The following is a 288,358-nucleotide window of genomic DNA, read 5'->3' as shown; positions in this document are numbered from 1 at the left end:
ATAGCCAAATCATCATTTATGTACAAGAGTGTCATTAAGGGATTTTCAGGCATATGAGGTTTACAACACAAAATCCCATTTTGATAACTCTTGGAAGAGCACACAAAGAAAAAGAGAAATAAATCCAGGAAAGTACTGCATAAGACATTCGATGGAAGAGTGATCAAATACCTTAGCAAATCTTGATGTTGTCTAAAAAAGCAAGGCTCAAACTAAAGATTTAAGAAGAAAAAACATATTTATAACCCTCAAAACCAGGATTTTGGACACTGTCAAACACATAAACATAAGATTAGGTCTTAAATTAAAAGCAACCATCATCACAACAAAAATAGGAGACATAACTTTTAAATAAGTTTAAGAAAGTTTATCTATGCAATGGAAAGCATAAAATAAGAAAAAATAAAAAATAAAAGGAATGTAGAGTGAATGGAAAATATGAAGTAATATGGAAATAACTCCTTATTTGGTTGCATTACAACACATAAGGGGATTTAGCTCACCGATTAAAACACTGAGGATCACTCTAAAATTAGAACAGTGTGGTGTTACTGCACAGGTAGGCAGATAATTAAAATAAATTAGTAGGTACAGAAATAGGCCCATGTACGCAAAGAAATTTATTATATGATAAAGCTGACATCTCAGATCACTGAAGAAAAGATAGAATTTTAAATAAATGGTGTTGAGACAACTGGATATCCATTTGGAAAAAGATATAATTGGACTCATACCCCACACCCTACCCAAGAATAAATAAACAGAAGTATATTAGAAATTTATGGCAGATCAGTGAAACCACACAAGTTTAGAGGAAAACAAGTGATTTACCTTATAATTTGGGGTTGGGAAAAGGCTTTCTCATTATAATTCTAAACTCAAAATCAAAAAAGATAATTCAATTATATATAAAAAAATCTTGCATGGCTAAAATAATCAACATAAAGTCAAAAGGCACATATTATACTGAGAAAAATACTTGGAGTGCATATCACAGGTAAAGGGCTGATAACCCTAGTAGGTAAACAGCTCATAAAAATAAAAAGGAAGAAGCCAGAGACTAATGAAAACACACACACGTACACACACAGAAAAAATGAGAACGAGAGAGAACACACTAAAAAGATGATCAGAAGAAGAGATACGGCAATTAAACCTACACGGATAACACTGAACTTTTTCTAACAGTACTGTTGGTAGTGACAAAAGCTCATTAGAACTTTTCCTCCCCTATGTGCAGAGTGTATTTCTTCTTCTAAATGCTTTCAAAGGTTTTGTTTTTCCTTTGCTTTCATTTTCACCATTTTTATTATGATGAGTCTGGGTGTGGTTTTCTTTTGAGTTTATCCTGCTTAGGGTTTGTTAAGCTTCTTGACTCTTGAATCCACCAACAGGAAATGAAATTAAAATTCAATTAAGGTGTTTGTAGAAGTATGGAGCACACACAGGAAAGGCCCCGAAGAGGAGTCAATCTACCAAGCTGGTGAAGGGAAGGAGACTCCAGGAAGGGACTTGCGCAGGTGTACAGAGTGTGGGAGAGGCAGTCTGGGTACAGGGGGCAGCGCAAGCAAACTGTGAGAGACACGACACACCCAGACCCAGCTCTTCGTTTCCCAGCACTCTTTCACTTCTCATCGCCTCTAAAAAAAATCAGCTGACTTTGTAAAGTTCTTAATGCCGTGTCTAGGAGGGACATGTCTTCTCACACTGTCCTGTCTTTTCAAGGGTGAGTGACATTCCCCTCTTTCCCGGCACCTCCTGAAGATAGCTAACGTGGGGCTTTGAAAACTTAAAGAAAAAAAAAATTGAATCCTGATCTTCGGACAGTATGTGGGGAACTGTCCTGGTTTGTCAGTTTATGAAGATACAGTGCCAGAATGAAAGGACAGTTTTCCCGATCAAAAAGGCACAAAATCTGCCTCTTTAGACAGTAACAAGTTAATTGGTTGAAGCAGTTTGAGACTCTTAGAGACAGAGTAAGTGAAGAATTTCATTTTATCACCCAAACTTGTACCTATTAAAACTAACCCTCCAAACCTTAGATGTTCATCCAGCATTAATTATGACATTTAAGGGGCTAAAATTAAGTGCTTTGCTAGCTCCTCTAGATAATTTACATATCATTACTTTATAATTTATGTTGCAGTGGTTTTTACTGAAACTAGTCAATGAAAATGGAATGATATTACCTCCAAGCTTTCAGGACCCTAGGGTCAGAGTCACTAAATTTTTTTCCTTTAAAAGTATAATTGTCAATTTAAAAAAATATATATGTAGAACTTAATCATTTATTTTAAAAAGAAAAGCATGAAACTGAAATGAGTTAGTATTTATAATTTCACTGGGGTTGAATCAAACCCACAGTCAATGCTTTGTAATATAGAGGGTGAGAAGAAAAAAACCAAAGGATGGAGAAAAATCCAGCCAGAGTAGAGAAGAGAAAGCAAGCCAAAAAAAAAAAAAAAAAGCAAAGCAGAGGAAATGACATTGTTTAACTTTGTTAGCCCAGAACCTTCCAAATTTATTTACCTGTGGAAGCCAAAGGGCAGCCCCAGCCCCGTGAATGCTCCCAAGGACACAGTCTAGGAAACCCTGGTTATAACCATCTTCAAACTCGCTCCAGGAGTAGTGTGTGTCATTTGTGCAAAGAGTTTAGACTCGAGACTTAGAATGCTTGTGGAGAGTCCTGTAGCATCCACCAGTTCCCAGCCAAGAGAAGTGGCCCTGGTGACCACACCTCAGCCTCCCACCAGTCCCTCTCCCACAGCCCCCTCTAGTCTGCTAGTCTGCAGTCTAGGGGGCTATGAAGTGTTTTGTGAAGCCCAGTACACATGTGAGAAGTTTCTGTTCTCTGTTCGGACCCTGGGCACCTGGCGCACCTCCACACTAAGCTGGGGGATGAGCTAGGGACGTACTCACTTACCTGGAGGCCAGCATCCTTGCTGTGCCCAGGGGGAGCAGGGCAGCAGAGGCCAAGGGAACAGAGATTCTCAAATCATGAGAGATGACCGCCCATCCTGAGAGCAGACATCGTGAGCTCTTGCCCTAAACTCCTTCTTGATTCCATCTCTATTCCATTTTCCCTTTCTCCTGGTCCTGCGGTGTTTTCTGGCTGTCTCCTCTGCCTGCCTGCCTCCCTTCCCATCCTGATTTTTAGCTCCTTCTTCTCTCTTTTGCAGTCCTACTGGCCAACAGGGTCATCCTGGTCAGATGAGGATCCGCCAGGACTTCCTGGGACCCTGTCTCCCACTCTGGATAAATCCACCCCACCTGCCACGACCCCTCCAAACCCACCTAAAGCCTTAATCCCTGGCACAGTGACAGGGGGATCCTGCCCTGAATGCTTCAGATGGGGTGGGGTGGGGTGTCTGTTGTCCATGTCCCTGTCTGCCTCTGAGTGGGGAGGGGGACAGTTGTTTCTGGAGCAGAGTCTCCTCCGAGTCCCTGTCTCCACCCCTCTCCCACCACAGAGAGAGGATCTGGCCAGCGTGACATTTCCTGACAGCTCTGACAGGCCTCAAGGAGACAATTAATGCCTCACAGCTGCCTCTACCAGGAAAGGTGCCGGAAGAGGAGGAAATGGTGGGGGGGGAGTGTGTAAATTTGCAAAAAGTTTTAAAGCAACAGTAAACAACAGGGAGGGAATTGAATTGAAACCTGATTGAACACATGCCTCTTGGAATCCCTTCAAGGGCCAAGAGTGGGCATCTGAGGCAAACCTAAGGAATTACCACAGAGAGAGGCCAACAGACTTCTCACTGTTGGAATTTCTAGAAAGAAGATGAAAGCTGGTGGCAGAGACTCCAGTCCCTGGCCTGGAGTCTTGAAATGTCTGACCTTGAACCCTGCCTGCCTCGTGGACGGGAGTGGGCATGGGCTAAGGTTGCGGGTGTCCAGCTGCCAGGGCCAGGGAGAGGGTGAGCAGCCCCTGGGAAAGCGGTTTCTGATGAAAAGGCAGACAGACAGACAGAGATGGACGGGTCTCCTTCCTTCCCAGACACCCCCACGTCTGCCTGGGCAGACAGATGGGCCCTTCCTCTGGGCTTTACAGATTAATGCGTCCTTCTTATCAATTATGGAGACAAGAAAGTGTAATTTTCTCCCCATGTTTATACTGTTCAGGATTAATCTGCCTATAAATGGATAATCTGTCAGCTTTCCGAGACACTGAAGTGGGGAGGGGGTGGGCAGGAAGTGGGGAAGAGATTTACCAGTGGGTAATGCCATCTGCTTTATTAGGTTGTTTTATAAACCTGACATTCAATTTGTTCTGGAGGACTTGGTGACGGATTATTCTGTAAATTCCCAAATAATTACGATAACCAGAGAAAGGGGGAAAAAGGAGAGAGGGAGGCGAGTTGGCAGGGGTGGGGGGCTGCCAATGCATCTGTGACTTATGGTTCTGGAGGTCAGCATCCATCCTCAGCCCCTCCGAGGGGGGCTGGAGAAAGGCCACCTTAGAGGGGGACTGACAAAAGGACCTGAATAGCCTTCAACTCCTGGTCTCATCCTCCACCCCAACCCTGCTTTTTAAGCACTCAGACTCCCTGCTCTCCACAACACGACAGTGAATTCACTTGAATGGAGACTGTGTTATCAATAAGTATCTTATATTCTTTCTCCTGTCGCCTGGCTCTGAATCCCGGGCTCTCTTTACTAACATGTGGGCTTGGGTAAGTTCATTTTAACTCTGTGCCTCAGTTTCTTCAATGGTAAAATCGAGACAGTAGTAACACTTGCCTCCCATGGTTGTTGCCAGGATCAAATTAGATTTTATTTGGAAAGCACTTTAAAACAGTGCTTGGTGCATGCTAAGTGCTGTATGAACTATTTGCATTTTTATTATTTCTTTGTGTTTGTATCCTGCGGTCCTGATGGTATAGAACACTCTCAATAGATACCGGACGGTTGGGTCTGGAGAATCATCACAGTAGAATCAGAATCTCGGCGCTAATAAGCGCTTCAGCAATCTCAGGATTCACCCCTCGCCCCGCCCAGTCCCCTGCTTGAACCCTGCCGGGGACACACAGCTCCCTGCCCACGCTGCGTGGCTCAGACCTTCATTCTCACCTACAGCCAAGGGCTGCCTCTCCCGGGAAGCCCTCTGGGAGGGCTAGAGCCCCTGCATTCACACAGCAAGGCTGGGCAGAGCCCCTCGGGTGAAGCACAGTCTTGGTTATGTACTCCGAGAGCTCATTTCTCAGCAGAATGCTGTTCAATTACCCAGTGCACGTTTATCCTTTGAATTTCCAAGTGCTGCCGTCCGTGGCTTCAGTAATCTTATTTGCTGCTTGTGCTGAGGTGAAGGGAGTGGGTGGGGGAAGGAAGGCCACACGGTGTGTGTCCTCAAGGCCCATCTACCTGACACCGTCTTGTGTTCTGGGGTCCTAGCATGTGATTCCCTGGGTGCCCAGGCCAGGGGAGGGGAGAGGAGGGACTGGAATCCTTACTGCCTGCTCTTTCTGGCCATCTCTGTGCCTTTTGTCTTCCCAAGGACAGCTTTCTGTTAGTTTAGTTGGTTACCAAGATAAAGAAGTTCTGGGAGCGGAGTCCCTGTGGCTTCCCATAAAAATGGTGTTGAGCCATGGGCCACAGCTGGGTGGGATACGCACCCCCTTACATCTCAAAGTGCGTTCTTGACCGTCGGCCTCCATGTCACGCATGTGAAAGCACTACAGACACCAAGAATTCATTCCACTTTCAGAAACGGATGTATTATTAGGTTAAGTAGTTCGCTGCATCTAGTGATGCATGGAGTTAGGATCTGGAGGACAGAGGGGGCTTCTAGGGCGTTGCCTGTCCAGAACCCACCTCCCCACTTCTTCCGGTAAAAGAACTCTCATCCTTAGTGGTTTGGATGGGACTGTCGCTGCCCTTCGTCGGGGATGTGCACAAGACCCTGTCCTGGCCAATCAGAATAATTCTTGCTCTTGGCCAAAGAGCTTGAATCACAGGTGGTCACTTGACCCAAACCCAGGCAGTCAGATCCTTCCACAGGACTTCTCTGTCAAAGCTGTTGGGGAAGAAGACGTTTTATTCTTCCCGAGTTGCTAATCTGGCGGGATGCTAGCCTTCAGCTATTGGTGGGCACCATGCTCCCCAAGAGGACAGCACCTGGGAGAGGCAAAGCCCTGATGACATTGCAGAAATCGTGAACCCAGCCTTGCCTAAGCAGACATACCCTCTAGACTTTTCATGGGTCAGAATATTCCCTTTTTGCTGGACAGTATGAGTTGTGTTACTGTCATACAAGACCTCATTAACACAGGCTATAATTAGCACCTCCTCCCCATTTCTCAAGCTTTATCGCACAAAGTTAAGGCATTTGTAAAGGAAGGATTGGGAGCTGGGGTGATCTCCTGCATCTCAGCCGGAGTCAGGTTGTACCACTTTGTGGGACTCTTCCAGTTCCCAGATGCTCCTCTTCTATTACAGGCCACCCCTCCACCAACACTTCCCTAGTATTATTCCTGTGCTGACCTGTGCTGACAGGTGACCTCCTTTTGGTTTATAAAGCTTCTCCTACACTCTTCCTAATGACCTTTGTCCCCATCAATAATCACAAACTCCCTAGGGATAGGGAGATCAACTGCTCCTTCCTTGTCTCCATCAATTTCTGGTCCAAGGTTCTCAAGTGCCTGTTATGGAGTCTGGAGGTGTGAGGGTATCTACGTGTTTGTGTGTGTATGAGTGTGGTCTTGGGGATATGTAAGAATGAAGTTGGAGGGACTACCAAAATGCATGGATGCTGCAGACTGGAGGAAGAGAGGGAAAAAACATCTTAGAAAGGAGGACTCCTTGAGTTTGCAGAGTCTGAGAGATTCTGCTCAGCAACTTGAGCTGGCTTGTTCAGATCCCATCTTCTACCAAAAGAAGACCAAGGGAACTTCCAACCATGGTTGCTGAGATACAGACAAGGATGACATAAATTGGTGTTCACTTCCTTAATTGTGTGTCCTTCTCTGGCACCAGGCCCACTCGAGGACCCCAAGAGTAGGCTCACTCTGCCAACTGTGGTCATCTCCATCTGGCCTGCCCAGAATCTCTGGCTAAGCTGATAAGCGTAGGGCTTTTCCCACTGAAGGTGACCTGTAAAGACTGGAAGAGGTGACTGCTTCTTCAAATGTGCAGGCACGAATGCAAGGCTATGAGGACCGTGAAGGATCAGGGAAACATGACACCACCAAAGAAACAAAATAAAGCTGCAGCAACCGGCCCTAAAGAAATGGACACACACAAACGGACTGACAAAGAAATTCAAAATAATTACCTTTAAAAATGAAAAGACAAGCCACAGACTGGGAAAGAACATTCACAACTTGTATGTCTCACATAAGACCCATATCCAGAATTTTTAAGGATTTTTACAACTCAATAATGTAAAAAAGAAGTGGGGAAGGTACAGCTCAGTGGTAGAATGTGTGCCTAGCATGCACAAGGTCCTGGGTTCAATCCCTAGTACCTCCATTAAAAATAAATAAAAAATAAATAAACCTAATTACCAACACCACCAAAAAAAAATCTTTTTTAACCAAAAAGACAAACAATTCACTCAAGAAGGTATAGAAATATCCAATAAGCACATTAAAAGATGGCCAACATCCATAGCTGTTCAGAAAATACAAATTAAAGCCATGATGAATACCACTTCATACCCAATAGAACAATTAAAATATTAAAAAGAAGAACAATGTCAAGTACCAGTGATGATGTGGAGCAGACAGAACTCTCACACACGGCTGATGGGGGTGCAAGATAGCACAACCTCCTTGGAAAAGAGTTTTGCAGTTTCTTAAAAAGTTAAACATACAACAGCCATTCAACTGTTAGGCATCTACCCAAGGGAAATGAAAACACGTGTTCACACAAAAGCTTACATACAAATGTTTACAGCAACTTTATTTGTAATAGCCCGAGACTGTAAACAACCTAAATGTCTATCAACAGTTGAATGGATAAGCAAATTGTTGTCCCTCCATACAATGGAATACTACTCAGCAATGAAAAAGAAAAGAATGAACTACTGGCATATATAATCACCTGCATGAATCTCAGAAACATTCTGCTGAGTAAAAGGAATCAGAGATACATAAAAAAGCACATAGTCTTTATTTCCATGTCTATGAAGTTGGAGAGCAGGCAAATTAATCTATGGTGCTAGTGTGTTCAGTGCACACACGTGCCAGGCATATCATCACACAGGTCTGTGCAGGGCCATTGTAGCCGTGTGTGAGTGCGTGCGTGTGCGTGCACACCTACATGCCCTGGCTGAGTGGACCCACGCATTGGGCTCCATGTTCAAGTCTTCGGTTTATATCAAACATGGGAGCCTCTGTCTCTAATAACAGTCTGGTTTTCTCCCCAACTCTGTCCTGGGACTCCTCACCTGCCCACAGGCCCCTGTGCTCACAAACAAAAGGAAGGGTTTTTAGTGACTTTCCACTCGTAAAATGAGTTACTTCCTGACTCGCAGATTTCCTCCTCTAATTACACACTGATCTCCTCCATCAGCTTACTGAGGAGGGAAGACAAAAGGGCCGGGACACAGGGAGACTCAGGGTGCGTGCGCGCGCACACATACACACAGGGAGCAGATGAGGTGTGGTTCTCACAGTGTGGTGGGGATGCTGGGGTTCTTCCCAACTGAGATAAACATCTGCAGATTCCCTGGAGCACCTCACCCGCCTCACACCATCATGGTCTTCTATTCTAGACCTGCATAAATGTTTTCAGACACAAACACTAACATTAATATCTTTAAATATCCTTTAAAGATAAAAATACCAATAATAATTCATCCCCCCATCAAGTTACTCTAAGGCTTCTGCTGGCTTCTCCACTGGCAAGTGAGAACAGATGGGGTGAGGGAGGAAATTATCCAGTTCTCCCGCCTGCCTTCCCCCTTGAAATGGGGGTTCAGTAGGAAGCTGCGGCAGCCACTCCACCTGGTCTAGAAGTAACTGGGCAGGGGGCCGAGGCAACAGAGTCCCTCTGCCTCTTTTCAGAGAAATGCAGTTTATGAAAGTGAGAAGAAAGTTCGAGACCACGCTCCAACCTCTTCATTTTAAGGAAGGCTGAGGCCTGGGAAGGAATTCGGCACTGCCTAAGCTCAGGGATCCACTGTCTTCTGCCTCCTAGAATTCTTCCCGTCACCTCCTGCCTCCCCGACTCCATCTCACTGGGCTTTGGGGATGGGGGTGCTGGCGAGGGAGGGTGGAGGGAAGGATCCCTCATCCAGGGAAGATACAGAAAAGGACCACAGGAAAGAATCTCGTGAAACAGAGAAATCCCATCTCCGGATGATGAAGTCTCCACAGCCCAGACTTCCCACCCAGAAAGTCCAAGGTGCCCACCACCTGCCCCGCCCCCTCTGCTGACCTGCTTAACCCAGGACACTGTCGCTCCTGTACTTTGATCTTGCCGACACCGGCAGCCTTTTGTTCTATTATTCACTGCAGAGTGGATGCTGGGTTGCCTCTCCTCATTACAGGCCAGGCTGGGCTGCCCACCGCCTCTCCAAGGCCACTGGATCATGTCATGTCCATCAATAAATCAGTAGCAGAGACTGGCTTTGAGATGCCTTTTGGGGAAGGGGTTTGCACCATTTCAGAACCAGCATTTTCTCTGCTTTTTAAGAAATAAGAAACATTCACCAACCGCAATGGATCTTGTTTGGATCCAGATGTAAGCTGTGCAAATCTGTGTAGGACACTTGGGTTAAGCATGAACACAGACTGGATGGGATATTAAGGGGCCGACCATGAGCTGATATAATTATTGAGGTTCCTGAACCACCATGATGGGACATGGGGTTGGGGGCGGTCATTATATATTTTCTACTTCTGAAAAAAACTGGATAAGCTTCCTCTTGGGAAGAGAGTGGGAGAGGTTAAAATTAGCATAAGGATGACAGAAGTGCAGGTAAAGATGCTAAGAGGCATATCTCATCTGCCCAGCTGCCTGGGCAGCTTTTGAAGGCAGGCCCTGCTCTTAGGTGTGTGTTCCCCAGAGCAGCCAGCACACAGTGAGGCGTCACTAGTGTTTACTCAACAAGTGAATGCATGAGTGAGTTCCTCCCAAATCTCAAACCCATTTCCTCCAAAGACAGAAAAGAAGCAAAGAGCACTTCTAACCACACGGCATTAGGGGATAAATTTCTTTGCTTACCCACAGTCTCTATGCTTACACACCCAAGGCTATAAGATCTATGCAGGCATTTCCTTTCGTTTACAGCTGTATCCCCAACACATAGTAGGTCCTCAACCAGTGTGTGCAATAAATGAATGAACTGGGGGTCAGGAGACCTGGGAACTAATTCCAGCTCGGCCGCCAGCTTGCCAGTCACCTCCCCTCTCTGGGTCTCAATTTGCTCCTCTGCGTGACGAGGGCTTTGTGCTAGATCCCTCGGGAGGTCACCCAGGCTAGACACTCCTTGAAGAACACAGAACATCGATGTCACCAGAGTCACGCTGTGACCCATATTCTGTCCCTGGCAGCATCCTCCACAGGAAATCTTCACAGGACACCTCATCACCAGGTGCTCTGATAACCTATGGAGAAGCAGGCGTGATGGGGTGATACAGTAAAACACAGGCATCTGCGGCCAGGATGAATGTTCAGAGACCAGAGAAAGAAAATGCTCAAGAATGGGATGCCTGACTTCCGCAAAAATGGCAAAACCTTTGTGACTTCATATTTTCATTCCGGAAGTTACTCTCCTCCCATCAAAATTCAGGCACTAAAAGCCCCTCCGGTGGCACTGGATGGTGTCCACCAAGGAGATAAAGTTAGAAGCTGGGACAGCGGAAAACACAAGGGAATCCCTAAAGAAGCCATTTGCCAGCCTGTAGCCCTAGAAATACAGGTGGAATTGAGCAGGGGGAGAGGCCAGTGACGCTTTTTATGACTAATCTTTAAATCTCCAAGGAGAGAAAACACATTCCAAAGTGACTGCGGGAGACAAAAACAGGGTGGGACCACAGAAGATCCAGCACAACTCAGAATCAGGGATTAGGGAAGGACTCCGCATGCCCAGCTAGCAACGGTGAATTTAAAGAGAACTGTATGCAGTGTGGTTCCCTAGGTGGACGAGGGCACACAGTTCTCAGTCTCTGTGAGGGTTCGCTCTCTCCAGCTAAACTCTCTGCTGTTGGGTGCCCTTCAGACATTGCTACGACTGAGTGAGTCCCCAGCGACCCCTCCGTCCTCACCCACCCCTTGCAGAAAATCTGCCTCTCTGGAATTGTTACTGGTCCATATATATTATGTATATATGTCTTTGTCGTGTGGCCAAAGAGGTGGGTGGGATCCTCCAGTTTACAGAACCAGGAGGTGGAATTTGCGGGTTGGCAGGGTTACTTCTTACTTCTAAGCCTTGACCTCCCTGCCGCCGCCTCCTCCCCTGAGCAGCAGTGCTGATTTGCCAGCGGTGCCTTGCTCAAGGTCAGGGCGCAGCCAAGGCCAGGAGAAGGGGGCGGCGGTTCCCGGCACTGCTGTCACCTGACATTTACTTTACAGGCTGTTGACTCCCAAACAATACAATACATGCCGATTTGCAAGGTACCTTCCGTCTAGTTTTCCAGTAATCCATTTCCACCAAACAAACAACGCAGGTTCCCCTGGCCCTGCGCGGACCTGGAAAAACACAGCGCTTGGCTGGGCTCCCGGACTCGGGTTTGCCGGTCCTCTCCCGGCCAGCGCCGGCCTCCGCTGGATGGAAGGGGCCATGCCATGGCGCCCAAGTTCCACGAGAGGGCAGCCGCGAGCCGCAGAACCTCCGACCGCACCCGTCTTCCCGGGGTGGGCCCGGCGTGCGCCTGCGCAGACCCGAGGCCGCCGCGGGCCCCGCGCCCCGCCCGCGCTTCCGGCGGCCTCAGAGGAGGGGGCTGCTGTGGGCCGCCCGCCCGCCCGCCGGGAGCGGTGGTTCTGCTGTCCCGGGAGGAAACAGTGGGTGGGTTTCAGCCCTCCGAGCCGGACAGCCTTCCTCCGAGGCCCCGGAGACGCGATGAGAGGCAGAGCGCTGCTTTCGCGTCGGGGGTCTGGGGAGAACTGCCTGCCGGCTGGGAGGCAGCGCCACCGCCGCGCCGCGAATCCCTGGCGGGTACCGCCGGCCGCCGCTGCCGCCTCCCCGGCCTCTCTCTGGCAGCCCCGCCGCCGTCCGTCTGCCTCCACTCGGAGCAAAGATCGCTTCCATCTCTTATTTTCAGAAGTCACTCCGTCCTGGAGGCCCGGGGCGTGGGGAAGAGCCCCAGGGACAGGCCTGTGGGCCGAATGCTCTTACAGCTTAAAGAGATTCAAGGCCAGAGCTGGAAACGCCTTCAGGGGTCAGCCAGGCGTGAATGAGAAAACGGGAAGTACATTGTCCAAGGCCACGAAGTTTGCTAGTGAGGAACACATCAAACCATGTCAGTCCCCTACTTGGGACCCTGTAATCGCTCCCCTAGACCTTGAGAGAAAGTCGGTGCTCCTTAAAAAGGCCATAAGGCCCTACAGCATCATCTGCCCCTGCTTACTCCCCCCACATATCCCCTCCCCTCTCCATCTCTTGCCTTTGCCTGTTCACCTCCATGAGCTCAGCCTCCCGCAGCCCGTCTCTGCAGACTAACTCATCTTACAGTTCTTAGTCCACACATCATTTTCTCTAGAAACCTTTCCAGTTTTACCTGCACTCCTCACGCGGAACCCATATGCAACAGAGTGTTCCAGGCACCGCGTGCAGAATCTCCCTGCTTGTTCACCCCGGAGTCCCCTTTCCCCCCTAGTCCATGAAAGTTCCCACCAGCATCTAAGCCAGTCCTGGGCCCAGGACAGGGACTCCATACACATGTGACGTATTGATGAATGGGTCAGAGCCAGCCATCTAGGCCCCAGTACCTTTCACCATATTGCCCACTGGCCCTTTTACTCTTGTAACTAAAATCAGACTTACGGCGTGAAAGGGCCTGTGCCATACGGCAAAGGTAGGGGAACCAAGCCTCAGAATGAGAGCCAGTTCTTCAAAGAACGTTACGTTCCTTACTTCTGCAGCCACGGGAGTAATTTCCAACTGGTGTTTTCCCTGTCCCTGTACTCTGAGGGGCCACTTCTGACTTGCTATCCTTGTGATTTCACTCAGAAAAGTGACCTCACAAGACAGACTTCAAACCATGTTTTGAGAAATCTGAGTGCCCAAGGGGCCCCATGAGCCCTCTTCAATTGGAGCAGCGCCGCTTTTTTTTTTTTTTCCCCTTTTCAGGTATTTCTTGTGGAAAAGAAAAGGAGCCAAGGCTTCTATTAATGCTTTAAGAATGTTTAGAAGTCTTCAGCGCCAGAGGATTGCAGAGTAGAGCAGCTGAGGAGCTGTGAACAATTGTTAACAGCTGAGCATTTCAAAGGACTGGAGCCTACTTCCCAGTGAAGCGCATGTGACAAGTTGCCAACCTACTGAGCCTGTCTTCTTTCCTTTTATGTGGTGTCTGCTTGTTATTCGTCATTATTTCTTCTTCCCTAATAGCAGGGAACCTGATGTTTAATGGATACAGTAAGGAAATGAGAGGTACTTTTCTCAAAATTTGTTACATTTTTATTGAAAAAGGTTATGTTGCTTCTTCATTGCAGAAGAGAGTTGAATATTTTATATTTCTCTTTTTTAAAAAATTGTTGTTTGAGGCCCTATCTACTTTTTCTTTTTCTTCTGCAAGTAGCCGGGCTCCAAAGATGTTCAGGTCCTTGTCCCTGGAACCTGTCAATAAGCTACCTTGCAGGGCTAGAGGAACTTTACTGCTGCGATTATGTTAAGAATCTTAACCAGATTATCCTGGATTATCCATGTGAGCCCAGTGTAATCAGAAGGGTCCTTATGAGACAGGAGGGAAGAGGGCAGAGCAAAACCATTAAAAGAACACAACTTCATTAAACACAGCAGTTAGCACCAAGATTAAGGAAGGTTCAACTCCCATCGACTTTGAGCTTCAATATGCGCTCATTGTAATACAATAGCCACTAAATGGCACGCCCACAGGCGCCATGACAGTTCTGAGGCTGACCATAAAAGGTCAAAAAGTGGGTGATGGCCCAGTTCCTGGGAATCCCAGCCCCTTCCCCAAGGCAGTTGGAATAATCTTCCCACTTGTTAGCGTATGAAGTTACCAAGCCCGTAAAAACTAACAACCCCCCTGCCCCATGGCCACTCTGGCTTCCTGAGACAGTCTGCACCCTGTCTATGGAATACCATCTCTGAATAAATCTACCTTCACTCTACTATGGCTCACTCTTGCCCCTCAGCTGGAGGGGCACGTCCCAGGGGCTCGCCGGAGACCTGGGACACAGCCATCCTCGCAAGCCCCACTTTTCCTGCGTCACTTACAAGTAGGCAGTTGAAGTGTCAGAGTCAGGGAAGGAGATGTGTTGGTGGAAGCAGAGGGTGGGTGTGAATGCAGTGCAGGAAAGACCCAGCTGCACACGGATGGCTTTGAAGATGGAGGACCAGAACATAGGCACGGAATTCAGATGGCCTCCAAAAGGTAGAGAAAGGTGAGAAAACGGAGTCTCCCTTAGAGTCTCCGGAAAGAACCTAATGCTTGATTTTAAAACCTTGAATTTAGCCCAATGAGACCAATTTTGGACTTCTGGCCTTCAGAACCATTAAGAAAAGTTTGTGTTATTTTAAGCCACTAAATTTGTGGTAATTTATTACAGCAGCAAAAGGAAACTAATGCCACCTCCCCCAAGGGAAAAAAATACCCACCGTGGACCCACCTTAATGGAAAGAAGGGGATTAATTAGAAACAGGAGACAACAGGAGACTCGAGGAGAGAGGCTCCTGCAGTTGAAGGAGGAATGTGCGGGGCCACCCAGATGTACGTGGATTCTGTGTGATTCCAAAAAGAGCGTAAGCTGGTACCGCGAAGATACGTTTGTGCAGCACTCGCAGGCACTGACTTACGTTTTAACTGTTTGTACAGCCATTTTTATTTCCCCTGCTAGCCTGGAAGTTTCCCAGATGGTATTCATCTTTATGGTCCCATTGTATCCAGTGCCTTGTATGAATTTGTGAGGCATTTCACACTTGCCAAAAGCCCTGGTGTGGCCATTATCCATTATGAGTCTTACCACAACTCTCGCGGTGTCAGGCAAGACCGGTAGTATTTTTCGTTTTCCTAAAGATTCGCACCCAAATTTCTCTGACACCCAGGCCCTGCTCTCCCCAGTATCCCATCCATTTTATCTGCAAAGTGAAGGCTAGGCCACAAATGAGAAGACAGACCCACCCGGCCTGCCAGGGGTCCTGAGACTGGGCTCTGGGGGAGGCCAGCTCTACTCTGTGGACCACCTTGGGCTTTTTCTTTCCTTTAAACACAGGAGAAAATCCTTTTGCCCAACTGGTGGTGGAGAAAGAAGTTCCACAGCAGATGAAGCCATCCTGCTACTCAGAGACTTGGAGGATATGGACGGAAAGTCGCCCTCTGGTTCTGGCTGCGGGCACAGGAGGCAGGCAAGGCTGCCTGTCAGCAGTCCCCACGCTGAGCCCCTGACACTTCCCCTGACACTGTCCTAAGGAAGTGTTGCTGTGGAGGTAGGGGGAGGAATGGTCATGCTTCCAGTCTGGACTTGAGGAACTGGCCTGAGGACAGGTCAGAAGAGAATGGTATTTATGACTGTTTTCCATTTAAAAGGTTCCCTGTATCCCATCAACATTCACATTTAGAAGCAGCACAGCCTCTGGCATTAGAGACAGTCTCAAGTCAGAGGTCCCCACTTACCAGTGGTGTGACCTTGGCAAGTCATCTTACCTGGATGCCATCCCACGTCATCTGCAGAACATAGATAACACCTACCCTGCATATCGTTGGGAAGATAAAAATAATATGTGTAAAATACCTGGAAATAAAAAAAGCACTCAAAGATAACTATATTATTTATAGTCAAGAAGACAGAGAGAGGGAGTGGATTTCTCAAGGTTGGACAGCTGGTAAATAAATGGTGGACCCAAGACCCCATCCTCAGCCCAAGTCTTCAGTTTCTTATCCAAAGGCCCGTCACTTCCCAGAACCTTTTGCGGCCAGGCGCCGGCCGTCCAAGGCAAAGCTTCCTCACCGGGCTCACCCAGAGAAAACCAGGGGCTGCATATGAGCGCAGCGCCGTCCCAGAAACCGCAGGAAGCCACGCGCCACACAGCTGCACACATCTGGACCCCACTCGGCTGGAGCCCCGAAACCTCTGCGCCGCCTGGGAAATGCCAGAGCGGCCTCGAGCATCGCCTCCGTCCTGCCGCTGCCCCCTCTCCCCCGGCTCCCGCCCGGGGCGCAGAGGAACACTGAGCCGGAGGTCACAGTGGACCCCTGACCGGGGCCTGGCAGGTCTCGGTGGGGCAGCTTCTTGCGCGTGTCCCTTTGGGGAGCCGGCCCTTCCAACCGAGGCTTGCAGGGACCCCCCGGGCGCGCACACGTCTGCAAACCGTTGAAGCCGAGCCCTCGCTTCTGCCCGCGTGGACGGTCGGCGCCGGGGCCGGGCTGGGGAGGAGGACCCGCGAAGCCGCCCGGGGTGGCCGGGAAGCGCCGGGAGAGGGGCCTGGCGCGCTGCCCGCAGGGTTCAGGCGGGGCCGAGGCGGCCAGAGCGCGGCGGCCCGCGCCCGGGGCTGCGGCCAAGGCTGCCGCGGGGAGCTGGGTAACGTGGGGACAAGCCGGCGCAGCCCCCGGGGCTCCGCGGAGCCGCGCTGGAACGGCCCTCCCCGGGCGGCCTGCGCCGCGACCCCGCGACACCGCAGGGCGGCAGACATGGGCTTCCTCCCCGGCCTCGTCACCTCGGGGCTCCCTGAGTTGACTGTGGAACGAACGAAAACGCGGCCCTGTTCTTCATTCTCTTGTGCAGTCCACCCGCGCACACGCAGGTCAGGCGCCCTTGGAGAACCACCGAGGGCTGAGTGCGCAACGGGGAGGAGGGGACAAAGTTCCAGAAAGTGAGCACCTGCTTTAGGAGGATGACAAACTCGAGGAACCCAGAAACTCACCTGTGCTGAGCTCTCCCACCCCCGACCCCCGGGGTGCCTTCCACAGCCCTGACTTATTTCCCCTTACTGTGATTAGTAAGACTGCAAATCACAAGGAGCTTTTGCATTTCCTCTTTATCCCTCTTTATCCTTGCAGCAACCTTGTGAAGCGGACAGGGCACTGGCACCTATCCGTCTCACAGGTAAGAAAGCACCGGCGTGGGAAAGGCCGAGGTTCTGTGCATGTTTGCCCAGCTAGGCTCTTAACAGAGGTCGAAATCCCCTCTCCTTTTTCTCCCTTGGCATAGGGGCCAAATTTCCAACCTCCAACATTTCTATGCAGGGATGACTCTACTTCTCAGAGAATTAAGCCGTAGAGTCACTGCCACCTGGAGAGGTGATGACAGCAAGTGACAAGGAAGCAGGTTCTCCTTATTGCAGAAGAAGTTCTGCGTGTGGCCTCCAGCTGGAAGGAAGTTCAGTAATCTGTGCCTTAGAGCAGCGATCCTGAAAGTCTTGTCCCCAGACTAGCAGCAGGAACATTGCCTGGGAGCTTGTTAGAAAAGCACATTATCCTGGACCTACTGACTCAGACACTCTGGAGGTGGAAGTCAGCAGTTTTGGCTTTAAGGAGCCCTCCAGTCGATTCTGTGATGCCCACTGGAGTTTGGAGAACCACTGTTCTAGAGAAGCCTGTGTGTGGGCTAGATGCAGACCCTGCATCCAAAAGGCACGCTGCCTAGAGGCCCAAGAAGGCAAGAAGTGAACTGGGAAGTCGAGTGGCAGTGTGATAGCTCCATTCCCCAGAATCTCTGTTAACTCTGTGTTTGTGTGTGTGTGTGTGTGTGTGTGTGTGTGTGAGTGTGTGTAAACCTTTGAAGCCCTATAAAATATTGGAAAGAAAGGAGACTTTTAGGTACAAAATTGTACAAAATTGCATTTACAAACCCACTCAACTCCCAATCACTCTCTAAGTGTACCTGCTCTGGACCAGTCCCTGAACTGGTTAAGAATGAGCTGGATGTTAGCTGACTCTAAGAGTTGAAACAGGTGCAACCAGGTCATTTCATGAAATGGAACATCATTGTTAGGTGCATGGGGTAATAAGTGGAGCAGACATTGCTGTGCCCTTCCCCTTGGCTAGCAGAAAGGTGGCGCTGGCTGGGTAGGAGTATAGAGCCAGCTGGGGTTTCAGGGGAGGCTGCATTCCTCCTGCTGGCCCCAGTGATTGACTTAGGAATGGCACCAGGCATGATTCTGGCCAATGAGATATGGAGAGAGCTTGCTAGGGAGTTGATGAAGAATTTTCCTCCCTTCTTAAAAGGGACACAAGAAAAGTACATTCCCTTTTTTTGTATGTGGACGTCATTACCTGGAACTGCCATAGTCTTCCTAGACAAGGAAAGAAATTAGCCTAGAAGGACAGCAGCGTATTGAGGTGACGGGGGAGAAAGTCAGGAGGCACCTGGGATCTTCATGTTGAGCCACTAAATTAGTTGACTTTGGGTGTTGGCAGGGGTGGAGGGGTGGAGTGTGGGGGGAGAAGCCTTGAGATATTCTCATTAAATTAGATGAATTTGTTTTTTATTCAGACCATTTTTAGTTGGGTATTCTGTTACTTGCTACCCAAATCATCCTGATACTGTTAATGTGATTAGAATCTTACTGGAATATACAAGAAGAAAAAAAGTCCAATAGGATGTCAAAGGGCGTTATCAGGAGGACATTCAGGACTTCTGGCAGCTCTAAGCATTGGATTGTCTTGTCTTCCACCTCTGTCTTGGGGGTGACCAGTGCCCCTACTCGTGGGGCTCTGTTACTTTACGGCTGTTGGCCCCTTTTAGTGTCTGCTTTCCCTTTCTACAGTCTGGCTAGGACTGTCCATGATTTTCAGTTCAAATTTCCAAGAATGAGGCCCCAGTTGGCCTACTTAACTACCATTGCTTCTGATAGGGAAGAGCTTTCCATGCCAGGCCACCCCATGGCCACTGGTCAGTCTGTGGCTGTTCTTGAATTAGAATCCCACCCCTTATCTCATCAGCCATGGAAAGGAGGATGGATGCAGAACATGGCCAGCCCCACCCAGCCTGAGGCCAAGGCCGTGGGCTGGGAAGGTTCCCTTAGAAGGAAACAATGCTATTGGCAGGTACTGGGACTGACTTGCCAGCACAGCCTTCACGGGGAACAATGAAATGACAGTGTGAGCCAACCGGGGTCAGAGCAAAGGAATCCGCTCCTACTGCAATCGCTCTCCGCCATTGATCTGTTATACACTCAAGAGGAAGAGATGTCCGGCCAGAATGCCTTGCCCAGATGCCTAGATCTGCCCCCAAACACCCAGTCATACTGCTCAAAAAAACATCTCCACCCCAGATGCACCCACCCATGCATCCACACAGGAAGCAGACACACTGCTGTTTTCCAATACACACAACCACACATGACTTTTCCATATGGCGCTTAGTGGCAACTGTTGTCAGAGTTGTTTTGTTGCTTCGGTCGTCTGTGAACCCCTTCACAACACAGCAGTGCATTGGGATATGGGAGCAGCAGCGGCACTGATGGAATGGGAGCAGAAGTGACTGCAGCAGAGTGTTTCCTGAATCCAAGCTTTAAAAACGCAGATGGGATTTAAGCAACCAGGAGCCCATGTGTGAGAGGGCGACGCTGCCTCCACTGTGTGTGTGGCAGTCTGATAGTCTGTGTGTTATTCTTTCCTTAGGAGCAAGGAGTCTCTAGCGTGGAAGAGGTGCAGACGGAGGTGTTCCTGTCACTTGTTAGTTCTGTATCCTTAGGCAATTTGTTTGAACTTTCTGAGCCTCAGTGTTTTCATTGGTAAAATATGTCTAATGATACTCTGCTTGTAGGATTGCCAGGATCTTTATATATGGTAAGGCACCTGAGAAAATGTTAAGCACATAATATTGAAACATTTTAAAGCTGTGATTCTGAAAGACCCCTTCGCTGGGGCAAGTGAATTATTTTGAGGAAATCATAGTCTGAAGTTCCAGATCGTGGTATTGACTGGGTCCGGTGATGTCTGTCAGCCAGCTCAACAAATGAGCTTGGAATTCAGTTTGGTCATCAGATCAGAAATGAGAAATGGCTGGAAGGTGCCAAGTGGGTGGTGGAATACTGGGAAGGAGGCACTTTCGTTTATGTGAATCTGACCAGGAAACGGATAGGAAGTCACAGTAGCGTCCAGAGCTGAACCCAGGTGTAATTCATCATTTGAGGCCATGAGGGGACTGCAGTTTGATGCTGCGTGGGAAGCGGGAAGCAGAACCCAGGCTCGATCCTGGCCGGGACCTTGGGGAAGAGGCTCAGGTTCAGCAGGGAGCAGAGGCCACTGTTGTCAGTCAGTGAATGGTGCTGAGGCAAGCCGCCCAGTGCTGAGACGTGGGTCGGCAGGGGCAGTGGGATTCTCAGGATCTGGGAGCCAAAGGACCTTTAGGGGAGTGATGAAAGATATTTAGGAATTCTTGGGGCTAGAGTCAGCAAAGGTCCATTAGACCCTTTATTACCAGAGAATACAGGTTCTTGTCTCTTACAGGAAAGAATTCAAGGGCGAGGCTTAGTAAAGTGAAAGTAAGTGTATTTAGAAAGATACATGCTCCATAGACAGAATGTGGGCCATCTCAAAAGGCAAGAGGAGAGGGGCCATGAGACGAGGTGTGGGGGTGTTGAGTTTAAAGTAAAAGTAGCCACACACTCCCTAGACAGAGTGCGGGCCACCTCAGAAGGCAAGAGCTAGAGTGACCACGAGGTGACTGTTTCTTTGGGCTCAGTAATTTCATAAGCTAACAGGTAGGAGGATTAGTCCTACTACTTTGGGGAAAGGGTGAGGATTTCCAGGAATTGCCCCCGCTCGCCTACTTTTTGACCTTTCATGATCAGCCTAGGAACTGTCATGGCACCTGTGGGTGTGCCTGAGGCTCAAGGTCTACTGGAAGTCGAACCTTCTGCCATCTTGGTTCTAACCAGTTTGCCCTGTCCTCAATGGCTGCGTCATGCCTTCACTGGTTGTGCTCTGCCCGCTTCCCTCCTGTCTCACTGTGAGAACACTCACAAGTCCAGTATACCCACCTGCATCTCCAGATGGGAGCCCAGGCTCTCATCAACACCTTGACTTGAGGTTTGTAATGTCCTAAATGGGAACCCAGCCACTCCATACTTCTTTCAAAGCCTGAACTGTGAGATAATGTGGGTGTTGTGTTAAGCCACTAAGTCTGTGATGAGTTCTGTGCAGCAATAGAAAACTGATACAGATCAATGAAGAAATATGTGGTCCAGAATTAGGACTCAGAAACATGCCAATCTTCATCTTATTTCCTTTCGTTCTTCCCACCTTTATTTCCTTTTTGTTTTCCATTAGCTTATTTATAGTTTTTTTAAAGTCACAATCTGATCACCGAGAACCAAAAAGAATTTGATTATTCCTAAGTGCTGATAAAATATAAGAAAAATATAAAGTCTGCATTCTGCTTCTGCCACTCAGTTGGTGTGGCTTTGGGAAAACTTCTTAACCTTCCTACGTCCTAGTTTCTCATCTATAAAACAAGGATTATAATATTTACTTGCCGCATTTAAGTCAGACTCAAGTCACATAAGGTATTCCAGTGTGCTTTATAAAATATCCTGTATACAAATGTAAGCTACTATTTTTATGAAGCCAGAACAACCAGCAGGGTACCTGGGGTAGCCAGATGAGCCAGTGGTGAAAGTCTCAGCCTGAAAATCTAGAATCCTAAAAGAGAAGAGAAAATTAACAGGAAGAGCCCTTTGGAGAAGGCTCTGGCAAGGAGCTGAGAGGGCTATTTCTCTTCTTGAGTGTGCTTTTATTCACAAGTCAGAAGAGCAGACCGAGAAACATGCCAGACTAATTCTCAGAATCGGCAATAACCAGATTTTAAATCCTAGGTGGGAAAAAAAAGTAATAGGACCCCCACAAGGGCCAACTAAATTGCTTAGGGAGCCAAAGAAGAAAAGGAAGCCTCAGGATATTTATGTAACCAGGACATTAAGCAGAACAAATGAGTGCAACCGAACACCTATAAAGCAGAGGGGAAGCGGGAGGAAATTCCTTGGAGGAGATGTTATCATGGGTTAAAGACAGAACATGCCTGTGCTTAACAATGGTGAGTGAAGTGCACACAGGAAAGAGATTGTTGGAGAGCAAAGCTATGCAAGCCCTGGGTAGCAGCATATGGAAATTCAATCCATGGCAAAGAAAATCGGAGGAGATGGGTGCTAAGCACACTCAAGAAAAACAAAAAGACAGATGTGAAAAACGGATGAGTTCTCCAACTACTCACCGTCTCCAAATTAGCAGAATGATTATTAAGGGTCGGATGACCCTGGCTATAAAATACTTTGGAGAAACTTTAGGAAAGGAAAACCAGCACCAATGCTATATTTACCCAACAACTACAGCAACGTGTTCTGTTTCCTGCCTGTGTCCATTGTTCATTGACAATGAAGCCGCGTTTTTAAAATGCGAACCCAGGTAATATGAAAAACGTAAATGCCAGATACATTTACAAAAGTCATAAAAGCTTTCGCAAGCCTACAGAATTTTGTACTCGTTCTAGAGAGAGGATAAATGGAGAACCAATTCCAGGAAGTAAGATCAGGTAACCCTATGCCACAGAGAAGATCCATGTTTAGGATCTTGAGTTAATTTAAGATTAGGTACAGGCTTGAGCTCAAAGCTCAGTTCTCCCGTATATTATTTGTGGGATGCTGAGAATATTAATTAGCCTCTATACAACTGAAATAATAAACACTTTATAGGGTTTTGGAGAGGACCAAGTGGAATAATATACATACAATGGCTAGCATACAGTCAATGATCAAATATGCTTATTAATCTTTACTAACATCTCCTGTAGGGTCCTTTCCGCCCTTCCAGTCTTGTAGTTCTACCCTTGTACGTTATTGGTGTTACTGTAAAATGGTGAAGTTGCTGTGGAAAATAGTTTGGCGGTTCCTCAAAAAGCTAACTGTAGAATGATCATACAACTCAGCAATTCCACTGCTAGGTATACATTACTCAAGAGAATTGAAAGTGGGGATTTAAACAAATGCTAGTACACCAATGTTCATGATGGTGTTACTTACAGTAGCCAAAAGGTGGAAAGAACCTGGTGTCCATCAGCAAATGGGTGGACTGACAACACATGGTACGTATATACCACGGACTATTCTTCAGCCATGAAAAGGAATAAAGTTTGCTACACACTACAAAATAGGTGGAGCTTGATGACTTTATGCAGGTGAAATAAGCTAGAGACAAAAGGACAAATATTCTAAGATTCCATTTAAATGAAATATATGGAATAGGAAATTTCATAGAGACAGAAAGTAGAGATTACCATGGGCTGGGGAAGGGAGAAGGGGAAGTTAGTGCTTAATGGGTACCGAGTTTCTACTTGGAATGATAGAAATGTTTTTGGAAACAGAATGTGGTGATGGTTGCACAACAGTATGAATGTAATTGATTTGAATTGTATGTTTAAAACTGGTTACGATGTCATATTTTATGCTATATTAATAATTTTCCCACAAAACAGTGCAGTTCAATCTCTCAGACTCTCCAAATTAGAGAAGAGAATGTTGCTAGCATTTTCATATCCTCTGCAGTCATGAGTGTGGGATTTAGAGTCAGTGTGCTTGCGTTCAAATCCTGCCTCTGTCACTACCTTTGCCATCTGGGGCAAGGTACTCAGATTTTTGAGCTTCAGTTTCCTCTTCAGGAAAATGGAGATAAAAATGATCCCTACCTGATTGGGTTGTTAGGAGGAAGCTGTGAAGATCTCGCATCATGACTGGTTCAAAGAGAGTGCATATAAAATATAGACCTTATTATTCCTTGCTAAGCACCACTCAAGCGGTAGCAGGAAGTAGAGAACATCAGACAGCGGAGTGTGGAACGGTGCCGGGGCGGAAGCTCTTGCCACCCTCAATCCTGATTTCCCAGGATGTTCCCACCGAGGCAGGAACTGAAGGGCTTGCTGCTCTCGGCTCTCACCTCACCGGTGACTGGAAGACAACAAAGTACTCTTGGAAGCTCTACGTCAAGCCCACTCTATCCTTCCCACTTCAGGCCAAGAGATCGCTCTAACCCTTTGTAATAGCATCTCACTACTCTTAGAATCCAGCCCAAACTCTTGAATAAGATTCACAAGGAGCCTCATGATCTAGCCATGCACTTCTCCCTTCTCAACTCCCACCACCCCTCATCTTACCCTTTATGCTCCAACCATGTTGACCTGCTCACAGCTCTGCCTGGAAGCTCCCTACCTCACCTCCTCACCTGGCTCTCTCCTCCCTGTTTTTTGTTTTTTTTTTTTTTTCCTAGTCTATACTTGGATGTCATCTCTTCCAGGCAGGTTTCTCCGACTCACTAAGGCTGAGTTAGATGCTTCTCCTGTTTCTTCTCAGAACCAGCGGCATTATTTTATTGTCTTTGACACTAAAGAAGTCTTCAGCAGTGGTTGAATTTGTACATTCATCATTGCCAGAAAAAAGACATTCATTAATATTAATTACATCACCATTAGATCATAGAAATAAATGTAAGCATTCATCAAAATTTAGAGGAGAAATTTTATACAATCTTCTCTACCTGGTTGGTTCAAGTTGAACCATCCTGCCGTTTAAGTTGCTTGTTTACACTGTTTATTATCCGTGGCAGCCAATGGACAACTTCTTCAGGAAAAAAGTACATAATAATAGAGAACTTTGCTTTGAGAAAGTGTAGACAGATGGTAACATCCAGCCTGATCACTTGTCAAGCTAAGGTCTTGTATTCCTAGGCAATATGCCCCAGACTACTTGCGTCTTGGGTCAGAGAGGCTTATATATGACCTTTGATTTCTCTGACGTTTAGTTTCCTCAACTGAAGGACATAGATAATAATAATATCACCCTCCTAGAGTTATCTAGAACAGTGCCTGGCACATCATTCAACTGCCTACTGTGCCTCGCCCTCCCCCTGCCCCACCTTGGACGGTCACGCCTCTCCTGAAGTGGGCAGCCTGTCTGAGAAGCCTGCCCAGCTCTCAGCGTCCTAATAGAGAATCACACCCTTTTTTCTTTCCCATCTTGTATTGAATGTTTATAGCCTTCATTTTAATGAACAGTTCAGAAAAATCTATATTGTTTAGAGGACTTGGTCATTATTTGTAGCTATTTAGCACACGCCCAGAAATTGTTCAGGCGTCTGGTACTGGAGTCAAAGCATCTAAATCACCCATCTGAGAGCCTCCGAGTTCCAGTCATGTCATTCCAGCCCTGAGGGAAGCGCAGCATCACTTTTTTCTCAGCCTGTGGAGATGCTTTAACAAGCAGCAGGTTAGTATGGGAGGGCATCTGCTCTGACTTAAGAACAATATGACAACCAACTCTGAATGAATCTTCTGTGTCTCATAAAACCAGGGTTAGCTATTTTCCATGTTGTTATTTAATCCCTTTTATTTAAAGGCTCACACATTAATTCCTACTTGAGTTGTCTGCAGTGGAATTTTATTCTTCTTACTGTCAGGAGATGGGAACTCTGCAAGCTAATGTGTTTAGCTTTTGCTTTCACTGCCAGAAAGCTTCGTGCCAGATTATTGCCCACGTGTGCCAGGCAGTTCAAGGTAAGTGGCTAGCTGTCCTGCACCCTTCACCTGGACTCTGCAGGCCGTTACTGTTAATGATCTTTTCTAGGGCTATGTGTTCATCTTGAGGTTGTTCTGAAATAGAAGGCAGTGCAATATCCAACCTTAGATGAAAAAAAAAATCAATAGTTCATTCAATTCAACAATAGCAATAACAGCAAGAATACTGGGTTAAGTAGTGTAAGCAAATGTGAGTAAATCACCGTGTAGATGTTTAAGATTTTCTGTTCAGAAAGGATCAAATAGAAGCGGTAAGTAAAAAAACTAGGGTTGCCTCACATATAAATACATATAAAGATATCAGATTCTAGAATTAGACTGCCTAGATTCGAACCCTAGGCTCACCCTGTGCCAGTGTTATGTTCTTGGGCAGGTAATTGAGCCTCTCATTGCTCCAGGCTCATCCTCTCAAAATGCCAGATGCGCACAGTCTCAGCTAATGTTGCTCTGAGGATTAATGAGATACTTAGGGTATGGCAAGCTCTCAGTAAATACTGGCTTTTACTCTTACAGCTCCCCTTTTCCCATTTATGATAACAATGTTCCTCACAGTGGATCCTGACAGTGTTTGTAAGTCCAATATTCAGAAGTTAAACAACAGGCTTACATGTTGGCGAGATGGGGCATCTTCTCAAAATACTGACAATTAGAAAGTCCTTAAATTTGCTTCCTATAGACATCGCCTCACTTAAGCTCCAGGAATCTGGAACATGAAGCTCATCAGGCCCACCTGCCCAGGGCGGAAGCAGCTGTGGTCACAGAAAGGGGCTGAAGGTTCAGTAAGCCACAGGGTCAGGGAAACACGCACCCCCTTCCTTGACCCTCCTGCCAGACGTTCAGGATACAAAGGATAAGGTGGGGGGGAGGACATCTCGTTCCTTGCTTCTAAAACAAAGGCTGAATGAAGGCTTGATCTTTTGTTTCCTCCAAGCTCACCCATGAGTAAGGTTCTTCACCCAGTGGCCAGCCTTCCTGGTACATGTGCTCAGAGAGGAGGGGGCCTCGCAAGACACCAGCTTGACATCATGGCCTCATGTGGTCATGATGGTCATGAGCAAGCTCCAGACACTGACAGTCAAGGGGTGGGCCACGGGTTGGGGAGGAAGTTGGTGATGAGGACAACTGCTCTTTAGAAGCCCAGCCTCAGCTCTCAACCATCACCCTCGGCCCCCTCTCCACTCTCAGTGGCAGCAACAGCAAATGGTCAAGAGCACCAACTCTTTGGGTTCAAAATCATCAGCAATCAGACGACAGAGGGAAACAAATGCAAAATTGTGTCGTTTATTATGCTCCAGACATTGTGTTAAATGGTTTACGTGGAATAGATTTTTGATATAACATGTAATAAACAAAAATGTGGAGCGTGTGAAAGCTAGATTTCTGAAAGATGAGTTTTTTTTCACTCTTAATTTATATTGTTAGTTCATTACATCCTTATTTAGAGGAATCACAATGAATTACAGCCTAAGCATTTTTTTTTAAAAACATCTGTCCATGTGTATTTCTAAACATTCACGCAGGGAAATGGAATCAAAATCCCTTTATGGAGGGTTTTTACATTCAGCTAGGAGTGGACCGGGTGTAGTCAGTGGCAATCTGAGGCTGCATTATCCAGTATGGTCACCAGTAGCCACGTGTGGCCACTAGCACTGGAAACGCAGCTAGTGTACTGTGGTCCCGCACTTTTTATTTTACTTCCTTGTAAGAGTTTACATTTAGAAACCGAAGCAGTGCGAAATATTTTTCCAACAACACAACTTGATTATTTTGTTAGGACTGCATTTCATGTTTACCGTTTCTCACACTGTCATATTACATGTATTGTTTCTAGTATTATATGTAAACACATCACTGACTAAGTTGATGTCCATGCATTGATTAAGTTCTAATGATTTTTTTCTGTGTATCAATGTAATATATCATGTGCACATTTGAATGTTTTATGGAGACACCACAAGTTCCAGTGACACCTATATAAATCATAATTGATAATTAAATCAAAAATATTATTACCTTAATTGTAACACAATTAAATTACTTTTCTAGTTTAAAAAAGTAAAAATGGACAAGTTTTTAAATTCAAAATGAAGGCATACTGCTGATGTAGAATTGTATTCAGGTGTAAAGGCTGGCACTTTGTCAGGAACATTAAAAAAAAGATTGGAAAAGGTATACTGTAAATTTCCCAATAAATGTCAATTGTAATTTGCTGACATGGAGCAAAATGAGAAAGATTGTTTGTAAACGTTTCTTAGAGATAATAAAGCGTACTATTTTAAGAGACTTTTTCAGAAAATATGTAATGAATTTGATATATTTCTTCTACAAAGAATTGATGAAATTAGCTCCCTGAAATCTCAAAGAATTTTTTTCTTTTTGTCCCTTCTGTAGACAATTTATTTTCTTTTTCTTTTTCACAGCTTTGTTGAGGTGTAATTGAAACACAAAAAAAACCTCACGTATTTGATGTACATAATTTGTTGAGTTTGGACAATGCATGTACCTGTGAAACTATCCCTACAATCAAGGAAGTAAACATCTCTGTCACCTCCAAAAGTTGCCTTGGGTTCCTTTACTTTTGTGTGTGTGTGTGTGTGTGTGTGTGTGTGTGTGCACAAGAACCCCTAACATGAGATTTATCCTCTTGACAAAATTTAAATGCACAATACCATATTGTTAATTACAGGCAGCTCTCTACAACTTACCCATCTTGTGTAACTGTAACTTTTAACTAGTTGAACAGCAACCCCCCACTCTCCCCTCCCCCAACGCTCTGGCAACCAACATTCTATTTTCTACTTCTCATATAAGTAAACTCATGCAGTGTTTGCCCTTCTGTGACTGACTGATTTGACTTGGTGTAATGTCTTCCAGATCTATCCATGTTGTCCCAAATTTTTAAGACTTTTAATAGGATCTGGGCTTGTTACTTTTGCCAGATATAAAATTGTTTTGATTTTTCACACACACACAGTTTTAGAAGGAGAGGTGGTAAAACAAACTTATTTCAGTTACAGAAATTTTTGTTAGAAAATTATGAGGAAAATACTAAAAAAGATATTTCACAAAAAGTGAGAACTTCAATTAAGCCACCAAACTATTGTTTATAAAATACAAGCTCTTTTTAACTATCAAAGATCAATTGATTCAAAATCTGAAATATGGCAAGCTTTTTTTGGTAGGGAGTAACTTTAAATGAGTCACAAGATATAAGACAATGCCCAGTTAGTACTTTGGGTATGTTTTGTAACAAGGGATTTATTAATTTACAAAGAAATATTGTCCTTTCATGGCCTAAAATATCAAACTCATAGCGTAAGTATTTTTCAATATTTTACATCTGTCAAAGAAGAATTTTGGCTAGATATTAAAAAATTAGTTTCTAACACAACTAACGCTTTTCCAGCTGTGTTAGGTCAAAAACACAGATTTATTGGAATTTTTTTTAAAAGGAACTGATGTTTCCTTTAAGTCTTTGTTTCACTGTATGATACATCTTACAAATATTTATGCTTAGCTTTCTGAAGTAGACTCCATGAAATCTGTCGTGGATAAAGTTGTTAAAATAATTCAGTTGTTAAAATCATATGTATATGTATATGTGTGTGTATATATATGTTATAATTATAATGAATCATTATAAATGAATAACTGTTGAAAGAAACAAAAAGACAGTGATTTTAATGGCCTTATGACTGCTTTGCCAATGCTCTTTGGTTGAGTTGAGAGTTTTACAAAGATTTGCTGTATTGTTAACTCCAATTCAAGATTTTTTTGAAAATAAAGGAATATTTGCCAAATATCCAATAATCAAAGACCAAAAAAAGTCAGTGTGGTTTACATTTTTACACTAATATCACACTGCATGTGAATGAACTAAATTTAAAACTCCAAGGAAAGGAAAAGCTTATCTGTGACCTAGCTAGAGAGATACCAGATTTTAAGTTGAAATTGAAACTTGTCATAATATGATCAATTAGTAACAATTTTATGCTTTTCTTATATGAGTACATATCAAGAAGATTTTAATTATAATTGATCACATCATGTAAACTGCCTACAAAAACAAGAAAAATGTGAAGAAGTCTGATGAAGAGTTGCTTTTCAATCTGTCAATATCATTTTGCTTTCAAGACTAACATACTGAGTTAACACAAGAGTTAACAAATTAACTTAGATGTATATTTGAAACTGACATCTTTTGCTTTGAAGTTAAAGCAATTATTTTTACAAAGATAAACCAGTTTTGTTAATGTGGATACCCTATAAAAGGAGAATAATTTATTAGTTATGGGAAAAATTTAAGTATGTTTGGAACCCCTTAACTATGTGAATGTATTTTTCCAATTGTGAACTATATAAAATAATGCACTTCACCTATTCCTCATACAAACTGAGCATCCAAATTTGGTGTGCTGTAAGTGTGAAGTAAGAAGAAAACAACCTAAAATATCTCATTAATGTGTTTTGTATTAATTATATGATCGAGTGTATTGTGTTATTTAAAGCACATTATGAAAATTAATTTACACGTTTATTTTTGCTTTTTAATGTGGCTATGAAAAGTTCTAAATTAAATATATGGCTTTACAATATATTTCTAGCAGACAAAGCTAGCCTGGGGGAGCCTGCAAATTGTCTCCTCAATAAATCCTGCACTTAGGTGACTCAAAGGGCAAAGAGGGGAGGAAATCAGCCTGAGTGAATGGCAGGTACCCTGACTACTAGGAGAATTTTTTTTCCCTTTTTTAAAAAAATTGAAGTATCGTCAGTTTACAATGTTGTGTCAATTTCTGGTGTACAGCATAATGCTTCAGTCATACATATACATATGTATTTCCTTTCATATTCTTTTTCATTATATGTTACTACAAGACATTGAATGCAGTTGCTTGTGCTATACAATATACACTTGTTATTTATTGGTTTTGTGAGGATTTCCTTGTATTTTTGATGTAAGAGATACTCTGCCAAAGTTCAGAAGGCATTCTGTGTGATGTGTTCCGTATGCAGGTGTAGAGTTTGCTGTCTTCGTAGAAGAGGGTGAGCTGGGCATCCTCCTACTTTGCCATCTTTGTCCAGCCCTGAGAACATTTTGCCTTGTCGGGTATATAAGTGTTTGTCAGTGCTTATCATTGTCTTTCCGTTCTTTCCTCTCTTAACCACAAAAAGAAAAGAAAGAGGAAGGTCACTTCTAGAAGCTTAAAGCCAGATTTCCTCTGGAAGTCTAGCAGGCCAGTCAAAATACGTCAGAGTCTATTCAGAGAATCTAACAGTGAAATAGAATGCCCTTTCCCTAGTAAGTGTAAGCAAATAGCTACAGGGTTTTGACTCCAGGTCTATCAGAAGCCCTGAACCAGAGAAAGGGAGAAACTCTGAGCTTCTCAGACCCTTTGAAGAGCTCAGACTTTTTGACACTGGAAACTCCATCTAAGAAAGTAAAAGGTTGTTTTTGCAAAATAAGAAAAGTGGGGTTAGCTGAAGAAGTGATTAGGGCTAAAACTGAAGTTTAATGGGAGAAGGCTATTTAATTTGCCCTTATGTATTTTTTATTTCTATTTTTCTCTGAAATATACAAGAATCATATACAAGGATTAGTGATTTGTCATGACCTAATAATTCATGCTTTTATTTTAATAATCACATTTTGGAGGAACGTCAGTATAAATGATCAGGCTGTTAGCTATCTTAGCACAGTTAGGGGAAAGTTTTGTTTGTCTGGAGGTGTTACGGAGAAATAACTCATTTACCTGGTGGCAGATATACAGAATCCAGACATGGAAACTGGGAGGAAGCAACCACTTTCTGAACAAGTTTACACACTCAGCCACACTGCTCCATCTGTGTGATACTCAGCTCTCTGCCTGGCACAGTGCCTGCCACCACGTAGGCGGCCAGAATCACTTGTTGGATTGAATTATAAAATGAGGTCATTTCCACAAAGAGGCTTGTTGCCTAATGGGAAGACAGAATGAAAATTAAACAAATATAATTGGTTTTTTTTTTTTTTTTGTATTTGTGTATTGTGTTTGTTTTGTTAATTATAAAAACCTATTTACAGTTTTGAGGGGGTTTTCCGTTTGTTTGTTTGTTTGTTTGTTTAGAAAAGACAGTGGGCACACAGGTCACAATACAGATAATGCATTTACTACCTGAATTCTCACTCTCCAAATATTCCCTGTAATGACTTGGAATCATTTTATCCCACATTCGTTGCCCTAATTGAAAACCTGTTATACAGTATCTGCATGCTGGGGCCAGTAAAAACTCATCATTTGAACACAAGTCTGGGCAAGAGGACGCAGGGTGCCTTGCAGTCTGTCTTAGCCATTTCCCCTGCAAGATGGCTTCTCTCCTGCCTGCGCTGCTGATGGTATTGTTTAAACTTGTGTGTTATCGCCGTCATCTTCCCCACATTGTGAAGTGAAAATGCCTTCTAAGAAAGTGGCAAAGCTTGTGAACAAAGTACATCAACCAAAGAGGCCTAGAAAAACCCAATCACTAAAAATAGTTGAGAGTGAAAAAGTGCTTTGAGAGAGGAGAATGAATAGAAAACACGAGCAGGTAAAAAAGACAATATAACGTCCATTGGCTGTTGAACTCCATGGCTGCACAGAGCATCTGTCTATACTCACTAATGAGTTCATGAAATGCAGTTGGTGTTTTAAATCCTTTATATTTCAGAAATCCTCCATGAATTATTGTACAGATTTGTAAAAGTGTTTTCATAATGTGGGGAAATTGGTTATGGTTTTAAGAAATGCTTTTTTAAGTTTTCTCACTTAAAATAATGAAATATGGGCTCAAGCTATTTGAAATTTCAATATACAAAATATTTGCAGAAATAAACTGGATTTATATAACACAAGATGCCTGAGGTCACAGAGTGAAAATAGAATTAGATGGTGTTATGAAATAATCTGTTTTAGAGTTTTCACATCTAGAAAGGCCTTTTAAACTACAAAGAACTTAATATTTTTATGTTACTTAGAGATATTTGGCAAATATATGATAGATAATTTCCAAACAGAACTTCAAAGCAATCCTGTGATGTTGAAATTAAGTTGGAATCCTAAATAAAATTTCAGAAAACACATTTGAATTTTTTGATATCTTTATAAACTCTTCTTAAAAAAGAAAAAAAAAATGAGCATGTAAGTCATAAGCCGATCCTTGGGCTGTATGGCTGTTCCTAGCTGGTTTCTTTATCTCCAGTCATCCCCACCCTTCCCTGTCCCAGGGGTCAGCACAAAGCTTTCAGAATTTTCAGTGAAAATTAATCTGGCATATCATTGACTATGTCCTCTGACCAAATGGAATTAAGTGTATTTTTAAAATAACATAACAAACCCAATATGTTTGAAAATTCTAAAATACACTTCTAAAAAAAAAAATCCGTGGATCAAAAGACAAACCAAGGTAGAAATTGGAAAATGCATAAATTCAGAAGATAATAAAATAGCACATATAAAATATATGTAAACAGCAAAATAGATATTAGTGGGGGTTTTACAGACTTTAATGTTTATTTTGAAAATAAGAAAAGATGGAAATTAATGAGCTAAGTGTCTTAAGAAATCACAAAAACAACAATGCACACAGAGCAAAGCCAAAAGCTTATATTTTTGAAAATCTTAAAAATTGTATCTTTGACTAGATCGATTTTTAAAAAGGAAAATAATTAACATTAGGTTTAAAAAATTATTTGTAACTATAGATATGAGATAATTTAAAATATTAAGTGAGTGGTATGAACAATTATATCCCTTTAAGTTTAAAAACAGATGAAAGGGAAAATATTACATACCAAAATTGACTCAAGAAGAAACAGAAGATCTGCATATTACTGTAACTATTAAGTAAATTAAATAAATGGTTTAAAAATAACCCTCACACATACACAAGACTCAGAAGTTTTAGTGGTGAGGTCTATAGAACAATCAAGAAGCAACTGATTCTAGCTTTATACAAATACTTTCATATAGTAAAGAAGGAAATACTCAATAAAAAATGTTAAAAAAAGAAGGAAATACTAACCAATTTATTCTATATTTTTAATACAATTTTAAAGCAAAAGTATACCAGAACAGTAAGAGAAAGAATGACAACATATTAACCTATTAATAATAGATGTGCAAATTCAAGGCAAAATACTAGCAAACAAAAGCTAGCAATGTATTAAAATTCAGTTACATTCACACATATACACACACAAATGGTACAAGGTGGGGGTCTTCAACTGTATTAATAATGTTCTATTTCTTAAGGTGAGGGCTCAAAAGTTCTTTCCATTACTCTCTATAGCCTTTTTTAATGCCTAAATTACTTCAAAATATATTCTTAAGCAGCTAAAAGACCTTTGAGATATAACTGAGGTTGTCCAAGAATTGGGCAATTTTAAACTGAAATGTTAATATAGTCGTTTCTGGAGATGTTTAAAGACTCATAAAATATAGTTCATCCATGTTTTATTCTTGACTCAATCTTCTTTACTCCCCGGAAATACACTAAATTTCCTCTGTCAATAGACTGTATCTTCAATGACATATATGTTCTACTTTTCCCTCTCAACTTTCACCACCTCCTTAGCTTATGAATATACTCAAGCCTCTTCCATCCCTCGTAAATTTAAAACAAGAATTCCTGTCATGGAAACCTGCTGTGAATGCCTTGTTCCCCTCTTACCCAGAGTTCTTAGAAGAGTGGTCTGTCCTTCCTTTCTTCGACCCATCACTTCCACTCCCTCCGCAAACCAATGCAATCTGGTTCCTGTCCACTTCGGTGGAAGAGCTCACGCTTTGGTCTCAACTACCACGGGAAAATCAGATTCAAAATGACTGTTCCGTTTAAGGGACATCTGCGGCAGTCGACGCCACTGATCCCTTCCTCCTCCCTGAAGTCCTTTCGGCCCTTGGTTGTGTGATGCTCTGCCTGCCTTGTTTCCTCACATCTCTTTATTCTGCTTCTGCATTCTTCATAACCGCTGAGTTGTCACCTTTGTTTAAATCAGGTGACCCAATGCCTGTGGGTGGATTTCTGAATTCTCTATCTGTTCCGTTCATCAGTTTGTCTATCCTTGTTCCAAAACCACACTATCTTATTTACTATCTCTTTATAATTCTAGGCTAATAGAAGAGCTCCAGCTTTGTTTCTCTTCAAGATTGTCTTGGCTGTTACTGGCTCTCCAAATTTCCATATACATTTTAGAAAATTGCTCTTTTGAAGTCTTTTTTACCCTCTAAATCTGGCCCCAAAATGTTTTGGAAATTTTTGAAATTCTAAAGTCTGAGAGTATCCAACTTAGTTATTCCTACTCGTTTTAAGGATTAATTTAGAGGGTGGTTTCATCAGAAAGTTTCCTGTCCACCCCAACATAGATTCCTTAGCCTCCCATTTTATTATTGTCCCATTTAATATATTATTAAATGATTTAAATATTTACTATGTTATTCACATGAGACAGAAAAGTAAATCTACCTGTCTTTCACATAACTGGCAAGTTTTAAATTTGGAATTCAAATCCAGGTCTGATTCCAAAGCTTAATTTTTCTTTTTTCACCATTTACTCCTCTTCTAATAATATAAAACTTAATCATGGAATTTAAGTGTGTTAAATATTTGATGTTTACTTTTTAAAACCCAATGAATTATTAACTTTATAGCAAATAATATTCAATATCTGTAAATACAGGTTCAAGTTAAACTTTCATTTTTTAAAATATCATATCTATTTTTTCCTATTCTACATAAAAATAGTGTTTACTTTTAAATTATTTATTTCCCTGGAATGTGTTGGCATAAAACAATAAGTATGTTATCCTATTTGTGAATTCTGTGGGTCAGGGCACAGCCTGAAGGGCTTCTCTCTGCTTTACCAGGTCTGGCGCCTCAGCTGGGAGGACTGGAGTGGCTGGCGGCTCCTTTATTTATAGATCTGGTGCCTGATCCAGGATGACTGAAAGGCAGGGCTCTGCTGAGTCTGTCAACCAGGGAGCCTAGATGGGGCCTCTCCTTGTGGCATGTGTTCCAAGAAACGGATCATGTCAGGAGAGTGAGCATCCCTGAGAAACAGGAGGAAGATGCAGTCTCAGACGTCACACACCATCAGACTCTACGGGTGGAAGGAGTCACAAGTCCCCAGCTTTAGAGGGAGGGGACTTAGAGCCTACCTCTCAATGGTAGGAGTGACAACAAATTTGGGGGCAACATATCTTAAAACCACCAAAGTTTATATAAATTTCTACACTTGAATCATGTTTTTGATATCTGCATGCTGGTTTCTCTCTTTGCTGCCAGTATTGAGCCTGAGAGTGATGCCTTCATAGGATCCAGAGTTAGATACATTCTGCAGGAGAGAGGTGACAGTTTAACACAAGGTCCCATCACCTTTCACATTAGCAGGATTTTGGGCTGGTGCTAGAAACAAATTCTAAATCTTCCATCCCTCTCTTCTGGGATTTTTCCATCATCATGGACTGTGAAAGGACTGGCACCTAAGGGATGGAACAAGGAAGTGTTTGCCTGACTTCAGAAACATTCTTTTAGATTATGATAATAAGTAATATATGGGGAGATATCTAAATGAAGATAAATGAACATTTTAATATTTCATTTGAGCAGTAATAGGGTACATGTCTTGAGCACTTAACTTACCACCTGTCAGCACTGTACTCAGCATTTGTTTGCTCTTTTAACATTCCGTTCCCTTGCCACTAAGAGCGTGGTCCTCACACAACAGCATCACGTCCCCTGGGAGCTTTTTAACAACACAGAATCTTGGGCCCCAGTCCAGGCCTCTCGAATGCGAACATGCCTTTTAGCAAAGTCCTCGAGAAATTCATGATCACGTTAACATTTTAGACATACTGCTCGATGAAGGAGGCACTGCTGCTTACCTGCCTTGGGAAACCTGCTGAAGAGTGTGCACAACTTATGAGTTAACAGAGCCAGAATCCAAATCCAGGTTTGACTGGCTCCAAACCTATGCTCCTAACAAATGCTCCAAAATGCCCCTCAGTAAATTTCATCCTCAGACCAGCAAGGGATTTGCTATCTTGTTTAAAGGGACGTTGTGAAAATCTTCAGTGATTCAGAAAAAGAGGCTCTGGAACAGGTTTCTCCACCAAAGCAGTATTTATTGCTCCAACACTCCGCAAATTCTTCAGCCCTTCTCTTTCCCCTGGGAGATGGAGACGTCCTTAAGAGGTGGCACTATTGCCTGGTTTGTTTTTACATCTCCAGAAATCAACACCCAAGCTGCAGGTAACGTACGATCTGCTGATCTGCTCCTTACACGCTCATTAATGAATCAACAATGGACCTGTTTGTTCAAGTGAGCGGTATGGATTGTGGACAGCTGGGAGCTGATGTTATATGGCAAGAAAAGAAGATATAGGGGTCCTCTCTGGGGTTTGCCACAAGCCCAAGAATTCAGGTGCAGAAAAACCAAGGTGCAAAGCTGCTGCTCCTGGCTTGTCAGTAGGGCTTATCTCTCCATCCAGGCCTCCCCCTCCACCCCAGGCAAGCAATGGACTTCCTGAGAAAGTTCCCCTTTCTTTCCCAGCTTTGGGGCATAACTCCTCTGCAGCAATAATTAACTTCCACTTGATTTATGAAGGACCGGACCTGTAAAATGCAGGGAAGCTTAATCATAACCCCCCAGGTTTCTGTGGTCCCTCAATTTCTAAAGCTCTTTTTTAATGTAGTCCATCTCACCTCTTCTTATTGAGAAGTCTAGGGGGAGGGAGCTAGCACAGCCAGCCGGCAGTGCTTGGTGGTTGGAGAAACCAGATGTCTGGCTTTCAAGGGACAGTTTTCATTACGCTTGCTCTCCTGCTGTAGTTATTAACGACATCCTCTTTGCTGTCAGAAACACCCCTGTTTGGATGATAAATTATATGGTCTGCCTAGTCATGGGGGCCTAGCGATGGTCCTGAAGTTCCCTCCTGCAGGGAACTGCTTTCTGGACTGCTCAGCCGTCACTGCTTGGTTGTTCCTGCAAATGTGGTCTTCAGACCAGCTGCTTCAGCCAGCTGCAGATCTGAGTATCCATGTGGGTGCTCAGGGCTCACCTTGGTCCTCCTCACTCAGAACCAGGAGCTCCTTTTCCCTCGGGGCCATAGTTTGACATTCTCTGCTGTAACTTTAGCTTCCCTTGAAGACCCCTGATAACCTTCTCTCTGCCCCAAGCACACATCCTCCCAACTCTTGGCACCCAGAATTGCTAGTTTTGTTTTCTTTTTTTCTGGTGGGGGAGGTAATTAAGTTTGTTTGTTTGTTTATTTATCTATCTATCTATTTATTTATTTGATGGAGGTGCCGGGGATTGAACCCAGGACCTCGTGCATGCTAAGCAGACACTCCACCACTGAGCTACGCCCTACCCCCCAGAACTGTTCGTTTTCAGCATCCCACCAGCATTCAGCGGCAGTGACCCGCCTACACCACCCGCCTCTGCCCCGCGTACCAGAGCACTATTATTAGGTGGTAGTGTCAGAAACGAGCACTCCCTGGCGGCCCTTTGATCCCCAGAGTGGGGGAGAGAATGGCCGGAAGGGACAGCCCAGCCTGAGGTTACAAGGTCCGGCTCCCCTTCCTCTGGGCTCCGGAGGCCTGCGGGCCAGCAGGAAGGAGTAGAGCTATTCTTAGCCAAGGTGTGGGAGCCTGGCAGGAGCTGCAGGCACTGCCCCCAGGGTCAGAGACAGGAACTGGCCACCCACTCTGGCTGCTTCCCCTCTCTCCCTTGGCCACCCCTCACCCAAGGAAATGACCACCACACTCCCCCCACCCACCCGCCAGCAGCTAATGGCTCAGACGCGGGCCACCCTCTCTGTCCCCTCAGCTGGCTCAGCCGGCCTCTTATAGGGCAGCCTGGGGGTCCAGTTAGAACCGGGAGGTGCCTTGGTGACCACCTCTGTGTTCCTTCACTGAACCCTCTCATTCCACAGGTGCCAGGACGGGGCCCCACAGAGGAGCAGTTCTGTGCTCAGGTCCACCAGGCTGTTTAGGGCCTGAACATTTAGGCAGTGCTGGGCGGGGTCATAGGCGTTAGGGGCCCTACGATTGGGCTGAGGTTTCCAGATACCAGTCAGAGGACATGAGCTCTCCATGACAACATTTCCACAAGTCCTCAGTAGAATAAGGAAAATTAAGAAAAGTTCACCAGCTGTGCTCTTGTGGAAAGGGCTTTCTTTTGAGGTGATGCTCTTCTTACCTCGAGGTTGTAAAAATGACCTTGTTTTTAAGAAACGACTATAATCATATATAATAATCCTGTGTTAGTCCCTAACATTAAAACATTTTCTCTTATTGAAGTGTAGGGGGCAAAAAAGGAACAAATAGAATGGAGAAAACTCAAAAGAAAATAAAGGCACAGTTCATTTATTTGTTTGGGAAATATTCAGAGGGGCTTTTGTTCGTCTGCACTGGACCAGAGGACAAAATACACATGGTTTCTGCCTACATGTTGCTTATAGTCAAATGGGGATGACAAGTAACAAGCAAATAAATGTGTGGCTGTAAAATGTGACACGTGCCATGGATGAATTTTTAAAGGGCAGGGGGCACAAGGGGTGAAAGAGAACAGAAGGGACCGGGGGTGGGGAGGAACGCATTTTCTACTGGCTGGTGAGGGAAGACCAGAAGATGAGGAGCCAGTTTACAGAACGTGGGCAGGGAAGAGGAGGAGTCAGGCGAAGGGACAGCTTGGGATAAGACTTGAGGTGGGAAAAGACGTGGCAAAGTTTGAGGAACCCAAAATTGCCAGAATGGTGGAGAGATCGGGCAGAGAGGTAAGGCTTAGGGAGGACGCTGAGAGGTGAGTTGGTGTCCAGCCCGGCCAGCTCTCTCCGTCACGGTGAAGAGTTTGGATTTTATTTTAGAGCAAAGGGAAGTCATAGAAGGGTTTTCAGCAAGAGAATGAAATGGCCCAGTTTTAATTGTAAATACATGATCTCTGCCTCTGGCTGCCGTATGAAGAAAGAAAAGAAGAAATTCAAGAATGGTCGTAAGGAAACCGGATTAGAAGCCACTGATGTTCCAGGTGAGCCATGCAAGAGCAATGGAGATACTGAGAAATGGCAGACTCAAGACTTCCCCAGAGAAGATCATGTTCTACTTGTCAAGCAAATACACACACACACACACACACACACACACACACACACACGAGTCAGGTTATCTGGCAAGTGTAGTAAAGTCACATGTTTGGACACAGATTTTTGGAGAGAAGAGTCAAAAACAGTCCAGGACTTTCCCACACTTTCTCCAGTTCAAATCCTCTGGCTTTGCTCTGGGGTCTTCCGATGGTTGCTGTGCTCATGCCCCTAGATCAAAACATCCTCAGAGGAACCTCCCAGACCCCATCCCTACTGTCCCCAACCAATTGTCTCAAAGCTCCCCAGTTTGGATTTGGCCATCTCTGGAGAAAACACACATCTGGGAAGCAGCTGCCTGGACACTCAGAAAATCATCTTTGTCTAATCCAGTTGAAGCCAGAGTGGAGAAGAGGCGTGGAGAACTGAGAAAAAACATAAAGTCTGTCCAAGATGGGATCTGGGTAGTCTGTCAGGGGCACCACCCCAGATCTTCGGAGACAAGCCTCCAGGGTAGCCACTGGGCTTCCAACTGGCCTTTGTGCCTTCTTCTGATCCCTGCGAGACCACATGTATCCCACAGCTGTGTACCATCTGCTACCCTGCACCCAAATGAAGCTACAGTTTGGGTTAAAGACGTGAGGGGGAAGAGGCTGACTCTTCCCTGGCTCTGGAGAGTGAGTTATGGGAATAGGCATCCAGACTCCCCACGAAGTAGGCAAGTGGCCTGACAGCCATCTGCACAGTGGCTCCCCCAAAACTCAAAGAAAACTCAATGTTCTGGGGTTTCCCAACTCCTTCCCTACTAAACGTTTCAGACTCTAGCTTAGAAACCTCATCTTTCCTATTTACTCTCTGCCCTTCTCCTTTTCTCCACACCCCAAACATTTGCACCCCGAGTCCCCAACCTGGGTCGTCACGAGTCTAACAGCCTCTAGTCAGGCTGACATGCAATCCTCCCCAAAGGGAGAGAACTGTACTCCCACCCAGCACATGATGTTATCGGCCCCTCCCTGAACTCAGAAGCTTGGTGCAGCCCAGACATATGGATCTTTTTAGAGACTCTTGCAATTTGGCAATCCTGTTTCACACCCTCCAAGTCCTGCTGCTCCGACACTGCTCTGCCGGGACTGCAGCACGAGCGGGGAGGAGGGGACCTGGGAGCTCTTTCATTCTCCTTCTTCTTGTGTCGTTGCTCCTGGCAACTGCCTACTGAATCTGGAAAACAATTGTTTCTCTCCTGGCCTCGTCTTTGGCTGAAAACAGGAAGGAAGAGAGAGAGAGAAAAGACAGAACACACAACTACTCTGGTTAGTTTTCCAAGACAGAGCCTGGGAGGCCCTCAACCAACCACGCGCTCGGTCTTGCTTCTCCTCCTCCTCTCCATTGCTGGCCGCTCCAGGAGGAGCCATTTACGTCCCCCAAGGTCTGTGTGAACAGCGCCGCTGGGTCTGTGCAGTGTGGGGCCAGAGCACCATGTGATGCATCTCCGCCTCCATCACGTAATCCAGCCTGAACCTCTGTGAGTAAATTCAGAAATGATGGAAAATGCATCTCTGGAGACCAGAAGATGTCCCTGCAACTTTGCAGGCACGCTTGTCCCTTTTTCTGCCCCAGCCAGACGCACAGGAGGCTGCCATGTCTTGAAGGAAAGGGAACCTTCTTGCTGTCTCCGGAAGAAAGAATGACTTCTCTGCTCAGGGACCAGAAGCCAGAACTGCCAAGGAGAAGGTTCTGACACTTAGAGGTTTTATTCTCCTGGTGCGAGACCTCTGGTGACTCCCAACTGGGGAGTCTGTGAAATTTGCTCCCTAAAGGGAAGGGCCATCTTGGATAAAGATGTTAAATTAAGAAGGGTCCAAAAATTTATGGGAATTGGGCTGGTGTTGACCCATTCTCCCACCCTCTGCCTCCGAGGTGGTCTCTTCCAAGCGCAGGCTTAACTCAGAAGATGTGCAGTGGGAGAAAGGAGAAGGGAGAAATGCTCCCAGAACCAGGCCTGGACCAACCGCCTTACTTTATGTGTTGGTTTCAAGACAGAAAAGATCTCCACATAAAGTGCAACAGTCAATAGTTTGGGACAGATGTTTCCTTTCCAGTTGCATTTTCCTGTCCCAAGTTAAAAATAGCGACCCTCTCTTACTTTGTTTTCCATCAAATGTATGTCATTAAAGCTGTCCATTGGGTTTCCAGGACAAAGACTGATAGGTTCCTGGATTTTATAGCTTGTTGGCCCAAGAAATAGATGCAGTGCTGGGTGCAAGATGATTCAGCCCTTTGAGGGGATTCTTGGACCATCTGGTGAAGGAAATCGTTTCTCTGCTCCTACCTTTAAGTAGCACCAAAGAGAGAATTTCCAAGTGAGGAAGGACAGTTTGCCAAGGAGCTCCACTTTTGTTGCTCCAAATAAATCCTTCATCTTGGAATTTCCTTGAAACCATCACACCACCCCTCCCGGATAGCGTGGACCCTCTTTGGTACTCTGGCTTTAATGGAAATATAAATGTTGTCTGGTAGCACTCCTGAGTGATGCTGAAATAGGCCTGCACTGGCAAGAAAATTTATGGAAAAGCTAGTAAAGACACAAGGGAAATAAACAGAGACAATACCAGAAGCACAGACACACTCACATTCACAAACAATGGATTTCTGCTTCCCAGGGTTTCGAAAATCTTTACCCAAGTTGCCCTCATCACTGACAGAATTGATTCACTCTTTAGCCAGGATGTTTGTAGCTATTAGCTGGCTGCTCCCTCAAACAACCCAGGTCCTAACAAATCTAAAGAAAAGAACTACAATCATGAATAATCACCACACCTTTTCCCTTTTCAAATGAAAATAGCTTTTCTGGTTATTTCTGTTTGTGAAAGTAATGCAGTTATTGTAAAATGAATAAATAAAAAGTCTGTGCTCCATACAGAAGCAAAAGTGACATCTGGCCCTAACTCCGCTGCCCCGAGATGACCAGTGATTATGTAAGTCATACATATGATCCCTTCAGACACTGCCCTTTCCTCCCTCCCCACAGCAAAGGAGCATCGCACTGTGACATGCTTTTTTCCACCCACATGTCCTGTCACTAGCTCTTCATCGCTATAGCAATGCACAGAAAAGCTGTGCATATATTCAAGTCTAGCTGAAACGCCACATCTATCTCTCTTACCCAGAAGCCTGTGCCTTAGGAAGCAAAACTGGGATGGCAGCCCCGGGCCAATGTCAGAGGGAGGCAGGAATGAGGCATTGTGTTTTGCGTCTCCTTTCTGAACATCATTACATTTTTGCCTTTATGCTATCCCAAAGGGCCTATGAAAGATGCCAACAGATTATCTCGAGTGCCTGCCCTGATTTATCAGCTCAAGCTCACTCCCTTTTAAGGAACAGCCCCACCCGCTCAAGTGCAAGAGAAGGATGTTTTCCCAGCATAAGAATGATCTCCAACCCTCTTGAAGTATATAAATATATATATATGCAATTTGAAAACTTTTATAACTTAAATATTTGTAACAAATTCAGGCACAAATTATTCACAAACAAGTAATGCTATAATGAAAAAGAAGACATACTCCAGTTAAAGTACAGATTAACAAGATAAAAGGAATTTTATCCACAACAATTTGAAAACTTTCATAAACACATAATTCCCTAGGGAAACATCAAAATTTACTCAAGAGGAAATGTTTTAAACCTGAGAACTCTTAAAACAGTTACAGAAATGGAAATAGGGTTTTAAAATAATTCTATACTAAATAAAAAGACCAAATGATTTCACAGGAAACTTTTAACAAATCTTTAAAGAAGTGATCATTCCAACCTTACAAAAATTCCTCCTGAGAATATAAAAAAAGGAAATGCTCACCAGCTCACTTTATAAGGACTTCATAACCCCAGTACCCAAATCAGACAATAACAAAATGATGAAGAAATACAGACCCATTTCATCTATGAATATAGAAACAAAAGTCGTAAATAGAAGATTGCATTAGCAAATTAAATTCTACAGTATATAAAAAAGATAATAAACCATGACAAAGGTGGATTTAATGCAAAGTTGGTTTAATGTTAGAGAGTCTATAAATGTAATTCACTATATGACCATATAAAAGAGGAAAAATCATATATCATTTCAATAGTTACAGATATTTTTAAAATCGTCATAAGTTCACTAGTAAAGAAAGAAATCTTTTAATAAATTAGGAATAGGAGGTAATTTCTTTAGCATGATATAAAAAGTACATTTAAAAAATTAAGCAAATGTAGTCCTAAGTAGGGAAACATTAGAACATTACCCTTTAAAATCTGCAATGAGGCAAAGATAAGATCAACACATTTGTCATTCCTGTAGTAGATGTTCTTGCCAGTACATTCACTTAAAAAAAAATTCAGAGGGAGAAGGATTGGAAAAAAAAAATCACTATTTGTAATTGATATGATCATTTACATAGGAAACCCAAAAGAGTTCTACAAATACTGAGAAATAATAGGAGAATTTAACAAGTAACTCAATAGAAGATTAACATAAAACAATGAACTGTCATTTCATACACTAGCAACAAAAATAATTGAATAGAAGATACTATTTACAACAGTATTAGAGGACTTCAGTTACGTGGGAATAAATCTAACAAAAACTGAATTAAAGCCACTACAGGGAAAATCATAAATTCAAAGAAGATCCAAACAATGGAGAACTATTCCAACTTCACTGAATTAAAGATTCCGTTCTCTCCAAATTCATCTACAGGGAAATTTTGATCAAAATCCAAAAGGTCATTTTGGGGAGGAACCCAAAAACAGATTCTAATCGATATGGAAGCGCAAAGAGCCAAGAATAGCCAGGCCACTTTTCCAAGGAAAATTTGAGTCTTCACTTAACATACCCATATCAGGACTTATTTGAAGCAGCAGTAAATGAAGCAGTGGTACAGGCACTGGGATACATATGACGACCAATGGGTAGGGAGCCCGGAAACAGGCCCACATATCTACGAAATGTCGGCACATTAACAGTCACAGCATTTCAGATCAGTAGGGAATGGAGGGACCACACCATGAACAAAGCTGGGAAAGTGTTTCTCTGTAGGAAAAAATACATGAAACTGAATTAGTGCCGGTTATGCACCCTGCATCTCAGTCTTAACCCCACGCTTCTCTACTCTTCTCTATAATACTAGATAAAACGTGTGTTGGCTCTATTATGTGAGAATATTCAATTCTGCTCCAGAGGACCAAGAAAGCAAACAGGATGGGTGAAATTCATCAGACGTATTGACTATAGATGGTAAGCAAGCAAGCAGTTTGTGAGATCTAGGCAGAATTCAGATGTGCTGAAAACAGGAGCGAGTTTGTAATCCGTAAGACATGCAAAAACAGAAAAAATGGAGCACATTACAAAAAGAAGAGGACAAACAAGAGTGTTACTTACAGATAGAAATGAATAGAAAGATCAAGCCACAGGTCACTAAGTATAGAGCATGCTTCCTCGGGGCTGACAGCCAGGCCACCCCACGTTGTCTCCCTATTGGTGACACCATTCTGGTCCCTGTAGGCTCTGCCCTAGAAATGCTGACAAAAGGAATGCCACCCTGAAGAACACTAAGGAGCTGCGTGCATAAACCTGCCGCCAGGCCTGCTTGTCCTGTGTCCCTCAGTAGAGCAAGGATACGTTGGTTCCAAGCATCTTTCATCTGCTGATACCTTAACCTCAATGCTGGTCCTCGTAGCCACAGTATTGGAGTGAAACACACGATTGAGATGCTGTGATCCTTTCGCACCCTATCCCAAGTGGGTTAACCCCAATTCTTTCCTCTTGGCTCTGGCTGTATGCTTTAAATAGATTCAGTAACCTCTGTGGTTTGATCATCATTATTCAGTCTGAGCCTTCTTGGTCCGTGGCCTCTACAGCCTGCACATTGGGAGGCTTCCACTGAATGGAGCCAGTTCCCCCAAGACACTGGGGCTGGGAATCTATATGCCACGTTTCTCAGACTCCCTGGGCAGCTGGTTTCTGGTTAGGTTCTGCCAAGAGGAAGCACTGGAGAGAAATTGGCAGGTGGGAAGAGGAAAGGGGGCTCACTTCTGACCTCTGGTTCTCATCACCCGACCCCTCCACTATCTGAACACCTCCACTACCAAAGATCCCTCTGCCAAACTGGGATCCCTGAAAGCTTTCAAAGACCCAAAACAAGTTAGCCATGTGGGGAAAAAAAGGCCTTAATTCCAAAATATGAAGATGGAAAATTGAAATGAACAAACGTTTCATTAAATGCCTCCAAAAGGTAAACTTAGCCAACTTGTAAACTGCAATCCAATTCTTCAGCAGCTATCCAGAAATGCAATGAAGTTTGAATTACAAGGACAAAATGAAGACTGTCTTAAAACTCGAACATTTTAAAAACAATTTTCCTTTTTTTTTTTACGTCAAAGAAGTTATATTTAACATGGGATGAGGGTCTATTTTAAATGGATTGATATGATGTGGGTGTATTTTGGGGCTGGGAGGTGGGATGTTCAATGGTAAGGGTGGTCATGACCTAGAGGTCTATAAAGGGCCGGACAGAACCTCTTACTCTTGAGATTTCTGTTGTACCCTCCACTATGTCCAGTGTAGTTAACATCCCCTTCACAACAGCTTCTGTAATGAAGTAGGGGAGCAGAGACGGCGAGGAGCAGTTAAGAAAGCTAGCGTTTTGAAGAGATGTGCTAGCTCAACTCTATCTGGCCTGTGAAGAAACATAAGGTCCCAGGGCAGACTTGTGTCCAGTGGCTGGAACCTGAGTCTGTGGGTGGTCAGGGCAAGGTTGTGTGTGCTTGGAGTAATGAGTTTCAGGGAACCTGGAGAATAGAAAGAGTTGCCAGTTATCACCTAGTGTCATGGTTCTGGTGTCATCCGTAGCCTTGCAGAGAACAATTCTGGTTTCTCAGAGGAAAGGAGTTGTCAGCCTCCAATCTTCTTACTCCTACATCCTTCCCTGATGTCTGATATCCACTCTGTCCCTGGCATGTCTTCCTTCTACACCAGGGCTTCTTAAATTGAGCGTGTATAAGAGAGAGCGCCCGTTAAAAGTGCAGATTCCCAAACCTTACCCTTGATCCTGTGTAGGCCACGTCTAAGAAGCTCTGCTCCGTAGGATCCTCTCTCTCCTCTGCCCCCAAAGCTAGTTGAAAAATTCAGGTGCCAGAGACAAGTTCTTCCCTGTTCCCCGAAGCTTGCGCAGACAAATGGCATCTGAAGCAACCAGAAGAATTTACTGAGAATGAAGGAAGAGCCGAGGGGGCCAAATTGGTTTTCATACATAGCAAGGATTGCTGACCCACATTTTGTTCACAGCCTCTCAGTGGGTGTAAAGCAGATCCAGGTCCTGGAACTGAGAGAGTTGGGGTTGGGGGAAGGCAACACTCTTTCTGTTAATTGGGATTTCCAAGGACAAAGGCCCAGTTTTAAAAATTTTGTAGCCCTTTCTGTCCCCAGCTGCAGGCCCTTGAGATCAAAATGTGGTCAGATCCAAATCACCACTTGCATTTTGAAACAGATTCATACTCTACCATCAAGTGCTACCGAATTTGCATTATAAGCCTTTGGTTTCATTATGTGATGAAAGGCTTTGTTTCCTCTGTAAAGGAAAGTCAGGCAGCACGATCAGAATGGAGGTTTGGGGGTTTTCTTTTAGACCTGGACACCCTTCTACTTTCATAATGCTAGGGGATCTGCAGAGAAATAAATCAGAAAGAGCAAAGAGTGCTGGGCTTTCCTCTCTCTCCCGTTGGGCTTTGTGGCACAGACATCATGGAAGGGACTGGACTGGGTATCTGTGGTCCTGTGATCATGTTTACCCGCTTCCGGTGCCATTATCTGCTCCTCCTGGCTTTTCTCTTCTCCAGTCTCCATCTCCCCCGTCCAATCCATGACTGGGCTGACTGCTCAGCTCGAAGTTCCTGCATTTCAGATTACCAACATCCAGAGCAGTCCGTGAGAAATAGGGAGCTCCAGGGTCAGTTCGGTAGAAGAGGCTGGAGTCAGGGGAAGTCTTTTTTTTTTTTTTTTTTTTTTTTTTCTGATAGGAAAGCAAGATGAAGCCCCTAGAGTCTCAGACGCGGGCTTAGAGAGGATGTAACTGGAGAGGAGGCATCCCAGGTGCTTGCGGGAGTCCTTTGTCTTTATGATGATGGTGACAGGATCAAAATTATGTGGGAAAATCAGGACGGTCCAGGAAAAAAACCCCTGCAAATTAAAATAGACTTTGTAGGAAAAAAAGTGAAAGGAAAACTTGACAAGGACAGTTTGGGAGGGTAAAATGGATGATTACAGTCACATATGTGTCCTGCTCAAGCTTTATGCATCATTAATATACAGCACAGCCTCAGGTATGACTTTCCCTAAATGCATCAGATTGGACATGGGGTAAGTTTTACATGATTAGCAAAAGGCTCCCACTTATCAACTCAGGTCCTCACCAGTAGATTCCTTCTGCAAGATTGTTCTCAGCTTAAAACTTTAAAATAAAGAAAAACAAAGGAAAGGAAATGGAAAAAAAAAAATCAGAGGAAACTTGCCCCTTGCCCTGGCCCCTGGCAAGGCTGACGTTAAAGTTAAGTGGAAGTCGAGCTGGAATAAGATGGGGCCGCTATATAAAGTTGAACTAGGCATCTGGGGCCCTCGCTAAATCTTTTTGGCCTCGACGGCGGCAACCCCAGCCTCCCTGCTGTCGTCCCCCGCCTCTGGGACTGAGCAGGGAAGCTCACGTTAGTGGCAGCCAAGGAGAGGGGCCGGCCGTGCCAGGACTAAAGAGGGAGGGGAGGGGAAAAAGCAAGTTTCGCCCACCCCACGTTCGGGCGGAGGGGCGGGAGCAGCGCGTCCGGGCCGGGCGGAGCAGTGTCTTGGGCTCTGTGCATCTCTTCGGGAGCGGCGCGGGAAGGATGCTGGTCCGCAGGGGCGCGCCCGCGGGGCGCGGGATGTCGCGGGGCTGGACCGCGCTCTGCTTCCTGAGTCTGCTGAGTGAGTATGGGCCGCGCGCCCGGCCCTCCCGACTTGGCGGCGGGGAGGGTGGATGCTGTCCCGGAGGCTCAGCGCGCAGAGCCGAGTAACTCGGAGGGAAGGGACCCCTGCCCCAATCCACACCCCCACGCCCACGGCAGCGCCTGGCTTTGGTGGGGCGGGGACCGCTCGATCTCAGCCCAATGGAGACCGGCGGCTCACCTGGGAATCGGTGGGGGTGGGACGCGACGGGAAGGCGACCACACCGTGAGAGTGAACGAGCCCAGGTGTAAACCGGGCAGCCAGCCCGAGGCTTCCCAGAGTCAGACAATGCGACACGCTCGAATTGTCTCTAAAATAAAGTGCTTTGAAGATGCCAGTGTCTCTTCACGTTGCCAAAGGTGCGGAGGGCAGAGTTAGAGCCAGAACCAGGAGAGGGGAGGAAGGGAAGCAAGAAAGTTTTGAGGCTGATGGTTGATGCAGAAAGCCGCGACCTGAGTGGGTTTCTAGGAAGAGAGCCCTTGCGCCCGCCAACCGCTAGGACAGGGGGAGTCAGAGCTGGACGTTCAAGGAACCAGAGCAAAGCCAATCTGGTACCGGGCCCCAGGTCCGAGGCCCAGGAGGCCCAGGAGGCAGGCTGAGTTAGGTGTCCAGGGGAGTTTGGAATGAAGAACAGTCCGTAAAAATGTTCTTGCTTTTAAGATCGTAAAGCTAAGTTACAACTCCCTCTTCTGACACCTACACCCGTTGCACTGGTGGATGGAGTCTGTTCCGGGCCTGGCCCCCTTTCCCCACCACAACCCCTTGCCCTGGCACAAACTCAGATTTGTTACAATTGGGAATTTTCTTCCCTGCCCCTCTCCAAGTTCTAAAACTAGTGGAGAGGTCTGCAGACTGGTGGCCACCACCCCTCTGCTCAGCCACCCATACCCTTACTTCTTAAGCTCTTGCTCTTACTTTGGTTTAAAAAAAAATAGTAGGCATCCAATAAATATTCTTAATTGCTTTCATTTGGGGAGAACATTCTCCATTTCATCTCCTTGCTCTTAGAAGGTTTTAAACATTCTAAGTTGTTCTCCTTTGTGCTCAAGATTTTGCTTCCAGGCCTCCAGGGCTCCCAATTCCCTATTCTTGCTACATCCTAGAGGCCACCCACCATGGCCCCAGAGAGTGACCTGGGCCAGCCAGCTAGGCCTCTTTGCTCTCAGTCTCCTCCGCTGTCCCCCTTTGGGTCCACCCAGTCAAAGAGAGACTCTGGGACGGATGGAAGCTCTAAGTTAGGCCCTGGGTTGACCTGTTAGGCAGCCCCAGACATGCCCTTTGGGACAGGGAAAAAACTGTCACTAAGGTGTTGAAGCCCTAGAATGGGGAACTGCCCAGGGGTCTAGCCTGCGACCTCACAACCCAGTGAGTTGACCAGCAGCTCAGATTCCTATCCAATGCTCCAGTCTCCTTTGGCTACACAGCTCATGATGACCTGGTCCTGGGCCGAGTGAGGCCCACCCTTTTCTTATTTCCTCAGCTGGCTGGTCTCAGTCTCGCCTTGGCCTGCAGCAGTGAGGATGGGGAGAGCAATTTAACCTCTGCAGAACCTTGGGCAGATACATAAGAATTTCAGTATCTCTGCTTTGAGGATGAAGGGTGGGGCCTGGGTCTCTATTCTCCATCGTGCCAGACTGCTCTGTCCAATTCGTAGCTTTATGCCTTCCCTGAGAGCTTTCTAGGGCTTGTTTTTATTTAACACTAGGAGTTGTTTTCTGTTGCATAGTGGAGTAAATGAAATGACTGCCTTGAAATACTCACAAAGGGGCATTGCAGAAATTCCTCTCTGACCCTGGCAAAGAGCTTTGTTCTGGGAAGGACTCTTTTCTGTAAGAAGTTGGCCTGGGGATGGTACAGCAGCCAACCCAAAGTAGACCTTCTTTGTTGGAGGTGAGGTGGCTCTGCGTGGTGACCAGAGGCAGGGTGGGGGCTGAGAGGCCACCAGGCAGCATTGCCACTCACCAGCTGCGAAGAGAAATCTTTCAGGTAATTAGGGAACCCCATCTGTCAGGCCCAGGGTATCTGTTTCCAAGCCCTCCTCGGCCTGTCCTTCCTCTTGCCCTGATAAGTCCCACCCCCCAGTCCCACCCCTTCACATTCCTCTTCTTCCTTTGGGTCCTTCGTGCCTGCTGACCCCACACCCATATCCTGTCTGGGGCTACATGTAAGAGGGGAAAAAGAAAAAGGAAAAGAATTTTATCAGATATTTTCCAGAGGGGAGAGGACTCCACCCTTTGAATCCCTGCCACATAGTGACCAAGAAAGAGCAGCCTTGGGACCTCTGACTAATTCAGTGGTCCCCAGTGCTCCCCCTTGTAGGGCCAAACCAATTGGCACAACCTTTGCAAACGCAAGTCTTTAGCAGCATTCCTGTTTAACTGATAAAATGCGCCTGGGCATCTTTTTCTTATCCTTTTGGCTCCACCTCCTGGGCCTCTTCCTTCACTTGTCTTCATTGCCTTCCTTCTCTGAGTCTTTGTCTCCAAAATCTTAGGGGCAAGGAGCACCAATGTGCCACAGATAAACTCAGGCGCACAGCCTTGCAAAAACAAACCAGAGGGAGGAACAAATTCCACTTCTTACCATCTCACTGCCCGGTTTCCTTTAGAGCCTGGGCAGGAGGGCCTGGGCTTGCTTTCAGGGCTGGATAGTTACCCAGCTCCACCCTCAGGGTGCCTGGGCCTCCTTCTCCCATTGACTTTGCTGGATGTCACTAAATGGCCCTGAGTGTGGAGCACTGAAAATGTGAAGGTGTGGAAAAAGAACAAAACACCACCCTCCGAAAGAAAAATGCTCAGTTGCCAGGGTAGAATTTCCATATTTTTCTGGGCTTTGACTTCTCTAATGAGAACATTCTCTTCCTTCCTCAGCTAAGAAATAAAAACACAGGAGCTACAATTTTTAGTCCCAAGGGCTCTTGACTTTGCTAAGGAGAAAGACACATGCGTCTTGGGAGAATGTGATACGCACGAATAGGGATGTAGACCAAGGTGTACTTCTAGGACCTACACTCCGGAGCCCACCAGAATGAATCACGCCCCTTTGGACATAAAGGAAAAGATGTCTGGCTTAACTGGGAAGTCTTCTTCTGATTTAAGGGGGGGGGGAACCCCAAAGAACCCACAATTGATACCTTCTAGGGGAGCAACCTCTCCAGATAGCCAGCTCCATTGTTTAAGAAAATGCCTTAATGAGTCTTTGGGTAAGAAAACCTAGACCCCTGGACAAACCTTTGAGGTCCAAAGCAGACAGGCGGTTGAATTGCTGAGCATGAGAAAATAAAGTGGCACTTTGTATTTGATGGGCCCAAGAGACAAAAGACTATAGGACTCCAGAGCCCAGGAGAGCATAGAGAGAAGAGGGGAGGTACCCAGAGCAACAGGGAACAGTAGTGAGTAGAAGGTGGAAAAGACCTGGCTGGGAAAATTCCTTCCGGTGTGGCATGGCTGTTGAGCACAGGAATGTCTAGTAGTCCAAGAAGGTGCTGTTGTCTCTTCTGGGCTGGGCTGTAATCTCACCCTGTGATCTCCAGCTCACCAATATCCACAGCAAGGATGCTTCCTGAATGCTTCCAGGAAGGATGGGTGGCTCCCTATCTCTCAGAATTATTCATTCTAGTTTTTAGAAAACATAATCCCATGATGATAAGTTTTTCTTTGTATTGCAGTGAAATTAGCCTTTGTAAAACTTCTAGTCATTAATTCTAATTCTCTTCTTTGAACTCACAGAATTAATCTGATTTTTCTTGATTGCCAGCCTTAACAATCTTTCCAGTCTACCTCACTAGATTATAAGCTCCTTGAGGACGGGGTTTATTTAAACTCTAGTGACACACGTAACATCAGAAAAGAATCTTCTCTTAGTTTGTGCTCTGTTCCACACAGTGTCAAGCTTGGTCCTTTGCACATCATGGGTGCTTCGGAAAAATAAGAATGAATGAGTAAGTGAAGTCAATCTTGAAGAAAGGTATCTGTTCTCTCTCCCCAAATTCTTTTCTGGATCAAAGTTCAGCAATTTTTTTTTTTTCCAGTGAAAGGCCAGATAGAAAATCTTTCAGGCACTGAAATCCATTGTGGTCTCTGATATATGTTCTATTTTGTTTAATTTTACAACACTTTAACATATAGAAGCCAACCTGGGCTCACTGGTCAAACAACACACAGCTCCTGGGTGGGATTCGATCCACCAGAGGAAGTTGCCAACCCCTGATCTAGATGGAAAAACACTCAGCCCTCAACCATATGACTTAGTTTGTAGAACTTTTGTAATTCTGGTTATCTCCTCAGGGGCACTCCCTTGATTGAAAACATTCCCTCTTAAGAGATAGCGTTGAATGAGGTGGCCCTACCCGGAAGTGGTCAGCGTGAACAGGCCTGCTGCAGCTGCCTTTCACACCAAGCACTTATTGCGACGCTTGTGCTAAGGACCCTGAGTAATACAAACAATTGTGAGAGATGGTTCCGGCACTCAGGAAATCTGTAATGGAACAGAGGTGACAAGATCTATACTTAGGAAGCAGCATATATGATCTTGCGCCAGATAAGCCAGGCCGCGGTCTGATTACAGAGCCCAGGCTCTGTGTTTTGAGGGCCTCCTGTCTTCTTATCAACACAGACTGTGGGCTCCCAGCAGAGGCCGGCTTGTTCCTTCCTCCAAGTACTGCATCCCTTGGGATTAAGATACCCAGAATCTCTTCCAGCAGACTCCTCTTGCTTGTGCCGGGTGCTAGAACTTGAAAGGATGGGCAGAATGGGGCTGCCTGGCGAGGAGATCAGAAGACAGCCCCAACAAAGAGGAACATAAGAGGGTCTGTGAAAAACAAGACCGAGTATAGGAAAAACCAGTCTCCTAACGGACAGGGATTTAGGAGTTTCGGTAGCAGAACATCCTGGATCTCTGAGGGTTTGTAGAACTTCTTTAAAGACTAAAAGAATCTTCAATTGACTAATTGTAAGTAGAAATTTTTTAAAAATGTATATCTTATGTCTCTGCTTCCTTAGAGTACTGGAAAAAAAGAAAAAGGACTTTAACCTTCATGACTCAACATAATTCTGTTATGGTGCAACTTAGCAGCATCAGTAATGCTGCTGAAGGTGTACATGTTTATTTACTCCTACCGTAAGTGCTTCCAGACCAGTGTGCGTTTTCATGCTCGTGTCTGTCTTTCATTTATTGCTGTTTATTCATTTTCAGCTGTTGCTTCTCCCTATTGTTTGTTTTGTCTCTTTCTAAGTTTCAGCTTCAGTTAGGTTATCAGATAACCATGCTTGTTAGAATTGTGTGTAAAAGAAGAAAAACTCTCTGAAACAAGTACCTGTAGGTTAAATGCACCACTTTTGCAACGTGAGTTTTGGGACATCTATTTGGCTTCTTAGAATCTTCATTTCACTAACTTCCTGATACCCTGTCTCCTCCTTTTGTTCTAAGTTCATGAGTTGAGATCAAATAAGGTACCTAGGGTCAAATAGGGTACTTAGGGAGACACCATTAATAAAGATGGAGTGAGAAGTAAATAACAGAAGATAGCCTTTTGTTCAATTTTAAGTCATACTATAATGCTCTGTTGGGTTGGAGGTGAGGGCTGTTCCTCCAGTCTGGAGTGAAATGGAGCGGAGGTTTCACTGACTGTGTCTTAGAATCTGGTTGGTTGGTTGCCATGACTCCCATTCAGAGTTGGTGATCAGAAGCTCAGATAAGAGATCAACATTGGATGGTTTAAGGCCATCGGGTTTGGAGGGATAGGATTAAAAACAGATCTGTGGTCTTGATTCTTCTAAATGTCACACCTCCAAGACCTATCTCTTCATGGGAGCACTAGAAAGAGTGCACTAGGGACTCTGAAAATAAGGAAGTTCCTTATGGAACAGTCTCTAGGCTGCAGGGCCTAGGTCAGGATTGGTCCCCAGGGCTCTGCCAAAGTGGCCCCTTGCCCTACACCAGCTCATATGTACCCCGTTGCTTAAGCTGTTGCTCAGCCTTGGCTTCCTGCCCTCTCTCTTTATCCTGTTTCCCCAGGGTCTCCGAGGCTCACCCTAGGCTCAGGGACGTGAATCTGAGGTTGGGGGTCCCTTCTCATTGGCAGACAGATCCAGCAACCTGTCCCTCAGTTCTTGGCCAAGCGGTGGGTGGGAGGAGGTGGCTGCAGCCGGGAGCCCGACCCTAGTGGCTGGGTAGCTGGCCTGGGTCCGGGATTGCTTCACTCATCTGGAACAGGCACCTCTGTCCTCCAAACTTGCAGCGGGTCTCTGTTCACATCTGGAAAAGTTCAAAACTGTTTGTCTGGGTGAGGGAGGCCCTGGGGGAGGGGGATCAAAAGCGTGACATCACCTCAGCCAGGCCCAGCTTTCTTTGGGGAGAAAAGAGGGCTGGGCCAGGCTGGGCCAGATGGGATTCCCAGGAACTGATGTATTGGAGGGTGGAAGAAAAAGGCTGGGCAGGAAGAGTGATGTCAAGGAGAAGTTCCAGTGGTACCTTAAGAGGATAATCCTTCAAGTCCATGTCCAAATGTTCCCACCACCTGCCCCCTACACTGAGGTCATACCTTAGGGTCAGATTGCCCAGAGAGGCCTTAAATAGGCAAAAGAAGACTGGATCTGCTTCTCCATCTATTTTATTTTGACAACCTTCCCCCTACCCCTACACCTGAGCCAGACAGGAAGCCATCCTTTTCTCTCCAGAGTGTGGAAGATGTATCTGATTCTTAGCAGTTTGTACCCCCTGACCCTCTTGCTACTTCCACTCAAGAGTGAGCTAAACCTCAGTGCCCATTGCTCCTTGCCCCGTATGAGCCCGGGCCTTCCCTTTTGGCTAAAACCTTGGTGACCCAGGTTCCTATCTCCAAAATAGAGATAGTAACAGCCCTTGTTTCTCCAGCTCACCTGCCACACGATTTTAAGGTATGATTGTTGACTCACCATGAATGTCAGTCTACCTGCAGCAGGCTGGGTAGAGAGGCAGATGCGGGAGGCTGAGATTTGTCACCACCTTTAGGAGAAGCATTCTTGGCTTCAGGTTAATTGCCTTGAAACCAATGCCTAACTTCCGTCTGGATGCTGAGGGAAAGAAGAGGTGTCATTCTGTATTGCTCTGTACCTGGAAACCTCTGAAAAAAGATACACCTACATCTTAATCAGGAAAAGTCAGAGGCAAGCTTGAGGGTGGCTTAGGACCCTTAGGGGCCTTTCTCTGAGGATGGTACTGCTACGTGTGAACTCCGGATACCAAGGCTACCCCTAACATTTATAGGGCTCAAGCTAAGAGTACACTGGAGGCCCACAGACTCTATGTCTAAATACTTCAAAGTTGTAAGTCAGGCCTCCTAACTGGTAAATAAAATATCTTCTATCCTCTCACCTTGAAAAACATACCTTCTTGGCCACCTGGAAGGCCAGATTTGAATTTGGGCTTTGGCTCACACCGCAGGGGATCCTGCATGCATGCAAGGCTCACCTCGCCCACATGCTTAAGCCCTAACCCTTCTCCCTGCAAACAGCCACCCCTTGGGCCTGGGAGGCATACACCCTGGTTCTTCAGATCACCCTCAGAAGGATGGGCTGGGAGAAGAGGCCCATGTAAGTCCTCAAGTGAGCAAAGAGCTACGTGGGCAAGAAATCTAGGACTTCTGGTCCCCAATGTATGATCTACAAGAGATAGTACATCTCTGTTGGCCCCCTGGGCTCCTCATGGTTTGGGGAAGGGCAGGGCAAGACGAGGAACAGAATGTGGCCTTTAACGTGCAGGGTCCAGACAGGTAGCTTCTCCTTCCTGGGTCTAAGGATGGCACTGCTGGGGACCCTCGGAAACGTGGAAGGGTAAGGACCTGCAGGAAGATCTTCGAGAATAACTAGATCCAGGAACATTACGCTCTAGCAATTTAACATTTGTTATCTCATTGATTTTTCCCAACAATCCACACAAGGAATGACTCTCACTTTAAAGATGAGTAAACTGAGATACACACACACACATACACACATATACACACATTAAATTACATAGTTAAAACAAGTCTCAAAAAATTTAAAAATTAAAAACAATAAATTGCAGTTATTGACAGAGTTTGGACTGAGCTCTCGCACTTCCCACCACATTTGGTGAGAAACCAGGCCTTACCGTCTCTAGTCCCTCAGCTGGATTCCTAGGTCAGAAATTCCCAAAAGAAATCTTGGGATTGCTTGCTGCGGTTCCTCAGTGAAAGAGAAGCAGAACAGATTTGAAGGTCATGAAAGAATGAAGGGCTTTGGGAATGGGGAAGCTTAGGGAGGGTGGAAGGTATATCAGAGGGCTGCACAGAGATGCTGTGAACTTTGTGATTATTCCAAGAGTTAAGATATTGAATGGAGAGTGACAAAAAGAAAGAAGGATACATTAAAAAGGAAATGAAGGTGCATCCTTTCCCACGTGTTAGATCTTTGCCAAGAAATTGAGTCAGGTGATGCCACGAGGCTCCAGAATGATTTATGTCCTGATTTTTCTTCTTTGTTTCTCTATAGGCTCTGGGTTCACAAATGCAAACTTGACATCTGCTACCACAAAGCCATCTACCACAGGAACAGCAAGAATGTCTTTACCTGTTCCTACAAATACAACCAACCAGGAAACCACCACACCAAGTACTCGGAGAAGCACCAGCCTCTACACTGTCACTCAGGGCAGCAATGGGACCACAGCAGCCATCTCAGGTAAGAAGTGTTTGTCTCCTGAGGCCCCAGAAGGAGGCTGCTGGCACTTGGGTAAATCATCAGAAGGTTTGCAAGCAACCCCCACCCTCTATTTCCCCGACCGATGGAAACATACAAGCCCCTTGTAATAACCGCTTGGGCGTCATGCCTAGGGTGCCCTGAAGCAGTTCCAGACAATCCTTCCTATTGTGACAGCTTTCTCAAGTCAGCACCCTGGCAGCTGATCCTCATCAGTAATCTTCCTTGTATTTCTCAAGTTTAGCTTAGAGATAAAATCGGCATCCTTCTCTGATCTCTTCTAAGTGAAGCAAAGTGTGTCCAGGTTCAGACCGGGTGTCTGAATTCTGTAGGGTGAGCCAGTCTCCAGTTCAGTTTCAGAATCCTGAGGATACCGCTAATACATTCTGGATGATAGCTCTGGTTCCAAACAGCTGGCTGGAAATGAGTTCTGGTTTAAGGTAAGAGTTAGGACGTGAAATAACTTAACTTCCCAAATTCCCTTTTCTGGATGGAGGTCCATACCTATGTCAGTGAACTGAGATGTGTGTGTGTGTGTGTGTGTGTGTGTTTATGCAAGCATGCATGTATTCATACTTATGTTTTGGTCTCTTCCAGAGACTACAGTCAGTTTCACATCTACCTCTGGGATCACCTCAGTCACTGAAACCATGAACTCTTCTGTCCAGTCACAGACCTCTTTAGCCACCACAGTGTCTTCTACCTTCATCAGTTTTACAACTTCCGAGATGACCTTGAAGCCCAGCACATCATCTGGAAATATTTCTGATTCTCCGTACAACAGTACCAGCCCTGTGACATCTTACACTCGCCCTTATACCCCATCTACTCCTACCCCAAGTATCGTCAAGGTGAGTGAATTGGGCCAAAAATGACAGATTACCCCCTCACTGCATATGTATGCAAGCTCTCTCGTCCCCTTAACCTCTCCTTATGCCAACCAATGAGATTGGGGTCGTGTAGGTTAGCATGAAAAATGTGCAGCTTAAATACTGCTGGAAAGGATAGGAAGGGGAGGTGAGGGGTGGAGTTGGGCAGCAAGGCTGATCTGTGCCATGGGTACTGTATTTCTAGGGAGTGGAGAGTGAGAAGGATTTTCAGAGATCCATCCTGTACTCTTTGGTCCTTCCCAGTACCAATCGCTCTGGTCCTTGGCCAGGGTGTCACCTGACTTCAAGCATATTTGGAAACCATCCTCCACCTAATGGTATTGCTTTTCCCAGAATGTCTAAAGCGAGTACCATCTCCTCTGCGTGAGAGGGTTTGGCGGTGTGCCGGGGGTAGAGAGGCAGTGGGGAAGAGGCACACCAGGGATGCTGAGCTCAGTTGCTTGTCTCAGCCTTGGGGCCTGCGGCTGTCAACAGTTCTCAACAGGAAGGGTAGAAACTATGAAGGTATGGAGCCTGGGGACAGGCATGGAGAGCCTGCCTGGTTTCTATCTTTAAAGGAGGTAGAATAGAAATCTGGAGAGTCCCAGGGACCAGGAGGAAAATGAGTGTCACCAGAATCTGCCTGGACACCTCATTATCTGTTTAGAAGCGTGTAATTCACTGTAGAGAAAACAGCCCAAATGAGAAAAGATCCTCCTCTCTTCCATTTCTGCATGATCCAAGCCAATGTTTACCAAGATTGCAAATAGCTACTTGCCTGCAAGTTCTGGCTGGTAAGGAAAGTCTTGATTATCTGATGGGGAAAGGACGTGAATTGAAGGAAGAATATAACTGTTGAAAGTCTCTAGTCTCCTAACAAATTTTTCAATTTCCTTTTTCTAAAACCTCTTAAGAAAATATCTCACAGAAATCAAACCAAAAGAAGAGATGGGGAAGGATCAAGGGGCAAAGATCCTGGCTTCTTTACTTTGTTTTTGTTTTAATACAGGGAGAAGTCAAGTGTTCCCAAATCAAAGAAGTGAGATTGACCCTAGGTATCTGCCTGGAGCTAAATAAGACCTCCAGTTGTGTAAGTCAAACTCTCCCGCCTCTATTCCTCTCCCTCCCTCTCCCGCCACAATTCCTTCTGAACATCCTTAAGCTGTGTCTTGGACTGGACAGACTTGAGTTGGGGGGGGGTGCTTAGCATGGAAAGGTGACTTCCAATACTGAACTTTGGGTTTAGGGAGTGAGAGGCCCCATCTGGTGGACAAAGAAGGCAAAGACAATTTTATTTAAATTTAATTACTTTTCCCCACCCCTATTGTACATTTAATATATACATATTGTCAGATTTAAGTTTGCTTTTTATGTTAAGAAAGTCCTTCATGAAATGTAATGTAGTCACCTAAAACAGCAATTCATTTATTATTATTTGCATATAACTCTTTAATATACACATAGAATTTCTTTTGTTGTAACACTGCCTTTTCCATATACTATTTTCCCCAACATTATTTATCGAATGATCCTCTCCTCTATTTATTGGAGTGCTCACTGTAGTTTATATTATGTTTTTATATGTCATAGGGCATATTCTTCAGAGATATTTTATTTGTTCAGTTTGTCTTTTTTTTTTTTTTTTGCCTGTTTTAATCTTTTAAAATTATTATGCTTTTATATTACAGCACTTTTAGTATCCAGCCAAGCAGGTCTTTGCTCATTACACTGTAAAAATGTAAGGCATTTTTCATCTAATCTTTTAGAAAAACTTTAGAAACATCTTTTCAAGATGCAAAAAAGCACAAAACCGTTAAAATTTTAATTGGAATTGCTCTAAAATCCCTTTGAGTAATAACTTTCTGGTTTTCTCTGGCATTGTTCAGTATCTTCTTTTCTTAGTTTTTAAAGTATTCTTTCCTGTAGATTTTATGGATTTCTTTTAGGTTATTTATAATATAGATTTCCATGATACATTCCAACTGATTGTTGTTGCTGTATTAGAAAGTTCATTGAGTTTTTAATATTTATCTTGACTTTAGTCATTTTCTTTAACTTGCTCATTAATTACAAGAACTTTTTAGTTATTTGGTTATTTTCTGGTTTTAAGGTGAGCTATCACGTTATCTATCATAATATGCTGTTTTTCTCTTTGCTTTTAGTAGTGATGTCTCTTCTTTCAGTTTCATGTCTTATTGCATTTGTAAACTGTACAGCACAATGTAAATTTTTAATGATGATAGCAGACCTCCTTGCTTTGTTTCAGTAAATCCAATTTCCTGACAGTAAAAATTTCCTGAATGAAGGATAGGATCACAGGAAGAGTGGTATTTACTTATATAAAAAAAAAACATTTTCTTACAAGTTGGGAATTCATTTAAGGGAATCATGTATATGATGTGTGACATGCATAGACTGGAAAGAGCCTGAGTAAATCCTGTAGCGTGTAGAGGGTGTTAATATCTTATTTTGTCCATTCTGACTGTTGGTGTCTATGATTATCAGTTGGGTCTTTCTGAATCACAGTCCTTTTAAAATAGTACGTAAGAAAATTGTTTAACTGAAGACTTTAAAAAACAACAGAAATTTTGAAGACATAGGTGCACACAATGGAATCAACTACATGTAATTTACAAAACAGTTAACTTAAGCATGAATATGCAATGAACAAGTAAGAATCTGGATGTTTCTGATACTGATTTTCTACTCTATGCATTAAAAAAAATTTTTTTACCAAACACTTTGCTAATTATAACTAAGAAAAATGACCATCTTTTCTTTCTCTCTCTCTCTTTTTGTGTCATCTTGGTCGAGCCCTTATCTTCCTGAGTTTCACACTGCTCTGTGCCAGAATGCTAATTCTTTGTACAAACGATTTGGAGCTAATTGCAGAGGATTCATGCTAAGTGTCTGTCCATTGCTCTTCAAAGTTCACGTTTAACGAGGGTCATCATACAAAATAAGAGCTGGAAACTTAATGCTGCTCCAAAAATAACTCCTCTTACTGTGCTGCGCTCTCTTTCTCTGTGATGTCTTTACTGTCTAATCTATTTTGTACCACAGCTGAGAAGGTCTGCACTCTACTCTGAGATGTGGGGAGGATCTGTGAGTAGGGATGTGGAAAGACAGCAGCTCCTCCAGTCCCCTAAAGAAGGCTTCCGCCCTGTGCCTAATGAATCAACTCTGTGGTAGCACCCGGTGTCGGGCTACTGTGTCCCCAGTTCTACCACTGCTGTGGCTCCCCCTTTCTTCCTGAGGGCTCCTCTTCCCCAGCACCCAAGTAGCAGTGCCTCCTAAGGTGATTTTTTTCCCACTCAGTAATCCTAGTTCCAGAATTTTGGGCCACAGCTCTGGACTGTGTCCCAGATTCCTCTTCCTTGAGTCCTACCACATGCTTGTCTGACAATCGGTCTGTTCCAAAGGCTGTGAGTGATGTCGTGCCTCCCAACTTTCCTTAGGTTGCATTTGTATTTTTGGTGTCAGAGGGCCCCACGGCACTGGTTCTAGGATATGGGTTCCCCTAATATCCCATCCTTGTCATGCCCTCCCGTCTACTATGTTCCCATAACAGAAAGATGCATGCATTGTTCTCAGCTATCCAGACATGCGTTTTTGCACTGGTACATAGTGAGTACCCTCGCTGTTAGCTCTCACTTTGTGGATTACTTAGGTCTGTCTTCTGTACATGCATCCTATAGACACTGATATCCCAACTTCTCCCCTTCTGCTCCCCATCCTTCCTCTCCAGGCAGCAATTACCTATATCTAGGGTGCAGGGAGGTAATCCCACACTCTTGCTAAGCACCTGTTACCACATCTCAGAATTCTCATTAGCAGAATGTATCATCTGATGTGTGACATTCATTCTCTCTGCTGGACCATCGGGTCAATTTAGTTTTTGTGGTTGTGGTTTCCCAAATAGTTTCCAAATGAGATGACTCTATTCTCTTATGCTATACCGATTTGTCCAGGGAAAGCGACCAAGAAGTTGTTTTAATGGTGGTAAAATTTACACATAAGATAAAATTCACTGCCTTCACCATTTTTAAGTGTACAGTTCCGTAGTGTTAAGTATATTCACACTGTTGTACAATCGACCTTCAGAACTTTTTTCATCTCCTAGAACTGAAACTCTATACCCATTAAAAAACTCCCTGTCCCCTCTCCTCCCTGCCTCTGGCAACTACTCTTCTACTTTCTGCTTCTATGAATTTGATCTTTCCAGGTACCTCATGTGAGTAGAATCATATACTGCTTGTCTTTTTGTGACTGGCTTATATCGCTTAGCATAATGTCCTCAAGGTTCATCCATGTGGTAGCAGGTGTCAGAATTTCCTTCCTTTTTAAGGCTGAACAATTGTGTGTTCGTACCCCATTTTGTTTATCCATTCATCCACCAATGGACACTTAGGGTGCTTCCACCTTTTGGCGATTGTTAATAATACTGTTATGAATGTGGCTGTACAAATCTCTCTTCAACACTCTGATTTTATTTCTTTTTGAGTATATACCCAGAAGTGGAATTGCTAGATCATATAATAGTGCTATTTTTAAAAATTTGAGGAATTGCCGTACTGTCTTCCACGGCAACTGGCTGCACCATTTTCTATTCCTTCCCACAAGGTATAAGGGTTCCAGTTTCTCCACGTCCTCACCAACACTTGTTATTTTCTTTTTTTTTTTTTTTTTTGATAGTAGCCATCTTAATTGGTGTGTGGTGGTACCTCATTGTGCTTTTGACTGGCATTTCCTAATGATTAACGACATTGAGCATCTTTTCAGGTGCTGACGGACCATTTGCACGTCTTCTTTGGAGAAATCTCTATTCAAGTCATTTGCCCACGAGTTCGTTTTTCAGAGCTGCCTTTCTTTAGAACCACGTGTGTTTATGTGCAGAGGCTGTATTTACTCAGCTAACTCACATCCCCCATTGACTTCATCTGAGGCAGGCTGCCTCCAGCCTCCAGACCATACCCCCAAGCCCACGCCTTCCCTGCTCTCTGCCCAAACACTAAAGATCAGCTTCTATGCAGAAAAAATAACTTACAGGTGGAGGACTGATGAAGACAGTGTATTTTCTGGAAAGAGCCTGAGATCTGGGGGACAACCTCGCTTCTCATCTCTGGTCAGATGCCCACTTGTGTGACTTGTAGCGGGTCCTTTAATGATTCCAGTCTCTATCTGAAAATAGAGTTTACCTGCATTGTCATACTCACACTGAAGCTGATAAAATTATTGAAAGGGAGGGAGGAAAAGAGAGAGAGAGGCGACTGATCCTAGAAACTCAACATTGGGAAATATCTTAAAGGTTGTTTAGAAAAATACTTGTCCCTCTCTCCCCCCCACTCCAGTGCTTAATGTGTTTCTTTAGCATGTTGAATCTTTGCAAAGTCTGAGACTGTTACTCTAGCAAGGTTAGGTGGTTTTATTACTATGGTTATTATTTTTACAAAATAACATGTACCAGCAGATGTAGTTAGGGGTCCACAAATCTGATTCTCATGAGCAAAATGCTGAAGCTGTGGCTTCCTCCTGCCCACTCTCCCATGATGTCTGCCCACTGGCTCTCAGGGGGCAGGATGTTTATTTCAAGCATCCGGAGAAGCATTGTGCTTTGTTCAGGATCCACCTGCTCCTCTCCGGGCCCAAACACAATTCACTGATGCTGCTGGGTTCCAGAGTGGGAGGCTGGCCACTGCTATTCCCTTGAATTGAGTCCAGGAAACAACACAAGGGGCGGAGGGACCTTGTGTGGAAGCCAAGCCATTTGGGACATTAGGATGAACAACAATTCTCTGAGTTCTTATTTGTTTGGTGCTCTGGTTAGTGCAGACTGGGTTCAAAATTATGTCATGTACCCCCTACTCCCGCCACTGAGAGGTCTTACAGTCTGGTCAGAGAGAAATGACAATTAGCAGTTAGGCAGAATATGATTAAACATCAAAAAAGTGGATTCTAGAGGATATGGTAGATAAGGTGTTGCTATTATTAAGAATAATAGTAACACCTGCCATTTCTCCAGCCCATTTGGTTCTAAACACTTTGCTGGGCACTCTTCCTACAACCGCTCTTCAGCCACCACCACGACCAAGGAACCTGCCCTCACACTAGTTGCCTGACATGCAAAGAATCTAGCAAATAGCAGAGCAAGGGCTGCTTCCCAATCTGATGGAAGCAGGACTGGCTTCCTGGAGGAGGTGAGACGTGAGCTGAGTCTTGAAGGATGGAAATCCAAGGGAGAAGGAAGTGCTCTTCATGCTCCTGGCATCCAGGGCTGTGAAGGTGTCAGGCTGTCACTTGGCTGGGCTTCCTGGCGATGGTGCCCCTACTCCAAAGGCCTCTCCCCACCAGCTTCTCCTGTAAACAGTCTACTCATAACTCAAGGGCTATTTCACGATGTGTCTGATAACCCCAAACCAGATGTGGGCTCACCCTCCTCTGAATGTCCAAAGCACTTGGCTGTACTTTTCTTGTGACACATACCAGGTAACTAGGTCTGTCACCTCGTGGTCTCTTGGTGCCTCAGTTTCTCCATCTATAAAATGGGGAGGATGAGACTACCCATCTCCTAGGGTTGTGTGAGGCCAACCAGAGTCCCCGTGCCTAAAGCACTCAGAACAGTGCCTGAGACACAGGCAGCGTCCATTGTCTTTGCTATGCACACTGACAGCTCGGACCATGTAGAGTTCATAGCTTCTCCCCACCCCCACCCCCAGACACAACCCACGTGACACATGCAAGAGGATTTCACAGCGTCTCATAGTCAGGTCCTGACAGACGTCTCAACAGCTGGATCTGGCTGGGGTAGAGATTCTCTGGACTCAGCAGACCGAGGAGGTGCTGCTTTGTTTGGCTCGTTTCGACTGTGCCGGAGCCCAGTCCCACTGCCTCTCTCAGGAAGGAGACACATTTCAACCACTCAACCTTCAGAAGCTCAGAGTCCTCCAGGCAGGGGTTTCCCTCCTCCTCATGCAGAAGGCGAGGTACTCGGGAGCGTGTGATGTTCACGAGAAGGCAATGGAAGTCTCTCCAAGGGGAGCTGGGCCCAGGGAGGAGGGGACCACTGAGCACATGCAATGTGGTTCCATCCACATGTGAAGAACCTCCATCCAAGGACTTCCTTGGAAACCTGCATAATCTAGCCCTTTCCTGAGGGGTGGAGCCACAGAGGCCTGAAAATTCACTTCTCTGTCCCCCTGGCTCTCGGGGACCTTCTGAGGTTACCCTTGGACTCATCTCTCTGTGATCAGGAGGTTTGCTAGCCCTGCTCTCTGGCCTGACCAAAGCCTCGAATTCCAGCTGGCAGAAGGAAGCTGGGACGTGAATCCAATCCTGACCTTGCCTGTGCCGGAGCAAAGGAGCCTGGGGTTTCCTCCCTGGGGCCACAGCACTAGGAAAACACCCAGGCTGCGCTCCAAGCCGGGAGGGGCCCTCTGGCCTCGCCCCGAGGAGCAGTCCTGCTTCACAAACAGGAAGCTTTCTCCTCCACGGAGGATCTGTCCTGAGGGCCCTCGCACGCCCCACAGATCTCCCCCCACCGGAAAGCTGTCAAAGCCGGCCAGGCATTTCCTCCTCCGCCATCTGCCATCCGGACAGAGGAGGGAGTCTTGGTTTCGGTTCCTTTCCTGTGTAGGGTCGGGGGCCGCTCCGACTGGAGGCTGCTGGGATGAATCCTGGGAGGCCTGAGAACAGGGTGCTGGACGGGTCCAGCCAGTGCTTCCAATTCATCCTTTCTGGGACTCTGATCATTGAGGACCAGTCAGCAACCTGGAGCAATCTGTGTCCTTCATATAAAACTGAGTTCCATGTTATTAATGGGAAAAGGGAATGGAAGACTAGACAAAAAACACCACTTCAGGGTGAGCCGTGCTTTTTGTGAGACCCTCTGGAGAGTGAGAGGGAAGGGACGGAGGACCCCATGGAATCTGTAGTCATAGATTTGTCCTCTGCTCCTCACCTCCCTTGGCTTTTCCTCCAATATTTGGGGCTATTGGAACCTGTAAACAAAAGATTTTCTCTTCATTAGTATTGCACTATTAATACTTTCTGTTACTGGCAATTTCTTTTGAATTTACTCTGAATAGTGTATGTGTACATAGGCCATCCTTAAGTAAGAAAGTATTTCCCAAATTTGTTCTCTGGCATCTCATAGTGCCGCTAATAGAGAAATACTTTGGTCCTGGAAGATTTTGGACTTTTTTTCTTATTGTGTTTTTGCACATCTATAGACTGCAGGATTTTTTTTTTTCGGTTGGAATTTTAGGGAAAAAAAGATTCTTCTCGTTAAGAGGATAATAGAATAACTTTAAGCAGAATTATTGCCTGACACTCTGGAGGCAACTCAGGGTGTACCAGTGCCCTCATGTCCTGCTCCCCATCTTCCTCTGTCATCCCAGGAGGAGTTTAAGAAGGACAAGGGAGAAAAGCTAATGCAAATCCTGTGTGGGAAGGAGCAGGCCGGGGCTGGGGCCGGGGTGTGCTCCACGCTGCTTGTCCAGTCTGAGGTGAAACCTCACTGCCTGCTGCTGGTCTTGGCCAACAGAACAGGTAAGGGGCACACCTGTCTTTGGGTCCAGGGAGGGGGAGGGGCTAAAGCGAGAGGAGGCTGGGTAGAAGCCAGGCATCATAGCTCAGAGAGCACAGGGGCTGGGGAGCGGGGCTGTGCCGACTTTGGGAGAGACCCTCTGAGGTGGACTCTGCTCACCATCAGAGCGTCTTCTAGGACAGCATTGGAGGGTGGAGCAGGATGAGCTGCTCCAGCCGCTAGATTCAGCAACCCTTGTTTCTAATTCTAGAACTTTCCAGCAAGCTCCAACTTCTGGAAAAGCACCAGTCTGACCTGAGTGAGGTAAGTTTTCTGAGATGATGGTTCTCGGAGGATTGCTGGGTCAGGGGAGTTCACTGGAGCAGGGTAGAGAGGAATTAATTATCTTCTCCAGACCGGCCCTTCCAGCCTCTCTGTCCATCTCCAACAGTTTTCAGACATCCATGTTTGAAACAAAATTACACAATGCAGCTTAGGAGATGTCAGCCTTCATTCTTATTTAGAAAATCCCTGAGGTCCGTGTCTGCTTGGGTTTATTTGCTGTGGGTCACACACAGGAGTTGAGCGTGGGTTCCTCTTCTAGAACCTACATTCCACAAATGACAGACACTCTTTTCTGTGTCTTCTCTTCAAGCTGGGCATCCAAGACTTCAGAGAGCAAGATGTCAGGAGCCACCAGAGCTATTCCCAAAGTACCTTGATTGCACTGGTCACCTCGGGGATTCTGCTGGCTGTCTTGGGCATCACCGGCTATTTCCTGATGAACCGTCGAAGCTGGAGCCCTACAGGAGAAAGGCTGGTCAGTTCTGGGGTCCAGGGCAAAGGAAATGAGAGATAGGTCTCCTGGGGAGGTCCATGAAAGTCATGGAGTAGGGAGGAGAGACATCGGACAAGGTGTTTCTGTGCCCATGCATAGGAATACACGTGGTGTCTTTCTGGGTGAGCACCTTACTGTACCCGTGCGTGAGTCAGAACAGCATGTAGCAGGCTGGGGAGGAGGCACTAACCGGGGCCCTGCTCCCCGTGATAGCAGATGGTTCATGTCATCCATTTATTACTTCCCCTGGGCTAGTTTAGCTGGGTACAAACCAGAACAGATTTGTTCTAAATTTGCCACTAAGTTGCAAGCATATTAAACGCCCACGGGCACCAACTGGCTCCCAAGAAGGGGACACATGGAAGGAAAAGCTACACTTGAAGTGTTCTGGATGAGGGAAGACAAGGCCAGGGTTTGACTCTCAGCCTTTGGCCCATGACCTCCTCTAGGGAGGTTATTCCACCCTGGGGGCTGCCCGGTGTCTGGCGGGAGCTGGCTCGGGAGGTGCCTCGGCCCGGTCAGGTGCCTTTCCTCTGTCCTTTCCCCTCTAGGAGCTGGAACCCTGACTGGTCTCCGGGAAGAAAGGAGTCTGCACAGGCAGCTGCAACCCACCCACCTCCTCCTGCTCCCTTCCCCCACCCCCATCTTGCTTCCCTGCTTACCAGATAATGCTCCTTTATTTATACACCATCTAGGGTGAAGACCCTTATTACACGGAGAATGGTGGAGGCCAGAGCTATAGCTCGGGTCCTGAGGCCTCCCCTGAGGCTCAGGGAAAGGCCAGTGTGAATCCAGGGGCTCAGGAGAACGGGACCGGCCAGGCCACCTCCAGAAACGGTCATTCAGCGAGACAACACGTGGTGGCTGATACTGAACTGTGACTCGGCCGGGCGGGGCGAAGCTGGGCAAGGCCTGCGGGAGGAGCCCCTCCCCGCGTCTGAGCAAGGGCTGCCGCGGTGCTGGAGGAGCCACCCCTTACCTGAGACCCCTTTCCCTCCACACACACCCTCGGGAAGCCGTCCCCGGGCCCCTGCACTGTGCCGCCTAGGGGAGAGGCAGGTCACATCTGCCCTTTACACACTCAGCTCCCTGAATCAGACTCTGGGCTACTTTGAAGAAAGATGTGACGGGGAAAGTCAAGGTGCAGAGATACTCCTCGGGTCCCTTCTCTCACCCTCCTCTCTGCCTCCTTACAGGCACTCCCAGGGGAAGCATGGGCTTTTCTGGGCTACCATTTCCTCCCAGGAGGGTTTGCCTTTTGCTGTTTCTGCCTTATATTTTCTTTCCCTACTGTAGGAAAACTAAAGCAGCCCGTTGCCCTTGCCCCTCTCTAAGGCACTGTGGATTCGATCACCAGATTCCCTCTTGTTCTCCAAATTCCCCAGACTTCCCCTGCCCCCTGCCTCTGTGGACAGAGATGTGCATAGCTTTCTGGCTGAGCTTGGAACTGGGCTCCAAGTTTTAGAACAAAGTCCTGTGTCTGTGTGTTTGGGGGACAGGGTGAGGGTGGGTGGACACACGTGTTCCCCCCAGAGCGGCAGATGGGACAGGACCCACAGCTCCGTCCTGGTCTCGGAGGGGCCGCACGGACCCCTGTGGGTCAGAGCAGACAGGACCGTGGGGCCAGATCTCTGAGCCACGCCTGTTGACCTACGCTCTTCAGAGGGAGCCTCTTGCTCCGAGGCTAGGTCCTGGCCTTAACCTCTGTCTCCATGGCTTCCTCCCTCCTCTCCCTGACTCCTGGGTTGAGCTGTGGCCTCAGTCCCCCAGCAGACTCCTTACTGTCTCTGCCTCCCCCACCCTGACCCCTCTTACTTCTCTGCACCTCTGGGCCCCTGGACATCTCCAGAGGACCCTCACCACAAGCTACTCTGTGAGCGACCCAGGTTCTCATTTTTGTTTTTTTCTGGAGGGGTGAACAGGGATCCTGGTTTCAATGACGGCTGGAAATAGAACTTTCCAGAGATAGGAAGATGGGTTGGGTTTTTTTTTTCTGAATAAAAAGTAGCGTGTGTAAATACTGTAATTAAAGTGACATATTGGAACACATCTGTTCTGTGGCTCTGTCCAGGAGACCTGGCCGGATTGTGCAGCTATGTGATTGGAGGGGCTAGCCGGGGAGAAGTGGGACCATCTCAGGGGACATAGGTACCAGCCAAGACGCCACCCTTTGCCTAAGTCTGCTGAGTACCCCCCTCTCTGGGGGCCACAGGGGTGCTCACAGGGAAGCTCACATTTCCAGTGGCAGAAGGAAAGCAGACAGAATGCAGCACGGCCTTCAGGAGGGAGGGGGATGGTACCGAGGACTAGAAGCTACACCCTTCGGGAACACCTTTCTGAGAAGAGGCACGTTTTGGTCACAGCAAGCAACAGATGCCAAACAAAGGGAAGGAGCCAGGGCCCTTCGCCCTCTGTTATTGCACCATCCCCACCCCCAAGCTAGGGGGCAGAACATTGTGGGAACTTCTTTCTAGAGACCTGGCCACCGACTCCTGGAGGCCATGCTTTCCACCTCTGCATTAAGATAGCAGCCTAACTGCAAAAGCATCTGTAACCATCCCCCTGCCCCACCTCCTCCAAGAGCCCAGACACCCCACCTCCATCCCAGACCAGAGGAAGTGGGGGAGGGAGCCCTGCCGGACACTCTGAGGAGCTTCAGGAAACACTCCCAAGTATGTCAACAGTGGCAGCAGCAGTTAGAGCCAAACAAAGGACCCTTCCATTCTTATCTGGCCAGAGCCAGACCTTTCCCCTTGGCACCCCCCCCCACTCCCCACTTCCCCCTCATTTCTCTTCAACTGCTCTAACCGGAGCTTCCTCCCCAGGACTCAGGGGAGACAGAGGGAGGAGATCTCGAGGTTTCTCTCCAAGGTGATGGCTGGGGGGTTGGAGAAAGGCAAGATGGTAATGAGGAAGAGAAGTCAGGTTGCCCTCCATCTGGTCCCACATCCGACCACAAGAGTGATCGGAAGAGGGTCTCGCCAGGTAGGGCTGGCAGGGAGATGGGTGGTACAGGGTGCAGAATCCCCCAGGGAAACAAGGGAGGAGGAGAAAGGGCAGCTGGGTCTTTGAACCGCCTCCAGCCTCAGGTCCAGCAGCTTCTAATAGTACATTACCCTGAGTTTGTCAGAGTGTGTAGACTTTGGGAGGAAGAGGTGCATGTGTGCATGTGTGCGTGCGTGCTTGCGTGTGTGTGTGTGTGTGTGTGTGTGTGTGTGTTTAGGGGGTAGGGTGGGGTGGCGACTGGTTCTTTTTGAGGCTGGACAGCTTGCCTTGAAGGACTCGCTGCTTTCCTGAAAATCAAACTTTCCCACCTCTGGCCTGAACATCCTGGTGCGGCAATGGCTCCACCTGCTGGCCACACTGGGCTCCTACCGCCCAGCTTCAGTTGCATTGCCTCCATGTTGCTTTCTTTCCCTGGCTGCCCCGCCCTTCAACAGCGAGGTCCAGTTGATCCCACACATGAGGCTCATTTAAATATAGAAAGTCACTTCTGGAGGAGCCTTGAAGGATGCACTCAACTCGATTCCCTATGGTATAGATGAAAATAAACTAAGGTCCTGGGAGGTGATGTGGCTTGCCCAAATCACCTGGAATTCAGGTGCCCTGAATCCAAAGCTTTCCCCACTCCTCGGCCAGCTCCTCAGGGTTCCTCCAGTTGGCTGCCCTGAAGCTGGCAAAGGCAGTGTCAGGGTAGATGCAGGGCTTCGCCTCTGGAGCATTTCATCCATGCGTGCTCTTCCAGGCCTGGGTAGCCAAGCAGGTCCTGGAATCTTAGCTTCCTCTGTGGTGCCTGCAGTCAGCTCTGAAGAATTAACCCTGGAATATTACATAGTTCATTATGGAAGGCATATCTTCTGCCAGACTTTCATCTATCCTTTCACGGATAAATAAGAGTGTCCCCTAAGTCTGGATAAATCAGGCACCCCCATCCCAGCCCCTCCAAGTAGAACAATCCCACATTTCCTCCTCACCCAAACCACGTAGCAGGTGAGCAATTGAGAGCGACAGGATGCTGCTTCTATTCCTACAGCCCCCTTCCAAGGAGTCCACAGCTAGCCGTCAGTCATCCAGCAAGTCTTACGAACACCTGCCACGTGCCAGACCCTGTTCTAGAGGCTGGGGCAGAGCAACGAACAAATCCTCAGGGAGCTGATGATTCTAGGGCAGGAGAAAGACAATAAACAAACACATTTATCTACTTAAATATATCCACACATTTTCAGGTAGTATTAAGAGTTATGAAAAGTAGAAAATATATTGAGAGTAGTGGTTGGAATTTACCCGTGGTGGTTACTCTCCAAGAGGTAAGAACTGAGAACATAGTTCACCTGAATGAAGTGGAGGAGAGGTCATGCCACGCAGAGGGAGCAGCAAGTGCAGAGGCCTGTGACACAAACCCTGGCAGGTGCAAGATGCTGTTGGTGAAGGAGGGCAAGGAGGCCTTTGAGGCTGCATCAGAGTGAGTCAGGGGAAGGGTGGTAGCTGGCCACGTTGCACCAGGCCCTTTCAGCCCGAGTAAGTTGCTTGGATTTTATTAGTGGATCAGGAAACCATTGGAGGGTTTTGAGTAGAGGAGAAATAGTACCTGATTTGTGTTTTCAAGGGATCATGCTGGCTGCTAAGTAGAGAAGGGAGGTGGCAGGAAAACAGAAGCAAAGAGACCAGGTAGACTACAGTGATTGTCTCAAGAGGAATGGTGGTAGCTGGGAGCAGAGTGACCACAGTGGTAGCGGTGAGATGAAGTGAAATTCAAAAGACGTTTTGAAGGTAGAGCTCATAGGATTTGCTCCATCCATTTATTCCCTCAAATAATAATCATAATAACAACAATAATGGTTAACATGTATTGAGCACTGACTGTACCAAAATTGGGACGCTGTATCAAAATTTCAATAATGTATTTTATTTACTAGTGACAGAAACCCTATGAAGTAGGTACTATTATCTCCGAAAAAGAAATAGAAACTCAGAGAGTATCAGGGGACCGTGCTAGATGCTCAGCGGTGGAGGCAAAGATGAATAAGATATGAGCTCATTTGAACCCACAGATTTTTTTTTTTCAATTCATATGGGCTGTGAGTGCTTTTATGAAGGTTGGTATTCATGGCCTGAGTGTAGAATGATGTATGTTCCAGAAGATTCCAGAGCATCCTCCCCGACCTTGTTGTAGGCAAGGACATCGTCTTTCTTGCCTTCCACATGGCCACCACTTAAATGCCTCCTACTTAAATGCCTCTAAATTTCGACGATTGCTTGGAGAAAAAGAATTCCACCCTTCTTGATAATTTTAACTCAATTCTTTGGATTTAAAAGATCTAGGTAAATTTGGGCAAAGCTTAGCAATTTCATAGCCTGTGGAAAACTCAGCCCTGAAAGATTTACAGGAATTTCAGGACCTGTCTTGCTTCTGCACTCTGTTTCTTGAACCCACAGATTTTTACATCTTGGAGTGAATCCTACAAGTCCATTCAAATAAACAAACAAACAAACAACAACAACAAGAAAAAATGCAAGGCAGTAAGTGAGAGAGAACACAGGAAAAAAGTAAATGAAGTGCCGTGTATCCAGAGGTGGGCAGGACCCCCTTCCAGAGCGGGAGGTCAGGGGCTGGGTCATGGAGAGGCGGTGTCTGAGCGGGGCTGTAAAATTGGGTAAGAATTTGATGGCAAAAATGGGTGAGGATGTTTGAGGCTGAGAGAAGGGCAATACATGTGTGTACGTGGAGACAAGGATATGGGAACAAATACTTTGAAAATGATGTGTTTCCAGTGTGGCAGAGAAGTCGGCCGCATGAAGGGAAGAGATATGTACCACAGTTTGTCTAGGACGTTTAACACCAGCCCACAGAGTTTAGATTTATTCAGTGGAAGAATGAAGTTTCCATTTATTCATTGATTTATTCACTTATTCAGCACATTTGTTTTGAGTGCTTATTATAAGCCAGGTACTAGGCCAAGCACCTGAGGTAAGACAGCCCCTCTGTTTAGTCTTTACACTGGGTGGGAGTGGAGGGACAGATGACAGAAGAATTAGCATTGAGTGTGAGTGCTGCCCTGCAGGGAGCTTTGAAAGGCAGGGGTGTGGAAGCCACGGAAGGCTTCCCAGAAGAGATGACATCTCAGCTGACCCTGAGGGACAGGCAGGATTTAAAAAGGAGAAGAGGAGACATGGATTTTCCAGGGAGAGGAGAGGGCCTTGGCCCAGGCACAGTGAGGGTGGTCATTCCAGAAATGTGAGTGGTCCTTTTAAGGCCCAAGCAAAGGTTATAATCCATCCTTCTTTATAGCTTTTATTTCTGTGCTGGACTTTCTATTCGTTCTTTTTTTAAAATAATTTTTTTATTGAAATACAGTTGATTTACAATGTTGTGTTAGTTTCTGGTGTACAACAAAGTAATTCAACTATACATATAAACATATTTTTTTAGTCTTTTCCAGATGGTTTATTACATGATACTGAATATAGTTCCCTGTGCTATACAATAGGACCTTGTTGTTTATCTATTTTATACATAGTAGTTTGTATCTGCTAATCCTAAACTCTCAATTTATCCCTCTCCCACCTCCTTTCCCTACTGGTAATCCTAAATTTGTTTTCTATGTCTGTGAGTCTGTTTCTGTTTTGTAAATAAATTCATTTGTATCATATTTTAGATTCCCAATATAAGTGATATCATATGATATTTGCCTTTCTCTGTCTGACTTACTTCACTTAGAATGATAATCTCTAGTTCATCCACGTTGCTGCCAATGGCATTATTTCATTCTTTTCTATGTCTCAGTAGTATTCCATTGTGTATATATATATATATATATATATACATACATACACATATACGTATATATATCACATCTTCTTTATCCATTCACCTGTTGATGCTCTTTTGTTTTAAGCATGTTATAATTGTTCATTGAAGCATTTATGATAGTTGTTTTTAAATCCTTCTCAGATAATTCCAACATTTCCGTCCACTCTGTTGGCATCTGTTAATTATCTTTTCTCATTCAAGTTGAGATTTTCCTGGTTCTCGGTATTACTAGTGATTTTAAATTCTATCCTGGACAGTTGGGGTATTCTGTTATGAGTCTCTGGATCTTATTTAAATCTTCTGTTTCAGCGGGGCCCCTCTGATACTGCGCTGGTGGAGTACCTCCTGGTTACCGCCAGATGGGGGCGGAAGTCCAGGATCCCCACTCAGCTGATGACACCTGGGGAGTGGTGGGGCCTCATTATTGCTGAGCCAGAGTGGGAGTTCAGGGCCCTCGCTAGGTCTCTGCTGATACCACCCTGGTGCCCTGTCACTCCTTGAGTCCTAAGGTCCCGAGCCTTCTTCTCTTTACCTTACAGATGTTTGCTTTATCTGATGTTCGGGGTTTTTACAAGTACTTAGCCAGAAGAATAGAGAGAAGTGTGTCTGCTTCATCTTGACTGGAACCGGAAGTTCATGCAAAAACCACGAGGGAGGAGCAGAAATCACTAGCCATGAGGCTGAAGAGTTAGTCTGGCTCTAGACCGGTTGTTCTCAGTGCCCTCCTACACCTTTAAAAGTTATCGAGAATTTCCAAGACTTTTGATCTTGAGAGTTCTATCTATCGATGACTGCTGTATCAGAAACTAAAACAGAACATTTCAGACTACTCATTAATTCATTTAAAAATAATAATTACCTCACTGAGTCTATAAGTAACACGTTTTAGTGAAAAATAATTCTATTTTCCAAAAACAAACAAACAAAAAAAACCCTAAAACAACAATTGGGGAAGAGAGCAGCACTGTTTTACATTTTGGTAAATCTCTTCAATATCTGGCTTCATAGAACACTGCAGATTTTCTTACGTGTTTTCATAGTCAGTCTGTTGTCATATTTAATGTTGTGGCCTCTGGAACATTCCACTGTACATGACTTGTGGGAAAATGAAAGAGAAAGAAGGCAAATAACATTTAATATTATTATGAAAATAACTTTGACCTTAGAGACCCCTTGGCGATGTCCTGGGGACCCCGAGGAGACCCTGGGCCCCTGCTGCGCTAGAATTCACTCCTTCAGGAGCCACTAGTGCATGTGGCTACTGAGCACTTGAGATGTGGCCCGAGTGAATGAGGAGCAGAACTTCTAATTTTATTCAATTTGAATTAATCCAAATGTTAAGACCAGAATAATACAAACTTTTTGTTAAATATAATCTTGTTATTTTAGTAGGAATACATTTCACTTTAGCCCTTGAAAATTTAGCATCTGAATTAAGATGTGCTGTACATGTGAAAGAGAAGCCAGATTTTGTGGACTTAGAAAAAAAATAAGACATTAATAATTTTTTATATTGGGCTTATGTTGCTATGATAATGTTTTAAATATACTGGATTAAATAAAATGCATTTTAAAAATTAATTTCACCTTTTTAAAACTTTTTAATAAAAGGGTGTCTTTGAAATCTAGATGGTAATGGAAGGGGAGCACTCTGGTGGCAAGGGTGTGTGTGGAGAGAGAGAAGACAGGAGGCGTGAGGCTGGAACCCTGGGGAACGCTGACTTTTGAGGGTCAGCCAAGAAGGCTGCCATGGTAGATAGCCTTCAGGAGGTTCCCCCAGTGCTGCCTCCTCATGATCACCATATCCTTGCCTCATCCTCTTCCACGTTGTACCAGTGTCAGTCTGTGACAAGGGCGGGTGTGATGGTACGTCCCTCGTGAGATTAGGTTATAAAAGACACTGGCTTTCATCTTGGCCCCATGTGCTCATTCTTCTTGGATCTCCCACTCTGAGGGAAGCCAGAGCAGCCCCGTGGAGAGGTCCACGTGTGAAGAACTGAAGCCTCCTACCAAGAGCCAAGCAAGTGGGCTTGGAAGAGCTTGAAAGATAATCTTCATGAATGAATGAATGAATGAATGAATGAACAAGACAGCAATCTCATGAGAAATACTGAGACAGATCAACCCAGCTTATCTTCTCCCAGATTCTGGACCCTAACAAACTAGCTGAGATCATCCATGCTATTTCACACTGCTAAATTTGGGGGTGATTTCTTACACAGCAACAGATAACTAATACAGATGCCTCAAATGGAGACTGAGAAAGGTGATCAAGGAAACATGAAAACTTTGAGACGGGGGTCATAAGGAACCAGGGAAAAGACCATTTCATGGAGGAAGCTCTTTGTTATACATCGTCAAATGCTACCAAGTCGTAGCATTTGAAATGGAATTTTCAGCAGAGGGGTGATTGGGAACCTTGGTGAGGGGAATCGGTGGAGTGTGGGAGGGCAGAAGACTGAAGAGTAAGAACAAAAGCTAGAATTTGTGCATTATCACCCTCAATTGGTGATAGGTACCAAGTCCCCACTTTAGGGATGAGAAAGCCAGGGTCACATTGTTACTATGTGGTAAAATGTGTACCCAAGCCCCACCACTCCCCCAGTGGCTTGTTAAAGAACTTTTTCTAACTACGTTCATGTTCATTACTCTTTCTGGGAAGAGCTCTGATAAATTCCACTTTCCTCACCTCATCCCATGTCTGGTGATGTTCTTGCATCCTTACGATTTTGGTACCCAGCCGGCTGCCCAGTAGGGATGGATGCTCCTTGGTCTGGTTCTGCCTAACTCACCCCTCCTGCCTTGGAAGGAGAACTGGCAAATTCAATTCAGTGAAGAACCATTCTTTCATTCATTCTGTCACTATTTATCGAGTTCTTTGTAAGAGTCTCAGCTACCCAGCCAGCCTTCTTAGACCAGAATGAGCTACCAATGTGATGTTGTACGTATGAAGCCAGTACTCCACAAGCAAAAGTAAGTCTGCCTTATCCTCCCAGTGAGGAGGCCCCTACCCAAGGTTGAATAAAGCCCAGAAAAATTCAGCAACTGCAGCGTCAACAAATTGAAGCAATCAGAATAATCATTCAGCAGTGATTAATCGCAACAACCCCGCTTGGATCTCATACATGGAGCTAGAGATACGTAGCTATTTCTAGCTCTGAATCTGTTTTAATGTCTTTGGCCTTCAGTCAATCAGTTCACCTTCCTGTGACCCACACCGCCTCCTTCACAGGAAGATTTCCTGAAAAAGGTTTGCCCTGGGAGTAGAACCACTTCAGACCAGCTTGAGCTACATGAAGTGACCACGTGGGGTCGTGGTCGGTCTCCCTGGCCCGCCCTGGGAGTACAGCTCTGACATGAGCTATGTGACTTGAGTGGGTTACTTTTTAAAACCTCTTTTGCTCTCAGGCTCCTCATCTGGAAAAATAAATGAGGATAATAATATCTACCTCATAGCATGATCATGAGAATAACAGAAAGGAAAAAAAGGTTGATGTAAAAACACGACGGCCATATTTCTTCATTCCAAGTGAGGCAGTATTCGTCTTGGAGATGCCTGCCTCATTTGTGAAGGAAAACACTTTGGTTAATATTTGTGGCTGAGAAATGTGGCCCAGTGCCTTTATACTCACCCATCGCCTTAGCCCCTCCTCTAGAATGGAGACATATGTACAAAACAGCTAAATTTCTTTGTGTGATAAAGCAATAGAAAGCTGATGTTTTCAGGGAGAGGTGAGGAATCGTAGAAAGGTGGAGGAGAGGGCTCTCCCGAGGAAAAAAGGCTGCAGGTGGGGCTCTGGGGGGCAGAGCCGCCGGGAAGGAGGGCAAGCGGGCCAGGGAGGTAGGGAGCCTCCTTGCGGAGGCGCCCAGCTATTGCTTGCTCTCAGTGCTGCTATAACTGTCCTATCTTGCCCCTGGCCTTCAGTAAGAGTCTTCCATGCAAAGTGACCCTACGTTCTGGGGGCTTCAAGGAAGGAAGGAAAGAGCTCAACTTATTCTGACAATAATGGGACAAGAGGATGGTCAGGAGGCTGGAATGTGAGCTTGAATTCAGCCAGAGCGGGAATTCACAAGGAAAAGAGATCATGAACATATCAACCCATCCCCCCAGGAATCCTTCGAAATCTTGGGATGGGGAACACAGACATCACACAAAATTTGGTCATGGGGACTCAGGCTATTTAAGGAAAACATGTTTAAAGAAGGCTGGTAAAAATCAGGTTACATAAGGCTTCAATGAGAGAATGTAACTAAAGCAATGAGCTCCCAGCCCAGCCAGGGATAAGCACTCAACGAAAGGTAGCTTCTTATTAAGATTTAGTGGGCAATTTCCTCTTTTCTTCACCCTTTTGAACTTCAAGGACTCACCCTCTACTTGAAAATTGTGATACAGTCATTCATTTATTCTACAATCATTTATCAAATTCCTTTTAGGTATCTGGTAGGTTAAATAACTTCAGGCAGATTATCAGACCTAACGCCCTCGGGTTTAGTATGTGCTCGCTGCTGAGCTAAGTGCCTTACCTGACTGGTATCATTTAACCCTCACCACCGTCCTAAGGAGGCACGATTGTATTCCTACTTTATAATGAAGAAGCTGAGGTAACAGCAAGGCTAAGTGACTTGCCCAGACCACTCAGCCAGCCAGTGGGAGAGCCCAGGTCTGAACCCAGGCAGTCGGGTTTCATGCACTCCTTAAAACTGCCAACTGCTCCTGACAGGTGTGTGAGTTACAGCCGAGGACGGAGAGGGATCATGAGGGAAGGGTCATGTGGAGGGAAACCTACAAGTGTGGGCAGGATCTTCTTGCCTTCTTTTCCCTCCCAGTTCTCATTTCCATTCTAGCCTTGAGCTCTCAGGAGCAAGGTGGCACCAGCATCCTAACACTGACATCTGTTCAGAGCTGCTCATCCCCTGGTTTGAGGTTTCCCATTCTGTTTGTGCCCCCCCATTAGCCAGGGGAAGGAGGAAAAGGGAGCGAAGGAAAAGACCCATTGAACCAACCAACAGAAGATCAGAAGCTGACCATTTTGCCATAATACAGTACAACAGCACTAAATAAATCAATCACTTGGCGGGGTGGGGAACGACTTGCCTATAATCAGCTATTAAAGGCTTGTACCACTTAATTAGTCTATTAATTAAAACTGTTCTCCTCCTTCCACATGTTATCAGCCTGCCGAGGCAGAGAAAACTCAAGCCCCAGGGGCAGGAGATAAGAGAAGTAAGAAGGACTGAAGTAGCAGATTCAAACAGCTGGGCATGTGTGTGTTTTAAAAGCACAGCTCTCAGTGCCCGGGGCAAATCCACCTGCTAGTCGGAATGGAACGTTTATCAAAAACCAAAGGGCTGTTGTCTCTGTTGAACAGAAAGGGGAGAAAAATGATTTAATCTTTAAAGAGAAAAACCACCATAACCACACACAGGGATCTGTGAAGGGCAGTTCCACTGGGTGTTCCCTGGGGCTCTGGACACAGTGAGAAACAAACATGCTTAGTGCAAAGGTAGTGTTATCAGAAGACTCAGGAGCATGGGGACGATGCCCTGATGCTGATGTGTGTCCCTCTTCAGGAACTAACACATATTGAGTTCCTACTACGTGCCGGGTACCACCTCCGCTCTTTATGTCTGTAACATCGTGTTTGATGATTTCATAGACATTCTTCGAGTTATTTCTGGGAGTTCTCAAAAAGGAACCTCACGTGAGTCTTCACAGCTGTGGTCGCCAAAGGATGGCTGCTCTGCTCTTCCCCTCCTGTTCTGGCTCTCAGTGGTCCACGCCCCCTGCCCACCGAGAGCTCGGAAAAGCCTCTCATCACTGTGGCTGACCGTGTCATACACACTCAAAGGCCCCAGAGACTCACAAGTCATTCTTAAGCAGTTCAAACAGGCTCTGAGCCCCACAGGTCTCTCCATGTTCCTGGGGGCACTGTGGCCTTCATACGCCTTTCCTCTCTTTTCCAGCCAGTGAATGAAAAATATTGCCAGCCATGTCTGTAAACAAAGGATGCGGCAGCCATCAAGTCATGGACCACCACCACCGCTCCTGGCAGTGAGCAGAGGGAACTCAGGATGCAGACTAGCAGGCAGCCCAGCCCCAGCTGCCATCCCCAGTGGTGCACCCTGAGGGGACTCAGAATGTGAAAGAACAGGACACTGGCCCTCGATGGCTAGGGGCATATCAAAGGAATGATTTCCACCAGCCCAGACTTTTGCATCTTCCTATACACAGAAAAGCGCTAAATTCCTTAACTTGAGATACCTGGTTTTCTTTAATTAACAGTAATCTTTTGATGTTTTGACTACTTGGTCTTTATTGCAAACACTTCTGTATATCCCGGCTCCTCCTCTGCCTCTTTGGAGCAGTCCCTCAGAGCAACCTGGGGGGCTGCCTCTAGGGCTTGAGTCCTCAGAAATGTCGGCCGAATAAAACATAACTCTCAGTTTTTAGGTTGTGCTTTTTTATTTTCAGTCAACAAGCCCCTCTGCTCCCCTCCGTCCTCCTCAAGTTACTAAAGACACAGTCCCATGCGCTCGAATGAACAGGAGCAGACACAGAGGAGGGTGTTGGGAGGCAGGGGTCTCCACCAGCCACAGCCCACCAGCGGTGGTTAGGTTACCTGGTTTCATCCTCACAACAGCCATGTGACAGACTATTAGCAATTCCACTTTGCAAGATGGGGAAACTGTGGCTCAGAGAGGTTGAGCCATTTGGCCAGGATTCTGCAGGCAGTGGCAAAGCGCTTAGCAAGAGCTCAGTAAGTATCTGCTGACAGTTGGGACTGGGACCATGGAGGCAGGACAAGGTCGAAGGTCTCCAGCACCTGGGAACTTCAGAGCCCGCAGGAGTCCGACTATGTGGTAAAAGGGAAATGTCGATTGAGGCAACCCCTCTAGGAAGGGAGAAGGGGCATGTGGAGCACAGGGTCAGCTCCAAGGTCAGGTGCTCCCAAACCCACCTCTCCTGCCTGGATACCTGTTGTTACACAGTCCACTTTCTACCAACAACCCATTACATTCCCCACCCTCCCTTCAAAAAATAACACCTTCAGAAATGGTAAGCGGTAACCTTTGTAAGCTGCGCAATCCTCATGATGTCAACACGTCCAAACACTCCCACTTTGGGGATGGAAGGGAGGGGGAGGGGGAGGGGTAACGTGATGGAGAGAGCCTGGACTTGGAGCCCGGTGACAGGCTTCTGTTCCCTGCTAACCAGCTAGGGGACCTTAGGCAAGGTGTTTGCATTCATTGTCTACCTTCAGTTTCCTCATATGGAAAATGGGAACTGCCAGCCGCCTCCCTCAAAATGTTATTGTGAGGATTAAACAAAGTAATACAATCCTGCTATTACATACAGACAGAGAGAACTACCAAACTACAAAGCGCCTCCGTATATATCTCTGGCAACCTTCCGGGCAACCCAGAGTATTATTATCCCCATTTTTCAGTTGAGGAAATCAGGCTCAGAAAGACTGCAATTCACCTGAAAACAGTGAGTGGTGCTATGATTCAAAAGCAGTGGCCCTGGCCCCACCACGTCTGATTTTCAGATCATGCCGCTTCATTGTGTCTGCCTCAGACTCCCTCAACTGGGGGGTGTGCGTCATGTTCTAAGCTTTCATTCATCCACGAGCAGTGGGTGAACATTTGTGTTTCCATCTGGCACCAGGTACTGTGCCTGGCAGTGAGGATACTGTCGCAGTGGTCCTAGCATGGTCTGGAAAGCAGACATCGGGTAAGTGAGGACCAATGTGTGCATGAACATTACAGCTGGGGAAGGACAAAGGTGTGCAGGTGAGGGCAGAGACAGGTGGGAAGCCGGAAGAATGAGTAGGACAGAGCCTCACAAATCCGGGAAGGGGGTTCTCAGCTCCGGGTGGGAAAGAGCTTGGTGTTTAGTACGAGTGAAGCACAAAGGGTGAGAGAGAAGTGGCAAGAGAGGAGGCTGTGGGGGTTAGCTGAGAGCCAGGTCCTGGAGGCCTCATGAGCCGCGTGAGGGAGTGAGGACTCATCCTTAGTAAATGCAGAGCTTCCTAAGCCTTCTCAGCAGGGAAGTGACTGATACTTTTGGAAGATCCTTTTGACTGGGATGTGGAGACTAGAACTGAGCCTGGTGAGGCTGGAGGCAGGTAGGTCAGTTAGGATGGAGACAGATGCAGAAATTCAGGCAAGAAGACATAATGGTGGTCTGATCCTGGGATAGGGCCATGGGGATGGAGAGAAGGACAATCTGAAATAGATTTAGGACAAGGTGATTGATAAGGAGTGTGCATGGAGGGAAGGGAGGGAAGGGGAGGAGTCAGGGATGATACCAGCTTGTCTCTGGCACATGCAACTGGTGGGTGGTGGTGTCCCTTATTGGATAAGGGGACATTTTGGGTAGAAAATCTGCTATCTGTCAGGCGTATTCTGCAAGAACTTGTATCCCAACTTCACCCAGGGACCTCTAAATGATGTCTGTTTTGCCCAGAGGAGAAGAAATAGATGAAAAGATCCTGCCTACTTGAGCATTCGGCTTGCCAGGAGCCAAGGTGCCTGCGGTGGATATATGTTGATGGTGGAGCATCCCATACGAGGGGCATCAGACTCCTCTGCAGCAACGGCATTCATCTCCCTGGGCCTCCTCCAGTGGGCCTCCTGGTCCCTCAACCCAGCTTCCCTTTGATTATTATTTGCCAAGGGCATAGCATGCAAGATACCCTCATAGGTGCAGCTGGGGAAACTGTTCTTAAAAGAGTTCATAACCTAAAGGAGCGATAGGATAACCAACTGCAAAAATGACGTCAGGTCCACACGTAGAGTGTTAATAGCCACACACGGCAGAAAGAACACGCTCCCGGAAAACCGAAGTCACAGACAACACTTCTGAATGGGAAAATCAGGGAGGAAGCAGTATTCAAGCTGGTCTTAAAGGAGAGGTGGGATTTCTCTAGGCAGAAATGTGAGATTGGAGTAGGAGGAGGTGTTCCGGAAGGAAGAAACAGCATGAGCAAAGATGGCAGCGGGCACAGGTAATCAGCAGCTCCACCTCCTGCTGTCTTAGGGTACTGGCAGAGAGGGAGTTCTAAAGCTGGGGTCCATGGAGCTTTGAGAAAGTCTGAGAATACCCCACCATGCCAAATTATGTTTATGTATGTATGTGCACTTTTCTGGAGCGAGGGCCCACAGCTCTCCTCCCATTCTCAAAAGAGTTTAGATCCTAGAAAAGGTTAAAAAAACAGTAATCCAGATCTCCCGAATGACAATTTACAGGTGGGTTGAAGCAGCTGTGTTTTGGTTTTTGTTTTTTTTTTAAACAAGCTCCTTCGAGAACTGTCCAGTGCACACCTCGGATCTCTAGACAGGCCCAAGGGGGCTTTGAAATGCTAGCCTCACACAGGCTTCTTTCCCTTCGCCCACTCGAATTCCCCACCCCCACCCCAGTCTCCACTGCCTTAAAAGAGTTAAGGGAGGCCGGGTCAGAGGAGTAGAGAGGAAAATCAGGGACTCAAGCAAAGACTCTGGAATCTCCTTCAGAGATGGCGGTGGGTGGGAGCCTTTCCACCCTAAGGCTGGAGAAGGTCAGAACGCCCGGTCGGGTCCCCTCCGCCCCACAGCAAACCTATGGTCAAATTCTGGGAAATTCCAAACCAGTCGGCATTGCTGCGGCAGACATTCCCGGACGCCGGCGCGCGATGCCCGCCGCGGCCGCTGGGTGGCGCGTCGCCGGGCGCCGAGCGTGGGAAGCGCGGGCGCGCGGGCGGGCTGAGCTCACACACCCGGGAAGCGGCCGCGGGAGAGCTGGCGTCCGCAGCGGCTGCGCATCTCGCTCCTCCCGCTGGGCGCTTGGGGGGCGGCGAGGCGGTTGTGCGGTCCCCCGGGAGGGAGGCGGCTAAGAAAGGTAAGAGCGGGGCCCCGGCCGGGTGGGAGGGGGCGCCGCGGCTGGGCCTGCGGACGGCCTCCAAGGGCCCCAGGGCAGGGGTGGGCCCCCTGGGGGCGATACCCCGGTCCCCGCCGCGCTCGGGTCGCGCCCCACCCTCGCTGCGGCGCGGCCTCCCCGCGCTGCTGCCCGCGCCGCGTGGGTGGGAGCGGATCGGGGCCGGGAGCAGCCCTGGCCGGTCCCCGGGCTCCGCGGCCGGGGCCAGCAGGGCGGGGGAGGTGGATGAGCAGCCCCCTGGGCCCGGCCGGCGAGCCCCAGCCCACTCCTCACCTTCCGTTCCTCCGCTCCGCAGTGGGCGTGGTGCCCCTCTGCTGCAGAGGGGGCGCCTGGAGTTGAGGAAGGCAGTGGGGGAGGGAGAGCGCAGAGACAGGTGGTTGAGGGGGCGAGCGATGGTGCGCGAAGGCTCGTGATATTAATGCGGATTTCTTTCTCCCCCCTTCTTCAGGGGGCGCGGAGGTGCGCGTGGAGGAGGAGGCGGGAAGGCCAGAGGCATAGCTCGGGAGAGGCAGGCGCTGGCGGAGATGCCGCTGGGCAGTGTCTCTGTTCAGTAATTCCCCCCTCCTTCCAAAATTAATAAAGGGGGTGTGGTGGTGCGAGTGGAGGAGTTTGATGAAGACCTGGCCCAGAACTGCCCTGAACTGCCCCAGGCCGGCTGTCTGGCTCCCGCGTGCATATCCGGGAGCCACAAGCATGAAGCATCTGCAGAGGCTGGGAGTGGGGGCTGGGGGTGACCATGCCCTGGATCATAGCCGCTCCAGCAACAGAGACAGCTCCAGAGAAGGGGCTGGGAGAAGGACGGTGGTTGTGGGGGGAGGGTCCGGAAGCGAAGGAGAATCTCCAGGCCTACAAACCAAGTTCATAGATGGTGGGTTGGCCAGGATGTGGTGGGAGGTGGGGGCTCCAGGGAAATAGGGTAATGTCCTGAGGACCCTCTCCTTCCAGCTTTGTAGCCGTAGACCAAAATTTGGGATTCGGCATTTGCCAAATGTGCCTAATTTTTTTTTTTCTTTCCCTTTCGGTTTGTTTTGTTTTTTAGAGGAACGGCAAATGACAGAGCAGAGGAAAGGCTGGCCCAGCCAATCCTGGAGCCGCTGCAGCACTGGTTCCCCAAACAAACACATTCTGGTGCAAGGACAGAGAGGAGGGGGCTGCTGGCACACACCCCTCCCCTGCCCCTGGCCCCGTTGCTTCTCCCCTTTGGGAAGGGCAGCCTGGCCGCCTTAGGCTGCGTGGACAGAGGCTGCCTTGGGCCAGGGTGGTGATGGTGCTGCGGCCCCTCCCTGCTGCCCAGCGTGGGAAGAAGAATGCAGAGCCAGGCAAGTCTCCCTCTGTGTCCTCCGGGGTGGAAGGAGCAGGTATAGACAGGGCTGGGGCAGCCAGGGCCTGGTGTTGCTTTGGCATTGGTGGCTAGAGGGCTGTGCCTCCAGCCCCTTGGGTTTGGTTCCACTCCCGGCCTGTCCCTGGCACTTGGCAACTGCGTCTGTGTGCTTATTGGTGCCACCATGTTATATAACGCTTATATAATCTCCCAGGGCGAGCACTGTCTCCGCTCTCAGGTCACGCAGACACTGTGTCCGTGTGGGAGTCAGGATCTGGGGAGGCTTGTGGGTGGACTTACGCTCCCATTCTCAACCTGGCTCCTTCTCCTGATCCCGGCTGTAAGAGGGGGAGATAGGAGAGGAGGGACCCAGTCCACACCAGCTGTCTGGGGCGGAGGAAGATGGGCATCCTTCCTCATCTTCTTGCCCCTCTCGTGTCCCCCTTGCCCAGTGGACCATCTGGTGGAGTGATGCCATTCTTGTGCCTTGAGGCCAGCTTTTTGTTCTCGGGGGTCCCCTGGCATGGCAGGTGGGTGTGGTGAGATGACACTCAAAATGTTGTGGTGGAGGAATACCTGGTCTATAGGGTTGGATAAAGAGAGCGAGAAATTAGCTCTGCCTTTGAGGTTTTGAGCATTAGTGACTAGAAGGATGGGGTTGTGGTGGCATTCTAAGAGATTTGGAGCCGGCCCAGGGGCTAGAGGATGGTCAGGGAAGGGTGTACAGGGAAGTGGATCAGACAGCAAAGATAAACATGGTGTTCTTTTACTGTACTCTCCACTGGGCTGTCCCTGGTTACCAGGGCAACAGAAGCAGTGATGAAAATCATGCCTTTCGTTTAGTGGAAAAATCTGGCTCCTCCTCCCTCCTCTTCCTTCTCTAATCGCCTACAGCCTATTGGGAGGGTGATGACTCCAGGGATCACAGGCCCCAACGTGGCCCTTTCAGGCCCCCCGCTTCCCCATTTGTTATCCTCTCCCCTCTTCCTGCATCCCCTGTCTCCCCCAGAGCTCTGTAATTGGCAGTTGCGTAGGAGTTGGACTGGATGGAGGGGGAAGGGCGTGGACGTCATTACAGGGCAGGGTGAGCAGAGCGTGGGCAGAGCTGTGGATGTGGGAATGGCTGGCACACAAGGAGGGTCAGGCATTGATCATCTAGATGGCCCTTGTTTCTGGGATGGTGGGAAGGGTGGGTGTGATGATGGGAGGCCCACAGAGCCTGGCAGTCTGGTGTGGCGGTGGTGGGGAATAGGAAGGCCTTGAGGTTTTCTGGTGTGGTCGTGGCTCCGGGAAAAAGCTAGGATTCATTCATTCAGCACTTTTTGGGTGTCTACCGTGTTAGGTAAGGTTTGGGGAGCTAGGAAGACACAGGTTAAGTAGAGCTTGGCCTGGACCTTGAAGAGATTGTGGTAGACGGGAGGAGGATGGGCATTTGGGGGAAGATCAGCTGGTGTTGCTACAAACCTCGAATCTGGGGTCTCAGGCAGGAGACTGGCAGTATTCCAGACTGGAGGTGATGGATGAGGGTGGAGCCTGTGGGATGCGGGGGAAGGGGTAGTTCAGAGAGCCCCTCTGGCTTGGGGACAGGACCTGGCGGAGAGAAAGTGCTGACATTTGGAGCCTTCATGATTGACAGAAAAATCAGGGTTCAAACTTCTTTGGGGGGAGTCATGTTTGATTTGCTTTTGGACATATTCCTCAAGACGATGGTAGGGTATCTAGATGGAAATGTTTACGGTCAGGCCAATAAAGTTTGCAATAAAAGTCAGTTCTGGGAAGCGATTTGGAGGAAATTGTAGTATGAAGCCTGGAAGGTGTGAGGTTGCTGAGAAGGTGTGGAGAGAGAGATCCAGGGCCTAGGGCATCGGCCTAGAACTGGGTGAGGCTGGATGCCTCGTACTTGTTTATTATCCCAGGGCCCGTCCAGACTGCTGGACCAGTTTCTGCTAATGAACACCCACGTCTTCTACCAAACCACACCCCTTTTTGAAGTTCAGGTTTCTGTTTTAAGTTTTCTTCTCCCTAGTAACTATGTCGGGAAGGGTAAGTCCTGGAAAGACAGATACCTATACACTCATCTCTCCAAGCTCTCCCCTTGACCTTTGCTGTACCGTTCACTTACAAATTACTCAGGCTCTGAGGTGTGCTGTGAAGATGTACCATAGGTCCTTAGCCTCCACCAGCACTGCTTTTTTTTCTGGTTCCTTTCCAGTCATCACTCGGGAGGAATAAGAGCAGTGGACAGAGCTAGGAGGCCTTTGCCAGCTACGTGATCTTGGACAAATCACTTCTTTTTCTAGGCCTCCGTGCCTAGTCTCAGGGTCTAGTTTCTTTCGGCTCTGAAGCCTTCAGATTTGATGTCGAAAGCTTTTTCCACGTTTGCCCAGGTTTCTGATGCAGGCTTTTGAAATCACCAGCCCATGTTTCTTTGGTGCCTTGTGGGAGGGAGTGGCAGGGATCTGGGCTGCTGGTCCCTAAAGCAGGCTTCTGTCTCCAGAGGAGCCAGCCCTCCAGGCAGAGAGTGGCCCCTGTTCCTCTTGGGAGCTAGGAACTGCTAGAAAAGCAGGTTTTGCCAGTGACCAGGAGTTGGCCAACTACGGCCCATGGACCGGATGCCTGCTTTTGTAAATAAAGTTTTATTGGCACATAGACATGCCCACTGTCCATGTGTTGTCTGTGGCAGCTTTCATGCTGCACTGGTGTAGCTGAGTAGTTGCAACGGAGAACTTGTAACCTACAAGCCTAAAGTCTTTACTGTCCTGCCCTTCAAGAAAAAATTTGCTAACCCCTATCCTAGACTACCAGAAAAGTGTTTGGATCTCCACTGGGGATGCTTACTGTGGTCATTTTGGATCCCTAGGGTTCTTGAAAATTCTGCCTTGGGCCTTCCTTTGTGATCCTGTGAGAGGCTGATGTGGCAGTTGAGATGGTCAATTCTTAGAGTCAGTCCCAAGATAGTAGTCCTGTATCTGGGAAACCCCGTTCATTTTCATCCCTTTCCCTGAAGCCTGGAGGGGGTCTGTTCCCCTGACCCTCCCCTCCCCCCAACAATACTACTTTGAGCCTGGAGGCCTGAATTCCTCACCAGGGACAAGCTACCCTCCCTCTCATTTCCCAGGCCTATGCGGAGGAGGATGGACCAGCCCAAGCCCAGTGTCTGGTGAGAAGGAGTGGCTCCCGGGTCCTGCCAAGTCCTACACACACTTCCCTTGATAGCTTTGCTTTGTCACTTCCGGGCTCAGTGTGCCCTTTAGTTCTGAGGCCCTGGAGGTGCATGTGCAGAGAGAGCTCGCACCCCAGCCTGGCTCATCTGCCTCAGCCTGGCACCCGTCCCTCTCTGCCAGAACAAGGGCCTGCAGCTTGGGGTTTGTGGGGTTTGTTTCTGCGTTGACTTGGGGCCAGGATCGGCACTCAGTATTCTTGTGGCCAACGTCACAGAGTCCCCGTGTGTCCTGGTCCCCACCTTTTTTGACATGGTCCTCAGACTGGAGTCTTGGGGAGACCCCTGGCTGGGAACAGGATGGGGTTCACGTTCTTGCTTTTACACACCAGTAGCACAGAGCAGTTGGGTCACTTCTGCTCATGGCTGAGATAGGAAGTGAGACACTTTGGTGGCAAGAGGAAACCACGTGCTCGGAGCAGCACTGGGCGGGCGGGGGTGGGGCGGGGAGGATGACTGAGGTTTATTCCCATTGCAGCTGGAAGGGAGGAGGCTGGCAGTGGGAGGAGGGAGCAGACGACCCAGAATAGCAAAGAAGACAGAAGCTGAGCGCACCAGAGCTGCTTTTAGCCGGTAATGGTAAGCCTGACTCTAGCAGTCTTATTTCTCACCTCCCCTACACACACGTTTTCCCCAGAGGCCGGATCTCTGACTGTTCTCATCAAAAAAGAAAAAAAGGAAGGTCTTAACCAAAAATCCTCTCTAAATACCTTTCTTTGCAGAGTGTAGGGTGACCCCACACTACACAGGTTTACAGGAATGTTCAGCCAAGTGCACTGACGTGGAGAAACATTCATCTACTACAGAATTACTAAGGATCTGTTCCTTGTGGGGCACTATGTGAAGCTCAGAGGATACAGAGATAAGCAAAGGATTCACAGTGTGGTCTGGAAGGTATATGGGCAGTTGAACCAGTTTTAATACGATCTGCACTAACTAGATCGTGAGCTTCAGGCCAGCACATCTGTGTCAGTCATGTTCATGGCCATCGCCCGCGTGTGGGGTATCATGCTTGGCACGAGGGGGCACACACGTGTTTACCTGGCTGGCCCATCCTTATTTGATCTGTCCTGGAAATGTGCAGGAGGGCTCTGAGGAGGTGAGTGGAGAGAGAGGAGCTCATGGCAGCGTGTGTGACAATCTGGGGCAGAGGTGGACTTAGCTGGGTGCCCTGGTAATGCGAGTGCCATTAAGGAGAAAGCAGGTGGAAGGGTTGACCGTGTGGGAATGAGGGACGCCTTTGGCATCAGGACCAGGAGGAAGCAGGAGAGTGACCTGGTACAGAGAGGTGAGTTAGCGGCCCCACCTCTCTGGATAAAGCCGGGGGCTGGGGAAGAAGGAAGAAGCGACCAGTGGCAGGGAAGGTGGGACTGGGGTGAAAACCAGCATGAGAGGGAACCTAGAGGCATCTCCAGGCCCAGGGTGGATGCACAGCTGAAGCAGGTGAGTCCCAGGCGAAGATGACAGCAGTGACAGAGAGAAAGCAGGGCTCTCAGCCCTGTCCCGCAGTCTCCTCAGAAATGACCGTGTCCAGGTGTGACCCAGAGAACCACGTTTCCCCGCAGTGGGGCAGATGCAAGGAGATTATCTACAGTTTGAAATTACAGTTACTCTTCTTTCTGAAGTTCTTACCTTGGACATTTTCACGCATCTGTGAAGGTAGAGAGAGTGTAAGAATCCTCAGTGTTCCCATCACCCAGGTCCCACCTGTCATCAGCACATGGCCCCTGTCGTGTCATGTGTACTTTCGCCTTCCTTATTCCTCACTCCCTTCTTGGATTATTTCACAGCAAATCCCAGATGTCATAATTTCATCCACAAATACTCCATTATGAATCTCTAAAAAGCAATATGTTTTAAAACATAACCCCAGTAGTAATATCACCCCTTGCAAAGGCACTGTCATTCTTAATAACACCGATCATCTGTTCAGTTGTGTCCCTGGCTTGTCTTATTTTTTTTTTTTTTTTAATATTGGTTTTGTTTGAATCAGGCTCCAAACAAGATCCACATGTTTCATACAGTTCATGATTGGTCTCAACGTCTCTGTTCATAAAGATTATGCTCAGTCTTAAAAGAATTATAGGAGGAGGGTAATAGTTCAGTGGTAGAGTGCATGCCTAGCAGGCACGAGGTCCTGGGTTCAATCCTCAGTACCTGCATTTAAAAAAAAAAAGAAGGAAAAAAAAGAATCATGTATTGCAATTCTGCTGTGTAGAATTACGTAGCTGCCTCCATCCCGCCAGTCAGCCGCCCTCAGCAGCTTTCCTGAGTTTTGTTGAACCGGTTGTGATTTTTGGAGCATTCTTCATCATTCCTCTTGTCTTGTGGCTTTCTGTAAGTAGTCATTTTCTCCTTCCTTCAGTAAGTGTTTCTGGAGAGCCTGCTCTGTTGCCAGGCACTGTACCAGGCCCTGGGCATACGGCTGTGAAAATGCAGGCTGGGCCCTGGGCTCCTGGAGCTTACAGTCTGGCCACGTGGGAGCTGTTGTGGGTCTGCTTGTTGCCCACCCCCCACCCCATGTTCATCACGGCCGAGCTGCGTCACCACGACAGTCACTTCCATGCTGACAGATCTGCCACGTCCTAGGGCTTGGTACTTATGTCCTCATGCTGTCCTTTTATGTGGTTGATTGGTGGTGTCCCCTGGACTGATGAAGAAGCCAGGTGTGGCTTCTGTGGCAGGTCCCTGTTTCCTAGCCATGCCCTGGGATTCTAGCAGCGTCACCAGCTGAGTTTGCGTGTGTCCATTTGACACTCCGGGCTTGAGCGTGTGCCGCTCAGCTGGTTAGCGTGGAGAGCTTGCTCAGCTGGCGGATTGTGGAGAGGCTGAGTGAAAACATCTGGAAGATGCTCGGAACCATTAAAGGGCTCAGCACACGCCACGGTGCCAGCATGTTCTTTGAGCAGGTCGGCTGTTTCCGTGTCTTTGTGGACTTCTGGTAGGTTTGAGGCGTTTGCTCATAACGATGAGACTGTCTGCCTAATAGGCCCGTTTTCTCAGCTTGCCGTTCTTTGCCGAGCAGGACGGTATGGGGTGACCGTGCTGCGTCAGAGGCAGAATCTGATGGAACAGATCAGGCCAGTTTGCTAATAATGGTCTGTCTGGGATTTGCATTTGCATTTGTCTGTGAATAAATAATCAGACTTAAGTTTGGATGCTATGACTTTCGATTTTGAGAATGCTCTACGATTCCTGTTGTATTTTTCCATTTGCAGTTCAAATGCAGCTATATTGCAGTTCCTGGATTATAATGTCTGAGCCTTTAAAAAAAAAACCTTAGTTAATAAAAATCAATATATTCTCAGATACAAAGACTAGTTTTCCTTCACCTCTCCAAGATCTTTCTTTGTGGGCTTAAGAGAGTCATACAGACTATATGAATATGCTGTGATTGTCACTAAGGGCCACATCATTTAGAGTCTGATGATATGTTTTATTTTCTTCTAATTAAGTCATCTTTAATTATTTTGATGATTACTGGTATTGGTTAAAACTTTTGAGCAGATTTCTCTGTGTGTGTGTGTTTATATGTACAGTATCGATGTGCCAGTACGTTACACGCATTATGAAACACAAAATGAAAAGTTAAAAATGGTCAGATGTGTTGTATTCTCTGCCTCCTTCCTGCGTAAACTACTTGGGTCCTGCCTGAGGGCAGCCCCTCTTCTTCGTGCTCAGTTTCAGCCCCTGAGACATACTCAGACTTCTCTCCGGCCTTTCCCTGTCCTCGCGTGTCCAGATGCTACTGTTCTTCTCATCTTACAAAAAGTCTCCTTTGACCACCCCCCTCTTACAGCTACTGCCTGTTTCTCCGGCCCCAGCCCCAAGAGCGTTCGGGTCTTGCTCCCTTCACTTCCTCTCTCGGGTCCCCTCCAGGCAGGCTTGTCCCCACCACTCCGGACGACGGTGCTCTTGTCCAGGCCAGCGGTGACCTCCGTGTTCCTGAATCTTGTGGCCCTTCATCACAGTCACTTCAGCTAGACTCGGCACAGCTGGTCGTGCTCTCTTCCTTGAAGCTCTTTTGTCACTTGGCTTCCGGGGCATGGATTTCTGGTTTCCCAACCTGTCTCATTGGCCATCCCTTCTCAGCATCTCATCTCCCCAACTGCCCAATGTTAGAAGGCCTAGGGCACCTCCTCTCCATCTTCTCTCTTTCTGTTTGTGAGCTGCTCCCACCTCATGGCTTTAAATACCATCTATGTGGATTTTGTCTTAAATTTGCTTCCGAGTAATCCCAGGAGATAAGCAAGACTGACCATGAGCTGATAAAGGTTGAAGCTGGGTAATGGGTACCTGGGGGTTTATTATACTGTTCTGTCTAGTTTTGTTTGTGTTTGAAGTTTTCCATAATGAAAAGTTAAAAAAAAACTTACACACTGATGACCCCAGTTATTTGTCTCAAGCCCAGTCTTTCTCCTGAAGTGTAGTTCTACGTAGCTGTCTGCCTACTTAATGTTTTAACTTGAATGCTAATAGACATGCCCCAAACTGAATTGACTTTCCCACACAAATATATTCCCCTTCTGCTCCCTGATCTTGGTTGTGAGAGTGCCATCCTTCCTGTTTCTCTTCCAAAATACCTATGGTCATGCCTCACTTTTCTTTCTTATGTCCTTCAATCAGTCCATCAGCAAATATTGTTGACTCTACCTGCAAAATATATCTAGAGTATGACCAGTCAGAACTGCTCCCACGGCCGTCACCCTGGTCCAAGCTGCCTTCATCTCTCATCTGCCTCTCCTTTGCCCCTTACGGGCTGTAGTCCTCACAGTAGCCAGAAGGATCCCGTGAGACGTAGGCCACATCATGCCTGGGCTCCAAGCCCTGCTGTGGCTTCTTTCCACACTCAGTGGAAGCCGTGGTCCGTGGAGTGGCCCACCAGACCCTGCAGCTTACACTGTCGGGTAGAAATATAACGAGTTACACATGGGCACGATGTATGTAATTTAACATTTTCTAGTAGTTAAATTGAAAAGGAAAAGGAAAGAGGTGACGTTAGTAATTTACTTAACCCTGTATGTCCAAGCTGTTTTCATTTCTGATGTGTATTTCATTGCTGGTTTCGCACTAAGTCACGCCCGTAGCACATCGCAGTTAGGACTCGCTGCATTTCGTGTGCTCAGTAGCCTCGTGTGCCTGGTGGCTGCCGTGCTGGAAATGCAGGTCTGTGCATTCTGGCCCCACTTTGCTTCTGTGTCCTCCTCTCCTGTTGCTATTCTCTTCTTTCACTTTGCACCAGCCACACTGGCCTCCGTGCTGTTCCTCAAATAAACTAGACGTTTCCTGCCTTAGGGCCTCTATACCCGCTGTTCCCTCCCTTGGGGGTGCTTTTCCCCAGGTAGCCACCTAGCTGACTCTCAGTTCCTTTGGGTCTGTGCTTGGGTCCTGCCTACCTATTGCCTCACCCTCCCCTGTGCACACACTTGCTACCATTTCCTGCATCTCTTCCCCACGATGCTTTTTCTCCATAGCACCACCACCATTTAGCCCACTGTGAATTTCTGTTACTTCATATATTTGCTCTCGCTCTCCACTGGAGTGTGTGTGAGCTCTGTGAGGGCAGGGGTTTGTGTATGGTTTGTTCCCTGCTGTATTTGCAGAGCGTGGAAAAGTATCTGGCACGTGGGAGAGGTGAATAGATGTTGTTGAGGAATTAAATGAAATGTACTGTTGAGAATGATTCTTTCTCAGTGAGAGCCATTGAATTGAGTATACGTTATTGTTTCAGAATATCTGGGTGTCATATTTTGCAATGTGACAGTTTGAGGGTCTGGTTCAAGTCACGGTACTTTCAGAGTCCTCTCTCTAAAGATGTTAGTATGGGTTCAACTTATAAATGTTTCAAGACCCCTGAAACAGTGTATTTCATGCATTTCATTGAGAGATTTACAAACTAGCTGGGTATTCTGTCTTAAGTGTTTGCATAGATACAAGCTTTTAGAGATAGTGTCCTTCCACCGAATTTGGTTAACATCATCACGTGACAGTGGAAATGATTTCCGAATGCCGGTTTTTGAAATGCTCTTTCTGTGACGTAAGTCTCTTTCAAAAAGTAAAGGCTTTCTTTCCCATTTTTAAAATGTTGCCTTTACCTTAAAGAGACAGGTTAAATATTTAATTTGTTCAAAAAGTATTCATTAATCAGCACTCTCCCAACAGGCACTCATTGTAGAAGAGGTCAACAAATTTTGGAACCTTGTTTCTGGCTTAAAAAGGAGTATATAATTTCTGTTTTAAGTAGAGCCACTCTTCCAGGTAGTCCACCGTGAGGTGTCTGTGACAGTGTGGTCCAGTGCTTGGCAGGTCTCATCCCTTCGCCCAGGAGGCCCCGTGCACACGTGCTGCCCTGGAGGTGAGCACGGCAGGGATTGCTGGAAGAGATGGCCGAGGTAGCGAGAGGAGCCAGCTGTCTTCCTAAAGGGAGAGGTGCCATGTCTCTGAAGCATTGTGACCGTCTTTCATCAGCTCACCTGTACGTGGAAGATGCTGGTGCATATGCTTCACACCCGTGTTGTTGATCTCCAGGGTGTATCAGCTGTCTACATGCCGTTGGAGTCGTCGTTCCAATTGCGGTGACCAGAAGTACCATTTAAAAGATGAACGGCTGGATTGAGAACTGTAGCTCTTGCGGGGAACAGAGGCCCTGGGTACTTCCTGCTGCAGTAGAGACCGTCTCCCACGTGCCCTGGACTCGACATCGATGAGTAAGGCTTGTCCCCAGTGGGTCAGTCTTCATTACTTAGAACACTAGCCAACCCCTCAGCATCCGTTCTTGACACACGTTTGCACAGGGCCTCCTGTGGGAGAGGCTCCATGTTTCTGGATGGAGTGGGTGGGCACAGGAAAGAGGAAGTGTGCCGCTGTGAATGGGACCTGGCCTCCGTCCTCAGGGAGCTGGCGGTTAGTGAGGGAGACAGACACCCGTGCTAAATACAAGACAAAGCATGAGAAGGATGTGGATGGAGTGTAGGAAAGTGTTACATTAGCTGGAAGGGGTTGGGATTTGGAGGATGTCTCTTGGAAAATGAGCAAGGAGTATCTTGTTCGTGGCTGAATCCTCAGAGCCTCACACTGAGCTTCAGCCCTATCAGTAAATACAAATTTGATAATAGTTGGGTATTGAAGGAGTGGGGCTTCCCCCGGAGGTGCAGTGTGGAAGCCCAGGGACGGAGGAAGAGAGGTCTCGCTGGGAGGAGGTGGTCGGCGTGCCCCGAGGGATGTGTGCCCCAGGAGAGGGGCTGTGTATCGCCAGGTTAGGGCCTGTCTCTTAGGGCCTTGACCAGCCTCCTAGGAATTTGATTTTGGCAGTTTTCAACCTCTTTTTGTACCACTTCTCCTTGGGAATTGGGTGGAAACTATAGTCTCTTTCTCTAGGAGAAAATACATCACGACAGCACGTGATTTGACATCTACCATCAGCGAACTCACAGATCCCAAGTTATAAAACCCTGCCAGAGGCCGGGGAACCGTCAGTGCTTACTGAGCTCTTTAAACGGGGATAAGATGCTTTTTTCCCGCTGGAGTCTTCAGGAACTGACTCAGATGAGTGTGTAGGCATTCTGGATTTTAAGGGCACTGGTAAGTGGCAGGCACAGTATTGGCCCGTTTGAGCTTGGGGAAGCAATGGAGAATTGCCCGGGGAGGGGGGCCCTCTGTCCGCTGACATGGAGAGATCTAGTGTTTGCTCCATTGAGTAGGGGATGAAAAATTTTACCTGAGGAAAGATAGAAAAAATTAACTTTTAAAACTTACTAATTCAAAATATGAAATGCTTATGCTAATTTTTTTTTTTTCTGTGATAATGGTTTCCTGCTCAGATACCCAGCCAAGCAGTAATTACAGACATAGAGAGGCAGTGTATTGCATTTCCGGGAACAATGCATATGGAAGGGAGTCATTAGAGTTTCATATCACCAAGGTATTGGGTTCAGAGAACTCCTTGGCAATCCTGACTCATCAGGGAGGGCTGCCTGGTGGAGGAGTGCAGCAAGATTTCACAGGCTGCTTAGAAAAGCAGAAAGACTGAGCTAAGGGCTGGGCTTCTTTTAAAATTGCTTGGTTTTTGTTTGTGTTGTCATAAAAATTCCTATAAAGAGTATCTGTTAAATAAATTAAAAAAGCAAACTTCCTGTCCTATAGGAAGGACTCGTGACATGCGAAAGGAGGCATACAGATAGACTTTTTGGAGATTTAAGAAAACCCGTTGTGGGCAGCACAGTGTTGCCATTTCTGCCTTTGTGTGTGGTAGGTAAGTTCATTCACAGAGGGGTGAGTTTGAGGGGCAGTGAGGCAGTGTTTTGTCCCAGGGAACAGCATTGATTGAAAATTGGCCCTGTGCCAGGCGGTGCTAGCTGCTAGTGAGCACCAGAAGGCACCACTGGAATGGAAGGGGCTGGCTCTCGCCCTCCTGCACGGGGTAGACCCTGGGGTCTTGAGAGCAGCCGTTGTCTGATGTGTATGGCAGGGCAAGGACTTGGTGGTGGCGATGCAGGCTCTGCGTCCCCTTGGCTGACGTCTTCCACTCATGGGATTTTGCTTTGTGGGGAGGTTAGTCTGTGACGGAGTTTTAAATGTTCTTTCAAGAAGAAGAGCCCCCCCCCCCCATTTTCTCCAGAGTGGTGTTCAGACTGCAAGTCCAGACACCTTAATGGATCGTGAAATCAATTTACTGGGTTGGGACCAACATGAAAAAAAAGAACATAATAGAAAATATTGGATTGTGTGGTGTGTAGTAAAGATGAGTATGATTTCATGAGGCTGTTTCAGTTATAAGTGTAGACGTGTCTATATCTACACAGATACATAGATATATACATGTACGTACCTACACACATGTGTGTATGTACTGGGCCACCTTGTAAACTTTTTTTATTTTTTTATAAGGGGAAAAGGTAACTAGATTTATTTATTTACTTATTTTTTAAGTGGAGGTACTGGGGATTAAACCCAGGACCTTGTGCATGCTAGGCAAGCATTCTACCACTGAGCTACCTCTTCCCCTAAACTTTCTTTCTTCCTGTGGGTTAGGGTCCAAAAAGTTTGAGAAACAGGTGCTGGAAGGATTTCTTTGCTCTTGGTGTAGACAGCGGGTTCCAGCCGCTTCCCCTCCCGTGGAGGCCATCTCTGTGGAGACAGATGTGGTGACAGGGCTTTTTTTAAAGAGCAGCAGAGTCAGGCTCTCACAGCGTGATGTGAGGTTTGTCTGCGGCTGCTCGCCCGCCCCGTCCCCACTTCCCTGTGCCCGGTGTTTCCTGCCGTGGAGAGCTGGGGAGAGAGGCCAGGCGGACCTCCCCAGGGATGGGAGCAGAGGTCGCCTCCCTTCGCATGTCTCCAGGTGTGAGTCCCTGGAGGAAGAGGGCCAGCCCTGGGCCTTTCCTCTCCCTTCCAGGCCTGATTAACTGCTCGCATACCAAGGTCAGGGCAGGGGGAGGAAGGCCGTTCTGACTTACTACTCTGCCCCACCGTGGTTCTCTGTTTCTCAGGTTCACAGGGAGGGAGGTTAGAGGTCACACCATCTGGGATGGCTTGAGGGGTTCCTGGTAGGTGGGAGTGAGCCAGTTCCCCCCTCAGAATTACCACTCAGCTCCGTAGTTCTCTGGCTCCATCTTTCCCGCAAAGGAGAGGAGCCTTTCTGGGATGGTAGTTGCTTCTCCTTCCGCCAGCCGTGCTGACCGGCCTGCAGAGCGCTGACCCACTTGTTATACCTCAAATAGAGGTTTAAATTAGGACCTTTAATCTGTAAGAGGCTTACAGCGTGTTGGGTGGCCAGCTGCTCCGGACTCCCTTGTGGACAGCGCAGCACTTTGCCTGGCTGTTGTTGGGTTGAGGGAATCACGGGGGTCGGTGGCTTCATTGCAGGAGCGACCGGGCATGTGGCCTCCCTCGTCGAGGCCTGGGAATAGCAGGGGTCCCAGGGAGGCAGAGCTGTTTGCCCGATGACATTCCTTTTGCTGTCGGCACTTAGAAGCATGGGCCCTAGGAGTGGATGGGTGCTTCTGGGGATGGAGTGGGGTGCTGGTCTGTCCTCGTGATGGTGGAGTCGGGGGCCCAGAATTCCACGGGTCTTGGATGCTGGTGCTGCTTCTCCTGGGCCCCGAGCCTGGCTCCTTGCTGATAAGCAGTCAACTCTGCTGGCTCCACATGGATTTCCCTTCCACCTGTCCATCAAGAGCTATGTGTCCAGCACGGTGCTGGGTGCCCTAGGGGACACACAGAAGCCTAGGACTTGGGGCTGCCCCCAGATTGCTCATTGTCTTTTCGAAAAGGCCCAGCCAGTGCCTATCAAAGCATTCATTCATCCCACAGACATGTACTTACTTGGCTGGGAGCTGATCGTGGTAGCCAATTATAAAGTTCCAGAGTCACGGGCATGGGGGGAGTACTGTGGGAGAGAGCCCCGGGGCGCTGAGAGCTGGGCCTGAGGGGTGGGATTTGGAGGAATGCGGAGAAGGGAGGATGTGGAAGGTGGGAGGAGTAGCGGGAACAGAGGTGGGGAGAGTGGTCCTCCCCTACGTGCAGGTGGCTGGGACCTCTTCCTCCTCTCCCACTTCTTGAAACAGCCCCAGTTTTAGTCCTAGAGACTCACTCCTCGGACAACATAGACATAGTTCTCAGGTTCCTTCTTATTTTCTCCCCCTGTTTATCATTATAACAACAGTAATGGCTCCTGGCTTTTATTGAGCACTTACTGCATACCACCATTCTATGTGCTTTATGTGGATGGTCTCATTAAGTCTTCCTCTGAGACTGCTGTTAACATATTATTGTGCGCATTTTACAGTTGATAAAATGGAGGCACAGAAAGGTTGAATAACTTGCCCACAGTCACAGAACAAGGATGTGGTTGGGTCAGGAGTCCACCTGGGGCAGCCTGAAGGCAGAGGCTCTGCTCTTAACCCACTGGTTCCCGAACTCGTCTGAATATTGGAATCACCGGGGGATCTTTTAAAATTTCCAAAGCCTGGGCCAGTTACATTACCTCCCAGACCAGTCACATCGCAGTCTCTTGGGGGTGGGACTCAGGCATGAGTAGTTTTGGAAGTTTCCCAGGTGATTTCAGTGTACCAGGTTTAGAAAACACTATCTTAATGTCTGCATTCTCAGGCTTGTGAGTATTTGATTGAATACCTTTTTATCTCTAAGGCAGAGGGGCCTTCCCCCAGGCCCGTGTCACCCTCCATTCCTTGGGGAGTAACTCCAGCTTCTTGTCTGAGGGAGCAGGACCCTCTCGCCCTACATCATCTGGAGCTCCCCAAGAGTGAATCCTGGGTGGGCTGAGTGGGCAGAGGGAAGGCTGGTCCCTGGGCGTCAGTGCCCCCTTTTCCCGCCGACTGCTGCCATGGGGCAGAGACAGCTTTCAGAAGCCTGGAGACCTCCGACTGTGGTTTCTCACGTCTTCTGCTCCCCTGGGCCCCTGACTTCAGCGGGGAAGGGAGAGGGTCACATGAGGGCAGATCGCTTCTTGACAAGTCTCGCTCCTCTCTCCTGTCCCCGGGTGAACCTGAAATGGACACGAAGAGCAGCGTCCTTTGGGTGGCTGGGAATGGCACTAAATTTAGCAAAACTGTCGCTGGTGGGGGGCCACCCTGTAGTGAGCCAAAGCCAGCCCCAAGTGGACTAGATTTATAGTCAGCCACACAGCCAGCGTCCTCTGTGCTTGAGCACGTCTGCGGTTATATAGGATCTTTCCATTTCTAAAGCCCGGAAGCTTGTCTGCTGTCCTGTGGGGTCCCCTGGCTCTGCCCCTGTCAGACTTGGGTCCGCCTCCACCGTCCCTCGGGTTGGTTTTCCATCTGTCCTTCCCTCCTGAGTCTGGAGTTCTCACTTCAGTACCTTTGCCTTGGCCTGCAAATTCTTCTATGCCTCTTGGCCAGCGTTGCCAGCCTTCCTTCATTCGCAAGGCTGGCCCTGGAGCGCAGGACCTGAACTTTGGTCAATTTTTCATAGGGCATCTGGCATCTTTGGACACCTTTTGGTCAAAGTTGCTGAGTGGAGAGAAGGAAAGAGCCAGGTGATTAGTTGAACAAGGCTTTGAGGGATGGAGATTTCTGTTCCTTCTTCTCAGAAGCTTAGTCAAATACTTGGTACCCAGCACCCAGAGTGAATGATGATGGGGAGTGGCTGTGGGTGGGCTTTGAGAACCTGACGCTTGGGGATTTCTTTGGTTGGCTCAGTCTTCTGCCGTGACACGGACCATATCTGGGAGGAGGTGAGCTTTGTGGAACTGAAGAGTGGAGATCTGCTGGTGATGGAACATTCACCCCTCCTGGGCCTCCTCCTCCTTCTCAGATCTGAAAGTGGTCGCTTGCTTGACACAGCCTCTTTTGCCTTAATGCTCTGGGAAATAATGAGCGGGTTACGTTTACTCAGCCCTTTCCAAAGTGGATGATTACACTTTGGTCAGGGCTGGGGTCTTGTCTATGTGACATGATTTGTTAGTTCAAGGCATGTTCTCAGGCGAGGCAATTTTGCCCCCAGGGGACATTTGACAGTGTCCAGAGACATTTTTGGTTGTCACAACTGGGGAAAAGAAGGGGTCTTATTAATTAATGTCTAGTGGGTAGAGTCCGGGGGTACTGTTAAGTACTGTACAATGTACAGGGCATCCCTTCTCACAAAAAAGAATTATCCAGTCCAGAACGCTGATAGCACTGAGGTGAAGAAGCCCTCGGATAGGCGGACAGTCTTGGAAAAATGGCCTGGAGAGGTTGTTTCATCCAGATCCCTCCTCTGTTGGAAATGTCTTGAGCCCAGGAGCTATCTAGCCGTCGCCTTCGCCCTTTTACCCCTGTTTCCCCCGTCCCTCACCGCGGCATGTGCAGTGCCCTATAATAATTGTGCTAAGAGGTTGTTTCTAGGGAGCTGCTTAAACCTCTTATGGTCCAGTTTCCCATAGAATCCCTCCTTAAGCACCTGCATGCTCGGTGGTCATCTGGGTAGCTTGGTCAGCTGTGTTCCTGGTGAGGTTCCACGAGCTGAGGGATGAACTTTCCCAGCACAGCAGGGAAGCCATTCCGTGCGAACATCACAGGGGAGTGATAAGAGTCTAGCCTGGAGCTGTTTTCCTTCGCTCTCCCTGTTGTCGAGGTGTTTGCTCTGCCTCGCAGAACCCAGTTCTGCTTGCTAAAGTTCTCGTAAATGCAGGAAACACATACTCATTGCCCCAGAGAACATGATGTTGCTTCCCAGATAAAACATCCAACCTGCTGCCAGATACCTCGGCAGCCCAGTGATCTCTGCCCTGCCAGCACCGGTCTCCTGCAGTCGGCAGGGCTGCTGCGAGGCCAGAGCAGGGGAATGAGACGTCTCCCAAAGTGAGGGCTTCAGCTCTCTCTCCTTGGGGTGTGGAGGTTAGCTGCGGGTGTATTCTAGAATACGCTGGCATTTTCCTTTTCAAGACCAGCTTCACGGTTCTTCCCATGTGACTTCACTGCCTAGACGCCTTAGTTGTGATGTCAAATAGGGAAGGTGGAGGGGAACTTCGTGTGTGATGTGGGGGAAGAGGAGGCTGTGGGAGTGATGGCAAAGGAGATGCGAAGGGCAGATGCCAGGGTGAGGCCAGCAGCCTGAGAGATGTACACATTCTCTCCTGAGTGCCTCTGACATCCTTGCCCCAGGTGACTTCTCAGGGTTGTTCTCCTGCCTCCAACACAGTCACTCAATTTCCATGAGTGGGAGGGAGACCACTGTGTTTTTAGATGGGCCCAAGTCAAACAGGAAGGTAATTCTACTTAGTGGAGTAAATACAAGTGTTATTGGAGTTACCTATTTTTCACTCTTTTTATTTTGAGTTTTCTGTTTCCTTTTGTTGTCAGAAGTCACTGAGGGATGGGTCACCTGGCAAATACCCGTCTTCTTGGAGTTCAGGGTCACTGCTTTCCTTGTTCCTAAGTAAAGGGCTAGGAAGATGACTGTGGGCTCAGAAATTGGGTTCTGGATTTCTGCTGTCTGAGCTGGCAACCAGGGCCGTCGAAACCAAGAGCCTCCAAAGTCCTGTTCAGCAATGGTGAACATTTGAGTGGACTGAATGGATGAGTGTGTGTTTATTCAAGAGCAGGAGCCTCCGGGTGAGTCCGGCTTGCTCATCCCAGCCGCAGGTCTGAGCACACCCAGGGTCACATCCTCTTAGTCCAGGATTGGCTGAAGTCACTTCCTTGTGTACCCAGGGCTGCCCACACCCAACCACTGTTTCCTGCGCTGGGTCAGGGCGTGCCCTTCGTTCTCCTCATGACCTCTTGGTAGCTTATCATCATCTGCCAGCTTTCTGGGTTCTTTGGTCTTGGTCCCTGAGCCTCCTTCCAACTTAGCTACCACCTTACTCTGGGTCCTGAGGCTTCTGCTGGGACTTCCTGGCTTCTGAGCCCAGAGCCACTTCCGTGCTGCAGCTGCCACTGGACACGAAAGCCCTGGGTTGCTGATTTGGAGCTGTGTCGTCTCCTGAGTCATCTTGGTCCTCACTCCCTTCAACCCCGGCCTCCATCATTCTGTCTTATCAAAAAATCTTGCTTCTTATAAAAATTATCTTATATTTCAGCATGCATCCATAAAACCCAAATACATTTTCAAACTCAGTCTCCTGGAACGTGCAGCTTGACAAATTAATTTGGAGTTTTGAAAACATGTGTTTATTTAATATGGTTTTGAAGTTCTGTAGAGTAACGTTTCTGCCATTTATTAAAAGGCAATTGGAAAGCGATCAGAAATATGTATGTATCTTTTAGATTTCGTGAGCAGAGACCACAGGCACTGAAATCTGTTGGGGCAACAACCATTTGGATAAAGATTCATTTTTCTTAATTTTTTTCTTATTAGCTATTTTTTAAGTAGTTTTTTAACTGACACATAAAACACACACAGAGCAAATCCTATGTGTTGGGCAACAACCATTTGGATAAAGATTCATTTTTCTTAATTTTTTTCTTATTAGCTATTTTTTAAGTAGTTTTTTAACTGACACATAAAACAGACACAGAGCAAACCCTATGTGTTGGGCACAGAGTGCACACAGCCTGTAACCAGCACCCACGTCAAGCAGAAGAACAGAATGTTACCAGACCCCACTCCAGAACATGCCTTGTGCATCTTTCCAGTAACTGACCGCCCTTCCGAGGGTAACCGCTGTTTTGACTGCTAAAATTACAGATTGGTTTTGCCTGCTTGGCGTCTTTATGTAAATGGTATCACACAGTATGTTCTCTTTTGTGTTTGACCTCTTTCACTCGCCACGTTGTCCGTCACACTCCTCTCCGCCGTGTGCCGCTGTAGTTTCCCGCTCTTGTGTCTGTGTAGTGTTCCTCTTGACTCACGGAGCACAGCTGATGGGCCGTCGTATGGTTGATGGACACTTGGGCTGTGTGCAGATTTTGGCCATCAAACAGCACTACTCTGAATATGTTGGAATGTGTCTTTTGACGAATGAAGATATGCACATATACACACACAGGTATGTGTGTGTAAAACATGCGTATTTTATGTACGTGCGTGTTTCTGTTGGGTACACACCCAGCCATGGGGCTGCTGTATCACAGTTGTAGTAGACAGTGCCGAAGCAGTTGGACCAGTCGTTCTTCCACTAGCTAAGCAGGAAAGTTCTGGCTGCTCCATGCCCTTGCCAGTGTTTGGTATTGTCTTCTTTCTTCATTGTACTCATTCTGGTGGCTATGAAGTAATACTGTACTGTGGTCTGAACTTGCCTTTTCATGATGCTGACCACTTGGGTATCCTCTTCTGTGAAGTGCCTGTTCAGGTCTCTTGCTTATTTTTCCTGTTGGATTGCCGGTCTTTCTCATATTGGTTTATAGGAAGCTCTTCATATCCTGTTGAGGCTATGAACTGCACATATCTTCTCCCTTCTACAGCTTTTGGTGTCTGTATCTTGAGTGATCTCGTGGAGGTTAACCCACGTGAAAGCATTAGGGTTATATGTAGTACTTTGCACGGGAATCTTTCTTTGTTAGTGGTGTTGAAGTTGGGGCTACGTCCTGTCATTGCTCATCTACAAAGGCGCTCTTGTAGTGTTGGTTGTGTAGGGTCAACCAGGGACTCTTGAAGTTCTTGGCATATTTAGGTACTGGCGCCTTTGAGATCACGTAGAAATAAAAATTGTTAATATCCAAGTGCTTGCTGTGTGCTATAGACTGTTCCAAACTTTCACAATGAACAGTCTCATTTATTCTGTACATGTGCTTATCTGCTAGTCACTATTATTACCCCCATTTTCAAATAAGGAAACTGAGGCTCAGAGACGTTTTGTAATTACTTAAAGGTCACATAACTAGGATTTTTTGACTGCAAAGCTCATGCTCTGTAATCAAGTATACTGCATAAAAAATTGCTGTTCCTAAAATTGATGCTTTATTAGAATGCCTGGAATAGTGCCTGGCACGTAAGTACTGAATAAACACCTGTCGAGTGAAAGGATTTGACAGTGGTGAGTTGGATGACGTCTTTGTTGAGCAGGGAGGTTTGTTCTGGCAGGAGGATGTATTGGTGTGAGAAGCAGTCGTGCTCCGTCACGTTGTATCTCTGGCCTAGAGCAGTGCTGTTCCCGAGGAGACATCATAGTGGACATTTGTGGAGCGAATGGCTCAGGCGCAGGCAGACTGTAAACCCGGCTTAGCAGAAGGGTGCCGCAGAAGCCACTGCAGGGCCAGGGGCTAAGACAGGCACATCAGCAGGGGCCGTGGTGGTGGCCCAGGGAGAACTCAAGAGTCCAGCTCGCCGCATCCTGCTTGTACGGCCGCAGGGCAGCCCAGTTTGTGGAAGCAGAACAGGGTCCGGTGTCAGCGGGGGAGGCTGTCCCAGTTACGGGCAGTCAGGTCAGAAGAGGTCCCGGCAGCAGTGCAGGGCTGGCAGGCTCCAAGGTCAGGTAATCCAGAGTCACAAGGTTGCAAGCAGTAAAAGTTCAGGCAGGCAGGAGAGGGAGCCAAGGAGCGCTTGCAGGGAGCCATTGCCCCAGCCGGCCGGCTTCCCTCCTGAATGAGGCCTTTCTTCTCTGGCCGCTGAGGGCCTGCGAGGAACACACCAGCCCTCGCAGGGCTGGGCTGGGTGGGGTGAACCCCACTTAGCCTGTGCCGGAGCCAGAACTGTCGCAAACGTCTCGTCAATCCCTTCATTTAACGGGCGAGGAAATTAAAGCTTAAGTGCAAGATTTCTCAAAGCCAAGGGGAAAGCCAGCCTTGGAGCCAGGCACCGCAGAGTATTTCCTCCTTCCTCATGTTTTCCACCCAAAATTAAGAGGTGGTGAGAATTGCGGTCCTGGGAAGGAGGAAAGACCATGGTGACAGCCTTAAAGAAGAAAGATGGAGAGTCCCAGGAGATGGGGAGAAGGAGGAATCTGACTACAGGGCGAGGCCTGTGAGAATGGCAGTGCCAGTGACGGGGCGTGGGAAGGACGATGCTTGGCTGATGACTGCAGTCTTGTCTAGAATGTAAGTTCCAGGAAGATGGAGACTTTTTCATTGTTACTGAAACATAACAGGCAGAAAAGTACAGAGAGAGCAAGGAATTTTTTCCCCCGTTTCTTTTCTTTTTTTTTTATTGTGGTGACTACGTATAACGTAAAATTTACCACTTTAACCATTTTTAAGTGTACAGTTCATTGGTATTAAGTACCTTCATATTTTTGTACAACCATCACCACCATCCATCTCCAGAATTCTCTTCATCTTGCAGAATTGAAACTGTACCCATTAAAGAACTCCCCACCCCCTGCGCCCCCCCGCCCCCAGCCCCTGGCAAACACCCATCTACTCTCTCCTACTCTAGGTGCCTTATGGAAGTGGAATCAGACAGTATTTGCCTTTCTGTGCCTGCGCTTACTTCACGTAACATAATGTCGTTAGGTTTATCCGTGCTGTAGCACGTGTCAGGATTCCCTTCCTTTTAAAGGCTGGATATTATCCCATTGTATGGATGTACCACATTTCATTTATCCATTCATCTGTTGCTGGACACTTGGGACAAGAACTTTTATATGGTTTACTTTCCAATGACTGGAACAGAACCTGGCTGAACAAATAATTGTGGATGAATTTTAGTTACGTTGAACATAAACTGGCAGCGGGCAACCCAGGTGGGCTGTCCAACAGGGGTTCCAAGATGAGTCAGGACTCAAGGTGAGGTGAGGGATAAGGCCAGCAATGAGAGAGTACTACCAGGGCACAGGGGCCGAGATAGGAGCAGGGGCCTGGGCTCAGCTCACGTGGGAGCAGAGCCATGAAAGATGCAGGAAAGGTGGTTTCAGTAAGTGCCATGTACTTGAAGTGCCACATACTTAAAAACAGGAGAGAGGTTGTAAGAAGGGGATGCTGAGCGCCATCCAAGTAAAGGAGGGTGGGAGTTGGCAAATAGTGTTGGAGCCAAGTTGAACTCGGCTCTGTCTGATGTCTTTGTTGACCTCAGAAAGAAATTGCTATAGCATAGTGGTGAAGGTACACGCCAGAACTTGAGATTGGGGGAAACATACGTGAAAGAGAAACCAGAACTACTGAATGCTGGGCGCTAGGAGGCACCCGGACTAGCAGCAGGTGAAGCAGCAGCAGAGAAAGATACATGAATCACGGATTGTTCTAAGATTTCATGGAAGTCTTGAACTTGAGTGTGACCTTGAAATATGGCTGGGCTCTGTACAATAAAGAGGAGAGAGGAGGATGCCCCAAGTAGATAAGCCATGAGAAAAAGAGGCTGGTGGAAGGAATAGGGGCGTGCATGAGGGCAGTGATGAAGCCAGATCGACGAGGCAGAGGATATGGGGGGGGGGGAGTGGAAAATATGGTTGGTACGTATATTATTTCCCCCCTTTTAAAGTTGATAAATAATGGTGATTGGGAAGCTTGAGTAATCCGCATCTAAACACTACATCTAATGTAACTTAGCAGTCACGTTTGTGATCACTGGACACCAATCTCCAGGCAGCCCCACTGCCTGTAAATATAGTAGAATATTTGACCGTGGACATTGGTAGATGGAAAGGCTCGGGTGTGTGTGACGGGCACACCAGCCCCCACTACGAGCGTTGCTGTTTCTGAGCTGTGTGCTAGAGAGTCAGAGCCCCCCCACTCAGTGTGACTGGTGTTCACTGAGCTCCAGCTGCGAGCCATGCCTGGTGCCAGACGCTTGGCTATAAAGACAGAAAGGCTGAGATCTTTAAAGTGAGACTTGAGCCTGGACTGTTCCTAGACTTTTATCTGAGTCTTACAGACTTTCCTTTCCGCAGAGCCTGGGGAGATGTTGGGCTGATGACTGAGAAAGTAGATGTCACATCTGCCACCATCTCACTCTTAGCAGCTTCTACACAGACGCTGAGCAGCCGCCGCTCTGCCCTGGGTCTAGGCAAAAGTCTGCACTCTCATGCATGGCCCCTTCTGAAAAAGCAGTTTGATAAATTCTTACATAGACCCACAAGATTGGCCCCAGATTGTAAGGAAATATTCAGGAATGGTTTTTAAAGATGATATCCAGCTAACTCCCCCCAATCCAGGATGCCTGGAAACTGTTTATCTGAAGGAAAATGCCCAGAGAATTCCCATAGGATGTAAATGAAGGATCCAAGTGTGTGGAATGCGAGTCCTCTGTACAGGGTACCAGTGCAGGGACCGAGGCAGGAGAGACCAGAGTCCTCACCTGCTCCTGAGTACCAGGGTTTTTCTGGCAGAGCTGGGAGGCATGAAGCATCACCCTACCTGCTTCCAGCTCTGAGATGCCGACAGGGAAGCCAGGAGCCTGTAGGAGGCTTTGGATCTATGCAGGCTCGGACCTGTTTTATCTCTGGCACCACTGTTTACTCCAGCCCCACAGCAGGTTACCTTTTACATCCAGCCTAGTCCAGCCTGGCACTTCAGAGGCTGGGTTTTAGAGCGCCTTACATACAAACAGTAAAATAATAATGATAGCTAAATTCATCATGTGTTTACTGTGTTCCAGATGCTGGTCTGTTTTTATTAATTTATTTAAACCTTACAGTGAGTCTGTAGGATAATTGTTACGTGGGATAGATGAGGAAATTGAGTCACAAAGAGGCACGGTGTCTTCCCTGCAATCACTCGGCTAGTCACAGGTGGAAGTGGAAACTGAACCCGCCTGCCCCGAAAGCCTGTCCTCTTCGCGGGGGGACGGCCCCAGTGGGATGTGTAGGAGCCACCAGAGGTCAGAGCAGAGAGGTCAGCTGCTGACCAGTCAGACTCCGAGATCCGGTTTCTCCCTGCTGGAGCTGGCTGCCCCCACTGCTTGCGGCCGGGGGATGGGGGGGACTGCCACACTGTTGTATTACCCAAGGTTGCCAGGATTAGCCTCTTCCTCGTGTCAAAACAAGCCAAGCAGGAAAAATAATCAACAAACAGCTCATGACTTCCAGCAGAAAAAGCTCTGCAGCTTCTCCAGCAGGAGGGAGAGGTCTGCTGCAGAGGCTCGAATGTCCCAGGTTATGTCCTGGTGGTAGGCGTATGCTGAAGGGACCCTGAGACCCCTGGTTTTGCAGGTCAGTGCCCTGAGGCCCAGCCCACGGGGTGCCCTTTCCCTGCAGCAGCCCTCCTCCTCTGCCCCCCATCACGCCGCATGAGACTTGCTGCTATCCTGTCCTGCCACGGGCTAGCTTTGGGTCCACGGTAATCCCAGTTTCCATCTGCAGGGTAATGAGATTGGCTTTGAGCAAGAAAATTTTTTTTTTTATTGCAGTGGAACACTTTCTTCAAGTAAAAAGCTTTCTCAGAGGCACACCGTATGAAACTGTTAATACCGAAGGTGTACATTTTCAAAAAAGTAAACACAGGGAAAGAACCTTAGGCCAGTCAGAACTCCCTACAGATTGCTCCCCGAGCCTGCCTGGTTCTGCTTCTGCACTTTTCTGCACGTCACTCCTGCCCCTTGGGTTGCCTTTGCTCTTTCCATTTTTATTGAAAGTTTTGGATTCATCAGAGCCCCCTTCAGCTTCTACCTCCTTCATGGAGCCTCTGCCTCTGGTGAATCCTGCTCCTCCAGGTCCCTTTTGCATTTATTAACTGCTTTAATCATTGGACTCCCCCATACTGCCTAGTGGTGGCTTCAAAAAACTTATGTGTATAAGATATTTGCACATACATGATATTATTCATAATATTATATATCCAGATAGCATACATTTGCATATGCATTTATGTATATACGTATACATGCATGTGCATACATATGTGTAAGCACACACACAGCCTTTAAAGAAAGGCTGTCTTCATGTCCCTCAGCTCCTGATAAATAATAGGCCCACAATAAAGTTTTGATTGTGGGGATCATCTTCTGTGTCCTCTAGAGCATCTTGCCCGTGTTAGGTACTCAGTAAATATTAGCGTCAAATGAGTGCATGATATGGTGCATTGAACCTGGGAAGCCCTGGATATGAATCTTGGTTCCGCTGGGGAAATACACTCACTTTTCTCATCTGTAAGATGGAGATGATAATGCACACCTTCCATGAGTACTTACTGAGTGCCCATCACATTCCAGGCACGGTTCTAGGCTGTGGGGATTCAGCCGTTCTCAGACAGAAGTCCGTGTCCTCGTGGAGCTTACATCCCAGCCAGTTTCAGGAGGAGCCCCCCAGAGTTGCTGAGAGAAGAGTAGGAACAAAGGGTCCCCTCTTCCTCATCAGAGGTGGAGCCACAACCTGGGGCTGCGGCAGGATGGAAGCTGCCCTGGTGACCTGCTTGGGGCACAGGGAGTCCCAGGGTGGGATTTCCACTGTGAGAGAAGAGGAGGAGGAAAGGCCATCTGGGTTGCTCTGACGGGGCAGCAAGTCTCTCTCCCGCTCCACAGCCATGTTGCCGTGCCTGACCGTGAGGCTGCACACCTCCACCGCCCCTCCTGCCCTGCCCCTGACACACTTACTGCCCCCTGGGCGGGAGGAACAGCACCAGCTGGAGGTTCCCTGGTCTCAGGGCTTCAGCCCAAGAGCCCTGCCCGCCTGTGCCTCAGAGTTGCACCAGCTTCCCCGTTCCAACCCTCCCCTGTGGCAGCAAAGGCTGACCTGGCGCAGGTGCAGAAGGCACGGGGAGTTCTTGGCCACATGGAGCCCACCCAAAGAAGAAGCCTTTCAGTACCCCACGGAGACTCCCTCCCTAGCTTGTGCCAGAGGCAGGACACTGGAATCACTGAGCTCCCAACAGATCTGGGGTCAAGTTCTCCCACCGAGTGGCCCCGGGTTAATGTTGATGCTGGGTGGATTTGCTGTGGATTTGGGCTCCTCGTTGCCTTGTGCTATAACCATTGGCTGATGCTCATACACATGTCCCTTCCTGCTTTCTGCTTTCTTCCTAGAATGAGGGAGGGCAGCCTTGGGTGATGTGTTACCTGCCCCCTCCGTGTGTCTTTTCCGTGTGGGAAGTACCCATTTCTAGGGTGTCTCTTTGGGAAGTAGAGGCGGGGTGCCGTGGCCATAGCCATCCTTGCACTTGGCTCTGTCCATGGCTGTGGTCACCTCTGACTGCCCTGCTGGGCCTCAGCCCATGCCAACCTCTCTGCACGGGGGCCCAGTGTCCATAGAAGTTTGTCCCTCACTTGGGCTGATTTTGAGTAAGTTTCACTTTACCTTTGTAAACTTCAGTTCATTCATCTCTAAAATGCGAATGATAATAATTCCACTTACCTCACAGTTATTGAAAGGATTCCATAAAATAATGTCTGGCTCATAGGAAGTGCTCTGTCTCTGTTCCCCCTGGATTACTCACCACATCTGTGTGTTTTGGGTGGGCTTGTTTGCCTGGCCCTATGACCATGAGCTCACTGTGGGCAGGATATGTCTTCTTTATTCCTGTGGTCTCAGTGCCTAGCGCAGTGCCTGGTACGTGGTAGGCATTCAACAAATACGTGCTAAGAGAACAGTGACCTCTGGATTGGGGCTGTGGAGAGGGACAGACTCGGCATATGTGGAAGCATATAGGAGTGCGGCGTATGGAAGGGCAGTTAAGCGGAATCAGAGGGTCCAGAATGGGAGAAAGCGAAAACTGGTTGGCGGGGTGGATTGGGACTAGACACGTGGGGCCCTGGTGGACGTGAGGAGAAAGCCTAGGGGAGGCATCAGGGACCCATTTCAGAGCAGGGGAGGGACATGAAGGTCCAGGATTTTTAGGGAAGATCCTGGTGGAATAGTCTGGACTCGAGAGCCTGGAGCCGTCAGGGTGACCAGTTAGGAGGTGCTGGGGACACACAGCTGGGAGTCACAAGCTGATGAGCCATGTGGGCAGGCAGCGTGCTATCTGCTCACCCTCCACCTCCCCCTAGTGCCATGAGGAGCCAGGCCAGCCCTTTGTGACCTTCCCTGTCCAGGTCTGACCGTTCCGGCCTCCTCACTCTGACACACCTTGTGCAGGTTGCCAGGTTACCGCCGAGTCCTTGCCCTGCAGCCCCCATGCCACTCGATTCCCCCTCACACTCCAGCCTCTCTGTGTCTGTGTGTTTATTTACTATTACAAGGCCACATGCTTGTATTTGCTCTTCTCACCAAGGACAGGCACGTTCCCGAGCCCAGGAGCAGGACCTGAAGCCCGGGAGGGAGGTGCGAGGCAGAGTGTGGAGAGTTCTCCTGGGACAGCGCAGGTCCTGGGACAGCGCAGGTCCTGGACCAGACAGCGACCGTTTGGTCCTGCGGTGGGAACCTGAGTCTGCCTGCTCGCAGGTCCCCGGTCCCGGAGCACATCCATCAGGGCAGGCGCTGCTGTTCAGAGCTACTGTGGCAGGGGTTGGGTCCCAGCCTCACCCATGGGAGAGCACAGGTCTTGACCATTGAAGTCACTGGCTTATTTCTGCTGCCTGCACCCTTGTCAGATGCATGGCTGGGGTAAAGGAGTTGCTTGTTGCCAACCTGTGTTAAGCACCTGCTGCATACAGGGTTGTACCTGGTCTCCACTAGACTGGCACATACAGAGCTAAGGCGACAGCACAGGTCTGCGTGGGCAGGGGGGTCTCCTCACCATCCCTGCCATTTCACAAGTGTTTACTAGGTGTTGGCCAGTGCACTAAGCACTTCGCATACATGATCTCATTTAATCCTCAGGGTAACCGCATGTCACAGTTGTTATTAGCAGTTTTATGGATGAAGAAACTGAGACAAGATGAGGTTAATTAACTTGCCCCAGGTCACACAGCCAGTAAATTGAGTCTTCCTGAGCTGGAGCCTCCCTGTCGGTCCCTGTGCTATGCCTCTCACACGGTGGGCACCCAGAACTTGAGGCTGCGCCCTGGGAAGTCCCGGGATCAGCTTATTGCTCTGCCCGCTCGTCTCCTGGCTGAACCGTCTTGGCTGATCCTCCTTGCTTTTCTCATTTGCTCATCTGTAAAATGGGAATAACTGCATATGCTCCACTAGGCTTCAGAGGGGGGATGAAACGGGATAATTTGTCATGGAACTGCTTTGTGCACTAGAAGGAGTTGTACACACATTATACCTCATTTAAATGAGCCAGTAGTAAAAGCCTATTTTAAAAATACTTAGGAAAAAGGCACATGTGCATTTGCCTTTTTCTCCCTAAGGCAATGTGGTTGGTTAGTCCCACCTTTGTACTTGGAGTTGTCAAGTGTGAAACGGGGAGTGGCTCATCAGGGAAGGCCCGTGTTGGGAGGAAGTCTCCTAAGAGGAAGATGTTGCAGGCTTGCCTAGCGCAGTGGTTAAAAGCCTGTGCTTACGAGTCTGGTCCTGGCTGTGTATCCTTGCACTGGCTCCTTATTCCCTAACTTGTGAAGTGGAGGTGATGGTAATCCCGGCTTCTGAGTGCTGTTGTGAGGACTGAGTGAGCTGTGATGCACGCGGAGGGCGGGTACCAGGCCTGACACATGGTGGGCGCTTAATGCATATTGAGGTCCGTGTTCGTGATGAGGAGGATGCTGTTTGGGCAGCTAAGAGGCAAGGGTCATCCTGGTTTGGGGGCTAGCCTTATGTGAAGGCTCTGTCAGAAGGGGTGTAGGGAGCATCCACATCTGGTGGGAATGAGGGCCAAGACCACAGGGCAGCCTTGGGAGGAGGCCAGACCCTTGTTTAGGGCTGTCAGCCAAATGGAGGCTCTGCTTCTCCCAACCCTCCTCTCCCAAAGCTGGGGTCAGTGGGGGTCAGGGCTGCGGGAGAGGTGTGGTCCTCCCGCGGTCCCCAGGGAGAAGGCCATGTCCTGGAGGTCAGCTGGTCAGGCTCCAGCCTGGGCCTGAGCAGGTTATGAGTCAGCAGGAGGAGAGATGCTCTCCATGGCGTAGCTTGGCTTTGTCATTGTGGCCAGGGAGCAAAGTTCACTCCCGAAGGGTTTCTGCCATTTTTTAACTTGTTAACTTGGTTCTGCATGTGAGAACATGAAAGGGGACAGGGAGGTAAGAGTTGGGGTTGGGGTGGGAGGGAGGTTAATGGTGGGAGTGGCTCACTGGGGCCCATTTCTCTATTTCTTGCTCAAAGGTGATACAGTAACTGGGTACAGCCTAAAGGTAGACAGTAGTCAGTCAGTATCTGGGCATTTTATGATTCGAAAACGAGAATTAAGCATTGGTATTTTTGGGTGCTTAGAAGAAGTTGTGCTGTGTTTCCATTCCTGTGTTCATTTGTCCATTCAGCCAGCAGACGATTGCTGGAAACGGATGTACCATCCGTGGTGACGTAAAGGGCTGTGAGACACAGTCCAGGGCCACAAGAAGCTTCCTTGCGGTTAGGCTGTTTTATAACTGTTCCCAAATCATGTTAGCTCTGGAATCTATTTTAGGAACTCCTTTGGTTATGAACCATATCTTATATTTAATTTTGATTCTCTTTCTCCTCCTGTCCTGGATTCTGTAGCCCCGTCTACAAAACGCCGTGTGCCTGGTGTTATCTTAGGTGCTGGAAATATTCAGACGAATTAGAGATCCTTGGTAAGAACGTGGTAACTAACTAGAACCGGTGCCTGGAACCGGAGCTTCCCCAGGACTTGAAGCCTTTTCCGTGTACTCACCACTTCTGTGTCTCAGAGGACCCTGAGCTGCTGTCTGGGGCCTGTCAGTGTGTGAGATGCCTGGACCTGGGCGTCAAGGCAGAGGGCGTTGCTCCTCTGGTTCCCTGGCTGGTACATGCTCCTAAGAACGGTAAGGATGTCGGCCCACCCCGAGGCGCACCCGAAGGCCGGTGAGGCTCCGTCTGTCCTCCTGCCTCCTGAGGGCAGTGACACTCCTCCTTTGTTCCTTTCTCTTGGTCTGCTGCCGTCTCCAGTGAGGATGGCGGTCTGCTCTTTGCCTAGCCCACACCTATAGTTGAGTAGCCACGGGGAGCTGTTAGAATCTCTGGTCTTTGATCCTCTGGGAGAGAGTGGGTTTGACAGTGCCTTCCCATCTCTGAGATGAGGACGGCTGATTTCTCTCTCCTCTGTTCTCAGCCTCGCGTAGGGCCACGTGGCAAAGGAAACCTTGTGACCCGTCCCCAAGGTTCAGAGTTGACACTGCACTGTTTTCAGTCCAGGACAAGCCGCCTTTAGCATCCTTTGGCCAGAAGGTGTTTGCGAAAGCACAGGTTGGGTGTCCCTTTGATATTTGCTTGGGGACCCTTTCCAGAAGCTGGAGTAAGAGGAGGAAACTCATGTGTGACAAGCCTAGATCAAGGGAAGGAGAGACTAGCAGGAACCTCAGAGGACCAGGGCGTCCGGGAAAACCAAGTGAGCCCATTTCTGGTGTGTTTACTGGGGCCTCGGGGGGTCATGTCGGCAGGGAGGCCTGCCTAGCCTGAGCAGCCAATCAACAAGTACTGATTGAGTGCCACTGAGAGCTTAGCACTGGGGAGAAAGAAAGAGAATTCTACACCTGGCCAGGCCGTGGCTTTGAAACATTGAGACTCTAGTTTGGAGGCACAGGTGAGCACTCGTTACAAGACGTGACAGTGTATTATCAGTCTCTAAACTGTAGCACAGGGTCACACGTGCTGTTGGCATTTGGAGAAGGGAGGAAAGTCATTGTGGCAAACATGGATTGCCATCTGTCCTGCTTGGGAAAGACTGAAGAAGAATAGAGATAGACACGTTGTTCCGTCAAGCAGAGACTGAGGGTGTCAGTTCCTGGTCCGGTGTCAGCAGTGTCAGCAGGCCTTCTCCTTGTAGGGGCTTGACCAGGGGAAAGGCTCTATCCAGGGAGCACTCAGGACAGGGGCAGTGAGCTCTGGGGTCGGAGAACAGGGTTCGGTTCCCAGCTAAGGGAAATTGAGCAGATTGGTGGACATTATCAGGCTGAGTGTTTTTCACATAGACATATTCGGCAAAGGTTTGCTTGATATATTCCTAAGATCACGACTGAGAGATGCCCAAGGAAGACACCACAGCAAAGTTTTAAATGGGGTGTGGAGGGTGAGGGTGCGGATGGAGGGGCGGAGCAGCTGCACTAGGGGAGCAACAGGAGGGAGGGAGGGAGAGCTCTTGCGGGGGAAGAAGTTTCTGCTTGGAGGTCAGTCCGCTGGCCTGTGGCCAGCTCAGGCCGCTTGTGGAGGGTGGTTCCTGTTCTTGATCCCAGTTAGGAGGGAGAATGTCAAACTGGAAGGAGCACAGAGGAGGGCTGTTGGCGTGGGGGGAATGGTTCGAAGCGTGGGAATATTTACCCCCGAGAGGGGAAAATTTCAGCAGAATGGGTTTGCTGGGCAGTTTTGTGCCTCTAAGGGACTGTCACGTGACGTGGGTGTCAGGCTTGCTCTGTGGCACTCCAGAGGGCAGCCCCGGGGCCAGTGGGCGACAGTGGCTGGGAGGCCGACGTTGGTGTGGGGAACCGGGTCATCGCCCCCTCGTCTGAGCTGTGGAGGACGAGAGAGGGAAGATGGGAGACCCTCCGAGGTCGTGAGCACCTTCAGTAGGGCCTCTGGTGTTTACAGGGAAGCTGAGTGGCCGCCACCCAGGGACGCCGATCACGAAAACAGTGATAACAGCTTTGGCTTCCTGAACTCCTGGCGCGCACCAGGCAGCGTCACCAAGTGCTTCGCTTGTGTGGACTCGTTTAATCTCTTGCAGCCCCGGGCAGGGGTATGAGTAGCTTTTTAACCACTCAGGAAAAAATGTATAGATGAGAAAGTTTACGGATGAGAACGTTTAGGCAGAGAATGAAGTAGCCCACCCCAGGTCCCACACCCTGGCCTCTGGCCCGAGGCCAGTCTCCTGGTCTTGGTGAAAGGTGAGGCCAGATGTCCCCCAGGGAGCCTTACAACCCCGGGTTTCTAAAGGCCACTCACTCCAGCCGTTTGGACGGGGTCGGGCAGCTCTGTCGGGTCTGGGACAGGAATGGTGGTTCCTGCTCTCAACGGTAGCTCCACGGGGCCTGAGGTCAGTGTGGGGAGCTCTGTAGGTAGGGGCGTTCCAGCTGGTGTCAGGACCTGGCCTCTCTGGGGAGGTGTCTGGGGAGGCCCCAGGCTTATCTTAGCATCTCGGCTCCTTCTGTCCGGTGTCCTCTAATCCTCTGGTGACTCTGGGCTCTCGGAAGCACCAGGGTCCTTTTCCCGTGTCAGCCTCCCCAGAAGCTTCTTGACTGTGTCTTCAGGGCGCCCAGCCTGCAGGTGTCCCCTCAAGCCCACTTAGCTCTGTCACCTCAGAAGGGCACAAAATGCTGTCTAGGGGTCATGACCCAGAGGGGTGGCAGGACTCGAGCTGTCTTGTTTAGGGGGCGAGGGGGGATTAGGAGCCAGCTGTCTTCCTCCTGCCCTGATTTCCTGGTTCTCCAGCCTGTGGCGGCCAGCACAGCCCCTGCTGGCCAGGGGTAGGGGGTCTAAGAAGAGGGCCCAGCACCGTGCCTGACACACGGTCAGCCCAGACACATTTTTTTTTGAATAAATAAACGGCCCCTCCTTGTTCTAGGACTCACTGCCTTCTCAGTGCTCACACTGGGCCCTGAGGATTTTGGAGATTTTGGAGGGAGGATGTTGGAAAGTGGTGAGGTGCCCCTCTCACCCCAGATTACGTGGCACTGGGAGAAACTTCTCTGCGTCATCTTTTGTGTTTTAAGGCAGAGCTGTTAACTGCTGCTCTGCTTTGGGGGAAAGAACAATGACCTCAGAGGCCTGAGCCAGATCCTGTTCTGAGAGTGACGGCTGCCTGCCAGTCCCAGAGGGCTTCAGAGAGCTGAACCCACAAGTGTTGTTTGAACACCTTCTGTCTGTAAATAAAACAATCACAGGACCGCCTCTCACCCCCTGATTCTGGCCATCAGCCCCTCCTGACTCTTGAGCTCTCTCTATGCCCGGGATGTACTCACATCGTCAAAGATTTTGTGGAACCTTACTTTCATTCAGGCTTCATATTATGAAAGCCATATAAAATGCATCCCAAATATTGCCCCAAAGTATGACATTAAATATTATGTTTTAGCCTCCCTCAGCCCCTCTCCCACCCATCAGATGAGAGCCTTGTCCCTGCTCCAGCTCCTGACAAGGCCGGCACTTTGCTGAAAGTCCAGACCTGCGCCCTGGTGTGCATGGTGGCCCCTGCGTCTTTCCTCTTCCTTCTTAGGCTGCGGACAAGGTCATGGGCGTGCCCCTGCCTGGGGGGAGAAGGCAGTATGGAAATTAAAGCACGAGTCAGAGTTGTGTGGGGAACCCCCATCCTACTCGTGTTTGTGGCTCCTCTGTCCAGTTCTGACTCAGCTGAGCAAAGCAATAGCTGGTCCTGGGGCAGGAAAGAAGCTCCATCTTTGAGACTCACAGTGCTACACTCACGTGGTCACCCAGAAGTCAGTACAGCCCCGTGAGTCATCACTTGCCCATGTTCCGCGTACCCTCCTGCCTGAGCTTCCCTTCTCGATTGAGATGAAGAACCCCAGGGGCAGCAGTAACATCTGAGGGTCTCGGCCTGTGCCTGGAGGGCATCTGGCTGAGACCCCTCATTTCCCCCGGCCGCATCTGGCCTGTGGCACACCATGCAGGGGTGGGGTCAAGCTCTCTTTGGTCCACCTCACGTGGCCTAGCCACACTCCATCTCACTGGAAATTATTTCCATCCGTTGACAGGGCTAGGGTTTCAAGAGCAGCCAGCCAAGAGGCGCATTGGGTTACTCCCTGAGTCCCAGGAAGGGTCTGCCCCCTGCATTCGGGGCAGCACTAGAAGCCCCTGGTCCGGGGCTTGGCCACTGGGGTGACCATGTTCACTGAGCCCCAGCCTATCATCGGAATGGCAGGTGCCCATCCCGTTACCACCCTGGGTTTTGCTGGAGGCTGAGCCGCGAGCCTTCTGGAGCAGTGGCTTAGATTGAACGTTCAGTGGCCTAGGACGGGACAGGCATTTTGGGCTCTTTCATTTTCTCAGGATGTGATGGGCGCCAGCTTGGGCAGGACACTTTGGAGCCTGGCTTTTTGGCCTGAGAGGCAGACTGACTCAGTCTTGCCCAGCAGAGAGCATCCACTTACAAACAGGGCATCTGCCATCCCAGGCCTGACCTTCCCCTCAAACAGACACGCGCCGTCATCATGCTGCCCTTGGCGTGTTCCTCACCGGAGTCTGTGTCAGTGCCGGGGCTCCCTTCCATTTGTTCAGGACTTCATGGGCCCTCACTCACCCTCCATCACCCTGCAGTCAGGGGAGTCCCGTGTTCACTGGGCCAGCGCCTGCCAGGCCACTTACTGTCTGCTGCCTGGCTCCAGCTCCCCGCCTATGGCGGCATTCAGTGTCTGCAGCTCACCTCTGCCAGGACCTGCCCTCCAGCACAGGCTGTCCCCAGCCCTTGTCTCTCGGATTTTCGCTTGGCACATGGCGCCGCATTGTGTCCTTGGAGTGTTTGTTGTCACTGCTGGGGCCTTGTTTCGCTTCAGCTCAGCAACCCGGGGCGGAAGTGCCATGGTCCCTTGGGTTGGGAATTTGATGGGAAAGACTCCTCGGTGGTTCTGGACTAGTTGTTCCAGGGCACTGACGAGGTGTGGTCTTTAAGGCTGTAGGACTGACCACGTCATGGTCATTAGTGTTGATGGAAGCTGTTAAGGGCAGTGTGCATCCAGGAACCTCCTCTGCATGGATACTGCCAGACTTCTAATCCACGAGCACCATTTTTGACATCCCCCTCCCCACCCCATCCCCCTCCCCACCAGCGTATTTTCAGACTTTTTCTGATTATGTATATTTATAAATTCTGTTTATGTTCCTTCTTACAGCTCCCTGAGATTAGAATTTCCTTACCAAGTATTTAATTGCTCCAGCAGCTTGGCTTTTAATTGCCACCTCAGCCCTTTTTTTTTTTTTTTTTCCCTCCAGTCCCCTTCTCTGTCTTGGGCCTGCCACCTGAACACACTCAGTCCTATCTACTTAGTCATGTCAGTATGAAGCTAGGCGTGGTTGTGCCGGGTCAGGGCGCGGTTGAAAGACGGAGACTGCCAGGTACTGTAGGTCTTCGGAGATGTTAGGGGACCTTCTCTTCCAGTGCCTGGTGTGGTACCAGGCACAAAATCATCATTGTCTGTTGACATTGTCATCATCGTCGTGATAGCTGGTATCAGCTGAATATTAACTTCGTGTTGGGCATTGTGCTGGATGCTTCTGTATCTCATACCATCCTCAGCCTCGGAAGTATGGATGAAGCTGAAACTAGAAACTTAGGAAAGTCAAGTAAGATGTTCAAGTCCATTAACTGATAAAGAGGCTGTAGTTGAATGCAGATTCAAGCCTGTCTCATTTCAGAGTCGGAGTTTCTCGCCGTCTGTATTACCTGTGTTTGGTAGTAGCGTGCCCACCGGATGCTCGCTGAATGGCAGGAATCGCTCCGCCCTCTGGCTGGTCCCTGTGGTAGCACTGTCCGTGGAGGGGGTAGCATCCTACATTGCTGAGTGCTTAGATTGCTAGGCTGTGTATTGATGGGGTGTAAGTGATACACAACAAATGAATCTGTTTAATCTACACAGTTTAATGAGGAAGATTTCTTCCATTTTGCAGATTAGGAAACTGAGGCTCAGAAAGGCTGAGTTAACTTGCCCAAGATCACACAGCCAAAGAGTATACAGTCCGAATTTGGGTGCCAGTTATCTCTTAAACAGTACAAGTCTGTTCTTGCTGTGTTATTGTCCACAGAAACAAGGCTCATTCCTTCCTCTGTCCTTTTCTTCTTGCTGCCCCCCTTCTTTAGCATGGGACGCTCTCTCTGGGCCTATTTCTTTTCATCCTACTCTTTCTGACAGGCCCAGGGTGGGGTCCTCTTCTCAGACAATGCCTTCCACACTGACCTTTGCAAAGTTGGTTCTTCAGTTTTAATATCTCGAAACTTTACTTGTGGACATGTCCTCCTGTTAAAAATCATCTGATTTAAGATTGGTGCTCCATACTCTGTAGTAGACCTATTTGTCTATCTTATTTCTGACCAAAGGAATGGAACAGAGAGCCTAGAAACAGACTCATCTATATCTGGACACCTGATTTATGACAAAGGGGGCACTGCTGGGCAGTAGGGAATGGACGGTCATTTTAATAATAAACAGTTCTGGGTCAGTTGAATGTCCACAAGGAAAGAAATGAATCTTGACCGCTACCTCACGTCATACACAAAAATAAATTCCAGCAAGATCATTGATCTCAATGTGAAAGTTAAGACGAAATAAAACTTCGTCTGCAAGATAACATAGAATATTTTTATAACCTTTAGGTAGCCATGCATTTTTTTTAAAGAAGACACTGAGAGCACTAACTGTAAAGAAAAAGATTGGTAAATTGAATGACATTAAAATGAGGAACGTCTCATCATTAGACATCAGTAAAAAAAAAAAGACAAGCAAAGTGGAGAGGATACACATAGGACCTACAACTGGCAAGTGGATTTGCATCCAGAATATATAAAGAATCCAACAGATACATAAGGAAGAGAACCCTTCCCCCAGATGGGCAAGAAATGCCCCATCCTTATAAACTGAGCGGTACATAGTTTTCATCTCCCAATTCCAGGTTTTAACCAGTTTGTCCTGGATCGTTGGCACAGCCTGGTGGCTGGCCTTGGGAACTGTCTAACCCGGCGGCTCATCTCGACCTTTTCTTCTACGTGCGGACTGTGGACCCTTCCTTCTGCATGCCTACATCACTCAGCTGTTTATTCTGCCACAAGTGTCTCCGTTCTCGTGAATACGTAATGCGTATGTCTCTTCCTCTTTCCCTTTGCCTTGTTAACTTTTGGTCAGCTATTTTAAGACTATTTCTCTCTGGCTGCTTCTCCCCCACCATCCCTCCTGCCCCCTCCCCCTTTTTCATTTCCCTTTTTGTACCTCCTTGTTTAAACTTGTAGTCGTAAAAGTTATCCTAAAATATCCGAAAGCCTTTGGGGGAGTAGGCTCGTTCTGTGGGCTCCAGAGGCAGAGAGAAGACTTGAGGCTGGCAGCTAGCTACCTCGAGAGAGATGGCATCTCAGCTATGTTCTCATTGTCTGAGTCTCCCAGAGGTGGGATGGCAGGTGGTGAATGAAGTAGAGGCCAGGTGGGGCCTTGGTCATAGTGATGTTTATGGAGGGCCCTGTGCTTTGGATGGGCAGCTGGATTATGATAATCCTTTCCTATCTTATCAACAAAGCCCTGCGCAGACCCTCGGAGGATGTCCAGAGCAGCAGCCCTCCCCTGGGGGAGAGGGGCAGTGTATCGGAATGATTGCTTTGTCCTTCTGGTAGGCTGGGGTGGGGCACACATAGTAGCACTTTAATGGTTTCATGTATAGTTAAAAATGATTCTGAAGCACCCTTAACACGGGGCCGGCTGACAACCACTGACCTCAAGGGTAACACAGCCCTCGTCGTCTTCTGTGCCCCTTTTTTCCTCCAATTGCAGCATCTCTGAGTTACATCTTTTCAGTTACATTCCTCTTTGTTTCTTTATTTTATTTAAATCCTCACTGGGGCAGGGCTTGCTCCTGTAGCGTATTTTGGACACGGTACCACAGAGAAAACACAATGGAATCTCTGTAGATGTTTTGACTTTAAAAATTTAGGGACAGTGTTTAGAAATCAGGAGTTTAATGTAATAAATTTAGATTCTCTCCTTCTCCTGAAAAATTGGACGATCTTGGCCCTTGGGGGTCTCCAGCTCCAGGTGGCCCCAAGCGGGCAGGCCTGGGGAGGGGGCTGTTCCTTCCCCGGACACATTCCCTCCCAATGGCTTCCATCCTTTGTTATCTGCCGAGCACCGCCCCAACCCCGCACCGAGGTGTTGGAGTTTGTGACTTCCTCCAGGGGGTAAAACAGGCCTTTGTGTGTTGGCCTGAGAACCCAACCAGTACATTCAATATTGTTTCAGTGGGAGGATGAATTCCAGTTCTTTAAAGAGCAGGTTTTGGAAATATCAAAGTGCCAATTTGGGGATGCTTGTAGGGTCCTCAATTAGAATGTGTCTTGAGGTCATGGCCCGTGTCTTGTACTTCTCCTGTGTTGAATGTTGGCTTAGCACCTAGTAGGTACTTAATGATTTACCTTGTGGGGTCACTGAGTGCCCTTTGCCTGCCCCCTCCCAGGCGGTGAACAGAAACACCTTCTCACTGTGGACCCGAACCTGTCGGTGCTGCCTGAGCCCAGCCCGCAGCCTGTGATTCATCTAGAACACCCACTCTGGCCTTTGATACTCCGGTGGTGCTTGGGACCAGTCCCCTGCCCAGCTCCGTACCCTGAGAGAAATGACTTCTTTCCTGGTGACAGGTCCAGGCCGTGTTCAGGAGGCCCCAGTGAGGAGAGGGGAGGACGGAGAGGCCTGCCCTGGGCCTGCACTCTTGGCTGATGTCCGCCAAACTGGCATTTGTGGCAATTACCGAGTGCTTGCATTCCAAACCCAGGGCAAGGGCTGGGTAAAAGTTCAGCTCATTCCCTTTAAAGAAAAAAAAAATCTTCCTCTTTGACATTTCAAAGTTGTGACCCAGATCAGTCAGAGGCCACGGAGAGCTCGTGATGTCTGGAGAGTGTGTTTAGTTCCCGAGGCCTGAAGCTGCAGAGAGGCTGAAGAGAGCCAGTGACCTGCTGGGCTTGAGTCGAAGCCCCTGCCTTTTCAAGTTTGCCCCGGCCCAGCCTCCCAGGACCTCACAGGGTGGACGGAAGGAGCCAGCACCTTCCCCTCACTCCGAAGTTACCTTTACCCCCTGAAATCAAACACTGCGTGCGGCACCCTGTAAAACTGCTTCCTCGTAGGCTCGAGCATGCTCACAAAGTAAACATCCTCCCGTGTTTTTGGAACGGAATCCATTTCTGCTTCCTGGTCATCCCATTTGGGTTCTCCTGTTCTGGGCGCCACGCAGAATCAGGTTAATAGAAGGAAGACCTAGAATTGGGCAGAGGCACCTCAAATGACTGTTGGAGTCCTCGTTGAAGCGTCAGGAGAGTAATGGGGTTGTGGGAAGAAAATGAAACGACATAGTTGAAAAGTGAAATGAAACAGAGCCTCCCGAATGTAGTGCTGTCACAATGCTTTGCAAGTCAGAGTTGGTTCCTGCCGAGCCGCTGAGCCGGGGCCTGCCTTTGCATGGACCCAAGCTCAGTGGTGCTGTGGTTGAACCACAGCCGGCCTCTGTCTGTAAGTTCTGCGGCTTGAGCTCTCCTGACCCTAACTTGCTCTTGCTCCGTCTCTCGTGACTTATTTGCCTCTTCTCTCTCGCTTCCACCCACCCATGACATCTCCATCGCCATGGCAGTGAGCAGCCACGTCATTCTCCAGGTTCACGGGGTGATGGGCCAGCCCTGTGCTGAGCCCTACTTCCTTCTCGTTCTCCCTCCTGAAGCAGGAGGCTCCCTGGCAGTGCTCAAAGCCCTTTGTTTATTTGATCCTGGGCTCTTGGATAAATCAGGAATGTCCTGACATGAACTTAGGCATGTTTTTCTTCCATGGAAAAGGAAACTACGGCAAATGGTATTTAAGTAGGCAGAGGACCATTCCGGGGGACTTGCTTTGGTGCCATCAAGGCCACATTCCTTTGGTCATCAGACCAGTAGGTGACTTCTTTATTGGCATGCTCTACCCTGGAGCCCAGAAGGTGTGAATTTGAAGCACTTTCTCCCCTGCTGAGAGCTTGGCACAGATGCTCCGGGTTTCTTTTAAAGCCGTGGAGTGCCATGGTTGTCTTCCAAGTGGTCTTCTTTCTGCTGGGTGAAACCTTGGCCCAGAGTGGTTGCTGGAAGGAGGCTGCTTGGAAGGCGAGATACAGGATAAGGTGGCCGCCTGGCCTCTCATTCTCAAGCCATCTTGAAGTTGCAAGGATCCTGATGTGGTATACGTTGAGTCAGCTGTCCCAGGACCTGACTGTGTCTCTCACTTCCCATCCCGGCTAGGCTCTTGTGGTGCAACTGGTCGTCAGAAACCTTTGCGGGTCTGTATTCTTTGGGTGTGGTGGTGTGGGGACCCAAGACTCCCTGGGTCTGGTGAGGTATGCGGGGTCCAGTGAGCTGTTCTGGAAACATTTCTGGGCCTGGGGGCAGGAAAATGTTGGGAGCTGTGTGTTCTGCTGCAGCGGAGATCTGTCAGTATCCAAAAACAACCCCACTCAGTCTCCAGAGCATTGGTGGGAACCCCCGTCCCCGTTGGAGTTTCCAGGTTTCCAGGTGTGTGAACGGCCCTGCGTGACACGGCAGTGGTGGTGGTGGGTGGGCTGGTGGACGCTCGTCTCGCTTGGCTGCCTGCCCTGGAGAAAGGAAGCCAGTCGTTGGCCACTCCAGGACCAGGCTTGGCGGCTGCTCTGTTTTGCCGCTTTTCATGTTGTCAGAGGATCTTCTTGGGAACAAATGACTCAGCAACCTGAATCTCTGGGACTGAGCAGCCTAAGTGCCTTTTGAGAAGTGATTGGACGTATTCACCTAGGCCCTAAAATTCTGATCCCGGGAGGAGTGGACGTCCAGACTGCTTTCACTCTTGGTTCTCCAGGCTGCCGTTCAATATGGTTTCTCCAGATCCTGCCCCAATGGAAGGATCTCACTCACGGGGTAAGCAGGCAGTATTTTAATTACCCTTCTGGTCCTTAGGAAATTCCAGGGAGAAAAAGGTCCTGGTTTGGGGCCAAAAAAGCAGACAGCAACAAAAATCAGCTACGGCTGTAATTCTGGACTTGTCTGTGGCAGAAAGAGTTAATAGGATGGTGGTCTCAGGGTGGGGACCATTTTTCTCTCATGTTCAGGAGAAACTCATATAGTTCAAGAAAGGATGACGCCACAGCTAGCGTGGGACAGCCCGGTCTGGATTCTGGGTGCTGTCACTCAAAGAGTTAAGCTAGTGTTGAGGCCGAGAAGCCCTCAGAGAAGGCGTGAGCCTTCGGGGACCAGGCCCTGTGTGCCCCAGAGCAGGGAGGTCTGGGCTAGGAGAGAGGCTGAGAAGAGTGGCCAGGGAAGTGGAGTGTAGGCCTAACTTTTTTTTGCCTTGTTTGACCAGCCTTGGCACTGCCCTCCGGCTCTCCAGGGGAAAAGCTGCAGTTCTGCTCTTGCAACACAAGGAGCAGACTGGAGAATTTAGATCTGCGTCACAGAGCTCAGAGAGAGAGAGAGAGAGAGAGAGAGGAGAGGGGAGAGAGGGAGAGAGAGCGAGCGCTCCGTCGATACGTCTGCTAGCAACAGCCGTGCTGCAGCAGAGAGAGAGAGAGAAATCAAGAAACAAGTCATAGCAACACCGGGCACCAGGTTCTGCCAGCTCACTTGCCAAGCGTTCAGAAATCTGTCCGGGGCCGGAGGCCTCTGAGTAGCCTAGACTAAGGAGATGACACGCAAGGTGGCACGGGCGGTTCCCGCGGGGAGGAGGTGGGGTGGCTGTGGGGGGCAGGGGTGGGAGCAGGAGGTTTCGGGGCGACGGTGGAAGGTTTAATGGGACCAGTTTCTGGAACATTCGGGACTGCGGCACCTTACGGCCGACCGAGATTTGGGTCTGCGCAGGCGACGATGGGTGGTCCGATGGGCTTCAGGACTTGATGGCGTAACCCCCTTCTTCCCCCACGTACGTATTTGCTGGGATCGGGGGCGATGTCTCTGCGTATGTGGGTGCTCTGTCTTTCTCACCTTCTTTCTCGCTTTTTGCTATTTTTTTTCTCTGAGGGAGGGTTTTTTTCCACTTTAATTTCTGTTTCCTTAGTGTCAGCTGCTCAAGCCTGACCAGGGTAGAGGAGAGAGGAGCAAGCCGTCCCCGGCGTCCCACCTGACCTCCCGGCCTTTACCCCCATTTCCTTCTGTTGGACAGACAGACAGACAGACAGACTGGTTTTCCAGGTTGTTTGGGTGTCAGCATCTGTCTGTCTGTCTGTGCGGTTCTCAGGTGGAAGGTAGGGAGTGAGGAGGAAGGCGAGGGGGCAGTTTTCCAGGGCTTGCCTCGTTGAAACGTTCGGCCCTGGGAATCTGGGGCTGGTGGGGAGCAGGTGGGCAGGATGGGGCGTGGGCTGGGAGAAGTGGGGTAAAGCTGGTAGGTCTGTCACTGCGTAGTTGGGGAAAGTGGGGAATGGTGACGCAGTCACTGTTGGATCTTGTTAGGAGCTCTTGGGGGACAGGTAGTGAGGCTCCCAGGATCTGTAGGACCAGCCGAGAGGGGTTAAGGATGAGCTGAGAAGGGAAGCTCGCATTTAGAGATTAAATGTCATCCTTTTGGCGTTGGAAAGTTGTTTACCTTGCGCTCTCTGTGTCTCCATGTTGGCACCCTTCCAGTTCACATGTGATGGCCTTCCTTGTACTGCTGCATCATTAACTAAGTGACTGAGCTGGCCTTCCATTGGCCAGGGGAGGGCTCTCACTCCAGACACTTCCTCTGATTGGTGGGTGGGCCAGTGGCAGGTGAAAACCTTTTTTTGATTGGCTGAGGGCAGGGTATCAAATCTGAATTTGCATTTCACTTGCTTAAAGGGGAGGGGGGGAGAAGCCCAGCAGCTTTCTAAAATCTGTTTAGGGGTGTGCGTATGCTCCTGTGTCTGCCTGCTTTTGACTGACCAGTTGAAGCCTCTTCCTGTGCCTTTTTTATTTCATGCACTATTAGGAAGAGGAGCTGAGGGCTCCCCAAACTTTTTCTCAAAGGGGCGAAGGTTGGGGGAGAGGGGTGCGCAGAGGGTTGACCAAACTGGAAGGAAATATTTATTATTTAGTTTGGTGTCAGAAAAGGGAATTTTCCGATCAGCCACACCTCAGTGTTGCGGCAAAATAATTCTTGGCTCCCCTGGAAACGCATGGGCAAGGTAGGGCAGAGCTGCTGCCTCCGCCGTTGCCACCACCCTGGGCTTCCTGCTGACTCTGGGCTACTCCCCGGGGACAAGAGATTTGCATTGACGTCCCCGGCTGTCCAGAGCCCATTATGGGAAGGACCTGCCTTCTGGAAGCTGCTGCTCCCTGGTGCCCGGAAAGGTGAGGATGGGGACTGGCCCTGGGACGCTGCTCAGAAACTGCGTGTTTGGTGGGGTCTCTGGGAAAGCCATGGGCCACGAGAGGTTTGGAGGTCCCAGGTTAGAAGGGCTTGTCATCCTGGGGAGTGAGGAGAGTGAGAACAAAACTAGGGCAGCAGGCTGCTCGCCTCTGGTTGGGGGAGGAGGACTTGGAAAAAATCAGGGTCCCCGCTCCCCATCCGGTCCTTGATGCAGTCCCTGCGTCCGTGGGGAGGGGGTTTCGGAGCCCTGCGCCTTGCGCAGTGGCCCCCACCCATGACTGCGCATCTGGGAGCGCAGTGCGCCCTGGGTCTCCGGCCTAGGACAGCACCGCCCTTCTTATTACATAACAGAGGGCACGCTGTGCCTTCTCGGCCCCTCCTTGCAACCCCACCTCCTGGCTCCCCAGGGCCCACAGAGCTGGGGAGGGTCTGAAGTGGGAGCAGTGGAAGACTTCACCCCTGGAGGGTGGCCCTTGTCCAGTCAGTGATAGGAACTGGGTTTGAAGATGGAAAGGGGCTGCGGTCCCCTGTCTTGGGGTATGGAAGGAGAATGCCCTTCTGAATGCCCCGTGTCACCTATGGCCCCCAAGACCTCTCGGGGGATAGGGCGATGCCCTTCTTTCTCTCTTGTGCTTTCTGCTTTTTGAGAGGAAGTTTGTGAAGGGAAAGACATGACAGTTGTGAGAGTAAAGAAGTGGGGGGGGCACCCAGTTGGGAGGTGGTTGACAGTTCCCTCCCCTTGTCTCTGGTTTTTCCCTTTCCCTGGGTCGGTGGAGAATATGTTTGAACTGCCTTTATCATAAGGCTGCCATTTTGGAGGCATTTCTGCTGGTCTCCGACATGGTGGCGTTGGTTTTTCTGGTCCTGCTGTGCCAGTTCCGCAGAGTGGGCGGGGGGCGGGGGCTATGACGGAGGAGGGGAGGGGGGGGCAGACGCGCAGCAGAGGCGGGCACAGCGGTGGCTGCCGCAGTGACGGTGGCCTCGGGCAGGACCGCCCAGTCCCACCCTCGGACGCAGCCCTGGGTGGGGGTCCCACTGGCTGGGACCCTGGCTTTGCCAGAGCATGGGCACTGCTAACCGTAGGCCTGGGTCTCCCATGCCTTCCTCAGCCTGAGGCTTAGAGCAGTTCAGGGGGTGGTGGGGCGAGCTGAGTTTGGTGGAGAGGGAGTGGAGGCAGAGATACGGCAGCTCGTCTTGGACGTGTCGGACCTGTGGTTTGTGTTCCCCAAATAGGCTGTGTCCCTGGCAGTCTCCCCATGGGGACAGGGAGTGGGATCCATGGCAGCTCTGAGGATGTGTTTGGATGGCCCTGCCTTTTTGCCGTTCTCTCTCTCCTCTGTCCCTCCCCATACCCCCTGCCAGAGCCGTGGTTCCAGCTGTAGTCCTCCAGCGAGGCTCCCTGCTGCCCGTCCGGCCCTCTGCTCTCCAGGCCCTTCTGCGTGCAGCGGCCATCTTGTCTTCCTTGCTCAGAAATTTAAAATGGTTTCTCGTCCTTTCCAGAACGAGGTCCCTTCCCTCCAGCAGGACGCTGAGGGCTGTCTGTAACTTAGTCTTGTCTTAGCTTTCCCATGCAGTCTCTCCCGGTTTCCCTCGGTGGACCACGTATTCCAGCAGAACCAAGCGACTTACTTTCTCCTGCTTTTTCTCTCTCTCTCTGTCCTCACTAGTGATGCTTTCCACGCCTCCTCTCCACCGCACCCACCTGCGGCAGCCCCGCCGTCTTCCGCGGACCTTTCCTGATCACCTTCGCGGGCGGCAGTTCTCGTAACCACCCCTGCCCCCTTCGCCTAGGCTCCCGTGTGCTTTACCCCTCTTTTATGCCCCTTTGGTGGTGCTGTGGCTCTTTGTGTGCAAGTCTCGTGTCCTCTGTTAGATTGTGATCTCCAGGAAGCCAGGGAAAAGAAGAAGGGAAGCGTGTACCTATTTGGTGCTTTCTGTTTGCCAGGTATCGCATCAAGCTCGTTCTCGGCAAGAATTTCGTCTGTTCTTCACCGCAGCCCTGCGAGGCACGTCCCATGGCCGGTAAGTGTTCTGATCGTGATTCGAACCCTGGTCTCTCAAAACCTTTGCCTTTTTCTTCTCTCAGTCTTCAGTGTCTGCAAAATGCCTCTTACGAGGTCGATCCTCAAAATGTGTCTATTTAAGGAGTTTCTAAGTCCCTGATGTTCTGTGGGAGTTTGGGTGGCTCGTCTTCCTGCGCCCAAGATCTGGGTGGCTTAGCTCTTCTGTGCCACCCTCCCTACTGCCTTATTGATTTTCTCCTCTTCCTTTGAGGCCAGGTTCACCCAAGATGGTGGGGGGGTTTTTTGGTAGCTGAAATTGATGGACTCACAAACTTCAGTTATCCTGGTCACCTTCCTCTTGGAGGAGGTGGGGTGGTCTGTAGCATCTTCGGAGCAGAATGAGCTCCAGAACCCGGAGGTCAGTGGAGGCCACAGAAGGCAGGGAGCAGAGACATTGCACTTGGGCAGACCTGCGTGTGCATCCTGACTCTGCGTCATCTTAGCTGGGTGGTTTTAGACGAGTCATTTGATTTTTTTGTCTTACTGTCCTCAGCCAGTGAGATGGAGCCACTATACCTACTACACAGAAACACCTAATATATTTCCAGGCAAATAGGTTCCCAAGAGAAAGTGATGCAGCTCCCTTCCCCTTGCCCAGTTGTCTACCGGGGACTTAAGAAAGAGACATAGCAGGTGGCTTAAGAAGAAATGGGGGAGAAGGGAGTGTGTGTGCCTTCAGCAGAGGTATCAGCAGGGGCAGGGGAGGTGGTAACTGGGCAGCATGCACCTGAGACCTGCACGGTGGTGCCTTCCCCCACCCTGGAGTAAGTACCCGCTTTTGCATCAGGAACACCTGCGTCAGGAAGACGCCATGGGCACGGAGCCGTGAGCATTGGCAGTGGCAGAGTGAGGGTTAACCAGTGAACCTTCCTGGGAGCCTTCTGATGCCAGGTTAGTTTCCCTTCTTTGCAGTGACTGCCTGCTCCCTGGCACTCTTGCATCCCCGTGGGAGGGGAGTTGGATGCCCTGAAGCCCCTCGTCACTGGTTCCAGGGCTGCAGAGCAGAGAATGACGACAGCCCGTGAGTCGTCAGCCGACGGCAGCGGGGACCCTGGTGACGGCTGCTTTGTTGTTTTTTTCCTCTTTGGATGATGACTCAGTGTGTCGGGAGCCGAGAGATGGAGCACTCAAGCCGAGTGGCCAGGATGTTCTGTCAACATGAAAGCAGCAAAAACAGCTTGTCGGGGCTCAGAGCTGACCCTGAGCTGGGGTCATTTTCAGGAGGGTCTTGGCAGGGGAAGGGCCACTCCCAGGCATCGAGTTGGGGGCGACATCGGGTAACCCAGCTAGGCTTTGTGGACCCTGTGTTTTAGAATCTGAAAAGAAAATGCAGCTGTTTGTGTTATTAGATGAGTTTGGCAAACAGGATCGTGGCTTGAGGTCTTCTCGCTGGTCCCCACTGAGAGGCATTTTCCCAGGTCCAGAAAACTCTTTGGGGTTTCTCACTGTGGCTCATTGCCTTGGATGGAGGGCAAGTCCCTTCTTGGGGCAGGGGTGGGCCCGACAGTCCTACTGCCTGTCATGGGGATGTGGTGTCTTAGGTTTTCTCTGCTGGCGTCACGTGAAGACGGTGGATCCACATCACCAGCTTCAAGCTGAAGACCACCTCCCAGCGTCCCCTTCCCTTATCATCCCAAATCACAGCTTTTCTTCCCCGCTTCATCTTCCTCACCTCCGCCTTAGGTGAGATGGCGGACCTTGAGTTCTCGACCTTGTGTGTGTGCGTGTCATCATGGCGGCTCAGGGTTCTAGGCTTTTCTTGAATCTGCAGCATTGCGCTCCATGCGCGTGACATCCCCCCAGCCCCGCCCCGCCCGGCCTGCCCGGCCCCGCCCCACCCCGCCCCGCCGTGCCTTCTCAGGAGCAAGAGAGAAGATGGGCCTCCATTGCCACTGAGCCGCAGCCAAACCACTATCCCCGGCTTCTGGCTTCCCGTCTCTCCTCCCGCTTCTCGGTCAGTGTCTGGGGCAGAGGAGCAAACAACTTGTGGGAAGAGATGGAGGGGCAGCCTGGCCGCAGAGCCCCCTGCCTCCTTTCCCTGTGTGCCACTTCTCAACCTCACGCTTTCCTGTGGATGATGCCAGCACTGACATTTGTCACCGAGCACCTCCTCCTCTCCCCATGGACCTCCCCGCGTGACTCATTTGGGATCCAGAAGGAGTGGCTCTGGGGCCTTGGGAGCCAGAGGGAGCAGGGAGACCTGGTCCAGGTCATAGCGGAGAGAGACAGGCAAGGGGTAGGGGCTCGCCATCCCCAGCTGAGCCTTGAGTGGGCTTTGGGTTCAGCCCCAGCCCCTTTGCGTCATGTCTTTTTCAGCCTGAGTAGAGAACAGCTTGACCTAAAAAAATTGTATATATGTGGGTGTTGGATCCTTTGTGGCTCTTTGTCCAGAAGCTGTGCATGTGATGAGAGCCCGGCTCTGTACTTCAGAGCACTCTGTTGTGGCTCAGGTTTGTTTTCGGAAAGAGGTGATGGACGGGCCGTCCTTGATGAGACCCTGTGCCCACTGGGACTGGCATGGTCTTGCCTCTGTCAACGGATGGTGAGCCGCAGTAGAGGGCCGGGTCTGGGGGCCGCATATTAAGCCCAGAGGGGACCCTGACTGGGGCCTGCACGTGCACTGCCTGGTTGGCCCTGGGAGCTGAGCCCACCTTTCACTTCTTCCTTGCAGAGAACTCAGAGAAGTTCAGCTCCACGAGTCGATGACGGCCTTTTGGAGACTCGGGCTCAGCTGACGATGGTGCTGGTGAGCAGAAGACAGTCGTCATCCTGGGGGATAAATGTGTATCCGTTTGCGTTTATTTGGAACAAAAAAAAAAAAAAAAAGGAGATGCCTGGCAGCCTGGCTCTCTGCAGTAAGTATTCGTCTGCATTCTTTTATTCCCTCAAACGTCGGAAGTGGATAGATGCTTATCGAACCCAGCCAGCTCCTGTGCCTTCTCCATTCTTCCCTGCACACCCCCGCCCCTGGTCCTCCAGAAGAGAGGACTAGATCGATTTTCTTGTGCTGCTGGAGAGCTGCAGAGAGGCTAGAACTCAGTGTTCAGCCTCCACACATCCCCCTCACATTCAGGAGAAGAAGTCGATTCTCCCTAAAACGGAGCCAAAAGGCCAGGTCCCTCAAAGCAGAGTGTTCACGGGCTGAATGGAAGGGCCCTGCCTGCCCTCACTGCCCGCAGCAGGGAGGTGAGGCTCTCAGTTGGCTGGCTGGGGGAGTGTGGGCCTTGCCAGAATCTAGCATGGTTCTCTGCCAAGTTCTAGCTCCAAATCTCTAGGCCGGTAGGAACCTAGACTATATATAGCATTGTGCTAAGCAATTCTTATCGGACGTGTCTGCCCTCCCCTTCGGGAGAGGAGCGCTCTGTCAGAGAACCAGAGCCTGGAGAGTGTGAGCCAGCTCCGTGGGGCCTTTTATTCCAGGAAGGGCTGTGCACACATGCATGTGTGCGTATGTGTGTGCGTGTGCATGCGTGCACACACAGGAGGGCCAGGAGGGACTGGTGGTTCTTGATGGATACCGGGTTTGGAGGAATGGCTGGGGCACACAATGTGGCTGAAAGCACAGTGTGGTCTCCGGTGTGTCTTCCTGGTTTCCTGTTTGCCTTGCTTTGCCCAAGGATGCCTTTTGACCTCTCTCTTCCTCCTTTTGGACCTCCTGTCTTCCCTGCCTTCCTCCAGCCCTCCCTCGTCCTTCCTTTGATTTTCTGTAGGCTATATGGGGCAGGCCCAGCTGTGGGCATCCGGGAGCTTGTCTGCTCTCCACCCTCACCCGCCTTTGGGCTTTCTGGGAATCTGGCTGGACTGGCAGAAGGGGGTCAGCTGTCCTCAGAGTTGCTGGGTGGTACAGGGCAGAGTGGGCTGGGTATCTGCCTCCGCCCTTTGAGAGGTGCTGTTGAGCCCCCAGTTTGCGTGATTCTGTGACCGCAAGTGCTAATAGATATGACCTGATAGATGTGTCTTGTCAGCGTGTCATCATGAGGCTGCTTGTTGGCAACCAGATGCGGCAAGGAAGATAGGATTTAACCCCGTCCTTGCCTCCCAGGTAAGTCAGGTGTGGGCCGCCCTGTTCCCCTGCCCACCGAGGGCGTTTTCCTTATTCAGTGGGGAATCCTCAGACTTCTTCATTCAGAATCTCCCAAACAATTGCTCTCTTCTTCCCATTCTCCTCCTCCTGGCTTTTCTGTGAATGGGGTTAGTAACCAGCCAGGGTTGGGGGCAGGGCGGCCAGCCTGAGTGGTCAGGCGCTGGACGTGTGGGAGATGGTGGGGTGTGGCGGTTGGCAGAACACTTGGGGCTCCCACAGTGACTGACCGACTGGGAGTTTGCTCCGGCCCCTGCGTCTGGCACGAGATTCTGGGTGCTGAGCCCTCAGAGGAGCGGGGAGCCTGCCTGGCCCCTGGGCCTTCTCTTTCCCGTGTCCTCTTGTCCTGAGACCTGAGTCCAGGGCAGTGCTTGGAGTTTATAGACTGTGGGCCTGGTAGTGGACATCTTTCCCTACTTTGATTTTTTTTTTGGTTTTTGGGGGGTTTTTTTGAGTGAATCACTTTTTCTTTCTAGGCCCTCAGTGCCTTACTTTAAAAAAAATTCCCAGCGAACCGTTACAGAGCACCTCCAGGCAGTTGACGCAGAAATGTTTTTTTGCCTCTGCCTCACTTGGTGCTGGTCGCGGTGGTAGCAATGGTGATTAAAAATGACGAGGCCTGAGGAACTGGGGAGGCCTGTGGCCTCACGGAGACGGGGCAGAAAGCAGGCCGTAGGCGGCCGCCACATCGCCGGGAAGTCTCTCTTCTGTCAAGTGGTTTTCCTGCCACGTTCTGGGCCAGCAGGGCCCGTTGAAATGGGCTGACTGCAGATTTGTCTGGGGTCTAATGATAAAAGGGATGGTGCTGGTCACTTTATGATGCTCTTGGCTAGTATCAGGGGGCACCTGGGGGATCCCAGCCCTCTGCCCATGCCCGTGGATGTGGGTGTTGTCTCACCTCCCCACCCCCACCCACCCCCACCCCCGGAAGTCTGGTGCATTCTGCCTCCCAGTGTTTCACCTTCTCCCTTCCCATCTGAGATGAGTCTCTGAGTTGGCTGCGAGCAGCCTGAGATCCTCGCTGAACGAGGAATCCAGGGCTGTTTGGAAGAGTCCGGTGTCTCTTCCTTCAAGGAATTTGACAAGTCTCAGCCCCTCCAGCAGTAACGTAGGGAGGAATGGCTAGGGGTGTTGGACCTGGAACTTGAATAAAGAGGAGAGATCAGCTTTGGTGCAGCTGGGGAGACGAAGAGGAGCGGCCAAGTCCCTCAAGATGTGTCGGCTGGAGTCTGGCCAGCGCCGGCTGTCGGGCTGGAGCCAGATGGGGCTGCCGGCCGTACCCGGGAGCCTCCACTCGCCTCTGTGCAGTGCGCCCCCGTTCACAGCCCTGCCCTTGGCTTGGCTGGCATCACCAGAGTGGGAAGCAAAGGGGAAGCTGGTTTTGCTCTTTGAGACACATTTGTCTCTGCGGCCTCTGGTGTTCCGGGAATTGCAGTTGGTGCTTCCCTGCTGCTGCTTCTGGTTTTGTCCCTCATCTGGTTCTTTCCTCCCTGCTCACCAGCGGGGCTTCTCCTGACATGACGTGGAGCATTATGTGTCAGCAGTCGGGCGAGCAGAACAGTTGGCATCCCCTGAGAGGGGGGCCTCTCAGGCCAGGCGTCGCTGGCATGGCTTTCTTGACCTTTGGATCCCTGCGGTCTGGGAGCCGGGAGGCAGCGTGGGGCCTTTCCCACGTGGGGTCCAGCAGAGGTTAACAGAGCTGGTGGCACTGGAGCCCTGGTGGTGTGGCTTGGCCAGGAGGTGTGGGGGAGGGGCTCTGCCGGGGGACCTGATTGGTCGGCACCTCCCCAGTCCATTGAATCCTGGTCTGGTCGGGGCTGTGAATTGTTTAATGCATATCTTGGCTGCGTCCCCTGGCGCGAGTGCCCCCGAGGCTGCAGCCGCAGCTTTAGAGAGGATCTGTACCTCGTGCGGGTCACCGTTTTGGGCGTGTTGCCTCCCTCTGAAATATGTGAGAGAGAGCGCCTTTTGCACTAGCCGGCTGTCTGTGGGAGGCCCTCGTTTTGCGCTGCTTTTCTGGGATTTGGAGTGTCTGGGAGGAAAGCGGAGACTGGGTTGGGTTTCTTGCTAGCTCTTTCCACAGGAGCTGCTCGTGGGCTGATGAGGCCAGAGAACACCTGCAGGTCCGCAGGCCGGTACGGAGCCTGACGCAGCAGTGTGGAGCCCCGGCAGGGGAGGAGCTGGGGGCGACGAGGAGGGAGAGAGCCATGCCGGGGATGGTTGTGCAGCGTCTGACCACAGGATCAAGTCCAGGAGAGGGTCGGAGGATGTGTCCGTTGCTCAGCTGAGGCTGTCTGCTGCAGCCTGAGTGGACATGTGTGTGCGTGGAGCCCAGATCAGGGTCTGTAACGAGGCATGAAGGCCTGAGACGGGCATCAGAGTTCTCGGTCTCAGGGGTGCAGTCCAGGGAAAGGGAAACTGACCTTTGTTAAGGGCCCCCCTTTGCTTATCTGATTTCGTCCTATGGTGTAGGTGTTACTTCCCTTTTATGGTTAAAGACACTGTGATTGTTAAGAGACTTAACCACGGTCACACACGTGGTAGAGGTGGCCTTGTTGAGATTTAAACCCAAGTCTTTCTGACTCCAACGCCTGTACTCTTTCTTCACCCTCTTGGGCTAAAGTCAGAAATTTTGAGGAGGTAAGACCCGCAGAGGATAGGCCGCCAAACCAACTGATGTAACCCAGAGTGAGAGGCCAGGCACCCAGGTGACTTTGCAGTCACAGGGATGACTGCACCACGTCCCTTTTTGGGGAGACAGAGCAGATGCATTTACCCTTTGGTGTCCGCGGACAGGCAGCGGAATACATTCCTTCTATGAATATGTATTCAGCCTCTGCTGTATGTGTGCGGGGGATTGTTCTAGGTGCTGGGATGCAGAACTCAGTACAACCAAGTTTCTGCTCTCGTGGGGTATACATTCTAGTGGGCAGAGATCATTAATAATAGTGAATAAAATTTAAAAATAAAGCAGACATATGTGGAAAAGGAGGGGACCCATGCATAAGGACGGGGATCCAGCTGTTGATCGGAGAGGGAATTCGAGAGACTACAGGACCTCGGCTACCTGGGGAAACCATATTGACTGAGCCTCCAAAGAGTTAGAGCTGATAGGGCTGCTAAGCCCTCTCTGTGCCTATCAGCTCTGAAAATCCCTCCAGGGTGCACGGAGCTCACAGGAACTTGTGGTGAGTCAGGAATCGAGGTGGCAGTAGACGCCAAGCCCTTGGTCACCGGCAGACTCGGGTTTTTTCCATCAGCCGTGGTTGCGCCTGACCTTCCGACTCCCACCCTCCCCGGTCGCCAGCTGGCACCTCTGCTTCAGCCCGGTCACCGTGCCCCTCTCTTGTCCACGCACCCCAGGGGAACATGTGGGTTACGTCTCTGCCGAGTCACTGGTCAAACACAGGCCTGCAGGAGGCAGAACTCAGCTGAGCCTCTCCTGCCAGAGGGCCTGATTCCAAGATTATGGCGATTGGGAAGGGACGGGCGGAGGGGAGGCGGGGAGAGTCACCTTGTGTCAGATGCATGGACAAGCTTTGTGTCTGGAGAGTTGAGGCAGGCTGGAGGCTGGAGGCGGGGGGAGGGGTGTTTCCTGTGTGCGGCTCCAGGGCCCAGGACTTGTTTACCCGGCGGGAGTGGAGTGGCTGCCGCCCGGGTGAGTCAGGCCACGTGATTCTCCCTCTTTGGCACCGCAGTCCTTGACGCCTGGTCCACCCTGACCGCGGAGGCTGCCACCTGCTGCCAGGGGGCTGATGTTGCACAAAGGTGGGGTGTAGGTTTTGGTGGCATGTGGTTGAGGGGGCACAGAGAAAGTGGGCCTGTGTCCCCTGGTGGAGATGAGTCAACAGCCACGGGTTCTGGACTTGCTCACTTCACCTCTTTGGGCTCAGTTTCGTTACCTGTAAAGCGAGAGGGTTGAGCCAGAATCTTTTTGGAGGTTCCTGCCAACTTTGATCTGGGGGCGCCCTGGATGTTCGTGGAGATGTTTCTTAGCCAGAAACTCAAGATGAAGAAGACTAGATCTGAGTGGCAAGAGAGGTGAGGAGCCTTGAAGACACCTCTTAGAGCAGCTGGAGTCCTGTTTTCCGCAGGGAGACGGTCGGCATGATTTAGGGCAGGTGGGTGGAGTTTTCAAAGGACCCTCCTGAGAAAAGTGCGAAGGTAACGATGGTGTGAAGGTAACTGAAGGTGATGGATGAGGAGCCTCCAGGTGACCGAGGACGTGGACCCCTGCTCCCAGCAAGAGGCTTGTCTGGAGATGGGCCGTGGAGTGGCAGGGGGTGGCTTGACATGCCGTGTTCTAGGAAAGATGTGCCATCCTTTCTGGCCCTAAATCCTGGAGAAGACAGGACCGCAGGGCCCTTGTGTCCTGTGCCTTCGCTGAGACTCATCTTCAGAGCCTGTGCCCCTTTGCTGTCAGAAAGTTTTCCTTTATATTTAGCCTTCTTTTCTGATGTGGTTGTTTAAGCCCTTGTATTTAAAAAAAAAAAGAAAGAAAGAAGAAGACAGAAACAAAAATATCTCAGAGCCACCAGTCCCATTTTGGGTTTTTAGTCTTGAGTCACTCTTTAAAAGACAGCAGAAATGAAATGCATACAGCAAAGCCCAGGGTCGCAGACCCTTCTGGACGGTTGTGCAAGACCAGGCTGGGGCCAGGAGTGGCGGGGCCTCAGCCTTGCTTCTCCATGGCAGCCTTCGTCCCTGCCGTCCGCTACATCTCCTGGGCTGCGTGGGTAGGAGCCCCGAGGCTGAGGCACACATTGTGCAATCTGCTAGACGGAATGCAGAGCTTTAAAAATAGCTACACTTCTGCAAGATGCTATCTGCTTGCCACTGTACTGGACACTTACCTGGGGTTTGTAACTATGAGGCCCCCTGCCCCGGATGGTGTGGGGACCAGGGATTTGGGCTAGGATGCCAGAGGGAGAGGAATTGACTAGTCTCATGCACCATGCGATGTTTCACGGCTCTTTTCACCTTTGCTCGCTCTTCTGGCCCCCATGCAGCCCTGTGAGGGCAGGTGGGTGGTGTTACCCCTGTAGTGGATGACACCGAGCCAGAGAGAGTCCTTCCCAGATCCAGCTGCTTCGACCTGCTTCATTCGGGCCACCACGCAGGTCCCCTGACTCCACGGTTGTTACTTTCTCGGGTTCTAGTTGTGTTCTTCCAAGGGCCAGTGGGGTGGGGCAGGGATGGGGGCGTGGATCTTGGACAAGTTCACTTGATCTCTTTGGGCCTGGGGTCCCTTCTCTATGTATTGAAGGGGTGGGAAACCTCAGAATATCTAGCTCGTCCTGTTCTCCATTCTTTCACCTTCTTGGAACTCTTGTGAAAGCTGGCCCGGACTTCTTGGCTGGGAAGCCAGCCATTCACCATGGGTTTCTGGTGAGGTTCCCTACCCATGGAAGCTTCTGGAATATGTGGTGCTTCAGACCATTCTGACACATCTGTATGGCCTTTCCAGCATGTGCATAGAGCCATGTTTCTGCTAAGTAACATCCTTAGAAACCGAGGCCCCAGCGTGAGGTCTTTGAGGTTTTTCCATTGGATTTATAAGGCCCTCCTGGGGCTTTCCCAGCATTCACGTTGCATGTGTGTTACCTGTTCCTTAGCTGCTTGCTGTGCAGTGCCCGTTGGAAGAATTGGCTAAGGTACAATGTCAGGTAAGATACTGGAAATGCTGGCTTCAGCTCTGATGGTTTGCTCTGTGATTGACCTGGAGAAATGGCCTTTCCCATGGTGGAGAAGGCGGGCTGGAGCATTCTTGGATGTCAGTTTTCCTGAGTACTCAGCACCACCCCAACCCTTGACAAGGGATGCCGAGGCAAAGCGCAGGCTGCACGTCTTCCTGGCCAAGTGGCCTTCTGCGTGATCTTCATTTAAATAGACCAGAACTTGTGTGAAGGGGCGAGAGCAGCGTTTATTTTATTTATAGCACCTTTAGCCATGACGGCTTAGGCTTTATCCCGGGCTGTTCCTTGAGGAAGCATTGGGATTGGACAGGGGGCAGTGTGCTTACAGGTCTGTAAGCGTCTCTCTATTTGTACCCCGAGTGCAGCCTCGGCTTGTTGAGAAACCCTGTGATGGGGAGGCCCCAGGGAGTTGTTATGGAGGATGCAGCCCTCAGTGACTTTACGTGTGAAGATGTGTCTTGTCGGACCCTGTTTTCCTGGAGGATGAGAACGAGGATGGCTGGACCTGCAGTGGGGAGGCTGACTCAGGCTAGACTTGAGGGAGAACCATGGCGTTCCCTTTGCTCAGGGCTCCCAAGGAAAGACAAGTCTTCTTTATCTGAGACGGGGAGACTGGATGTCCTGGACAGGGTCCTTCTGGGCCTGAATCTGAGGCTGCCCTGGAGTGGCTTGAGGTGGGGGTGCCAGGGTCCAGTGGGAGCTCTGTGATGGGTCCCTCCATCTTTCCTTCCTGCCTTTGAGGCAAGCCTGAGCCTGGGGTGGGGGCCATGAGCATTGCGTCCGAAGCGCTGACCGCGTTCCCCTTGCAGAGAGAACATCTGGCGCTGGCCCTGTAGGACTGATGTTACTTGCAAATAAAAAAGGGAGAAAATCCCCCTCAGCCCTGCCAGGAAAGAGCCCTGAGCTACTCTGATTCTGAATTTGTGTCACCACCACCCACCCCTGCCGACTCCCCCAGCCCTAGGGACCTTCAGGAGGCATTGGAGATGTGAATGAGTGTGTGTTGGCGGGGGTGCAGACATGGTGTGCTGGAAAAAGACAGGAGCTGGAAGAGGAATATCTCAGGCAGGTCCACCCCTCAGGGACCACCAGCATTGCCTGCTATGCTAAGGGCGCAGATGTGTGTTGAGCTGGGCATACTATTTAGAGGTGACCCAAAGCCTGAAATCAACCAGTTAATGGCTAAATGAAGGTTGTATTAAATCCGGAGAATCTTGTAGCCTTTTGTATTATTACTGCTTATGGATTCAGCACCAAAAGGCCTGACAGGTCAGGAACCTTTCAGTCCCCTCCCTGATCTGTAAGGTCATGCTTATTTTATATCACTTTTTTTTGTCTTCGTTCTCTTCTGTTTCCCACTCTCACTCACCCCTTAGGTATACAGGAACATTTGTCCATGCGTTTGTGTTGTCATTTCTTTAGGGTGCAGTTCTTCCAGTGTCTCTGACATTGTCCAGTGTATTACTTTTATTTCAAATGTAAACAAAACACAGGCTCACTGCAGAGATGAACCATCTCTGAGATGGGGCATCTCCCCACCTGGTCCTGGAGCGAGTCACCCAGACCCATGAGGAGCTGGGAATCAAGTTTGTCCTTGCTAGGACCAGCTCAGCCCACATCATGCCTTCATCTGGGGTGGGAGCTGCTTAGGCATGAATCCCCCCGGTCCTATGAGCTGTTTCTTCTTTTAAGCTTGAACCCTGAGTAGTGGCCTTGAAAGTCTGAGACCACGTGTTACTCTGCTAGGGGAGGAGGGGGACAGAGAGGGAAGAGAGGGACACAGACAGTGAGGAAGGGAACACGGGCTCCTGGCCCCTGGCCTCTCTCCAAGACAGGTGAACTCTGTGTTCAAAAAGGAACTCATTTAATCTTTTGGCCCTCGTGGTAGTTATTTGTGTTTTCTCTCCCTTTCTCTTTTCCCTCCTCTCTCTCCCTCACCGCCCCCCTGAGCACGCCCCCCCCCCGCCACCTCCAAAAGAATTTAATCTGCTGGACAACAAACAATACTGTTATAAAACTTTGAAAACAAGAGGGCGAGGCCTCCCTGACAAGGAGAAGAGCATGCCGGGTAACGGCCGAGGGAGCCTGCCAGGCCCGAGATGGAGCCAGGCGAGAGCCCTGTTGGCTGGGCACCTGGGCGCCCGCCCCCGCCCAGCCCACCAGCCGTGCCATCCCCGGTCCAGAGGGGAAGGAACTGAAACGAAAGTGGGGGCAGAGAAACACCCGAAAAGGGGAAGTTGTACGTGTTGCCCTCTCTCCCATCTGATGGGAATGCACCAGACTGTGAAACTTCCTCCTCCACCTCCCTCCTTTCCCTCCCTCCTCCTCCCTCCCTCCTCCTCCCTCCTCCTCCCTCCCTCCTCCCTCCCTCCCCCCTCCCTCCTCCCTCCCTCCTCCCTCCCTCCTCCCTCCTCCCTCCTCTTCCTGCCTCCTCCCACCACCCACTGTTCCAGGTCCTGAGACTGGCAGACAGAGGTCCTGATAACAGAAAGAGGCTGGCACAGCAGTGCAGGTCCAGCTACTGGCCAGGCCGGCTGCCAGGGAAGCAGGAGAGCAGGGTGCTCCAAGTTTGGACTCCAGACCCACCCTCTGCCTGCCTGGCCTCCCTCCCCTTACCTAGGGAAGTAGAGCCAGGCCACAGGGTGTGCCCGGTGCTTGGGCTCCGCCAGGTGGATGCCCAGGTTCTGGGTAGGTCCACCGCTAGGAGGTTAGCGGGCGCAGCCCTGCCTCCCTGGTGCCTGCCAGGGCCGTGCTCCGGTGGGGGATGTCTGCCTTGGGGAGATGCTCTGCTCTCCTTCCAGGAGAAATGGGGGCTGTGCCACAGAGGCCAGGCACACCTCTGGAAAGCCTCCTGGGGACGGAGATGTGTTCCTCCCAGCAAGCAGGCTTGCGGTCCTGTGAGTGGGGCTCCTGGTCAGAGACTGCATCTGTAGTGTCTTGTGGTGGCTGAAGGAGGGGGCAGCCCAGCTCCACCTGGGGAGGTGGGGAAGCTGGGTTCTGGGCATCTCTCCCTCAACTTCTAAAGTTAGATTTCACCTAAGGCTGAAGTTTCACTTCTGAGTCCGTCTGCACTGAGTCAAGTAGATGATTTGGGAGTGAAGAGGGAGCAGCGCTGGTGGTTCTCCTTTGGATACATGTTGGTTTGGACCCGTGAGCTGGGGGGAGGGCACTGTGCGTGTGTAAGAGACCATAGGCACGCTCACTCTTCCTCTTGTGGAAAGCACTGGCTTCCCTGAAAGCAGTTCCGGGCTGTGCCCGTCCTCTGCTCCGGCTAAGCCACTCTCTGGGGAACGGGGAGGGATCCCCGATCCTGTCTTCACTCCACCCCTCCTCCTTCCCTTCGCTGCCCACTGTCTCTGCTGCCCCTCGGGCCCCATGGCATCCCCAGGGCAGGGTGGCTGTGCACATCCTTCCAGCCAGCCAGCCATCCTGAGCGACGGGGCGTCCGTGCCCTGTCCTGAGTCTGGGAGATTTCCAGACCCAAGTTTTTCCGGTAGTGTTGAGGCAGAACAGAGGCCGAGGAACACAGGCCCCCATACCTCTGCCCCAAGGGCAGCCAAAATTGCCGATGCTCTGCCCACGCAAGCTGGGAGGGCAGTGACTTCTTGCCTTGTCCCCTCAGGGAGTGTTTGAGGGGCTCACTGGGTGCTGAGTGTGTCATCCCCACTTTGGGATCCAGGCCCTGGGGAGTGTGCTGGTCCCTGGGTGCTGAGCTCTCCTTTCCAGGACTGAGCTGCCAGAAAGAGAGAGCCATCCCCGTGTTGCCCCCGCCCCAGCCCCATATTCATAGCCCTTTCATCTTATCACCCTTTCCTCTGATTCATTAACCACAGCTCGTTGGCAGCAGGCCCCACCCTGACAGCTCAAGACAAAATGTCCAGGACAGTGGCCCGGGGCTCGAGCCGAGAGTGACCGGAAGCTGGGCTGGGCCTCTCGGTTCCGACGTACAGTGGTCTGGGGCTCACTCAAGGGCAGAAGTTCCCCCTTTTCCAAAAGGGCCTTCTCCAGGCCCCTCTCTCACCAAGATGACCCTTCCTCACTGCCAGGAGCCCTGAAACCAGCATTCCCAGTGGCAGGAAGATGGATGAGCTGGGCTCCACGTCCAGCGCTCCTCCCCCGCTCTGGCTGGAACTTGCGTCAGTCATGTAAGTAGCTGTGACTCAGCACCCAGCCGGGTCGGGAGGGAGGGAGAAGCCGCTGCCTCCAGGAGCCTTCGCAGCGCTCTGGATCTGAACGGGCAGTGGGAGCGAGCGCAGAGCAGGCTGGCAGCACGGGGCTCCTGGAGGCGAATATCTGTTTGTTCCGTGGGTTTGCTTACAGATTTCATAAACAAGCCTTCCTCTCCTCCCCGTCTCCCACCCCTGTTATTTCTGGGGGCACCATGCTGGGCTTAGGGTTTCTCAGACTTTAAACGGCGCAGACAGCATCATTCATGGAACGCAGTGGACGCTCTGTCTGCAACCTCCAGACTGTTCTTTAAGCCGAAGCCCGTGAATGGTATTTAACCCTCAGATGTTTTCGTTTGCCCTGCACGGAGTTTTTTGTTTCTTTTTTCTTTCTTTTTTTTAATGTATCCGGTTCTGCATGCCTTTAGACAAAACGTGGCCTCTCCAGATCACTGTACTTCTGCTGCCCATGGTGGCTGCTTCTCTGTCTCGAGTTTCCTGCCCAACCTCTCCATGAATTGTAAGGCGCAGTGACCAGTCTGTGCTAGCTCCTCTCTTTTTGCGGGGACCATCGGCGCCTGTTCCAGAGGAGGGCAGGCCCCAGTTCCTAGAGCCCGGGCTGAGCAGGAGTCACAGCCGCTGTGTTCTGATTCACTGTGCGGTGACCTTTCCTCCACCCTCGGGTCCCTGCCCAGGCAGAGGAGTGTCATAGGCACGAGGGGGTGGAAAACCTCCAAATCGGATGTGGGCACAGAAGTGGACTGGGGCGGCAGCAGGCTCCCCAGGCCCTCTTCCGGCACCACCAGCACCTCCTGGAGCCGACACGCCCTCGGAGTCCTTCCCCCTTGCTGGTCAGCTTGCGTGGTGGGGCCACTAGGCTGAGGGGGGAGAACCCCGCCACCCACCTTTGACGGCAGAACGCTGAGCAGGCTGGGGCTTCTCAGGCTGCCTTCTTCCAGATCGAGTTGGCCCTCGGGCTGAGTGCCAGGAAGAGCACGCCCGTTCTGGCTACATCAAACCACCTGGCTGCATGCAACTAGGGAGCAAAATCAGCAGCTGGCCTCAGGTAAGTGAGTCCCTGCTTGGCTGACTTGGAGAGAGAAGCCTGATTCTGTTGGGAGGCCTGAGACCTCAACAGACCCCTGTGTCTGATGGACTTGGAAGGCAAAAGCTTCGGGTACTAAGATGACTATTCCCTTCCTCTTCTTTTAGGGTGTTTATAGCAATGCACTGTTAATGATTTTTTTTGTCTCTTTTTTCAGAGGACTAAGAGTATTTTAGAACTCGAGTTGGGAGCCCAAACACGGGCTCATGTCCCTTAGTTCCCTTGGTGACAGTGCGTCCTCTGCTCTGTGCAGCCTCTCCTCTGAGCTCAGGGCTGATGCTTCCTGGGTAGCAGGAGAGACGTGGATTGATCCCCCCAACGACCAGGTGTCAGAAGCGTGTTCTGAAGGGAAAGAGCTTGATGGTGTGACAGGGCGGCTTAACCGAGAGCCGGGCTAGACGAGGGAGCTTTCCTGAGCACGGAGTGGCCGAGCTGAGACCTGCAGGAGGACTTCAGACCACCCTGCTGACCTGGGTCGGGGGTTGGGGGTGGTAGGTATGGGAGGGTGGATGCAGAGTGTTCCAGAAGGCGGGAGCAGCATAGGCAGAGGCCTTCTGGTGGAGGGAGAGGCAGTCTGGGTCACTGTAGGACGCCCTAGGAGAGGATTCTGTGGATAGTGGCAGTTGGAAGTTGCTAAGGAAGAGGAATTTGGCTAAAGTGAAAAGCAGGAAGGCTGAGAATTACCAAATGTTGGTCTTCTCCAACCACTCATTTCATAGGATTCAGACCACATGGTAATGACTGTCACTGATACTCACTTCTGACCTTAGAGCCTTAGTTGTGACCTGACTCACAGCACCTTCCCCCACCAGCTGTTGACTGCAATGGTCCTTATTCAGAGCCCTTGCAGGCACTGCCAAGCCCTAGCCCCAGCTCTCCCATCTGTGGCCAAGGTCTGGAGAGCCCAGTGCTGGTGTCAGATCCTGCAGACGTCCAGCACGGGCACTGCAGGGCAGCTCATCTCCAGTGTCCCCCCAACTCCCACAGCCAGGCCATGGAGACCCCAAAAGGCACCGGAGGTGCAGGAGAAAAAGCAGGTATCAAAGCACCACGCCTCTTGCAGAACATATGTGCTCCCATCTCCCCTCAAGTTTTACATGTTGTACAGTCAGGTACACCCCCCACTTTCCATGCAGAAATACTGCCTGGGATTCCCACCTGCCCTCAATCTTGTTCATGATTTAAGTTCAAAACCAGAATGAGACAATGGTCCAGCTGCAGAGCAGACGGCAGTGGGCAGAGGCGCAGGGACACAGACGTCGGAGTTACAGTGGGATCAGCACCGCTCACCAGTCCTGTGACTGTGGGCAAGTTTTTGAACCATTTTGAGGATCAGTTGCTTCTGCAAAAATGGGAATAACACCTGCTTCACAGGGCTGTTGTGAGAATTGAAGAGCACAGCTTGGTGTTCAAATTTTATTTCCTTCTCTTCCCTAAAGCAGCACATCATGTTATTTTCAGGAGGCATAAAAAAATATAAGCCTTTATCTCAAGACCTGAAGAGTTGGTAGGGAACCTGAGAGATCAGTCTCTGTCTCTTCTTTTTCTTGGTTAAGGAATCAGAGGAAATGCAGGCATATATCCTTAACTTCAAACAGCCAAAAAAAGATGGTGCAATTAGGAGATGGGAAATCTCATTTGAACACCATTTGTGAATTTCAGTTTCAGGCAAAATTTGAAAACAACACAAAACAAAACTCCATTCTTGTATTAGAGGATTATCTTCTTAATACAATTTAGGATACCGATTTTTTGTGTCACAGTAGAGGATAAATCAGTTTGCCAGTTCATGGGGTGATATTGGAATGTCCCGACAATTACCTTGGGCTGGGAAGGAGGAGCCCACGCTCCTCCCGAACGGGACACGTGGGAAAGTTGCCCTGCTTCAGGTGCAGCTGGCCTTCGCAGAGAGGCTGGAGCCTCCCGGGCAGACGGGGAGCTTGTTTCCTGATGAAGTGAGATAATATTAGAAAATGCTTTGGATACTGTGAAATACTGTACAAAGCAGGGCAACACGGATGTAAATGTTAACACAGTTTAATAATAGTTTTGATTGTTTTATTTTACTATATATATAATAATTTGTAGGGACTGGTTGTGGAATTGAATAAATTAACCTAGAATTTGTGAGTTTCTGTATTTCGACTGTCTATGTGAATTACCAGCTTTGACATTCATGTTCTTTGGAAATTACTGTGTAAGTCTCCTCCCTGCCTTTCTAATGGGTCCATATATTATGTCCCATCACAAGTGGAACTGCAAGAAGACGTTACTGCTCGGGGCAGAGGCTGGGTCTTCTGATCGCATCTCCCTTCTTTCTTCAGTGAGATCCTCTTCTTCTGGAAGCTGGTTTCACATGGTGGCTTAGATTTTTCCATCTTTGTATCTAGCACCATTTGAAATCAGTGTTTTAGGAGTAAGAATTGCAGCACAGCCAAGGGCCAACTGCAGAGGAGCTGCCGCTTGTGGGACCGGCTCTCCTCCTCCTGCCGCCTGAGCTGGCTCAAAAAAGGATGAACTTGAAAAGCAAAGTCACTCTTGAGTGTGTTGGGTTGTGGAGGCAACAGTGCAGGGACTGGGTTGTGTCCAAAGTGAACTCGGTGGATTGAGCAGGGCCAGGCGTTGTTATCTTTCTGAGGACAGGTAGCAGCAGCCGCCAGCAGTAACCTGTTGGCAGGGCTTTGAGCGCGTGACTGGGCAATGCTGGGTTGGGTACTGGATTGCAGTAGGGAAGGGGGAGGTATGAGTCCCGGGAGGACTGTCTCCCCACATCAGCGCCGTCCGCCTGCTCCTAGATGCCCTGGAACATTCAGCTGCAGGTGCCGCACAGCTGAAGTCAGACTTGCCACCTGCACTGCCAAGGTGCAGGACCCCCGGAGCACCACTGGACCCATCTCTTACACAGGCTGACCGATTTCTCCTGGTGTTCAGAGTCTGTTTTTGTCTAGCACCATTTGAAATCGGTTATGATGTAGGGGGAAAAGCAGCAGCCTCGAGGTCTCATGCCAAGTGTGGTGAGCAACAGCCTGTGGCTTCCTGGAAGATGGATGGGCAGAGAGAGGGGAGGGGATCACGCTTTTCCTATGAACTTCCTTAGCTGCATTTTTGATACGTTATACACAGGTAATAGATCATTTAATGGATTTTTCAAAACAAATAACTGTAAGTTTCCTGATGTCCTCAGTTTGCTGAATTGTGGTAGTACTGTAAACTATAAATTGGTTGCTGTTAAGTTACCTTTCTGTTAAAAGAAGTCTGTTCATGCATCTTCACCTTAATAAATGTTTTATTATATTCAGTTTATCATGTCTCTGTTTTTCATTTATTACTTTCTATTCATCATTCCATGATGATGAACAGTGGGGCCTGAGAAGTTAATTTGCTGTGCAGACTTACCTACTTCACAGAAAATCTGAAGTAGGTTACAGCAGACAGGTTTTAAAATGTAGCCCTTTAAGATGAGAATGAATTCTCTGAGCCACGAAACAGAATGAGAAAAGATCACAGAAGAGAGCAGGGCTGCAGACCTGGGCGAAGGAGCCTACTTGCTGATGAGGAAACGGACCTGGGTGCCCAGTGGGCTGCAGCCCTGGCACCTCCGTGGTCAGCGCTCCTTCAGGAACGTGGGCTTAACTGAACCTGTGCTTGCGCGGCTCTTAGAGGGAGGAACACTGACGAATTCAGGTGCAATAGGAGATGCAGGAACCCTACTTTGGTTCTTAGTTTCTATCAACCCTTGAAGACAGGGTGAACCAGTTCTGTAAAGGTATTCAGAGAGTAGCCAAAGTTGACTTCACAGGGGAGTAAACTTGGGGACTCTATGTCCCCTTGACTGACCTTTTTGCACAGATGTGTGGCCACCTCTGAGCACCTGCAGGACTTTTTATTTCACGCCAGTGCTTCTTCGTAAGTGGTGGCATCTCAGCCACCTGGGAAGCCTGTCTGAGTCCACATCCTGCCAGTCTTCCCAGATGCCTGCCCTGCCTGGTGCAGTGAGGGTGGGACGGGTGAAGCACTGCTGGTTAAGCTCCCCAGTGAATGGGACCCCCCTCAACCCTGCAGCCACAGCACTATTTCAGGCTGTTGTCTGAAGAGTCACATGTCCCCAGGATGTGGCGGTGGGAATAGTTAGGACCCTGAATTGATTTATCACTTCTCCACTGAGGTAAATGTAGACCTGTTGGCATAACCGCTTTGGGTCAGATGTAACAAACTGATCAACTTTTGATGCATCTACATGTCCCAGGCTCCAGCCTAGGAATTTCCAATAAAGTGAGTAAGGTACGGATTCTGCCAGCAGGTTGCTCTGACGCCAGCCCCCAGATGAGAAAGTGCTAGAAGATGGAGTTCAGTGTCAACACACAAAAACAATGACTTGGGACCCCTTTTCCATAAAAGTAGTTTCTGGTGCTCCCATGAATGCTTAACTTTACACAGTGCACATGGGTAGGTCATGCGGAGCAAAATGCACTCCCCAGGTAACTGAGGTGCCACTCCCACAAAACTATTTTTCTTTGTTCATCTGGAGGCTGACAGTTCTTTACCTAAAATGCCCATTCCAGCTGGTTTTCCCTAATTGTTAAGCAGAATGTTTCTCCTGGAGACATCTTGAGTCTGGCTTTCGAGGCCGTTCTTCCCACCCAGGTAGAAGATGCTTTGTCAGGCGTGGGTCCTGCTTACCGAAGTTTTGTCAGATATTTACTGTAAGCATGTAAGTGGAGAGGGAGTTGGACTGAAGGCGCGGCCAGCCTCATGCATGTTGTGCCGGCAAAGAATTCCCACCCCTGGAACTAAGTGCTGGTGAGTCCTAGTAAATGTGAGTCCAGGAATCTTTCTCCAACTTAGGGGAAACAATGTGCTAAATCTCCAACCTGGAAAGTCTTCATGTAAGATGTTGGCCCAGCCCTGCGTTTTGAGAAGCTGGTGTATGGTTTCGTGGGGGTACCCAGCAGACTAGTGCGTCCATATTTTGGGGTGGTTTAAGAGTTTTCCATGACAACTAGGAATGTTATGTTTTGTGTTTATTCTGCCGTGATAGGGCCCCATGCTGTGTTCTTATCACATTCACCCAGGTGAAGAATAGTAGAAGAGTGATTTTCAGGTCTCACCCCTACAGTTCCTGGTTATATACCACTGAAGGAATGGGGTGTGGACACTTATTTGTTTGTTAGAATGTTTCCCCAGGTGGTTCCTCGTGCAGTCTGGGTGGAGGGCCCCTCCTCTGTGGTCTTGCTTCTACTCCAGGTGTGGCCTGAGGACCCCTGGCATCGATGCATTAGTTTGCTGTGGCTGCACTTCAACAAGACCGTCGCGTGACGTCACTTGCACACTAAAATTTGAGAAGCATGGTTGTATGGGGTCCTACCCAGGGATCGTCCAGTCACTGAGTCCATGTCAAATACAGACGAAAGGGGTATTTTCCCTTGAACCTGTTTTAGGTGGCGGTGGGTGATCGGATGACTGGTCGTTTTCCCGAACACCATGAATCGTGCTCGTCTAAAGGACGGTAATCTCCAGAATTCTCAATGAAGCTACGAGCCCTCAGCATCAGGATGCCAGATCTTCTGCTTTCCTTCCCCATGAGGCTGGCCCCTGTGAATACAATAGTTCATTTTTTAAAAAGCTACGTAAGAACGCTGAATGTTTTGAGCCTAAGTGGTTGCCCAGCTAATACGAGTTTTACGACCCCAGACAGGTTTTCTGGACTAGGAAGTCAGGAATCAAGGCGGGAAACTTTCTCAGTTTCGGCAATTTTATCACATTCTGCTGGACTGTAAGTCAGAGGGAAGGAAAAATAGTTTATTGACCACAGACCACGATATTATGCTTCACCCATATGTGAGCCGTAAGGGACAGAGTTTAGCCCTTTGGCAAAAGTTAATTTCCTAGAAGGCAAGCAGAAAAGAGCTAGTTAATTAAAATGAAATTAAAAATGGCTTATGGGAATCCCAGCAATGACTGAAACCTCTGACTAATGACAAAGTTTGATCAACTAAGGAAGGGACTGTCAAATGCCCTAACTGTCCACAGGAGGGCAGCAGTGCTACGAGAATAAAGGCTGACCACTTTGTTCTAGAGGATCCTTTTCTGGATGAGCCTAGAAATGATGAAAGCAATATAGTTTAGGAAAAAGAACAGTCTGTGTACACTGTTTTTTGCATTGTTTCTGGGATTCAATGGACTCTTCATGTTAAACCCTGATCTTGAGTACAAATATAGAAATTTTTTAGTGTGCGAAAGTTCTTGGCTACAATATTGGCAGGCATTAACTAAGTTTTAGAATACCAGAGTTGCCCATTTTTCTTTTTTTTTAATTTTTCTAATTTTTATTTTTTAACACCTTTATTGTGGTATGGTTCCTGTGCAGTAAACTACACGTATTTCAGATGTACAATTTGATCAATTTTGATAGGTGTCTACGCCCACCACAATCAAGATAGCTGACATTTCCATCACTTCCCAAGAGGTGTAATTTTCAAATTCCCAATTTATCCTTTCCCATACCCTTTAGCCTCTTGGAATCATAAGTTTGTTCTCTATGTCTGTTTCTGTCTTGTAGATAAGTTAATTTGTGAATTTTAAGATTCCACATATAAGTGATATATGGCATTTTTCTTTCTCTTTTTGGCTTACTTCACTTAGAATGATGGCCTTAAGATCGATCCATGTTGCTGCAATGGCATTATTTTATTTTTTATGGCTGAGTAGTATTCCATGTGGTGTGTGTGTGTGTGTGTGTGTGTGTGTGTGTGTGTGTGTGTGTGTGTACGTGTACACACATCTTTATCCAGTCATCTGTCAATAGGCATTTGGTTTGTTTCCATATCTTGGCTATTGTAAATAGTGCTACTGTGAACACTGGGGTGCATGTGTCTTTTTGAATTACACTTTTCTCCAGATAAATGCCCAGGAGTAGGATTACTGGATCATATGGTAAGTCTATTTTTACTTTTTTAAGGCACCACCATACTGTCTTCCATTGTGGTTGCACCAATTTACATTCCCACCACAAGGGTAGGAGGGTTCCTGAGAGTAACCTATTTTTCTTAAACCTAGAATATTCTTTACTAATTTTAAATTCCTGCCTACTCCAGCTGTCTTCAGAATTCTTGAGAGGATTCTTATTGTTAGTTACCATAAAAGCTCTAACTATTTATTTTATGCCATTAAAAAAATATATACCATGGTCTCAAGTTAGAGACAAAATTTGATAAAATGCATCCTTTAATTATAGTCAAAGTGATGTTCATCTAGTGTTGATATTAGAAAGACTGCTTCCGGGTTTTTTTTTTTTTTTTAAAACACAGATAGCCTCCTTCGGTTAGCCAGACAACGAGATCTTAATTCAAGTTTTAGGAGTTTTCTGACTTCTTTAATAATCTGAATTACAAAATCACAATTTTATTCTATAAGTATAAGCATTCACTTTATGTCTTCATAAGTTCATATGCAGAAGTGGACTGTGGGGCTTGAGAACCAGTAATGCAGATGTTTGCAACCTTAGCTGCATATTAGAATCACCTGGGAAGCTTTAAAGAAACCCGATGCCCAGGTCACACCAGGTCATCGACAAGACACGTCTGGGGGGTGGGACCCAGGCATCAGTAAAACTCCCTAGGGGTCCCAGTGTGCAGCAATGGTTCAGAAACACCATGAGGCCTGATCTCAGAGGTTTAGTAACCTTATTTGATACAAATCTGCAAAAAGCAATAATTTTTTTGCATAAATTAAAACAAACTCCGTTATTAGTTACACACACAAAAAACGTTTATACATACATGGTTGGGACTTGGGTTTTCAATGACTCAGCCACACCCATGCATTACAGTGATGTGGAAGGTACGTCTTCTACCACACACACGTATATAGACACACGTGATTCACGCAAGGCCAGGGGATAACGAAGGCGTGAGCGCTGGGCAGACATCAGGAAGTGCTGCACGGAATGGACAATGTGAGCTGGGCCTTGGAAGATGCCCAGGATCAGACAGCACCAGAGGCACTTCTGGACAACAGTGAGCTAGGAGTTCAGCAGAGAGCACAGGGCAGACGGTCTGGCTTGAATGAGGGCAGGTTCTTCTGAAGTGTAGCAGAAAGAAGGCTTGGGAAGAAAAGGGGACAATGGTACAAAGCCGTCAAGTATCATGAAAGAAACGTGGACTTCATGCTGTAGGTAACGTGGTGGACGGAACACCTTTAAGCAGGGGAGGCACAGGACGGGCTGGGAGGGGAGATGCCTGGACACAGTTAAGGCTCAGACGTGGAGGACAGGAGTGATGATTGTGGGAGGAGAGTCCTTCCAGAAGAGGGACCTCAATTAGGAGCATGCTCTGATTCAAGATAAAACACATGGAAATAAAATCATCACGAATAAAAACCTCTCCAAACCTGCATTTTATTTTTCAGAATTCAAGTCTCAAAAAATGAACAATAAAGACAGGGGGGCTTCCCATTCAACTATGAATATATTCTTGCAGTTTTAAGAAAATTGTAAATTAAAATACATTTTTTTCCTCTTATTTAAATATTTCTAGAGAAAAATGGTTTCCTCATTATGTGACAAATTATTTAAGACGTAATTTATATTTGCATACATATTTCAATTTCACATATAAATATGTTCAATTGGAAAGACTAATTTTGAAGTGGCAATTACTATAAAAAGCAGTTTATTTTGTAAGCAGAATGATCTTTGGTTGAAAACACTTGAGGGCTTTAGCAAGTAAGTACTAGTCACACCTTTCTTCTGAGCAGGTGCTACATTTTTGAGAACTATGTGAAAATGGGTACAGTAAAGCTTCAACTCTAATTAAGAATTCCTGTAAGTTTTGCTCAAACTTGTCTTCCTAAGATGCCTCACCAGAGATTACAAAGGGAAGGGACACTTCCAGGACCTTATAAACAGGTCCTTAGGGAGTAAAACTGTTTACTCTGGTTCACTCTTGATCCACTCATATCCTTCTCAAGGCAATGTTTCTTTGCCCCAGTTTGTGCTACTAACTCTAAAACTGTACATCAAAACCTGTACAAATGTTGTTTGGGGCAGAGGGCAGCCCCTCCCCTTTGACCGCTGGCTCCTTTGAAAGCAGCCCTGCCTGGTGTGAGGACTGAGAAGGGGCTGGGAGCTGCCCCACCTGAGATAAAGAGTTACCTGAGCTGTTCCTCTTTCCTTCCCTTTATATGACTGACAGCAAATCCACGAAGTTTGCTTTTCTGAAATACGTGGCTGAATCTTTACTCTGCCCTTTATAGATGAGAGGTGCCCATGGAGACAAAGATCCTGATGCAACTTGAGGTTACCTGATGAATTTACTCCCCACAAAACTGCCTACCGTCAGATGATGGGTTTGACATCTCCTTACTCAAGGAGAGAGAAAACCACCTAGAGCCAGAATTCAGCGTGGATTCTAATTCTCTTAAAAGAGGGGAATTCTTTTTAAGAAGACTACAAGGCCACAGTGTTCACGTCTCACTGAGCTGGCCTTCCTGTTATGTGTGTGAGAGCCTCACTTTTCACAGAAGCAGGCAACTGAGGCTGAATTCTTCTTGATTTCTCAGACTGGCTTATTGTTATCAAAAGAGATGAAGAACAAGGCCGGACATAAACTTTATAGCTTCTCTAAATCATCAAGGAGTGACAAATAACTTTTAAGAATACTATTTTACCCTATTAAGTTTGAGAGTATTTTCCAGTAATTCTCTTAAAGAAGTCAAACTAGTTCAAATTCCCAGCATTCACTGTTCTTGTTTTTAATGTCCAAGGCCCAAAATAGTGTACACAGATTTGTCAAGGCTTTTTATGATAAATACATAAAGCACATTTTGTGGTTGTTAAAGAATGAGTCTTCAGAGTTGGCTTTAATCTTTGAAAAGAAAAAAAATTCAAAAATGACTTTCTTTACAAATGAAATGCAATTTCATTTTGAATCGTCATGCTGACACTGGAGATTTTATAGAGAAAATACTTTCCCACATTTAACACTACCAGGAATACTGTGTTGACTTGCCCTCTAAATAGAAGGGTTAAGGGAAAAAAGCAAGGTGTTCAAACCCAAATTCTTACACGTTTCAAAGAAGCATAAAGGAGGGTGCCTATTCTCAAGCCACGGTAAAATGTTAGCATTATCGCTTAACAGTTGCATTGCTGACAGTGTATGAAATCAGCTGATGATTTTTATAGATGTTTTCTTTTAGTATTGAGATATAATTTACGTCTAACATTGTGTAAATTTAAGGTGAACGGCATGATTTGATAATGTGTATGTTACAAAATGATAAACACAAGAAATTTAGTTAACATCCATCACTTCCATGTGGTTTGAACTTTATAAAGATTTACTTTCTTAGCAACTTGGCAACATACAATATAGTGTCACCGCCTTAACTCCAGTCCCTGTCCTGTCCTTTACATCCCAGTCCTTGTCTGGCTGATAACTGTTGGTTCCTTTTCTGAGCACTTTCACTCAATTCCTGTCCCCACACACCCTGCCTCTGACAACCACGAATCTGATTTCTTTTCTACTGGCTTGGTTTTTTTTTTTGGACTCCACATATAAAGTGAGATCATACAAGTATATCGTCCCTCTCTGTATGATTTATTCACTTAGCATAATTTCCTCAAGGTCCATCTGTGTTGTTGCAAATGGCAGGATTTCCTTCATTTTCATGGCTAAACTGTAGTCCACTATACATCAATTTTTCATCCACTCATCCATCAGTGGGCACTTGGGCTGTTTCCATGTCTCAGTTCTGTAAATAAGGCCGCAGTACACGGGGAGGGGCAGGGATCTCTTCCACTTGGTGATTCTGTTTCCTGAAATATACACCCAGGGTGGCATTACTGGCTCACATGTTGGTTCTGTTTTTGATTTTTTGAGGCCTCCGTTCCATTTTTCATCGTAGCTATACAAATTTACTGTAGGCTTAACATTTTAATAAAATAAAAACAAGGTGATGCATGGTTTTGGGGAAACCATTTAGGGCGTCTGCTCTCCTGAGGTAGTTGATTTATCCCGGTAAGCGCTGTATGAAGTACTAATCTCTGTTTTCCTACGAAGCAAGGTAAGGAGACAGCATCAGAGATGAACATACTTAAGTACAGAAATTACACTCCAGAAGCCCGTTTAGAACATGGACAATTATAAAAAACTATTACTAGTAAGAGTCGTTGAACTAGGAAATAAATTATTCTTTTCAACTAATTTCAAATGTTCAACCAGTTGCCCTCTAGACCCCTTTCTCTGTCCCTATATTATATATATATATTTTTTTCTCTCCAAGACAAGAAATGGAATAGTTACATATACTTAGTAAATATTTCTTTGTTTTAATTTAGGGCCAGTGGGGAGAGACTAGAGAGAAACACACATTCTCTTAACATTGCAATTTAAAAAGTGGCTCTGAGATGAAACCTTTAAAAAGCAATGATTCCAGCTGTGTTCAAGTTCAGTTTTGCCTTATTTACTCCTCACTGTCAAGGAAATGATGTGTTCTGGTAAGAGAATCTCCTAAGTGACTAAAACTCACAACACACTTTTTTTGTAAAAACAGACATCTTTCCAAAAGCTATCAATCAAGTCCAGCCTTGTCCAAAGAAATATAATGCAAGTCATACAGGAAATTGTGAATTTTCTAGAAGTCACATTAAAAAAAGGAAAAGAAGCAAGATTAGTTTTAATATAGCTCGCTTAACCCAGTATTCACGTACTATACATTCCTTTGCACTAAGTCTCTGAATCTGGTGTGTCCTTCGCACTCAAGCTCATCTTATGTAGGATAAGCCTCGTTTGCCGTCACAGCAGCCACCGAGGGCTACGGAATCTGGAGCTGGAAAACGCAGTCCCAGTTCCTCCTCAGGAAACAGGGTAGACAGACCACACCAAACGTGGACCAGTCGGTTACTCAGAGCGTGCCCGCCCCAGCAAGCACTTTGGGATGCCGACCCCACTTCAGAGCTAACGGTGTTAATTTTGGAGATTCTACTAGTTCTCCTGGTGGGCGAGGCTTCACTGAACCACCACCGTCACAGCACTGTGTTTGTAACAGAGCCATCTTCCTAAGGACTACTGTGGTGGGCGACTCCTCCTGAATCCTCCAAAACCACTATATTTGTCTATTTTTTGAAAGCACTTCATTTTTTTCTAGTGGTACTGGACTCTTTAAAAAAAATAGAATTATAAATAGAAATTTAACATATGAGAAAAATAAATAAGCACTAATATAATTTTAAAGAAACATTCATTAGATATAACAAAAAAGCTATTCGAAGATGATTAAAATGTGAGTGTGAATTACTAATTCCAGTTATGCTATTACCTTCAGCATTCATTAAGTTATCTTCAGATGTTTACAGACACTTTGAAGTTCAGGTCTGTCTGAAAACTACCTTCCTAGTTGGCTTTAGCCTCAAAGGAACCCTAGGAGAACCACGCAGGCACACAGGGCTAACCATTCTAGACTGCCGTTCTAGTTGGCATGTTTTGTCTTCCCCTTTGCTCCTGTGATCAAAGACACCACTTTGCTTTTAACAAGAAATTGCCCCTCCCCTTCCTGTTGGCCTTTGTAGAATCTGCTCCCAAACTCATGACTGTAACCTAGGGTAGAGCCTCAGATTATAAGTCGTGGGAATGTATCTCCTCTCTTCCCAGCTACGCAGACACACGTTCTGGCACAAAAGAAGAGCTTCCAGTTCATCTCACATTCAAAGACAGAAGGTGGAGGGGGTTAAGTGACTTAAGGCAATGCATTTCATGATTGTTCAAAATCTGAGCATATTTTTGGTTGGTTTCTCTTCCATATGCTAGAAATATTCTGGTCAAGGGAAACACGTAAGTACCTTTACAGAGTTATTTACAAGGTGAAATTGAATAGCTTCACAAAATTAAAATGTGTTTTGGTTTCTGTCAAAGAACATTTTTCCTCCCTGCATTTAAAATGAACACATTCTATGATTTTTTCCCATTGGGCTAAAAATTCCAAGTTTTGGACTCGCAGCTGCTAGAAGGCAGAGGAAGGCAGACAGTCTGATGAAAGGATGAGGGGACACTGCTCTACTGGGGTCAAAGCCAAAGCCTGTCAGTGCACATTATTTTATATTAAATAGGGAAGGTCTGAGAAAACATCAATAATCTGGCAAAGGGAGCAGGAATCCTAGTGTCCTCTGAGGTGTTTACTGCTCACACATCTGAGCTCAGGTCATCCATATCTAAATAGTTATCGAATGTTTTTTCAGAAGAAAGGACATCTCTGAAAAGAAATGCAACAGAAAGCAAGATACCTTTTTTTTGATAAAAGCAAACCTTTCTTTCATCTCCTCTTCTCTGGGAGAAATACGATTGACTTCTCTGTGGCTCTCATCAGTTAGATACGCACTGAACAGAGGAAGGGAAAGGGCCGAATAAAATAGTGACGTCAAACCAAAAGGAAGCAAGATTGGCTAATAAGTGGGGTAAAATCAATGACAGCGGAAAATGGAAGTAAAGCTGACAATTAGGTTCATAAATTATGACTCTCCTGATTCTCCCTAGGAACTTGAAACAGAATTTAGTGCAAGAAGTGACTTTAACTTTGAAGGCTTATAGACCATGAAGCAGATCGAGTCTAAATGTCTGTGCAATCTGTCTGTCTCTGAAACCACTTAGCCTGAAATGAATAATGGAAAACTCAACAGGATGAGATTGTATGAGGAGAAGTGGTCCTGGTCTCTGGCACCACAGAATCTAAGGCGACACACAGAGCTGGTATTAACTCCGGGTAATACTGTCTCAGAAATCAGTTTTATGATGCTGTGTATTTTCAGATGGATCTTCTGCACTGAAGACAGTTTCTTCCTGTGGCACAACTGTTTTTGCCCTAGGGAAGATTTCTGTAAAACTTCCATGACCCCTTGTTATTCTGGAATGGTTCTAAGTTTTATAAATGTGCTCTCTCAACTAATTACAAAATCTTTGTTATTCATTAGTTTCTGTTTCAAAATTTTTGAAGTGCCTGATGAATACTCAAGAATTTGAGAACCAGGGATGTTTAAGTTAATTTGTAAGTTTTTGCCCCATGTCATTATACACCCCATCACCTCAACTGCATTTACCATTTATAATCTATCAAAAAGCTTTAATAAGATTCATTTAAGCAGACCACTTAAAAAATTATAAAGTTACTGAATCAGTCATTATTAATGTAAACATTAAAATAGTTTAAAAATTACAACAAATAATAAATATCCTTAATGGAAAAAAGAAAAAGAATCTAGTTACAGTTACTAAAATATATAAATTATGCAGTAACTCTAATGAACTTAGCGAACTCTCACTTAACCAGTGATGATTTACCGTGAGTAGAGAAAATCATGCATTTATGAAAACAGTATTCACAACAAATAATTGAAAACATTAAAGTAAACAAAAGGCATTTGTTTTTTGGAACCACACAGTTAGGACATGCAAAACAGGACTCAAGCAGTAGCAAAAGAGAGGGCAAGGGCTAGACTCCAAGTCTGCAAGGTGTGGCAGAAGAATTGCTAAGAAAGGAGACTGGAGGGAAAAGGAAGGAGGGTGTAATGATCCCATCAGACCAGCTGGGGTCCTAGTCTATTCTTAGTTGAGAACTAACACACAGAAAACTGTAGCAGAATACTTTAACCTTGTGTCCATTTTTCGTCATAATTTAAATGATGTTTAACGATCTTAAAGATGGCTACTTACACAATTTTTGTGCTTTGCTATAAAGCCTGTAGCAGGGAAATTTTGTCCCCAAATTATCCTAAATACAAGTGTACATCAAATCCAGTCTGTATCAAGTTTTAACAGTTTGGGATCATCTGTGCACGGTATCCTGCTTCCAAAGTTATCCTTAGAGAAGTAACTGTATACATTTTTCAGTCTTATAAAAGAATTTCTAATGCAACAAAAGCAATTTGGGCGGGGGTGGTGTGGAGAGAATATAGACACTGAACAGTACTAAGAATATAATAAAAATATTTACTTTTGGAAAAGAAAAGCAAACTAAAGCTACGAATTACCCAACATCCTTTTAAAAAAGCATACACATAGAAGAGGAGTCTTTAAAAAATCCAGTTACTTTAAGCAGGTGAGGCATTTCCCAGTAAGCTTGCTGGTGCCTCTCACATTCACATGGGCACATCGGTAACAGTCTACACCCTGGTATTCATAGTGCAGTCAGGCCAGCAGCAGCATCAAGATGCTCGTGAGGCATGAGGTCTCAGACCTCTACTGCTACTGAAATTGTAGCCTGGGGGTACGATGCTCAGATAACTGTTCACCTTTGAAACCGGTATTATCATTAACGAGTAGCTAGATGAGAGTTTGGTTAATACTTGTTAGGGAACCTTCAAGTATTTTAGTGCAGGAATGGTTTATACAAAGAAGGAGAGTGAGGAGCAGAAAGCTATTTTGTTTTGCTTTCTTTTGAGGTTATTTCTAAATAAGCCTTTTTGACTTCTCAAATATTTCACTGACAGTGCTTCCTACTCAGACTGTTTTGTATCTGTAACTTTAAAAATATACTGCTGATAGAGAAATCAGATATGCGTATCATGTGTTCTGTAGGTATAAGATTTAAGATTCAAATTCAAATGTGGGTATTTTTAAAAGATAATTGAGAAATATAAAACAAGTTTGTGCCCTATATGAGTGAAGAATGTACTTTTATTACATGTTCCAAACCCGGTGATTAATATAAAACGAATATATATCATGAAACTATGAATACCAATAGTTTTTAATTATTAGTTTGATTCCAAAGCTATTTCCAATGCAATAGGGCAAAAAAAAAAAAAAAAACCACTAAAAATCAGAAATATCAAAGTACCTAATCTTGGTCTATGCTCCAAGTTTTATTCTAAGTATTTCATTAGATTTTAATTATTTCATTAAAATTGAAGTTTGATTTTTAAAAACTCTATTCTCCTTAGAAGATACATATTTGTATCTGTTTTGAATTCTAAGTCCCCCCCCTTTACTTCATTTCTATAAATTAAAAGACAGATAAAATTAGTGAGGTGCCTTGTAAATCTTACCCCTCTCAGCAACTTTTAAGTTTAACCCCATCAGTTTTACTGCAACCTAGTAAATTAAAAGAACATAAGAGGGAAATCAAACAGTGTTGCTTTTAATTCTCCAGTTTAACTTGTATAAATAACAGCTCTAAAGGAAAGGAAATCAAATCAGGTATCTGGTAGCTTCTTACAACTACCCAAGTTAAACAGACAAACGGAAGCTTTCACCATAAAAATTCCAGTGAATCCAGCTGTCAATGTCTCCACAGCAAACCAATTTAAATTTAATCTTGGCCATTAGTTCAATCTAGGAACTAGGGTACATCTAGGGCAGGGAAGGCCCCATAATGACCTATGATTTGCTGCAGAATTTAAGCCTCAAATCCCACGGAAATTTTTCTTACATCATAACAGCTCAAGTGACCTGCACGGATTACTCTTGTTGCAATGATTTTAAAAGCAGCTGAAAATATTTTTAGCAAAGAAATGTTAATTCGGACAGCACACTCATGCAGGCACATTTTTAAAAGACAACACACAATACAGAGTACAAACAAAAACTGCACAAAAGTATGTCAACAGTAAGAAAGATCAGTAAGTTAAAAAGCATGCTTGATTTTACCTTTTGTTTTTGGAAAGACATTTGTATATGCAGGCACCAACTATTCCTCCCAAGACGACAGCTACAAGAGATTAGGAAACAAATGATACATGTAACTGTGAAAAATCATTGCCAAGATTCAAAATCTAACAGCAGAGATAAATTTGGGTCAGATTTCCATGGTCAGAAAATGTTATTTTATTTAAGAACATATACACTTATATTCCATCTGGACTCTTCAGCATCTAAATCCAATTCCCTGGATTAAACAGTCCACAATTAAGTCCCAGAAGAGCCCTTGATTAATTCAGAAAATAACTCAGAGCATATTTGGGAGACAAACTCATATGAGTAATTATCTTGAAACAACACACTTTATTTAGAGTTTGTTAGTACGTGGACATGTAGAATATAAAGCAGTAGACAAACGGCAATACGAGGGAGTATATTATATAAAAGTAAGTAATAATTTACTTTATTTCCAGCTATAGAGCTACAGGAACTCGGTAATCAATTAAAAATATTGCTCTTCTTTAAAGTAATGTCTTGATTTAATTGGTATCAAAGTTTGAGGTACTTACATACAGCAACAAAGATGCCAATGATGGGTCCTACACCTGAGGAAAAATGAAGATGGTTTGGGAGACAATTGAGCTCACAGGGTTCTCCAGACAGCAGCTGCATTGTAATTTGATCAGATCATCCCTAACTATAAAGAAAAAGGTATCAATCTAGTTTTGGCAGGACTGCTAGTGCTTCCACGTTATTTTGATCACAGAACCCTTCTAAACAGAGTCCAAGGTTAGGATCCACCTTAGCAAACGCTTAGCAGAAACCTCACTTTTCACTGTTTTGTGCTATAAATACCACAGCAGATTATTAGTAAAGGTTACTAAGGCAATCAGAATTGCCTAGATTAGAGCAAAATCTTTTAAAAAATGTACTGTCCCATTATAGGTGGTTTAGGGAGGTGGGGTATAGCTCAGTGGTAGAGTGCCTGCCTAGCATGCACGAGGTCCTGGGTTCAATTCCCCATACCTCCATCTAAAAAAACCAAATAAATCTAATCACCTCCCCCTTAAAAACAAAACAAAAAAAAGGACTCCATTATAGTTTAGTTCAACATTCAGTCTATTATTACTAATGGTTTTGTTAGAAATTTAACATGTCTTTTTCCCTAAGTGGGTCCGTTCAATAAGTCATAAATGGGCTTCTATTAATCTATCACAGAGATGCTTTTTCAGAGTCTTGACAAACAATACTTTATCATATCATCACAGCTCCTATTCCCTCTTCCCTCCAATTAAGGCATCGTCCTAATTCCCAAGAGGACTCTCTAAGAATGTAAATGAAACACCAGGACACATGGATAGCAATTACACACAGAAATGTAAACATGCATTTCTGACTACCCAGAGAGCTATAAATAATACTACCAAGTCTTAATTCTTCTTAGCCATGTTCATCAGTAGTACCTCTGCTTCTGACTGTCATTATTTTTATCATCTGTAACTCAGAGTATAAAATGTCACGTTCAGCTCTGCCTTTTTCATTTCATAAATATCATCAAGTGAAAGCATCCTAAGATGGCACTAGATTTACTTGGCACAGTGGCAGTTTGACCACAGTGTTCAGAGGGAAAACGTAACAAGCCTAAAGTGCATTTTATAAAGTAAGATTACCTTTACTAAACTAATCTAATGTAAAGAAAAGTTATAGATATTTTCTTCATTTCCTTATCAATAAATCTTTAACTTTCATTACAACTATACTTCATCAAGCTCTTTGACACAGACTGGGTGAACTGTGAGCCTGCATAAAGTGTGCTTCCCCAACTGGTAGAACTTTAAGGCCTGTGTATACAAGGTACCAACAGAAAGAAAATGTATCTAAAAATAGCCAGTATGAAGTAACAGTATCACATGGAAAGCAAGTTATGTTTTATATATTTTAAACTACATATAACCATATTATTTAAGAAAGTAAACTTATCGTGTTAGGAATCCTAAGTTGAGGAACCTCTTAAAAACTGTATTATCTATATGTGTCCACACATACTACCACTTACATTTGTCATGGTACCTGTAACTTTACAATTATTTAGAATGTACAATTTTACAATCACAAATAGAACAATTATTCCTTCTCTAACTACAGATAGAGGTAATATGTAGAAAACTAGGGCCTCATAATTCAGAGTAATTAACAACCAAAATAATACCTAAATGCTTATTGTCTTCAGGTGCTGATTCATCAGTGGGCCTGGGATGTCCTAGAAAAAAGGAAAATGGAAGTAAAAAATAGGAGAAAAGAAAAAACTATAAAGCTTAAAGTGCTCTAAATACATAGGCTTTGACTTTCTTATTTTTGTATAAAACCCTTATAATTTCATTTTCCTTAATAAAATATATTAATGTTTCTCATTAAAAGTAGTACCAAAATATTATATATTTATAGTCAATGTCAAAGTATTATTCTTCCTGTCTAGTAACATTTCCTGGGACAATACTCTGTGGTGCAGCAAGCAAATTTATCATTAATGTGTTGTCAGAATTAGCCTATCAATTCAACGTGATTATACTTAAATTTAAAGATATAAAAAACACAAACACGTGGAGGCAAACAAGATGCTATCAAACAAGTAGCGGATAACTGATGTAATCAAGGAAGGAATTTTAAAAGACACCTGGAGACAAATGAAAACAAAATATAACAATCCAAAATCTCTGGGACACAGCAAACGCAGTTCTAAGAGAGAAGTGTATATCAACACAAGTCTACCTCAGGCAACAAGAAAAATCTCAAATAACCAAAACTTCCACCAAACCAACTAGAAAAAGAACAAACAAAAGCCAAAGCTAGTAGAAGGAAAGAAACCACAAAGATCAGAATAAAAATAAGTGAAACAGAAACTAAAAAAAAAAAAAAAAAAAAAAAAAAAAGAAACAAACAAAAACAGGAAAGATCAATGAAACTAAGAGCTGGTTCTTTGAAAAGATAAACAAAATTGATAAACCTTTAGCCAGGCTCATTGAGAAAAAAAGAGACATGGCTTAAATAAATAAAACCAGAAATGAAAAAGAAAGTACAACCCAAATCACAGAAACACAAAGGATCATTAAGAGATTACTATGAATAATTATAAGCTAGTAAGATGGACAACCTAGAACAAATGGACAAATTCCTAAAAATACACAATCTTCAAAGACTGACTCAGGAAGAAATAGAAAATATGAACAGATCAATTACCAGTAAAGAAACTGAATCAGTAATTTAAAAACTCCCAAGAAACAAAAGTCCAGGACCAGATGGCTTCACAGGTAAATTCAACCAGACTTTAAAAGAAGAATTTTAACACCGCTCTTTCTCAAGCTATTATAAAACACTGCAGAGGAAGTACCCTTCTGACCACATTCTACAAGGCCAGCATCACCCTAATACCAAAATCAGACAAAGAAATTACAAAAAAAAAAAAAAAAAAAAAGAAATTACAAGCCAATATCACTGATGAACACAGATATAAAAGTCCTCAACAAAATATGAGCAAGCCAAATCCAACAACACATTAAAAGGATCACACACCATGATCAAGTGAGATTTATCCCAGGGATGCAAGGATGGTGCAACACCCACAAATTAATCAATGTATAACCATATTAACAAACTGAAGAATAAGAATCATTTGATCATCTCAGCAGATGCAAAAAGAGCTTCTGACAAAATTCAGCATCCAATTACGATAAAAACTCTCCACAAAGTGGATATAGAATGAACATACCTCAACATAATAAAGGCAATATATGACAAGCCCACAGCTAATATCATACTCAACAGTAAAAAGCTGAAAGTATTTCCTCTAAGATCTGGAACAAGACAAGGATGCCCACTCTTGCCACTTTTATTCAACATAGTTTTCCAAGTCCTAGCCATAAGCAACCAGACTAATCCAAATTGGAAAGGAAGAAATGAAATTGTCACTGTTTGCAAATGACATACTATACATAGGAAAATCACATAGATGCCACCAAAAACCTTCTAGATCTTGTCAATAAATGTGGTAAAGTTGCATGATACAAAATTAATACAGAGATCTGCTGTGTTTTTATACACTAACAACAGACCATTGGAAAGAGAAATTAAGAAAACAATCCTGTTTGCAATCACATCAAAAGAATAAAATACCAAGGAATAAGGAGGTAAAAGACTTGTACTCACAAAACTGTAAGACACTGATGAAAGAAACTGAGGACTACATAAACAGATGGAAAGACATACCTTGCTCATGGATTGCAAGAATTAATATTGTTAAAATGACCATATATCCCAAGGTAATCTACAGATTCAATGCAATCCCTATCAAAATACCAATGGCGTTTCTCACAGAATAGAAACAATAATTCTAAGATTTATATGGAAACACAGAAGACACCAAATAGCCAAAACAATCTTAAGAAAGAATAACAAAGCTAGAGGTATCACATGCCCTGATTTAAAATCATACTACAAAGCTATAGTCATCAAAATAGTATGGCACTTCCACTAAAACAGACACACAGATGAGTGGAATACAAGAGAATGTCCAGAAATGAACCCACCCCTATATGGGAAATTATCTACAATAAAGGAGGCAAGAATATACAATGGGGCAGAGATAGCCTCTTCAATAAATGGTATTGGGCAAACTGGAAAGCTACCTGAAAAAGAATCAAACTGGACTACCCACTCACAAAATATACAAAAATAAATTCAAAATGGATTAAAGACTTAAATGTAAGACCTGAAACCATAATACTTGTAGAATAAAACATAGGGAATATACTTTTTTACTTCTGCCTTAGAAATATTTTTTTGGATATATCTCCTCAGGAAAGAGAAATAAAAGTTAAAAAAAAAAGGGGATTACATCAAGCTAAAAAGCTTTTGCACAGCAAAAGAAAAGTCAGTAAAAGGAAAAGGCTACATACTAAATTGGAGAAGATACTTGCAAATGATGTATCTGACAGGGGGTTAATATTCAAAATATACAAAGAACTCATACAGCTCAACATAAATAAAAAAAAGATCCAATTAAAAAATGGGCAGAACACCTGAATAGACATTTTTCTAAAGAACTCATACAGATGGCTAACAGGCACAAGAAAAGATGCTCAAGATCACTACTCATCAGGAAATGCAAATCACAAGAACAATGAGGTATCACCTGTCAGAATGGCTATCATCAAAAAGACAACAAATAACAAATATTGGTGGGGATGTGGAATTAAATAAGTTATCGTACACTACTGGCAGGAATGTAAATTGATGCAGCTACTATCGAAAACACTATGGAGAGTCCTCCAAAAATTAAAACTAGAACCACCATTCAATCCAGCACTGCGTATTCCACTTCTGAGTATTTCTCCTAGTGAAATAAAAACACTTATTCAAAAAGCATATGCATCCCTATGTTCTGGAGCATTATTTACAATAGCCAAGATATGGAAGCAATGTAAGTGCCCATCCATAGATGAATGGGTATATATACATATCTCATATCTTCTTTATCCATTCATACACACACACACACACACACATATTAATACACAGAATGGAATATTACAGCCATAAGAAAGGATGAAATCTTGTCACCTGCAACAACATGGATAGACCTAGAAGGGATTATGCTAAGCGAAATAAGTCAGACTACACATATAAAAATGTTGATGTACAGAAATAGATAAAAAGACACCCTAAACTATTAAGTGATGATTCAGAAAATGGACTAGAAAGAGAGAAAGAGAAATACTCTTTTACTCTGTATGCTTACATAGTGTTTGAAATTATACAAATTTATATTCATATACTATTTATGTAATAAAAAGTTCGAAAAAGCAATATATGTCCATTCATATAAAATCTTTTTAAATGACTAGTAAAAAATAAGCCAAAGGGGGGAAAAAAAAACCTAGGAAAAAAGTTCATTTTAAACCAGCTTTAATTTACAATGATTTCAACAAGAAAAATATTTTAGAAACCAAATAGAAAAATGAGGAAAGGACATGAATAAATAAATATAAATGAAAAGAAGTTCAGCTACATTGATAATAAAAGAAATGCAAATTATACATGATATCATGTCTCACCCCTCACTGTATAAAGTTCTAAACAATGTAAGTAGGATAAAGAACTACTGATACTCAACCTGGATGACTTGATCCTGGAGACACAGTTGGAGAAGTGGGCTTGGAACCTGGAAAAATAAATTTGATTCAATTCACCAGCCTTATCAATACAAAATTATGCATTTAATTTTGATTTGTGATTTTTTTTAAAAGATTATTTCACAAAACGAGTTATTTCTCAAAATAAGAAATACATATACTTCCTAAACTTTGCTATTCTCCTTCTTGGAAGTTAACCTAAATATATATTTATATAAGTACATAAGAATGTATGCATAAGAACACTCACTATGGCTTTGTATTATATAATGGAAATCTGAGAAGTTAACTAATGATAAATCATAAAAATAATGTGTTCAGAATAAATATGAATCTTTCAAAAATACCATTCACACAGTATCATATTACATAATTTGTAATATGTAACAAATTTTCCACTTAGCATTTTGCTCAGATTTTTTCATATTTGCACAATCAGATCTACCTTATCACCATTTTATGTCACCACTGACCCTTTTCATTGTCTTTCTCTAACTGATGATAAAAAATGTTTGATAGACTCATGTGGAATCTTGATTTTCAATATTTAAAAAAAGATCCCTGTAGTTTATCTTCTTTACAAACTTGTCCTTACAACCAATTCTCTCTTCTTTCAAACACTGAACTGTATCAGTGTTTTTAAATCCTTTATGAAATGCTTATTATGGTCATCTCTTTCTAAAGAGGATATCAACAAACACAGTATATCAACAGTGCATATTCCCATGAGGACCATGTGAGAAAACATGGATGGGTCAATGAGTATAAATTTCATATGCAATCTTTATATATCATCCACCAAAAAATCATCTCTTTTCCACCAAAACTTCATAGCACTCACCAAGGTACTCAAGGGGCTACTGAGTATCATGTTTACAGGACTTAGAAAAAAGTGCCCTAATTACCATGTCAGCATGAATAGTTCCCATCAATCCTTTAAAATATTAGGACAATATGAAATAAACAAATTAGAAGTCAATAATGGACATCTGTTTGAGTCATTAAACAACGGTAAACTAGAGCCCACAGAAGTGATGCTAGTTGAGTAAGCAGAGCCTCCCTAGCACCCTGAGCCCCCTCTGCCCAGGCTAATGCTCTCTACTCTTCCTCTTGCTTCTGCTGCAGCCAGAGAGAAGCCAGAGACAGCAGCCCTGAAATCAGGGAGACAATTCCTTCTACCTGAAATAGTCTCTCAAGATTTAAGCAGAGCAGCTGATCAGCAGTCCATGCCGGAAAGCACCCATTTCATTTCAATAAGTAAGGATTTTTCCTGCCTTTTAGTTGCTATGAAATTTACTTTCTGTTGCCACATAAAAATGCTCAGTAAAGAGAAAAATAATAACTGTATGAGGTGGGGAGTGGTAGGGGTGCCAGAAATACAGGTCTTCTTCTGGTGACAATAGAAATTTCCAAGTTTGTAAAATGAACGAAACTGGTTGCGGTCCAGAAAATGAATGAAACATAGTCCCGAACCCAGAAGGTACTCTGTGAAGGTGTGAACAGATCACTTTTCATTTTAAAATAATCAAGTTGATGACATAGAAAACATACATATTAAAAAAAAAAAAAAAAGCCATGGACCTTCTTCCTCACTAATATTAATTTTAGTGATATTGTAATTCATTCAAGCTATTTTTAAGTGCTTCCTAGATGCCAAGCACTCTGCTGTTTTTAATCTATCCCATTTTAAATTTACTATCACTCAGTAAGGAAGGCATTACATTATTTTACATGTAAGTAAATATGTTTAAAGTTTACTTAACTTGCCACCTGCTTATATCTGCAGACTACAGAAAATGATTTTAGAATCACTAAGTGTAACAACTAAAATAGCTGTTAATATATTCTTCCTCCTTTCATTATTAAATTGATGAATGAGTGTAAATCATAGGAATTTAAAAAACTTTTTAAAAATCACAAGGAATTCAAAGGATTTTGAAATATATAAGCAGGAAGTTACTAAACCTGGGACACTGGGAATTGGAGGTTGAGTCGACACTGGAAAACAAAAAATGGAGATTGGATCAAACACTTGGGAGTGACTGCTGGCATTTCCACCAGGAACTTAAACGATTTTTGAAAAATACACGCAGGCAGTTACTAAACCTGAGACACTGGAAATTGGAGATTGGGTACTGGGAGTAGTCGACTCTGGAAAACAAAATAATGTAGACTGAATCAAACACTTGGGAAGTACTACTTTCTTTTCATTATTATGAATTATGCCTCTCATTCTTGACTGACTTAGCTAAAACTTCCTATGCTTCAATTTACTCTGAAAAATGGTCACTATTCATTTTTATAGAAGTGCCGAACTAGAGAAATTTATACACCTGTATAATGTACATAAAATGCTAAGACACTATAAAGACATACAAAATTACAACAGCAGACTTCTTTGTGAATGTGAAGTCATACACCTATGACAGAAATGAGTATTAGACAGTTCAATACAAAAAGTGTTTCTTTTCAATTATTCTGTATCACTGATATTTAATGTCCTTAAAATATAACAAAGAAAACAAAAAGGAAAAAGATAATATTCATACCTTTAACACATTTTGGTATTGGAGGCTCCCATGTACTGTTCGCATTACAGAAAACTGTGTTGCTGCCAATAAGAGTAAAACCTTCCTTGCATTTAAATATAACTTTCGCTTTGTAGTAAAATTTTGTTCCAAATCCTGATATGATTTCTCCATCTTGGAGTACTGGATATTCACATTTGACCACTGAAAAGTGAGGAAGTTCTAGAATTAATAGAAAGCTACTTTTACATTATGACCAGAAAAACTAGTACAAAGTTATAATTTCCAGTGGGAAGAAAGAGGCAAGGAATGAAAAGCAAGATGTTAACTGAAAAGAAAAAAAAAAAGGCTTTATTTGTGCATTTGAATTCCAGGCAAACAGATTTAGACAAATGTAATCTTTCCAACCTGAGACAGACTATCATTACAGTTTATTGGTCTTTCTTACATTTTCTTTACATTACTGTCAAGTTCTGAGAAAGGTCTGACTACCAGATAACAAATTCACGGTAAGTTTAAAAGCAACTTTTATACTCTTCAGCTTTTTTTTTTTTTTAATCATGCTGACACTAATTACGTACTCTGCTTTTTTAAAAAGGTAGCAAAGACTTTTCTGAGAAGGTAATACTTGAGGTCAAATTTAAAAGTTGCAAAGAAGCTACTCATGCTAAGATATGAAAAAGGAAGATTTCAGGTAGCAACAATACTTAGGAACTGGGATGTTCAAGAAATACAAAGGCCACTGGAGTTTGGGCAGTGTTTTCCAAACATTCCGGACTGCAACCCAGACATTAAGAAACACATTTAAAGTTGTAAACTAGTATATAAGCACACAGGCCTGAGATAATGTTATGTGATAATGTTAAAAGTTAATATTTAGCCTTCACACCAGTGTGCTCTGATATTTCTCACTCCTCTTTGTAAAGAGTAAAATACTCAAGGTTGACATCAGGGTTCATTAATGGGTTTGGCAGAATTCAGAGAAAAAACAAAACTAAAAAACACTGGGCTGGGCAGTGAGTTCCAGAGAACATCTTACAAGATTAAATCTGAGCAGTGGATGAGGGCCAGATAGCAGAAAGCCTTTTAAACCAGAAGAGTGTTCTTCCTCCTTTCCTGTGGATCTGAATTTCCAGCAGGTATCATTTCTCTTCCACCGGCAGAACTTTCTTATTAATTCTCGTGTTCAGGTCAGGTAATGACAAATTCTCTTAGCTTTTATTTAGCTACAACTGGTTTTATTTGTTTCACCTTCAGTTTTGAAAGGTTTCTCCTTGATAGACAATTCTAGCTTAAGTGCTTCATTCTTCTTTCAGCACGTTAGCAGAAATCATCGCCCTTTAGTCTCTGCAGTTCCTTAAGAAAAGTCACTTATTGTTCTTACCTTGGGGCCAGGAGAGTGAGGATGTAATACGTTTAGGTTTTGTTTTTCCCTCTCACTGGGTGCTTTTTTCTTTTGTCTTCAATAGTTTTTCAATGATGTGTTTAGTTTAGTGGGGGTTTCTTGGTAAATTTTTGACATTTATTCTGCTAGGATCAGTGAATTTCCTGGACCTGTAGGGTTGTTGTTTTGGATGAAATTTGGATAATTTGGGGCCAGTATTTACTGAAATGATTTTCTACCTTGTTCTCGGTCCTCTCTTCTGAAACATCAATTGCATATATGTTTGACTCCTTGCTTTCCCTCCCATAGGGCTATCTTTTTTCTGTTTTTTTTTTTTTTTTCCTGTTTCTTTTTTGAACCATTCTTTTCAAATCATGTTGCATTTCTACTGTCCTGTCTTCATATTCACTGATTTTTTTTCACTTTTGGGCCTATCCATTTTTTTTTTTTTTTTTACTTTACATTAGGGTTCACTCCTGATGTTGCACATTCTATGGGTTTTGACAAATGCATGACATGTAGCCACCACTATAGTATCATACAGAGTAATTTCATTGCCCTAAAAATCCCTTGTGCTCCATCTATTTATCTGTCCCTCCCTCTCCCCAAACCACTGGAAACCACGATCTTTTTATTGCTTCTCCAGCTGTGCCTTTTCCAGAATGTCATTTGGTTGGAATCGTACAGTTTGTAGCCTTTTCAAACTGACTTCTTTCATTTAGTAATATGTCTTTTAAATTTCATTTAGTTTCATTTAGTAATATGTCTTTCATGGCTTGATAGATTTTTTTTTTTTACTGCACATATATTTTTAAATTTAGGTATATGTATTGTTCATTGTTTCTAAGGATATTTAGAGCTTTAGCTTTTTAAACTTACAGTTAACAAAAAAATAAAGCTAACCACAAAATAAGAATTAACTCAAAAAAATACTCACACCCTGCTATTAACAGCAACATTATTTATAATTGCCAAGATATGGAAGCATCCTAAGTGCATAACAATAGTTGAATAGATAATGGAGATGAAGTATATATATACACACACACACACACACACACACACACACACACACACACACACACACACATATATATATATATATATATATATATATATATATATATATATATATATATATATATATACACACATATTTGGAATACAACTCACCCATAAAAAAGGATATTTTGCCATTTGCGTGGGCCTATCCACTCTTAATTGCACCTAATGATTTTCTTTTAAGTTAGTTTCACTAGATATAAAGTACACACAAGAAAACTCACTCTTTTAAGTCTACAGCTGTATTAGTTTTGATAAATTTAAATAATCATGTAATAACTACAATAACATGAGAAAATTCTGTTACCTCCAAACACTTTATGCCACTTTGTAATTAACCCTCCCAACCTCTCAACTACCTTCCCTAACTAACCAACCACTGATCCGTTTTCTATCTCTATAGTGTTGCTTTTTCAGAATGTCATGGGTTGCTCCCATGCTTGGCTATTGTAAATAGTGCTGCTACGAGCACTAGGATTCATGTATCTTTTTGAATTAGAGTTTTCACTTTTTCTGGATATATATCCAAGGAGTGAGATTGCTGAATCAAATAGAGAGCTCTATTTTTAGTTTTTTAAAGAACTGCACAGGTTTTCACAGTGGCTGCACCAATTTGTTTATTTTTGCTTTTACTCCTTTTGGCTTGGGAGACTAACCTAAGAAAATATTGATACAACTTATGTCAGAGTGTTTTGCCTATGTTTTATAGTGTCATATCTTTTTATGTTTTATATATGTCACATCATATATTTAGATTTTTAAACACCGTTTTGAGTTTATTTTTGTATACGGTTTGAGGGAATGTTCTCATTTCACTGTTTCACATGCAGCTGTCCAGCTTTCCCAAGACCACTTGTTGAAGAGACTGTCTTTTCTCCATTGTATATTCTTGCCTCCTCTGTCATAGATTAGTTGACCATAGGTGTGTGGGTTTATTTCTGGGCTCTCTATTCTGTTCCATTGATCTGTGTGTCTGTTTTTGGGTCAATACCACACTGTTTTGATGTCTATAGCTTTGTAGCATCGTCTGAAGTCTGGAAGGATTATACCTTGAGTTTTGTACTTTTTTCTCAGGATTGCTTTGGCAATTCTGGGTCTTTTATGGTTCTATATAAATTTTAGGATTATCTGTCCTACTTCTGTGGAAAATGTCATGGGTACTCTGATACAGGTGGCATTAAATGTAAGGACTGCTGTAGGTAGTATGGCTATTTTAACAATGTCAATTCTTCCAATCCAAGAGCACAGAATATCTTTCCATTTCTTTGAATCATTTTCAGATTCCTTTATCAATGTTTTATACTTTTCAGTGTATAGGTCTTTCACTTTCTTGGTTAATTTTATTCCTAGGTTGTTTTTTTTTTTTTCCAGATGTGATTTTCAAACAGGATTTTTTTTTTTAACTTTCTCTTTCTAGTATTTCATCATTAGGGTAAAGAATGCAACAGATTTCTGTATATTAATCTTGTGTCCTGCTACCTTGCTGAATTCATACATTACTTCTAATAGCTTTTGTGTAGAGACTTTCTCTATATAGACTATCATGTTATTTTCAAATAGTGACAGCTTGACTTCTTCCCTTCTATTTTGGATAGTGTTTATTTTCTTTTCCCTGTCTGATCGCTGTGGCTAGGATTTCTGGTATTATGCTGAACAGAGTTAGTGAGAGTGTGCATCCTTGTCTTCCTGAATTTCAGGAAGGCTTTCAGCTTTTCACTTTTGAGTGCTATGTTGGCTATGGGTTTGTCGTAAATGAACTTTATTATGTTGAGAGATGTTCCCACTATGTGTGGCTTGGTAAGAGTTCTTATCATGAACAGATGTTGAATTTTGTCAAATGTTTTTATGCATTTGACAAAATTTCCTTCTGCACAAGTATGGTTTGACATATAGAAATCAGTGCGATACACCACAGTAATAAAAAGGAAAGACAAAAACTACACACTAGAAGGTTTAAGTTGTCAAATTTACAGGCATAAAGTTGGTTATTTCCTTATTGTCCTTTAAATGTCTGCAAGATACTTAGTAATCTCTTTTCACTCTGAATATCGGTAATTTTTACCTTGTTTTCCCGTCAAACTGGCTATAGGTTTACCCACTTTATCAACCTTTTTCAAGAACCAGGTATTGATTTCTTTGATTCTTTCTATTTTCAATTTCATTCATTTCTCTGTATCTTTATTGTTTCCTTCTATTTCCTTATTCTGGGTTTAATTTGCACTTCTTTTTTGTATCTTATGGTGGAAGGTTAGATTATTGATTTGAGACTTCTCTTTTTCTAATATAAGTATTTCATGCCATGAATAGACTTCTAAGCAATGCCTTTGCTGAGTCCCACAGGTTTTGATATTTTGATATGTTGTGTTTTCATTTTTATTATATTCAAAGTACTTTCCAAATAGCCTTCTTACTTTGTCTTTGATTCAGGAGTTACACATGTCTTGCCTAAATATTTGGGGGTATTCTAGATTATTTCTGTTTTGATTTCTATATTCATCTCATTTTGATCAGGTAATGTACTCTGAATAATTCTCAGTTCTTTGAAATTTGGTTAAAAAATTATCTTATTGCATAGAATATGGTATTACAGAATGTTCTGTGTTCACTTGAGAATAGTAAATATTTTGCTAAATATTCAGTGGATCCTTTATTTCAAGAGTCCAAACCCCTCCAGGGCCTCCCCACTTTTGGTCATGTGCTAATGACTTAAATACTGTTTTTTAAATAAGATTTGTCCAGAGTTTTCTAATCATTATCTGTGAGGCAATTAGACTTTTACAATTTACTCTACCATTTCCTACAGCCAAAACTCTTGTAGTAAAAAATAACATTTTCTTATGTGTGAGACAGTGTGTGTTCAGTTTTTTGATGCTTTCATGGAAAAAATCCTACACAATAGCTCACAACGCAGAGTGAGAGGTGGCAAACTCTACTACTAGAAGTATTACTATTTGATTTGACTCATATTAAATTAAATTAGAAACCATTTAACAGAGGAGCAAGCACATATGGCTGTTTTTACTTGTAGGTAAAACTATTTAGATAGTGTTTCCACAATATTTACAAATGAAGAAGGAAATGAATGGAAATGTCATTACCTTTACACTCAGGAGGCTCACTATTCCACTTGTCATTCCCAACGCAAACAAGCGTGCTGTTTCCAACAAGTGAATATTCATCTGGTCCATTAGAAGGATCACAACTATAAGTTACCACTTCATTGTATTCAAATACTTCCTTGTGGCTATTGGTGTATTTTCCATTTAGAATTTTTCCAGGTGGTTGACAAAAAATCTCTTAAAAACGGGAAAAAAAAAAAAAGAGGACATGAAAAGCAAAAGGAAAGGTAAAAGATTAAACAGCACTAGTAAAGTCCTATGAATTGCCTTCAATAAAGTCAGTAACGTATGATTCCTATAAGCCAGTTGTGAATCCAATATCCATTTAGAAGGAAGTTTCTATGAGAAAATGTATTATCCTAAATTCAAACTATTAATGTAGAAGCAAACATTTAGCATATAACTTCTTAAATAACTATTTTAAATACCTATCTGAAATACATATATTTATCTGCAAGGTCATACTGAGTTCTGTTCTCATCATTAGAGATGCAGAAAATTTAATGATATAATATAATTATGATTAAGAAGAGAACTCAGTGCTAGTTGAGAAATGCTTCATAATTTGTAAATATAGCTATTTGCTAAAATCAGTTGTTCACATTAATACCAAGCATTACTGTTACTTTTCACTTTCATCTTTACAAGTGTATGGTGAAATTTCCCAGAGGCGTCAGATTGTGTGAATTTGCAAAAGACTGAATCCAGATGTCTTTCTTTAAGCCAGATACTGAAGAAATTTGAAAATATGTAAACCAATGCCGCTATTCTCATTATTTGTTTTGGAAAGGTTTGATTTTTCATGAAAATTATGTTGCATATATTAACCAGCACTGAGCTTATTCTTCTTAAAAATGAAGTAATAAGTAATTATTTTAAAAACTTTTCAGTTTTAATTCTAGTATAACAAATATCAATAGATACAACCCATATAAAGAAAAGCTCTTTGGTGTCAATGCTAATTTAAAAGCATAAAAAGGTCTGAGGCCAAAAGTTACAGAACTGCCGCTCCATATTCTAAAGAGGGAATATACTTACTTTCACATATTGGGGAGCTATCACTCCAGTACACAGAATTGTCATTAGCTTGACAATACCGAATAGCTGGCCCAGCTAAGTAATAACTAAATGAGAAAAGAAAAGTTACTATATTCTTCAGCAATTACAAGATGGACATCATAAAAACAATTTTATATGGTTGTTTTTCTGAACTACAGTAACTTGAGGGAGAAGTTTCTTAAAAAAGTATAATGGAAGTGCTAACTAAATCTGCAACTTAATCAAATAAAGAGTTTTAAAACATGCACACACATTGACCTACAGCAAAATGTCCAAATAATTCTGTCGTGCCTGTCAGTCTGGCCCCCTTTGCTGTCTCAGGCAAACGCATCACACATTCACTTCTATGCTTCTGCTCACATGATTCTGCTCAGTGAGGACTGAGCAGAGAGATCAGGCCCTAGAGCTTGCCTGCCTGCATTCAGGTTCCAGCTCTGAGACTGGCTTCTTAATTTGAGCTTGGACAAGCCCCTAATGTTTCTTTTGCTCAGTTTCCTCATCTATGAAAAGGGGGATAATAGAATATACTTCAAGGGCTTGAGGATTGGATGAATTAGTATCTGGCACATAGTGAGTACTAGGTAAGTTTTAGCTCTTATTAATACTCTTTACATCAGAACACAAGCACATCTCATTTCATTGTTCTTCACTTTATTGAGTTTTTAATAAATTGAAGGTGTGTGGCAACTCTGTATTGAGCAAAACTATTTGCACCATTTTCCCAACAATGTTTGCTCACTTCATATCTCTGTGTCACATTTTGGTAAATCTCACACATATCAAACATCATCATCATCATCATCATCATCATTCTTCTTTGTTTTGGTGATCCATGATCTGTGGTCAGTGCTCTTTAATGTTACTACTGCAACTCACTGAAGGCCCAGATTACGGCTAGCATTTTTTGGCAACATAGTATTTTTAAATTAAGGTATATACATCTTTTTAGACATAATTCTATCGCATACTTAATAGACTACAGTAGACTGTAAACATATGTAAAAAACTTAATTTGATTTGCTTTACGCAGTGGTCTAGAACTCAAAGTGCACTACACCCAAGGCATGCCTGTATCTTTTCCAGTAGCAGCTCAGGAATACTCCTACTCAATGAAGTCTTCTCTGATGATTTAAATTCACAGTACGCTCTCTTCCTTCTGGACTCTCATTGGAATCATCATGAATGACTGAACAGCCTATTTGGTACTTTTCATTTACAATTTTGTTTGATGCCTCTCTGTATATATCATGTTTCTCAATAAGACTACGACTTCTCTGAGAAGAGTCTATGTCTTAAACTTTTGATACACCTAAAAGTCCCTAGCAGGCTCTCCCTATATAATCAGTCACTTTGTGTTTCACTACTTTTCCTTGGTCAAGTTAAAAAATACGGAGTGTAACTGCCTGTACCTTACTTCCAGCTGACTTTTTCCCAAAGGCTAATTCATTGCTTCTAGATTATAATGTGTTAGGAGAGGATTCTGGGATGATGGCAAAGTAGGTGGCACCAGGAATCTGTTTCTCCACCTTGACAACAATTTCATTCGTAGACTCTGCCTGCTATCACTATTTTGGAAGTCTGGAATCTGTTCATGGCTTGCAATTTCTGGAAGACTTGGACAGGTAGATTATCTTAATTTTGGTCAATTTTAGCTCTTAGCACAGTGGCAGCTACCCGTCTCCCACCCCAGCAGGCATCTGTGAATGTGTTCCACGTGGACAAAAAGGACACTGCCCTTCAAGTATCAGGAACTTGGGCTCTGATCACTGACCGCTGCTTCTGATCACAGAGAAGCAGAAAAGGAGGTGAGAAGCCATTGTTGTCATACCTCCCCCAACTTCTGGAAGCTCCTTCAACACTGGGATTTAAATACCAGCTCCCACTGCTCCCCTGCTTCAGTTTTACTTTTTCCACTAGCAGGAGCCAGACATTAAACACTGGGACATTCAAAAACAACTGCTATGTGGGAAAAAAAAATTAGGAAACGATTGCACATGCCCAGGGAAAGGCTCAGAAAAGACCTGAGATGACCTTCAGTTTATACGTCAGACTGATCCTCAGCACAGAGACATCACGCGACAATCAAAAAAACAATAGCATAAAACAACAAGCTGTAGGAAAGGGAAAGATTTCCAGAATTACCACATTATTGGATTCAAATGTTCAGCTCAACAACAACAGTAAAAATCACAAGGTATACAAAGAAATAGGAAAGAAAAATATGGCTCACTCCAGGGAGAAAAATAAATCAACAGAAATTTTTTTTCTGAAGGAGACTTCATGGCAGATCTATTAGACAAAGACTTATTTTAATAAGTGTCATGGGAAGGCATTCTCAGTGGAAATTGGTGGATGGCAGCCCTGCCACGCCACTTTCCTTCAGCAAAGTGGCCCAGCAGCAGACAGAGAGATGCAGATGTTTGTGAAGACCCTGATGGGCAAGACCATCACTCTCAAGCTCAAGCTCACCATTGAGAATGTCAAAGCCAAAATCCAAGACACGGAGGGCATCCTGTTACATCAACACTCTGATTTCTGCAGACAAACAGATGAGGGGAACCACACTCTCTCAGACTACAATATCCAGGAAGAATCCACCCTGCACTTGGTGCTTTGCCTGTGGGGTAGCATCATCAGGCCTTCCCTCTGCCAGCTTTCCCAGAAGTACAACTGCAAGAAGATGGTCTGCTGCAAGTGTTAGGATCACCTGCACCCTCGTGCTGTCCACTGCCTCAGGAAGAAGTGTAGCTAAACCAACAAACTGTGCCCCAAGAGGAAACTCAAATATGTCCTCTCCATTGGCTCCTCTTCTGCCTACAGGGTGGCCTCCTGCCTAAGCCCCATGGCCTTGGAGCCTCAATGAAGTCTGAAAGAAAAATAACTGTCAAATGGATGCACAAAGAACTAAAGGAAGAAATGTAGAAAAGTCAGGAGAATAATATACAAATAAAATGGAAATATCAATAGGAGATAGGAAACCTAAAAAGAATCCAAAAGGGAATTCTGGAGTTGAGAAGTACAATATCGGAAATGAACAGGCACTGGAGGAATTAAAGGCACGTGTGAGAAGAAAGAATTAGTGAAACTGAAGACAGGGTAAGATAAATTTTTGCCTGAGCAACAGAAGAAAAAAAGATTGAAGAAAAGTGAACAGAGCCTGTGGGACCCATGGGACACCAATAAGTAGACCAACATATACACAGTAGGACTCTCAGATGGAGACTAGAGAGGGAAAGGTGCAGAAAGAATACTTGAAAAAATAATGGCTGAAAAAATTTGATAAAAGACATGAATATAAATATGCCAAAAGCTCAAAATTCTAAGTAAGGTGAATACAAAGAGACCCACACGAAGACACACAATGATAAGACTTTCAAAAGACAAAGACAAAGAGAGACTATTGAAAGCTGCAAGAAAGAAGTGAATCATCACATACAAGGGACCCTCATGAAGATTATCAGCGGATTTGTCATCAGAAACTCAGAGGCCATAAGACAGAAGACTGATATACTCAAAGTGCTAAAAGAAAAAACAAAAAACAAAAAAACTGTCAACCCCAAATCCTCTATCCAGCAAAATGGAGCTTCGTAAGTGAGGGAGAAATGATAACATTCCCACAATTAAAAGCTGAGCAAGTGTGTGATCACTATATCCTCCAGAAGAAATGCTCACTCTATACAATAACCAAGACATAGAAACAATCTGAAGTCCATTGACAGATGACTGGATAAAGAAGCTGTGGTATATTTATAAATGGAATACTATTCAGCCATAAAAAGAATATATAATGCCATCTGTAGCAATAAGGATGGACCTGGAGATTGTCATTCTAAGTGAAGTAAGCCAGAAAGAGAAAGAAACATACCATATGATATCACTCATATATGGAATCTAAAAAAAGAAAAAAGAAGACACTAATAAACTTATCTACAAAACAGAAACAGACTCACAGACATAATAAAGAAACTTATGATTACTGGGGGAAAGGGGGTGGGAAGGGATAAATTGGGAGTTCAATATTTGCAAATATTAACTACCATATATAGAATAGATAAACAACAAGTTTCTTCTGTATAGCATAGGGAACTATATTCAATATCTTGTAGTAACCTAAAATGGAAAAGAAGATGAAAACGAATGTATGTATTTATGTCTGACTGAGAAATTATGCTGTATATCAGAAATTGACACACTGTAAACTGACTATACTTCAATTAAAAAAAATAGTCAAACAAACAAAAAAAAGAAATGCTCAAGAGAATACTAAAAAGGGAAATGAAGGCACTCAAAGCCCTATGTATAAATGAATATCTCAGTAAAGGTAAATACACAGTCAGTTATAAAAGCTAATATTGTAACCTTGGTTTGCAACTATACTTTTTGCTTTCTATGTGACTTAAAAGATGAAATATTAAAATAAATAAGTAAATTATTAGAGTAGAAGCTAGTATTACAATTATTAGTGTAGAGGGTAGTATGACAGCAGCAGCCAAAAGGGGTGGGGATGAAGCTGTAAAGGACTGGGTTTTGTAATTCACTGAAGTTAAGCTGGTATAAATTCAAACTGGAGTCTTGTAACTGTAGGATGTTAAACGTAATTCCCATGGTAACCACAAACAGTATAGCTACAGAATATACACAAAAGGAAATGAGAAAGGAATTTAAACATTTCAATACAAAAATCAATTACACACAAAAGAAAACTGTAATGCAGGAAATGAGGGACCAGAAGAAAGCTATAAGGCATATAAAAAAACAAAGAGTACAATGATGGAAATAAGTCCCTCCTTATCAATAATCGTATGAAATGCAAATAGATTAAATTCTCCAATCAAAAAACAGAGATTGGCAGAATGAGTAAAAACACATGATCCAACTATATTTTTTCTACAAGTGACTCATCTGACATCCAAAGACACAAATAGGGTGAAAATTAAAGGCTGGAAAAAGATACTTCATGCAAACAGTAACCAAAAGAGAGTAGAGTGGCTATTCTAAAATCAGATAAAATAGACTTTCAATGAAAAAAAGGTTACAAGAGTCAAAGAAGAAATTTTATACTAATAAGGGTTCAATACTGCAAGAAGATATAATAATTATATACATTTATGCATCTAACAACAGGCCATCAAAATATATGAAGCAAAAATTATGGAACTGAAGGGAGAAAAACAGATTTCTACATAATAAGCATTTCAGCAATAATAGTTGAAGACTTCAATACCTCACTCACAATAATGGATAAAAAAACTAGACAGAAGATAAATAAGGAAATAGACTTCAACAAAAAAGTAAAACAAAACAACCTGATTTCACAGACAAATACAGAGCACTCTACCCAACAACAGAATACACAGTGTTCTTTTTTTTTTTTTTTTTTTTTGAATACAGTGTTCTTAAGAGCACATGCGGCATTTTCCAGGAAAGACCACACATTAGGCCATAAATTAGTAATGTAAATTAATGTTATTCAAAACATAATTAATTATATAATAAGTAATACATAAGGAATAATACAATAATTTTATGCCACAAATTAATATTAATCAAGATTTTAAAAGATGGATACCATACAAAGTATCTTCTTTGACCATAACAGGATGAAGTTAAAAATCAGTATCAAAAGGAAACTGGAAAATTCATAAAACTGTGAAAATTAAACAACATGATTTTAAACAACCAATGGATCAAAGAAGAAATCAGGGCAATTAGAAAATACTTTGACATGAATGAAAATGAAAATGTAACATACCAAAACTCATGAGATGCAGCAAGAGCAGTACCAAGGGGGAAATTTATAGCTATAAATGCTTACGTTAAGAAGCAATAGCTCTGAAACAACAGACCAAGTTTACAATTTAAGGAACCAGAAAAGGAACTAAACCCAAAGCTAGCAGATGGAAGTAAATAATAAAGGTCAGAGCAGAGATAAACAAAATAGAAAAGAGCAAAACAATAGAGAAAAATCAATGAAAAAAATGTGGGTTCTCCAAAAAGGGCAACAAAATTGACAAAGCCTTAGTTAGAGGGGCTAAAACAAAAAGAGATTAGATTCAAATTACTAAAATCAGAATGAAAGTAGAGACATTACTACTGATTTGACAGCAATAAAAAATATTATGGGAGTACTATGAATAATTTTATGCCACAAATGGGTAAGTCAGATATATTGGACTAATTTCTAGAAACACAAAACCTCCAAGATTTAATCACAAAAAAACAGATAATCTGAACAGACTTATAAGTAGTAAGGAGATTGAATCAGTAATCAAACATCTCCCAATAAAGAAAAGTCCTGGATTTGATAGTTTCACTGGTAAATTCCACCAAACATTTAAAGAAGTAATACCAATCCTCAAATTTTTACAAAAAATTGAAAGAGAGGGACGTCTCCCAGACTCAGTCTGTGAGACAAGCATTACTGTGATAGCAAAATTAGACAAAGTCATTTCAAGAAAAGAAAGCTAGAGACCAACATTCCTTAAGAACACTGATGCAAACCTCCTCAACACGATACTAGCACACAATTCACTGGCATGTTGAAAGGATTAAACACCATGACCAAGTGGGAGTTATTCGTAGAATGCAAGGGATGGCTCATGTAAAAATTAATCCATATTGAAAGGAAAAAAAAAGCATGATTACCTCAATTGATACAGAAAAAGCAGAGAAAACTTCAATATTTTTCATGACAAAAATACTCAACAAACAAGGAACAGATGGAACTGCATCAAGATAATACACTCCATACATGAACATCTCACAGCAAACATCATGCTCAATCATGAAAAGCTGGACTCTTTCTTCTAAGATCAGATCAGGTACGGACAATTGCTTTTACCACTTTTATTCAGCATGAAACTGAAAGTTCTAGCCAGAGCAATTAAGCAAGAAAATGAAATAAAAGTCATCCAAATTGAAAAGTAAGAAGTAAAATAATCACTGTTTGCAGAGCATATGATCTTCTACATAGAAAGTTCTAAAGATTACAAACACACACAAACACACACACACACGAAGTGTGAGAACAATAAATGAATTCAGCAAAGCAGCAAGATACACAGATATTTTAAAAAGTGCATTTCCATAGTGTATTACATTTACCCTCTAAATTCACATTTTTAATAAATGTTCAGTATCCCCAATATATACTATCAAAAGAGCTCTGTAGAACAAAGGCTATTATCAAATGCTCAGTACCTCTTTTTGAGATGCTTCACTCCTTTGTAGCAGTCTCAAATATAAGGTTTCCAACCAAGAGATCTTGACCAACATTATTGTCTAAGCTAATCGGTCAGTTTTGGTCTGGTAACAGCTTATAGATTACCTTGCTATAAGAATATCTTTAGTTGGAAATTCTACCTCCCAGTTCCATAAACCCTATTTCAACTCTGAGAATTGGTCGCTTTAAACAGGGTGCACTGTATTGTCATAAGTCACCATGATTAATACATTTTTAATGTTTATGATAGGATTATTATTACATATAGTAGTAGTATACAACTTTGCTTTTCTACAATGTAAATGTCTTTCTGTTCATTACACATCTTTTCAGTCTCCATAAGAAGCCCAGAAGTTATTTGGCTATAGTACGACTTGTCAGAGAGAAAGCAAAATGAAATCAACTTTATGGTAGCAAAATGAAAGTGCATTTAGTAACATGTAACTGTATTCCCTCTAAAGAGCATCTTACTTACCCAGCATTACAAACATAGTGAACCTGTGAACCAAATTCAGTACTTCCATTGACATAGTTAATGTTGCCATTTTCGGGATCTCCTAGATTCGGACATGATTTTTCTAAAAGAAAAATTTCAAATTTGTTGTTTTATATCAAGTACAAAATACATTTGAATCAAATTCAAAATTCTACATTGCTCATTTGCATTCACGGGAATATAATTATTTTTTAACGATTCGTTTCCTTTTTTAACTATTCTAAGGCCAATCAAGATTCATATTTACCCAGGCAACCAACTGTGAAAAAAAAAAAGACTCCCTGGAGATTTTTCAAAGCCTGGAAAAATGCATTGCTATCTAAAAACCTACATTCACATGAGAAAACTATCATTGCAGTAGTAAAACATTCACCCTAAAAAGTGCGAAAATTTCTAGAACAAGAAAAAAAATTTTTTTTAATTAAAACAAAATGTTTTACTTACTTTTACAGGATTCCTGGAGAGGTGACCAAGTATTATTTTCCCAACAAACAGTAGAGATGAGACTACCAGGAGACAGGGACTGGTAACCTGGGCGACACTCATACCGTACAGTGTCCCCAGGACTATAACTGGGTTTAAGTTCATCCTGGGGCTTCATACCTTGGAATCTCGGTGGCTCATCACAGGCATCTAGGACTAAGAGATTAAGAACATGAATATATTTTATCTCTTTTACCAGCCAAGGACCATGATCTGGCATCAACTAGGCAGGACCAAATAAATGAAAGGTTCTTAGCAAGATTTTAAATGACTGTCCCATGCTTTTACCCAAGTGATGGCAGCAGTGGAGTATGTGCCTTGCTTGTTTTAATTAACAACTTATTAGCTTTGTTTGTTTGGGGGAATAAGGTGAATTTTCGTCAACAGTAAATTGAAGAGATGGCATCACTATTTTTGGTTTTGAAATATAAATATATTTTAGGTATGCATCCTTCTCTATTTTTTTTCTAAATTCATTTCAAAACTCACCTCTCCTCTAAGAAGTTTTCTATAGTACATAGCACTCTGCTCAGATTACTCTTCCATAGTTTGAAATACAAACATATGATCACTTGTCACTTTAGGCTCAGTTTCCTCTCAGGAGCAAAGTCCTAGAGGTCAGGGATCATATGCCTTCTTTTTATACCAAACTCTATCTACTCAGTTGGCACTCAGGAAATGCTATGGTGGGGGAGGGTATAGCTCCGTGGTAGAGCACATGCTTAGCATGCACAAGGTCCTGGGTTCAATCCCCAATACCTCCATTTAAAATAAATAAATAAACCTAATTACCTCCCCACCAACCCCCTAAAAAATTCTTGAAAAAAAAAAAAAAAGAAATGCTACGGTAAGAGGTGAGTATAAAATATGCATTGTGGGATTCATAAATCAAAATAAATATGGACCAAAATATTTCAAAATATAATGCTTATTTTTGTTTCCTATTAGTGAATTGAGCATTTTGTAAGTGATGAAGAGACACCATTTAAATATCAAAATCTACTATTTGCTTAGCATTACATGAAAAAGATTTTGCTTGCATTCCTCAGAAGCTCGCTGAGGTAGCTGTGTGGACTGTTAATCCATCATATTCTGACAGTAAAGCCACTATATTGCTATGCTTTTAGAATTTTTCACTTCTAGGGTTTTTTGAGGGAAAGGATTTTTTTCTCCCTAGAATAATGTCATTTCTACTTCACCAAGTCCTCTTCCTTTTAATTATCTGTGTACTTGAAAACGTAACAAATCTGTTAGAAAACTTATGTAAAATAATGTGATGGAGGCACATCAAGTCCTAAAGGGTTAAGGAAAGCAGAGGCTCTTCCTATAAGGCTAAGGACCCAAGAAGAAAGGAGACAGACCTACTTTGATCCCTGAGGAATCTTTTGTTTCTATCTCCCTGGACTTCAATCTTCAAGAGACTGGTCAAGAGAACTCTATAAACAAGTGAAATGTTAGCCTCCTTTCACACCATATTCTAAACTCTAAAGTCCTCTCTCGTTACACTGTAAACCTTTCATTTACATCATGTCCTGAAATTGTTTCAACATTTAGCAAACGTCTTCAACACTTCCACTGAGCTGCTCTTGATACGTGAATGTTCCTCAAGCCACTGCCCAAATCAAAAGCAAAAACCAAACAAAAAGCCTTAGTTATTAAAAATGTTGTTTAAAAAACAAAGATTAGTATAGAGTTGAATTTTATTAATGATATTAAATGTGCTGAATACCTTGAGCCAGACATTCTCATTTTACAATAGGAAAAAAAAAATGAGGTAGAAATGCCAAATAATTCTGTTCTAGATAAATGCACATACCATCATTTTAGAATATCCTGGAAGCGCCAAGAAAGAAATCAAGTAACAACATAAACGTGATTAAATTATACAAGTGTTCTTTGTTTTACACCTTCAATTTCAGTAACCATCTTGAAAGTACAAAAAGAAGAGAGAATTCCTAATATGACTCTCACATACAGTGCTCTGTATGGAAAAGGAAATGCCAATTGGATAGTTTAATCCGTTCAACTAACTTGAAGTATTTCTTCCCAATAACAAGCATCATGAAAGACATGCTTTCAACGATGTGCAGTTTAGAATGTTTACTTTGGCAACCAGCTGATTACAACTTCATACGCTGTAATAACTGAGTCTAATATCACACTTAAAAAAAATTTAAAAACCCCTTTTATTGTTTATCTTTTTTGGGGGGAGGGAAGAGATAATTAGGTTTGTTTGTTTGTTTGTTTGTTTGTTTGTTTACTTACTTACTTATTGTAGTGGGGGTACTAGTGACTGAACCCAGGACCTCATGCATGCTACACATGCCCTCTACCACTGAGCTATATATACCCGCCCCCAATATCACACTTTTTTTTAATCATCAAATTTTGTCTCTTGCTTAGAATACTGGTTTCTTTTTTCTCTATGAGAATTTTCAAACTAAACATTCCCAGCTTCAGAAAAATAGTATCTTGACTGAGTTTCTTCTAGGTAGTTTACAATATAATCATGATTAGGCTGCAATGTTCTGCTTTAACACTAGATACCATGACACAATGTGATAGGCTGCGTTCAGAAAATTCCCCAGCATTCCAGGCAGGTTTCAGGAAGGTGAAGCAGCCCTCTGCTACGGATCAAGAGAACTTACTCACTTTCCACACACTTACAAAACCTGTGCCAGCACTTCCTACTTGTTTGCATAAACTAAAAATAATTCTGACACAAGCACACACCCACAACCCTGACCGGGTGGTACAAATCGTGGTCTCTCCAAAACCAGAATCTCAATGAAACCTGACCATCCTGCCCCTTCTCTCACTGTCTACAAAGCCTATTTTTAAACTTTCTTTCCTTCCTCAAAATGGACACCCTAACATCTATACCTGTCGATTTTATTTCTCATATCCCACCCATTTCTAGGCCTATAAAAATCACTTAAATCACGGTCAATGTAATTCAGTAGTAGTAATTAAGTAATCCTTCTTGGTAAATTCACTCTGACATGTTCTCCCCCAGTAATTTTAGTTACCCTGTCTATACCGTCTGGAGCTATTGATCATTCTCTCTCTACTCCCTCCTACCTAAGAAGCTCTCTCTCCTTGGTTTCCAGGTAGCAAACCACCACCTGGTTTTCATCCTGTCCTCTGGCTATTCTCCCTTCTCTGCCTGATTGGATAATGTGATGTCCCTCGTAGGTTGTTCAAGGAATGCTGCTGATTTCGTTCTGCAAAGTCCCCCCGGGTGAGAATATATACTCTCATGACGTCACTACTACTGAAAGGAGGGAGCTGCCTCCCAAGTCCCTCTCTCCATCCCACATCTCTAGCTGGGATGCCTCGTATATGTATTCAGTTGCCTCCCCAGCACGGCTGCACTTGGAATGTATTACGCTCTCTCAAATAACACAATGAAGCCTCAGTGTGGTCTCTTTTGACTCTTACGCCCAGCACATAAGAACATGGTTTCCACAACTTAAAATACCTGTTCCATCTCTATTTCTACCCTTACTGTATTTCAAGCCACTCACATTTATTTTCTGGATTGCTTCAGGAGCTCCTGAAAAGGCCTCCCTAATGAGTCCTGCCACCTGTCATTCAGGTCACTGTCACAGTGCTACCCGAGTAATACTGACATGCTGCAGTGGCCAAGGCTCTTCCAAGTCAGATCCTTTCAGTGGCTCCCTGTTGTCCTCATGGGAAGTCTAAGGCTCCATGCCACAGCTCGGACAGCTTTAACACCAGCTCACTCCAGCACACTGCTCTAAGCCCAATTCAACCCACTCGCAGTGCCCACTAAATAATTTACTGCAGCACGCTCAACCTCCATGCACCATGTCACCTCAGCTTTGACCACAGACTGTCGTTCCTCCCACCCACTCATCCTTCAGTTTCCTCTGAGATGCCATTTCTTCCTTGAGGCTCCTGCCACCTCTCATTCAAAAAAACCGGGTTAAGTGTCCCCATGATGCCCCGATTTGCTTCTTTGATGAAACTTTTCATACTGCAATTGTTTGTTTATACTCCCTACGAGGCTGTAACCTTCTTAGGACCATGTCTCATCTGTCACTGCATTTCTAGCGCCTAGCACCAGAGCTGAAGCAGCACTGTTATCAGTTTTGCACACTCTTGGAGCAAATTCGTTACCGTTCAGCCAAGCTGTTCCAGGGGTATTTTCAAATCATCACTTTTTTCACTGCTGGTTTGTGCCTTTTGTCAAACGTTTTTCATTGGTTTCGTTACAGACATTTCCCTTTATCAGAGTTTTAATTTCTTTCAGGTGAAAACATTTATGCTTTATTATTTTATTATGAACACATTCTTCATTATTGCTATGATTAGAAACTGTATTTTAACAAATCGAACTCCAAATACTGTGGGTTATATTTTTTTCCTGAAGTATGGTAATGAAAGATCCCAGAAATTGTTTCTAAGAACAGAGGTGATATTGATCATTTTGTAAATAGCACATTTAAGTACTATCTGGACCAACTGTATTTTAGGTGCTTTTAAACTAATTTACTCTTCGTAGTCATTCTGTGGGTTAGGTACGATTTCAACCTCTTTAAAATGAGCAGTCTGAGCCATGGCAAGGTGAAGTAATTTGCCCAAGAATATATTCCCAGTAGGCAGCAGACGCACGGTCAAGCCAGGCAACCTCGTTCCATTACCAACACTACTTTCCATCACTGGCTGTCATCTGGAACCCTCCCATGGTTACAACAACACACCGTGTCTGCAATTTAATCCTCATCAAATGGACTTCTACTGAGCCTGGGGAAGTTAAAGCAAACTTACTTTAGATTTACATTGTGCTAAATCAAACAAAAGGTCTCAAGGTGCCCAACAAGAACAGAGAATAACATCATAGTCTGAATTTTATGATAGTCTCTCTTTGTTCTTTCCTAACTATCCTGTTTTCCACACTTATTCACTCTGTGATCTACTCCTTGGCCTTCCTCCGGCCTCCTTTGTCTACTGTTGCCACACTGGGTAGCTAGGCAGTCCATGAGCCCTGCCACATCTCTCAGCCTTTGCTCACACTGCTCCCTCTGCTCTGAGCACCCTTCCTCCTGCTCAGGAGCAACTCCTGCTCAGCTCTCATCTTCCTTGACTTAATCCACTCAACATCTCTTCTAGGAAGTACCCTCTGCTTCCTGTGGGGAGGCAGTGACCAGCCCCTTCTCTTGGACTCTCCTCCGCATGGCTATCTCAGCTCACTATCACGTGATTTTGTGTTTAATACATAATATAGTGGACTCCACTCATCCATGTGGCCACGGCACCTAGCACAGTATGTCCCACATCGTAGCTATTCACAAGACTTTGGTTTTCAGGTACCACTGCTGTCAAACAGAAAACAATGGTCAAGAACAGAATATAATGAATCTAATATTGAAAGTAATCATCTTAAAGTTTTATGCACTGGAGGAAGATTTGACCACCTAATTTCTTTTGTTTCCTGTCTGCCAGTATTAAATATGGTAACCCAGCAGCTGGCCAATAAGCAGTGCTCTCCTTGTACTGTAATACGCAGAGTAAGGAAGCCAAGCACCTACTGTGGGAGCACTTGTTGATCTTGGCTTCTTTCACCAGGAAGAAAGAAAACACCAAAAATGGGCAGATGAGATCACCCATAAAAGGAGAATGTCGGTTTTGTCCCCCGAAGTAGACCCATTCTGGAGGAATGAGACTCGTCCTGAAATTCGACAAAGGGTCTGTTTTGTGTTCTCCTACCATTTGGCAACTACCTCTGAAGTGGCAGGGCTCCCGGGTACAACACTGTCTGCTTACAAAACCTCGTCGTGAGCTGCTTCAGTGAAGTGTTTATTTTATCCAATACTTTCCCTGCCCTGCGTAGTGAGTTCTCTTTGGTACTTCATCCAAGTTTCCTACCTAAACAGATTTATCTTTCAGCCTTAAACTTAACCTTGTTTTTCCTCCTCTTCATTTCTTAGTTCTATTACCTTCCATGATGCATCTTATTCATTTCATCCATTTCCCTCCATTTTAAATAGTTTTCATCATCCCCTGCAACTCCCTACCTTTAAGCCTCTTCTAAACATTGTTATTTTTTAAAAACTTCCTTTGATTTCTTGTTACTACCACTGTTCCATCACCCACACCACTCCTACCTAGAAATAAATGTTTAAAATGATAAGTAACAAGCAAGACTGGACAATTGTGAGCCTTGAGGAGTCTACAATCAGGGGAAGATAGATTCTTTCTGACCCTCAGCTGCCCCGGCCTTAGATTTGTAGGCACCACAGAAAGGCCATCCTAAGCATGGGTCTTTAGAGAACCTTCCTCCTGGAAGGAGAAGTTTCTCCTGGGCTCTAAGCCTCAGCCAAATGTTACCTTTAATTTTCTGGTACTTGACAGTGACACAAGAGTGTTGATAATGCGCAAAAGAAGATGGGCATGTGGAACCAACAGTGTGACAAGACAGCTAAGATCCCTGCAGTCTAGTGAGGAGGGAACAGAAAACATAGTTTGGGAGGCTGACTACCCGTTAGGGAGGATTTGAGCTAGAGTGTGTATTTCTACTGGAAATAGTGGGTCAGAGAAGGTCCCTCTGAGGAGGGGCATCACAACCAAGTAAGAATAAGAAGGAGTCAATAACCCAAGAGGCAGGAGGAGAATGTTTCAAGGCCACGGGAACAGCAAGTGCAGAAGCACCAAACTGGTGGAGTTTGGACTGTTTGATGAGCAGAAAAGTCTTCTCTTGCACCAGGCATTTTTTAAATGTTGTCAAGAGAACCTTGCTCCCTTCCTCCAGGCCTCTCTTGGGTTATAACATATTCATTAGTATTATGTTTTGCCTACTTGTCTGCCACACCCAATACATTTTAGCAAATATTTGATTTCCTAATGTTGCCTGGCACTGGGGATCTCACAGAGAGCAAAACACAGCCCCTGCATGTATTCGTGTGTGTGCACAGACAGACAAATAGTGAACGAAGGCTCATGAAAACAGGAATGGTGTGTTATTGCTCACCAATGCATCCTCATGACCAGCTCAGGACCTGGCATATAGAAAGCAAATATTTGTGGACTGAATGCTGCTAAGGAAAAATGCAGAATACAAACTGTATATGTAATTTAGGATCCTAAAACTAACTTGGGCATGGAAAGACATCTGCATATAAAGACAGAAGGAAGTTTACTAAAGTATTGAAAATGGTTGTCCTTTTGTAAGTCTTATACAATAAGCATGCTTTCTTTAGAATATATATATTTTTAATCGAAGTATAGTCAGTTATAATATGTCAATTTCTGATGTACAGCACAATGTCCCAGTCACGCATACACATACAAATATTCGTTTTCTAGAATATATATACATACATATTTTAAAGTACTTATTCCACTCCATGAAACACAAAACAAACTTGGAGGTTTAGTTTATGAGCTGTAAGGGATAACCAGATGAACAGCATATGTTGTTCATTTCTTATGATATTCATTATACTTGGCTACCAGTGTTTTTTAGGTTGTTCTGGATATCCCCTCAAACACGACCCAAACGTATGAAAGAAGGAAAGCAATGTCAAAAAGCCATTTGGCTACAAAACTGAATACTGCCTATTGAATGAAAACAGGAAGATGAAAACTCTTGGGAAAAAAAAAAAAAAAACCCAAAGCCTGCAAATCAATGTCGATAATGATCTTGGGTATAAGGTAACCTGTTAAATTTAGTTACAAAAAGCACCTTCGCCCTTCCCAAACCCTATAAAATCTAGGATTCCAGAGCCTGCCGGAATGCTGGAGTGCTACCTGCACAAAACGTGCTTCCCATTCCAATATTAAGGAAGTAGTTGCTTCCTTGCCCCACACTTGGCAAGGCAGGGCTGGTCACTTCCCCTAAGGTCACACCCGAGTACAACTGGCGCCGGCTTCCCCAGCCTACCGAGCGGGGCACAAAGCATTACCCGGCCCAGGGAGCGCAGGGCAAACACTCCCACGGGCTCAGCACCAGCCTAGCAACATCCCCAGGCACCTGGGCACTCAAGAGCAAGGCGTCACCACCAGCGCGGGTTCCGTAAACACCCAGCAAGCTTTTGCTAGGGACCCAGCTTGGACCCGGTTAAACCCCAGGCGCGGCCACCACCAAGCAAGCCTTCCCCTCGGGTACTATGTGGTACCCTCCCGCCACCACATCCCCTCAAAGCACGACCCGCGGACACTCTGGCTACGCCTCCTACCCCGACCCCCGGACGAACCAAGCCCCGCGCGCCCGCCCCAGCCACCAAGCAAAGCTCCCCCCGCCCTCGCCTTCGGTCGACCTGCCTCCCCCGTCATCCCTCCACGTCCTCCGACCGCTCCAGTTCGCCCCCAGGGCGCACACGCTCTCCAGGCTCCTACCGGAGAATATGGGTATCAGGAACATTGGGGCGTTCAAAAGAATCCCAACGAAGCACCTGGAAGAAAAGGAACTCGCGGGGCTGCAGGGACGCGCCTTGCGCGGCCCGCAAGACGCCGTCATTTTCGGGGTGATCAGCAGGAAACCCGAGACCTGCCCAGCAGAGACCCTTCTGGAGTCTAGTTCCTAAAGATAAACGCAAAGCGTCAAGTGCGTTCACGCGGACACGCCCAAGTCGTAAATAACTGTCCGAACGGGGTCTGGCAAGGCCAATGGGCGGGCTGCGCGGCGAGGAAGCGGGGGCGGGGAGGGGCGGGGCCCGGGCGGGAGGCGGGCACTCGGGAGTGCGGTCCGCGCCGCGCCCCCTCCCTCGCGGCCTGGCGGCCTCTGGCTCCTCCCTCTGCAGACCTACCCGGAAGCGCCGTGGCCGCTGCCGAGTAACTGCTGTTTCATGGCCGCTGAGTAAGCAAGGCTGTTACCACCCCACGCCGGAAGGGTGGGAAGGAAACAAGGGCTGGCGCTGTTATCATAGTCCCTTTTCCGGAACACTGACTTAATAAAGGGTATCGACTTAAAAATAGAATCCTAGCGCCCAGGCAGCGTGTCACCATGAGGCAGTCACCCCTCAGGACTCCACTTTGGTCCTGGAGCGCTCCAGCCTGTCCGCACACCTGGGCCCTTGCTCAGTGTTTGGCATTAAGTCAGGCGTAATTCGGGACAATAGTTGAGATTTCCGTGGTGAGCGGCTGCTCCTGAAGCCTCTCATGGCCTGACGGATTTCAGAATCACGAGTGTTTTGGCCGTTGCTCTCCCAGCTGCTAATGTCAACTAGTCACCCCTGTACTCCCAGGAGAGCACCCCTGGGAAGGTGAACTATTAAACAACGCTTGGCCATTGGTATATTGGGTCCCAGCTCTATGGCCTTGTCTTGAAACAACTAAATGCTTTATTGAAGAAGAAATGTACATGCATGAAAAAGGTAAGGACAGGGGTGCGTTAAGTGCCATGTTTCTAGAAAAAATGAATGTCATTAGGGTTGGGGTGGGTAGGAGTGGGTAAGAGTGAGAACTTTTCTGTTGAAACATCTCTCAAACAATGCTGGAAAATTAAGAATCAGTAAGATTTATTTGCATAGTTGTGAGTAAACCTGTAATGACTACTACAAGGTAAGAAAAGTAACATGACAGGTATTAAACAGCAAATCAAAGGAGTTAACATTTTCTTCCTATTAGTTGGCAAAGAATAAAAAATGTCAACCAATATGTGAACATATTGGGGGGGACCAGCACCCTCAAAATTTTAATTTTTAATGTAACTTTTTCGTGTGTTAGAAGTTTTAAATATACATAACATTCAAACTACTAGTTACATTTAGAGTTTATCCCAAAGAAATCATTAGAACTATGAGCAAAGATGTAAAATTTTGGAGAAAATATAAACTCTTAAATGTCTCGCAGAAGTATAAGGAATTTTTTACAGGCAGCTTTATGGAGTAAAATTCTGTGCAGCAAGCAGTGAAAAAATTTATTAATGTGAGAAACTACGGTGTATTTGTAAGTAGAAAAAGCAAACTCCAAATCAGTATGTTCCTTTTGCCATTACTTTTATTAAAACAAAAGTAGTATTTTGATACACTTAAAAAAAGATTAGTTAGAAGTAAATCAAAATTAAGTAATAGTTGAAAAGCTTATGAGTATTTCATTTTTTGTGTGCTTTTTCAGTTTTCTGTTCTGATCCTTTGCTACCTTTGGAATCAGGTAAAGAAAAATTTTTTTTAAAAATCCAACCTGTATGTCAACTGCTATTTTATTCATAGGATGAGAATAGAACCTGTATCACAAAGGGTTAAGGTATGAGAGGATGGTAAGAAAATGGAAGCTTTCTGAGTAAACCTTTTAATGTGTCTTCCGCAATTATAGAACTTTATATATATTTAAACAATTTTATATCTGAGATGTACTAAAGATTTTCTGGGTTCAACAAACTTTGGAATTCCCTCCTCCTTTCAGTCCAACACAATGCTTAGATTCTTGACCAAGCATCCAAGACACTAAGTGTGGAGGCGATGGATAAAACAAACACCTTACTATCTTGGATTATAAAATCTAGAGACTCCACGATGACAATTAAGGGAGATATAATTAAGGGAATAGTGAATAGGAAACTCAATGAGGGGGAAGTATCATTTCTGTTAATTCTTATAGATTTAAAAGTGTGACATAACAACTGTTCTATGGCTTCATGTTGACACTTATTTACAAAAACAGAAGAATTTATTGTTCTCTGTTAACTATCTGTACATAATGTTATATGTCAGTTATATCTGAATAAAGTTGAAAAAAATTTTCCCATCTATTTCTAATCTTGAAAGTGTTTTTTTTTTTCTTTCATGAGAAAATTTAAAAGGGAAAAAAATGGCTAGTGTTTGGTTTCCTAGTTACAGGTGCAAGATTAGATTTAAGAATTGGAGTTTTACTGGCACTTTGTTTCAGTCAGTAAAATTTCTATACCTGGGGTTCATCAACCATTCTTAATATAATTGAAGGCTGTCATATGGATTTCTTTAACTTATTTTGAGGCTCCATTTGAAAGGTTCTAAGCCTTGTTCCCTATGTTTCTGAACAAGCTCCATGAGGCAAGAACAGAGTTTTCTTGCTGTAGCTCCAGTGCTGAGACAGTTCTAGACCTCTACTAAGTGCATAGTAAATACCCATTAAATACTGAATGAAATAAATGGGTGTTGCCATCAAGTGCATTTAACATGTCTCTGCCAATCCTTCCCCAGCGTGGACTTAACAAATGCTGGGGAGGTTCTGAGAGATTTTGATTTTAATAATTTTAGATACTAGGAACAAAGTAGGATTTGTCTCTGAAAGAAATGAGCTACAACTGTCTGCACAGAAATCTTTTCTAAATCAGGCACGGCAAGCTGACCTGTGAGGGGGAGCTACTGTCTACCTATTAGCCTCGAGGTCATTTTAGTGACTGAGTTCAAAGGGAGAGTAATGACTGTAAACTTCCTAAAGTCCTGAGAGGAATAGAACTCAAGAGTTAAGGCTTTGAGTGAAGTAGGGGCTTAAACACTAGTGGTTCCTCCAACTCCCCTAAAGATCTTGTCAACTGCCAAGAGACAATGAGGAGACAATGGAGAATATGCTTGTTTGTAGACCAGGTTTGGAGCTATGTGGTCGCTCTCCTGTAGCTTTAGGAATGGTGGTAGGGTGGAGGTAGGTGTCTGGGGATGTCATTAAACAGAAGCCAACTTCGTTAAATAAAACAGTGTTAGATGGTATTTTGCTGCCTAAATTGGTATATTTACATTTTGCTTTTCAGAGGCAGGGGTAGCAGCAGGAAGGGGCTTTCCCTGTCATGGTGGTTTACAGGTTAGGTATTTGTGAAAACCTGAAAGAGAATGGCTAAACAGAGGATAGTTGAGCCATCTGTTTGATGTTGGTCCTGGGAGCTCTGCCACCTTTACTTGCGTCTCGTAGGCACCTGCCAGACAGTTGACCTTCTTACTTAGCTGTTATCTCAAAGGCATTACTGTGCTATGCCACACCCACCACAGGGATTCTGAACCCAGCCAAATACAGAAGGGAGGGCATTTCTTAGAAGGAAATGGTATTCATTTTGTTTTCTCTTGGCTTTTGAAGGCTTTAAAAAGTAAATATATTACAAAGCCTATGCCACAAGATGAAATCTTTTATTCCTTTTTCTTTATAATGGTGGAGACAGAAAAGTGCATTTAAACGCCATAGACTTAAACTAACTTACATCTCACACTTAAGTGTACAAAAAGGCAAACAAAACAAAATAAAATTAGAATGTTAGCACTAGGAATAGCTTTGGAGATCAGCTGGTCCAGCTCTTGCTTTTCAGATGAAAAATGTAAGGCCAGAAGTGAGAATTGCTGCATGATACAAGTTAGGCAATATAGTACTTTACCCAGCATTAGCAGAAACAGTATTTCCCATAAGTAACTGATATAATGGGGAAAAACTCACCGATTTCTTGCAATTAAAAAGTCACAACCATCAAATATTTGTTAATCTTATTGCTCACTGACCCATTCCATTATGGGGGAGAAAAACAACATTTTTTCTTGTGATGGAGAATTTTAATTCTAAGAAAGGCCTATTTCCAAGAATTTAATTTTTAGGTTTTTTAAAAGTTATTTCTTCAAAAACCTAAGAAATAACGGAGAGTTACTGAAGTTTCAGCTAAGCAAAACGATTGAGCATTTTTTCATATATTCTTGGGCTACTTGCCTTTCTTTTTTTGGTGACTTGGGTGCATGTCCTTTGGCCAATACTTTGGAAGATTAGGGGAGGGTTAGTCTTTGAATTTTAAATTCTAACGAAGCCAACTACCCTTGTTTGTGATAGAAGTTGCAATTATTTGTCCCAGTTTGTCAGTTGCTTTTGTTTGTTTTCTTCCTCTTTGTTGCATGGTTTTAAATTGAAATTCAAATCGATGTCCAGCTTACTCTTTATATTTATCAGGGTAAATATGGCAGAATACAATCTAAAAACAACTATTAAAATCCAGAATTACACAGTCATCTGTGAATCTGTTGTGCAACATCCAGAAATGTCCTGTTATTTTTCTAGAGATCATTAGCAAGGCACGTAATATCATACCAAATACATTTTTGATCTACAAAGATGTGGACCCATTGAGACTCCAGGGCCACTCATTTAGAAACTATCAATATATGTTTATTAATTTGACAAATTCTTAAAAGCCGTGCTTTCTTAGTTCATTTAGTGTATTCTGAATCCATATAAAAATAAGCTAGCTACTTCTATGATAAAAATTATTCTTTTATTTAAATTTTAGTGTGTTTTTTGTATAGATCATAATATAAAATTTTTTGGAAATAGAGATTAGGAAATATTAATTTCCTTAATTTTCTTCTAGGCATTTTCCTTGACCCCTCTTTCTGTCGTCATTTGATGCCTTTTTAATAAACAGAAATTAATTTTTTTCCTGAAGAAAGTAAAAACTGATATAGCGTACATTTTATTCCAGTCTGTCTCTAAGGAGTGGGTTCTGTTCTATAAAAGAAGAAGAAGGTGTTTTTAAAAGAAAGCTATCTGTGTGTATATAGAAATATATATGAAGAAAGATTAGCAGAAAAAGAATTAAAATATTAACAGTAGTTATCACGAGGCAGTATAATTATATGTGACTGATTAGTTTTTCGTATCTTCCTCCTACATTTTCCAAATTCTCCTCAATGAGCCCGTTCCATATCATAAACATTTGAAAATAAGAAAGAAAAATGACAAACTTGGAAACAGAAATACTGTGTGACATCTTCCTTCTTTAAGTAATCGAGACTATTTATATATCCTAAGTGTATTTTTCCCGACTAGATAATGTGTGCTTTCAGCACAAGAGAAGAGAATGTAAGAATAACAGCAATCCAACCAAGAGAAAGGAGCTTCGCTAGATACTGGGGGAGCTTCAGCATCTTCAAGTGCACGAGTTTGAATCTCTGTGAAGTCACTTGACAGATTTTATGAGTCTCAGCTCTTATTCTGTTGAAATGAATTGGCCCTTTTCCAGACAAGATTTTAATTGAGGTGTTCTCCAGGATTACAGTAACTTTGTCAAGGAAGGACACTGAACTAACAGGATATTTTTATTTAGATGACAGCATGGTTGATTACTGAATTCCCCGGAATTTATTTGTTGATAATCACAATGCCAACATTTCACATAAATTACAAGTTCCAAAGAAGTGTTTATTGCCCTCTGTTGTGGTTGCTATGTTGCACACAAGAAAGTATGGCGTAAATTGAGATACTGAGTAGATAAGAGTGAGAATAATGAATGACTTGACCTTTCCACGTTGCTTCTTCATCAAAGGAAGAGTGTTCTCAGAGCTGAGCAACTAAATAAAAAGAGCCTCATTTCAGAACACGTACAGGTCTCTCATAACACAGAAATTATTTCCTTGAGCCTCCTTTTCTTAATGATGGTTTTATCAGAAGAAAGTAAACAGGATCTTGGTAGTTTGGAGGTGAGTCAGCTTCAAATACCATATCCTCCTTCCCTACTCACAGTCAAGATTGAAAGAAGCTACTGTATAATCCAGGATATCAGTGTGGCTCCCTTGGCCACACTGAGGCCGCTCCTTTATTTTTAAGGATAGGAACACTGTCCTTCCACCAATGGACAAACCCTGATGAGGCCCGTCTGCTCGCCTGACATCCCCACATCCCTCATCATTGTTCTCCTACCTCACAAGACTTCCCAGCATCACGTATTACCTGCATCACCTTTGAACACTCTCATGTCCTTCAACATGGGGCTGTGTCTTCAGAGTCTGCTTCTTTACCTGTATTGCCCTCTCTGCCCCTGCACCTGCCCTGGGTAAACACCTTTTAAGCTCAGTACAGACTCTAACTGACTCCTTGTTTCTACCATATGTTGCCACAAATGATTAACTTTGCTCCTGTGGCACAGTGTGGTCAAACTTCCAATTTTAAAAGGAAAATTTGAGACAATTTCTTAAAGACTTACTACTTTTTTTATTAAAAGGGGGAAGGTAGTCAATGTGCACAATTTGAGATGCACCTTGATGTAAAATATGGTTTCCAAAAAGTTGAAGATAAATGAAATTCTGATAAGTTCATTCTCAAATACTTACTGTATACTTCTCATTTGATTAAGTCTATAGTCAGAAATTTGGGGAGAATTTAAAAAGTGGCCTTTACTCATAAGTGAATTTAGTATGGGAAAGAAAACACATAAGCACAAAGTTTGGTACCTTACAAGTGACTACTCAGTGTTTGAAGAATGAATGAATGAGCAAGCGAATGAATGTAATAGAGTTAATAGGTAAAAAACAAGACATGAGATGTCAAATACAATGGAATGTGTTTAGATAAAACTTGGGGGAAATGATGGGAGAAATGGTTGTCATTTGGTGAAAAAAAAATCAGAATTCAATGTTATATGGTCAATAGAATTTCAAAGTATAATCTTGCAAATGTAAAATACTAACTACTGGTGAGGCTTTTATAGGCAATTTTAATATTCTTTATATCTTTCTGTATTTCATATGTTTTCAATAATGAGCTCATGTTAGTTTTCAAGAAAACAATTTAATTTTTTTTAATGGCATAGAAAGGAAGCTGCTGTGGGTTCCAAAGAAAGACATCACTTTGGACTGAAGCTTCTTGGGTGAGTGAATTCTCAGCTGGGTGAATGCAACCTAGACCGGGAGAAAGGTGGAACCATGTTTTAGGCAGGAAACCTGGCAGGAATGAGGCCACATCAAATGATATTTTAAGCACTTTGTAGAATATTTTTTAAATGAACTCTTGTAAAGACAACCATTTGACTTCACATTCTGCCATTGTTTTGTCTATTTATATTTGGTGGCAGCACGAATGGCTATGAATCAGTTTTGCACAACTTTTCCATCCTCGTACCCCGATAGCAAAGGAAAAGGAATGCATCACTCAGGAGCCTTGGAGGCACAACTTAAAGTATCCCTGAAAGCACAATATTCTCTGTCTTATTTATCTTAAAATATCTTGCTTCGTTTGGCTTCTGGTTCTTCACATATGTATTTGTGTTTAATACAGAAATACTGCTGTTTTCCATTTGAACTATTGGAATAACATGAGAAAAATATTCTAGAAAGCAATGCAATTTTTACTTCATGACTTCTGTATCCTATTGGTAATTTTGATTAGTAGATATCATTTACCACAACATTGAGACATTTAGGCCTCACAATGTGAGCGGCTTTGCACTGCAGTCTTACACAAGGCTTCCTTCTTCCCCTGCAGTGACGGTGTGAGTTCTGTTTTCTGTTCAGTGAATGCTCACAATTAGGAGAGCAGCAGTAGTTCTCAGGAGAGTATATGAAAACTGACAATAAGTAGAAGTATTTAATCACTTTTAAATGTCAGTAATAATAATCATGTATAAATAACAATAATTAACATTTTCTGACATTCATCATGAGGTGCTGTATTAAGTGAGGTAGAAACTACTATTTTCCCTACTTTACATGGAAGGAAAATAAAGTTTCGGTAGGATAAGTATTTTGCTGAGGGTCCCGTAGCTAGTAAATGAGTGTGAACACAGGTCTTACTAATTACAAAGCCCAGGGTCTTTACCTGGAGTGCGCCTCTGCCTCTTTGCGGGTTATTTAATGAGCACTTTCTTTTCCGTGAATGAGATGATGAGTCACACCATACCAGTTCCTTCAGGTTTCAAGTACAGGCTGGCGTTAGGGATTTAAGATTGGAACACAGATTGTTCTCTCACTCCACACTTACCAGTGCTTCCTCATTCCTCAGGTAGTCTTTACCTTCTCATGGAAGTTAGCTGATGGCCTCACTTGAGACAAAGAGGAGACTGAGTCAGAGCAGAAGTTTCACAGCATGAGGAAGGGCAACACTGAGACTCATGCATGAGGAGGAGTAGAGGGTTGTACGGCCACGCGATACGGGCCTCCAAGGAGAAGAGACTAAGTGGTTCCATGACTAATGGCCTGAAAGTGGTCTTGGATGATGAGTGGTCCACGGGCTGTGAGAGGATGCAACCTTAGTGAGTATATGGTCAGGAAACGGTTGTGCTGTTGGTTGATGGCGGTTAATGTGAACAGAGGGTAATGCAGGAAACAGAGTGGCCTTAATAGCTTTGAACTCCATGCATAATTCCAATGAAGATTTAAGGCTTTGTCTGACTGTGGACAAAGAGGCTTTCTGTACAGAAATGGGAACGGATTAGAAGCAGAAACAGTAGGCAAGGATTAATGGGCTCTGAAGGGAGGAGTCAGTATTATTCCTCAGTGATCACGACTTTCTTGTTTAACATTCATCACCAATTACTGATGCAGTAAATACACAGTAAAATATCAAATGTGCAGATAATATTTTTTTCACTCGTGAGTTGTCAAGCTGGGGAGGTTAGATTGGAGAAAAAACTTACAAGTCTTGTGAATGAACCAGAAAGTTTTCGTAAAACCTTAATATGGACAGATACCGTTACAGAAATATTGTCATTTTGTTATAGGCTAATAACTCAGAACAGAGTGTAAGAGGAGAGATTGCGTACTGTTCTCTAGGATACTGGCTCAATATACCAGAGGAGCTAAAACAAATCCAATTAAATAGAGAAAAAAGGAATATTGAAAGAGAAAAAGGAAATGTTTCAGCTTTGTACAATACAGTTCTGGATCCTGAATTTCAGTGATACAGAATCAGGTTCCGAAATGGGCAACTACAATTATCAATGGAATATGCAGGTGGTTTCAAAATTTTGAGTTAGATAATTGGGACTAAAGCCCTAACTCTTAATGACATCGTACTCACGTGTTTAAGCAAGTCACTGAATTTCTCTATACCTCAAATTCTTCTCGGCTTTGGGAAAACAAAACTGTTGGGCCTCTCTACTGCACAGAGTTGCTTTGGGGAGCAAAGAAGACAGTAAATGGTAAAGCATTTTGCAAACAAACATGTTGACTCTTGCTCTTATTATTATTAATCTTGACTACTGTACAAGTGGGGATCAAAAATCATTCAATGCAAATTATTTTGTGTGCCTGTAGGTGGTCCCTGCTCACAGTGGGCTCATTGTCCTGGAGGAGGGAGGTGATGAGGAAGGTAGCGGAGACTCAGAGGACAAGATGAGAGAGGATTTAATGAGCGTGGGGAAAGCCCACACAATGCGGGGGGAGGGAGGAAAGGCATGTGGTAACTAGACATCCTGCACCTGGGAAAGCTGAGGATTGAGGAGGCATATGAAATCATCAGTTATGTGATAAGAGTCTAAGACAGATCTGCTCACCAAGTTCAGTGTTAGGAGGTTAAAACTGTGAAACCTGGGGTGAGTTTAGGACAAGGTGAAGACGCACCATCTAACTTGGTAGAGAGTTGGGGCAGCATTCCCTGAGGGAGACGAGCAGCAGTTTTACCCAACAAAATCCTTCTTTCTCCCGATGCAGCAAAAGCCCTGGAAGGTATCACTAACTGATCACAACGCTGCTTTCTGCTGGATACTGACCGTCACCTCAGCGCTTTCACTAGTATTTCTAGCTGGTCCTTCCCCTGCTAGTCTCACTGTCAGGCCACCCACCCCATTCCAACTTCCCTCTCTAACCAGGGCATAAAAAAGAATCTCCTCTTTTTTTTTTTTTTTTTTTGAAAAAGCATAAGCAGTTTGAAGACTTACTAGGAAATTAAAATGAGACGAAAATAGAAAGATACACACACAGAAAAGATCTCACTTTAAAAACACTCCTCAACGAGGCCTACTCTCACCACCGTGTTAAAGATGGTATCTCCCACACATCCGCATGCCTGATCGCTCTTACTCTGCTCTATTTTTTCACAGCCTTTATCCCCTGTGATATAATTTATTAATTATCTTATTTCTAGTCTCTTCCTTCACTAGAAAGCAAACTCCATCAAGGCAGGGATTTCTGTCCATCTTCACTGATGGACACATAGCAAGCCTTAGAACTGCCCCTGGTCCAGAGAGGTGCTCCGTAAATATTTACTAAATGAAAGGTGTGCTGAACACCACTTAAGAGAGTTACCACAACGCGCAGCTTCAGTAGTTTCTGAATTGTCTCCCGGATCAGAGGTTGACTCAGCCTCGCCCTTCCAGGCTTGGCTTGGTCCTGCGTCTCCCACAGAGCAGGCCACTTTGTTCCACACGATGCCATCTCTTATCAGTCTTTTTGGCTCTGAGATAAACTGCTCTTCTGGCTAAATGACCAGTAAGTCTCTCACATGGCTTTTTCTTCTTTACCGTAAGGACCTTTGGGTTTTTCTCTTCTGTGAGGAAATCTCGAGCTGCAGATAAAAATAATCAGCCCGCCGTATGTAACCACACTTAGCTGACTATCAGCTTCACTCCCGTGGACAATGTGACTGAAGGAGTCCTCGGCCCCATTGTTTCTAAAAGGAGGGACTCTGCATTCTGGTAATTTAAACTTAGTACTTCCCTCTAATTTTAGTGACGCATTATTTCTAACATGCAAATAAATGGCATTTTGTTATCTCAAGAAGTGAATCAAGCCAAAAATAAAATTTTTTTTAATGTTTTGAAATCTTTATGAATTATACCTACATAAGAGGTTTCATTATAAGTTGCTTACCTGTTTGGAACATTTGCTCCCTGACCTTTAAAATGAAAGAGGACCGTGATCTTTTCCTTTTTCCAGCCACACCCCTGGTTGCTGTTAGTTAGAGAAAATGTTCCTCCCATGGACATTATACTTTTATAGAATGTGGAAAAATCAAGAGGCAGGTTTTAAGAGATATAACACATGAAGAAATGGTGTATGATGAGATTGTTCAGATTAGGCAAGATAAAAATTTCTAAAGAAATTTTTTATAAAATGGTTATTGAATCCTATTTATGCTTGAGGATGACTAATGTGAGCATCACGTGAGTGAAACAAATCAATAGTTAGACTTGGGAATTTGATCATCCAGTTGACGAGCAAGGTCTAGTCTGTAAGGATGAGGAATGAAGTAGCTGAAGGGGAGGAGTGGGAGGATCATTTGACTGTCTCTCAGAGGAAGAGAGAATCATTTGCCCTGGATCATATTAACTGCAGACTAGCACAGAAATAGAAAATGAAAAGTCTCAACTAATTTAATTCAGTCTTAATTTTTCAAAAAGCCTAAAATTAAAAAAAAATAACATACATCAATGAGGAACATTAAGGGGAACAGATTATTGACATGAGGACTTTGGCCAAAGTAAAGCATCAAAATACTTTTTTTTTGGAATGGAAGAGGGCATAGTGTATTTATATGTCAAGCCACAATACAGAGGACATTAATTAGGAAGGATAAAGATTTAATTTAATTTTAACTCTCTACTCATTATTTTACCTTGAAATTGAGTTCCTGACTAGATTGTTTGTGAGAAGTTCTGCTGTGATATTCTGCCTTTTTTTTTTTTTTTTGGAGTTTATGTTGGCATCCTCTGTGAAAATTCAAAACTTCGATTTCCATAAAGCCTCTCTAGGAGACTGTATTTGTTGGGAATGTTTGCTCTAGAAAACTGTTCATCTGAAGTTAAAAACTGTTTCTCATGAGTATAGAGTTTGCCCCACAAGCTTTTTAGCATTGATCTCATTAACGCTGACTTCACTGGTTTTGTTATTATTAAATCAACTGATATAGAAGCTGTGTGTGTTCTCTTCCCAGTCAAGATGTTGATTTAGTAAATGATGTTTATAAAAGATTTATTATTTTTTAAACACCCAAAGCAAAGTCTCAGTTCTTCCACGGTGGCTGCCTGTGGTATGTGTACCAGTGGGACACACTATGTACTTTAGTGCCCTCTAAGGGGTCTGTTTATAGAGGGCAGTGTCTGAAGTGTCCCAGCAAAACTCTGGGATACCAGTGTTCTCATTAATACCTTCGGAAAAATCCCTTCCTCCTCCTTTTTCTTTTGTAAAACTTGAGTCCTTAAAATTCTAAACTTCTTTAAAAACAAAGTTCTAAATGTCCTATATATTTATTTTACTGTAAATACTTTTCTATCCATAATGTATGTCAAAGCTCTTCTTTATAAAAATGACTCCATCAGTTCGGGGTTTTTTTGTTTTTTGTTTTTTGTTTTTGGAGGCTTTCTTTCACTGCTCTTTGGCTTCCAAGAAGAGGCAAGTACAGTTTTTAACATTTTCTAGGAGAATAAGGCTGTAGTTAACCCTTTTAGGGGGCTTTAGAATTATCCAACAGGGAACAGTGAGGGGTAAGATAAAGAAGACCACAGCAAACAACATGCCTAGGTGGTAAAACAAGGTCACTGAATGCATGAAAAATACAACCTCTCTCCTCTTAATATCTAGTCCCATTAGAGGATGCCAATGAGGTTTTTTAATATAACTATAAATTCTGCTGTTAAAAACACCCCCACACAGGCTTATCTTTCAATTTCCCCTCTGCTCCTGATTTAATCTATCTAGCGCAGTAGTCTTATTACCACAGGGTTATAAATAAGCAGGGAGACAGCAGTTTGAAACCTTTGCCCAGAACAAGCCCTGGAGCCCTGGGCTCAGCCCTCCATGGTCCTGCACATGTCTATTGTGTGAGGCACATGGTGGACGCTATTCCCCTCACACAGGTAGATTCGAAAACTGGTCTTTGTGGCTTTCAATTTCTGTAGATGGTCACAACCACCATCCTGAAGACTATTATGTTATAAACGAAAGGGGAACTCTATTCCTCCAGCCACATTAAAACAGGAAGAATGATTCTTTTTTGTAATGGTTCAAACAAAGTACAGAAACGTTGTACTATGGCCTGAATTCACTATTATTTTCTTTCTAATTGAAATTACAGTGTAAGATGTTTTAATCTCTCTTTTTACATTTCATTTATTATAAGTGGAGGCTTACTGTTAAGGATGCTAGGGTTCCTTCGCAAACCCTTCATAAAACTTACTGTGAGACCATCACGTGTTCCCAAAAGGAAGAAAAAAGCCACAAAAACATTAGTCTGGCAACACAACATGATCAAACAGGAGCTCTCACGCCGTGACAGTTCATCCTGATTTTTTTCTGTATGCAATCTTAATTTTTTTCTAATATAAAAAGTCACTGGTTTTATTTATACAATCTCATTTTGTGTATTCAGATAAGTCTGTTTTTTCTTTAAACTGTAATGTTTTTGTCATAAAAATAACATAATTACAAAAGACTATAAAACAGAACAAAAGACAAATGTTATCCGTAATCCTACTACTCATAAATGCTGGGTACTTTTTTGCCTTCCAGTACTTTTTTCCATGCATCTAAGGTTTACATAGTTATACAATAGAAATAAATATTATGACAGAAGCAAACTAATATAAATTATTCTAGTGGGTGTAACCTAGTGTACCCCAAGATTTCTACTGTAGAGTTAACCTGTTTCAAGTTTTATTTGTAATGAAACCCTAGGTCAAAATGCATGCAGTATTTTTGTATTTTGCATTATCTCATTCGGCTGGATTCCTAGGAGCACTGGTTGGCATGAGTATTTGTATTATTCTCTGCATACATTGCATAAATGTTTTTCAAAGGGTTTTTGCCAATTATAGTGGGTAGGACTGGGGCCCAGAGGTTTCCAGGGATGGTGCCAGCTTATTGGTGGGTAGACTGGGTCATGCCATGGTAGACTGTGGGGCTGCAGCTGTCCTGGGGCTGGTGTCCACACACTGGTGGGTGTCGCTGCGTCCTCGGGTCTCTGGCTGCATGCAAGGGCCATGTGGGTTTAGGGGATCTTCAGGCAGCCTACTGGGGGGTGGGGCTGTGTCCACACCCAGCTAGTTGCTTGGCCTCAGGCCTCCCAGCAGTAGTGCCCGCAGGCCAGTGGGTGGATGCAGGGTTGGGTCCTGAGGCCAGTAAGCTAGAGGAAGGGAGTCCAGCATGGTACTTGCCAGCACCAGTGTCCACGTGTCAGAATGAGCTCCTCAAAATGGCCACTGCCAGTGTCTGTGTCCCCAGGGTGAATCCAGTTGCTTCCTGCCTCTCCAGGAGAGTCGCCAAGATCAGCAGGTGGGTCTGACCCAAGTTCCTTTCAAACAACTGCTTCTGCCCTGGGTCCTTGGGTGTGAGATTTTATGTGCGCCCTTTAAGAGGAGTCTGTTTCCCACAGCCCTCTGGCTCGACCAAAAGTAAACTTCACTGGCCTTCAAAGCCAAACATTCTGGGTGCTAGTTTTCCTGGTGCAGGACCTGCAGGCTGGAGAGCCCAGTGTGGGCTCAGACCCCTCACTCCTTAGACAACCCCTGCAATTGTAGTTATTCTGGCATCTGTGGGGGTCACCACCCAGGGGTGTGGGTCTTGAATTTATCACGACTCTGCCCCACCTACCCATCTTGTTGTGATTCCTTCTTTATATCTTTAGTTATGGAAGGTCTTTTTTGGTAGGTTCTGGTCATTCTCATCAATAGTTTCTCTGTAAATAGTTGTAATTTTGATGTGCCCGTGAAAGGAGATAGGCTTTGGGTCTTCCTACGCTGCCATCTCCTACACTCAATAATGTTATCAATTCTGAAGTAAATTACTGACATCAACTTGGGCTTTTTGCTCTGCACACCCATCCATCTAGTATAAAGACAACCAGGAAAAGAGACGGCACAAGCAGGGCATTTTCTGTGGCATTTGTTTTCAGTGCTTTGAAAATATGCTGTATAAAAGCTGGGCTTCACTGATTCTCCCCACTCTCTGCCCCCTCCTCTCCTCACCATCCCACACTCCTCACTCCAGAAGGAAGGGTCATCACAATATCGCCAATCTCAGGATAGTGTGGTACATTTGGAACCAGGTAATTTTGCCTCTGACATTCATAACAAGGTCACGTTCACAGGCAAAAGTGACTGTCACTGTAGAAATGTGCAGGTTTCACCAAGATGTGCTGATCCTTCTAGGGAGTGGGGTACACTGACCAGCAGGACCAGAATGTTTGCATTTGCAGGGCTGCTCCAAAACCCGTTCCCTTGACAGGCACTTGTGCAGCACGCACTGGGCGCTCTCCCCAGTGAGGCTGAAGGTCATCTCTCTATCTGGGTGGGGGTCACATTGGTAAGATACAGTTGCCCTCGGTATCCACATGGGATTGGTTCCTGAATCCCCGTGGATACCAAAATCCATGGATACTCAAGTCCCTTATATAAAATGGCTTATATAGCGTTTGCATGTAACCTAGCATATCTTCCTATATACTTTTAAGTTATCTCCAGATTACTTATCATACCTAATATAATGTAAATGCTGTGTAAATAGTTGCCAGCCTGGGGTAAATTCATGTTTTGCCTTTTGGAGCTTTCTGGAGGTTTTTTTATTTTTTAATTTTTTGATCCCTAGTTGGTTGAATCCTCAGTTGGTTGAATCCTTGGATGTGGCATCTGTAGATACAGATGGCCCGTCGTACTTTTTTTCACAGGGAAGGTCTCCAGAGAAGCTCCTGTGTGGTTCCTGATAAGAATAGTTGGGGGTTTGGACAAAAAATTTCTGAAAAGAACACAAGAAATTTAGGTTCCCTTAGAGTTTCAGTCAAAATGGTTATACAATAATTGTGCCCTGTAACTGTGTTATGAATAGTGTTTTTTTTTCTATAAGAACATAAGTAGATGGAATTTAAATATGCAAGGCTTTTTCAGGGAGGGAACTCACTTGGGTGAGACTTAAATTACAGTTTATTGCAAAAGTAAAAACTACCCTCCAGCTAGGTAAGTTTTTAATCAGTTTGGAATGCAATTAGGTTCATTTTTCAGCAACAGTTTGATTGCCTATTTTTATGTCAGGCATCATAAGAGTCTTGGGTTGACAGTGAGGTACAGGATAGACAGGGTTTTGGCCCTCAAAGATCTGAAGTTCCAGGGAAATCTTTGTGAAGTTTATTAAACGTGAACTATCATTTTCAGCTGATATAAATGTTTCTTGATGACTCAAGATCATTAACATCAGGACCAATACCAAACATACAATAGTGTCACCAGAACACATTGATTCCCGTAGGACACTTCGTAGCCAGATTAAAAGTTACAGGGAACGCCTTTTTTTCTTCTTCTTTTGTTTTTTAATTCTTCCAAGCTATCAGCTGTCACATCTTGCTGCTTTTGGTGTATCTCTTTCTAGCAGTTCTTTCCCTAAAACTAATCTGATGCTTGTAATCTGATAATAATTTAGGAAGATACCCAAGCTTGTCAATGTGTATATAAAAAAATGAGGACCTTAGTATGTCAAACAATGATTAAATTCTCCTACCTGGATTTTAGCTATGTGTTTATGTTTTTCCAAAGTTTACCTATATTTATTTTCAACTTTTTGTGTCTTGGGAAGGCTGAGTTTGTTGTATATATGAATTTTATATGTATTAGTGTTCTTAAAGTTCCATCTTAATTCCATAAGATGTCAAAATAGATTTCCAACAAATTAATTTAATGAAATCCAAAGTAAAATATTTTTAAATATTTTTTTAAATATCTTGCCTTGCCTTAGTAAATAGAGTAGGATACATGAGTGATGTCTTGGTATATAAAATATTTTTCTCTATTTATCAATTTCTGAATCTTTGGTGTACTTTATTTAAATGGGTAGTTTGGAAATTTATGGCACCTCACCTCATCATTTCAAATATTGACTCACCTCACTGTACCATAATAATTTATCATAGAAATGTTTTTGTTCTCTGTAACACATCACTTTTTAACATGCTATTTTATATATTCTATTTTTAATTTGTTTACTGATTTATTTTCTTGTTTATTGTCTGCCTACCTAAGTACAAAATGAACTCCATGAGAGCAGAGACAAGACTTCTCTATTGAGCCCTCTCCCTACGTGGAACGTCCTGGCACATGGGAAACCTTCCTCAGTAAATACTATGGAGTAAATAACATGCTGAATAAATGTGAGAATAAAACTTTAAGAGAGATTACTCCTAAATGGTGAAATAAAAAAGTAAATAAATAAATACATTTTGGTGTAACTGTATGTCATCTACTTTCGCCCCACATCTTCCCCACAAAATTCAACACCACCATTAAACTAATTACTTATAGATTAAGTAACGTGAATACATGATGTATAAGACCTGCTAGACCTTTAAAAAATTCTTCCAACAAAGGACCATTTACCAATAATTCAGTTAAATGACATGTGAAACACACTAGGAAAAAAAATAAGGGAAGACATCCAGACTGCAGAGTTACTCTTTCTACTCACCTTCACACACAGACACATTGCTTTTCCAAAGGCTTTTCACTCCAGCCAAGACACGGTGCCTAGCAGAGCTGCCTTTTAATTGGAACCTAAGTAGAAAAGGGTAGTAAATGGGTGAGTGATGCCCGTCTCTCCCTTTATCTTTTCATTCATAGATGCTCAACTTTTTCACTTCAGCCTAAATACCATTTGGTTCTTAGGTTCAGAACAAGCTAAAAGTCTCAGTTCACTGGGGACCTGAATTCAATAACTGGAAGACACTCAGAAGCCAAATTATTCTTAAGTATTACAGTATCCCGTCATAGTGTCACCTCAGAAGTCCCTGAACACTGAGCTGGACTCTTCCCTGTGCTCTAGACTCACACCGCATCCCTCAGACAGCCCTCTGCCACCCCTCTTATCCTCCTTAGTGGGTCTTGAGGAAGAAGAGCTTCTGATCTGGGTGAGCAAAGCAGAGAACACCTGGAAAGAGACCTGGCATTGTTCTTGCCACTGCAGTTGTAATGGCCAGAAAGAGGCTCATGCAAGTCTCTGCCACCCTGGAATGACCAGATTATTATTGGATCCTGTTGCCCCTTTGAAATCTGCTGATCATTTCTGGGTGGTAGACTTCGTAAGGTCAAAGATTCCTGGAAATTAATTATTAAAAACGAGGAGTGTGGCTCTTTTGTGCACAAGCCACACATACTCCTTGCTTGGCCCTGCAATAAAACTTTCTCTGCTCAAAACAAAAACAAAAACAAAACAAACAAAAAAAACCCTACTATATTACTCGGTTTGCCACCTCCCGCAGACAGACAGTGCATACTACCGGGAGTACTAGATCCATATGAACAGCTAATAATACAACCTGAAACAGGGACATTGGCCACTATGACCCCAGTGTCAGGTACTGATGCAAAGGTGCACAACAGAATTAAAAATACTTATCCATGCACTATACTAATTCCACTGTTGATTGCTTTTTATTTCCCTGAAACAACCTATGCCTTTGTCATAATCACTCAAAGTTACGGTTTATACGAGGTTCCACTCTTGGTGTTGCAAATTTTATGGGTTTTGACAAATACATAATGACATGTATGCAATATTATGGGATCAGGAAGAATATTTTCATTTTCCTAAAATTCCTCAGTGCTCTGCCTGTTAATCCCACCTCCCACCTAACCCCTGGGCACCACTGAGGTTTTCATTATCACCATAGTTTTGCCTTTTCTATAATTAATTTTTTAAACTCTGAATTATTTTACTACGAATTTAAATAACAAATAAAAAGAATCAAATGACTTCCTAAATTATAACTATAATGGTAACTGAGCCCAGCTGACATCTGGGCAAAAAGGCTAGAAGGATTCACAGAAAAACGTTAACTATCACGAGTGGTAGAATTATGGATGGTGATCTTTTTAATCTTTGGGTTATGCGTGACTTCCAAATATGTCTACAATGAATATATATCAACTTTTACAATCCAATAAAATTCTATGTTTAATTTCTTTTTTTAAAAAATGAGGCCTGCTACAGAATCCTATCTGTGAACTACCTTTCATAATTTGTAGAATGTCTCTGTAGATTCCCCCTGCTGCTAATAGTTCAAAGCATATGAACCAATAGGAAAAGATAAAAATGACACCATATCCCAGCCCTTAATTCTCCCATCCCTGGCCTTACTTAACGAGCTCTCCAGTGCCTCAGCGTGCTTCTCCACAGTGTGCATGATGCTTATGGGGAAAGTTGTCTCATGGCTTTTCTTGAACGATGGTTTAGATTCGTGGGTAGATACTCAAATTTTCACCCAGGGGAGTGAAGTGGGTTCCAATAAAAGAACTTCACAGAGCTGGGAAATCAGGTCAGGAAAAATTACAACATAATCACTATTGTGGCATATTAGTTTCTTACAATATATTAAAAAATATTCACTTTTTTACAGCCATACAGAGGCTGGAAGCTGTACATCATACACAACACAAAAATTCTCGTTACCATCTGCCACCATACAACTTATTACAGTACTGTTGACTTATTCTCTATGCTGTACATGACATCACAGTGACATTTATTTTATTACTGAACGTTTGTACCTCCTAATCCCCTTCACCCATTTTGCTCATTCCCTCAATCCCCTGCCCGCTAGCAACCTGGAGTTTTCTCTCTATCTAGGAGTCTATTTCTGTTCTGTTTGTTCACTCATTTTGTTTTTAAGATTCCACACATAAGTGAAATCATATGCTATGTATAATCTCTGATCGACTTACTTCACTTAGCATAATCCCCTCTAGGTCCATTCATGTCATCACAAATGGCAAGATTTCATTTTTTATGACTGAGTAATATTCCATTGTACATGTATATCACATCTTATTTATCCGTTCATCTACTGATAGACACTTAGGTTGCTTCCATATCTGGGCTAATACAGATAGTACTTCAGTAAATATAGGGTATGTATATCTTTTCTAGTGTTCTTAGTTTCCTTTCAGAAAATACCCAGAAGTGGAATGGCTAGATCATATGGTAGTTCTATTTTAAATTTTTTGAAAAACATCCATACTGTTTTCCATGGTGGCTATGCCAATTTATACTGCCACCACTGGTGAGTGAGGCATCCTTTTTCTCCATATCCTCACCAACTATATTTGTTGTCTTTTTGATAATAGCCATTCTGACAAGTGTGAAGTGCTATCGCACAGTGGTTTTGATTTGCATTTCCCTGATGATTAGTGACATTGACCATTTTTCATGCTGGCTATCTGTCTTCTTTGGGAGAATGTTCAGGTTCTCTGCCCATTTTAAAAATCAGATTGTTTGTTCTTTTGATATTAAGTGGTGTAAATTCTTCATATAGTCTGGATATTAACACTTTATTGAATATATATGATTTGCAAATATTTTCTCGCTTTCAGTAGGTTGCCTTTTTGTTTTGTTGCTGGTTTCCTTCACTGTATAAAAGCTTTTTTAGTTTGGTGTAAGTCCCATTTGTTTATTTTTGTTTTTGTTGCCTTTACCTGAAGAGACATCCCCAAAATATTGCTAAGTGTATATAATTTATAAATTATAAAAATGATATAAATAAAATAATAACTATATAAATAATAATAATTTATAAATATAAAATAATTTATAACATAGAATCATAATGTTGTACACCCAAACTGTTAATATTATAAATCAATATACTTTGATTAAAAATAAAAAGATGAGAAGGACTGTCCACCAATCAACAACAAATACAACTAAGGGCATTGAGTCCTTATGAGCCCAAATAAGAATTTGAAAAATGAAAACAGCACAGAATGACCTGAGCTTTGGGGAAATTCTTTCATTGTTCAGAGGAGAATAATAAGGAATGAAGTAATCTACTTCCTGGGATTATATGTCAAGAACTGACACATTTAATTTCCTCAGTCTTTTAAGTTTAGTCACTAAGGAGAATGATCTTTATACTGGGAAGAGTTTACAATCAGAGTAAGGAAATAGGGCAGTTTTACCTAAGTTCAAGTCCCCAGTTTGAGATAAATATCCTCCTAAAAATAAAGAAAAACCAGGGGGACCATTCAGCACCTGACTCCAGTTTTCAAATATCTGACAGACTACTCTGTGCGAGACAGATTAGACTTTTTTTCTTTGTAGCTCCAGGAACAAATCAGGATCATGTGGAAGAAATTATGGGAAAATTTTAACTGATTCACAAATAGGTACCTCCTTATCCCAAATGACATCATTGCCTGAGAGGAGACAAGCAGCAGAAGGGAGACAAATGAGTCAACACCTAGAAGCAAAGAAGGAAAAATGATTATACTCTATACATATTTCCTGCTTAAGTCATCATGAGAAAAATAATAGGAGGATGTTACAAATGGCTGATTTAAACATGGGAGACCTCAAAGAAGAAAACACATCTCCCTCAGCAAATTAATTAGTCCTTTATTTCTAAGGACAAGCTTAAATTCTTACCTCTTTTAATTCATCTTCTTTCCTGGCCTCTTAAGTGCTTAATGCAATGTTTTCCTTATTCATCACAGGACATTTTTGTACTTGTCTTTAGGCAATTTCACAGAATTATTTTACTCATGGGTACTTCCATCCAGGGAATTATAATCTCCTTGATTTAAGGGTCTTATTGAAAGATGTACACTCTCCAGCAGCTAGCCTAAAGACTGTTAAGCTTGGGGTGCTCAAAAAATATTTGTTGATTGAAGGAAAGAATGATGCCTTAACCTGGAAGACTCAGTAGATGAGAACCAGAGGAAACAGATAACCATCTTCACTCTTTGAATGTGAAAAACAGGAGTACTTACTGTGCCATAAAATCATTTAGAGTGGGTCACAAAATTTCGACCATTTCATCATCATTTATTTTCCATGTATTAAATCTCTCAGTGCAATTACTGTGAGAAATGTCACAAAAGATACTCAGCCAAGCTATTCACGTGTTCCAATATACAGCAAGGCTAAAGCTGATAAAGTAAAAGATAAAGGGCACAATGCAATGTCATATAACAGTGAGATAGTTATTGGAACAGCAGAGAACTTTGCCTCTTTATTACCTAAGACATGTACCCATTCATAACAGAGACTGCTGGAATCTCCAGCATCCACTTTCCTCCTCTTCGTTAGTAACAGGACCCTGTATTTTGAACTGGGCCATTGGCCACCTTCAATGAAGACTTCGTTTCTCAGCTTCCCTTACAGCCATGTGACTACCTTCTGGCTAGAGGGATGAAAGTGGAGTTTCAGGAAAGTGACTTTATGGGCGTATGTGTTCCTTTCCTGCATTCTTCCTCTTTGCTGAATGGAGTTTGGACCATGAGTTGAGATGGGATCTCTAACGGCAGGATCCCAGGTTTCTGTGGATCATGGAGCCACTGGACGAGTCCCGGGCTGCCCATGGTTCTTAACCTGAGAGAAAAAGTAAATTGCTATTTTGTTGAAACTCCTGTTATTCGTGGTTTTTTTTTTTTTTTTTTGGTCTTTTACAGCTTAATCTAATCTTAACAGATAGACCAGCTCTTCCCCAAACAGTGATACGTAAAGATGATGGGAATCATAGGGGTTTAGCAGTGAGTGAATATTTTTGCAGACAGTTAGTCACTTTTATGTTTAAGCAGTGATTGAATTTTATTTATTATTGTTGTTTTTATTGTTTTTAGTTGGCTATGTTGTAAAATCTTTTAAGTGTGCCAACAAATATTTAATCTTTGAAATTTCTGCAAACATTTTGAGAGCAACTTGATTAAGGAAAGAAGATAATAATTCCTCCACTGCATGTGTTTCCTTCTGCCTGTCTCCTGTAATACATTTCAAAGTTGAGTTAGGAGCATAGGGGCTTTTGACCTAATAAAGGCTACTCTTAACGTGCTTGCTATGGCTAAGCTAAAGTGTTGGGGTGAAAATGTGAAGGAGGTTTCAGAATCGGTACGACTGTAAAAAAGTGATTATTTTTTAATACATTGTAAGAAACTAATATGCCGCAATAGTGATTATGTTGTAATTTTCCCTGACCTGATTTCCCAGCTCTGTGAAGTTCTTTTATTGGAACCCACTTCACTCCCCTGGGTGAAAATTTGAGTATCTACCCACGAATCTAAACCATCGTTCAAGAAAAGCCATGAGACAACCTTCCCCATAAGCATCATGCACACTGTGGAGAAGCACGCTGAGGCACTGGAGAGCTCGTTAAGTAAGGCCAGGGACGGGAGAATTAAGGGCTGGGATATGGTGTCATTTTTATCTTTTCCTATTGGTTCACGTGCTTTGAACTATTTAGCAGCAGGGAGAATCTATGGAGATATTTGGTAGGCTGCAAATTATGAAAGGTAGTTCACAGATAGGATTCTGTAGCAGGCCTCATTTTTTAAAAAAAAGAAATTAAACATAGAATTTTATTGGATTGTAAAAGTTGATATATATTCATTGTAGACATATTTGGAAGTCACTCATAACCCAAAGATTAAAAAGATCACCATCCATAATTCTACCACTCGTGATAGTTAACATTTTTCTATGAATCCTTCTAGCCCTTTTGGCCAGATGTCATCTGGGCTCAGTTACCATTACAGTGAGGCTGGTTAAATTGGACGCAAACACTAACTCCACATCTATAAAGTACAGATTCCCAGGTGCCGTCACCACCCCATCCCCCTGCCCCCAGCCACGAGTTCTCAGATTTCCTAGGGCTTACTTCCTCATGGGCGTCTCTGTTTCTATGCCTCTGTGTCCATATCTGCTGACTCAGGGTCCAATGTACAATATTCACCTGCAAAGCCAAAGTCCTTTTTGAACTTTCGTGAAAGAGTCACTTGCATCTAATTACTTTATAACTTTATTAACTTCATTGAGGACTTGGAGGGGTCTCATTTTGAAGTGAGGTGGGAAGCCCCATAAAAAGACTGGCAGGACCCCCAAGCAGGGCCACTACTCTCCTGCTGGCACCGTCCAGTTCCCTGGCCCAGAAGCTCTGTCTCATTTTTTGCCTCTGAAATGGCTTACTTACCCCTAAAATTCTATTGGTTCCCTGAGCTCACTTCTGATTGGTTATTTCCTTCACTCCTGATTGGCTATTACTCTCACTTCTGATTGGTCCATTTGTAGTACTTCATTTGCATGGAGCTCACTCCTATTGGTTATTTCTCTCACTCCTGATTGGTCCATTCCCCTCACTCCTGATTGGTTATTTCTCTCCCTCCTGAATGGTCTATTATATATATAAGTTAGCTTTTATATATTGTTATAATTTAAAGCAAATCTTTACACTCATACCTTATATGATTTTATAATCTTCTTTATTATGAACTGTATTTTGAAAATTTTCCCCATTATTATGCACAATATCATCTAATAGTGGCTGTTGATTGGTTATTACTCGGATGGACCATAATCTATCTAATTTCCTATTGTTGGAAATTAATTTCTCATTTCGACCCTTAGAATAAGTGCCAGGAAAAGAAATGAGATGGAAACTTAAAAGACTTCAAAGAAAGCTTGAGGACTCAGATCTTAAAGACTATCCAAGAGAGAAGAGTTATAGATTTGGGCTATGCCTAGGTTTAAAACGGCTTTTGGTACATGTTTCCAAATTGTCCTCCACAAAACTTTGACCATGATCTACTAGTAAATCATGACAGTGCCCACTTTCCTGAGCCTATATTACTACTAGATTTTGTCAGTTTGCCAATCTAATAAGCAAGCATGCGTTTCCTTTTGATTTTAAAGTATATTTCTCACATTATGTGAAGCTAAACTTTTTTATTTTTATTTCCATTTTTCTTTTATAAATTATTTGTTCTTAATTATTTACCATTTTTCTACTTGTGTGTTTTTATGTTTTCCCACTTGATTATCGTTAAATTATTTTTGTATGTACAAAGGTTTTTTTTGATATTCAATTTTATCAATCTTACAGTAGAATTTTTCTTAATATACACCTGTAGAGGTCTCAAATCAGAAACATATTTGCCTAGATATTCATCTAGTTCTGTTATGGTCTTATTTTTAATATTTAATCTTTAATCCATATGGACTTTACTGTGGCAAATGACATGATGCAGGGATCTAACTTGTCTTTTCAGATAGCTACCTTATTAATCATTCCAGTTTTTCATGCCTTGAAATGCCATGTTTATCACTGCCAAATTCGTACAAAAACTTGTGCTATTTCTAGGACTCTGATTTGTTCTGTGGATCTATGTCTCTATTTCTGCATGTTATCAATTATTTTATTCTTTTAAATAAATTTTAATGTCACTTCTATTTTATTCTGGTACTAAACACCCCTCTTTTACTATTTCAGGAATTCCTATTGGTCAGTCTCATGACATTTACAATTATCTCATCAAATTATAAAAAAAATGCTGTTGGAGCTCTGATTGGAATTACATTAAATTTGCAAACTAATTCAGAGATAACATCTCCATAACATTAAATCCTCTTTTAAATAAAATTCTTATTCTTTATTTCTTCAAGGATATTTTTTGTCTCTCCCCAAAGTATTTAAGTCTTCTAACTATACATACTACATCCTTCTTGTTAAATTTGTTTCTAGATGACTTTGTCACTATTGTGAGTGATATTTCCCCCCACTTTGTCCCACTGGTTGTTACTTATATAAAGAAAGTAACTAACTAATAAATATTTACTTTTTACTAGACATCTTACTAATATCTCCAATTAGGTCTGATAACTGTTTAGTTAATTCCTTTAGGTTTTGGGGTAAACATTCATCAGCTAATAAGAAGTTTTTCTTCTCTCTCTCAATATCTGTATATGGAGGAGATCAATCATTTTATTGATTTGAATTTCAACAACAACTTAACAAAATAGGAAGGATGTCAAGTGTTTTTTTCTTTCTCCTAGCTTAAATATATGCCTCAAACTTGCCTCTAGATTTTAGCCATTGATTATAATGTTGCTTTTTGGGGAGTAGTATCTTGGACTATATTTACATGACATATAAAGAAAGATAGGGTTTTCTATACTATTATAAAATAAATTTATGGATTTCCTAGTTTTGAACCATTTCTGGAGTAGTCCTACTTACTCATTTTGCGTAATTCTTTTTATATTGCATTTACTTAATATTTCATTTAAGATATCATTTATTTTAGGAAATGAGCCAGAAATATATTTTCTTTTCATTTGCCATTTTTGTCAAATTTTAGAATGGGCATAATTTTATCTCTGCACTCTGTAACAGTTTAAATAATATTTTTATTATCTATTCTTGAGGTTAAAAAGAAGTTACAAAACTAGGCTATTTTCTTTATGTGGAGGCACTTGTTTGTGGTGCTTTTAAATACACCCACAAATTCTTCGATGCATCTCCCTTCAAGTGGTGGAACCTGATTCCTCTCCATTTCAATACAGATTCGGCTTAGTGACTTGATTCTAATGAATAAAATAAAAGTGTAAGGGATAGTGTGGAACTTCAGAAACTAGATCAGAAAAGGCACTGTGATGTCTTCCTCTGCCTTTCTGACTGTTCATTCTAGGAGAAGCCACCTGCCCTTAGGAGAGGTCCATGAGGTGAGGAGCTGAAGTCTCCCCCTAAAAGCCCTGTGAGTGAGCCTTCTTGAAAGTTGATCTTCCAGCCCAGTCAAACCTTTAGATGACCACAGTCCTCATCAACATGAAAGACACTATCAAGAGAGGGAAAAGACAACCCACAGAATGGGAGAAAATATTTGCATATTAAGTACCTGGTCAGTGTTTAATACATAGACTACAGAAGGAAGTCCTGCAACTCAGTAACACAAAGACAAACAACCCGATTTTTAAAAAGGCCAAAGTTCTTGAATAGACTACATTATCCAAGGAGGACATACAAATGGCCAATAAACACATGAAAAGATCCTAAACATCACTAGACATTAGGGAAATGCAAATCAAACCCACTTCACAACACGTAGGATGGCTATAATAATATTTCTTTAATAGAAAATAAAATGTTGGTGAGAATGTGGAGAAAATGGAACCCTTGAACATTGCTAGTGAGACTATAAAAGCCATTGTGGAAAGCAGCTTGACGATTCCTTGAAAATTAAACATAGAATTACTGTTGTGGGGAAGAACAAGTCTGATTCTACATTAGATCTCTGTTTTTTGTTTGTTTGTTTGTTTGTTTTTTTGACCTTTGTATTCTACTCTTTTTGCTACAAGTTAAGAATGTTGCATATGGCCTGAAATGTCTAGGACAGCCTGTTCTCAAGGCTCTGACCTTTAAGAGTATAATGCATTTTCACTTCCATAGAGATAAAAAGTTGCAGAACAGAGAATAACATTTGTCTTGGAGGTTTATAGGAACATCGTGACTTGACCCTACCTGACCTACATGGACAGCTGCAAGAACAAAAGATTCTGACATCAAGAAGTTTGCAACAATCAACCACATACCCTCCCCTTTTTAGCATAAAAGAAACATGTACGCTGACTTGGGTAAGAAGGTTCTTCCCGGGCAGTAGTCTACCAGTTTCTCCATCAGGGGCTTTCTGAATAAACTCACTATTCTTTGCTTCAACAACTCTCTCGATTTATCGGCCTGTTGTATGACGAGCAGTGAGAGCTTGGACTCGGTAACATTACCATATCACTCAGTACTTCCATTCCTAGCTATATATTGAAAAGGATTGAAAACAGAGACTTACAGAGACGGATAAATCACCTGATTGACCTAGTTTTAAGTACAACCTGATAAATTGTATTTTTTCCTATGAAATGGTGTATTTCATGGATGTTCTCAATTTCAATACAATAGAGAGGATATGCTATTTTTAAAAAGTATTGAGTCTCTTCAGTATCTATGATGAAATCTCCTTTCTAATTCATGTGTAACTGCAGATTTATTTTGTGACATTACAACTGGCCAAGCTCTGCTTGTTTAATTGGCTCCTTTAAAGAAACTAATCTTAGATTTATTTATTATTTCTATTCATTTTATTTCCCTGTTATTAATTTCTCTTCTTTATTTAATTCCTTGATCCAGCTTCCCTTATATGTTACCGTTTTAAGTCATTTGAACATTCTTAAATAAAACGTTTTGTTCATGTATTTTGAAAATTTTCTTATCAAATAACCAAAGTACTGGCTATTTCTCTAAGGACAGTTTTGGCATCAGCATCCCAGAAATTTTCATGAGTAATGTTGGCATCGCATTGATAATGAGCAAGCTGAATAATGGAAGGTTAACCAACACAGGCTGTTGAGGCAGACTGGCCTCCAGTTAAATTCTAACCTCAACCTTTGGCCTGGGGATTTCGGCAAATTGGTTCATCTCTGTCTTGATTTCTTTCTTCTGTAAAATAAGGCTACTTGTAATTTTCACTTCAAAGAGTGACTTTTTAAGGTTAAGTAAGTTAATTCATGTAAAGCATGAGAAGAGTGCTTGGGGCGCCTGCACTCAACAGTCATTCTTTGTTGTCATTCGATAGGTCATCTGCAGTGGTGGTTTTCATTTTCTCTTTGACCAGTATCCAAAACTTTGAATTTTTATGTATTCTTCTGTTAGTAATTCCTAGTACTATTGCATTATAATGAGAGTATATCGCTCTTTTGTTTTCTTCTATGTTCAAATTTATTGAGGTACACGCTGCAGAGTGGTATGATATCAACTCTTATAAATGGTTCTGAGAGAGAGAATTTACATTCTCTCTAAGGTACAAAGTTCAAAACACATGTCCCAAAGTGTCCTTATCCATCCACATCTTACATTTGATACCTTTGCTTATCCAATCTGGTGTTTTCAACTATTATTATTATTTTATTAATTTATCTTTGTAGTTCTTGCTAAAACTTCTCTGATTTGATTAACAACAGGAATCGAGGACAAAGAATGCTCATAATCCCTTCACCTCACCAGGGGTTGGCACCGTACATTCCGTAAGTTCCGCAGGCCCCACATATCCCACAACCTGCATTTGTAAATGAGGTCTTATAGGAAATTAGCCACTGGGGGATTGAAGCCATGACCTCATACATGCTAAGCACGCACTCTTACCACTGAGCTCTACCTTCCCCCTAACACTTTTATTCTTTTTGATGGTGTTATAAATGGAATTTTTCTGTGTCATTTTTAAAGAAATGTGTCTTCAAATATGATGTGGTTTGAAGTTTTTATTGACTGTATTCAGAAAGCATTGTCCTTCAAAAGGGGAATTTAAGCCATTCACGTGTGCTGTTGTAACTGATGAGTTTGATCTTGCTTGTAGTGTCATTTCCCTTTTATTTATTTAACAATACCAGGGGCTGGGACCCAGCACTGAACCAGACCAGTTCCGTTCCTGCTCTGCTACTGCTGCTTCCAGCAAGAGAGGAGGAAGTTTCCTTGCTCCTCCTTCTCTCACTTCTTGTCTGTTGTAGGAACCAGGTGATTTTGCTCTTTTGATTGCCCTTGTGGTTTTAAAGTTACATTTTTCAATTTTATACTAGTATGGAACACTGTTTCTTGTTATTTATCATGTCAATAATATATATTAATCTACTTATCCCCTGTGTATTACAGGTTGAGCCTAGTTTTTTTCTTTACTTCATTCCCAACTTCCTATGTGTAGTGACAGAATCTGTTATTTTATATCAAGTTTGTTATTCTTCTTTCCGAAGTCCATTAGTTCTCTTTCCTAAAAATTAGTCCTGCCATTATATTTAGTTTCAGATCCATATTAAAATATAATTTTGGTGACACTATTTAGCTAATTTTGTGCCCCATTACTATTTTGTCCATTTCTTCTTTAAAAATTTACTCATGGGTTTGTGAGAATTATTCTTTTTCTAGGAAGTATATCTAATTGGTGTATGTTTTGGGTTTTTGCTCATGTAGGACTTTATATCTGTGCCTTGTATGAACATAGAAATTGTATGGCATAATCTTTTTTTTTCAAAACACTAATCTCTGCTATTTAATGTTTAGAAGAGACACTTGTGGCGAATATGAATTTTTTTCTTTTTCTGTTTATTTTATCTCTGGGTAGTTACAGTATTTTTTCAGTATCTGAATTTCATAAGTTTCCTCCATGTATGGCCAAGTTTCCTCTTATCATTAACCTTGCGTTTGTTTGGTAAACCTTCAAGATTCAAACAACCTAGTTTTTTTCTCTCTGGCCTGGGAAACTGTCTTCATTATATGCTAATTAATGCTTTATCTCTTCCTTCTTTCTTTTATTTTTCTCATGTCTATAGATGTGTGTACACATGTGAGTGCATGTGTGTGCATGTGTGTGCACATGTACAATTTACAATTTTGTCTTTGGTTAATTCTGGAGAATTTAATCCCATTTTCTCACGATCTCTTTGAGGTTTTTTTCTAGATTTATTTTTTACTGGATTATTGATGCTTTTTAGACTCCCCTATGTACATATTCATACGTAAAATGTATTGATATCAGGTCATTAAATCTTACAAGTGCCTCTTATTGCTTCATAGATTCTATGTTAAAAAAACAAGAGATTTCTAACATCCTGTTTTGGACTTGTTATTCCTCTGTTTGTTGGAGAACACTGATTTGTAGAGGAGTATTGTCTCTGATTTCTTAGATTGGTCTTTTTAAATTTTCAGTTGCTGTATCTTCTCTTGTGGTTGGCGATGTTTTGTTTGCTCACCACAGGGAGAGCTTTAGGCTTATTCACAATGAGAGGTGAGAAGGGATTGTGGAAAGCTTTAAAATCTCCTAATCTCAGACAAAGTGAGGAGGGGCAAATAATGATTTATCTTAGTTTAAACTTGCTGAATCATAGGTACAAGAGCTTGGTAGAATAGGATGAGGCCAATGATCAGGGGTAATTTTTGCAGGAAGATTTAATATAGATGTCTTTTTTTTCCCCCCTGAATTTATTGCAGCCATAACTGAAAATTAGTACGCATTCTTTAACTGCTCACCAAGTTGAGGCAATGGCTTCCAGCATGGTTCCCTGCCCCAGGGAAGAGTCAAGAGCAAGAACTTCATTAAAGTCCCCACTCTGTGTGCATTTTAATCCATTTCCCAGAGCTGCTGTTACATTTAGGATTTACCCTCCCAAGCCCTGCCCCGGGTGTACACCCATTAATCTTAGTTAAGCATGTTTGCTGGTTCAACCAGCATTTTTCCTTTTACTGATTTGGCAGGCTGGTCCTTTTTATCCAATGAATATCTGTTTTTAGGTTTTACATGTACCATATTCAGCAGAAGCATGGTGCCCTCCCCTAGTTTATAATACAGATACAGATTGCTCCTTTTCTAGATTCCTTGGTCATAAGCTTATGTTAAAGCTACCATCTCTGCCCAGAACTCCTATTGCTTACTTTTTGAAGTACAGACGTTGATAGTCTGGTTTGCCTATCTAAGATTGAGTGGGAGGTTGGCACTGCTGTTCACATTCCAGAGATAGCGCTCCCAATTAACCATTCATAACAAGAATAATTAACTGTTGATCCAAACTGGGTATCTGTGTTTACATGCACCATGCCACTGAAGAGTTCTGGAGGTTTCCACATGATTTTCTCATGAAAGATGCAGACTGGGTGTAGAGTTCAAATGGGTTTGTTTCTAAGATTCGGACTGGAGTGTAGCATACTGAACAGCCTGGATACTTCTGATTGTTCCACATAATTGACCCCTTTGAGGAAATGCCATACAACCTCAGAATCAAGCAGAAATGGAGCACCACTTAGTAAAAGACTAGCCTGCATCTCCAAATAAAGGTCATTCACGGCTAAAGAGTTGTTTTCTCATTCCATGGGCTGCAGAGCATGGTGCTGGTGTCAGAATCACTCAGATGATCAGCACGTGCATTGCAGAGTCGTTCATCCCCAGCTTCCCCCCACCCCACTCCCACTCCATGGAGACCCTGAAAGCACCGGAGGTGCAGGAGAACAAAGCATGTATCAAAGCACCCGTCCTCTTGCAGAGCAGGTGTGCTCTCATCTCCACCCAAGTTTTACATATTGTACAGTCAGTAACAGCCCCCTTCCATGCAGAAATACTGCCTGGGATTCCCACCTGCCCTCATTCTTGCTCATAATTAAGTTCAAAAACAGAACGAGACGATGGTCCAGCTGCAGAGCAGACGGGCCGGAACACAGACGTCAGAGTTACACTGCGATCAGCACCACTCACCAGTCCTGTGACTGTGCGCAAGTCTTTGAACCACACTAGAGATCAGCTTCCTCTTCTTCAAAAGTGAGAATAACACCTGCTTCACAGGGCTGTTGTGAGAATTAAAGAGCACAGCTTGGTGTTCAAATTTTATTTCCTTCTCTTCCACAGAGCAGCAAGTAATGTTATTTCCAGGAGGCATAAAAAAATACAGGACTTAATCTAGAGGCCTGAGCAATTGGTAGGGAATCTTCTTTCTCTTGGTTATGGAATCAGAGGAAATGCAGACATATCTTCTTAGCTTCAAAGAGCCAGAAGAAATGATGCAATTAGGAGACGGGAAATCTCATTGGAGCACTCTTTGCCAATCTCAGTTTCAGGCAAAACTTGAACACAGAACAAAACAAAACTCCATTCTTGTATTGGAGGATTATCTGCTCAATACAAGTTAGGACACTAATTTTCTGTGTCATAGTAGAGGATGAATAAGATTGCCAGCTCATGGGGTGATATCGGGATGTCCCGATGCTTCCCTGTGGCTGGGAAGGAGGAGCCCACGCTCTTCCCCAATAGAGCACGTGGAGGAGTTGCCCTCATTCAGGTGCAGCTGGCCTTCGCGTAGAGGCTGGAGCCTCCCGAGCAGATGAGGTGCTTGTTCTTTCGTTTTCTTTTGAAATTGAAGTATAGTTGATTTGCAATGTTGTGTCAAGTTTCAGGTGTACAGCAAAGTGACTCAGATAGACATACATACATCTTTAGATTATATACATACATATATTCTTTTCCACATTCTTTTCCATTATAGGTTATTACAAGCTATTGAATATAGTTCCCTGTGCTGTAGAGTTGTTGTATCCTTGTTTATCTATTTTATATATAGTAGTGTGTACATGTTAACCCCAAACTTCTAATTTTTCCCTCCCCGACCTTTCCCCTTTGGTTACAATAAGTTTGTTTTCTATGTCAGTGAGTCTATTTCTGGTTTGTAAATAAGTCCATTTGTATCTTTTTTTTAATATTCCACATGTAAGTGATATCATATGATGTTTGTCTTTCTCTGTCTGATTTACTCCACTTAACATGATAATCTCTGGGTTCATCCATGTTGCTGCAAATGGCGTTATTTCATTCTTTTTAATAGTTGAGTAATACTATTTCATTATATATATATAAATCAAATATCTTCTTTATCCATTCAACTGTCTATGGACACTTAGGTTTTTTCCATGTCTTGGCTATTGTAAATAGTGCTGCTATAAACAGTGGGGTGCTTGTACTTTTTCGAATTAGAGTTTTCTCTGGGTATATGCCCAGGAGTGACATTGTTGGATCATATGGTAATTCTATTTTTAGTTTTTAAGGAGCCTCCATACTGTCCCCCCTAATAGCTGCAGTAATTTACACTCCCACCAACAGTGTAGGAGGGTTCCTTTTTTTCCAGATCCTCCCCAGCATTTATTGTTTGTGGACTTTTTCAGTGATGACCATCCTGACTGGCGTGAGGTGCTAACTCACTGTAGTTTTGATTTGCATTTCTCTAACAGTTAGCTATATTGAGCATCTTTTCATGTGCCTGTTGGCCATCTGGATGTCTCCTTTGGAAAAATGTCTGTTTAGGTCTTCTGCCCATGTTTTGTGTAGGCTGTTTTTTTTTTTTTTGGTATTAAGCTGTATGAACTCTTTGTATATTTTGGAAATTAATCCCTTGTCGGTCGCATTGTTTGCAAATATTTTCTCCTGTTCTGTAGTTTGTCTTTTTGTTTTGTTTGTGGTTTCCTTTGCTGTGGAAAAGCTTTTAAGTTAGATTAGGTCCCATTACTTTTGTTTTCATTTCCATTATTCTAGGAGCTGATTTGAAAAAACTATTGCTGCAATTTCTGTCAAAGAGTGTTATGCGTATGTTTTCCTCTTGAAGTCTTATAGTATCCAGTCTTACATTTAGGTCTTTACTCCATTTTGAGTTTATCTTTGTATATGGTGCTAGAGAATGTTCTAATTTCATTCTTTTACACGTAGTTGTTCAGTTTTCCCAACACCACTTATTGAAGAGACTATCTTTTCTCCATTGTATATTTTTGCCTCCTTTGTCATAGATCAATTGACCATAAGTGCATGGGTTTATTTCTGGGCTTTCTGTCCTGTTCCGTGGATCTGTATATCTGTTTTTGTGCCAGTATCATATTGTTTTGATCACTTAACTATGTAGTACAGTGTGAAGCAAAGGAGGGTGATTACTCCAGCTTCATTCTTCTTTCTCAAGATTGTTTTGGCTATCTGGGGTCTTTTGTATTTCTATATAAACTATTTTTCTTTTGTTCCAGTTCTGTAGAAAATGCCATGGGAACTTGATAGGGATTGCATCGAGGCTGTAGATTCCCTAGGGTAGTATGGCCATTTTAACAATGTTGATTCTTCCAGTCCTAGAACGTGGTATCTTTCCATGTATTTGTGTCATCTTCAATTTCCTTCATCAGCATCTTATAGTTTTCAGAGTATAAGTCTTTAGACTCCTTATGTAGGTTTTTTCCCTAGCTATTTTATTCTCTTTGATGCAATGGTAAATGGAATTATTTCCTTAATTTCTTTTTCTGGTATTTCATAGTTAGTGTATAAAAATGCAATAGATTTCTGTATATTAATTTTGTATCCCACAACTTAACTGAATTCATTTTTGAGCTTTAGTAGTTTTCTGGTAGCGCCTTAAGGATTCTGTACCTATAGAATCATGTCACCTGCAAACAGTGACAGTTTTACTTCTTTTCCAATTTGGATCCCTTTTATTTCCTTTTCTTCTCTGATTGCTGTGGCTACGACTTCCAAAACTATGTTGAATCAAAGTGGCCAGCTTGGGCATCCTTGTCTTGTTCTTGATCTTAGAGGAAACGCTTTCAGTTTTTCACCATTGAGTCTTATGTTAGCTGTGGGTTTATCATTTATGACTTTTATGATGTTGAGGTATGTTCCCTCTATGCCCACTTTCTAGAGAGTTCCTATCATAAATGTATGTTGAATTTTATCAAAAGCTTTTTTTTTTTTTGCATCTATTGAGATGTTCATATGGTTTTTATTCCTCAGTTTGTTAATATGGCATATCACATTATCACATTGACTTGTGGATATTGAAAAATCCTTGCATTCCTGGGATAAATCCCACTTGACCATGGTGTTTGATCCTTTTAATGTGTTGTTAGATTCAATTTTCTAGTTTGTTGAGGAATTTTGCATCGCTATTCTTTAGTGATATTGGCCTGTAATTTTCTTTTTTGGTGGTATCTTTGTCTGATTTTGGAATCAGAGTGGTGGTGGCCTCATAGAATGAGTTTGAAAGTGTTCCTTCCTCTGCACTTTTTTGGAATAGTTTCAGAAGGCTAGGCGTTAGCTCTTCTCTAGATGTTTTGTAGCATTTATCTGGTCCTGGACTTCTGTTTGTTGGGGGTTTTTAAATTACTGATTCAATATCACTACTGGTAATTGATCTGTTCATATTTTCTGTTTCTTCCTGGTTCACTCTTAGAAGATAGTGTCTTCCTAAGAATTTGTCCATGTCTTCTAGGTTGTCCATTTCGTTGGTGTATAATTGCTCGTAGTAACCTCTTATGAGCTTTTGTATTTCTTTAATGTTGGTTGTAACTTCTTTTTTATCTCTGATTTTATTAATTTGGGCCCTCTCTCTTTTTCTTTCTTGATGAGTCTGGCTAAAGCTTTATCAATTTTGTTTATCTTTTCAAGAAACTAGCTTTTACTTTCATTGATCTTTTCTGTTGTTGTTTTAGTCTCTATTTCATTTATTTCTGCTCTGATCTTTATGATTTCTTTCCTTCTGCTAACTTTGGGCTTTGTTTGTGCTTCTATCTCTAATTACTTTAGGTATAACATTAGGAGGGTGCTTTTTCTTGATAAAGTGAGATAATGGAAAATGCTTTGCATACTGTGAAATATTTTACAAAGCAAGGGAATACTACGGTAAATATTAACACAGTTTAATAATAGCTTTAGCTATTTTATTTCATTGTATATGTGATAATTTGTAGAGGTTCATTGTGAAGTTAAATAAAGTAACTCAGAATTCATGATTTTTTGGTATTTTTGACTGTCTAGGTGAATTATCAGCTTTAACTTTCATGTTCTTTGAACATCTCTGTGTAACTCCCCATGGCTTTCTAATCGGTCCGTGTATCATGTCCCATCACAAGTGGAACTGCCAGAAGACATTTATGCTTGGGGCAGAGGCTGGGTCTTCTAATCACAACTCCCTTCTTTCCTCAGTGAGATCCTCTTCTTCTGGAAGCTGGTTTCACATGGTGGCTTAGATTTTTCCATCTTTGTATCTAGCACCATTTGAAATCAGTGTTTTAGGAGTGAGAATTGCAGCACAGCCAAGGGCCGACTGCAGAGGAGCTGCCGCTTGTGGGACTGGCTCTCCTTCTCCTGTCACCTGAGCTGGCTCAAGAAAGGATGAACTTGAAAAGCAAAGTCATTCTTGAGTGTCTTGGGTTGTGGAGGCGACAGTGCAGGGACTGGGTTGTGTCCAAAATGAACTGAGTGGATTGAGCGGGGCCAGGCATTGTGATAGTCTTTCTGTGAAGAGGTAGCAGCAGCCGCCAGCAGTAACCTGGTGGGGCTTTGGCAGGGCTTTGAGTGTGTGATTGGGCAATGCTGGGTTGGGTACTGGATTGCAGTAGGGAAGGGGGAGGTATATATCCCGGGAGGACTGTCTCCCCACATCAGCACCGTCCGCCTGCTCCTAGATGCCCTGGAACATTCAGCTGCAGGTGCCGCACAGCTGAAGTCAGACTTGCCACCTGCACTGCCAAGGTGCAGGACCCCCGGAGCACCACTGGACCCATCTCTTACACAGGCTGACCGATTTCTCCTGGTGTTCAGAGTCTGTTTTTGTCTAGCACCATTTGAAATCGGTTGTGATGTAGGGGGAAAAGCAGCAGCGTCGAGGTCTCATGCCAAGTGTGGTGAGCAACAGCCTGTGGCTTCCTGGAAGATGGATGGTCAGAGAGAGGGGAGGAGATCACGCTTTTCCTATGAACTTCCTTAACTGCATTCATGATACTTTATGCACAGGTAATAGATCATTTAATGGATTTTAAAAAATCACTGTAATTTATCCTCACATGCATTTTGTTGAAATATGATAGTGCTGCAAATTCTAAAAATTGGTTGCTGTTGAAATATCTTTCTGTTAAGAGAAGTCTTCATGCATCCTAACTTTAATAAATGTTTTACTGTAATCAATTTATCATGTCTTTGTTTTTCATTTATTATTTTCTATTCATCATTCCATGATGATGAACAGAGGAGTGCTGAAAAGTTAATTTGCTGTGCAGATTTACCTACTTGATAAAGAATCTGAAGTTTCAGCAGACAGGTATTAAAAATGTAGCCCTTTAAGACGAGAATGAATTCTCTGAGCCACGAAACAGAATGAGAAAAGATCACAGAAGAGAGCAGGGCTGCAGACCTGGGCGAAGGAGCCTACTTGCTGATGAGGACCTGGGTGCCCAGTGGGCTGCAGCCCTGGCACCTCCGTGGTCAGCGCTCCTTCAGGAACGTGGGCTTAACTGAACCTGTGCTCGCGCGGCTCTTAGAGGGAGGAACACTGACGAATTCAGGTGCAATAGGAGATGCAGGAGCCCTACTTTGGTTCTTAGTTTCTATCAACCCTTGAAGTCAAAGCGAAACAGTTCTGTAAAGGTATTCAGAGAGTAGCCAAAGTTGACTTCACAGGGGAGTAAACTTGGGGACTCTATGTCCCCTTGACTGACCTTTTTGCACAGGAGATGTGTGGCCACCTCTGAGCACCTGCAGGACTTTTTATTTCACGCCAGTGCTTCTTCGTAAGTGGTGGCATCTCAGCCACCTGGGAAGCCTGTCTGAGTCCACATCCTGCCAGTCTTCCCAGATGCCTGCCCTGCCTGGTGCAGTGAGGGCGGGATGGGTGAAGCACTGCTGGTTAAGCTCCCCAGTGAATGGGACCCCCCTCAACCCTGCAGCCACAGCACTATTTCAGGCTGTTGTCTGAAGAGTCACATGTCCCCAGGATGTGGCAGTGGGAATAGTTAGGACCCTGAATTGATTTATCACTTCTCCACTGAGGTAAATGTAGACCTGTTGGCATAACCGCTTTGGGTCAGATGTAACAAACTGATCAACTTTTGATGCATCTACATGTCCCAGGCTCCAGCCTAGGAATTTCCAATAAAGTGAGTAAGGCACGGATTCTGCCAGCAGGTTGCTCTGATGCCAGCCCCCAGATGAGAAAGTGCTAGAAGATGGAGTTCAGTGTCAACACACAAAAACAATGACTTGGGACCCCTTTTCCATAAAAGTAGTTTCTGGTGCTCCCATGAATGCTTAACTTTACACATGGGTACACGTGGGTAGGTCATGCGGAGCAAAATGCACCCCCGAAGTAACTGAGGTGCTGCTCCGCATGGTTATATTTCTTTGTTCATCTGGAGGCTGACAGTTCTTTACCTAAAATTGCCATTCCGTGTACTTTTCCATAATAACTTGTTAAGGAGAATGTTTTTTCTGCAGACATCTTGAGTCTGGTTTTCGAGGCCGTTCTTCCCATCTACATAGAAAATGCTTTGTCAGGAGTGGGTCCGGCTTACCTGTTTTATGATATGTTTACTACCCCATACAGGTTTTCTTGGGCCGGCAAGTGAGAAATCCTGGTGGGTAACTTTCTCAATGTGATTCATCCTCAAGGCAATGTGTCCACCTTCTGCTGTACTTAAGAGGGAAGGAAAAATAGTTTACTGACCACATAACCCAACTTCATGCTTCCCCCATACGTGAGCTGTAAGGGACAGAGGTTAGCCCTTTGGCAAAAGTCAATTTCCTAGAAGGGAAGCAGAAAAGAGCTAGTTAATTAAAATGAAATTAAAAATGGCTTCTGGGAATCCCAGCAACGACTGAAACCTCTGAATAATGACAGTTTCAACAACTTATGAAAGGGACTGTCAAATGCCCTAACCGTCCACAGGAGGGCAGTAGTGCTATGATTTATAAAGGCTGACCACTTCATTCTAGGGGATCCTTTTCTGGATAAGACTGGAAATGATGAAAGCAGTACTTACGGAAGAAAATATATCTTTGTGTGCAGAACAATTTTGTATCATTTCTGGAAGTTAAGAGACTGTTTATGTTAAATTTTGCTCTTGAACACAAATATGCAATTTTTAAAAATATGCGTATCATTTCATTCTTTTTTAAAATACTAGCTGTGAGACATTACTAACCTTTAGAATACTCTATGAGACTATTTTCCATAACCTTAGAATCTGCTTTAACACTGCAAATTCAGCTTCCTACCTATCCCAGGTATCTTTAGTATTCTTGCAGAAGCCATTCATTATCATCTTAAAAGCTCGGTTTAGTTTATGACCATTAGAAAAAAGTAAACAGTCTCAAGTTCAAGTCAAATAAAATTTGATAAAATGTTTTCTTTCTTACAGCCAACCTAATTTTCACCCAGTGTTGTCACTACAAAGTTTGCTCCTGTTTCTTTCTTTTAAACCACAGATAGCTTTGTTTGGTCATCCAAACAATAAGACCTTAATTCAAGTCTCAGACATTTTCTGATTTCTTTAATAGCCTGAATTACAAAACCACAATTTTCTCTTGTAAATATAGGCATTTACTTCTGTCTTTTTCAGTTCATATGTAGAAGTGGACTCTGGGCCTTGAGAAACATTAGTGCAGATGTTTGCAACCTTAGCTGCAATATTAGAATCACCTGGGAAGCTTTAAAGAATCCTGATGCCCAGGTCACACCCCACGTCAACGACAAGACACATCTCTGGGGGGTGGGACCCAGGCATCAATGAAACTCCTGAGGGGTCCCAGTGTGCAGCAATGGTTCAGAAACACCATAAGGCCTGATCTCAGAGGTTTAGCAACCTTATTTAATACAAATCTGCAAACAGCAAGAATTTTTTTCTGCATAAAGAACCCTTTTATTAGTTACATAAATCAAATGTTACACTTTCACGGTTGGGACTTGGGTTTTCAATGACTCAGCCACACCCATGCATTACAGGCATGTCTTCTACCACACACGTGTATATAGGCACTTATACATACATGTGGTCCACTCAAGGCCAAGGGATAACGAGGGTGTGAGCCCTGGGCAGACATCAGGAAATGCTGCACGGAATGGACCTTGGAAGATGCCCAGGATCGGGCAGGACCAGAGGCGCTTTGGGCAACAGTGAGTTCAGCAGAGAGCACAGGGCAGGGGTTTTCTGAAGTAAAGCAGAAAGAGAAGGCTTGGGAAGAAAAGACAATGGTACAAAGCCTTGAAGTATCATGAAAGAAACGTGGACTTCATGCTGTAGGTAACATGGTGGACAGAACACCTTTGAGCAGGGTTGGCACAGGACGGGCTGGGAGGGGAGATGCCTGGACACAGTTAAGGCTCAGACGTGGAGGACAGGAGTGATGATTGTGGGAGGGGAGTCCTTCCAGAAGAGGGACCTCAATTAGGAGCATGCTCTGATTTGAGATAAAACACATGGAAATAAATGCATCATCATGAATAAAAATTTTTTTCCAAAACTACATTTTATTTTATTATTATTTTTCACCAGATTGGGAGATCCAATTTTCAGAAAATGAACAATAAAGACATGGGACATCTCATTCTACTGAGAGTATATTCTTGCTGTTTTAAGAAACCTTAAAATTCATATATACTTTTTTTCTCTCTCATTTAAACATTTCTAGAGAAAGATGGTTTCCCTATATACTTGACAAATTCTTTAACAGAAGATCATTTACATTTGCACACATATTTCGACCTCACATATAAATATATTACATTGGAAAAACTAAACCTGAAGAGGAAACAACTATGAGTTGGTTTATTTTGGCAAGCAGAATAATCTTTGGCTGAAAATACTTACTTGAGAGATTTTAAAAATAAGGACTTAGTCACCCCCTTCTTCTAAGCAAGTGCTATATTCTTGACAATTATATGAAAATGGGTACAGTAAAACTTCAACTCTAATTTAATTCAGAATTCCTGTTAATTTTTGTTCAAACTTGTCTTCCTAAAGTGCCTCACCAGAGATTACAAAGGGAAGGGACACTTCCAGAACCTTATAAACAGGTCCTTAGGGAGTAAAACTGTTTACTCTGGTTCACTCTTGATCCACTCATATCCTTCTCAAGGCAATGTTTCTTTGCCCCAGTTTGTGCTACTAACTCTAAAACTGTACGTCAAAACCTGTACAAATGTTGTTTGGGGCAGAGGGCAGCCCCTCCCCTTTGACCGCTGGCTCCTTTGAAAGCGGCCCTGCCTGGTGTGAGGACTGAGAAGGGGCTGGGAGCTGCCCCACCTGAGATAAAGAGCTACCTGAGCTGTTTCTCTTTCCTTCCCTTTGTATGACCGACAGCAAGTCCACAAAGTTAAGTTTGCTTTTCTGAAATACGTGGCTGAATCTTTACTCTGCCCTTTACAGATGAGAGGTGCCCATGGAGACAAAGATCCTGATGCAACTTGAGGTTACCTGATGAATTTACTCCCCACAAAACTGCCTACCGTCAGATGATGGGTTTGACATCTCCTTACTCAAGGAGAGAGAAAACCACCTAGAGCCAGAATTCAGCGTGGATTCTAATTCTCTTAAAGAGGGGACTTCTTTTTAAGAAGACTACAAGGCCACAGTGTTCACGTCTCACTGAGCTGGCCTTCCTGTTATGTGTGTGAGAGCCTCACTTTTCACAGAAGCAGGCAACTGAGGCTGAATTCTTCTTGATTTCTCAGACTGGCTTATTGTTATCAAAAGAGATGAAGAACAAGGCCGGACATAAACTTTATAGCTTCTCTAAATCATCAAGGATTGACAAATAACTTTTAAGAATACTATTTTACCCTATTAAGTTTGAGAGTATTTTCCAGTAATTCTCTTAAAGAAGTCAAACTAGTTCAAATTCCCAATATTCATTGTTCTTGTTTTTAATGACTCAGGGCCAAAGTAGTGTACACAGATTTGTAAAAGCTTCTTATGATAAACAATATATAAAACACATTTTGTGGTTGTTGAATGAATTTTAAGACTTGGCTTTAATCTTTAAACAGAAAAGATTTCAAAGTCCCTTCCTCTACAAATAAAATTTAATCATTTTGAGTTATATTTCTCTGAGTTTAGAGATTTTATTAAAAAAAAAAAACAACAAAAACATTTCCAACCTTAATATTACCAGAGATTCAGGGAGAATGAGTTGACCTGCCCTCTACAAGCAAGTGTTACTTAATGGAAAACAGACAAGATATTCAATCCCAAATTCCTGTTTCAGAAAAACATAAAGAATGGCAACTACATTCACGCTGCAGTAAAATGTTAGCATTATGACTTTACAGTTGCATTCATGAGAGTGACGGAAACTAGACAATAACTTTTATAGACCCCTTTTATCTTTCTGGTTTCATCGGGACATAGTTGACATACAGGCATTCCCTGGAGACATTGCAGGTTTGATTCCAGACCATCCCATTAAAGTAGGCATTGCAATAAAGTGAGTCACAGGAACTGTTTGGTTTTCCAGTGCATATATAAGTTATGTTTACACTAGCCTGAAGTCTGTTAAGTGTGCAATAGCGTTATGTCTAAAAAATGTATATACCTTAATTTAAAAATATCTTATTGCCAAAAGATGCTAGCCATCATCTGAGCCTTCAGCAAGTTGTAGCAGTGACGGGAAAGATAACTGAACACACATCAACATAACAAAAAGAATTATCATTTCAAAAGTTTGAAATATTGCAAGAATTACCAAAATGTGACACAGAGACATGAAATGAGCAAATGCTGTTGGAAAAATGGCACCGATAGACTTGCTCAATGCAGGGTTGCCCAAACCTTCAAATACTAAAAACTGCAATGTCTGCAAAGCACAGTAAAGGGAAGAACAACAAAACGAGGTACACCTGCATAACAGTGTGAAAGTGCAAAGTGTCCAGCAGGATTTGATAATATATATATTGTGAAATGATTACCACAATAAATTTTTTAACATCTATAATCTCACATAGTTACCCCCCACTTTTTCTTCTTATGATCAGAATATTTAAAACCTAAACTATTAGCAACTTGCCAGTGCAGTCATCCTTTGATATGAGAGGAAGACTGGTTCCAGATCCTCCCCCCACTTCCCCTGAAATAAAAATCTAAATGCTCAATTCCCTTGTATAATGCAGCACAGTACAGCTGGCCCTTCGGATCCAGGGATGCACAACTGCCAAATACAGAGTGTCAGCGGCATACAATACAGCATTCTAATTATAGTCACTGTGTACACTATATCCTAGTACTTGTTTATCTGATAACTAGAAGTTTGTACCTTTTGGCTACTGTCCCCTAATTATTCCACTACTCCTCAGCTCCCACCTGTGGCAACCAGACATCTGATTTCTTTTTCTGAGTGTGGATATTTGGATTCCATATATAAGTGAGGTCACACAGTATTTGTCTCTGTATGATTCACTTAGCAAAATGCCTTCAAGGTCCATAAGCATTGTTGCAAATGGCAGGATTTCCTTCATTTTCATGGCTGTATCGTATTCCACTGCATGTATAACACCATATTTTCTTTATCCACTCATCCATCAATGGACACTTAGGTTGTTTCCATGTCTCAGTTATTATAAATAATGCTGCAATACACAGGGAGGTGCAGTGATCTCTTTCACACAGTGATTTCGTTTCCTTCAAATATACACCCAGGGTGGAATTAGTGGCTCATATGTTGGTTCTATTTTTAATTTTTTGAGGAACCTCCATACTGTTTTTCATAGCAGCTGTTCAAATTTACTGTAGTCTTAATATTTTAACAGAATTAAAATATAAATCAAAACACAGGTTTGTGGAAAACAATGAGTGCTTTGGTACTGCTGGAGTAGGTGGTTTTTTCTGGTGGGTCCAGCACTAACCTCTGTTTCTCTACCAGTAAAAAGACAGCATCAGAGGTGAACATAATTAAGTACAGAAATAAATTCCAGAAGCCCATTTAGAAATGGACAAGTAAAAAATGTATTTATAGTAGTATGAGTCACGAAATTAGGAAATAAATGATTAAATAAATAAATGATTCCTTAAAAGTAATTTCAAATGTTCAACCAGTCTAACTCTAGAAACCCTCCCTGTATTATATTTTTGATCTCCCATAAAACAAGAAACAGAGCAGTTGCACATACTGAGTAAATATTCTCTTATTATAGTTTAGATCGGGGAGGGGGTGGAAACACTAGAGAGAAACACACACTTTCTTAATATTGCTATTTAAAACCTGGCTCTGAGGTGAAACCTTTAAAAAGTAATGATTCCAGCTGTGTTCAAGTTCAGTTTTGCCTTATTTACCCCTCACTGTCAAGGAAATGATGTGTTCTGGTAAGAGAATCTCCTAAGTGACTAAAACTCACAACACACTTTTTGTAATAAAAGAGATTTTTCTAAAATCTATTATTCAAGTCCAGCATTGTCCAAAGAAATATAATCCAAGTCACACAGGTAATTTTGAATTTTCTAGAAGTCACATTAAAAAAAGGAAAAGAAGCAAGATTAGTTTTAATATAGCTCGCTTAACCCAGTATTCACGTACTATACATTCCTTTGCACTAAGTCTCTGAATCTGGTGTGTCCTTCGCACTCAAGCTCATCTTATGTAGGATAAGCCTCGTTTGCCGTCACAGCAGCCACCGAGGGCTACGGAGTCTGGAGCTGGAAAACGCAGTCCCAGTCCCTCCTCAGGAAACAGGGTGGAGTAGACAGACCACAACCAAACGTGGACCAGTCGGTTACTCAGAGCGTGCCCTCCCCAGCAAGCACTTTGGGATGCTGACCCCACGTCAGAGCTAACGGTGTTAATTTTGGAGATTCTACTATTTCTCCTGGTGGGCGAGGCTTCACTGAACCACCACTGTCACAGCACTGTGCTTGTAACAGAGTCGTTTTCCTAAGGACTACTGTGGTGGGCGACTCCTCCTGAATCTTCCAAAACCACTGTATTTGTCTATTTTTTGAAGTCAGTACATTTTTCTTTGTTGTAGTAAAACTCTTTTCTTTAAGTAAAATTTTAAATAGAAGTCCAATATTCGACAAAGATAAATAAGTATTAATATAAACTGAATGAAACATCTGATATAACAGAAAAGCTATTCGAAGATGATTAAAATGTGAGTGTGAATTACTAATTCCAGTTATGCTATTACCTTCAGCATTCATTAAGTTATCTTCAGATGTTTACAGACACTTTGAAGTTCAGGTCTGTCTGAAAACTACCTTCCTAGTTGGCTTTAGCCTCAAAGGAACCCTAGGAGAACCACGCAGACACACAGGGCTAACCATTCTAGACTGCCGTTCTAGTTGGCATGTTTTGTCTTCCCCTTTGCTCCTGTGATCAAAGACACCACTTTGCTTTTAACAAGAAATTGCCCCTTCCCTTCCTGTTGGCCTTTGTAGAATCTGCTCCCAAACTCATGACTGTAACCTAGGGTAGAGCCTTAGATTATAAGTCATGGAAACATATCTCCTCTCTTACCAGCTACACAGACACACGTTCTGGCACAAAAAAACTTCCAGTTCATCTCATTCAAAGACAGAAGGTGGACAGGTTTAGTGACTTAAGGCAATGCATTTCATGATTTTCAAAATCTGAGCATATTTTTAGTTGGTTTCTCTTTCATATGCTAAAAATATTCTGGTCAAGGGAAACACGTAAGTACCTTTACGGAGTTATTTACAAGGTGAAATTGGATAGCTTCACAAAATTAAAATATGAAGAGAACATTTTTCCTCCCTGCACTTAAAATGAACACATTCTGTGATTACTTACCATTGGGCTAAAAATTCCCCGAGTTTTGGACTCGCAGCTGCCTGAAGGCAGAGGAAGGCAGACAGTCTGATGAAAGGATGAGGGGACACTGCTCTACTGGGGTCAAAGCCAAAGTCTGTCAGTGCACATTATTTTATATTAAATAGGGAAGGTCTGAGAAAACATCAATAATCTGGCAAAGGGAGCAGGAATCCTAGTGTCCTCTGGGGTGTTTACTGCTCACACATCTGAGCTCAGGTCATCCATATCTAAATAGTCATTGAATATTTTTCAAGAAGCAACTTTAATTTTGAAACCTTAGATCATCCAGCAGATAGAGTCTAAATTTCTATGCAGTCTGTCTACCTCTGAATCCACTTAGCCTGAAGTGAATAAGGTAAAACTCTCTTTCACAGAACAAGATTGTATGAGTAGCAACAGTCCTGGTCCCCCACGCTGTAGAATATGAGGCGATCAATACACAGAGCTTGTGCCAAGTTCATTATAATACTGTCTCAGAAATCCATTTTATGATGTACATTTTCAGATGAATCTTTTGCACTGAAGACAGTTTCTTCCTGTGGCACAACTGTTTTCACCCTAGGGAAGATGTCTGTAAAACTTATTTATTATATAACCTCCTGTTTTTCTGTTGACGGATCTAAACTTTGTAAATGTGCTCTCTCAACTACTCAGAAATCTTTGTTACTTACTAGTTTCTGTTTACAATTTTTTGAAGCTTTGATGAATGCTGAAGAACTTGAGAATGAAGTAGAAACAAGTTCAAGTTAAGCTGATCCTTTTAAGTTTTTGCCCCGTGTCATTATACATCCCATCACTTGACTAAACTTACTATTTATATTAAAGCCAAAGACTTAAGTAAGATTCATTTAAACAGACTGTTTAAAAATTACAAAATTTCTGGATCAGTCATTATTAATATAAACATTAAAATAGTTTAAAATTACAAAGAATAATAAATATCCTGAATGGAAAAAGAGAAAAAGAATCTAGTTACAGTTACTAACATACATAAATTATGCAATAATTCTAATGACCTTAGCAAACTCTTACTTATCCAGTGATGATTTAACATGAGTAGAGAAAGTCATTCATTTATGAACACAGTATTTATAACAAATAGTTGAAAACATTAAAGTAAAAAAAAGGCATTTGTTTTTTGGAACCACACAGTTAGGACATGCAAAACAGGACTCAAGCAGTAGCAAAAGAGAGGGCAAGGGCTAGACTCCAAGTCTGCAAGGTGTGGCAGAAGAATTGCTAAGAAAGGAGACTGGAGGGAAAAGGAAGGAGGGTGTAATGATCCCATCAGACCAGCTGGGGTCCTAGTCTGTTCTCAGCTGAGAACTAACACACAGAAAACTGTAGCAGAATGCTCTAACCTTGTAGCCATTTTTCATCATAATTTAAATGATGTTTAATGATCTTAAACGTTAAATGACTTTGACTATTTTTGTGACTTGGTGTGAAGGTTGTAGAAGGCCAAATCATCATAAATGGAAATCTACATCAAATCTGTTTTGTATTAAGTTTTAAAAGCAATTTTGGTTTATCTGTGCCTGGCATCCTGCTTCCAGAGTTATCCCTAGAAATAGAGAAGTAACTGAATGCATTTTACAGTCTTGCAAAGAAGTTTCTAAAGTAACAAAAGAAATTGGGGCGGGTGAAAATATGGACATTAAACAGTACAAAGAATATAATGAAAGAAAATTATCTTGAAAGAAGAGCAAACTAAAGCCAAGAATTACCCCACATCCTTTTAAAAAGCATACACATAGATGGGGAGTCTTTAAAAAATCCAATTACCTTAAGCAGGTGAGACATTTCCCAGTAAGCTTGCTGGTGCCTCTCACAGATAAAGGACACGGCACATCAGTAACAGTCTACACCCTGGTGACTCGTAGCACAGTCAGGCCAGCAGCATCACCAAGATGCTCGTGGGACATGAGGTCTCAGACCTCTAATGCTACTGAAACGGCAATCTGGGGGTACGATGCTCAGATAACTGTTCAGCTTTAAAAGGCCCACTAACAGGTAGCTAGAGAGAGTTTGGTTAATACTTATTAGGGAACCTTTAAATATTTTAGTGCAGGGATGGTTTAAACAAAGAAGGAGAGTGAGGAGCAGAAAGCTATCTGTTTTACTTCTTTAGAGGTTATTTCTATATAAGCCTTTTGGTGCTTTAAAGATATTTCACGCATATAGTATTTTCTACTTAGACTGCTGTGTATATACATTGTTTAAAAAATATACTGCTGATAGAGAACTCAAATATGCATATCATGTGTTCCATAAATATAAGATTTAAGATTCAAACGAAGGAATTTTGGGTATTTAAAAAAGATAACCAAGTAACACTTAAAAAGTTTGCATTCTGTATGAGTGAAGAAAGTATTTTTATTACATAATCCAAACTCAATCATTAATATAAAAGTATATATTAAAAGCAGAAACAAACCATGGATTCCAGAAGTCTTAAAATTATTAGCTTGATTTTAAAGCTATTTCCAAAGCATTATAAGGAAAAATCACTGAAAAATCAGAAATTTCAAAGTACGTAATCTTAGTCTACGCTCCATGATTTGTTCTTTAATTAAGTTGTAGGTTATTTCATTAAAATTTAAGCTTGATTAAAAAACCCTATTTTTCTTAGAAGATATGTATTTGTACTTTAAAAAAACTAAGCTCCCTTGCTTTTTCCATTTATATAGATAAAAAGACAGAAAAAATTAATGAAGTGCCTTGTAAATCTTACCCCTCTCAGCAACTTTTAGTTTAACCCCATCAGTTTTACCGCCACCTAGTAAATTAAGAGAACATACGAGGAAAATCAGTGTTGCTTTTAATTCCCCAGTTTAACTTGTATAAATAACTTCTCTAAATGAAAAGAAATCAAATTGGGTATTTGAATGAGATACCTAGGTACCTTCATACAACTACCCAAGTTATGCAGACAAATGGGAACATTTCACCATAAAAATTCAAGTGGAAACAGTTATCAAAGTCTCCACAGTGAACAAATTTAAATTTAATCTTGGCCACTAGTTCAGTGTAGAAAGTAGGGTACATCGAGGGCAGGGAAGGCCTCATCATGGTTTGATCTGCTTCAGAACTTGAACCTCAAATATCACAGAAGTCTTTCTTGTATCTCAATATCTGAAGCGACCTGCAACAGGTTACTCTTGTGGGGTTGATATTAAAAGCAGCTAAAAATATTTTTAGTAAATAAATGAAATCCAAACAACATACTCATGTAGGCCGATTTAAAAAATAGTATGTAACACAGAGTACAAATAAACTGCACAAAAGTATGTTAAGAGTGAGAAGGACCAATAAATTAAAGAAACATGCTTTAATTTTCTTCCTGTCTCCGCATGGAAAATTTGTACAAGCAGGCAGCAGATACCGTGATGGCGGCAACTACAAGAAACCAGGAAACAAATGACATGTAACTGTGAAAAATCATCACCAAGATTTGAAATCTAGCAGAAGAGACAAATGTTGGTTAGATTTTCATGGTCAGAAAATGTTATTTTATCTAAGCACATAACATGTTTATATTCTACCTGGTCTCTTCCCGATCTGAATCCAATTCCCGGGAATCATTTAAAAAGTTCACAGTAAGTCAGACGAATTCCTGATTAATTTAGAAAACTACCCAAACTCTATTTGAGATGCAAACTTGTATGACTAATCATCTCGAAAAAACATATGTTATTTAGGGCTTGTTAGTAAGTGTATGTAAAAGAATGCACAGTCACCAACACAAGGTAGTGTACTATATCAAAGGTTTTCCTAAACTGGTTTACTTTATTTCACACTATAAGAATTAAGGAAGCTGAAAAAGTGACTAACAAGAAACACACTTCTTCAGAGTAATGTCTCGACTTAAGCGGTAGCGAAGTTTGAGATACTCACCTACAGTAAGAACAATCACAGCAATGAGTCCTACATCTGAGAAAAAAACGACCACAGTTTGAAGAAAATTGAGCACATAGGTGTCTCCAAATAGCTATTGCATTTTAATTTGACCAGATCAGCTATAAGTACAGCAAAGAAAAAAGATTATATCAATTTGGGTTTAGCTAGTCATTCTGATCACAGAACTCAGCTAAACAGATCCCAGGGTTAGGATCCAGCTTGTGAAACTCTTAACAGAAGCCTTACTTTTTATCATTGTGTGCTCTAGCTACCACACCAAGTTATTTAGCACCAGTTACTAGGACAGTTAGATTCACTAGATTAGAAGAAAATTGTTTTAAAACATATTATCCCATTATAGTTGGTTTAGTTCGCTATTCAATTTATTTCTTATGATTTTGTTAGGAATTTAACTTATCCCCCAAAAATATGATTGTAGAAGAAGTCATAAGAAAGCTCTGTTAATCTATTACACACATGCTATTTGCAGTCTTTACAAACAATGCTTTATCTTATCATCACCCCTCCTTATTTCCCCTCCCCTAAATTAAGAAGTACTCCTAATTACAAGGAAATTTTCTCTAACAATGTAAATGAAATACTGGGGCACATGCATGAAAATTATGCATAGAGACATACACTTGGATTTCTGACTATCCAGAGAGCAGTAAACAATATCACCAAATCTTAATTCTTAGAATATTTGTCAGTACTACCTCTACTTCTGTTATTAGTTTTAATATCTATGACTCAGAATATAAAATGTCATGCTCAGCTCTGCTTCTTTATTTCATAAATATTATCAAGTGAAAACATCTTAAGATGGCGCTGAATTTACTTGGCACAGTGGCAGTTTGACCACAGTGTTCAGAAGGAAAACGTAGCAAGCCTGAAGTGCATTTTATAAAATATATTAACTTTACTAAAGCGGTTTGATGTAAAGAAAAGTAAGAGCTACTTTCCTTCATTTTCTTATCAAGAAATCTTTATACTTTATTTAACTGTCACATATTTACTTCATCAAGTTCTTTAACATATATTGTGTGAACCTGCATGTGTTTGTTACAGAGAAACTAACCCAACTAGCAGTACTTTCAGGTGTATGTACACAAGGCACAAATAGAAAGAAAACTTATCTGCAAGTTGCCATCACAAAATAATACTATTACATAGGAAGCAAGTGAAAGTTTATGTATTTTAACCTACATATGATCATAGCATTTGAAAAAGTTACCTTACCCGACTAGGGAGCCTAAGTTGGGCACCTATTAAAAGCTGTATTTGTCATGGGATCTGCACTATTAAAATAACTACAAATGTCAATTGTCACCAGGTTGTGACATGTTGTTTCTTCTCTAAACAGGTAATTGAAATAGTTCTATGTAGAACTCTAGGATTTCATAATTCAGGGTTATTTATAACCAACATAATACCTAAATCCTCCGGGTGTTCAGGATGTAAATCATCAGGTAGACTGGGATGTCCTGAAAAAAGAAAAAACAGAAATAAGAAAAAAAAAAAGGTAGAAGAAAATAATAAAGCTTTACAGACCTATAAATTTATTTGCCTTTGTACAAAACCCCTGATAATTTCATTCTCTGTAACATGAATTGTATTAGTGCTTCTCTTTAAAAGTAGTATCATAAAATACTATAAATTTATACTCAGTGTCAAAACATTTTTCTTCTTGCCCATTAACATTTCCTGGCACAATATTCTGTGATACAGCAAGCAAGTTTATCATTAGTGTATTGTCAAAATTAGCCTATGGATTCAATGGGGTTCTACTTAAAATTAGAAGACATAGGAGGGCAAGCAGTTTAACAGTTGATCTACAATAGAATGAAATTTCAGCATAATAAAGGCCATTAATAAAAACCCATAGCTAACATCATACTCAACAGTGAAAGACTGAAAAATTTTTGTTTAGGTCAGGAATGATGTAGGATGCTCACTTTTATCACTTCTACAACATAAAAGTATTTTTATTTATTTTTCTCGCCTAGTCAGAGCAATTCATCAAGAAAAAGAACCAAGAAGCATCCAAACTGGGAAAGAAGAAGAAAATGATCTCTGTTCCAGATTACATAATCTTTTAAGTGGAAAACTCTAAAGATCACACACACAAACATGTTAGACTTAATAAATGAATTCAACAAAGTTGGAGGCAACAAAATCAACAAACAGAAATCAATTGCATTTCTTTACACAGTCCATAAATAAAGTTCCCCAAACCCCTCCATTTCAATAGCATCAGAAAGAATAAAATACTTAGGAATAAACATAACCAAGGAGGTGAAAGCCTTGTACACTGAAAACTATAAAACATTGCTTAAAGAAATTGAAAAAGACAAAAAACAATGAAAGGACACCCTGTGTTCATAGACTGGAAGACAATATTGTTAAGATGTTAATTCCAGACAAAGCAATCTACAGATTAAATGCAAATCCTATGACCATCTTGAAAGTGCATTTTGCAGAAATAGACAAATTCAACCTATTCCTATGGAATCTCAAATGACTTAGAAGTAGCCAAGAAAATCTTGATAAATAAATACAAAGTTGGCTGACATGTCCCAATTCCAAAACTTATTAAAAAGCTACAATAATCAAAACACAGTTGTATTAGCATAGAGACAGACACACAGACCAATGGAATAGAACAGAGAACCCAGAAGCAACAATGATATATTGTGCAGCACAGGGAAATATGCTATTATTTTATAATAACTGTTTTTTCTATGTTTGTTTATTTATTTATTTATTGGCGCCGAGAAGGGTTTATTGAAGGGCCAAGCAAGGAGAACTGGTGGCTTGTGCTCAAAATCCCCAAACTCCCTGATGGTTTTGGGGAAGAAGTTTTCACAGGCAAAACCTGGGGTGAAGGCTGCAGGCTGTGTGTCTTTCTTCTGATTGGTTGGTGGTGAGGTAACAGGGCAGTGTTCCAAGAATCTTGCACTAAGGCTCTGTTTTGTAATAACTTTAAATGGAATATAACTTTAAAAATATTGAATCACTATGCTGTACACCTGAAACTAATATAATCTTTTAAATTAACTATACTTTAATTAAAAAAAGAACAGAAATCCCAGAAATAAACTCTCACTTACATGGTCAAATGATTGTCACAAGGGTGCTAAGAACATTTAATGGGGAAAGAGCAATCTTTTCAACAAATTGTTCTTGGAAAACTGGGTATCCACATGCAAAAGAATGAAGTTTGACACCTGCCTTATGATATATACAAAAAATTAATTAAAAAAGGATAAAAGAACTAAACCTCAGAGCTAGGGAAGTGGCCAAGACAGTGGAGTAGGAAGACTCTGAGCTCGCCTCCTTCCTTGGATGCGTGAACATTACAACTATTTACAGAACAACTATGGAGGAGAGTAACCTGAAGATTAGCAGAAATGATCTTCTACAACTAAAGATATAAAGAAGGAACCACAATGAGATAGGAAAGAGGGCCAGAGACATGGTACAATCAAGATCCATACCCCATGGCAGGCAACTGACAAACTAGGAGGAAAATTACAGTTGCAGAATCTCTCCCCAAAGAGAGAGGGGTCTGAGCCTCATATCGTGATCCCCAGCCTAGGGGTCCTGCACCAGAAAGATGAGCCCCCAGAATGTTTGTCTTTGAAGGCCACTGGGGCTTGCTTTTTGGGGATCCAGGGGGCTATAGGAAATAAAGACTAATCTTAAAGGGAAAACACAAAATATTGCATGCTTTTGAGACCCAGGCAGAAGGAGTAATTTGAAAGAAGCCTAGTCAGACCTCCTTACTAATCTTGGAGAGCCTCTTGGAGAGGCAGGAGGCAACTGGGACTCACCCTGGGGACACAGATGCTGGCAGCAGCCATTGTTAGGAGCTCATATCACAAGGACTCTGGTGCTGGCAAGTGCCATTTTGGAATCCTCCCTCTAGCTTATTAGCAACCTGATCTGTCCTCTTCCTCCAACAAGTGGGCACCAGTTCTGGTACACCCCAGGCCAAGCAGTTAGTGGAGTGTGGTAACAGCCCCGCTCTCAAGCAGCCTGGCTGCCTTAGGACTCCTTATCTTCCCACTGCCCTGGGACCCATCCCTGACCACCAGAGGCCCAGGACCTGGCCCCAAACACCACAGTCAGACACCAGGACCCAGCTCTGCTCACTGGTGGGCCAGCACTAGCCCTGGGAACCCCATGGGCCAGCCTCACCCACCAGCAGGTCAACACCAACTCCAGGACCTTCAGAACCCAGTAGCCAGAGACCCTAGGTCTTGGCTCTGCCCACCAGTGGGACAGCACAAGCCCCAGAACTCCATGGGACCAAGCCCCACCCACCAGCAATCTGATACCAGCTCTAGGAACTTTTGGGCTCCTCAGCTAGCTTCCGCAGGATCAGACCCACCCACCAGTGGGCCAACACCAGCTCTAGGACACCCTGAACACTACAGGCAGCCAAGTCAGGAAATGGCTTCACTTACCAGCAGGCTGACACCAGCCCCAAGACTCCAGACCATACCTCCATGCACTAGTAGGCCAACACTTGCTCTAGGATCCCCAGCTCCACAGCCTGCTGCCCTATTATCTGGCTCAACCAACCAGTGGGCCAGTACTAACCCTAGTAGTAGTAAAATCATCTTTATCCACAATAAGTAGTTAAGGGATTCACAAAATAAAAATATGTAAAATATGATGTTGAAAACATTAAATGTGGCAGGATGGAGTAAAACTGCAGGGTTGTTAGAATGTATTCACATTTAAGAAACAGGCAACTTCAAATAAGCCAGAAAGAGAAAGAGAAATACCATATAATATCACTCATGTGGAATATTAAAAAAAAAAGTAAAAAGAAATAAAGGACACTATGAACTCATCTATAAAACAGAAACAGACTTGCAGACATAGTGAACAATCTTATGGTGTCTGGGGAAAGGAGGTGGGAAGGGATAAATTTGGAATTTTGAGATTTGCAAATGTTAGCCACTATAAATAAAAATAGATTAAAATTAAGTGTCTTCTGTATAGCATGGGGAACTAGATTCAATATCTTGTAATAGCTTTTAATGGAAAATATGAAAATGAATATATGTATATGCATGACTAGGACATTGTGCTGTACACCAGAAACTGGCACATTGTAACTCTGACTGTGCATTAATAAAAAAACTTAAAAATTAAAAAAATTTTAAAAAGAAACTAGAAAAAAGGAAAAGGTAATCCTCTTAATGGAAGGAAACATCAGCAAATTATATATCTGATAATGGATTAATATTCAAAATACATTATGAACTTCTAAAAATTAAAAAAAAAACCCAATTCAAAAATGAGCAAAAGACTTGAATGGATAGTTTCCAACGAAGGTATACAAAAGATCAATATGCACATAAAAAGATGAACATCACTAATCATTACAGAAATGCAAATAAAAACCACAATGAGATACTAGTTCATATATTTTGAGATGGCTATTATCAAAAAACAGGAAATAACAAGTCCTGGCAAATAGGTGAAGAAATTGTAACATTTGTGCATCACTGGAGGGAATGTAAAATGGTTCAACTGCTGTGGAAGACATTATTGTTGTTCCTCAAAAAAGTAAATCTAGAACTAATATTCTAGTCTTAGGTATATACCCACCCAAATGGAAAATAGGGACTCAGATACTTGAATGCCAATGTTCAGAGCAGCATTATTCAGAATAGTGAAATGGTGGAAACAAACAAAGAGTCTATCAACAAATGAATGGATAAAGGAAATGTGGTATGTACAATGGAATAATATTAAGTCATAAAAAGGAATAAACTTCTGATACTCGCTACAAAGTGGATGAACCTTGAAAACATTATGCTAAGTGAAATAAGCCAGACATGATTCCAATTCTATGAGGTATCTATAATAGTCAAATTCATAGACAAAGAAAATAGTGGTTAACAGGGCTAGGGGAAGGGGGAATAGAGAGTTATTGTTTAATAAGTATGATGTTTCATTTTGAGATATGAACACCTTTTAGAGATAGATAGTAGTAATGGTTGCACAAAAATGTGAATGTAATTAAAGCTAACCGAAATGTACATTGAAAATAGTCAAAATCGTCAAAAAATAAAATAATAGTTGATCTAGAAAAATTAAGAGACTAGCCTGAGCATTTCTGAAAGGGAAGTGTTTTGCCAGATATGAAAACATATCATAGTACTGCAGTAAAAAATTGATTTGGTGCTGGCACAGGAAAGTAGAGTTCAAGGGGACAGAAAGAAGACTAGAACACCTGTGAGTTTAATGTGTGATAAAAACTGACACTTCAACACAGTGGGAGAGAAGACAACTTATTCAACAAATGGTGCTACTTCAACTATTGGATAAAGATAGGAGGAGTGTGGGGGAACACAATCTCATTCCATAGACAATAATGAATTTGAGATAAATCAAGGATTTAATGCAATTATGCAATCACATGGTTGGAATGTTTATATAATTTCAGCATGGGGAAGCTTTTATAAGAAGGACACAGTACTCATAACCATTAGGGTAAAGATCAACATATCCCGTTACCTATTAATGTAAACTTCTGTACATATAAATGACCACTGATAGGAGAAAAGTTAGATGAAATATGGTATATGTTAAAATCATCATTAAAAAAGATGAGGACAAATCTAAATACAACCCAATTCAAGACATTAAGTGGAAAAACTAAGTTACAGAAGAATATGAACAGCATGATGCTATTTTTGGTTAATAAAAAGACAAAATGCCAAAATATGTATAGCTACAATATATAAGAATGCTGATGTATAGAAATAGATAAAAAGACATCCTGAACTATTAAGAGATTAACTTTGGTAATGGACCAGAGAAAGAGACAGAAAACTAATCTCTTATTCTGTGTGATTTTCTAACGTTTGAAACTTTACAAATTCATCTTAGTATACTACTTATATAATTAAAAGTTATAAAAAGTAATCTATATCCAATCGTACAAAATCTTAAAAGAAAACTGACTAGTAAAAATAAGGCAAAAAAAAAAAAAAACAACAAACCTAGAAGAAAAATTTACTCCATGTTTAAAGGGCTGAATTTAAAATGAGTTCTGATAAATCAACAAGAAAATATTTAGAAATCATATAAGAAAAATGAACAAAGGACAAAAATAAATGTATACTCCCCCAAATTCAGCTCCATTGATAATTAAAGAAATGCAAATTAGTACATGAGATCATTTTTCACCCATCACCTTATTAAGTTCTAAACAATATAAGCAGGATAAAGAGGTACTAAACCTGTAGAACTTGATACTGGAGTGGTAGGTGGACGAGAAGATTGAGAACCTGGAAAAATAATTTTGATTCAACTCACCAGCCTCATCAACACAAAATTATAAAACTAATTTTGATTTTTTTTATTTTTAAAAAAGATTATTTCTCAAAATGAAAAACATACATACTTTCCAAACTTTGCTACTCTACTTCTGGGAAGTTAATCTAAATATATATTTAACACAGGTACAAAAGAATGTATGCATAAGAGTGTTCACTATGACTTTGTGTTACATAATGGAAATCCTAGAAGTTAATAACAAATCATGAAAATCCTGTTTAGAATAAATATGAATCTTTTAAAAATACCATCCACATAGTATTATATTACATAATTTTCCACTCAGCATTTTTGCTCATATTTTTTCATATTCACACAATCAGATCTACCTTATCACATTATATGTCGGAGATGATCCATTTCACAATCTTTCTCTAACTGATGATAAAAATGACAGTCTCGTGAGGAATTTTGATTTTTGATATTTAAAAATAATCCCTGTAGTTTATCTTCTTTATAAACTTGTCCTCACAATCAATTTTCTTTTCTTTCAAACACTAAAATGTATCAGTGTTTTAGAAACCCTTTATGAAATGCTTATAGCCAACTCTTTCAAAAAGCATATTAACATAGTATACACAGTGAATATTGCCACTAAGACCATGTAAGTAAAGATGGACGGGTCAATGAGTATAAATTTCATATGTAATCTTTATATATCATCCACCAAAACAACTCTTCCCCCAAAACTACATAGCACTCACTAAGGTACTCTAGGCAGCTACTGGGTACCAGTCTTACAGGAATTACAGAAAGGAGTTCTAATTACCATATTAACATGAATAATCCCCCTCAATCCTTTAAGATATTAGGACAATAGGAAATAGGCAAATAAATTAGAAGCCAGTAACGGAGCTTTGAGTTCCACACCTTCATTAAACAGGAAACTAGAGCCCACAGAAGTGATGTTACTTGAGTGAGCAGAGCCTCCCTAGCACCCTGAGCACCCTCTGCCCAGGCTCATGCTCTACCCATTCTTCCTCTTGTCTCTTGCTTCTGCTGCAATCAAAGAGAAGCCAGAGGTGGCAGCCCTGAAATCAGGAAGATAATTCCTTCCACCATATCAAAATAGCCTCTCAAGACTTAAGCAGAACAGCTGATCAGTAGTCGCGGCCAGCAATCACCCACTTCATTTCAATAAATAAGGACTTTCCCTGTCTTTCAGTTGCTGTGAGATTTCCTTTCTGTTGCCAAATGAAAATGCCCAGGAGAGAGAAAAATAATAATATGAGGTGGCAGGAATGGGGTGAGTACAAATACCATTCTGTTCTGGAGACAGCAGAAATTTCCCAGTTGAAATGGTACTATATAAAAAGAACAAAACTTGTTGTTGTCTGGGAAATGAAACATAGTCTTGGACCCGGATGATACCCTGAAAAGGTATCAACAGATCACTTTTAAAATGAATAAAAATAGCAATGTTGATGACACAGAAAATATACATGTTAAAAAAAGAGAAGCCATGGACCTTCCTCTATACTAACACTAATTCAAGTGAAACCGTAAATCAGATGAGCTACCTTAAGAGCTTTCCTGACGCTGGGCACTGTTCTAAGTGCTTTAAATGAATCCCATTGTAACTTTACTATCACACAGTGAGGAAGGCATTAATTCATTATACATGTAAGTAAACACGTTTGAAGTGTACATAACTTGCCCAAGTTTGCACATTTGTTTATATCTGTGGACTATGGCGAATAATTTTAGAATCACTAAATATAACAACTAAAATGGCTATAAATATGTTCTTCCTCCTTTTATTATAAAAATGATGGATGAGTGTAAATCATCAGACATTTAAAGGTTTTGAAAAATCACAAAGAATTCAAAGGACATTGAAAAATATAAGCAGGACTTTGTGAAACCTGAGACACTGGAATATGGATGTTTTGTAGTGGCAGGAATCGATGCTGGAAAACAAAAAAAACGTAAATTTGTTAAAATATTTGGAATTTATTGCTTTCTTTTCATTTATATGAATTATGCCTTTTGTGCTTATTTAGGTAAACATGCACATACTTTAATTTATTCTGAAAAATGATTGCTATCCCCTTTACATGTAAAAATGCTCAACAAGATACATTTATATGCCTGTGTGATGTAAATAGCCTATAAAAAGATAGAAACATCATGCCAGATTTCTTTGTTAATTTGAAGTCATGCATCTATCGTGGAAATGAATACAAGAAAGATAATTACTAAAGTTGTTTCTTTTCAATTAGTCTGTATCATTGATATCTAATGTCAAAAAAATAAAAATCTTAAAAAAAAAAAAAAGAAGGAAAAAGATACTCTTTGTACCTTTAACACATGTTGGCAACTCAGGCTCCCAAGTACTGTCTGCGCCACAGACAATTCTGCTTTTGCCACGAAGGCTAAAACCCTCGTCACATTCAAATACAACTTCTGCTTTGTAGTAATATTTTGCTCTAAATCCTGATACCATGGTTCCATGATCGACAATTGGATAGATACATTTGACCACTGGAGAGTGAAAAAATTCCAAAATTATTGGAAAGTTACTTTCACATAGCACAAAGCAGTAATTTCCAGTGGGAAGAAAGAGGCAAGAAATGAAAGGCAAGATGTTAACTGAAAAAACAAAAAGACTTTATATTTGTGCATTTGATTTCCAAGCAAACAGATTTAGAGAAATCCAAGAACGTTTTTCCACCTAGAACAGACTGCCATTACAGTTTATTGGCTTTCCTAATTTTTTCCCCATTACTATAAAGTTTTGAGAAAGGTCTGAGTACCAGATACAAATTCAGGTTAAATTCAAAAGCAACTTTTGATACCATTTAGCTCTGGGACTGGTTTTTTAAAAGATCATGGTGACACTAGTTAGAGTTCCCTGCTCTTTTAGAAAGGTAGTGAAGACTTTCCTGAGAAGGTAATACTTTAAATACTCAAACTTAAAAGTTGAAAAATCCAGCCATGCAAAATGCTTAGTCTTCATGCTAATGTACTCTGGTATTCCCCACTCTACTCTACTTCTTCAGAAGTAAAACACAGGTCATGCCCTCTAGATTGACTTCAAGATTACGTTTTGCAGAATCTGGAAAAAAAAGAAACCAAAACCAAAAAGCGCTGGGCTGGGCAGGGAGTTCAGAGGACATCTTATGAGGGTAAATCTGAGCAATAACTGAGGGCCAGATAGCAGAAAGCCTTTTAAACCAGAAGTGTTCCTCCTCCTCTCCTGTGGATCTGAATTTCCATCAGGTATCATTTCTCTTCCACCAGAACTTCCTTATCAATTCTTGTGTTCAGGTCAGCTAATCACAAGTTCTCTTAACTTTTGTTTATCTGAAGCTGTTTTTATTTATTTCACCTTCAGCTGAAAGACTCCTCTTTGATAGGGAATTCTAGGTGCTTTATTCATTCCTGTTGTTGCATGGATTAAAAGCTCATTCATTTTTACTGCAGAGTGTTATATATTATATTGTATGGATATACCAAGGTTGTTCCTCCATTCACCAGTTGAAGGACATGTGGCTTGTTTCTATTGTAGGATGACGATGACTAAGGATGCTATGAAAATTCTCATGCAGGTTTCTATATGTAAATGTTTTCATTTCACTGAAATTTCTGAGTAGTGCCTTAAGTGTATGCTTCACTCTATAAGAAATCGCCAAATTGTGTTCCAAAATGGTCATATTACTTTGCATTCTTATAGCAATGTATCAGAGTTCCAAATACTTAAACTTCATCAAAATGTGGTATTAGTTTTTCTTTTTAATTTCAGCCATTCGAATAGGCGTTTAGTGGTATCTCATTGTGGTGTTAAATTACATTTATGTTATTACTTACTAATGATATTGAAAATTTTTCATATACTTTTTTGGCACCCACATATCTTCTTTGGTGAAATAAGTCTATTTGAATATGTTGTGAGAAGGTTTAAGTTGTCAAATTTATAGGCATAAAGTGGTTTGTTTTATTCTCGTTTATTCTTAAACATCTTCAGGATATTTAGTAATGTCCCCTTTTTCACTCTTAATATTGGTAACTTCTATCTTCTTTTTTCTGTCAGATTGTCTATAGATTTATCTTTTTTATCACCTTCTCCAAGAACCAGGTGTTTATTTCTTTAATTATCTCTATTTTGTTTCTTTTTCAATTTTATTGATTTCTCTCTGTATTATTCCCTTGTGTTTTCCTGTTTGGGGTCTAATTTGCTTTTCTTTTTTAGTATCTTAAGGGGGAAGCTTAGATTATTGATTTGAGATTTTTCTCTTTTTCTAATACAGGTATTTCATACTACAGGTACTCTGCTAAACAATGCTGCTTTTGCTGTCCCACAATTTTGATATATTAATATGTTGTGTTTTCATTTTTATTTAATTCAAAACACTTCTTAATTTCCATGAGACTGCTTCTTTGAATCATGGGTTACTTAGAAGTGTCTTGCATACTTTTCAAATATTTGGATGTCTAACATATACCTTCTTTTGAGTTCTACATTCATTCTATTATGATCAGAAAATGTACTGGTAATAGTTTCAATTTTTTAGAAATGTGTTAAAATTACTACCTAAAATATGGTGTTAGAGAATGTTCCATGTACACTTGAAAGGAATAAATATTTTATTATTATTTTGTGGATCCTTCTTTAAGAGTCAAAGCCCCTTCAGTGTCTCCCTGCTTTTGATCACTGTGTAATGATTAAACATTGTTGTTTAAGTAAGTTTCGTCTAGAGTTTAACAATCTTATTAGTCTTTTACAATTTACCATTTCCTGTGCCCAGAACTTTCAGAGGTCTTGTAATACATGATAAAACTTTCTAATTTTTAAAGCCAATATGTGCTGAGTTTTCTGATGCTTTCAAACAAACAAACAAAAATCCTAACTCATACGTATCGCAGTAGTTCATGATGTGTAAACTGGAAAGTGAAGGACGTGGGGTGACAGGTGGGGAGCTCTACAACTAGAACTATTTTTTATTTGATTTGACCTATATTAGATTAACTTGGAAGTCAATTTAGCAGGAGGAGCAAGTACATATGGCTATTTCATTTACTTGTTGGTAAAACTATTTACAAAGTGTTTCCGCAGTATTTACACATGAAGAAGGAAATAAATGGAAATTATTACCTTTACACTGAGGAGCGTCACTACTCCATGTGTCACTCCCAACACAAACAAGCCTGCTCTCTCCAACAAGTGAATATTCATCTGGTCCACTCGAAGGATCACAAATATAAGTTACTGCTTCATTATATTCAAAAACATCCTTGTGGCTATTGGTGTATCTTCCATTTTCTATTTTTGTAGGTGGTGAACACTTAATCTCTTAAAAAGGGGAGAAAAGGGCATGAGGTAAAGGTAAAAGATCGATGGTATTAGTAAAGTCCCATGAATTGCCTTTAAAAAATTTATTTACATATGATCTATAAGCTAGTTGTGAATCCAACATCCATTTAGAAGAAAGTCTCTATGAGAAAATATATTATCCTAAGTTTAAATCATTAATATAGAAATTAACTTTTAGAATAAAACTTGTTTTCTTAAATACTTATATAAAACATGAAATACATATATTCACCTGCAAGGGTATGCTAAGTTTTGCTATCATCATAAAAGGTGCTGACAATATAATGCTAAAATATATTTGTGATTAAAAATACAACTCAGTGCTAGTTGAGAAATACTTTATGATTTATAAATATCCACTCACTAAATTGGTAGTTCACTTTAATACCAAGTATTACTGTCATTTTTCACTGTCATTCTTATAAGCATATGGTGAAATTTTCTAGAGGCTACAAATTGTGTGATTTTGCAACAGAGTGAGTCCAGATATTAAAGAAAGTTGGAAAACTGTAAAACAATGTCACTATTCTCACTTTTGGCTTTGGAAAATTTTGATTTTTTTTATAAAAATATATTGCATATATTAGCATGTATTAAGTTTACTCTTCTTAAAAATGAACTAATAAATAATTATTTAAAAATCTTTTCAGTTTTAATTTCAGTGTAATACATATTAAGAGACATAACCCACATAAAGTAAAGTTCTTTGGTGTCTATGTTAATTTAAAAGCATAAAGGGGTCCCCTGGCCAAAAAAATCTGAGAACTGCTGCTCTATAGTCTAAAAAGAGAACATGCTTACTTTCACATATTGGAGGATTATCATTCCAGGCCACAGTATTTTCAGAAATTTCACAATGTAGAATTTTTTCTCCAATTATGTAAAAACTATATGAGAAAAGAAAAGTTACTATGTTCTTTAGCAAATACAAGATACACTTAATAAGGAAAACATTTGTATATGGCTATTTTTCTGCACTATAGTAATTTGAGGGAGAAGTTTCTTTAAAAATATAAATGGAAGTGCTAAACTTGCAACTTAATCAAATAAAGAGATTCTGCATGTGAATACACATTGGCCTACAGCAAGATGTCCAAATTGCTCTGTAATGCCTGTCAGTCTGGCCCTCTTTGCTGTCTCAGGCAAACGCATCACACATTCACTTCTATGCTTTTGCTCACACCATTCTGCTCAGTGGGGACTGAGTAGAGAGATCAAGCTCTAGAGCTTGCCTGCCTGCATTCAAGTTCCAGCTCTGAGACTCACTTCTTATTTGAGCTTGGATGAGTCCCTTAATGTTTCTTTTGCTCAGTTTCCTCATCTACGAAAAGGAGAATAATAGTACATACCTCATGTGACTGTTTTGAGGACTGGGTGAGTTAGCATCTGGCACATAGTGAGTACTAGGTAAATTTAAGCTCTTATTAATACTCTTTAGATCAGGATACAGGCATATCTGATCTTATGGTTCTTCACTTTATCAAATTTCTAACAAACGGAAGTTTTGTGGCAATCCTGCACTGAACAAGTCAATGGGCACCATTTTTCCAACAGTGTTTGCTCACTTTGTGTTGCTGTGTCACATTTTGGTAAATCTCACATATTTCAAGACCTAAACAGAGCTGAAGAATATGATAATTGAAATAAAAAATACACTAGAAGGGTTCAATAGCAGATTAGATAATACTGAATAATGGATTAGCAACTGGGAGACAGAATAGTGAAAATCACTCAAGCTGATTAGGAAAAAAAAGAATTTGAAAATGTGAGGATGGTTTAAGAGACCTCTGGGACAATAAAAAAAGTATACTAAATAATTCACATGATAGACACCCCAGAAAAAGAAGAAAGAGAGAAAGGAGCAGGGAACTTATTTTTAAAAAGAGTAGCTGGAAACTTCCCTAACCTGGAAAACATGGCATGAGACTAGACATCAACTAGAAACAGAAACACATGGAGGCTAAACAATGTGCTACTAAACAACCAGTGGATCACTAATGTAATCAAAGAAGAAATTAAAAAAAAACAAACCTGGAGACAAATGAAACAAAAACACAATGATCCAAAATCTATGGGACACACCAAAGGCATTTCTATGAGGATAGTTTATAGCAATACAGTCTTACCTCAGGAAGTAAGAAAAATCTCAATTAAACAACATAATCTTACACCTAATGAAACTAGAAAAAGAACAAACAAAACCCTAAGTTAGTAGAAGGAAAGAAATCATAAAGATCAAGGCAGAAATAAATGAGACTAAAACAAATAGAAATGATCAATGAAACAAAGAGCTGGTACTTTGAAAAGATAAGCAAAAGTGATAAACCTTTAGCCAGACTCATCAAAAAAAAAAAAAAAAAAAGGACCCAAATCAAGAAAATCTGAAGTCAAAAATGAGAACTTACAACCAACATCCCAGAAATACAAAGGATCATAAAAGATTACTATGAAAACTATATGGCAATAAAATGAATAACCTAGAAGAAATGCACAAATTCCTAGAAATGTACAATCTCCTAAGATTGAACAAGGAAGAAATAGAAAATACAAATTGACCAAATATCAGTAATTAAATTAAATTACTAATAAAAATACTCTCAATAAACAAAAGTCCAGAACCAGATGGCTTCACACAGGGGAGTTCAAGCAAATATTTAGAGAAGAGTTGACATCTATCCTTCTCAAACTATATTTCACAGCACAGGGAATATTGCCAATATTTTTTGATAACTATAAATGGAGTATCATCTATTAAAATTTTGATTCACTATGTTGTACATCTGAAACTAATATAATATTGTAAATCAACTATAACTCATTTAAAAAAAAAGAGTTAACACCTATCTGTATCAAACTATTCCAAAACATTGAAGTGGAAGGAATGCTTCCAAAGCATTTTACAAGACTAGCATTACTCTGATATTAAAACCATACAAAGATGCCACAACAAAAGAAAATTACAGACCAACATCCTTGTGAACACAGATGCAAAAATCCTTAACAAAATACTAGCAAACAAATTAAAAATATTTGAAAAGTATCATACACCACAATCAAGTGAGATTTATCCTAGGGATGCATGAATGGTTCAATATTGCAAATCAATGTGATAGACCACATTAACAAGTTGAAGAGTAAAAATCACAGATTATCACACAGATTGCAGAGAAAGTTTTTCAACAAACTCGACTTATATTTATGATGAAAATTCTCAACAATGTGAATATAGAGGGAATATACCTTAACATAATAAAGGCCATATATGACAAGCTTACAGCTAATATCATAACCACCAGTAAGAAGATGAAAACTTTTCCTCTAAGATAGGAACAAGACAGGGATTCACACTCTAGCCACTTTTATTCAACATAGTATTAGAAGTCATTGCCACAGTCATCAAACAAGAAAAAAACATAAAAGGAATCCATATTGGAAAGGAGGAACTAAAACTGCCATACAGAAAATCCTAAAGATGCTGTCAAAACTCCCAGAACTAAAAAATAAATTCAGTAAAGTTGCAGGATACAAAATTAATATACAGAAATTGGTTGTGTTTCTATATACTAACAACAAACTATCAGCAAGATAAATTAATAAAACAATTCCATTTATAACTGCATCAAAAGAATAATGCACACAGGAATAAACCTAACCAAGGAAGTAAAAGACCTGTACTTAGAAAACTACACACTGTGATGAGAGAAATTGAAGATGACAGAAAAAAACGGAATGGTATACCACACTGCTGAATTAGAAGAACAAATATTGTTAAAATGGCCATATTCCCCAAGACGATCTACAGATTCACTGCAATTCCTATTAAAATACTAACGGCATTTTTCACAGCATTGGAACGAATTCTAAAATTTGTATGATAACATGATAAACTCCATGTAACCAAAATAATCTTGAGAAAGAACAAAGCTGGAGGTATAACACTCCTTTATTTCAAAGCACACTTTGAAGCTACAGTAATCAAAACAATGTGTTATAAAAACCAAACACATAGATCAATGAAACAGAATAGAGAGACTGGAAATATACCCATGCTTATATGGTCAATCTAGGGCAAAAGAGGCAAGAATATACAATGGGGCAAAGACAGTCTCTTGAATAAATAGTGCTGGGAAAAATGGATAGATACATGCAAAAGAATCAAACTGGACTACTTTCTTAAACCATAAGCAAAAATAAAATAAAAATGGATTGAAGACTTAAATATAAGACCTGAAACCGTACAACTTTTAGCAGAAAACATAGGTAATATGTTCTTTGATACCAGTCTTAGAAATATTTTTTCAGATATGTCTCCCCTGTAAGGGAAGCAAAAGCAAACATAAACAAATGGGACTACCTCAGACTAAACATTTTTCACACAGCAAAGGAAATTATCAACAAATGAAATGGGAGAAGATATTTCTAAATGATATATCTAATAGAATGCTATACTCAAAATATACAACTTATACAACTCAACATAAAAAAAATGGGCAGTGCACTTGAATAGACATTTTTCCAGAGAAGACCCACAGATGGCCACCAGGCATATGAAAAGATGATCAACATCTAGTCATCAGGGAAATGCAAAACAAAACCACAATGATCAATCATCTCACACTTATCAGAATGACTGTGATCAAAAAGACAACAAATAACAAGTGTTGGTCAGGATGTGGAGAAAAAGAAAAATCACGTAAGTTGATACAGCCATTTTGGAAAACACTATGGAGGCTCCTCAAAAAGATAAAAATAGAACCTCCATATGATCCATCAATTCCACTTCTGAGTATTTTTCTGAAGATAAGAAAACCATTCATTCGAAAACCATTAATTCGAAAAAAGTATATGCACCCATACGTTCATTTCAACATTCTTTAAAACAGCCAAAATATATATGGTAGCAAACTATGTGCCCTTCAACAGAATGACTGGATTAAGAAGATATGATACACACACACACACTGGAATCTAGCAGTCATAAAACAGGGAAATCTTGCCATTTGCAACAACATGGATGGGCTCAAAAGAATATTATGCTAAGTGAGATAAGTCTGACAGAAAAATACAAATACTGTATTATTTCACCTACATGCTCAATTTAAACACAAAACAAATGAAGAAATACAAAGAAATGGAAACAGACTCCTGTTACAGAGAACAAAAGGGTGGTTGGCAGAGGGAAGGGGTGGAGGGAGGAGTGAAGAGGGTGAGGGGAATTAAGAGGCACAAACTCCTAGTTACAAAAGAAATAAGTCACAAAGATGAAATGTACAGTATGGGAGAAATAGTCAATAAATTGTAGTAACTTTGTATGATGACAGATGGTAACTAGACTTATTGTGATCATTTTGAAATGTATAAAAATATCAAAATCCTTTGTGGCGCACCTGGAACTAACATAATTTGTAGGTAAATTATTCTTCAATTGAAAGTAAGAAGACATAAAATAAACAACATAACTACTATATATAAAATAAATAAGCAAGAAAGTCCTACAGTATAGCTCAGGGAACTATATTCAATACCTTGTAATGGCCTATAAGGAAAAAGAATATAAAGAGAAATATATATGTGTATATATGTACGTATATATGTATAAATGAAACACTATGCTATACACCAGAAATTAACACAGCATTGTAAATCGACTATACTTCAATAAAATGGAAGAAAATAAACAACCTAACTTTACAACTTAAGGAACCAGAGAAAGATAAACTAAACTCAAAACTAGCAGAGGGAATTAAAGTCTTCCAAACCTATTCTGAGACCAGTATTACCATGATACCAAAACCAGATAAAGATATTACAAGAAAGCAAGCTACAAAATAACATCACTTATAAACACTGATACAAAAATCCTCAACATAATGCTGGCAAGCAGTTCATCAATGTATAAAAAGGATTAAAAACTATGACCAACTGAGAATTATTTCTGAAATGCCAAGATGGCTTAACATATGAAAGTCAATCATTGTAATTAATATGCCACATCACAGCATGAAGGGAAACAAAAACCCAACATGATCATCTCAATTGATGCAGAAAGAGCATTTGACAAAATTCAACATATTTCATGATAAAAATATCCAACAAACTAGGAGAAGATGGAAACTGTCTCAAAATAATAAATGCAATACATGAAACACATAGCAAATACCACACTTAATGGGGAAAAGCTAAAAACTTTTTCTCCAAGATGAGAAAAGGCAAGGATGGCCACTTTTACCACTTCTATTCAATATGGTGCTGGAAGTTCTGGCTAGAGCAATTAAACAAGAAAAAGAAATAAAAAGCATCCAACTTGGAAGGGAAGAAGTAAAATTATCACTGTTTGCAGATGATATAATTTTATATTTATAAAACTCGGAAGATTCCTCACATACACAAAAATATTAGAACTATTAAATGAATTCAACAAAGTATGATTAAAGCAAATATTTAAAAACCTGTTTCATTTCCACACTGTATTACATTTACCCTCTAAATTAATATTTAAAATATATGCCCAGGATCCCCAATACATATTATTAAAGAAATTTTGTAGAACAAAAGCTATTATTAAATATTCAGTACTTCTTTTTGAGATGCTTCATTCGTTTGTAGCAGTCTCAAAAATAAGGTTTTCCAACTAAGAGATTATCATCAACATTATGGTCTGGGCTAAGCAGGTCAATTTAGATCTGGTAAAACTTTACAGATTATCTCAATATAAGAATATCTTTGGTTGGCAACTCTACCTCCCATTTCCATAAGCCCCACTTCAACTCTGAGAATTGGCCATTTATACAGGGTACACTTTATTGCCAAGAATAAAGTTACCATGATTACTACATTTTAATGCTTAAAATAGGCTTATTATTACATATGGTAAGTATTATACAGTTTTGCTTTCCTTCAATTTAAATTTCTTTCTAATTACCCACCTTTTCAGTCTTCATAAATTAGCAAGAGTTGTTTGGCTACAAGTGTGACATCACATAGAAAGCAAAATGAAATCAGCTTTACAGGAAATGCTTAAGAAGAATAGCAATACAAAAATGGAATTAGTCACATTCAACCTTATTTCCTCTAAGAAGCATCTTACTTACCCCTCATTACAAACAAAATGAGCTTGTGTACCAAATGCAAAGCTTTCATTTACGTAGATAACTTGGCCATTAACAGGATCTCCTAGATTAGGACATAATTTTCCTAAAAGAAAATATTCAAATTTGTTGTTTTATACCAATTTCAAAATAGATTTGAGTCAAATTCAGAATTCTACATCGCTTGCTTGAATTCATGGGAATCTTATTATTTACTTAAATATGATTTTCCTTCTTTACTATATGGCCAAACATGATTCACACTTACCCAGGCAACCAATTGCGAAGAAGATTCCTTGGGGATTTTTTAGCCTAAACAATTGCATTGCCATCTAAAACCTACATTCACACGAGAAAAGCATTACTGCAGTAGTAGAATACACATGCTAAGATGTGTGAAATTCTCCAGAGCAATAAAAAAAATTTTTGTTTACTTACGTGTACAAGCCTCCATTAGTGGTGCCCATGTATTATCATCCTGACAAACTGTGGAGGTGGGAAGAGGAGGAAAAATGGGCTTGTAACCTGGGCGACACTCATATTTTACAGTTTCTCCAGAACTGTAGCTGGGTTTAGCTGCACCCCGGAGCTTCATAGTTTGAAATCTTGGTGGACTATCACAGGCATCTAGGTATAAGCGAGTAAGAACATGAAAATGAAACACTTCATCTCATTCACCAGTCAGGGACTGCGGCCCTGGCATCAGTTAGGTAGTGTGGAATACATAGAAAGGCTCTTGGCAAGATTTTAAATTCTTTTGGGTCCCATGCTTTTACCCAAGTGGTGGCAGCAGTGGAGTATGTGCCTTGCTTACTTTAAAGAACAACCTATTAGCTTTTGGTTTGTTGGGGAACAAGGTGAACTTTCATTCAACGGTAAATTGAAGAGAGGCATCAGTGTTTTTGTTTTTCAAATATACATAGCTACAGGTATGCATCCTTTCCACTTCTTTCTAAATTCATCTCAAAACTGCATTATTTTCTTATAGTATATAGCACTCTGTTCGAATTACTATTCCATAATTTTAAACAAAAGCATATGATCACTTATCACTTCAGGCTCAGTTTCCTCTCGGAATACAACGTCTTAGAGGTCAGGGATCATATGCTTTCTTTTTCTACTACGTTCTGTAGTCAGTTGATACTCAAGAAATGCTATGGTAAGAGGTAAATGTCAAATGAGCATTGTGGATTTCATAGATCAAAATCAATATGGGCCAAAGTATTTTAAAAATATAACTTCCTTTCATTTGTTTCACATTAGTAAATTGAACATTTTATAAATAAATGGACACTCTTTAAATATAAAATTTTACTACTTTGAATAGCCTTACATAAAAAAATTGCTTTCTTGAACATTGCTGTAGACATAATTTAATCTTCCTTCACTGATTAATGGATCATGTATTCCCTTAGAAGCTCCCTGAAGTAGCTGTTTGGGCTGTTCATCCAATATATCTTAACAGTAAGGCTGCTATGTTGCTATGCTTTTAGAATTTTAAACTTCTGGTCTTTTTTGGGGGGGTTCACCCCTAGAATAATTTCATTCCTACTTCAGCAAGTCCTCTTCCCTTTAATTATCTGTCCACTTGAAAACCTTATAAAACTGCTAGAGAATTAGGTTAAATAATGTGATGGAGACACATCAAGTCCTTAAAGGGCTAAAAGAATGCAGAGGGACTCTCCCGTAAGGCTAAGGACCTAAGGAGAAAGGACGTAGACCTGTTTTGATGCCTGAGGAACACTTTCTTTCTTACTCCCTGGATCTCTGTCTTTAGACTTAGAGATCAATCAAGAGAGAACTCTAAACAAGTGACATGTTACCCTCCTTTCCTATTGTATTCTAAGTTTTGAACTTCTCTCTCCAAACACTGTACAACATTTCATTGCATCAGGTCCTGAAATTGTTTCAACAGTTAGCAAGTGTTTTCAACGTTTCCACTGTGCTGAGCTTGATACATGAATATTCCTCAATCAACTGTCCCCAAAGAAAACAAAAGCAAAAAGCAAACAAAAAGGTATAGTTATTAAAAACATTGTTTAAAGAGATTAGCATAGAGTTGAATTTTATTAATAACATTACATTTACTGAATGCCCTGAATCAGACATCCTCATTTTACAATTGGAAAAAACATGGGCTAGAAATACTACATAATTCCGTTCTAGATAGAAATATATAACATCGTTCTAGAATTTCCTGCAAGCATCAAGAAAGAAATCAAATTAACAGCATGCTCATAATTAAATTATACAAGTGTCCTTTGTTTTATACATTCAGTTTCAGTAACTATCTTGAAAGCATATAATAAAGAAAGAATTTCTAATATGACTCTCATATATAGTGCTTTGTATGGAGAAAGAAATGTCAGTTGGATGGTTTAACCCATTCAAATAACTGGAAATATTTCTTCCCAGTAACAAGCATCATGAAAGACATGCTTTCAACGATGTGCAATTTAGAATGTTTGCTTTGGCAACCAGTTGATTACATGCTTTATACACTGTAATAATTGCGTCTCATATCACACGTTTTTTATCATCAAATTTCTTCTCTTTCTCAGAACATTGAATTGTCTTCCTGTGGAGACTTTCAAACTAAACATTCCTAATTCCAGAAAAATAGCCTCCTCACTGAGTTTTTATTTTTAAGACACTTTACACATTATTATTAAGCTGCAATGCTCTACTTTAACAATAGATGCCATTGCATAATATGATTGGCTGCATTCAGAAAATTCCCCAATGTTACAGGTGAGATTGAGGAAGGTGAAATAGTGCTCTGCTATGAATCAAAAGGACTGTTTGTTTTCTATACATCTGCAAAAATTGTGCAAGCACACTCTACTTGCATGCAAATACTAAAAATAACTCTGACACAAGCACACACCCACACCCCTGCCCAGCTGGTACCTTCAGAGAATCATGGTCTCTGACCCAAAATGGAACCTCAGCAAAACCTGACCATCCTGCTGCTTCTCCACAGTCTGCATAACCCATGTTAAAACTTTCTTTGCTTTCCCAAAACGCGAATTGAACCTATCAATTTTATTTCTCAATTCCCACTCATTCATAGGCCACTTAAATTACTTTCAAAGTCATTAAGTAGCTTCCTTTTTGGTAAATTCATTCTAACACTTTCTGCCTCAGTAATTTTAGTTACCCTGACTCTAACACCTGGAGCTATTGATCACTCTCTCCTGCCTGAAAAGCTCTCTCTCTCCTTGGTTTCCAGGTAGCAAACCACCACCTCGTTTTCATCCTGTCTTCTGTCTACTCTCCCTTCTCTGCTCGATTGGATACTGTGATGTTCCTCATGGGTTGTTTGAGGAACTCTCTTGATTGCATTCTGCACCCTCCTCCTCCAGGTGAGAATGTATACTCCTATGACATCATCACCACCGAAAAGAGCTGCTTCTCAAATCCCCTTCTCCACCCTCGATCTCATGTCGGGGTGTGGAGTCTATGTATTCAATTGCTCTGCGCTGGGGAGCCTGATGTGAAGCACTGACGCCTCACTCCTTGGGGAGAGCTTCTGCAACTGTAATTATGACAATTGTAATGACAACGTCCGTTTATGGGTTGCCTATCTGGAGGTAGATATCTTGACTAAACAACATCTCTGCCCCACCTATCCATCTCGTTGTGGTCCCTTTTTTACACCTCTAGTTGTAGAAGATCTTTTCTATTAGTCTTCAGGTTTTTCTCATCAGTAGTCACTTTGTAAATAGTTGTAATTTTGATGTACCCCTGGGAGGAGGTGAGCTCAGAGTCTTACGATTATGCCATCCTGGCCATTCCGTCCTCCAGATACCTTTCAATGGCTCTCTGATGCCCTCATTATAATGTCTAAGGTTTCTTGACATGGCTAATGAGAGTTTTAAAATCTATCATTATCAGGACCCTGCTCACTCTTGCACACAATATTCAGTTTCGTGTAGTGCCCGTTAAATTACTTAACTTACTGCAGCACGCTCGACCTCCATGCACCATGTCACTTCAGCTTTGACCACAGACCCTGCTGTTCCTGCCACCCACTCATCCTTCAGTTTCATCTCAGATGCCACTTCCTCCTTGAGACTCTTGACATCTCTCACTCAAAAAAATTGGTTGTGTCCCCATGATGTCCCAATTTACTTCTTTTATGCCCTTTTCAAATTGTAATTATTTATTGTTTATACTCCCTACAAGTCTGTAACCTTCTTAGGACCATGTCTCATTCATCACTGCATTTCTAGTGTCTCGTGCCAGAGCTGAAGGAGCACTGTTACCAGTTCTACACACTCTTGGAGCAAAATTCAAATTCGTTACTGTTCAGCCAAACTATTCCAGAAATATCTTCAAATCATCATTTTTTTTCACTGCTAGTTTGTGCCTTTCTTCAAATGTTTTTCCTTGGTTTAGTTACAGACATTTCCCTTTATCAGAGTTTTCATTTCTTTCATGTTAAAATATTTATGTTTTATTACTTTATTATGAACCCATTCTCCATTACTGCTGTAATTAGAAATGGTATTTTAACATTATCAAAGGTGAACTCCAAATATTGTGGGCTATATTTTTTTCCTTAGACATGGCAATGAAAGATTCCAGAACTTGTTTCTTAAAACAATAGTTATGGTATTAATCATCTTAGAAAGAGAAAAGTCAGTCGCTACCTGTGCCAACAATTATTTTAAGTATTTTATTTCTGTTCGGAGAGCTCCTTTCAACATTTCTTGTAAGAAAGGTCTGGTGTGGAACTCCCTCAACTTTTGTTTGTCTAGGAAAGTATTTTGCCTTCATATCTAAATGATATCTTTGCTGGGTAGAGTACTCTTGGGTGACAGTTTTATCTTTCAGTTTTCTTGAGAATGTCATTCTGTTCCTTACTGGTTTTCTGCTGAAAAATCTGCTGATAGTCTAATGAGGGTTTCTTTGTAGGTTACCATCCTTTTTTCCCCCCCTTGGCTGCTTTAAATATTCTTCGTCATTGACTTTGGACAATTTCAATGTGTGTCTTGGAGAAGGTCTTTTTCCATTGAGGTACTGAGGTTGTTAGATGCCTTCTTAGCTTCATGAAATTCTATATCCAGTTCCTTCCCAAGTTGAGGAAGTTCCTAGTTATTATTTCTTTAAGTAAACTCTCTGCCCTCTTCTCCCTCTCTTCTGGGATATCCATTACCTTAAGGTTGCCGTACCTTAAAAAGTTGGATAGCTTTTGGAGAATCTTCTCATTTAAAAAAATATTTTATTTCTCTTTCGTCTCTTACTTGTATAGTTTTTAGATTTCTATCTTTGAACTCACTAATTTTCTATTCCTTATGGTTTCCTGTATTTCCAATGCTTTCTAACGCATTCTTCATCTCATTTGTTGAATTCTTCACCTCCAGGAATTCCGTTTGGGCCTTTTTTTATTTTTAGCATTTTAATCCTTGTGGTATAGTATTAATTCTGTTTGTTAATTTTATTCCTGAGTTCATCAAACTGCTTTTCAAAGTTTTCTTATGGTTCACTGAATTTCTTCATGACAGCTAATGAATTCTCTATCAGTTAGATCACAATATTCCTGACTTTAAGTTTAGTTTCTAGGAGTTGTCATTTTATTCTTGGTACAGTGTTACTGTGGTTCTTCATAGTTCTTGATGATGCTTCATGGTTCCTCTGTCAGTGCCTCCGATGTAGTGAACACCTATTTGATTCTAATGATTCAACGGGTTAGAAATTAGAGGCCTTTCTTTTGTTCTCCAGTTGGTGGCATTATAGCACAAGCTTTTGGTTTCTATTACCTGAGCTGCCTCTGGTAATATTTGCAAGTGGGCACTTTTCATCCTCTACTGCCTCTGTCCAAGGTGTTAACCTTATCACTCCTTATGCCTCCGTGACCGTTGGTGCCTGGCAGCCGCTAGTGCCACTGGCATCATCACATAGGTCACAGGTATGGTGGGTTCTTCTGCCGCATCTGGCATCCTAAGTCACACCTCCATCACTGCAGGGGGACCGGAAGGGTGGGGCTGTAGCTGGAGTCCCACCCAGAGCCTGCTCTCACCTGAGCGCTAAATGCAAAACATGAGCGTCCCAGCCCCACACAAAGCAAGCACAAGCTTTCATGCCCCACAACCAGCACCACTGGGCTGGCCAATTCTATAAAGAACACACCAGATGCCATCCTGCAGGGTCTCCTCCAGACAATTTCAGCAGGGCACAAACACTCCACTCACAAGGCATCACCCCTTCCGAAGAACACAGGGCAAACCCTCCGCACAACACAGCACCAGACTAACAATATCCCAAGCACCTGGGTACTCAAAAGCAAGCAGTCTACCAGCACCAGATCTGTGTTCCTGTCCAGAATTGGCTCAGTCCTGGAAACCCCCTACAAGCTTTTGCTTGGGAATCCACTTGGCCCCAGTAAACCCTGGCGGTGCCTACCACCCCGCACTGCTCAGTGCCCATCACCAAGAAAATTTTCTCCTTGGACATTGGGTGGTCCCCATTCCCGTGGGTCCCCGCACAACACGACCCAGGGACACTCTGGCCACGCCTTCTACCCCAACTCCTTAAGACCCCGGGTGGACCCAGCCCCGAGAGTCCGACCCAAGCCACCAAGCAAAGCTCCCCCTTCCCTCGGCTCTGGTAAGCTTGCCCCCTGACCCGCTCCACTTCGCCTCTGGTGCGCACAGGCTCTCCAGGCACCTACCGGAGAATATTGGTAGCAGGAGCACTAGGGCCGTCAAAAGAATCCCAAAGAAGAACCAAGTCAAAAGGGGACTCTCAGGGCGGCCAGAAGGTGCCACGAGCGATGTGTAAGACGCTGCCATTTTCGAGAAGATCAGCGGGGGACCAGCCCAGCGGAGATCTTTTAAAGATCAGTTAACAGACGCAATAATCCCCGGATTCAGTGTCTAGCGCCGATGCAGGTGGGCGTGGCCTGGGCCACTGCCGGGTGGAAGTGAGGGTCTGGCGGGGCCAATGGACGGGCTGTAAGGCGGGGCCTCGGCGCCGGGGAGGCTCTCAGGCCTGCGGAGGGGGCGCCGGCCCAGGCTGGGGTTTAACCCTCCCTGGGCCAGGTCAGCTTTGAGCCTCATTCTTGAGGCATGACTGACTCTGGTTCCTCCCTCTGCAGACCTACCTTGCGGTTAATGGCGGGTTCACCGCCGCTTTGTAAACAGACTGTTAACCCCCTCCGAGGTAGGAAGGGTGGAAAGAAATCTAGGGTTGGCACGGTCATCATTGTCCCTTTTCCGAAACACCGGTTTAAAGAAGAAAGTGCATCGACCTGAGAATAGAAACCTGGGGCCTAGACAGCGGGTCACCATGGGGCAGACACCCCTCAAGACTCCACACTGGTCCTGGGCACCTGCTCAGTATTTGGCATTAGTCAGGCGTAATTCGGGAAAATAGTTGAGATTTCCGTGGTTGAGTATCTGCTCCAGAAGTCTCTCATGGCCTGATAGATTTCAAGATCACGAGAGGTTTGGCCATTGCTCTCCCAGACGCTAATGTGTCTCCCCTGTACTCCTAGGAGAGCACCCTGGGAAAGCGAACTATTAAACAACACCAGGTCATTATCATATTGGGTCTCAACTCTATGGGGCCCTTGCTTTTGAGCAACTAAATACTTTATTGAAGATGAAATATACATGCATGAGAAAAGTAAGGACGGGTGTATTACAAATTCTTGGGAATAATGAATGTCATTAGAGTTGTGATGGTAAGGAATTGGTTAGATGAAATGGATAAAGGGGAGAACTTTTCTGTTGAAACAATCTCTCAAACAACGCTGGAGAAATAACAGTAAGCAAGATTTATTTGTGGAAGTGTAAGTAAATCTGTATGACTAGTAAGTGAAAAGTAACAGGGCTGGTATTAAAGAGCAAACAAAAAGAGTTGACATTTTCTTCCTATTAGTTGCCAAAGAATAAAAAAGTCAAACAATGTGAGTAAACATATTGGAAGACCAACAAACTCATACTTTTAGTTTTTAATGTAACTTTTTTGTAGGTTAAAAGTTTTGAAATGGCATGACTTTTGAACCGCCAGTACCACTTAGAGTTTATCATAAAGAAATAATCAAAGCTGTGAGCAAAGATGTACAGTTTTGGAAGAAATTTAAGTCTTATGTGTCTAGTAGTAGAAGTAGTAAGAGCTTATGGTAGGTAAATTATGGAATTTATGAAATTCAGTGCAGCAAGCAGTGTAAAAAAATCAATGTAAGAAACTATGATATATCTAAGTGGAAAAAGCAGACTCCAAATCACTATATACATTTTACCATTTCTTTTATTAAAACAAAAGTAATAAATGATACAGATAAAACAGATCAGCTGGAAATATGCCCCAATTAACCAATACTTGAGAGGATTATGGACATTTCTTTCTTAATAGTTTTCTGTATTGATCCTATGTTATATTTGGAATCAGGCAGAAAAAAAGTTATTTGCATTCAACCTATATTTCAACTACTACTTTATTCATAGAATGGTGGGGAAAGACCCCTGTATCACACAGAATAAGGTATGAGAGGATGGTGGGGAAATGGAAATTCTCCCTATAGACCTCAAATGCATCACCTGGAATTACAAAATTTTATATATATTGAAATAATTTTATATCTGAGATGTGCCAAAGATATTCTGGGTTCAACAAACCATAGAATTTCCTCTTCATCCCAGATCAAGAAAAAATTTTGAATTCTTAGTAAAGCATATAAAACACAATGTACAAGTGTGATGTGTAAAATAAAAACACCTCAGTGTCTTGGATTATTAAATCCCAACACTCCATTATAACACAGTTAAAAGAGATGTAATTAAGGAGATAGTAAAGGCAAAGGAAAGTATAATGAGGGGGAATTGTCATTTCTGTTCATTCTTAGGGTTGTGAAGAGTGATAGAAATGTTCTGCGGCTCAATGTTGGCGATTATCTATGAAAAGAAAGAATCTATTTATTGTTCTCTGCAGCCATTTGTACACAATATTATGTGTAAGTTATACCTCAATAAAGCTGGAAAAAACTTTCGCATCTATTTTTAGACTTGAAGTAAGTTTATTTTTCCCATGGCAATATTTAAAGATAGGGAAAGAAATATGGTTAGTTTTTGATTTCCTAGTGACAGGTGCTCCATTAGATTCAAAGGTTGGGTTTTATGAAACTTTCTTTCAATCAGTGAAATTTCTATACCTGGGGTTCATCAAACCATCCTAAATAGAATTGAAGACTATCACTAAATTTCTTTAACTTATGTTCATTTAACCCAACTGAGTCTCCATCTGACAGGTTCTGAGCTTTGTTCCTTGTTTTTCTGGTCAAGATCCAAGCCAGGGATGGAGTCTTCTTGCTGTGTGGGATAGTTCTACACCTTTACTAGGTGCATAATAAATACCCATTAAATACTAAATGAAATAAATGGGTGTAGCTTTCAAGTGCATTTAACATGTCTCTGCCAATCTTCCCCCAGCGTGGACTTACAAATGCTGGGGAAGTTCTGAGAGATTTTGATTTTAATAATTTGATAATCTAAACAAAGTAGGGTTTGTCTTTGAAAGAAACAAACTACAACTGTCTGCACAGAAAACTCTTCTAAATCAGGCATGGCAAGCTGACCTGTGAAGTGAAGCTACTGTCTACCTGCTAAGCTTGAGGTCATTTTAGTGACTGAGCTCCAAGACTGTGAACTTCCTAATGTCCTGAGAGGACTAGAACTCAAGAGTTCAGGCTTTGAGTGAAGTAGGGGCTTAAACACCAGTGGTTCCTCCAACTCCTCTAAAGATTTTGTCAACTGCTAAGAGAAAATGAGGAGAGAAAGGAGAATATGCTTGTTTGTAGACCAGGTTTGAAGCTATGTGGTCACTCTCTTGTAGCTTTAGGAATGGTGGCAGGGTAGAGGTAGGTGTCTGGGGGTGTCATTGAACAGAAGCCAACTTTGTTTAATAAAACAGTGTTAGATGATATTTTGGTGCCTAAATTGGTATATTTACATTTTGCTTTTCAGAGGCAGGGGTAGCAGCCCAAAGGGACCTGTGAATGCTCTCTGAAGAGGCTTTCCCTGTCATGGTGGCTTACAAGTTAGGTATTTGTGAAACTCTGAAAGAGAATGGCCAAACAGAGGATAGTTAAGCCATTGTTTTAATGTTGGCCCTGGGAGCTCTGCCACCTTTACTTACAACTGCCATACAGTTGATCTTCTTACTTAGCTATTACTTCAAGGGCATTAATGTGGTATGCCACACACAACACAGGGGTTCTAAACTCAGCCAAGTACAGAAAGGAGGGCACCTCTCAGATGGGAAAGGTATTCATTTTGTTTCCTCTTGTCTTCTGGAGGTTTTAAAAATTAAATATATTACAAAGCACATTCCACAAGTAGGTTTATAAAGATAAAATCTTTCATTGCTTTCTCATTGTAATGGTGGAGACAGAAAAGTACATTTAAACATCATAGACTTTAACTTAACATCTCACACTTAAATGTACAAAAAGGCAAACAAAACAAAATTAAAATGTTAGCACTGGGAACAGCTTTGGAGATCAATTGTTCCAGCCCCTACTTCTCAGATAAAAAAATGTAAGGCCAGAGGTAAACAGAGTAGTCTCAATAGTACAAGTTAAGTTAGGCAATATGGAATTTTATGCATCATTAGTATATACAGCATTTCCTAAAGATAACTGAAGTTTAAAAATACCATGGATTTATTGAAATTACATTTTTCCATTGAGAAAGTGAAAACTGATACAGCATATATATTATACCAATCTGTCTAACCAGAATATATTCTGATCTATGAAAGAATAATAGCTATCTAAGGAAAAAAGGCATGAAGAAACATGAAGAAATATTAGCAAATAATGAATTAGTATTAGCAGTGGTTCTCGTCAGTAATATAATTCATGTGACATATGTTTTTATATCTTCCTCCTGTGTTTTTGAAATTCTCCTTAATAAGCCCATGCTACATGATATCATTTTTAAAATAAGAAAAATGACACACTTGGAAAAAGAAATCCTGGGTGACATCTTCTTTCTTTAAGCAATTGAGACAATTTATATATCTTAAGTGTAGTTTCCCCCGACTAAATAATGTGTGCTTTTAGCACAAGAGAAGAGGATGTAGGAATGACAGAAATCCAAATCAAGAGAAGGGAGCTTCACTAGATACTGGGGGAGCTTCAGCATCTTCATGTGCACATATTTGCATCTCTGTGAAGTCACTTCAAAGATTTTACGAGTCTCAGATCTTATTCTGTTGAAATGTATTGGCTCTTTTCCAGTCAAAATTTTAATTGAGGTGTTCTCCAGCTTTATAGTAACTTTGTCAAGGAAGGACACTGAACTAACAGGATATTTTTGTTTAGATGACAGCATGGTTGACAACTGAACTCCCCAGAATTTATATGCTGATAATCGTGATGCTAGCATTTCACATAAATTGAAACCAAAACTGTAATAAGAGATAAAGAAAGGGATTATATCATGATAAGGTCAATCAAATAAGAGATACAACATTTGTAAAAATTTATGCACCCAAAAAGGAGGACCTAAATATATTAACCAAATATTAACAAACCTAAAGGAAGAAGTAGACAACAATACAGTAATAGTATGGGACTTCAATGCTGCACTTATATAAATGGATAGATCATTTAGACAGAAAATCAACAAGGAGACATTCGCTTTAAACAGCACATTAGATTAGGTAGATATTTACAAAATAGTTGATCTATAAGGAGCAGAATACACATTCTTCTCAAATGCACATGGAACAATTTCCAATCTAGACCCTTTTTTAGGCCACAAAACAATTCTCAGTAAATTTAAGAGGATTTGGATCATAGCAAACACCTTTTCTGACCACAATGATAGTAAACAAGAAATTAATTACGTGAAGAAAACTCGAAAAATCACAGATATGTGGTGATTAAACTACTGATCAGTTGATTGGTAAGAGAAAAAATAAAAAACACACTGAGATAAATGAAAATGGAAACATAACATATCAAAAATTATGGGATACAAAAAAACTATTCTAAGATAATATTCTTATTGATAAATGCCTATATCAATAACAAGAAAATTCTCAAACAACCCAATCAGATACCTGAAGGAAGAAGAAAAAGGAGAACAAAGAAAATCCAAAGCTGGTAAAAAGAAGGAAATAAAGAACAGAGCAGAAATAAATGAAGAAGAGAATTAAAAGACAATAGAAAAGATCAATGAAACCAAGAATGATTATTTGAAAAAATAAACAAAGTATGCAAACCTTTAGTTAGACTCATCAAGGAAAAAAAAAGAGGACTCAAATAATTTCAGAAATGAGAGAGGTATTACAATGATGCCACAGAAATACAAATGATCATAAAAGACTACCATAAATAATTATACACTAAAAAATTAGACAACCTAGAAGAAGTGGATAAATTCCTAGAAATTTAAAACTTGTCAGGACTGAATCAAGGTAAAAGAGAAAATCTGAAAAGAATGATTACTAGTAAGGATACTGAATAATTTAAAAATCTCAACAAACAAAAGTCCAAGACAAGTTGGTTTCACAGGTGAATTCTACCAAACAGCTAAAGAAGAATTAACAACTATTCTTATCAAACTTTTCCAAAAAATAGAAGAGGAAGAAACAATTTCAAACTCATTCTAAGAAGCCAACATTATCTTGATGGTAAAACCAGACGAAGAGGGCACAAAAATTACAGGGCAGTATCTCTGATGAATATTAAAGGTAAAAACCCTCAACAAAATATTAGCAAACTAATTCAACAGTACAATAAGTGGATCATACATCTTGAGAAAGTGGGATTTATTCCAGGGATGCAAGGATGATTCAACATCTGAAAATCAACCAACATGATACACCAAATTAATAACATAAAGGATAAAAATTATATGATTATCTTAATAGATGCATACGTTTTTTGATAAATTTCAACATCCATTTATGATAAAAAATCTCAACAACGTGGGTATGGAGAGAAGTTATCTCAGTGTAATAAAAGTCACATATGACAAGTCCACAGCTAACATTATACTCAATGATGAAAAACTTAAAGCATTTCTTCTAAGATCATGAACAAGACAAGGATGTTGCCAGTTTTACTTCAGCATTAATATTGGAAGTTCTAACCACAGGAATCAGAAAAAAAAAAAAAAAAAGACAGAGAAGAAATCCAAATTGGAAAGGAAGAATCAAAAGTGTTACTGCTTGCAGATGACATGATATGTTTTATATATAGAACATCCTAAAGAAGCCATCACAAGCTGTTATTACTCAACAATGAATTCAGTAAATTTGCAGGATTCAAAATTAATATACAAAAATCCGATGTGATTCTATCCACTAACAATGAACAATAAGAAAGAGAAATTAAGAAAACAATCTCATTTACAATTGAATCAAAATCAACAAAATGCCTAGGAATAAATCTAATTAAGGAGGTAAAAGACCTGTTCTTGGAAAACTGTATGACATTGATGAAAAAACTGAAGATGACACAAACAAATGGAAAGATATAATATGCTCATGGACTGGAGGAACTACTATTGTTAAAATGACCATACTCCCCAGGGCACTGTGAGCTGGACTTTGGAAGATGACCAGGATCAGACAGGACCAGAGGCACTTTGGGCAACAGTGAGCTAGGAGTTCAGCAGAGAGCACAGGGCAAATAGTCTGGCTTGACTGAGGGCACGTTTTCTGAAGTGTAGCAGAAAGAGAAGGCTTGGGAAGAAACAGGGACAATGGTACAAAGCCTTCAATTATCGTGAAAGAAATGTGGACTTCATGCTGTAGGTAATGTGGTGGACAGAACACTTTTGAGCAGGGGAGGCACAGGACAGGCTGGGAGGGGAGGAGCCTGGACACAGTTAGGGCTCTGAGATGTGAGGGGAGGTGATTGTAGGAGGGGAGTCCTTCCAGAAGAGGGACCTCAATTAGGAGTATGCTCTGATTTGAGATAAAACACATGGAAGTAAATGCATCCTCATGAATAAAACTTCTCCAAATCTACATTTTATTTTTAAAACAGATTTGAAAATTCAAATCTCAAAAAGTGAACTATAAAGACAAGAGACTTTTCATTCCACTGAGAGTACATTCCTGCACTTTTAAGAAATGTTTAAACCCAAATATACATTTTCTCTCTCACTTGAACCTATTTTTCTAGAGAAGAAATGGTTTCCCTATTATTTAGGTAATTTAACAAATTATTTAACGAATAGAACTTAATTTATATTTATACACATATTTCAGTCTCACATATAAATATATTGAATTGAAAACACTAAATTTGAAGCAGAAATAATTATAAGTCAATTTATTTCAATAAGCATAATATTTTTGGTTCAAAAATTCTTCAATTAGCATAAAAAAAAGTACAGTCATCCCTTGTTTCTAAGCAAGTGCTTCATTTTTGAAAACTATATAAAAATGGGTACAGTAAAACTTCAACTCTAATTTAATTCAGAATTTGTGTTAACTTTTGCTCAAACTTATCTTTCTAAGGTGACTCACCGGAGATTACAAAAGGAAGGAACACTTACAGGGCTCTATAAAGAAGTCCTTAGGGAGTAAAACTATTTACTCTGGTTCACTCTTGATCCACTCATATCCTTCTCAAGGCAACATTTCTTTGGCCCAATTTGTGCTACTAATTGGAAAATTGTACATCAAAACCTGTACAAATGTTGTTTGGGGCAGAGGGCAGCCCCTCCTCTTTGACCGCTGGCTCCTTTGAAAGCGGCCCTGCCTGGTGTGAGGACTGAGAAGGGGCTGGGAGCTGCCCCACCTGAGATAAAGAGCTACCTGAGCTGTTTCTCTTTCCTTCCCTTTGTATGACTGACAGCAAATCCACAAAGTTTGCTTTTCTGAAATACGTGGCTGAGTCTTTATGCTGCCTTTTTACAGATGAGGTGAGGTGCCCACAAAGACAAAGATTCTGATGCAACTTGATATTATCTGATAGATTTCTTCCCCCCACAAAATTGCCTACCTTCATTGCTGGTAGATGTAGCTGGTGTCCAGATTCTTTTCACATCCCACGAAGAATTGAGATGAGACACAGAGCTTAAGAAAGTAGCGTGCGGGTTGATGGATGGTCACTCTCAAGGGGAGAACCGGCAGGCTCAGGCACGTGACTGCCCTGAGTTTTTTTGGCAAGTTGGTTACATAGAGTGTAAAAATGAATGGGCAGAATATTCATTGAGGAGGGAAGGTTTTTGGTTGTATTCCCTGATTTTCATTCCAACTCCACCTTCCGGAAGAGAAGTTGTTCTTATTTAGTCTGGATTGAAAGTGTCATGACATCAGTGCATGATGGGTATTTCTAATCTGCAAGGATAATTTTATTGAAATGAGGGCATAATGAACTAAAGTTTACATTTGAACACTGGAGATTCCTACCTTTTCCCACCTTTCCTTACTAGCTTCCAGGCTGCTCATCACCCCAAAATGTGTGACCACTTATCAGCCCAGAGGTTCCTACTTTTCTTTGTCTGCCCAGGGACCCCTAGTGCTTACGTGATATATGTTTTCCTGTGTTTGGCCTGTGTCTCTTTTTCTCTGCTCATATTTAGCTATCTGTCTGCTCTAATACCTTCAGATGACATGTTTAAAGTAAGACATCCTGTCATTCAAGTAGGGAGAAAAAAACACCTAGAGCCAGAATTTAGAGTGATTCTAATTGTCTTAAAGAGGGGAATTCTTTTTAGGAAAACTACAAGACCACAGTGTTCACACCTTACTGAGCTGACACTCCTGTTATGGCTGTGAAAGCCTCTAACTTTTTTCAGAAGCAGGCAACTGAGGCTGAATTCTTTTTGATTTCTCAGGTTGGCTTATTTTTATTAAAAGAGGTGAAGAACAAGTGCTAGACATAAACTTCATAGCTTTTCTAAATCACCAAGGAGTTACAAATAATTTTTAAAAATAAAACTTTCCCCTATTACTTTAAGAATATTTTTCTGGTAATATTCTTAGTTAAGACAAATTTGTTCAAATTCCCAATATTCAGTGCTCTTACTTTTAACGATTATGGGCTGAAATAGTGTTCACATATTTGTAAAGGCTTTTAGTAATAAATAATATATAAAACACATTTTGTGGTTGTTGAATGAATCTTAAGAGTTGGCTTTAATCTTTAAACAGAGGGGTTTCAAAGTTCCTTTCTTTACAAATAAAATTTAATCATTTTGAGGAATATTTCTCTGAGTTTGGAAATTTTATCAAAAAAATATATTTCCAACCTTAATACTTCGAGAGATCCAGGGAGCTGACTTGCCCTATAAATGTAAGTGTTATTTAAGGGAAAACAGGCAAGATGTTCAATCCCAAATTCCTACATGTTTCAGAGAAGATTAAAGGACTGTGGCTACATTCAAACAATAGTAAAATGTTAGCATTATTATAATAGAAAATAACTAATCCGACTCCAATATTAGATCTGTTCCTTTGGCTTTAACCCTGTGCTGTACTTCCTAGGCTCAGTCTTGCTAGTTCTGCAGCTTTTGTAAAGGAATGTTGCCTGTACCCTGAAATATACAGGATAGCCTATTCTCAGCACTAAACCTTTAAGGATATTAACACTTTTTCTTTCATATAAAAACAACAAGATGCAGAATAGAAAATAACATTTGATTTATTGGAGGTTTTACAGGGACAGCATAACCTGACCCATGTGGACAGTTGCAAGAAGAAAGGATTCTAAGAACAAAGATTTCTTACACCAAGATTTTTCTAACAACCAAGCATACACTCTCCCCCTTTTAGTATAAAAGGAGGCTGAATTCTGACTTTGGAAAGATGGTTCTCCAGGACGTTAGTTTGCCATCTTCTCCATTTGCTGGCTTTCCGAATAAAGTTGCTATTCCTTGCCCCAACACCTCGTTTCCTAATTTATTGGCTTGTGGTGTGACAAGCAGAATGAGATTGGACTCGGTAACATGAAGACTTTACACTAGCATTTATGAGAGTGAAAGAATCTAGAGAATTATCTTTGTAGATCTCTCTTTTCCTTCTGTTTTCATTGAGATATAATTGACATCCAGGCATACCTCAGAGACACTGTGGGTTTGATTCTAGATCACTGCATTAAAACAGACATTGCAATAAAGCCAATCATATGAATTGTTTGGTTTCCCAGTTTTATGTGACCACTGTCCTGTAGTCTATTAAATGTGCAAAAGCATTATGTCTAAAAAAACAAGGTACATTTCTTGATGAAAAAATAATTTATTGCTAAAACTTCTAACCATTATCTGAGCCTTCAGTGAGTCCTGGCAGTGACATGAAAGATAACTGAAAACAGATCATTGTAACAAATAGAATAATAATAAAAATTGAATACTGAAAGAATGACCAAAATGTCATACAGAGACATGAAAGGAGCAAATGTTGTTTGCACCAATAAACTTGCTGATGTAAGACTGACACAAACCTATAATTTCCAAACAAACAACAAACAAAAACAAACAAACAAACAACAAAAAATGAGGTATGCCTGAATAACACTGTGTAAGTTCAAAGTGCCCAACATGAGTTGGTAATGTATATATTGTGAAATGATTACTGCACTAAATTTCTTAACATCTATCATCTCACATAGTTACCCCCCAAATTTATTTTCTTCTTTGTGATCAGAATTTTTAAGACCTACTTTCTTAGCAACTTGCCAATACAGTTATCCCCTGACATCTGAGGGGGATTGGTTCCAGATCCCTACCCACTTCCCCTTCAAATAAATCTAAATGCTCAAGTCCCTTGTATAAGGCATAGCACAGCCAGCCCTCCTCATCCAAGGATGCAGAACTGTCGGGTACAGAGTGTCAGAGGTATGCAATACAGCATTCTAATTACAGTCACCATGCTGTGCATTACATACTAGTCTTTACTTATCTGATAACTAGAAGTTTGTGCCTTTTGAACCTCTTTACTCAATTCCTCCACCTTCTCAGAACTCCCCTACCTCTGGTAACCAGAAATCTGATTTTTTTTTCTATGAATGTGGATTGTTGGATTCCACATATAAGTGAGACTGCAGTATTTGTCTCTTCATGTATGCCTCATTCACTTAGAGAAAAGCCATGAAGGTGCATAAGTGTTGTCACAAATGGAAGGAATTCCCTCTTTTTCATGGCTGAATAGTATTCCACTCTATGTATGCATGTGTGTGTATGTGTGCTTATATATAAATATATTTCACTTTTTTTTATCTATTCATCTGTCGATGGAGGTAGTCTCAGTTATTGTAAGTAATGCTGCCGTACACAGGGAGGTGCAGTGATCTCTTCCACATGGAAGATTTTGTTTCCTCTCAATATATACCTATACTGGAATTGCTGGATCATACGGCGATTCTATTTTTAATTTTTGAGGAATCTGCATACTATTTTCCATAGTTGTATGAATTTACTGTAGATATTAATATATTAACAGACTCAAAAGATAAATTAATATGTGGCTTTGTAGAAAACAATTAGTGCTTCCGTACTGATGGGCTGGTCGGTTTTTTCTGGTGAGCTGTGGGTCTAGCAGTAACTTCTCTTTTCCTACAAGACAAGGCAAAAAAGAGCATCAGCAGTAAACATAAGTACAGAAATTAAATTCCAGAAGCTTATTTAGAAAATGGACAATTAAAAGCGTATTTATAGTAGTAAGAGTCACATAACTAGGAAATGATTCTTTTCAAGTAATTTCAAATGTTCAACTAGTCTCACTCCAGAAACCCTTTTTCTATCCCTGTGTTATATTTTTGATGCCCCCCAAAATGAAAAACAGAGCAGTTGCATATACTTAGTAAATATTTTAGTTTGGGGTCAGTGGGAAAGATTAAAGAGAAACATGCATTTTCCCTAATAATGGAGTTTTAAATCTGGCTCTGAGATAAAACCTTTAAAAAGACAATAATTCCAGGAGTGTTCAAGTTTAATAATGCCTCATTTACCCCTCACTATCAAGGAAATGATGTGTTGCAATAAGAGAGACTCCTAAATAAGTAAAATCCACATCACACTTTTATTGTAAAAGCAGACATCTTTCTAAAACCTATTATTCAAATCAGTGCTATGCAAAGAAATATAATTGCATCACATGGGTAATTTTGAATTTTCTGGAAGTCACATTGAAATATGAAAAGAAGCAGGCTTAGTTTTAATATATTTCATTTAACCTAGTACCCTTATACTATACATTTCTTTGCACTAAGTCTTTGAACCTGGTGTGTACTTTGCACTCAAGCTCATCTTACGTAGGATAAGCCATGTTTGAAGTCACAGCAGCCACTCAGGGCTACGGAGTCTGGAGCTGGAAAATGCAGTCCCCGTCCCTCCTCAGGAAACAGGGTAGACAGACCACAACCAAATGTGGACCAGTCGGTTACTCAGAGTGTTCCCGCCCCAGCAAACACTTCGGGATGCCGACCCCACGTAAGAGCTAACTGTGTTAATTTTGGAGATTCTACTATTTCTCCCGGTGGGCGAGGCATCACTGAACCACCACTGTCACAGCACTGTGCTTGTAATAGAGCTGTTTTCCTAAGGACCACTGTGGTGGGCAACTCCTGAATCCTCCAAAACCACTATATTTGTCTACTTTTTGAAATCAGTTCATTTTTTTCTAGTGGTACTGGACCCTTTTAAAAAATAGAATTATAAATAGAAATTTAATATATGAGAAAAATAAATAAGCATTAATATAATTTTAAAGAAACATTCATTAGATATAACAAAAGAGCTATTCAAAGATGATTAAAATGTGAGTGTGAATGACTAATTACAGTTATGTTATTACCTTCAGCATTCATTAAGTTATCTTCAAATGTTTACAGACACTTTGAAGTTCATGTCTATCTGAAAACTACTGTCCTAGTTGGCTTTAGTCTCAAAGGAATTCCAAGAGAACCATGCAGACACACTGGGCTGGATAGGCCCAGACTGTTATTGTAGTTGGTATAAAATTGTGTCTTCCCCTTTACTCCTGTAATCAAAGACATCACTTTGCTTTTAACAAGAAATTGCTCATAGGGAGTGAAAGGAGTCAAAAGTTAGAAACTTTCATTAAATAAGTCATGAGGATGTAACGCACAGCAGAGTGAGTATAATTATTAATACTGTATTTCATGTTTGATAGTTGCTGAGTTTCTACCTTAAAAGTTCTTATTTTTATGGCTGAATAGTATTCCATTGTATAAATATATCACATCTTCTTTATCCAGTCATCTGTCAATGGACATTTAGGTTGTTTCCATGTCTTGGCTATTGTAAATAACACTGCTGTGCACACTAGGGTGAATGTATCTTTTCAAATTAGAGCTGCCTCTGGATATATATACCCAGAAGTGGGATTGCAGGATCATATGGTAAGTCTATTTTTAGTTTTTTGAGGAATTTCCATACTGTTTTCCATAATGGCTGCACCAAACTACATTCCCACCAGCTGTGTGGGAGGGTCCCCTTCTCTCCACACTATGAACACTTACATTGTCTCCATACTTAGGCTATTATAAATAATGCCACAATGAACATGGGAGTGCAGATATCTTTTCAAGTTAGTGTTTTCATTTCCTTTGGATAAATACCCAAAAGTGGAATTGCTGGATTGTGTGGTTGTTCTAGTTTGGATATTTTGAGGAACCTCAATACTGCAGGGTGATATTATATTGAGGTTTTGAATCACACTTCCCTGATGATTAGTAATGTTGAGCATCTTTTCATGTACCTGATGGATGAAGACCTGTATGTCTTCTTAAGAAAATGTCCATTTAAATCCTCTGCCCATTGTTAATTAAATTGTTTGATATTCTACTATTGACATGTATGAGTGGTCACATATTTTGGATATTCATCTTTTATCAAATACATAGTTTGCTATTATTTTCTTCCATTCAGTAGATTGCCCTTTTATTTTGTTGATGGTTTCCTTTGCTGTGTGAAAGCTTTTTCAGTTTGACATAGTGCTACTTGTTTCTTTTTGATTTTCTTACCTTTGCTTTTGGTGCCAAATCCAAATAATAATAATAATAATAATAATAATAATAATAATAATAATAATAATAATAATAATAATAATAATAATAATAATAATTGCCAAGATGGATATCAATGAGTTTCTGCTTATGTTTTCTTCTAGGAGTTTTATGATTTCAGGTCTTACTCTCAAATCTTCAACAGATTTTTGAGTTAATTTTGTGTATAGTGTAAGATGGTGGTCCATTTTCATTCTTTTGCATGTAGCTGTCTAGTTTTCCTAACACCATTTATTGAAGAGACTGTTCTTTCTTCACCGTATATTCTTGCCTCCTTTGTCATAAATTAACTGACTTTATACATGTAGGTTTATTTCTGGGCTCCGTATTCTGTTCCATTGATCTATGTGTTGTTTTTATGCCAATATCATATGGTTATGATTACTTGAGCATTATAATATAGTTTGACACCAGCGAGCATGATGTTTACAGTTTAAGGGTGCTTTGGCTATTTAGGGTCTTTTGTGGTTCTATACAGATATTTTTAAGATTGCTTGTTTTGTTTCTGTAAGAAATGCCAATGGAATTTTGATGGGGGTTGCGTTGAATCCATAGATTACTTTGTGTAGTATGGGCATTTTAACAATGTGAATTCTTCCAATCCATGAGCATGAAATATCTTTCTATTTATTTGTATCTTTCTCAATTTCCTTAATTAATGACATTTTTGGGGGACTTTTGTGTCTATGTTCATTATGTTTATTGGCCTTGATTTATTTTAAGTCTTACATTAAATTGTAATTTTTTTCATTAAAATTTAAGTTTAATGTTTAAAATCCCAATTTACCTTAGTAGATATGAATTTTTATTCTTTTTTTTTTTCTATTCTAAGCTCCCCTGACTTTTTTCATTTTTACAGATAAAGAGAAGGACAAAATTAAAGAGGTGCCTTGTAAATATTACCGTTTCAGTAACTTTAGCCCCATCAGTTTTACTGCCATTTAGTAAATTAAGAGAACATAAAAGGGAAATCAAATAATGCTGCTTTTAATTTCACAGCTTAACTTATATAGATAACAACTGTAAATGAAATGAAATCAAATTGTGGCTACATAGCTTCTTACTACTACCTAAGCTATATAGACAAATGGATATTTTCATCATAAAATGCAAGTGAATGCAAATGTCAAAGTTTCTACTGTGAACCATTTAAACTTTAATCTTGGCTACTAGCCCAATCTAGGAAGTAGGGCACACCTAGGGTAGGGAAGGCCTCATAATAGTCCATGGTTTACTGCAGAGCTTAAACATCTAATGCCACTGAAATGTTTCTTGCAGTTGTAATAGTTGAAGAAACTCTGCATAAATTTCTCCTGTTGCAATGATATGAAAAGTAGCTAAAAATATTTTCAGTAATGAAATGCAATTCAGACAGCACCCTCACACAAGCACATTTTAAAAAAACACTGCATGCAACATGGACTACAAACAACTGCACAAATGCATGCCAAGAGTGAAAAGGTTAGACTAAGAGGAAATGAGCTGTAATTTACCCTTTGTTCTCTTTCTCTTTCTTTTCTTTCTCTTTCTTCTCCTTCTCTTCCTTCTCTTTCTTCTCCTTCTCTTCCTTCTCTTTCTTCTCCTCCTCTTTCTTCTTCTCTTCCTTCTCTTTCTTCTCCTTCTCTTCCTTCTCTTTCTTCTCTTTCTCCTCCTCTTCTTTCTTCTTCTGTTTCTTAATGAAAAGACATCTGCACAGGCAGATGCAAACTAATAAAATGGCAACAACTAAAAGAAAAAAAGAAGCAAATGATATGTAACTCTGAAACTAATTATTAAGATTCCAAACCTAAGAGAAGAAATAAATGTTGGTTACATTTTTTGTAGTTAGAAAATGCAACTTTATTTAAGCCCATATACATTTATATTCCATTTAAACTCTTAAGGATCTAAATCAACTCCCTGGAGTCACTTAAACAGTTCACAGTAGGTCAGAGTCCTTGTTTAATTTAGAAGATAGTACAAAGCATATTCAAGAAGCAGACTCATATGACTGCTCATATTGAAAAAAACATTTATTATTGAGGGTTTGTTACTAAGTGAAGTTACAGAATATAAAAGAAGGTACAGTGGTACATTGTACATTGTACCAGCACAAAGTGGTATATCATAAAAGATCAGGTTTTTCTAGACTGTTTTTACTTAATTTCAAGCTATAAAAAAACTACAGTAACTGAAAAATCACTGAAAAAAATAATGGACTTCTTCATACTACATTGCGATTTAAGAGGTATTGAAGTTTGGATACGTACTTGCAATTAGAATAAGCAGAGAAATGGTTCTTGAATCTGAGGAAAAAATGAACAATTTTGAAGATATTGAGCATGTATGGGTCCTAGATAGCTACTGTATTTTAATTTTGATCAGAATCTAAAAACGACAGCAAAAAAGTTTATTAATGTACTTTTGGCATGACTGCTAGTGCATCCAAGTCATTTTGATCACAGAACCCCTTTAAAGAGATTTCAGGGTTAGGATCCACCTTGTGATACTCTTAACAGGAGCCTCACTTTTCACTGTTTTGTGATATAGCTATCATGTCATGGTAGTTAGTACAGGTTACTATGACAGAATTCACTAGATTAGAGAAAATTACATATATGCATCTATAGAAATTACTACTTGCATTTGTCATGGTATCTGCATTACTAAAATAACAGTAAATGTCAGTTATTACTAATTATTTATGACACATTGCTTCTTTCCTACCTACAAATGATTGGAACATGATATTTCTATGTAGAACTCTAAGGTCTAATGATGTAGGGTTATTAATAATTAAAATGATACCTAGTTTGTCAAAGTCCCCAAGTAATGATAATTCTTTTGGAGTGGAATATTCTAGAAAAAAAATGGAAATAGGTAAAGAAAAAGACTAAATAAATCTTAAAGATCTATACATTCATTGGTGTTTATTTTTTGCTTTTCTATAATCCATAATTATAGTTCATAATTTTAATTTAGTTTTCCTTATAAATGATACTAAAATTTCTCTTTAAAATCTGCAACATAAAATATAAATTTATATTTAATGCTATCAAACTCTTCTTGTCCTCTGATATTCCTTGTGTCAAATTCTGTGGTACAATAAGCAAACTTACCATTAGTGTATATTTAAAATTAGCCTTGAATTCAATGTGATTCTACTTAAAATTAAATGATAGAGGAAGGCTTAAAATGATTTAGTGGTTACTCTGGAATAGAAAGTCTCTTCAAAAAACAGGACATTGGTAAAAAAACTTATAGCTAATGTTATACTTAAAGTTGAAATGTTAAAAATTTTTTTCCCTTAAGATCAAAAATAAGACAGGATGCCTAATTTTGCCTCTATACTTCAATTCAACATAATATTGGAAGTTTTGGTCAGAAAGATGTAGTAAAAAAGAAATAAAAATACCCAAATGAGAAAGGAGTAATAAAATAATGTCTATTTATAGATAACATGATCTTTTACATAGAAAGATTCATAAAGATCACACACACACAACTGTTATAACAAATATATACCTTCAGCAAAGTTGAAGAACAAAAAATTAACACACAAAAATCAGTTATCTTTCTGCACACTAATAATAAACAATCCAAAATGAAAATTAAGCAAAAAATTTCATTTGAAAGAGCATCAAAAAGAATAAAATTCTCAGAAATAAATTTAACCAAAAAGGGAAAGTCTTGTCCTCTAAAAATTATAAAACACTGCTGAAAGAAAGGGAAGAAGACATAAATGAATTAAAAGACATCTTGTGTTCATGG

The 288,358-nt window shown here is 43.0% G+C and overlaps 3 protein-coding genes, 3 long non-coding RNA genes and 1 pseudogene across 18 annotated transcripts; 4 read left to right on the top strand and 3 right to left on the bottom strand.

Moving 5' to 3' along the window:
* Positions 1-44,577: 44,577 nt before the first annotated feature.
* Positions 44,578-47,664, bottom strand: LOC116148679 (uncharacterized). The gene is made up of 3 exons (XR_004132207.2): positions 47,553-47,664; positions 46,806-46,947; positions 44,578-44,796 (listed from the first exon to the last, which is right to left on the bottom strand). It is a non-coding gene; the product is annotated as an uncharacterized LOC116148679 (long non-coding RNA).
* A 920-nt stretch (positions 47,665-48,584) lies between these two features.
* On the top strand, positions 48,585-69,710 carry CD34 (CD34 molecule). 2 transcript variants are annotated; one of them, XM_031438653.2, is made up of 8 exons: positions 48,585-48,714; positions 57,228-57,416; positions 58,032-58,285; positions 59,313-59,393; positions 66,700-66,850; positions 67,099-67,151; positions 67,483-67,647; positions 68,217-68,546. In XM_031438653.2, the coding sequence occupies exons 1-8, from the start codon at positions 48,636-48,638 to the stop codon at positions 68,229-68,231; spliced, it is 987 nt and encodes a 328-aa protein (XP_031294513.2). In that variant the 5' UTR covers positions 48,585-48,635; the 3' UTR covers positions 68,232-68,546. The 2 variants fall into 2 exon arrangements, with proteins under 2 accessions (XP_031294513.2, XP_010991231.2); XM_010992929.3 differs by having other exon boundaries at positions 48,587-48,714; positions 68,361-69,710.
* A 14,514-nt stretch (positions 69,711-84,224) lies between these two features.
* Positions 84,225-148,585, top strand: LOC116148680 (uncharacterized). Of its 3 annotated transcripts, XR_010377128.1 has the most exons (7): positions 84,225-84,356; positions 85,432-85,711; positions 89,412-89,512; positions 95,462-95,640; positions 130,119-130,195; positions 131,024-131,127; positions 132,908-133,091. It is a non-coding gene; the product is annotated as an uncharacterized LOC116148680 (long non-coding RNA). The 3 variants fall into 3 exon arrangements; XR_004132208.2 differs by lacking the exons at positions 84,225-84,356; positions 85,432-85,711; positions 89,412-89,512; positions 95,462-95,640 and adding exons at positions 125,781-126,547; positions 126,709-128,154; XR_010377127.1 differs by lacking the exons at positions 84,225-84,356; positions 85,432-85,711; positions 89,412-89,512; positions 95,462-95,640 and adding exons at positions 126,595-128,154; positions 144,060-148,585.
* A 1,715-nt stretch (positions 148,586-150,300) lies between these two features.
* Positions 150,301-194,045, bottom strand: LOC105100009 (membrane cofactor protein). 6 transcript variants are annotated; one of them, XM_031438656.2, is made up of 14 exons: positions 193,812-194,044; positions 185,412-185,606; positions 184,947-185,049; positions 177,229-177,314; positions 176,170-176,367; positions 170,647-170,829; positions 170,204-170,248; positions 170,063-170,095; positions 168,079-168,126; positions 164,119-164,169; positions 162,479-162,514; positions 161,919-161,979; positions 161,318-161,363; positions 155,602-156,333 (listed from the first exon to the last, which is right to left on the bottom strand). In XM_031438656.2, exons 1-13 carry the CDS (start codon positions 193,930-193,932, stop codon positions 161,354-161,356), a joined length of 1,170 nt encoding a protein of 389 aa, XP_031294516.1. In that variant the 5' UTR covers positions 193,933-194,044; the 3' UTR covers positions 155,602-156,333; positions 161,318-161,353. The 6 variants fall into 6 exon arrangements, with proteins under 6 accessions (XP_064333212.1, XP_031294516.1, XP_031294514.1 ...); XM_031438654.2 differs by lacking the exon at positions 161,318-161,363 and adding an exon at positions 158,561-158,654; XM_064477144.1 differs by lacking the exon at positions 161,318-161,363 and adding an exon at positions 158,561-158,654 and having other exon boundaries at positions 193,868-194,042.
* On the top strand, positions 179,373-180,112 carry LOC105100013 (ubiquitin-ribosomal protein eL40 fusion protein-like; annotated as a pseudogene).
* A 227-nt stretch (positions 194,046-194,272) lies between the features above and the next one.
* Positions 194,273-211,566, top strand: LOC135318783 (uncharacterized). The gene is made up of 4 exons (XR_010377126.1): positions 194,273-194,788; positions 195,531-195,566; positions 200,947-201,003; positions 211,072-211,566. It is a non-coding gene; the product is annotated as an uncharacterized LOC135318783 (long non-coding RNA).
* Positions 211,567-242,391: 30,825 nt separating this feature from the next.
* On the bottom strand, positions 242,392-270,502 carry LOC105100008 (membrane cofactor protein). Of its 5 annotated transcripts, XM_064477139.1 has the most exons (12): positions 270,284-270,502; positions 264,046-264,234; positions 263,611-263,713; positions 257,321-257,406; positions 256,301-256,498; positions 253,507-253,689; positions 253,071-253,115; positions 251,109-251,156; positions 245,277-245,327; positions 243,841-243,876; positions 243,274-243,342; positions 242,662-242,722 (listed from the first exon to the last, which is right to left on the bottom strand). In XM_064477139.1, the coding sequence occupies exons 1-11, from the start codon at positions 270,402-270,404 to the stop codon at positions 243,275-243,277; spliced, it is 1,128 nt and encodes a 375-aa protein (XP_064333209.1). In that variant the 5' UTR covers positions 270,405-270,502; the 3' UTR covers positions 242,662-242,722; position 243,274. The 5 variants fall into 5 exon arrangements, with proteins under 5 accessions (XP_064333211.1, XP_010991229.1, XP_064333210.1 ...); XM_010992927.3 differs by having other exon boundaries at positions 242,393-243,342; XM_031438660.2 differs by lacking the exon at positions 243,274-243,342 and having other exon boundaries at positions 242,398-242,722.
* Between the last annotated feature and the right edge of the window lie 17,856 nt (positions 270,503-288,358).

Source organism: Camelus dromedarius, chromosome 21 (genome assembly GCF_036321535.1).
Source record: "Camelus dromedarius isolate mCamDro1 chromosome 21, mCamDro1.pat, whole genome shotgun sequence".
NCBI lineage: Eukaryota > Metazoa > Chordata > Mammalia > Artiodactyla > Camelidae > Camelus > Camelus dromedarius.
This window is presented reverse-complemented; position numbering and strand designations above follow the sequence as displayed.

Bases quoted from the DNA above. Each gene is read 5' to 3' on its own strand.
- CD34 (XM_010992929.3), top strand. From the start codon at position 48,636: ATGCTGGTCCGCAGGGGCGCGCCCGCGGGGCGCGGGATGTCGCGGGGC. The intron at 48,715-57,227 runs GTGAGTATGGGC...GTTTCTCTATAG, and splicing joins CTGCTTCCTGAGTCTGCTGA to GCTCTGGGTTCACAAATGCA. The intron at 66,851-67,098 runs GTAAGGGGCACA...TTCTAATTCTAG, and splicing joins GGTCTTGGCCAACAGAACAG to AACTTTCCAGCAAGCTCCAA.
- LOC105100009 (XM_031438654.2), bottom strand. From the start codon at position 193,932: ATGACGGCGTCTTGCGGGCCGCGCAAGGCGCGTCCCTGCAGCCCCGCG. The intron at 177,315-184,946 runs GTAAGTAAGATG...TTTCTCATTTAG, and splicing joins CACTATGTTTGTAATGCTGG to TTATTACTTAGCTGGGCCAG. The intron at 161,980-162,478 runs GTAAGTACCTCA...AATCTCTTGTAG, and splicing joins TGGCATCTTTGTTGCTGTAT to CTGTCGTCTTGGGAGGAATA.
- LOC105100008 (XM_031438660.2), bottom strand. From the start codon at position 270,404: ATGGCAGCGTCTTACACATCGCTCGTGGCACCTTCTGGCCGCCCTGAG. The intron at 264,235-270,283 runs GTAGGTGCCTGG...GCTTATACCTAG, and splicing joins CCTGCTACCAATATTCTCCG to ATGCCTGTGATAGTCCACCA. The intron at 256,499-257,320 runs GTAAGCATGTTC...CCCCTTTTTAAG, and splicing joins TAATCCTCCAATATGTGAAA to AGATTAAGTGTTCACCACCT.